Below are 234403 nucleotides of genomic sequence, written 5' to 3'. Positions count from 1 at the left end.
GAAGGCTTCACTCTGACCTCTCTACCACTCTACACCTCCCACAGCCCTCCTCCATGTCCCTCTTGTCCCTCCCATTCCTTGATCTCATGGTTACTCTTCCACAGCACAGGCTCCTTTGGGGCTTCCCCTGGGCACCTCCTTGGTCCACCTTCATGTCATAGAATCACAGAATCAATAAGGTTGGAAAAGACCTCAGAGATCATCAAATCCAACCTATCCCCCAACACCTCCTGACAACTAAACCATGGCTCCAAGGGCAACATTCAATCCCCTCTTGAACACCTCCAGGCATGGGGACTCCACCACCTCCCTGGACAGCACATCCCTATGGCCAATTCCTCTTTCTGGGAAGAACTTTCTCCTCACCTCCAGCCTAAACCACCCCTGGCACAGCTTGAGACTGTGTCCTCTTGTTCTGGTATTGCTTGCCTGGGAGAAGAGACCAAGCCCCACCTGGCTACAGCCTCCCTTCAGGGAGTTGGAGAGAGCAAGAAGGTCTCCCCTGAGCCTCCTCTTCTCCAGGCTAAGCAACCCCAGCTCCCTCAGCCTCTCCTCACAGGGCTGTGCTCCAGACCCCTCCCCAGCCTCATTGCCCTTCTCTGGACACCTTCCAGCAGCTCAACCTCTTTCCTAACCTGAGGGGCCCAGAACTGGACACAGGACTCAAGGTGAGGCCTAAGCAGTGCTGAGCACAGGGCACAATGACCTCCCTGCTCCTGCTGGCCACACTCTTCCTGATGCAGGCCAGGATGCCCTTGGCCTTCTTGGCCACCTGGGCACACTGCTGGCTCATGTTCAGGTGGCTGTCAACCACTACCCCCAGGTCCCTCTCTGTTTGGCAGCTCTCAGCCACTCTGTACCCAGCCTGTAGCACTGCATGGGGTTGTTGTGGCCAAAGTGCAGCCCCTGGCACTTGGACTTGTTGAATGCCATCCTGTTGGACTCTGTCCTTCTGTCCAGCCTGACAAGGTCCCTCTGCAGAGCTCTCCAACCCTCTAACAGATCAATTCCTGCTCCCAACTTGGTGTCATCTGCAAATGTGCTGATGACTGACTCAATGCCCTCATCCAGATCATCAATAAAGATACTGAACAGGCTGGGGCCCAGCACTGATCCCTGGGGCACACCACTGGTGCCTGGCTGCCAGCTGGCTGTGGCACCATTCACCACCACTCTCTGGGCTCAGCCTCCAGCCAGTTCCTAACCCAGCTCAGAGAGCTGCTGTCCAAGCCAGGGACTGACTGCTTGGCCAGGAGCTTGCTGGGGGGGGATGGTATCAAAGGCCTTCCTGCCCTAAGTCCTTCCCACTTCTTGCCCTTTTGCCTTTGACAATCATTTTCCTCTTGCCCTTTTCTCCAGTATCTTTCCCTATGTGATTCCTGTCCCTCTTGTCCCCAGCACCCAGCATGTGCCCCACTCACTGGAGCTGGAGAGGATTGCTCCTCTTGCTACACCTCTTTCAAGAGGTCTCCTGTGGTTCAAGGAGGTTCTGCCCACCTTTCTCCAATGACCTCCAGGTCCAGTGGTGCTCAGAGGTTGGGCCATGCCCAGGCAGAATCCCTCACCAGCTAACCTCGGCTCTGCCCCTGCTGCCCCTCGTCGGCTCTCCTCCTGCAGCCTAGCACTGAGGGGCACAGCAAAGGGCAAGCAGCTCATGGGACAGGAAGATCTGAACATGCAGCAATGGGGTAGGGGCCAGGGAGGTCAGGGCAGCAGCCTGGGGGCTGGTTTGCAAAACGCCCCCTCAGCTGGAAGGCAAAGAGCAGCCTGGAGATCTCAGTGCAGACCTACCTGTACAAGGCGGAGGCTGCTCGCTTCAGCCCTTTGGGTCTGTTGGGTTTTGGTTCCCCAGCCATGTTGATATCTGCAAGGAAGGGACAGGCAGCTGTCACAGGGCACCTTCACACCCACCACCACCTGGCCAGGCAGCAAGGGAGGCTGTGCACAGCCCTGCCACCAGCAGAAGCAAACTCCTCCACACCTCCCAGCCCATTCCCAGCTGCTGTGGCTGTGCTTGGGGCCCTGCTGCACCTCCACGAAAGGGCAAACACATTCCTGCCCTTGGCAAGCCTCTTCCTTTTCCCTTAGAGAGCTGCTGACCACACTCTGCAGATCACAGGACCACAGGATCTTAGGGGTTGGAAGGGACCTCCAAAGATCATCAAGTCCACCCTCCCTGCCAGAGCAGGAGCATAGAATCCAGCACAGGTCACACAGAACACATCCAGACAGGGCTGGGAAGGCTCCAGAGAAGGAGACTCCACAACCTCTCTGGGCAGCCTGCTCCAGGGCTCTGTGAGCCTCACAGTGAAGAAGTTTCTCCTCATGTTGAAGTGGAATCTCCTGTGCTGGAGTTTATACCCACTGCCCCTTGTCCTATCCTAGGGTGCAACTGAGCAGAGGTTGTCCCTGCCCCTTAATTCCTGTCCCCCAGATATTAATTCCTGTCCCCTCAGGTATTGATGGACATTGCTCAGATCCCCTCTCAGGCTTCTCTTCTCCAGACTAAACAGCCCCAGGGCTCTCAGCCTCTCCTCACAGGGCACATGCTCCAGGGCCTTTTGTTGCCTTTCACATTCCAGTAACAGAGGAGAGAGGAGAGGTTCAGAGAGGAGAGGTTCGGAGAGGAGAGGAGAGGTTCGGAGAGGAGAGGTTTGGAGAGCAGAGGAGAAAAGAGGAGGGGAGGGGAGGGGAGGGGAGGGGAGGGGAGGGGAGGGAGGGGAGGGGAGGGGAGGGGGAGGGGAGGGGAGGGGGAGGGGAGGAGGAGAGGAGAGGAGAGAGGAGAGGAGAGGAGAGGAGAGGAGAGGAGAGGAGAGGAGAGGAGAGGAGAGGAGAGGAGAGGAGAGAGAGGAGAGGAGAGGAGAGGAGAGGAGAGGAGAGGAGAGGAGAGGAGAGGAGAGGAGAGGAGAGGAGAGGAGAGGAGAGGAGAGGAGAGGAGAGGAGAGGAGAGGAGAGGAGAGGAGAGGAGAGGAGAGGAGAGGAGAGGAGAGGAGAGGAGAGGAGAGGAGAGGAGAGGAGAGAGGAGAGGAGAGGAGAGGAGAGGAGAGGAGAGGAGAGGAGAGGAGAGGAGAGGAGAGGAGAGGAGAGGAGAGGAGAGGAGAGGAGAGGAGAGGAGAGGAGAGGAGAGGAGAGGAGAGGAGAGAGAGAGAGAAGAGAGAGAAGAGAAGAGAAGAGAAGAGAAGAGAAGAGAAGAGAAGAGAAGAGAAGAGAAGAGAAGAGAAGAGAAGAGAAGAGAAGAGAAGAGAAGAGAAGAGAAGAGAAGAGAAGAGAAGAGAATGGAATTAACCAGGTTGGAAGAGACCTTTGAGATCATCAAGTCCAACCTGTCACCCAGCACCATCTAATCAACTAAACCATGGCACCAAGTGCCTCAGCCAGGCTCTTCCTAACCACCTCACATCTTCAGCTTAAGGGGGATTCTAATTCTAGTTATTTTTCTCCTTCAGCCATGGAGTCCCATGAAATTCAGGGCTCACAATTAAGCTATGTCACACCATGCTGAATTCTTGGGCTCAATCCTCTCCCCTCCTAAGCTCCTGGTCTGAAGTTACATACTGTTAAGCCAGCATTATACCCACAGAATGCTTTAGGTTGGAAGGGACCTTAAAGATCATCTAGTTCCCACTGCCCCCTGCAATGGGTGGGGACACCTTCCACTAGACCAAGCTGCTCAAGGCCTCATCTACCCTGCCCTGCCCACACCAATGCAGGTCAAGCTTCTGAGGAAGACTCAGGGCAAGGACAACATCCAAACCGCTGCCCGCTGCCAACTGCCAGCAGCATCTCCCTCGCTCCTCCAGCACAGCAATGAGTCCCTGTGGCCTGGACTGTGAAAAGCTGCTCAGGGGGCAGGCAGATGCCTGCAGCCACCCCAGCTGACCTCAGAAGAGTATCTTCTGGGAGGAGAGGTGAGAATGAGCTCTTCCAATCCGCTGAGGAAGCTTCTCTCCTCGGCCCCGGTGCCGAACGTGCTCTGGAGGTGCGAATGAAGCTGTGCCCAGGGGGATGGAGGCTGCCAAAAGCCTGGCAACCTGACTCTGAGGGTGGCCCTAGGAGGGCAAGGAGGGAGCAGGAGGCCTCACCTCCTCTTCATTTCTGGACCCAGGCATGAGCTAACTCCCTGCTGGCTTCTCAGCCCGCAATGTTTTCTGTTCCTCAGGCTGTTTCTGCCTAAGCAGGTGCCAGCCCTCTGGGCATGGCAGAGCAGAGCCAAGCCAGGCAGGGTTTCCTTTCCTTACACACCCCAAAAGCACCATGTGCATGGGGCTGGAGCCCCACAGCAGTGGGGCAACTCCCCTGTGCCAAGCAGGTGGACACCAGCTACAGCCTCTGAGGTGCAGGTGAACTGGAAACCTTCCACCTGAGGCTCAGCTTGATGGATCTGTGACTGCATACTGAGGTACTGAGCTTCTCACCTCTTCAGGACTCAGCAGGTTTAGGTTTAACAGCTGTTGGGGGATTCACTGAGTGGCTGGAGAGCTCCTGTCCTTGCTCTCCATGTTCCTATGTGGCCAACATCTCTTTTTATAGGGGAGACTTTCTACTTTGCTTTAGAATTATAGAACTGTCAGGGTTGGAAGGGACCTCAAGGCTCAGCCAGTCCCAACCCCCCTGCCATGGCCAGGGACACCTCACACTGCAGCAGGTTGCTCACAGCCACATCCAGCCTGGCTGCAAACACCTCCAGGCAGGAGGCTTCCACCACCTCCCTGGGCAACCTGTGCCAGGCTCTCACCACCCTCATGGGCAACAACTTCTTAACATCCAATCTCAATCTCCCCATTTCTAGTTTGCTCCATCCCCCCCAGTCCTATCCCTCCCTGACCCCCTCAAAAGTCCCTCCCCAGCTTTCTGGGACCCCCTTTCAGATCCTGGAAGGCCACAATTAGGTCTCCTCAGAGCCTTCTCCACTCCACACTGCACAACCCCAACTCCCTCAGTCTGTCTCCAGAGCAGAGCAGCTCCAGCCCTCTGCTCCTCCTCGTGGCCCTTCTCTGGACTCCTTCCAGCACCTCCAGATCCTTCCTGGCACACAGGCTGCAGAACTGGCCCCAGAGCTCCAGCTGTGGTCTCAGCAGAGTGGAGCAGTCCTTTGTGCAAAGACATTTCCTAACCACACTGTTCAACTCTTGCTCTCTGCTGCAGGTTGCCTCTCCTGCAAGAGGACCATGTTTGTGTTTATGCTCACCCAACCCCAGCAAAGGAAAGGCAGCTGAGCTCCTGTGAGGTCAGACCGGCCTCTGAAGGGAAGGCAGAAGACAAGGAGCTGAATTTATATCTTGTCCTTGTCCTGCACCTTGAATTTACACCATGGTCATGGCTGTGTCACAGCCACACCTTTGTCTGGCCATGGAACTTTAGAATAGAATGGAATTAACCAGGTTGGAAAAGACCTCAGAGCTCATCCAGTCCAACCTGTCACCCAGCACCATCTGATCAACTAAACCATGGCACCAAGTGCCTCATCCAGGCTCTTCCTAAACACCTCCAGTGATGGTGACTCCACCACCTCCCTGGGCAGCACATCCCAAGGGCCAATCTCTCTTGCTGGGAAGAATTTCTTCCTCACCTCCAATCTAAAGCTCACCTGGCACAGCCTCAGACTGTGTCCTCTTGCTCTAGTGCTGCTTGCCTGGAAGAAGAGACCAACCCCCTCCTGGCTACAACCTCCCTTCAGGGAGTTGGAGAGAGCAAGAAGGTCTCCCCTGAGCCTCCTCTTCTGCAGGCTAAGCAACCCCAGCTCCCTCAGCCTCTCCTCCCAGGGCTGTGCTCCAGACCCCTCCCCAGCCTCATTGCCCTTCTCTGGACACCTTTCAGCATCTCAATGTCCTTCCTAACCTGAGGGGCCCAGAACTGGACACAGGACTCAAGGTGTGGCCTAAGCAGTGCTGAGCACAGGGCAGAATGACTTCCCTGCTCCTGCTGGCCACACTCTTCCTGATGCACGCCAGGATGCCCTTGGCCTTCTTGGCCCCCTGGGCACACTGCTGGCTCATGTTCAGCAGCTTTTAACCAGTACCCCCAGGACATGGCAGAGCTCTGGGACCAGCACTGAGAGCAGAGGAGGAGCTTCCTGGCATGGTAAACTTTTGACTTCTCATGAGCTGTGTGTGCAAATCTGCATCAGCTGCACCTCCTGTATCTGTCTGGAGCAGCCCAGTCAGCTCCTTTGCTGCCCAAGGCCCTCTCCATCATATCCCTGGACTCTGCAGGCATGGGCAGTGCCTGAGCTGGGGGCACTGCACTTCACCTTGGCCTGCCCTTCAGCTCTCTGCACCCAAGGAGGAGTGAGAAGAAGCTTCTTGTGTTTGAGTGAAGCACAGATGGAGGCAGCTCAGTGTCCTCAGCATCAGACCTAGCACACAGCTGCTTATTGCAGGCTGCTGTGCCGTAAGCAAGGTGGGAATGGGCTGCAAGTCACTTCCCTGGGTGCCCAACCACCACTGCCTGCAGCAGGCTTGGAAACAGCCAATTTCCTGTGGGTTTGTTTCTCTCTTTTCATTAACAACATTGTTTCCAGTTCCAATTCTCAGCTTAGAGCTGGTGCCGAGAGCTTCTCAGCATGTGACACTTCAGAGCAGTCTGCCAGGTAAGGATGCAGCTGGCAGCAGCCTTTGCTTGCTGCCTCTCACCACACAGGAGTGCTGAGGAGAGGCTTTCAGGTGCCTGAGGGGGAAGTCATCTCACCTAAGATCAGCTGCCTGAGGTCAGGCTGAGCCAGCCTGAGTTAGGCTCCCACCCCTCTTGAGAGGCAGAGCTTAAGGCCTGGTCCAGGAAGGCATCCAGATAATGTCTTGCCCCAGCCTTGCTCTCCCACAGCAGATCAGGGACAAGGAGACAGGAGGATTGAGAGCTGTGTTTGAGCAGCTGCAGGCACAGCCTGCAACCTCACTGAGCTTTAGGGCCACAGTGTCACAGCCCTGAGGGGGCTCAGGTGCATGAATGGCCATGTCCAGCCCCACTGCTGACCCCTGCCCACATGGGACCCAGGAGTCCCTACCTGAGCTGCACACAGCTCTTGATGGAGAGCTCTTTGCCAGGCTGACACTCTGGGGGCAAGCTGCTTGCTCTTGGGGACAGATCAAGATGGAAATAAAGTCAACATCTAAGCCCCAGCTTGAATGCAGTCAATGAAGGCTTCTGCCTCTGAGGCTGGACAGGGCTCTGGGCAACCTGATGCAGGTGAGGATGGCCATGCTGAGTGCAGAGAGGCCTGGGATGGGGACATTTAGAGGTCCCTTCCAACCCAAACCATTCTGTAACTCTCTCCATAGTTAACTGCAGTTCAAGGGAGAGCTCTTATGAAAGCAGCTGGAGTGCTGCTCTGCTGCTCTGCCACAGCCAGGCCTCTGCCTGCCCATGGACCTTGCTGCTCCTGCCCTAGGTGTGTGCCATGGACCTTGCTGCTGCTGCCCCCTGTGTGTGCCGTGGACCTTGCTGCTGCTGCCCCCTGTGTGTGCCATGGACCTTGCTGCTCCTGACACTGGGCTGTGCCATGGACCTTGCTGCTGCTGCCCCTGTGTGTGCCATGGATCTTGCTGCTCCTGCCCCCTGTGTGTGCCATGGACCTTGCTGCTCCTGACACTGGGCTGTGCCATGGACCTTGCTGCTGCTGCCCTAGGTGTGTGCCATGGACCTTGCTGCTGCTGTCCCTGTGTGTGCCATGGACCTTGCTGCTGCTGCCCCCTGTGTGTGCCATGGACCTTGCTGCTCCTGCCCCCTGTGTGTGCCATGGACCTTGCTGCTGCTGCCCCCTGTGTGTGCCATGGACCTTGCTGCTCCTGCCCCTGTGTGTGCCATGGACCTTGCTGCTCCTGCCCCCTGTGTGTGCCATGGACCTTGCTGCTGCTGCCCCTGTGTGTGCCATGGACCTTGCTGCTGCTGTCCCTGTGTGTGCCATGGACCTTGCTGCTGCTGCCCCCTGTGTGTGCCATGGACCTTGCTGCTCCTGCCCTAGGTGTGTGCCATGGACCTTGCTGCTGCTGCCCCCTGTGTGTGCCATGGACCTTGCTGCTCCTGCCCCTGTGTGTGCCATGGACCTTGCTGCTGCTGCCCCCTGTGTGTGCCATGGACCTTGCTGCTGCTGCCCCCTGGCTGTGCCATGGACCTTGCTGCTGCTGCCCCTGTGTGTGCCATGGACCTTGCTGCTCCTGCCCCCTGTGTGTGCCATGGACCTTGCTGCTCCTGCCCCCTGTGTGTGCCATGGACCTTGCTGCTCCTGCCCCCTGTGTGTGCCATGGACCTTGCTGCTCCTGCCCCCTGTGTGTGCCATGGACCTTGCTGCTGCTGCCCCCTGTGTGTGCCATGGACCTTGCTGCTCCTGACCCTGTGTGTGCCATGGACCTTGCTGCTGCTGCCCCTGTGTGTGCCATGGACCTTGCTGCTGCTGCCCCTGTGTGTGCCATGGACCTTGCTGCTCCTGCCCCCTGTGTGTGCCATGGACCTTGCTGCTGCTGCCCCTGTGTGTGCCATGGACCTTGCTGCTGCTGCCCCCTGGCTGTGCCATGGACCTTGCTGCTGCTGCCCCTGTGTGTGCCATGGACCTTGCTGCTGCTGCCCCCTGTGTGTGCCATGGACCTTGCTGCTGCTGCCCCCTGTGTGTGCCATGGACCTTGCTGCTGCTGCCCCCTGTGTGTGCCATGGACCTTGCTGCTGCTGCCCCTGTGTGTGCCATGGACCTTGCTGCTGCTGCCCCCTGTGTGTGCCATGGACCTTGCTGCTGCTGCCCCCTGTGTGTGCCATGGACCTTGCTGCTGCTGCCCCTGTGTGTGCCATGGACCTTGCTGCTGCTGCCCCTGTGTGTGCCATGGACCTTGCTGCTGCTGCCCCCTGGGTGTGCCATGGACCTTGCTGCTCCTGCCCCCTGGGTGTGCCATGGACCTTGCTGCTCCTGCCCCCTGGGTGTGCCATGGACCTTGCTGCTCCTGCCCCCTGTGTGTGCCATGGACCTTGCTGCTCCTGCCCCCTGGGTGTGCCATGGACCTTGCTGCTGCTGCCCCTGTGTGTGCCATGGACCTTGCTGCTGCTGCCCCTGTGTGTGCCATGGACCTTGCTGCTGCTGCCCCCTGTGTGTGCCATGGACCTTGCTACTCCTGCCCTAGGTGTGTGCCATGGACCTTGCTGCTGCTGCCCCCTGTGTGTGCCATGGACCTTGCTGCTGCTGCCCCCTGTGTGTGCCATGGACCTTGCTGCTCCTGCCCCCTGGGTGTGCCATGGACCTTGCTGCTGCTGCCCCCTGTGTGTGCCATGGACCTTGCTGCTCCTGCCCTAGGTGTGTGCCATGGACCTTGCTGCTGCTGCCCCTGTGTGTGCCATGGACCTTGCTGCTGCTGCCCCTGTGTGTGCCATGGACCTTGCTGCTCCTGCCCCCTGTGTGTGCCATGGACCTTGCTGCTGCTGCCCCTGTGTGTGCCATGGACCTTGCTGCTCCTGCCCCCTGTGTGTGCCATGGACCTTGCTGCTGCTGCCCCTGTGTGTGCCATGGACCTTGCTGCTGCTGCCCCCTGTGTGTGCCATGGACCTTGCTGCTCCTGCCCTATGTGTGTGCCATGGACCTTGCTGCTGCTGCCCCTGTGTGTGCCATGGACCTTGCTGCTGCTGCCCCCTGTGTGTGCCATGGACCTTGCTGCTGCTGCCCCCTGGCTGTGCCATGGACCTTGCTGCTGCTGCCCCCTGTGTGTGCCATGGACCTTGCTGCTGCTGCCCCCTGGCTGTGCCATGGACCTTGCTGCTGCTGCCCCTGTGTGTGCCATGGACCTTGCTGCTGCTGCCCCTGTGTGTGCCATGGACCTTGCTGCTGTTGCCCCCTGTGTGTGCCATGGACCTTGCTGCTGCTGCCCCCTGTGTGTGCCATGGACCTTGCTGCTGCTGCCCCCTGTGTGTGCCATGGACCTTGCTGCTGCTGCCCCCTGGCTGTGCCATGGACCTTGCTGCTGCTGCCCTTGGGCTGTGCCATGGACCTTGCTGCTGCTGCCCCCTGTGTGTGCCATGGACCTTGCTGCTGCTGCCCCCTGGCTGTGCCATGGACCTTGCTGCTGCTGCCCCTGTGTGTGCCATGGACCTTGCTGCTGCTGCCCCTGTGTGTGCCATGGACCTTGCTGCTGTTGCCCCCTGTGTGTGCCATGGACCTTGCTGCTGCTGCCCCCTGTGTGTGCCATGGACCTTGCTGCTGCTGCCCCCTGTGTGTGCCATGGACCTTGCTGCTGCTGCCCCCTGGCTGTGCCATGGACCTTGCTGCTGCTGCCCCTGTGTGTGCCATGGACCTTGCTGCTGCTGCCCCTGTGTGTGCCATGGACCTTGCTGCTGCTGCCCCTGTGTGTGCCATGGACCTTGCTGCTGCTGCCCCCTGTGTGTGCCATGGACCTTGCTGCTGCTGCCCCTTGTGTGTGCCATGGACCTTGCTGCTGCTGCCCCTGTGTGTGCCATGGACCTTGCTGCTGCTGCCCCCTGTGTGTGCCATGGACCTTGCTGCTCCTGCCCCTGTGTGTGCCATGGACCTTGCTGCTGCTGCCCCCTGTGTGTGCCATGGACCTTGCTGCTGCTGTCCCCTGGCTGTGCCATGGACCTTGCTGCTGCTGCCCCCTGTGTGTGCCATGGACCTTGCTGCTGCTGCCCCCTGGCTGTGCCATGGACCTTGCTGCTGCTGCCCCTGTGTGTGCCATGGACCTTGCTGCTCCTGCCCCTGTGTGTGCCATGGACCTTGCTGCTGCTGCCCCTGTGTGTGCCATGGACCTTGCTGCTCCTGCCCCTGTGTGTGCCATGGACCTTGCTGCTGCTGCCCCCTGTGTGTGCCATGGACCTTGCTGCTGCTGCCCCCTGGCTGTGCCATGGACCTTGCTGCTGCTGCCCCTGTGTGTGCCATGGACCTTGCTGCTGCTGCCCCCTGTGTGTGCCATGGACCTTGCTGCTGCTGCCCCTGTGTGTGCCATGGACCTTGCTGCTCCTGCCCCCTGTGTGTGCCATGGACCTTGCTGCTCCTGACACTGTGTGTGCCATGGACCTTGCTGCTCCTGCCCCCTGTGTGTGCCATGGACCTTGCTGCTGCTGCCCCCTGTGTGTGCCATGGACCTTGCTGCTCCTGCCCCTGTGTGTGCCATGGACCTTGCTGCTCCTGCCCCACTGCCTGTCTCCCCAGCCTGGCCTCAGCCCTGCTCCATCCCTGTGGCTTTGCTTGCTCACCGCCGGCTTGCGTCCGCCCTGGCTCCGAGCGATTGAGCTCCTACGGAGCTGAAGCTCAGGAGTGGCCCTGCCTTGGCCTTGCTGTGTGGGGCAGGGCAGCCCTGGTGCCCCTGGGGGGGGTGGTGGTGGTTGGGGGGGGCCTTACCCAGCGTCTGCCCGGCCAGCAGGCGTCCGTTCTCGCCCAGCACGGCGGCGCGCGCGTGGCGCTCGTTGGAGTACTGGACGAAGGCGTAGCCCTTGTGCACCGAGCAGCCCGCCACGCGCCCGTACTTGGAGAAGATGCTCTCCACATCTGACTTCTTCACCACTGCTGTGTTCAGGTTGCCGATGAAGACCCTGGAGTTGATGGACTTGGGGTCGTTCTTGTTGGTGATGTTGCTCGTCTGCACCTTCAGCGACATCTTGAGCGCCTGCGGGGACAGAGCGGGGAGGGGTCAGGAAGGGAGCTGCCAGGAAGGGAGCTGCCAGGAAGGGAGCTGCCAGGAAGGGAGCTGCCAGGGCCTGGCAAGCACAGGGAGGGAAAGCTCCCAGCAGGCTTGGAGGGCAGGGAATCATAGAATCACAGACTTGTTTGGGTTGGAAGGGACCTCAAGGATCGTCCATCTCTGCCCCCCCCCGCCATGGGCAGGGACACCTCACACTACAGCAGGAGCTAGAACCAGCTCCTCAGCTTCACCTGTGTCCAGTTCTGGGCCCCTCAGGTTAGGAAAGATGTTGAGCTGCTGGAAGGTGTCCAGAGAAGGGCAACAAAGCTGGGGAGGGGTCTGGAGCACAGCCCTGTGAGGAGAGGCTGAGGGAGCTGGGGTTGCTTAGCCTGGAGAAGAGGAGGCTCAGGGGAGACCTTCTTGCTCTCTCCAACTCCCTGAAGGGAGGTTGTAGCCAGGTGGGGGTTGGTCTCTTCTCCCAGGCACCAGAACAAGAGGACACAGTCTCAAGCTGTGCCAGGGGAGGTTTAGCCTGGAGGTGAGGAGAAAGTTCTTCCCAGCAAGAAAGATTGGCCCTTGGAATGTGCTGCCCAGGGAGGTGGTGGAGTCCCCATCCCTGGAGGTGTTTAGGCAGAGCCTGGATGAGACACTTGGAGCCATGGTTTAGTTGTCAGGAGGTGCTGGGTGACAGGTTGGACTTGGTGATCTCTGAGGTCTTTTCCAACCTGGTTCATTCTGTATTCTGTACTCAACCAGAGGCAGCTGGGGCAATCCTGTCTGAGAGGCCTGGGTTGGTTTAGTCTGGCAAAGGGGATCCTGAGGGGGATCTGATCAATGCTGATCAATGCTTCAAGGGTGGGTGTCAGGAGGATGGGGCCAGGCTTTGTTCAGTGGTGCCCAGTGACAGGCCAAGGAGTCATGGGCACACACTTGAATATCAGAATTTCCACCCAGACATGAGGAGGAGCTTCTTGACTTCAAGAGTAGAGGCCTGGAGCAGGCTGCCCAGAAAGGTGGTGGAGTCTCTGGAGGTATCCAGGAGCCACTCGGATGTGTTCCTCTGTGACCTCCTTTAGGTGAAGCTGCCTTGGCAGGGGGCTTGGACTGGATGACCTCCAGAGATCCTTTCCAACCCCTTCCACTCTGTGATTCTGTGATCTCTGGACAGCCTCTGTGAGCTGGGACAACCACAGCCAGCACCAAACTCTTGCTGGACACCTCTTTTGTCAAGCTAAGGCTTTGGGGGCAAGCCGATTGCTGCTGGGCACAAACCAAGACTGAAAGGAACTTAACATCTAAGTCAAGGCTTTGATTCTGTTGTGCAAAGGCTTCCACCTCCCCACACTTCATTGCTCTTCACAGGACAGTTTGCATTCAGCACCTTTCCTCATGCCCACCCTCCAGAGCACCTCCCAGCACATGGCACCTCTCACCAGGGACACTCTTGTCCCCAGGGGCCTGCACTTGCAGCTGGAAGAGGATTTGAGCTTTCTGAATGTGCATGGGGAGGGTAGGAAGGCTCTGCAAAGGGACCTGGCCAAGATGGATCCATGGGCTGAGGTCAGTGGTGGGAGGGTTAACAAAGCCAAGTGCTGAGTCCTGTCCTTGGGTCACAACAGCCCCAGGCAAAGCTCCACACCTGGGGCAGAGGGGCTGGAAAGTGCTCAGCTGGAAAGGACCTGGGGATGCTGGTTGGCAGCAGCTGAACAGGAGCCAGGGGGTACCCAGGTGGCCAAGAAGGTGACCAGCAGCAGCCTGGCCTGGATCAGCAGTGGTGTGGCCAGCAGGAATAGGAAAGGGATTGTGCACTGGTACTGGGCTCTGGTGAGGCCACAGCTTGAACCCACTTGGGGCCTTCACTGCAAAAAGGACATTGAGGAGCTGGAGAAGGTCCAAAGGAGGGCAACAAAGCTGGGGAAGGGTCTGGAGAACAGGGCTGGGGGTGTTCAGTCTGGAGAGGAGGAGGCTGAGGGGTGACCTGGATGCTCTCTGAAAAGAGGCTGCAGGGAGGTGGGAGTTGGGTTCTTCTCCCTAGGATCAGGTGATAGAAGGAGAGGGAATGGCTGAAACTGTGCCAGGGGAGGGTTAGGAGTGGTCAGGGATTGGCACAGGCTGCCCAGGGAGCTGGTGGAGTCCCCATCCCTGGAGGGGTTCCAGACAGCTGTGGCCATGGCACGTGGGGCCATGGTTTGCTGGCCATGGTGGGGTTGGGTTGCTGTTGGACTGGATGATCTCAGAGGACTTTTCCAACCCAGACGATTCTGTGCTTCCCTGGGGAGGGGAAGCAGCCCAGGTGCTCCTGGCGCCTGCACTCTGCTGCCTGCCTCGGGAGCTGCAGGCTGGGCTGGGAGCCGGCTTGCTGCCAACAGGAGGTGTCACTGCCAGCCTGCAAATCACCTACCCGGCAGCCAGACCGGCCGGGAGCTGCTCCAAGCTGCCCACAGCTCCAGGCCAAGGCCCTCCACGTTTCTGGCCTGGGGTATTTCCTGGGCAGCCCTTGAGAACAGGTGTCACCTCTGAGGCCCGAGGGTGCCAAGGGGCAGGGCTGGAAGTGGTGTGAAATGCCAGCTCCTCTGGCTGCCTGCCAGCCTGCCTGCTCACATTTCTGCAGCACAGACCACAGCTGTCCCAAGCCATCAGTGGCAATTTCATCTCCCAGACACAGGGGATGCTTTGGGATCATTACTGGTTGCTGCCCACATAGGCTATGGGTTCTACCTGGGAAATGTCAGCTCAGAGCTATGGAAGGTCTCTTATGATGCACACTGAATCATAGACTGATAGAATCATGAAGGTTGGAAAGGACCACAGAGGTCATCAAGTCCAACCTGTCACCCAGCACCTCCTGACAACTAAACCATGGCTCCAAGTGCCACATCCAATCCCCTCTTGAACACCTCCAGGGATGGGGACTCCACCACCTCCCTGGGCAGCACATCCCAATGGCCAATTCCTCTCTCTGGGAAGAACTTTCTCCTCACCTCCAGCCTAAACCTCCCCTGGCACAGCTTGAGACTGTGTCCTCTTGTTCTGGTGTTGCTTGCCTGGGAGAAGAGACCACTCCCCACCTGACTACAACCTCCCTTCAGGGAGTTGCAGAGAGCAAGAAGGTCTCCCCTGAGCCTCCTCTTCTCCAGGCTAAGCAACCCCAGCTCCCTCAGCCTCTCCTCACAGGGCTGTGCTCCAGACCCCTCCCCAGCTTTCTTGCCCTTCTCTGGACACCTTCCAGCAGCTCAACATCTTTCCTAACCTGAGGAGCCCAGAACTGGACACAGGACTCAAGGTGAGGCCTAAGCAGTGCTGAGCACAGGGCACAAGGACTTCCCTGCTCCTGCTGGCCACACTCTTCCTGATGCAGGCCAGGATGCCCTTGGCCTTCTTGGCCACCTGGGCACACTTCTGGCTCCTATTCAGCTGCTGTCAACCAGCACCCCCAGGTCCCTCTCTGCCTGGCAGCTCTCAGCCACTCTGACCCCAGCCTGTAGCTCTGCCTGGGGTTGCTGTGGCCAAAGTGCAGCCCCTGGCACTTGGACTTGTTGAATGCCATCCTGTTGGACTCTGCCCATCTGTCCAGCCTGGCAAGGTCCCTCTGCAGAGCCCTTCTGCTCTCTAACTGACCAACATCTGCTCCCAGCTTGGTGTCATCTGCAACTTTTGTATATATTCATTGCCTTCCTTTGCAGAATGTAGTTTTTGCTTGTACATACAGCTTCATTTGCTTCGAACTGAGTTGGTCTGGCAAGAGTTAATGCTGGGCAGGGGAAACTTCAACCCACCACACAGGGTCAGCAGGGCTGGAAACAGACACAGTTCCTGCTGCTGCTGCTGGTGGTCAGGAACACTTTACATAGAATCATAAGGGTGGAAAAGACCTCAGAGATCATCAAGTCCAACCTATCACCCAGCACCATCTGATCAACTAAACCTTGGCTCCCAGTGCCACATCCAAGCCCCTCTTGAACACCTCCAGGGATGGGGACTCCACCACCTCCCTGGGCAGCACATTCCAATGGCCAATCTCTCCTGCTGGGAAGAACTTCTTCCTAGCATCCAGCCTGAACCTCCCCTGGCACAGCTTGAGACTGTGTCCTCTTGTTCTGGTGCTGGGTGCCTGGGAGAAGAGACCAACCCCCACCTGGCTCCAACCTCCCTTCAGGGAGTTGGAGAGAGCAAGGAGGTCTCCCCTGAAATGTGGAGAGCCAGTCCTGTGCCAGCCCAAGGCCAGAGCTGCTTCCCTTGATAAGCTGTTTCCCCTCCCCTGCTCTGAGTGGCTTGCTCCACAGATTAGCTGTTTTAATTGAGAGCCAGGTGCCTGAAAACCCCAGGGGCCTCCAGCTTAGTGACAAACTGTCAAAGAAGGCAGCAGCAAAGAAAAACCCAGCCCAGCCCCACCAGTCCCTCCTGCAGAGATTTCAGCCTGCTGCCAGCACACAGCCAGCCTGCTCTTCTCTTACCACCCTTGCTCACAGAAGGGGAGATGTGGGCTTTCAGCCTCTCCTTCTCCCCAGCCAGCAACAAGCTTGCCCAGCTGATGACAAATGAAGATTCCTTGTGGGGACCTCCCCAGTTCAAGAGAGACAGAGATTTCCTGGGGAGGGTCCAGGGATGATTGGGGGACTTGAACATCTGGATCAGAGGGCTGGAGCAGCTCTCCTATGAGGACAGACTGAAGGAGTTGGGGCTGTCTGGAGAAGAGAAAGCTCCCAGGTGACCTCATTGTGGCCTTCCAGTATCTGAAGGGGGCTCCAGGAAGGCTGGGGAGGGACTGCTCAGGATCTCAGGGAGTGATAGGACTAGGGGGAATGGAATGAAGCTGGAGGTGGGGAGATTCAGGCTGGAGGTGAGGAGGAAGTTCTTCCCCATGAGAGTGGTGAAGCCCTGGAATGGGTTGTCCAGGGAGGTGGTTGGGGCCCTGTCCCTGGAGGTGTTTAAGCCCAGGCTGGATGAGGCTCTGGCCAGGCTGATGTAGTGTGGGGTGTCCCTGCCCATGGCAGGGGGGTTGGAACTAGATGATCCTTGTGGTCCCTTCCAACCCTGACTGATACTGTGATACTATGATACTATCTGCCCTGTGAAGAGAGACTGAGAGCCCTGGGGCTCTTTAGTCTGCACAAGAGAAGGCTGAGAGGGGATCTGATCAATGTCTATCAATAGCTGAGGGCTGGGGGTCAGGATGAAGGGGTCAGGCTCTGTTTGGTGCTGTACAGCAACAGGACAAGAAGCAATGGACATCACTAGAACAGAGGAAGTTCCACCTCAACATGAGGAGAAACTCCTTTGGTGTGAGGGTGCTGGAGCCCTGGAGCAGGCTGCCCACAGAGGTTGTGGAGTCTCCTCCTCTGGAGCCTTTCAAACCCTGCCTGGGTGTGTTGCTGTGTGACCTGCCCTGGGTGACCCTCCTCTGACAGGGGGTTGGACTGGATCTCAAAGGTGCTTCCAAACCCCAACCATTCTATGATTCACACACCAGAGGAAGCCTGAAGGATGCAGCTCAGGTCACATCCTTAACCATCTCTTGCATAGGACAAAACCTCAACCCTGCACCACCTCACTGCTTTTTGGAGGTCATCCCCCTGCTGTCATCCCATACCTCAGACACCTGTACAGCTTTCTTGCCACTTTCTTGCAAGAGAGATGACTTCTGCCAGGAAGATGACTTCTCAAAGGAAGGACCTGGAGGTACTGAAGCATGTCCAGAGAAGGGCCACGAGGAGGAGCAGAGGGCTGGAGCTGCTCTGCTGCGAGTTCAGACTGAGGGAGTTGGGGTTGTGCAGTCTGGAGAGGAGAAGGCTCTGAGGAGACCTAATTGTGGCCTTCCAGGATCTGCAGGGGGCTCCAAGAAAGCTGGGGAGGGACTTTTGAGGGTGTCAGGGAGCGATAGGACTGGGGGGGATGGAGCAAAACTAGAAATGGGGAGATTGAGATTGGATGTTAGGAAGAAGTTGTTGCCCAGGAGGGTGGTGAGAGCCTGGCACAGGTTGCCCAGGGAGGTGGTGGAAGCCTCCTGCCTGGAGGTGTTTGCAGCCAGGCAGGATGTGGCTGTGAGCAACCTGCTGTAGTGTGAGGTGTCCCTGGCCATGGCAGGGGGGTTGGGACTGGCTGAGCCTTGAGATCCCTTCCAGCCCTGACAATTCTGTGATTCTGGGGAAGAACAGGGCAGTTAACATGCCCTAGGACAAATAAATCGGCTGTCCCACCATGAGCATCTTGCTTAGGACAGTGCTCAGCCCAGAGTCCTGGCTCTGAGGCACTCCTGAGGGAAACAGTCAGAGCTTTTTTTAATCTGAAAAATAAAAGTAGTTTTCAAAGGAATCACAGCCAGCCACAAGACAGAGCTGTGATAGCAGGGTTGTGGTTAGCAGGTCAAGAGAGGTTCTCCTGTCCCTCTACCCTGCCCTGCTGAGGCCACATCTGGAATATTGTGTCCAGTTCTGGGCCCCTCAGTTCAGGAAGGACCTCAGGGAACTGCTGGAGAGAGTCCAGAACAGAGACACAAGGATGCTGCAGGCAGTGGAACATCTTCCTCATGAGGAGAGCCTGAGGGAGCTGAGGGCTCTGGAGCTTGGAGAGGAGGAGCCTGAGGGTGACCTCACTGCTGGGGATCAAGATGTGCAGGGTGAGTGCCCAGAGGCTGGAGCCAGGCTCTGCTGGGTGCTGCCCAATGCCAGCACAAGGGGCAGTGGTGGAAGCTGAGGCAGAGGAAGCTCCATGCAAACAGGGGGAAGAATTTTTTCCCTGTGAGGCTGACAGAGCCCTGGAGCAGGCTGCCCAGGGGGGTTGTGGAGTCTCCCTCTCTGGAGAGAATCAAGACCTTCTTGGATGTGTTCCTGTGTGATCTGCTCTGGGTGACCTGCTTTGGCAGGGGGTTGGACTGGCTGAGCTTTGGAGGTCCCTTCCAGCCCCTCACACTCTGTGACTGTGACTCCCCTGTCTGCAGTGCTGCAGCACCACCCACAGTGCAGAAATGCCACATGCATTCCAAAGCACAGTCCCTGGTGCCCCTGGTGCCAATCATTCCTCCCCTGAGAGCTGCCAGTAATTTGCTACTGAGTCCCCAACCTCCCCAGCCAGGCTCTGAAGCATTAATTTAATAACCAGCACAAACCTTGCCAGTTTTTAATAACTTCTGTGTCCCCAACCAGCCCTGCACAGAAGCCCAGGGGGGGCTCAGCCCTCCTCCTGGAGAGCAGAAAGCTCCTGCTCACTGCTGTGTGGTTCAATAAACAGAATCAACTGGAAGGAAACCAGGGGGAAACAGCTTTGATTCCTCCAAAAGTGATTGCTAAGGGAGCTGGAAGTTATTAAAAACAAAGGAGAGACAAAGATGTCACAACTGCCAGAGCAGTTCTGCAGGGCCAGGGCTGTCTTCTGCTCTGAGAGAGCTGGAAGGGCCTGAAAGTTGGAGCTCAGCCCAGCAGGAGCCAGGGGAGCTTGCTGTGAGGCTGTGGGTTCCCTTTGCAAGGGTTTTGCCCAGGAACAGCCCAGGAACAGCCCAGCGAAGAAGGATGCTTCTGCTGCAGGCAGAGGGGGTCCTTGGGTCTCTCAAGTGAATATGGAACTGTTGAGGCTGGAAGAGACCTTTGAGCTCCCCAAGTCCAAGCACTCACCCAGAGCTCGCAATGCCACCTCTGCTGCTAAGCCACTGCCACTGAACCACAGCCCTCAGCACCACATCCATGCAGCTCCAGGGATGGGACACACCTTCAGTCCTGCGTCCAGTTCTAGGCCCCTCAGTTTAAGAAGGATATTGAGAGACTTGAAGGTGTCCAGAGAAGGGCAATGAGGCTGGGGAGGGGTCTGGAGCACAGCCCTGTGAGGAGAGGCTGAGGGAGCTGGGGTTGCTTAGCCTGGAGAAGAGGAGGCTCAGGGGAGACCTTCTTGCTCTCTCCAACTCCCTGAAGGGAGGTTGGAGCCAGGTGGGGGTTGGTCTCTTCTCTTGTTCTCTGGTGCATCCAGCACCAGAACAAGAGGACACAGTCTCAAGCTATGCCAGGGGAGGTTTAAGCTGGAGGTGAGGAAAATGCTCCTCCCAGCAAGAGAGATTGGCCATTGGGATGTGCTGCCCAGGGAGGTGGTGGAGTCCCCATCCCTGGAGGTGTTTAGGAAGAGCCTGGATGTGGCACTTGGTGCCATGGTTTAGTTGATCAGATGGTGTTGGGTGATAGGTTGGACTGGATGATCTCTGAGGTCTTTTCCAGCTTGGTTGATGCTGTGATTCTGTCATCCTTAAGGTCCTTTCCAACCCAAACCATTCTGTGACCTCCACACTGGCAGGTGCTGGTGCTTCAGCCATGGGTGAGCCCAGGCCATGTGCAGTGGGGAGGGTGAGCTGCAGCTGAGCCCAGAGCAGCTCTGGGAGAGGTGGTGCTGATGGAAAAATTCACAGTGTGTCAGGGCTGTGCAGGGAGTGAAATGAATGCAGGGGGCAGAGGCAGCTCCTCCTGCCAGAGCCCTGCAAAAGCCAGCCTCTGCCACAAGCTCCTGGAGTCAGCCTGCAGTGTTTGCTGACGTCCTGCACCAAATGTGCTGTCAGGAGCCAGCCCTGCCTCATGCTTTCTCTGCCTCCCACTCAGCAGCTTTGGTTTTATTTCCCCTCTCTACATTCCAGCTATGCAGGATGGGTGCAGCTTCCATCCCAGCAGGGGGGAAGGAGCCCAGGGGTGGGCAGCAGCTATGCTTCCCCTTCCCTCACGCCACGGAGCAGAGTGTCACACAGAATCAACCAGGTTGGAAAAGACCTCAGAGATCATCAAGGCCAACCTATGACCTGCTACCTAACCCCTCCTGACAACTAAACCATGGCTCCAAGTGCCACATCCAAGCCTTTTTTGAACACCTCCAGCCTCATTGCCCTTCTCTGGACACTATCCAGCATCTCCACATCTGTCTTGAACTGAGGGCCCCAGAACTGGACACAGTACTGAAGATCATCTGGTTCCACGCCCCCTGCCCTGGCCAAGCATGGGGGATGCTAGATGAAAGTGGATTTATTTCAGCAGCAAGCTGTCTGTGCTGATGCTGCTCATCCTGCTCTGCTCACTGACATGGAGCTCACCTGAGTCAGAGCAGAGCCCTGCAGCAGGCTGCCCAGAGAGGTGGTGGAGTCTCCTTCTCTGGAGACCTTCAGGGCTACCTGGATGTGTTCCTGTGTGACCTGCTTTAGATAATCCTGCTCTGGCACAACTTGATGATCTTCAGAGGTGCCTTCCAAAGCTTCCTGGCAGAAAGGGACCTGGGGGTGCTGATGGACAAGCAGCTGAAGAGGAGCCAGCAGTGCCCAGGTGGCCAAGAAAGCCAAAGGCCTCCTGGCTGGGATCAGCAATGCTGTGCCCAGCAGGAGCAGGGAGGGGATTGTCCCCTGGCACTCAGCTCTGGGGAGGCCACACCTGGAGTGTTGTGTCCAGTTTTGGGCACCTCAGGCCAAGAGAGATGTGGAGGTGCTGGAGCCAGGGCAGAGGAGGGCAAGGAAGCTGGGAAGGGCCTGGAGAAGCAATCTGGTGAAGAGCAACTGAAGGAGCTGGGGATGGTTAGTGTGAAACAGAGGAGGCTGAGGGGAGACCTCATTGCTGTCTGCAGCTGCCTGAAAGGAGGTTGTGGAGAGGCTGCTGCTGGTCTCTTCTCACAGGTAATTAGTGATGGAACAAGAGGGAATGGCCTCAAGCTGTGACTGGGGAGGTTTAGACTGGGCAGCAGGAAGACTTTTTCCACAGCAAGAGTGGTCAGGGACTGGAATGTGCTGCCCAGGGAGGTGGTGGAGTGCCCAAGCCTGGCTGTGTTCCAGGGTGGTTTGGCTGTGGTGCTTGGGGCTTAGTTGTCAGGAGGTGTTGGGTTGCAGAGTAGGGCTCTGGGTTGGACTTGGTGCTCCTGAGGCTCTTTTCCAACCTGAATGTTTCTGGGATTCTGTGGTTCCAACCCAAACCACCCTGTGATTCTGTGCAGCATGTGGGGGGGAGACAGGCAGGGGGAGAGCAGTGCTGCTGCTGGGGCTGCCTGGGTGGATCTCAGCTGGCAGCCCTGGGTCATCAGACTTGTAAGGAAGGATTTAAGGCTCTCCTGAACAGATTTCTAAGCTTTCTAGGGGCCTGAGCAACGTGCAGGACAGCAGGGAATGAGCCCCAGCTCTAAGGTATGTGCTGACCTGAGAGGCTTTGGAACCACTGTGCCTTTACCAACTGATGAAATCCTCATTAGAACAGCCTATTGATCATGTAGTGCTCCTTGCTGAAGGCTTCAGCACTTGCACAGAAGCTGAAGTCAGAGCCAAGTCTGCAGAGGACTGGCAGGCTGCTGCTCTTCAGGATGACTGGTTGGTTTAATTAAAGACAAAACAAGAAGGAAGGCTGTTTGCACAGCAAGGCAGAGAGTTACAGGAAGAGGATGAGGGAGCTGATGCTGTTCAGCACCCACTTGGCTGAGCAGCAGCAGCACCCTGCAGCAACCAGGAGGGAACCCCAGGTGTCTGGAGGTTTCACACAAAACCAGTGGGGTTAAGGAAGCTAATTCTGCCTCACACCTTGGTGCCTGAGGGAGGTGCAGACTCTCCTGCTCTGCTCAGCTCTGCTCTGCTCTCATGAGATTCCACCTGCAGCACTGCATCCAGGACTGGAGCCCCCAGCACAGGAAGTAGAGAAGTTCCTCCTGATGTTTAGACAGAACCTCCTGCATTCAGGTTCAGAGTATCACAGAATGACCAAGGTTGGAAGAGACCTCAAAGATCATGGAGTCCACCCTGTCACCACAGAGCTCAGGACTGAAGCATGGCTCCAAGTGTCACATTCAATCCCCTCTTGAACACCTCCAGGGATGGGGACTCCACCACCTCCCTGGGCAGCACATCCCAAAGGCCAATCTCTCTTGTTGGGAAGAACTTTCTCCTCACCTCCAGCCTAAACCTCCCCTGGCACAGCTTGAGACTGTGTCCTCTTGTTCTGGTGCTGGCTGCCTGGGAGAAGAGACCAACCCCCACCTGGCTACAACCTCCCTTCAGGTAGCTGTAGAGAGCAAGAAGGTCTCCCCTGAGCCTCCTCTTCTCCAGGCTAAGCAACCCCAGCTCCCTCAGCCTCTCCTCACAGGGCTGTGCTCCAGACCCCTCCCCAGCTTTCTTGCCCTTCTCTGGACACCTTCAAGTCTCTCAATGTCCTTCTTAAACTGAGGAGCCCAGAACTGGACACAGGACTCAAGGTGTGGCCTAACCAGTGCTGAGCACAGGGCACAAGGACTTCCCTGCTCCTGCTGGCCACACTGTTCCTGCTGCAGGCCAGGATGCCCTTGGCCTTCTTGGCCACCTGGGCACACTGCTGGCTCCTGTTCAGCTGCTGTTAACCACTACCCCCAGGTCCCTCTCTGCCTGGCTGCTCTCAGCCACTCTGACCCCAGCCTGTAGCTCTGCCTGGGGTTGTTGTGGCCAAAGTGCAGCCCCTGGCACTTGGACTTGTTGAATGCCATCCTGTTGGACTCTGCCCATCTGTCCAGCCTGGCAAGGTCCCTCTGCAGAGCCCTTCTGCTCTCTAACTGACCAACATCTGCTCCCAACTTGGTGTCATCTGCAAATGTGCTGATGTCTGACTCAATCCCCTCATCCAGATCATCAATGTAGATATGAAGATATTAAAGATATCATCCAGCACTATCTAACCAACTAAACTCCTCTTAATGTAGCCCAGGCTGCCCTTGGCCTTCTTGGCTGGCTCATGGTCATCCCCTTGTCCAGCAAGACTCCCAGGTCCTTGTGCTCAGGGCTGCTCTCCAACAGCCTATTGCTTACCTGTGTGAGGCCATGCTGGAGCTCCCAGGGCTCCCATTGGGGAAGGACTGGGCTTCCAGCAGGACATGGAGGTGTTTCCTCCCACATGCTTGATAAAGCCAAGTGTCTCCATGGGCTGAGGTAAACAAAGGCTGTCCCACCAGCAGTGCCATTTGTCAGTGCCCTGGTTTCAGATGGAAGGTGAGGAGAAAGTTCTTCACTGAGACAGTTGTTAGCCATTGGGATGTGCTGCCCAGGGAGGTGGTGGAGTCCCCATCCCTGGAGGTATTCAAGAGGGGATTGGATGTGGCACTTGCAGCCATGGTTTAGTTGCCAGGAGGTGCTGGGTGACAGCTTGGACTTTCTGATCTCTGAGGTCTTTTCCAGCCTGGTTGATTCTATCATTCTAGGTAAACTTCCCTGCCTCTGCTCCCCTTGGCAGTCTCTGCTGAGCAGCTCCTAACATTTCTCTCTCTTTTTTGTTTTTGACAGCAGCAAAACCAAGCTGTAAAGGTCAACTGCATCAGCTACAGCCCAGCCTGGCAGCACTTTCAGCTGCAGAAGTCCACGGGTAACCTTAAGGTTGTATTTGTGATGAGAAATAAAATGCTTGGGAGGAAAAAGAGAGGGCAAAATAAAGAGCATGAAGGGGGGGGAAATGGAAAGGAAATGCAATGGAAACAGCAATTAAGGAGAATGTCAGCACTGATCCCACTGCTGCCAAACCTGGTGATTGCCCACTGGGCCATGGACAATGCTACAGCTATTAATCTAATTAAAGTCCTTTCTTTCCAGGCATCTGAAGCCAGCTCATTAGTGTGGTACTGAGATGCTCATTAATGGCTGGGCCAGGACTAATTTCTTGAGGAAGGATCCTTCTGTAAACTCTTCATCCTTCCCAGCCTGAGAGGAAAACCACAAAGGCTGCCATCCCCCCCAGCTCTGCCACTCCTAGGCAGGGCAGACAGGCTCTCATCAGCTGTCTGATGGTCCTTCAGGAACAAGCCTCCTCCTCCCCTGCCCCCCAGCAGGAACAGCTAATGATGTATGTGTGAGGAACAGCAAAGGGAACCTGCTGGGAGGTGGTGGAGTCCCCATCCATGGAGGTGTTCAAGAGGGGATTGGATGTGGCACTTGGAGCCATGGCTTAGCTGTCAGGAGGTGTTGGGTGACAGGTTGGACTTGGTGATCTCTGAGGTCTTTCCCAACCTTATTGATTCTGTGGTTCTTAGGTGTTCCTGAGCTGGCTCCTTTGCTGCTGCTTTCTGCACCTCCTGTGTGCAGCAGACAGGGAGCAGAGTGCTGGAACAAGGCAGAGCTGCAGTTCAGTATCTGGAGGGGACCTACAGGAAGGCTGAGGAGGGACTGTTCAGAAGGGCTTGGGGTGATAGAACAAGGGGCAGTGGTTTGGAACTGGAGCAGGGGAGATTTAGGTTGGACATCAGGAGGAAGTTCTGCACAATGAGGCTGGTGAAACACTGGAACAGGCTGCCTGGGGATGTGGTTGAGGTCCTATTCCCCTTCTACTGGGCTCCCCCCTGCAGTTCTACCTGGATGCAGATTAGAAGCAAGCCTGGTTTGGGGGAGGGAGCATCCACTGCCTTGTGCAGGCTGAAAGCAAACCTGGGTGTGGGGAAGGTTCATCCACTAGAAATGGGGAGATACAGATTGGATGTGAGGAAGAAGTTGTTGCCCATGAGGGTGGTGAGAGCCTGGCACAGGTTGCCCAGGGAGGTGGTGGAAGCCTCCTGCCTGGAGGTGTTTGCAGCCAGGCTGAATGTGGCTGTGAGCAACCTGCTGCAGTGTGAGGTGTCCCTGGCCATGGCAGGGGGGTTGGGACTGGCTGAGCCTTGAGGTCCCTTCCAGCCCTGACAGCTCTGTGATTCTCTGCCCTGTACAGACTAGAAGCAAGCCTGGGTTTGGGGAGGGTGCATCCAGTGCCCTGTGCTGTGCTACCCTTGGCAGCACTTCACCTGCAGTGACTGAGTCTGGTGCCTCCCCCACCACTGTCAGCAGCTTTGGGTCAAAGCCAGAGGCAAAAGTGCATCACCCACTGCTGTCAGTGCCCATCAGTGAGGCCATGGCAGCCCTGCTTGCTGTGGCTGCACATGATGGGGAGGAGGGGGCAGTCTCTTCTCCTTGGTGGCAAGAGTCAGGAGCAGAGGAAATGGCTCCTTGCTGCCCCAGGGGAGGTTCAGGTTGGATCTCTGGAATCTTCTCTGGTGTTCAGAGAAGGGCAACGAGGCTGGGGAGGGGTCTGGAGCACAGCCCTGTGAGGAGAGGCTGAGGGAGCTGGGGTTGCTTAGCCTGGAGAAGAGGAGGCTCAGGGGAGACCTTCTTGCTCTCTACAGCTACCTCAGGGAGGTTGTAGCCAGGTGGGGGTTGGTCTCTTCTCCCAGGCAAGCAACACCAGAACAAGAGGACACAGTCTGAAGCTGTGTCAGGGGAGGTTCAGGCTGGAGGTGAGGAGAAAGTTCTTCCCAGCAAGAGAGATTGGCCCTGGGGATGTGCTGCCCAGGGAGGTGGTGGAGTCCCCTGGAGGTGTTAAGGAAGAGCCTGGATGAGGCCCTTGGAGCCATGGTTTAGCTGATCAGATGGTGCTGGGTGCTGAGGTCTTTTCCAACCTGGTTCATTCTGTGTTCTGTATTCTGGAGGTGTTCAAGCACTGTGGGGACCAGGTGCTTAGGGACATGGTTTGGGGTTGAGTCTTCAGGGCTGGGTCAAGGCTTGGGCTGGGTGGGCTTGGACGTCTCCTGCAGCTGGATGGTTTCTGTGGTTCTGGGACTGCAGGGGCTCCTGGCTGCCCTTTGCAGCCCTTCCCCCTCTGCTGGGGCAGCATCCCCCTGCCCCTTGCAGCCCTTCCCCCTCTGCTGGGGCAGCATCCCCCTGCCCTTTGCAGCCCTTCCCCCTCTGCTGGGGCAGCATCCCCCTGCCCTTTGCAGCCCTCAGCTCCCATGGAGAGGGCTGAAGACACAGAGCCCTGTGTGCAGAGCAGAGCAGAGAAGGAGCAGCCCCCCAGCTCTGCTGCTTGGTTGGGGCCATTCTGTTCTGCAAATGAAGTTCCTGGGTCGTTACAGGTTTGTCAGCTGTGACTGATGAGCCCTGCTGGCTGCAGGGGAGTGAAGGGATGACAAATGCCCTCCACCACCCAATCATCTGTTACAGGCTGGGGGTTGCCACCTCCCAGTCACCAGATCCCACACCCAGCTCCTGGGAACATAGCTCAGAGCTGGTGTGAGCCACTGCCACAGCACGGGGCTGGGGGGGCTCAGGGACAAACACCACCCTGCCTGCATGCTGGGGGCTCAGGGACAAACACCACCCTGCCTGCATGCTGGGGGGGTCAGGGACAAACACCACCCTGCCTGCATGCTGGGGGGCTCAGGGACAAACACCACCCTGCCTGCATGCTGGGGGGGGTCAGGGACAAACACCACCCTGCCTGCATGCTGGGGGGGTCAGGGACAAACACCACCCTGCCTGCATGCTGGGGGGGTCAGGGATGAGTCCCTCTGTGCCCATGTGCAGAGCATTGCTGGCTGCCATGTCTGGCACTACCAACCTTAGCTGTGCCTTGAACTCTCCTCTGGGGAGGTGCACATCTGCTGGCTGCCCCAGCTGGGGACAGCTGAGGGGCTGGGGGGGCTGAGGGGCTGCAGGGGCTGAGGGGCTGCAGGAGCTGAGGGGCTGCAGGGGCTGAGGGGCTGCAGAAGCTGAGGGGCTGAGGGGCTGCAGGAGCTGAGGGGCTGAGGGGCTGCAGGAGCTGAGGGGCTGCAGGGAGCTGAGGGGCTGCAGGGGCTGAGGGGCTGAGGGGCTGCAGGAGCTGAGGGGCTGAGGGGCTGCAGGAGCTGAGGGGCTGCAGGGAGCTGAGGGGCTGCAGGAGCTGAGGGGCTGCAGGAGCTGAGGGGCTGCAGGGGCTGAGGGGCTGAGGGGCTGAGGGGCTGCAGGAGCTGAGGGGCTGCAGGAGCTGAGGGGCTGAGGGGCTGAGGGGCTGCAGGAGCTGAGGGGCTGCAGGAGCTGAGGGGCTGCAGGGGCTGAGGAGCTGAGGGGCTGAGGGGCTGCAGAAGCTGAGGGGCTGCAGGGGCTGAGGGGCTGCAGGAGCTGAGGGGCTGCAGGAGCTGAGGGCCTGCAGGGGCTGAGGGGCTGCAGGGGCTGAGAGGCTGCAGGAGCTGAGGAGCTGAGGGGCTGCAGGGGCTGAGGGGCTGCAGGGAGCTGAGGGGCTGCAGAAGCTGAGGAGCTGCAGGAGCTGAGGGCTGGGGGGGCTGAGGGGCTGCAGGGGCTGGGGGGGCTGAGGGGCTGCAGGGGCTGAGGGGCTGCAGAAGCTGAGGAGCTGCAGGAGCTGAGGGGCTGCAGGAGCTGAGGAGCTGAAGGGCTGAGGGGCTGCAGGAGCTGAGGGGCTGCAGGGGCTGAGGGGCTGCAGGAGCTGAGGGCCTGCAGGGGCTGAGGGGCTGCAGGAGCTGAGGGCCTGCAGGGGCTGAGGGGCTGCAGGAGCTGAGGGGCTGCAGGGGCTGAGGGGCTGCAGGAGCTGAGGGGCTGCAGGGGCTGAGGGGCTGCAGGAGCTGAGGGGCTGCAGGGGCTGAGGGGCTGCAGGAGCTGAGGGCCTGCAGGGGCTGAGGGGCTGCAGGAGCTGAGGGGCTGCAGGGGCTGAGGGGCTGCAGGAGCTGAGGGGCTGCAGGGGCTGAGGGGCTGCAGGGGCTGAGAGGCTGCAGGAGCTGAGGGGCTGAGAGGCTGCAGGAGCTGAGGGGCTGCAGGGGCTGCAGGAGCTGAGGGGCTGCAGGGAGCTGAGGGGCTGCAGGAGCTGAGGGGCTGCAGGAGCTGAGGGGCTGCAGGGGCTGAGGGGCTGCAGGGGCTGAGAGGCTGCAGAAGCTGAGGGCCTGCAGGGGCTGAGGGGCTGCAGGGGCTGAGGGGCTGGGGGGGGCTGAGGGGCTGCAGGGAGCTGAGGGGCTGCAGAAGCTGAGGGCCTGCAGGGGCTGAGGGGCTGCAGGGGCTGAGGGGCTGGGGGGGCTGAGGGGCTGCAGGGAGCTGAGGGGCTGCAGAAGCTGAGGGCCTGCAGGGGCTGAGGGGCTGCAGGGGCTGAGGGGCTGGGGGGGCTGAGGGCCTGCAGGGGCTGAGGGGCTGCAGGAGCTGAGGGGCTGCAGAAGCTGAGGGCCTGCAGGGGCTGAGGGGCTGCAGGGGCTGAGGGGCTGGGGGGGGCTGAGGGCCTGCAGGGGCTGAGGGGCTGCAGGAGCTGAGGGGCTGCAGGAGCTGAGGGGCTGCAGGAGCTGAGGGGCTGCAGGGGCTGAGGGGCTGCAGGGGCTGAGGGGCTGGGGGGGCTGAGGGCCTGCAGGGGCTGAGGGGCTGCAGGAGCTGAGGGGCTGCAGGAGCTGAGGGCCTGCAGGGGCTGAGGGGCTGCAGGGGCTGAGGGGCTGGGGGGGCTGAGGGGCTGCAGGGGCTGAGGAGCTGAGGGGCTGCAGGGGCTGAAGGAGCTGAGGGGCTGCAGGGGCTGAGGAGCTGAGGGCCTGCAGGAGCTGAGGGGCTGCAGGGAGCTGAGGGGCTGCAGAAGCTGAGGAGCTGCAGGAGCTGAGGGGCTGGGGGGGCTGAGGGGCTGCAGGGGCTGGGGGGGCTGAGGGGCTGCAGGGGCTGAGGGGCTGCAGAAGCTGAGGAGCTGCAGGAGCTGAGGGGCTGCAGGAGCTGAAGAGCTGAAGGGCTGAGGGGCTGCAGGAGCTGAGGGGCTGCAGGAGCTGAGGGGCTGCAGGGGCTGAGGGGCTGCAGGAGCTGAGGGGCTGCAGGAGCTGAGGAGCTGAGGGGCTGAGGGGCTGCAGGGGCTGAGGGGCTGCAGGGGCTGAGGGGCTGGGGGAGTTGAGGGGCTGCAGGGGCTGAGGGGCTGCAGGGGCTGAGGGGCTGCAGAAGCTGAGGAGCTGCAGGAGCTGAGGGGCTGCAGGGAGCTGAGGGGCTGCAGGGGCTGAGGAGCTGAGGGGCTGAGGGGCTGCAGGGGCTGAGGGGCTGAGGGGCTGCAGGAGCTGAGGAGCTGAGGGGCTGAGGGGCTGCAGGGGCTGAGGGGCTGGGGGGGCTGAGGGGCTGCAGGGGCTGAGGGGCTGCAGAAGCTGAGGAGCTGCAGGAGCTGAGGGGCTGCAGGGAGCTGAGGGGCTGCAGGGGCTGAGGGGCTGCAGGGGCTGAGGGGCTGCAGGGGCTGAGGGGCTGCAGAAGCTGAGGAGCTGCAGGAGCTGAGGGGCTGCAGGGAGCTGAGGGGCTGCAGGGGCTGAGGGGCTGCAGGGGCTGAGGGGCTGCAGAAGCTGAGGAGCTGCAGGAGCTGAGGGGCTGCAGGGAGCTGAGGGGCTGCAGGGGCTGAGGAGCTGAGGGGCTGAGGGGCTGCAGGGGCTGAGGGTTGGGGCCACTGGGACATGACCAGCATCAGGAGGCAGGTCAGGGCCAGTAGAGCTCTGCAGCCCAGTCCAAAAGGAACTAAACCCAGGAGCTTTCTCCTTTCTCTTGCTGGCAGTGCCAGAGGACACAGTGCCCAGTGCTGTCCTGCCTTGTCTGCTGCTTCCACCAAAGCCTTTTGAGCTGGGCAACCTGCTTTGGTCCTGCAGGAGAGCCCTGGCTCACCCTGCTGCACCTCAGCCCTTGCCCAGGGAAGTTCCTCTCATGGCACAAGCAGGAGGAGCAGGAAGCACAGAGAGCCTGTGCTGGTTGGCAGAGCAGCCAGTGCTGCCCAGGGGAGCTGAGGTCTGCCTGGGGTGCAGGGGACAGTGCCAGCCAGCAGAGCCTGGCATGGCCTGCTGCCTCTGCCCTGGCATGAGGGAGTTGTGCCCAGCAGATCACCCAGTCTAATCCCCTGCCAGAGCAGGGAGCAGTGCTGGCACCAAGCCCTCTTTGGGGAGCACACAGCTCCTCACCACCACGAGCTGCACAACCTGGCACTGCCCATGGGGTGCTCAACAGCTTCCCTGCTCCAGAGGGGCACTTCTGCCCCTACCACGCTGGGCTGCCCAAATACCCCAGCGAGGTCAGGGGCAAGCCAGTGGCCCCTGAGTCATGGTAGGAAGGTAGAAGCTCTCCAGGTCCCTGCAGCATCCCATGGTCCTAGGGGATGGGAGGTTGACCATCAGCCAGCAATGTGCCAGGAAGGCCAAGGGCATCCTGGGGGGGATTAGAAGGGCTGTGGTCAGTAGGTCAAGAGAGGTTCTCCTGCCCCTCTACCCTGCCCTGCTGAGGCCACACCTGGAATATTGTGTCCAGTTCTGGGCTCCTCAGTTCAGGAAGAGACCTCAGGGAACTGTTTGAGAGAGTCCAGCACAGAGACACAAAGATGATTAGGGGAGTGGAACATCTTCCTCATGAGGAGAGCCTGAGGGAGCTGAGGGCTCTGGAGCTTGGAGAGGAGGAGCCTGAGGGTGACCTCATTGCTGGGGATCAAGATGTGCAGGGTGAGTGCCCAGAGGCTGGAGCCAGGCTCTGCTGGGTGCTGCCCAATGCCAGCACAAGGGGCAGTGGGGGAAGCTGAGGCAGAGGAAGTGCCATGGAAACAGGAGGAAGAATTTTGTCCCTGTGAGGGTGACAGAGCCCTGGAGCAGGCTGCCCAGGGGGGTTGTGGAGTCTCCCTCTCTGGAGAGATTCAAGACCTGCCTGGATGTGTTCCTGTGTGAGCTGCTCTGGGTGACCCTGCTCTGGCAGGGGGTTGGACTGGATGAGCTTTTGAGGTCCCTTCCAGCCCCTCACACTCTGTGACTCTGATCCTTTCTTTAACCCTTGCCCCAGAGTGTGGGTCACAAGCAGGGCTGATGCCTACCAGCAGCTTCCAGTGCTTGCCCACTGCTGGGGAAGGGCACAGGACCTGTCTGGGGGATGCCAGGGGACCAGCACTGAGCTGCTTGTTAACACAACAGCTCATAAAATCAATTAGATGACATTAAATGGCAATTGGGCTCTCATCACACTTAACCTCCTCTGTGAGAGAGGTAATGGCCCATGGAGGTTTACTGCCTGTTTGGCTTTAATTTGTTGAGTGTGGTGGAGGAGCTCTCACAAAGGCAATCCTCAGGTTTCCCATGCAACACTGAAGTCCCTGGGATGAGCTCCCTGCCCCCTGTCTCTGTCAGAGCCCAGGAGAGGTGTCCTGCAGGAGTCACACCACAGCAGGGAGCTGTGGCTCTGACCCCCTCGTGGGACTGTCCCCATGGACCACACCACTGTGTCAGGAGCTCTGTGTCCTGCACCTGGCAGAGGCCAACCACTGCCTGCAGCACCAGCAGAGAGGACCAAAGGGCCTCCTCAGGGCAAGGAACTGCCTTGGAGTCTCCTGCAGTGTGGCTGACAGCCTGGTTGGCAGGCTCTGCAGAGGGCCCTGGCCAGGCTGGATCCATGGCTGAGGTCACTTGGGTGAGGTTCAGCAAGGCTGAGTCCTGCACTCAGCTCATCACAACCCCATGAAGGCTCCAGGCCTGGGGCAGAGGGGCTGGAAACTGCCCAGCAGGAAAGGACCTGTGGATGCTGGTTGGCAGCAGCTGAACAGGAGCCAGGTGGTGCCCAGGTGGCCAAGAAGGCCAGCAGCAGCCTGGCCTGGAGCAGCAGTGGTGTGGCCAGCAGGAGCAGGGCAGGGATTGTCCCCTTGTACTCCAGCTCTGGTGAGGCTGCATCTCAAACCCTGGGGGCTTCGTTGGCCCCCTCACTCCAAGAAGGACATTGAGGAGCTGGAGCAGGTCAAGGAGAAGAGACCAACCCCCACCTGGCTACAACCTCCATTCAGGGAGTTGGAGAGAGCAAGAAGGTCTCCCCTGAGCCTCCTCTTCTCCAGGCTAAGCAACCCCAGCTCCCTCAGCCTCCCCTCCCAGGGCTGTGCTCCAGACCCCTCCCCAGCTTTGTTGCCCTTCTCTGGACACCTTCCAGCAACTCAACATCTTTCCTAACCTGAGGAGCCCAGAACTGGACACAGGACTCAAGGTGTGGCCTAACCAGTGCTGAGCACAGGGCACAATGACTTCCCTGCTCCTGCTGGCCACACTCTTCCTGATGCAGGCCAGGATGCCCTTGGCCTTCTTGGCCACCTGGGCACACTGCTGGCTCATGTTCAGGTGGCTGTCAATCAGCACCCCCAGGTCCCTTTCTGCCTGGCTGCTCTCAGCCACTCTGACCCCAGCCTGTAGCTCTGCCTGGGGTTGCTGTGGCCAAAGTGCAGCCCCTGGCACTTGGACTTGTTGAATGCCATCCTGTTGGACTCTGCCCATCTGTCCAGTCTGTCGAGGTCCCTCTGCAGAGCCCTTCTGCCCTCTAACTGACCAACATCTGCTCCTAGCTTGGTGTCATCTGCAAACTTGCTGATGACTGACTCGACCCCCTCATCCAGATCATCAATGAAGATGTTAAAGAGCACAGGGCCCAGCACTGATCCCTGGGGGACGCCACTGGTGCCTGGCTGCCAGCTGGCTGTGGCACCATTCACCACCACTCTCAGTCATCCTCATGCCCATATTTTATCCTCTTCACCACTATCCAAATCTCATCCTTTAAAAGCAAAAAGAGCTGCCTGGAGCCTCTCTCCCAGCACTGATCCACAGATCTTTGGAGCCTCCCCCCCGAGCCAGAGTGACTTTGAGCTGCTGCTTGCTCTCCTTGCTGTGTAGGGCATCTTTGGCTATCACCAAGAGCTGTGAGCAGCAGCTGAAGCTGTCTGGCCAGGGCTGCTCCACAATTACTCATTTGAACAGCAGCACTCATTGGGAAAGCAAAAAGAAGAATGATTTCATGTTCATAACCTTGAGTTCCCCCTGCCCTGCCTGGGTGACTCTGCTGCATTATTGTCCTGCCCCAGGGTGCTGGACCCCAGGCTGCTGCTGCCACAGAGCACAGCAGGCAGCTGCCACAGCTGCTGAGGAGCTGGGCTCAGCACTCAGATGCACAAAGCTTAGAAGCATAGAACCACAGAGCTGTCAGGGCTGGAAGGGACCTCAAGGCTCAGCCAGCTCCAACCCCCCTGCCATGGACAGGGACACCTCACACCACAGCAGGTTGCTCACAGCCACATCCAGCCTGGCTGCAAACACCTCCAGGCAGGAGGCTTCCACCACCTCCCTGGGCAACCTGTGCCAGGCTCTCACCACCCTCATGGGGAACAACTTCTTCCTAACATCCAAGCTGAATCTTCCCATTTCTAGTTTTGCTCCATCCCCCCCAGTCCTGTCACTCCCTGACAGCCTCACAAGTCCCTCCCCAGCTTTCTTGGAGCCCCCTGCAGATCCTGGAAGGCCACAATTAGGTCTCCTGGGAGCCTTCTCCTCTGTAGCCTGCACAACACCAACTCCCTCAGTCTGTGCTCATGGGAGAGGTGCTTGTTCCAGTCACCCCACCAGAGAAGCTGCAGCTCACCTGTGGGGATAAGGACTTCTCTCAACCCACCCTGCACCCAGCCTGGACTTGTGCCTGAGGTTGTCCTGACCCAGCTGCAGGACCTTGCACTTTGACTTGTGAGCCTCCTGCAGCTGGCACTGCCCACTTCTCAAGCCTGTCCAGATCCTTCTGGAGGGATCCCTTCCCTCCAGTGTGGCAACCAGACAGCCTGGCTCATGTTCAGCAGCTGTCAGCCAGCACCCTCAGGTCTTCTTCTGCTGGGCAAGTTCCAGCCACTCTGCCCCAAGTCTGGAGCATTTGTTGGGTTGTTGTGGCTTTGAACAGCTCCTTTCTCCACTCCTGGACACCTCTCTCTGTGCCCACACAGGGGCTGGTTCCTGATGCACTCACTAGCAAGCAGCCAGCAGGAACACAGGAAGAAACCATCAGCCAGCAGTGTGCTCTGGTGGCCAAGAAGGCCAAGGGCATCCTGGGGTGGATTTGAGAGGCTGTGGTCAGTAGGTAGAGAGAGGTTCTCCTGCCCCTCTACCCTGCCCTGCTGAGGCCACATCTGGAATATTGTGTCCAGTTCTGGGCTCCTCAGTTCAGGAAGGACCTCAGGGAACTGCTTGAGAGAGTCCAGCACAGAGACACAAGGATGATTAGGGGAGTGGAACATCTTCCTCACGAGGAGAGCCTGAGGGAGCTGAGGGCTCTGGAGCTTGGAGAGGAGGAGCCTGAGGGTGACCTCATTGCTGGGGATCAAGATGTGCAGGGTGATGCCCAGAGGCTGGAGCCAGGCTCTGCTGGGTGCTGCCCAATGCCAGCACAAGGGGCAGTGGGGGAAGCTGAGGCAGAGGAAGTGCCATGGAAACAGGAGGAAGAATTTTGTCCCTGTGAGGGTGACAGAGCCCTGGAGCAGGCTGCCCAGGGGGGTTGTGGAGTCTCCCTCTCTGGAGAGATTCAAGACCTGCCTGGATGTGTTCCTGTGTGAGCTGCTCTGGGTGACCCTGCTCTGGCAGGGGGTTGGACTGGATGAGCTTTTGAGGTCCCTTCCAGCCCCTCACACTCTGTGACTCTGATCCTTTCTTTAACCCTTGCCCCAGAGTGTGGGTCACAAGCAGGGCTGATGCCTACCAGCAGCTTCCAGTGCTTGCCCACTGCTGGGGAAGGGCACAGGACCTGTCTGGGGGATGCCAGGGGACCAGCACTGAGCTGCTTGTTAACACAACAGCTCATAAAATCAATTAGATGACATTAAATGGCAATTGGGCTCTCATCACACTTAACCTCCTCTGTGAGATATTCTCTGGAGATATTCAAGACCTGCCTGGATGTGTTCCTCTGTGATCTGCTCTGGGTGACCCTGCCCTGGCAGGGGGTTGGACTGGATGAGCTTTGGAGGTCCCTTCCAGCCCCTCACACTCTGTGACTCTGTGATTGTGTTGCTTTTTCTCTCTCTCCCTGCATCCTTGCATGATGCCATTTCATTCTGTGCTCTACCATCCTGCACTGGGTTCAGCTCAGCTGCAGCTCCTCCTGGCCCTGCTCAGGCTGCAGAGCAGCAGATGCAGTGCTGTGCATGCAGTGGCACCAAGCTGCATGCAGCTGCAGCCATGCTTTCAGCAGGCAGCATGTGGAGTGCAGAGAAATCTCTCCCTGGGGCAGGACTGGGCTGCAAGGAATGGGACCTGCCTGAGGTGCCATGATCAGAGAATCAATAAGGTTGGAAAAGACCTCAGAGAGCATCAAGTCCAACCTGTCAGCCAACACCTCCTGACAGCTAAACCATGGCTCCAAGTACCACATCTAATCCCCTCTTGAACACCCCCAGGGATGGGGACTCCACCACCTCCCTGGGCAGCACATCCCAATGGCCAATTAGCCTCCCTGGGAAGAACTTTCTCCTCATGTCGAGTAGAAGTGGTGCCTGAATTGTGCCCCTGCACCTTTCCCCAGCTGATGCAGTCCTCCCCTCACACCTCTGGCACTGCCCTGCCTTCTCCTGCCTCCAGCAGCTGTGTGCCAGTGCAGAGCCTCCCGGATCAGGGAGCGGCAGGGCATCACACAAGAACCTGGGGGAGGTTTCCACACCTTCACAAAGCTCCCTGCTGCCTGGGCTTCTCCTGACTAGAAAGATTAGAAGGGATTAGGAGCTTAGGAATGGCAAAGCTGGGAAGTGAAGGGCTTTAGGAAATAGCAAGGTCTCAATTTACAAGGGGTGCTTAACAAAGATAATGAATGGAGAGAGGATTTGTCTCCCCCAGGAAAGGGGGAATACTGCTTCTGGAGAAAGGTTCTTTGCCCAGGGAAATGGCTGGCTCCCCCCACGGGGAAGTCCTAATGTGCATTTCCTGTGGTGCCATCCACACACTGCCTGAGGGTGCCCCCGTGCCACTCTCCATGTCCCTGACACAGATGTTAACAGCACTGACTGTGCTGACCCCTGAGCACACCCACCAAGCAGGGCAGGAGAGGGGATTCTGCCTCTTTGATCTGCTGAGAGCCTGCCCAGAGCCAGCACAGAGCCAGCACAGAGCCAGTACAGAGCCAGTACAGAGCCAGTACAGAGCCAGTACACAGCCTGCCCAGAGCCTGCCCAGAGCCTGCCCAGAGCCAGCACAGAGCCAGCACAGAGCCAGTACAGAGCCAGTACAGAGCCAGTACACAGCCAGCCCAGAGCCTGCCCAGAGCCTGCCCAGAGCCTGCCCAGAGCCTGCCCAGAGCCAGCACAGAGCCTGCCCAGAGTCAGCACAGAGCCAGCACAGAGCCAGCCCAGAGCCTGCCCAGAGCCAGCACAGAGCCAGCACAGAGCCAGCCCAGAGCCTGCCCAGAGCCAGCACAGAGCCAGCACAGAGCCTGCCCAGAGCCTGCCCAGAGCCAGCACAGAGCCTGCCCAGAGCCTGCCCAGAGCCTGCCCAGAGCCAGCACAGAGCCAGCACAGAGCCTGCCCAGAGCCTGCCCAGAGCCAGCACAGAGCCAGCACAGAGCCTGCCCAGAGCCTGCCCAGAGCCAGCCCAGAACCAACAGAGAGCCTGCCCAGAGCCAGCAGAGAGCCTGCCCAGAACCTGCAGAGACCCTGCTCGGGACCAGCACAGACCCTGCTCTGAGACTGTAGCCAGGATGGGGTTGGTCTCTTCTCCCAGGCAATCAGCACCAGAACAAGAGGGCACAGTCTCAAGCTGTGCCAGGGGAGGTTTAGGCTGGATGTTAGGAAGAAGTTCTTCCCAGCAAGAGAGATTGGCCTTTGGGATGTGCTGCCCAGGGAGGTGGTGGAGTCCCCATCCCTGGAGGTGTTTAGGAAGAGCCTGGCTGAGGCACTTGGTGCCATGGTTTAGTTGATTAGATGCTGCTGGGTGAGAGGTTGGACTTGATGATCTCTGAGGTCTTTTGCAACCTGGTTCATTCTATTCTATTCTATTCTATTCTATTCTATTCTATTCTATTCTATTCTATTCTATTCTATTCCATTCTATTCTATTCCATTCCATTCCATTCCATTCCATTCCATTCTATAACTGAGGAGGGAGTCACAGCAAGCGGCCAAGTTCCAGCACCCCCAAAGCTGGGGTGGGGAGCAAGGGGCAGCCCCTGCTGGGGGTGAGTGCAGTGGGTCTTGGACCCACAGATCAGATGAGGACCTGCAGCCCCTTCCTGCAAGGCACAGTGCAGGTGCACCCAGGGCCAAGCTGGCTCCCAGGGCCTGATGGCCATGGTGAGGCTGGTGGGAGCTGGGAGTGCCAGTGGAGCACACTTGCTGTCCACCCTCCAGGCTGTCCAGCTGGGGGGCTGTAGTTTCAGTGCAGCACCTGGAGCCTGGGGATGCCTCTGACAGCCCTCAGCTCGCTGAATTTCTTCTCCCTTTGCATAGCACTTGTGAAGTCCAGGCAGGGTAAGAGGTTTAACACTCCAGTTGGAGGCCCCCGGCACGGACCTGCTCTCGTTCTGCTTTATGACACTGCAGGGGAAGCTGAGCTGCATCAAAATGTGTGGCAGCATTTACACCTGCCTGCCCCCCTGCTGCTGGAACACACAATCTCACCTCCCTCCGTGCAGGAGGTTGGTTATGCTGCAACCCAGCTGGCAGCCAAGGGGGCCAGGGGCCTTTGGAGTGCTGAGGGACACAGCTCTGCTGCTGCTTTCACCACTGGTGCTGGCTGTGGCCATCAGGGGCAGCTGTGGCCATGGGTGGGCTGGTTGTGACCATCACTGGGCTGGCTGTGACCACCAGTGGGCAGCTGTGGCCATGGGTGGGCTGGCTGTGACCATCACTGGGCTGGCTGTGACCACCAGTGGGCAGCTGTGACCATGGGTGGGCTGGCTGTGACCATCACTGGGCTGGCTGTGACCATCAGGGGGCAGCTGTGACCGTGGGTGGGCTGGCTGTGACCATCAGGGGGCAGCTGTGACCGTGGGTGGGCTGGCTGTGACCATCAGGGGGCAGCTGTGACCGTGGGTGGGCTGGCTGTGACCATCAGGGGGCAGCTGTGGCCATGGGTGGGCTGGCTGTGACCATCAGGGGGCAGCTGTGGCCATGGGTGGGCTGGCTGTGACCATCACTGGGCTGGCTTTGGCCATGGGTAGGCTGGTGGGACCATGGGTGGGCTGACTGGGGCTTTGGGTCTGGGCAGAGTCACTGCTGGCTCTGGGCAGGCTCTGGGCAGGCTCTGTGCTGGCTCTGTGCTGGCTCTGGGCAGGCTCTGGGCAGGGACTCTGCTGCCTCTGGGCAGGGTCTCTGGCTCTGGGCAGGCTCTGGGCAGGCTCTGACAGCAACAGCAGTGTGACTTGACAGAGCTTTGCAAAGCTTTACATGCCCTGGGTGAGCTTTGGAGGGCAGTGGGTGTGGGGAGGCACTGCTGGGGGAGCAGGGGCCGGGGTGAGCCTGGAGTGTGCAGGGGAGGAAGGCAGAACAATTCATCAGTGGGGAGCAGGAGGACAACTTATCTGCTTCCTGCAATTCCACTTACAGCCAAGAAAAATGAGCCATGGGAGCAGAAATTCTGTGTGACAGGGAAGGACAAACTGCTCTAATCAAAACAGCAGCGCCCCAGAGGACTCCTGGAAGAGCCCTGCCATGGGCACCCAGCTCCACTGCCAGGCTGCTGTTGGGCTGGGAGGGGCAGGATGCTGCTGGCAGGGTGAGGCACAGCCACTGCACACCCCCAGCCCTGCTCCTGAGGGGGGAAGCTGCTTGCTTACTACCCACCCCAGTGCACCCCCAGAATGCTGATCCCCTGGCTCCCTGGCTCCAAAGCCAGGGTTTGATTGAATGCACCCCAGCAGGTTTGCTGATGGCACCAAGCTGTGTGGTGCAGCACCCTGGAGGGAAGGGATCCATCCAGAGGGACCTGGACAGGCTGGAGAGGTGAACCCAAGCCAATCTCATGAGGTTCAACAAGACCAAGCACAAGGTCCTGCAGCTGGGGCAGGGCAATCTCAGGCACTAACACAGGCTGGGCAGGGACTGGCTTGAGAGCAGCCCTGAAGAAAAGGCCTTGGGGGTGCTGGGGGAGGAGAAGCTCAAGAGGAGCCAGCAGTGAGCACTTGCAGCCCAGAGAGCCAAGCAGAGCCTGGGCTGCAGCAAGAGAAGTGTGGCCAGCAGGGCCAGGGAGGGGATTCTGCCCCTCTGCTCCACTCTGCTGAGACCACAGCTGGAGCTCTGGGGCCAGGTCTGGAGCCTCTGTGCCAGGAAGGATCTGGAGGTGCTGGAAGGTGTCCAGAGGAGGACCACAAGGAGGAGCAGAGGGCTGGAGCTGCTCTGCTCTGGAGCCAGCCTGAGAGAGTTGGGGTTGTTCAGTCTGGAGAGAAGAAGGCTCTCAGGAGACCTAATTGTGGCCTTCCAGGATCTGCAGGGGGCTCCAAGAAAGCTGGGGAGGGACTTCTGAGGGTGTCAGGGAGTGATAGGACTGGGGGGAATGGAGCAAAACTAGAAATGGGGAGATTGAGCTTGGATGTGAGGAAGAAGTTGTTGCCCATGAGGGTGGTGAGAGCCTGGCACAGGTTGCCCAGGGAGGTGGTGGAAGCCTCCTGCCTGGAGGTGTTTGCAGCCAGGCTGGATGTGGCTGTGAGCAACCTGCTGTAGTGTGAGGTGTCCCTGGCCATGGCAGGGGGTTGGAGCTGGCTGAGCCTTGAGGCCCCTTCCAGCCCTGACAATCTATGATGCTATGACATGTGAACCCCGGGGGTCACACCTTGAAGCTTGCCTCAAGGCAGCTAACTCCTGAGCAGCAACCAACTCCTTCCTGCCACTGTGTCAGCAGAGACCAGACCCCAGACCCAGAGAGGTTTTTAGCTTCTTGTGGAGGAAGGAGAGGATCTTATCAGCAGTTCCAACTGCATCAGCAGTGAGGCAGCAACACCTCTCTGGAGAGCAGTTAGGAGCCCCTCTTGGAAACTTGACTGGGGCAAGAGGGTCAGAGGATATCCAAGATCTGGGAGATTTCACTAGAGATGCAGATCCCCATCCAGATGGTGCAGCTTGCAGCCCAGAGAGCAAAAGGCAGCCAGGGCTGCATCCAAAGCAGCATGGCCAGAGCTGGAGAGAGGAGATCCTGCCCCTCTGCTCTGCTCTGCTCTGGGGAGACCTGGCCTGCAGGGCTGTGTCCAGCTGTGGGGTCCCAGCATGAGAGACATGGATCTGATGGAGAAGGTCCAGAGGAGGCCACAAAGATGATCAGTGGACTGGCTGAGGGAGTTGGGGATGTTCAGGCTGGAGAAGTGAAGGCTCCAGGGAGACCTTAGAGCTGCAGTTCAATATCTGCAGGGGACCTACAGGAAGGCTGGGGAGGGACTGTTCAGAAGAGCCTGTGGGGATAAGCCAAGGGACAGTGGTTTGGAACTGCAGCAGGGCAGGGTCTGGTTGGACATCAGGAGGAAGTTCTGCACAGTGAGGCTGGAGAGACACTGGAACAGGCTGCCCAGGGATGTGTTTGAGGCCCCATCCCTGAAGACATTCAAGATCAGACTTGCTGTGGCCCTGGGCAGCCTGCTCCAGTTGGAGGTGTCCCTGCTGACTGCAGGGATCTTGGACAAGATGACCTTTGGGGGTCCCTCCCAACCCTATGCAATCTGTGATGCTATGAACCAAGACCCAGGCCCCACCTGAGTCCCAATCAGACCATTTGGAAAGGTCATAGTGATTGGGTGCTGAAATTTCTCAGGATGTTTGAGAGCCCTTTCAGTGAAGAAATATTTCCTCACATCCAGCCTGATCCTCCCCTGCTGCACCCTCGTGCTGTTGGCTGCCACCAGGGAGCAGAGGCTGCCCCCTCCTCACTGCAACCTCCTTGCAGGGAGCTGTGAGGAGCAATGAGGTCTCCCCTCAGCCTCCTCTTCTCCAGCCTGAACAACCATAGCTCCCTCAGCTGCTTCCCAGCAGGTCCTCCCTCACCTATGCTGCTGCAGGAGGTTGTCCCTCCCCAGATGCAGGAGTCCACACTTGCCCTTGATGACCCTCAGGAGGTTTAGGAGGCTTCAGTTTAAGAAGGACATTGAGACACTTGAAGGTGTCCAGAGAAGGGAAATGAGGCTGGGGAGGGGTCTGGAGCACAGCTCTGTGAGGAGAGGCTGAGGGAGCTGGGGTTGCTTAGCCTGGAGAAGAGGAGGCTCAGGGGAGACCTTCTTGCTCTCTCCAACTCCCTGAAGGAAGGTTGGAGCCAGGTGGGGGTTGGTCTCTTCTCCCAGGCAATCAGCACCAGAACAAGAGGACACAGTCTCAAGCTGTGCCAGGGGAGGTTGAGGCTGGAGGTGAGGAGAAAGTTCTTCACTGAGAGAGTTGTTGGCCATTGGGATGTGCTGCCCAGGGAGGTGGTGGAGTCCCCATCCCTGGAGGTGTTCAAGAGGGGATTGGATGTGGCACTTGGAGCCATGGTTTAGTAGTCATGAGGTGTTGGGTGACAGGTTGGACTGGATGATCTTTGAGGTCTCTTCCAGCCTTGGTGATCCTGTGATCCTGTTCCCTGTGGCCCAGCTCTCCATCCTGGCCAGCTCTGGCTGAATGGCTGCACAGCCTGGCGGTGTGCCAGCTGTCAGACCCCTCCATGGGCTGCAGGTCCTGCTGAAGGCCTTGCTGCCCCCATGGCTGCCTCCCCAGCAGCTGTGGCAGGGGCAGCTGAGGCTGTGCCGGTGGCTCCCTGCTCCCGGCGACGCACGGCGGCCGGCAGCTAGAATCCCAGAGTCAATAAGGCTGGAAGAGACCTCAGAGATCATCCAGTCCAACCTGTCACCCAGCACCTCCTGACAGCTAAACCATGCTCCAAGGGCCACATCCAATCCCCTCTTGAACACCTCCAGGGATGGGGACTCCACCACCTCCCTGGGCAGCACATCCCAAAGGCCAGTTGCTCCCCTGGCACAGCTTGAGACTGCGTCCTCCCTCCCGCCCGCCCCGCCGGCAGCCTCAGTCATGCGGCCTTGGAAAAACAGATGGTGGAGGAAGAGCAATTTGGTGTTGTAGCAGAGCTGTGTCCCCCCTGGGGTGTCAGGGCATTTGATTAAAACCCTGGTATGGGAAATCAATACTTGACTCATTATGACTTTCATTCTCAGACCTTAACCACTGCCGAGAAAGACCTGCAAGCTGCTGCGCTGCAGGCGGGCAGCCAGGGCTCTCCCCACGAGGGCAGCGATCCCTGGGCAGGTATTTGTCTCTCCTGAAGCACACTGAGAGGGAGAGAAGCACTCAGGGGGTGTCCTTCTGGTGGGCAAGCAACAGGGTGCAGCAGGGATGTTCAGCATGAGGCTAAAGGCTTTGGTCAGAGTGGCTGAGAGCAGCCAGGCAGAAAGGGACCTGGGGGTAGTGGTTGACAGCAGCTGAACAGGAGCCAGCAGTGTGCCCAGGGGGCCAAGAAGGCCAAGGGCATCCTGGTCTGCATCAGGAAGAGTGTGGCCAGCAGGAGCAGGGAAGTCATTGTGCCCTGTGCTCAGCACTGGTTAGGTCACTCCTTGAGTCCTGTGCCCAGTTCTGGGCTCCTCAGTTTAAGAAGGACATTGAGAGACTTGAAGGATAGGATAGGATAGGATAGGATAGGATAGGATAGGATAGGATAGGATAGGATAGGATAGAATAGGATAGGATAGGATAGGATAGGATAGGATAGGATAGGATAGGATAGGATAGACCAGACCAGGTTGGAAAAGACCTTTGAGATCATCAAATCCAACCTATCACCCAGCACCATCTAACCAACTAAACCATGGCACCAAGTGCCTCATCCAGGCTCTTCCTAAACACCTCCAGGGATGGGGACCCCACCACCTCCCTGGGCAGCCTGTGCCAATCCCTGACCACTCTTGCAACAAAGAAATTCTTCCTCCTCTCCAGCCTAACCCTCCCTTGGCACAAGTTCAGGCCATTTCCTCTCCTTCCAGTACCTGAGCCCAACCCCCACCTCACTGCAGCCTCCATGCAGGGAGCTGTAGAGAGCAAGGAGGTCTCCCCTCAGCCTCCTTCTCTCGACCTTTTCAGGCTCCAGGGGCCTAGGGAGGGTTGGAGGCAGCCAGACACAAACTGCCTCTGGGGCAAACACTTGGCTGCTGCTAATCTGCAGCCCTGCACACAGCCAGCAGGCAGAGGAATGAAACAAGCAGCAAGAGGAATAACAAAATGATCTTTAATAATCCCCTCCCAGAGCTGCTCTCATTTACTCCTCTAAGGGCTTCCTCTGCCTCCTACAGCTTGAAACCACAGCAACAGCCCAGGTGGTACCACCAGACAGAACAGGGGCAACAGAGCTGGGGAGGGGTCTGGGGATCAAGTCCTGTGAGGGGAGGCTGAGGGAAGTGGGGATCTTGAGTCAGGAGAAGAGGAAACTGTCAGATGTCCAAAGTAGAGCTGAGGGGTTTGTGCCCCAGGCACACACATCCCCTGCTGCAGGATGGGAGTGTGGGGAATCATGGAATGATGGAATGGGAGGGGTTGGAAGGCACCTCCAGAGCTCACCCAGTCCAACCCCCCTGCCAGGGCAGGGTCACCCAGGGCAGGGCACCCAGGAATGCATCCAGATGGGGCTGGAAAGTCTCCAGAGCTCCCCAGCCTCTCTGGGCAGCCTGCTCCAGGGCTCCAGCACCCTCACAGTAAAGAATCTACTCCTGATGTTGAAGTGGAACTTCCTGGGTTCCAGTTTGTGTCCATTGCCTTTGTCCTGTCACAGGACAGCACTGAAGAGAGCCTGGCCCCTTCCTGCCCCCACCCCTCTGATGTCTGTAGCCGCTGATCAGATCTCCTCTCAGCCTTCTCCAGGCTAACCAGCCCCAGGGCTCTCAGCCCTTCTTCATGAGAGAGGTGCACCAGTCCCTTCAGCATCCCCACAGCCTCTCTCAGACTCTCTCCAGCAGAGCCCTGCTCATCTTCACCTGGGGAGCCCAGAACTGGGCACAATACTCCAGGTGTGGTCTCACCAGGGCAGAGCAGAGGGACAGCAGAGCCTCCCTCGACCTGCTGGCCACACTCAGGACCCCCTTGGCCTTCTTGGCCACCAGAGCTCACTGCTGTCCCATGCAGAACTTGCTGCCCCCCAGCACTCCCAGCTCCTTCTCCATGGAGCTGCTGCCCAGCAGGGAGGTGGAGTTTCCACAGGATGAGTGGGAGCAGACAAAGGGATTTCTGAAGGGGACCTCTGGTTATCTGGGGACAATCTCCTCCCAGTGAGAGCAGGCAGGCAGAGCCCAGATCAGTATCAGCTGCTGCAGGCAGCCAGCACCAGCCTGAATCTGCTCTGATGCTCATCTGTGCTGTGCTGTCTGCCATGGGTCCTTTGCTGAATCTGTCACACTCTTGCAGAGCCAACAAAATGAATTGATTTGGCTGGGTAAAGACATCCAGACAAGAAATGAGGACAAAACCAGGCACCACTGCTCCAGGGGAGGACAAACAGCTCCCCCAGACACATCCCTCAGGCCAATCCTTCCTCCATGTCCATGTCCAGGCACCCAGCACCAGAACAAGAGGACACAGTCTCAAGCTGTGCCAGGGGTGGTTGAGGCTGGAGGTGAGGAGAAAGTTCTTCCCAGAGAGAGTTGTTAGCCATTGGGATGTGCTGCCCAGGGATGTGGTGGAGTCCCCATCCCTGGAGGTGTTCAAGAGGGGATTGGCTGTGGCACTTGGAGCCATGGCTTAGCTGTCAGGAGGTGTTGGGTATTAGGTCACAGGTTGGACTGGTTGATCTCTGAGGTCTTTTCCAACCTGGTTGATTCTGTGATTCTATGAAATATCTTTGTAACCAGGGGATGGCAAGGGAGCAGCTCTGCCCTTCCCCAGCCACCTTCCCCACATCTCAGTGTGTGGCTCAGTCCTGCACTGACCAGCTGTAAACCATGGCACAGCCTCTGCTGCCCCCATGGTGGCTGTATGGGGAGACAGAACCTGGGGCTTGTGGATCTCTAAGCTCATCCAGGCCAATCTTCAACCCAGCCCCACCATGGCATCAAACCATGGCCCCAAGGGCCATGGCCACAGCTTTCTTCAACACCTCCAGGGATGGGGACTCCACCACCTCTCTGGGCAGCCTGTGCCAATCCCTGACCACTCTTACAGCAAAGAAATTCTTCCTCCTCTCCAACCTAACCCTCCCCTGGCACAATTTCAGCCTCTTCCACTCTTCCTATCACCTGTGACTGGGGAGAAGAGCCCAACCCCCTCCTCACTGCTCCTTGCAGGGAGCTGTTGCAATGAGGTCTCCCCTCAGCCTCCTCTGCTCCAGACTCAACACCCCCAGCACACTATTGCAGCAAAGACATTTTGCCTCATCTCCATTCTAACCCTCCCCTGGCACAGTTTCAGGCCATTTCCTCACCTGATCCTATGGACAAGAGCCCAACCCCCACCTCCCTGCAACCTCCTTGCAGGGAGCTGTAGAGGGCAATGAGGTCTCCCTCAGCCTCCTGTTCTCCACACTCAACACCCCCAGCTCCCTCAGTTGCTCCTCCCCAGCCCTGTTCTCCAGACCCTTCCCCAGCTTGGTTGCCCTTCTCTGGTCCTGCTGCAGCTCCTCAGTGTCCTTCTTGGAGTGAGGGACCCAAAACTGAGCAGAAACCTCCCCAGCAACCTTAAGTGCTGTTTGTCAGAAGCATCATCAGACTTCTCTTGCTGAAGTGTCTGGGCTCAACTGCAGCTGACTGCTGGAGCTTTTTAACGAGCTCCAAGTCCAGGGAATCATTTTCTTCCCTGGGTCAATTATAATTTCAAAGCAAAATTCCTACAGGACCAATTTATTGGGAGTGCAAAGAAGCTTTTGTTCTGCAGCCCCCAGCTGCTCTGTACACAGCCTGACCCTGCCTGTGTTTGCTTAGCTGCACTTTTACTTCCTCAGGTAAGGAGCTGAATGCCCCAGCCAAGAGCCCTGGGGAGCAGCTTTCTCCTCCTGGGTTACAATCCAGCTTGTGGTGCCCTGCACCATGAACACCTCCCACTGATGCCTGGAAGCACCCAGGGAGCTGTGCAGGCCTGCTATGCAGACTGTGGGCTGGGTAAGAAAGAGCTTTTCCTCAGAGAGGGAAGGGATGGGATCCTTGCTGGAATACCTCCAGAAGGAGGTTTGACCAACAGAGGTCACTGAATCCTGGCCTGGGTCAGCAATGGTGTGGCCAGCAGAAGGGCAGTGATTGTGCCCTGGAATGGGCACTGGGGAGGCCACAGCATGAGCACTGGGGTCAGGTCTGGGCCCCTCACTCCAGGAAGGAGATTGAGGGGTGGGGCACATCCAGAGAAGGGCAACCAAGCTGGGGAAGGGTCTGGAGAACAGGGCTGGGGAGGAGCAGCTGAGGGAGCTGGGGGTGTTCAGTCTGGAGAAGAGGGGGCTGAGGGAGACCTCATTGCTCTCTGCAGGCTGGAAGTGAGGAGAAAGTTCTCCCCAGAGAGAGCTGTTGGCCATTGGGATGTGCTGCCCAGGGAGGTGGTGGAGTCCCCATCTCTGGAGGTGTTTAAGAAGAGCCTGGATGAGGCACTTGGTGCCATGGTTTAGTTGATTAGATGGTGCTGGGTGACAGGTTGGACTTACTGATCTCTGAGGTCTTTTCCAACCTTATTGGTTCTATGATTCTATGTCTGGCAGATGAAAAGACTGAAGCCTGAATTGCAGGTAGGGAAAGCTGGCATCTGCCTGTGGCCTCCTTGCTATGCAAAGAGATGAAATGCTCCATAGGACATCAAAGAGAGACAAAACCCAGCCACAACCTCAACAGACTGCTTCAGCACTAGGGACAAAACTCTTGCTGGCCTCTTAAATGCACAAGCAGCCTTCAGCAACACAGAGTCACAGAGTGTGAGGGGCTGGAAGGGACCTCCAAAGCTCATCCAGTCCAACCCCCTGCCAAAGCAGGGTCACCCAGGGCAGGTCACACAGGAACACAGCCAGGCAGGTCTTGAATATCTCCCGAGAGGGAGACTCCACAACCCCCGGGCAGGCTGCTCCAGGGCTCTGTCACCCTCACAGGGACAAAATTCTTGCTCCTGTTTCCATGGAGCTTCCTCTGCCTCAGCTTCCACCACTGCCCCTTGTGCTGGCATTGGGCATCCCCCAGCAGAGCCTGGCTCCAGCCTCTGGGCACTCACCCTGCACATCTTGATCCCCAGCAATGAGGTCACCCTCAGGCTCCTCCTCTCCAAGCTCCAGAGCCCTCAGCCCCTCAGCCTCTCCTCATGAGGCAGATGTTTGACTTCATCATCTTTGTGTCTCTGTGCTGGACTCTGTCAAGCAGTTCCCTGAGGTCCTTCTTGAACTGAGGAGCCCAGAACTGGACACAATGTTCCAGGTGTGGCCTCAGCAGGGCAGAGCAGAGGGGGAGGAGAACCTCTCTCGACCTAATCCACCCCTTCCAATTCCCCCCAGGATGCCCTTGGCCTTCTTGGCCACCAGAGCACATTGCTGGCTCATGGTCAACCTCCCATCCACCAGGACCCCTAAGTCCCTTTTGCCTTCTCTGCTCTCCAGCAGCTCAGTCCCCAAGCTGCCCTGGTGCATGGAGTTGTTCCTTCCCAGGTGCAGGACTCTCCCCTTGCCCTTGCTGAACTTCTTCAAATTCCTCCCTGCCCAGCTCTCAGCCTGTCCAGGTCTGGCTGGATGGCAGCACAGCCTTCCTGTGGCAGCTTGGTGTCATCAGCAACCTTGCTGACAGTGCCCTCTGTGCCCTCCTCCAGGCTGCTGCTGAACAGCTCTGGTGCCAGCAGTGACCCTTGAGGGACTCCACCAGACACAGGCCTCCAACCAGACTCCATCCCATCAACCACAACTCTTAGACTCCTTCCCTTCAAGCAGTTCCCATCCACCTCACTGCCTGCAGCACAAACCCCCAGTGACAAGGGAGCTGGAGAGCTAAAACACATCTTAGAGCACCAGGAGGGCTGCCCAGGCACCTGTGATGCCTGCCTGAGAGCAGGCTGAAGGATGTAAGGGAAGAAATTGGCTGGGCCAAGCTTCAACTCCCCTGCACAGATCACCTCAGGTTAACAAAGCCCCAGTCCATAGCCAAGCCTTCAGCCTTAGCCTTTCAATCAAGTGCCTAATTAACAGAGCCTAGGAAAGCAGGGGTCTGAGATTTAATCAGACACTCACCCCAGAGCTAAGGGCTTCAGATACCTAAGCTTGCAAAAATCATGAGGGGGTGAGAAAAAAACCACAACAAAGCCAACCCAGAGCACTATGCAAAGAGAAGCTCTCCCAGGCTGCACTGCAAGGCTTGCTGGAAAGAAATGAGGAGGCAGCAGGGCTGGAATGGCTCCCAGCTGGGGGCCTAGAAGGCCAAGGGGGTCCTGGGCTGCATTCAGAGGAGTGTGGCCAGCAGAGCCAGGGAGGTTCTCCTCCCCCTCTGCTCTGCCCTGCTGAGGCCACACCTGGAATAGTGCATCCAGCTCTGGGCTCCCCAGTGCAGGAGGGACAGAGATCTGCTGGAGAGAGTCCAAGGGAGGGCTGCAAGGATGATTAGGGGTTTGGAGCACTGCCTGTGAGGAGAGGCTGAGAGCCCTGGGGCTGTTTAGTCTGGAAAAGAGAAGACTGAGAGGGGATCTGATCAATGTCTATCAATGTCTGAGGGCTGGGGGGCAGGAGGGAAGGGACAGGGACAGGCTCTGCTCACTGTGCCCTGGGATAGGACAAGGAGCAATGGGTGCAAGCTGCAGCACAGGAGGCTCCACCTCAATACAAGGGGAAACTTCTTCACTGTGAGGGTCCCAGAGCCCTGGAGCAGGCTGCCCAGAGAGGTTGTGGAGCCTCCTGCTCTGGAGCCTTCCCAGCCCTGTCTGGATGTGTTCCTGTGTGACCTGTGCTGGATTCTATGCTCCTGCTCTGGCAGGGGGGTTGGACTGGATGACCTCTTTGGGTCCCTTCCAACCCCTCACATCCTGTGATCCTGTGTCATCCTGTGATCACTGCATCCACAGTAGGAGGCAGCAACCTGGAGGTGAGCTTCTAGCAAGGCTGCTTTGAAGACATGGACCCTGCTCAGCCCTGTGCTGCACCCTCCTGCCAGTCCTTGGGATCCCAGATCCCAGGGGGTTAGGAGCTTCCTGCTCAACAAGCATCACAGGAGGTCTCAGAGCCTGGGGGGCTGCATGGCACAGGGTGAGATCTAGGCCATGTCTGCATGTTCAGGCTTTGAGGCTTGGCAGGACTTTTGCATTTGTGATTTGAAAACTTCAACAGCAAATTTTACAAACTGGGAAAAAGAAAAGGAAGGAAGAGTAGAGTAGAATGGAATAGACTAGAACAGACCAGGTTGGAAAAGACCTTTGAGATCATCCAGTCCAACCTATCACCCAGCACCATCTGAGCAACTAAACCATGGCACCAAGTGCCTCAGCCAGGCTCTTCTTAAACACCTCCAGGGATGGGGACTCCACCACCTCCCTGAGCAGCACATTCCAATGGCCAATCTCTCTTGCTGGGAAGGACTTTCTCCTCACCTCCAGCCTAAACCTCCCCTGCCACAGCTTGAGACTGTGTCCTCTTGTTCTGGTGCTGGCTGCCTGGGAGAAGAGACCAACCCCCACCTGGCTACAACCTCCCTTCAGGGAGTTGGAGAGAGCAAGAAGGTCTCCCCTGAGCCTCCTCTTCTCCAGGCTAAGCAACCCCAGCTCCCTCAGCCTCTCCTCCCAGGGCTGTGCCCCAGACCTCTCCCCAGCCTCATTGCCCTTCTCTGGACACCTTCCAGCAGCTCAACATCTTTCCTAAACTGAGGAGCCCAGAACTGGACACAGGACTCAAGGTGTGGCCTAACCAGTGCTGAGCACAGGGCTCAATGACCTCCCTGCTCCTGCTGGCCACACTCTTCCTTATGCAGGCCAGGATGCCCTTGGCCTTCTTGGCCACCTGGGCACACTGCTGGCTCCTGTTCAGCTGCTGTCAACCACTACCCCCAGGTCCCTTTCTGCCTGGCTGCTCTCAGCCACTCTGATCCCAGCCTGTAGCACTGCCTGGGGTTGCTGTGGCCAAAGTGCAGCCCCTGGCACTTGGACTTGTTGAATGCCATCCTGTTGGACCCTGCCCATCTGTCCAGCCTGGCAAGGTCCCTCCTGCAGATCTCTCCTACCCTCCAGCAGATTGACTCCTGCCCTGTCTTGGTGCCATCTGGACACTTACTGCTGATGGACTCAATGCCCTCATCCAGATCATCAATAAAGATGCTGAACAGGATGGGGCCCAGCACTGATCCCTGGGGGACAGCACCAGTGCCTGGCTGCCAGCTGGCTGTGGCACCATTCACCAGCACTGCAGAATGCAGCCCTGAGGATGATTCAAGGGCTGAAGAACCTGCTTGACAAACAGCAAATGAAAGACTTTGCTCTGTTTAGCTTATCAGACAGGAGAGGGGAAGCTTTGGTGATTACTCTGTGTCAGAACTTTCACCTGCAGACAAGAGTGGCTGGGAAAGGGCTCTTTAATCAAAAGGGTGCAGGCAGAACAGGTATCAAGGGCTGCAAAGCTGGAGCTCAGCCAATTCAAATGAGATAAAAGGCCACAAATTTGAACAGGGAGGTGATTAGCCCTGGCACAAGTGACAAGGAGGGCAGGGAAGTCTTTAACTGTTGACATCTTAACTGCATTTCTTTTGGAAAGAGAGACTTAAATCACTCCCAGGTTCCCAGCTCAGCCCTGCCACAGCTGGGTTAGATGGTGAGTGACCAGCAGGAGCCAGGGGAAATCCTGGAGTGATGGGGATGGGCTGATGCCATCTCTCCAGGGATTTCTGTAGGCTTCCTCCTAAGCACTCTCAGCAAGTCTGGAGAGCACACCAAGCTGTGTGGCCCAGCTGACAGGCTGGGGGGAAGGGATGACACCCAGAGGGGCTTGGGCAGGCTCAGAGGGGAGCCAATGACAACCCCATGGGGCTCAATAAGACAAAGGTCCTGCACCAGGGTGAGGGCAATCCCAAGCACAAACCCAGGCTGGGGGAGGAGTGGCTGAGAGCAGTGCTGAGGAGAAGGCCTTGGGGGTGTCAGTTGGTGACAAACTCCCCAGGAGCCAGCACTGGGCCCTGGCAGCCCAGAGCCAGCTGAGTGCTGAGCTGCAGCCAGAGCAGGGAGAGCAGCAGCACAGGGAGGGGATTCTGCCCCTCTGCTCTGCTCTGCTCAGCCCCCACCTGCAGCACTGCCTCCAGCTCTGGGGCCCCCAGCACAAGGAGGACCTGGAGCTGCTGGAGAGGGTCCAGAGGAGAACATGAAGATGCTCAGAAGGCTGCAGAACCTCCCCTGTGGGGACAGGCTGAGGGAACTGGGGCTCTTCAGCCTGGAGAAGAGAAGGCTCTGGGGAGATCTCAAAGCAGCCTTCCAGTACCTGAAGGGGGCTGCAGGAGGGCTGGGGAGGGACTTTTGAGGGTGTCAGAGAGTGATAGGACTGGGGGGGATGGAGCAAAACTAGAAATAGGTAGATTCAGATTGGATGTTAGGAAGAAGTTGTTCCCCATGAGGGTGGTGAGAGCCTGGCACAGGTTGCCCAGGGAGGTGGTGGAAGCCTCCTGCCTGGAGGTGTTTGCAGCCAGGCTGGATGAGGCCTTGAGCAGCCTGGGCTGGTGGGAGGTGTCCCTGCCCATGGCAGGGGGTTGGAACTGGCTGATCCTGAAGGTCCCTCCCAACCCCTTCTATGAAATCCATCCCCAGAGCCTCCTTCCCCTCGCTCAGAGGCAGCACTCCTGCAAGACTCCAGCCTGCTGGGGGACCCCAGACCCAGGCACAGTCCCTCTCCTCTGCCACAAGGCTCTACCACCACACTTGGCAGAAAGTCTGCACGCAGCTGAGTGTCTGTGGGAGAGCAGAGCAGCAGGGGAAATGTTTTCTCTGCTGCCTTCTCTCGCAGCCCTGCTCTTTTCACACCGCTCTGAACACCAACAGCCAGCCCTTGGCTCCATTATTTCCAGCACTTCACACCCGGAGGATCCAGGCTGGCAGTTTCTCCTGCTTCTGCTTTTTAAGTAGAGTGAACAATTAGGCTGAACTGCCTCTCCCAGCCAGGGCTAATGAGGCTCAGCCCCACGCTTTGCTGACAGCAGCTGCTGCACATCCCAGCACTGATCCGCCCGCTACCCAGGAGCTGCAAACCCTCTCCCTCACACCCAGGCTCCTTCACTGGGTGCAGCTGCTGCAGAGTGAGAGCTGGGCAAGGCCTTCCTCACTCCTCCTTCCTTCACTGTCACCAAAGGAGCTGCCAGGTCCCTTCCAGCTGGAGGTGTGAGCTGGCACTGAAATCAGTGCATGGTCACCACTCACCACCCAGCATCCCACCCCTGCCTCAGCCACTGCACACAGCTGCCAGCCTCTGCCCCAGGGATGTGCTGAGAAACCAGGGACCGACACAGGGGAGTGGAGCTACAGCCTGTAGGAGCCCCAGGTGCAGCACAGGATGGGAGGGGGATGAAGGGACCTCCAGAGTCCAGCCCCCCTGCCAGAGCAGGTCACACAGGAACACATCCTGGTGGGGATTGAAAGTCTCCAGAGGAGGAGACTCCACAGCCTCTCTGGGCAGCCTGCTTCAGGGCTCTGGGACCCTCACAGTAAGGAATTTTCTCCTCTTGTTGAAGTGGAACCTCCTGGGCTCCAGTTTGTGTCCATTGCCCCTTGTCCTGTCCCAGGACACCATCAAAAAGAGCCTGGCCCCTTCCTGACACCACCCTGCACATGATTATAGCCATTGACCAGATCCCCTCTCAGTCTTCTCCTCTCCAGACTAACCACCCCCAGGGCCCTCAGCCTCTCCTCCCCAGGCAGTGCTGCAGTCCCTTCAGCATCCTTGCAGCCCTCCCTTGGACTCTCTCCAGCAGATCTCTGTCCCTCCTGAACTGTGGAGCCCAGAGCTGGATGCAATATTCCAGGTGTGGTCTCAGCAGGGCAGAGCAGAGGGGGAGGAGAACCTCCCTGGCTCTGCTGGCCACACTCCTCTGAATGCAGCCCAGGATCCCATCAGGCTTCTTGGCCCCCAGGGCACATTGCTGTCCCATGCAGAACTTGTCCACCAGCACTCCCAAGGAGGTCCTCATGTCTCTGGGACTGCACTGTCAGAGCCACTGCTCCTCACTGCTCTCATAATATTTCCCCCCAGCCTGCCAGGTGCTTCTGCCAGAGCAAAGATTAGTGTGCCATGTCCCAGCTGTCCCTCTGCCCATCAGCAGGAGATGGATCAGCAGGCAGCTGCATGTCTGAGGCTGCTCCTCCACAGCCAGAGCCCCAAGGAAAGCCAGCAGGCCTTTTTCCACAGGGCTGACAAGGTATCCTCCTTGGAGGGATCCTAAGGCTGCTCCTTGGTGCCACAGGGCTGGCCTTGAATCATAGAATCACAGAATTGTCAGGGTTGGAAGGGACCTCAAGGCTCAGCCAGCTCCAACCCCCTGCCATGGCCAGGGACACCTCACACTACAGCAGGTTGCTCACAGCCACATCCAGCCTGGCTGCAAACACCTCCAGGCAGGAGGCTTCCACCACCTCCCTGGGCAACCTGTGCCAGGCTCTCACCACCCTCATGGGCAACAACTTCTCCCTCATATCCAATCTCAACCTCCCACTTCTAGTTTTGCTCCATCCCCCTCAGTCCTATCCCTCCCTGCCCCCCTCAAAAGTCCCTCCCCAGCTTTCTTGGAGCCCCCTGCAGACAGTGGAAGGCCACAGTTCAGAAGGCTCCCAAAGGGAGGCCAGGCCAGTTCAGGCAGGAGATGCTCTGCTCTTGCTTTTTGAGCTCTGAAACCCCAACCTCTCCCTCTCTGCCCATCCCACACCAGTCAGCTCATCCCAGGGCAAGGTCTTATCTGGAAGTTTGATGGAATAGAGATCTGTTTCCTTCCCAGCTCTGAACTCTGCTGACTCAGAGGAAAGGGTTCTTTCATAATGATCCCCTCCATAGCTGTATTTTGCTTTACCTAAAGTGCACAGACATTGCAACCTGCAACCAATTAACCAGGCACTGCCTCATTATTTTTGGTTGTTTTTCCCCCCCCCCCCTTCCCTCCACAACAAATACAATTTGCAGTTCCAAGATTGTCAATAGAGAGCCCTTCAGGTTTATGTTCCAGAGCATTTGCAACTCAGCTCAGTAATTTGGGAGCCAATGATTTAAAGAAAAGGAAAGGAAAGGCAAAGGCAATTAGGGGATTAATTGAGACTCAGCAAGATAGCTCAGCTGGCACAGCCCAGCTGCATTCCCTTGCACCCTTTGACCTAACTGCCCATAGCCACAGCAGATGATGGTCAGAGAACCACAGAATTGTTTGGGTTGGAAAAGCTTTCCAGGATCATCCAGGCCAACCATCAGCCCAACCCCACCATGGCCACCAAACCAGGGCCCCAAGGGCCATGGCCACAGCTTTCTTCCACACCTCCAGGGATGGTTTGGGTTGGAAAGGTCCTCTAAGAAAAGCCCTCTAAGATCATCCAGTCCAATCATCAGCCCAACCCCACCATGGCCATCAAACCAGGGCCCCAAGTACTTTGTCCACAGCTTTCTTCCACACCTCCAGGGATGGTTTGGGTTGGAAAGGCCCCCTAAGAAAAGCTCTCTAAGATCATCCAGTCCAATCATCAGTCCAACCCCACCAGAGCCCCAAGGTCCATGGCCACAGCTTTCTTCCACACCTCTGGGGATGGTTTGGGTTGGAAAGGCCCCCTAAGAAAAGTTCTCTAAGATCATCCAGTTCAATCATCAGCCCAACCCCACCATGGCCATCAAACCAGGGCTCCAAGGGCCGTGGCCACAGGTATCTGGAGCACCTCCAGGGATGGTTTGGGTTGGAAAGGCCCCCTAAGAAAAGCTCTCTAAGATCATCCAGTCCAGTCATCAGTCCAACCCCACCAGGGCCCCAAGGGCTATGGCCACAGCTTTCTTCCACACCTCCAGGAATGGTTTGGGTTGGAAAGGCCCCCTAAGAAAAGTTCTCTAAGATCATCCAGTCCAATCATCAGTCCAACCCCACCATGGCCACCAAACCAGGGCCCCAAGGGCCATGGCCACAGCTTTCTTCCACACCTCCAGGGATGGTTTGGGTTGGAAAGGCCCCCTAAGAAAAGTTCTCTAAGATCATCCAGTCCAACCATCAGCCCAACCCTACCATGGCCATCAAACCATGGCCCCAAGTACTTTGTCCACAGCTTTCTTCCACACCTCCAGGGATGATTTGGGTTGGAAAGGCCCTCTAAGAAAAGCCCTCTAAGATCATCCAGTCCAACCATCAGCCCAACACCACCACAGCCACCAAACCATGGCCCCAAGTGCCATGGCCACACATTTCCTGAACACCTCCAGGGATGGGGACTCCACCACCCCCCTGGGCAGCCTGTGCCAGTCCCTGACCACTCTTGCAGCAAAGAATTTTCTCCCTCATCCCCAGCCTGAAAGTGGATCTAAATTTTCCCCTAACACCCAATCTAAAATGTTCCCTCTCTGCAGACAGACTTCTTAGAGCAGCACTCCTCTCCCTCCCCAGCTCTTCATCCCAGCTGGGCTCCTGGATTTAAACCCTGAGACAAGTGATGGATCTGGTACAGGGTAAGGGAATGATGAATCAGGAAAGGATAAGAAGGATTTACCTTGAGCTAAGCTGTGTTTGCTGACTGGAATAAGGTGTGTGTGGGGGGGGAACCCCAGCCTGCTGTGGTCCTGGTGGAGAACTGCAGTGAGAAAAGCAGCAAAAAGTCTTTTCTAAAACAATTCTCAGCCACAGCAGTTGGATTTTATAACTCCAGCATGTTGTTCCCTGCCTTTTGGCCCACTTGCAGAACTGAAAGCCAGCAGTGGCTCAGCAGAAAGCAGATTCTGGGTACTAAAGCATGAGGTAGCCTGGCTACCAGCCTAGACCTCCCCTGGGACATCCATGCAGCCCTGCCACTGGCTGACAGACTCACAGAGTACACTGGGTTGGAAGGGACCTTCAAAGGTCATCCTGTCCAACCCCCCTGCAGGCAGCAGGGACACCTCCAACTGGATCAGGCTGCCCAGGGCCACATCGAGTCTGAGCTTGAATGTCTCCAGGGGTGGAGCCTCAGCCTCATCTCTGCAGAACCTCTTCCAGCATCTCAACCTGTGACCCAACACCTCCTGACAGCTAAACCATGGCTCCAAGTGCCACATCCAATCCCCTCTTGAACACCTCCAGGGATGGGGACTCCACCACCTCCCTGGGCAGCACATCCCAATGGCTAACAACTCTCTCTGGGAAGAATTTCTTCCTAACCTCCAGCCTAAACCTCCCCTGGCACAGCTTGAGACAGTGTCCTCTTGTTCTGGTGCTGCCTGCCTGGGAGAAAAGACCAACCCCCACCTGGCTCCAACCTCCCTTCAGGGAGCTGGAGAGAGCCTTGTTGGCTCCTTTACAACCCCAACATGTTTGGCAGCAGGATGCTGTGGCTTTGATTCCCACTCACCTCCAGGGCCATAGGAGGCATTAGTGACGTGCCAGACTCTCTGCAAACCCAACCAGCAAGGCAGAAAAGCAGCACACAGCCACATGCCCAGACACAAAGGCAGAGCACTCTGCTTCCCCAGGCTCTCTGTTGGAGGGAGATTTCTGCTGTCAGGAGGGAGATTTCTGATAGCAGAGTGCTAATGCAGTGCAGCTTGAGGTGGATTGGCAGCACAGCACCTGCAGCACTAAGGCTTCCATCAGCTGCCTGCTCACACAAAGAGCAGCATCTCCACACAGGCCTAATGCCTTGCAAGTTTGATATTAATGCCATGGCTTAAGATGAAAATGAGAGTCAGGGAGTGCTGCTGCTCCAGACTGAGATCACTGCACCACTAAGGCAGCTCTGGTGCTGAGGGAGTGCACACAGATGTGACAAAAGATGAGGGCAGAGAAGCCCAAACCATGGAGACCAGTGGGCAGTGGTGACCCTCAGGGGTCAGCACTGGGATCAGTGCTGTTTAACATCTTTGTCAGTGGTGTGGACAGTGGCATTCAGGGCACTCTCAGCAAGTTTGCAGGTGAGGACACTAAGCTGTGTGGCCCAGCTGACAGGCTGGAGGGAAGGGATCCATCCAGAGGGACTTGGACAGGTTTGAGAGGTGAATCCAAGCCAACCTCATGAAGGCCAAGTGCAAGGTCCTGCACCTGGGTTGGGGCAATCCCAAGCACAAATCCAGGCTGGGTGAGGAGTGGCTGAGAGCAGCCTGGAGGAGAAGGCCTTGGGGGTGTCAGTTGGTGACAAACTCCCCAGGAGCCAGCAGTGGGCCCTGGCAGCCCAGAGCCAGCTGAGTGCTGAGCTGCAGCCAGAGCAGGGAGAGCAGCAGCACAGGGAGGGGATTCTGCCCCTCTGCTCTGCTCTGCTCAGCCCCCACCTGCAGCACTGCCTCCAGCTCTGGGGCCCCCAGCACAAGGAGGACCTGGAGCTGCTGGAGAGGGTCCAGAGGAGGCCAGAGAGATGCTCAGGGGCTGCAGAACCTAATCTACAGGGACAGGCTGAGAGTTGGGGCTGTTCAGCCTGGAGAAGAGAAGGCTCCAGGAAGATCTCAGAGCAGCCTTCCAGTACCTGAAGGGGCTGCAGGAGGGCTGGGGGGACACCCCCAATTGTAGATGCTACAGAAACATTTCTGGCAGTGCAGAGCACAGGGACTGTGGAACTTAGAAATGTGGGCATGGGTGAGGTGGTCTCAAGATGAGCAGATCAGAGGCTGGGGGGTGGTGCAGCAGGAACCATCCCATTTCTATAGCACAAGGCAGCATCAGGTCATGAACTCATGGACTGATAGAATGGGTTGGGTTGGAAGGGACCTTAAAGATCATCTAGATGATCACAATGTGTTCCAGGCAAGGCTGGACATGGCCTTGAGCAACCTGGTCTAGTGGAAGGTGACCTTGCCCCTGGCAGGGGGTTGGATCTGGATGGTCTTTAAGGTCCCTTCCAACCCAACCCATTCTATTCAATGGTTAGTTCCAAGCCTCCTGTCATGGGCAGGGAATGGATCTCACACACTTCTCCAGCCCTCCTGCCAGCCTTGGGGCTGCTGCAGCATCAGTCCCAGCAGAGGCTTTCATGGTGCAGGGAGTTGGGAATGAGCCACTGGGGCACTCCCTGCTCCCATACAACTCACAGCTCTGAGATGGGGCTCCTGGGAAGGGCCAAAGGCAGGAGCTGCATCTCTGCTCCCAGTCTTGCCCTCACAAAGGATTTCCAGTGCAGACACCATGATGGTGGCCACTACATCTTGCACTGGAGGTGCCACACCTGGCCTGCTGTGCCCCAAAGCACAGCTGTCTCCTGAAGATGTTTTCCCAGCCTGCATGCAGAGCTGACACCAGCCAAGTGCCTGCCTGCAACTGATGTGACATCTCCCTCTAGATACCATCAGGAGTTCAAAAGGAGTGAGAGGAGATCTGAGCAATGGTTACAAAGATCTGAGGAGTGGGTGTCAGGAGGTGGCCAGGCTCTTTCCAGTGCTGTCCTGTGACAGGGCAAGGGGCAATGGACACAAATTGTGTCCACTTCTGGGCTCCTCAGTTTAAGAAGGACATTGAGAGACTTGAAGGTGTCCAGAGAAGGGCAACAAAGCTGGGGAGGGGTCTGGAGCACAGCCCTGTGAGCAGAGGCTGAGGGAGCTGGGGTTGCTCAGCCTGGAGAAGAGGAGGCTCAGGGGAGACCTTCTTGCTCTCCACAACTCCCTGAAGGGAGGTTGTAGCCAGGTGGGGGTTGGTCTCTTCTCCCAGGCACCCAGCACCAGAACAAGAGGACACAGTCTCAAGCTGTGCCAGGGGAGGTTTAGGCTGGAGGTGAGGAGAAAGTTCTTCCCAGAAAGAGAGATTGGCCATTGGGATGTGCTGCCCAGGGAGGTGGTGGAGTCCCCATCCCTGGAGGTGTTCAGGAGGGGATTGGATGTGGCACTTGGAGCCATGGTTTAGTTGTCAGGAGGTGTTGGGTGACAGATTGGACTTGGTGATCTCTGAGGTCTTTTCCAACCTTATTGATTCTCTGATTCTATGTTTCTACAAAACCCAGGAGGTTCCACCTCAACATGAGGAGAAAATTCTTTTCTGTGAGGGTGCTGGAACCCTGGAGCAGGCTGCCAGAGAGGCTGTGGAGTCTCCTTCTCTAGAGACTTTCAAGCCCCACCTGGATGTGTTCCTGTGTGCCCTGCCCTGGGTGCTCTGCTCTGGCAGGGGGGTTGGACTGGGTGATCTCTGGAGGTCCCTTCCATCCCCTACTACTCTATGGAAAGGCAGGTCTGGAAGGAGAGACAAAGGACAAAGAGGACAGCAGCAAGTGGCTGGCAGAGCCCCTCCTGTGGCTTTGTTTTCTCTTGCAGCTGAGCCTGATGCTGATAAGGGCTGGGAAGGATTTTGGTGCCACATGCGGCTCCGCCATGGAGCTTCTGATCTACGGATTACAGCCTGCCACAGAGACAGCTCTGTGGAAAAATGCTTATGAGGATGAAATGCCACCACCTGGGAAGAGGAAAAAACCCACAAATCCCACAAGAAACACCTCAAGCAAGCATTTTCTGGGGTCATTCCTCTTAGAGCAGCAGCCCTACAAAGTCACAGCAAAACTCTGAACTGAGCGCCAGGGACTTGGCTGCTGGCTCTGAGCAGGACAACCTCTCCCTGCTGGGAGGAGGAGAGGGAATGGATTGAAGGCTCAGAAAGGGAGATTTGGGCTAGATATTAAAAAGAAATGCTTTCCAGTGAGAGTGGTGAGACACTGGCACAGGTTGCCCAGGGAGGTTGCTGATGTCCCCTCCCTGGAGGTGCTCAAGGCCGGGCTGGATGAGGCCTTGAGCAAGCTGTGCTGGTGGGAGGTGTCCCTGCCCATGGCAGGGGGATTGGAACTGGATGATCCTGAAGGTCCCTTCCAACCCAACCCATTCTGTGATTCACTGATTCCTGTCCTGCTGGCCTCAAAGCATGTGGGTAGGACACATGGCTCTGCAGAAGTGGTCTGAGGGCTCAGTCACCAGCAGAACATCTCCTGTCCTTTGCATCAGTTCTGCCTGGCTGTTGTCCCATGCTGTGTGACTGTCCTGGCCACAGATCCCTTCTGTGAACCTGTGAGGCTCCTGTCCTAACCCTCCTCACAGCATCTTCAGCCACACTTGCTCTGAGGCAGACAGGGCTGAGCTTGATCCCAGTTAGAAAACCAACCTCATGTGGTTTTACCTCTGAGGACCACTCCAGCTAGGCAGAGGGCCCCAATATTTGAACCTGGGCCATGAATTAATCCATGACCTTCTCCACAACCAGGCATGCCTCTCACCTTCAGGTTTTGAACTGATGCTCATCTGAATAAACACTCTTGTGCCAGAGAGCAACAGAACAGAACAGAACAGAACAGAACAGAACAGAATAGAATAGAATAGAATAGAATAGAATAGAATAGAATAGAATAGAACAGAACAGAATTAACCAGGCTGGAAGAGACCTTCGAGATCATCCAGTCCAACCTATCACCCAACACCATCTGATCAACTAAGCTTGCTCAAGGTGCAGTGACAAAGGTCTCTGCTCAGAACCACAGAACTGTTGAGGCTGGAAGAGACCTCTGAGACCATCAAGTCCAAGCAGTCCCCCAGAGCTCACAATGCCAGCACTGCTGCTGAGCCACTGCCACTGCACCACAGCCCTCAGCACCACATCCAGGCAGCTCTGAAACCCCTCCAGGGATGGGGACTCCACCACCTCCCTGGGCAGCCTGGGACAGTGCCTGAGAACCCTTGCTGGGAAGAACTTTTCCCTAACATCCAACCTGAACCTCCCCTGGCACAACCTGAGGCTGTTTCCTCCTGTCCTGTCACTTGCTGCATGTGAGAAGAGACCAACCCCCACCTGGCTCCAGCCTCCCAGCTCTGCCCCTCTGCCACTTTTGGGCTCAGTTTGCCAATCCCATGGCTTGAGATGACAACAGAACTCCTTGGATCTGCAGGACTGTGTTTTCCAAACCCATTGAGGTGATGGCAGGAGCTGGTCTGGAACTGGATGATCTTTAAGCTCTCTTCCATCCTAAACCATTCAATGATGCATTCTCTGCTGAGGTGCCTGCAGGCAGCCCCTCACTCCTGGGGCAGGGATATGGACTTGTGTTAAACTGAACTGGCTTTCAGCTCTGTGCAGGGGGAGGTGAAATGAGCCATTTATTTCTGGATCATAACTAAGAGCATTCCACTCTTCATCACCACAGAGCAAAGCTGAAGGTTCCCTCTTTGCCTGACCCTGTGGACATCCAGCTCCTGTGAGCTGTGGCAGGCAGGGAGCAGCTAAAAGGCAGAGGAAAGGTTATTCAGTCCCTCTCCACTTTCACAACATGCTCACTATTGAAATGCAGCCCAGGACAAAAGCTGCAGAAGAGAAGGAGCAGCCAAGGTCTCCCCAGGGCAGCAACAGCAGCACTTTCTCATCTCCAGGATAATGGCAGGACTAAAGAGAGGCTGAGACACAAACATCTCCCCCTGCACAGAGCTGAAAGGCAGCTGAGTTTAACACAAGCCCATCCCTGCCCCAGCAGTGAGGGACTGCCTGCAGGCACCTCAGCAGAGCATGCATCATAGAATGGCTTAGGTTGGAAGAGACCTTAAAGCTCATCCAGTTCCAACCCCTGCCATGGGCAAGGACACCTCCAACCAGCCCAGGTTGCTCAAAGCCTCATCCAGCCTGGCCTTGAACACCTCCAGGGAGATGGCATCCACAACCTCCCAGGGCAACCTGTGCCAGTGGCTCCCCACACTCACTGCAAAGAAGTTCTTCCTCACCTCCACTCTCAGTCTCCCCTCTCCCAGCTCCAAGCCACTGTCCCTGGTCCTGGCACTCCCAGCCCTTGTCCAAAGTCCCTCCCCAGCTCTCCTGTAGCTCCCTTCAGGTACTGGAAGGCTGCTCTGAGGTTATGGCCACCAAACCTCTTAGATTTGGAGGAGGCTTGCTGGAGAAGGACCATTTCATTACCACAGCATCCAGGATGGGAATCACCTTTGCCTCTGTGATTGAGACACATGGAGGCTGGGGTGGGAACTGAGCACAAGCAAGGTGGGGACTCAGCAAAGAGCAATCTCAGCCCTTGTTGGGCTGGGAATTACAAGGCAGCAAGGTCAGTCGTGGGGGGAGAAGACTCAGCTGAGTGATTTGGAAGGGGAGGGAAGAGGAGGAGACAACAGCTACCAGGGTGAAATCAGACTGGAGAAATCAATAAAGGCAAAGGACAGAGGGGGCTGAGGGGACACAGGAAGAGATAAATTAAAGGCTTGCCCAGGGGTTCTGATGGCTAGTGAGCAATAAATTAAATAAAAGAGGGCAGCAGGGACAGCCAAGGTAGTGTGAAAATTAATTACAAGGAAGGGAGGCATAACCAAGGCATAAACCATGGGTGCTGCTGGAGTGATTAGAGGGCCCAGGCAAGGAGGAGGCTTTGGGACGTGTAATAGGGGCCAAGGCAGAGGCTGTAAAGTCTGTGACTGCATGTGAGGGCCAGGTAAACAATGCAGAGGCATTCTCAATACTTATGAGAAGCAGGAAAGCACAGGAGAAGAAAAGGCAGCATCCTGCAGCAGGAGGTGGTGTGGATAATGTGGAGGGGCAGGAGGGCCAAGCTCCACTGCTTGGCTTTGGATGCCACAATGCAGCAGGGTATCAACTCCCCCCACCTGCTGGCACCTGGCCTCCTTCCACCAGCCCCTCTGGCTCCAGAGGAGAGGGCAGAGGTGCTGCCTGCAGGATGAAGTGTTGTCAGATGAGGTGTTTCAGATGGGTGAACAGAGCAGACTCAAGCTGGCTGCCTCCAGGACTCCCCTCTGGCTGTCCAGAATGAAACCACAGACTCCCTGCAGCCATTCCCCTGCTCCTCAGCACAACTCACCAACAGCTCAGCCACTGCACTTCAGCTTACCTCAGGCCCCAGTGTGGAGGCATCCTGATGCAAGGTCCTGCAGCTGGGGCAGGGCAATCCCAGGCACTGATCCAGGCTGGGCAGGCACTGGCTTGAGAGAAGCCCTGAAGAAAAGGCCTTGGGGGTGCTGGGGGAGGAGAAGCTCAAGAGGAGCCAGCAGTGAGCACTTGCAGCCCAGAGAGCCAAGCAGAGCCTGGGCTGCAGCAAGCGGGAGTTGGGGTTGTGCAGTCTGGAGAAGAGAAGGCTCCCAGGAGGCCTTCTTGTGGCCTTCCAGGATCTGAGGGGAGCTACAAGAAAGCTGGGGAGGGACTTTTGAGGGTGTCAGGGAGTGACAGGACTAGGGGGGAGGGAGAAAAATTAGAAATGGGGAGATTGAGATTGGATGTTGGGAAGAAGTTGTTGCCCATGAGGGTGGTGAGAGCCTGGCACAGGTTGCCCAGGGAGGTGGTGGAAGCCTCCTGCCTGGAGGTGTTTGCAGCCAGGATGAATGTGGCTGTGAGCAACCTGCTGTAGTGTGAGGTGTCCCTGGCCATGGCAGGGGGTTGGAACTGGCTGAGCCCTCATGGTGCAGAACTTGTTCCTCACATCCAATCTCAATCTGCTCTGCTCTAGTTTGAAGCCATTGCCCCTGGTCCTGTCCCTGAAGGCCTTTGCAGTCTCTCTCCATCCTTCTTGTAGCCCCCTTCAGGTACTGTCAGGCTGCTATTAAGTCTCCCCAGAGCCTCCTCTTCTCCAGGCTGAACACCCCCAGCTCCCTCAGTCTGTCCTTGTAGCAGAGCTGCTCCAACTCCCTGAGCATTTTCATGGCCTCCTCTGGACTCTCTCCATCAGGTCAATCTCCTTCCTATATTTGAGGGCTCCAGAGCTGCACACAGTACTCCAGGTGAGGTCTCCCCAGGGCAGAGCAAAGTGGCAGAATCACCTCTCTGGCTCTGCTGGCAATGCTGCTTTGGATGCAGCCCAGGCTGTGATTTGCCTTCTGTGCTGCAAGCTCACACTGCCTGCTCCTGGCCAGCTTCTTGTGAAGATGTTTGAGAACAGGAGTGGAAGCTGCAGGATATTTCCAGCTCAACCCATTCTGTGTTACAGCTCAGCAGAGGAAGCTGCAGGATATTTCCAGCTCAACCCATTCTGTGTTACAGCTCAGCAGAGGAAGCTGCAGGACATTTCCAGCCCAACCCATTCTGTGTCACAGCTCAGGAGAGGAAGCTGCAGGACATTTCCAACCCAACCCATTCTGTGTTAGAGCTCAGCAGAGGAAGCTGCAGGACATTTCCAACCCAACCCATTCTGTGTCACAGCTCAGCAGAGGAAGCTGCAGGACATTTCCAACCCAACCCATTCTGTGTCACAGCTCAGAAGAGGAAGCTGCAGGACATTTCCAACCCAACCCATTCTGTGTCACAGCTCAGGAGAGGAAGCTGCAGGACATTTCCAACCCAACCCATTCTGTGTTAGAGCTCAGCAGAGGAAGCTGCAGGACATTTCCAACCCAACCCATTCTGTGTCACAGCTCAGCAGAGGAAGCTGCAGGACATTTCCAACCCAACCCATTCTGTGTCACAGCTCAGAAGAGGAAGCTGCAGGACATTTCCAACCCAACCCATTCTGTGTCACAGCTCAGGAGAGGAAGCTGCAGGACATTTCCAACCCAACCCATTCTGTGTCACAGCTCAGAAGTGGAAGCTGCAGGACATTTCCAACCTAACCCATTCTGTGTTAGAGCTCAGAAGAGGAAGCTGCAGGACATTTCCAACCCAACCCATTCTGTGTTACAGCTGAGAAGAGGAAGCTGCAGGACATTTCCAACCCAACCCATTCTGTGTCACAGCTCAGAAGAGGAAGCTGCAGGACATTTCCAGCCCAACCCATTCTGTGTCACAGCTCAGAAGAGGAAGCTGCAGGACACTTCCAGCCCAGCCCATTCTGTGTCACAGCTCAGAAGAGGAAGCTGCAGGACACTTCCAGCCCAACCCATTCTGTGTTAGAGCTCAGCAGAGGAAGCTGCAGGACACTTCCAGCCCAACCCATTCTGGGATTCTCTAACTGCACCTTTCCCATGGGATACTGAAGTTATCCTGCTGCCCACTCTGGCTGAGGCACAGGGGGTAACTCTGTGCCACAGTTAAGCTTTTCAGACTGAACCATGAGCCCTGTGAAGGCACTGCTCACATCCCACACCCTCCTCCAGAGCAGACAGCGAGACCTCAACCAAAGCCTGCACCTCGCTGGGTGCCGCTGCCTGCACCTCCCCCTGGCCCCTGCCCTGGAGGCTAAAGCAAGGAACCTCTCCTATGGCTTCCTCCCTTGGCCCACAGGCTGCTAAGAAGGTCACCATCAGATTGCAGCTTAAAGGGCTGCCATGTGCCAGCCTAATCCTTGGGAGCACAGGAACTGTGGGAGCTGAGGCATGACCCGAGGCAGCGATTAGAGCCTGGGGTTATTTGTGGCCTGCTCCCACGCTCTGCTGCTGATCAGAGCACAGCAAACCCATTCCAGCCCCCCAGAGGGTGCTCAGCTACAAGGATGCTCTGTGAACTTCCACCAGGGGACACTTCCAACCCTCTGTGGGGGGGCTCAGCAGCAGGTATTTAGTAAAAGTGCAGGTGAAGCTTTACCCTTCTGTTATTCAGAGCTGCCTCAATTACACTGCCAAATAAAGTAAGAAAAGTACAATTCTTGGCTCTTTATTGCACCTGGGATCTCCTGAGGTGCAGCAAGCAACAGCAGACCTCCTACCTGCATGAGAAACATTTGTACCTGGTCATATTCAGTTTTTTTTCCTACCTCCTACCTAAGTTCCCAAGGTAAAACCCAGCCATGAGAGCAATCAAATCAAATGGGTTGCAGCAGGACTCTAAACCCTGACAAGCTGGAAACTGAGGGTCTGCTTTGATCCATCTCTCTCAGAACTGGAGGAGCAAAGTCCACTCTTGACAACAGCATAGAATCATAGAGTTGTTAGAGTTGGAAGGGACCTCAAGGCTCACCCAGTTCCAACCCCCCTGCCATGGCCAGGGACACCTCACACCACAGCAGGTTGCTCACAGCCACATCCAGCCTGGCTGCAAACACCTCCAGGCAGGAGGCTTCCACCACCTCCCTGGGCAACCTGTGCCAGTCTCTCAGTTGTTCCCTCATGGGGAAGAGCTTCTTCCTAACATCCAAGCTGAATCTCCCCATTTCTAGTTTTGCTCTGGGCTGGGGCTCAGCAGCAGGTATTTCATAGAATCACAGAATCAAAGAATGTTGGAGGTGGGAAGGGACCTCCAGAGATCATCCAGACCAACCCCCCTACCAGAGCAGCATCAGCCAGGGCAGCTCACACAGGAATGCATCCAGGCTGGTTTGGAAAGTCTCCAGAGAGGGAGACTCCACAACCTCTCTGGGCAGCCTGCTCCAGGGCTCTGTCACCCTCACTGTAAAGCAGTTTCTCCTCATGTTGAGATGAAATCTTCTGCGTCCCAGTTTGCATCATCCATTGCTCCTACTGTGCACCACCCAAAGGAGCTTGGCCCCCTCCACTTGACCCCCACCCCTCAGGTATTGATAGACACTGATCAGATCCCCTCTCAGCCTTCTCTTCTCCAGACTAAACAGCCCCAGGGCTCTCAGTCTTTCTTCCCAGGAGAGATGATCAAGTCCCATAATGGTCCTTGTGGCTCTCAGCTGGACTCTCCCCAGCAGACCTCTGTCTCTCTTTCTGAGCCCTGCCACAAAAGTTAGCATTTTCATCAACCTTTCCAGTTCTCTAGAGTACAAGAATGAGCATTTCCATAGAATCATAGAACAGTCAGGGTTGGAAGGGGCCTCAACCCCCTGCATGGCCAGGGACACCTCACACTACAGCAGGTTGCTCACAGCCACATCCAGCCTGGCTGCAAACACCTCCAGGCAGGAGGCTTCCACCACCTCCCTGGGCAACCTGTGCCAGGCTCTCACCACCCTCATGGGCAACAACTTCTTCCTAACATCCAAGCTGAATCTCCCCACTTCTAGTTTTGCTCCATCCCCCCCAGTCCTATCCCTTCCTGACCCCCTCAAAAGTCCCTCCCCAGCTTTCTTGGAGGCCCCTTCAGATCCTGGAAGGCCACAATTAGGTCTCCTCAGAGCCTTCTCCACTCCAGACTGCACAACCCCAGCTCTCTCAGACTGTCTTTTCATCCCCTTCCCCACTCTCCAGAGCTCCTCTTGTTGCTCATCTCCAACTGCCTGAATCACAGATATTTTCACAGCTTTTTTTGCTGCATCTCCCAAGAAATAGGTAGCTTCCCAGCTCCCTCTGGAACCAACCTTTCTTCTGTGTGCTCCCAATAATTGAAGGGAGAAGTGAAAGATGAAAAAGCAAATAATCAGCCAGCAGTGCTCAAGAGTGCAGAAGCCCAGAGAAAATGAAGGACTCACAGCCTGCAGAAGGTGCTGCAGTTCAAGGCCTGCAGGATCAAAGACATTTCCCTCCACTTGCAGTAAATATCCTGTGTGCAAAGAAGGCTCCACAGTGCAAGGCTCTCTTTAATGTGCCAACAGCCCAAGCCGAACCTCCAGCAGCTGGAGTCTGGAGCAGAGGAGGCTGAGGGGAGACCTCATTGCTACAGCTCCCTGCAAGGAGCAGTGAGGTGGGGGTTGGGCTCTTCTCCCCTGTCACAGGTGATAGGAAGAGTGGAAGTGGCTGAAATTGTGCCAGGGGAGGGCTAGGTTGGAGATGAGGAAGAATTTCTTTGCTGCAAGAGTGGCCAGGGATTGGCAGAGGCTGCCCAGAGAGGTGGTGGAGTCCCCATCCCTGGAGGTGTTCAAGAAAGTTGTGGCCATGGCACCTGGGGCCATGGTTTGATGCCATGGTGGGGTTGGGTTGCTGGTTGGACTTAACCTCAGGGGGCTTTTCCAACCCAAAGTATTCTCTGATTCTGTGTAAAACTTCTGGCAGCCTTCTTCCTGCAGATGCTGTGACAGTTAGAAAGAGAAGAGATTTCTTCAGCCCTGCTGAATCTCCCCACTTGAAAGCTGCTCCATGAAACTAGGGGACAGGACTTCTCTTATCCATGCAGAAGAGGGATTTGAGCCAGCTCATTGGTTAAACACAGCTGTGGGTCAGGATTTTGCAGTCCTACTTTGTGTCAGGGTACTCCCACCACTACCAAGGCAAAGAAATTCATCTGGGAGCAGAGATTGGCTACAGACAGCTCATGAGGGAACTCAAATGCCCTTTCTCCTCCAACTGCCTGATTTTGGTTTGAAAAGTGCAGGTGAAGCTTTACCCTTCTGTTATTCAGAGCTGCCTCAATTACACTGCCAAATAAAGTAAGAAAAGTTCAATTCTTGGCTCTTTATTGCACCTGGGATCTCCTGAGGTGCAGCAAGCAACAGCAGACCTCCTACCTGCATGAGAAACATTTGTACCTGCTTATATCCCATTTTTTTTCACCTACCTCCTACCTAAGTTCCCAAGGTAAAACCCAACCATGAGAGCAATCAGATCAAATGGGTTGCAGCAGGACTCTAAACCCTGACAAACTGGAAACTGAGGATCTGCTTTGATCCATCTCTCTCAGAACTGGAGGAGCAAAGTCCACTTTTGACAACAGCATAGAATCATAGAGTTGTTTGAGTTGGAAGGGACCTCAAGTGTCAGCCAGTTCCAACCCCCCTGCCATGGCCAGGGACACCTCACACTACAGCAGGTTGCTCACAGCCACATCCAGCCTGGCTGCAAACACCTCCAGGCAGGAGGCTTCCACCACCTCCCTGGGCAACCTGTGCCAGGCTCTCAGTTGTTCCCTCATGGGCAACAACTTCTTCCTAACATCCAAGCTGAATCTCCCCACTTCTAGTTTTGCTCCATCCCCCCCAGTCCTATCCCTTCCTGACAGCCTCAAAAGTCCCTCCCCAGCTTTCTTGCAGCCCCCTGCAGATCCTGGAAGGCCACAATTAGGTCTCCTCAGAGCCTTCTCCGCTCCAAACTGCACAACCCCAACTCTCTCAGTCTGTCTGCAGAGCAGAGCAGCTCCAGCCCTCTGCTCATCCTCATGGCCTTTCTCTAGACACCTTCCAGCACCTCCAGATCCTTCCTGGCACAGAGGCTCCAGAACTGGACCCAGAGCTCCAGCTGTGGTCTCAGCAGAGTGGAGCAGAGGGGCAGAATCCCCTCCCTGGCCCTGCTGGCCACACTTCTCTTGCTGCAGCCCAGGCTCTGCTTGGCTCTCTGGGCTGCAAGTGCTCACTGCTGGCTCCTCTTGAGCTTCTCACCCACACATTGCTCTCTCTACAGGTCATGAATTGTGTATAGCATCATTACATCCCAAAAATCTTCATCCCCCCTCTGCTGAAGCAAACTCCATCTTTTCCTCACCTCAAGTCCCACTGCTCCATTCACGCTGCCCCAAAACTCCCCGAAAACCAGGACGAGAGCTCCCAGCTCAGCTCTTCTTTGACATCATTGCTCAGGAAGCACAGCAAGTTTCCAGTAGCCACCCTGCCTCCAGGACCAGCATTTCACACAGTGTCACAGTGCATTAAAGCTTGGAAGGGACCTCCAGAGATCATTGGGTCCAACCCCCCTGCCAGAGCAGTATCCCCCAGGGTAGTCTGCAGAGCAATGCATCCAGGTGGGGTTTAAAATCTCCAGAGGAGACTCCACAACCTCCCTGGGCAGCCTGCTCCCTGCTCCAGCACTCTCACTGTAAAGCAGTTTCCCCTCATGTTGAGGTGGAACCTTCTGTGTTTCATTTTGTGTCCACTGGTCCTTGTCTTATTCCTGTGCACCACCCAAAAGAGCTTGGCCCCCTCCACCTGACCCCCACCCCTCAGACATTGATAGACATTGATCAGATCCCCTCTCAGGCTTGTCTTCTCCAGACTAACCAGCCCCACATAGGTCACACTCTCTCCAGGTCACTGGACCTGATCCCTAAACACTTTCCTATCCCTCCACAAGACCTCTTCTTCAAAGTGCTCATTGATCTCACTGCTCAGGCAGCACACCACCTTTCCAATAACCACACTGACTCCATCCAGGGCCAGCATTTCCCAGCACCTTAGGCCACACTGATCCCTCCACAAAACCTCTTCTGCAAAGAGGTGCTTTCAGCTCAACCTTTCCAGCCAGCCTGGCTCAAAGCTCATGTCCTGACTGTACCATGGCTGTTGGCACTTTGGAGTTGAGCTGCCTAAGGCTGCTCTCTGAGCTTTCACTATGGGACACTTCCAATCCTCTATGTGCAGACTCAATAAAAGAGATTTCTGGGCCCTGCCACAAAAATGAGCATTTCCCCCCCCCCCCCTTTCCACTTCTCCATGCCACAAAAATGAGCATTTTCCTCCCCCCTTCCACTTCTCCATGCCACAAAAATGAGCATTTTCCTCCCCCTTTCCACTTCTCCAGAGTTCCTTTTGATTGAGGAGGGTATCCTCCTAAGCTGTGGCCTGAGGGCACCACTGTACTTTTGGGGGATGGAGGAACCTCTCCACCCTGATCCAAATGTTAAGAAACACAGCCCTGAGCTGCTGGTGTTCAAGGAAATCCCAAGAGTGTGCTGTCCCCAGCCCACTGCCAAGAGGACAGAAGCACAGAAACATTCAGCTTGGAAAAGAGCCTCAGGAGCACCAAGTCCAACCCAGAGCCCTACTCTGCAAGGCTCACCCCTGAACCATAGCCCCAAGCACCACAGCCAAACCACCCTGGAACACAGCCAGGCTTGGGGACTCCACCTCCCTGGGCAGCACATTCCAGTCCCTGACCACTCTTGCTGTGGAAAAAGTCTTCCTACTGCCCAGTCTAAACCTCCCCAGTCACAGCTTGAGGCCATTCCCTCTTGTTCCATCACTAATTACCTGGGAGAAGAGACCAGCAGCAGCCTCTCCACAACCTCCTTTCAGGCAGCTGCAGACAGCAATGAGGTCTCCCCTCAGCCTCCTCTGTTTCACACTAACCATCCCCAGCTCCTTCAGTTGCTCTTCACCAGATTGCTTCTCCAGGCCCTTCACAGCTTCCTTGCCCTCCTCTGCCCTGGCTCCAGCACCTCCACATCTCTCTTGGCCTGAGGTGCCCAAAACTGGACACAGCACTCAAGGTGTGGCCTCCCCAGAGCTGAGTGCCAGGGGACAATCCCCTCCCTGCTCCTGCTGGACACAGCATTGCTGATCCCAGCCAGGAGGCCTTTGGCTTTCTTGGCCACCTGGGCACTGCTGGCTCCTCTTCAGCTGCTTGTCCATCAGCACCCCCAGGTCCCTTTCTGCCAGGCAGTCTCCAGCCACTCTGTTAACCCTGTGCAGAAGCAGTGCCAGGGGTCTGACCCAACTCTGGGCACCCTCTTCACCCCAACAGCAGCTCTGCAAGGCAGTGTCTGCCCCCAGCAAACATCCCCCAGCTGCAGCGCTTCCCCCCAGCTCCTCACTGCAACCTCTCGTGCTGAGGCTGCCCCAGGAAAGCCAAGAGCAGAGTCCACCTCTAGCTCACCCAGAAGTGTCACTCACAGTCACATCCACTCACCACAAACTGCAAACAGGACTTTGAGAAGCAAAATAAGCAATGAACCAGGAGGGAAAACGTGCCCAAACCCAGCATGCCCTGCCCAGTGGGGTGGAACTGAAGCAATCCTGCTGCCACAAGCAGCAGCACACCAGGGGCTGGCAGGTTCTCAGCACATCCACCAGCCTTGCTTACACCAGGCCAGGGTAAGGCCACTTTCAGCAGGCTGAAGGAGGGAACACTTTCAGCCTGAATCCAGGCTGAAGCCCACTCAGACAGCTCAGCCTCTGGAGCGAGGCCTCCTCGCTGCCCCACGCCTCGCTGCTGAGCGCCACCCGGAGCAGCACAGCCCTCAGCAGCTGGGCACTGCAGGGCTCTCTCCCACCACTCCTCACCTCCACAGGCACCTCCAGACACAGCTGCTTACCTGGGACTGCTGTGGGCACTTGGGCTCTGTCAGTCCTTCCCCTCACAGCTCCAGGAGCAGGTGCAGCACCTCCTCTATGGTCCCAGCTTCACCCTGCAAGAATCAGGACACAGGAGGGTGTTGGGTTTTTTTTTTGCCACTGGTGGTAAGCAGATAATCCAGTTACCTTCTGACCCCCCAGCAGAGGAGGGTGTGTGCTGGGCTGGAAAGAAAAGCTGCTGGCTGGCTGGCTGCAAGGATGAGAGCCAGGACTCTCTGAGCTCAGACTCTGAGCTGCTTAGCAAGGAGCTCAGAGCAGAGCAGACAGGCAGGGTTGTGTTAGCAGAGCAGACAGGCAAGGTTGTGTTAGCAGAGCAGACAGGCAAGGTTGTGTTAGCAGAGCAGACAGGCAAGGTTGTGCTCACAGGGCTGAGCTCTTGGGGAGCTGCTGGGCAAGTGGGTCAGGCTGCCCTGGGAAAGCCCACAGGAACTGTTACATCAGCAGGAGCAGGGAAGTGGTTGTGCCCCTGGACTGGGCACCGGTGAGGCTGCACCTTGAGTACTGAGGTCAGGTTTGGGGCCCTCATTCTGTAAGGACATTGAGGGGCTGGAGCAGGTCCACAGTAGGGCAAAAAAGCTGATGAGGGAACTGGGGGTGTTGAGCCTGGAGAAGAGGAGGCTGAGGGAGACCTCATTGCTCTCTACAGCTCCCTGAAAGGAGGCTGCAGTGAGGTGGAGGTTGGGCTCTTCTCCCTAGGATCAGGTGATAGAAGGAGAGGAAATGGCCTGAAATTGTGCCAGGGGAGGGTGAGGTTGCAGAGGAGGAAATGTTTTTTCCTGCAAGAGTGGTCAGGGATTGGAAGAGGCTGCCCAGGGAGGTGGTAGAGTCCCCATCCCTGGAGGTGTTCAAGAAAGAGGTGGCCATGGCACTTTGAGCCATGGTTTAAAGGCCATGGTAGTGTTGGACATAGTTGGACTGGATGAAGTTAGAGAGCTTTGATTCTGTTACAGTTCAAAGTGGAAGCTGCAGGAGCTTTCACAGCACTTTTGTGCTGGGCAACACCCAAGTGCCTGCTGAGCAGGCTCCTGAGGCAGTCCTGCTGGCACAGCCCCTTGCAGAAGCATCACCAGCAGTGCCAACACCACTGCCCCAGGAGCCTGCTGAGCAGCAAGGCTGCAGAGCAGGTTTGCCTATCCCACTAAGACCTGGCTAATTGCTTTAGAGAGGAGATCTCAGCAAATCCTCACTCCTCTGCAACTAAACACACACTGATTCCTCTTCCATTCCCAGCACTGCAGGCAAGGAGCTGGGAGCTATGGCTGAATTGATGGGATGAAGTGAGAACATCTCAGTGCCCTCCAGCTCAGTGCACCAGGACAAGGACTGTCCTGAGCTCACAGTGTACTCAGCCCAGAGCTGATGGGAACTGGATCCAGCTCTCTATACTCCCACTGCAGTGCCTAAGTCATTAACAAGTGCTGTAAACTCACTCCTTCAAAGCAGCCTTCTTGAGCTACCCTCAGCCACAACAGAGGCAATCACAGAATCACAGAACCAACCAGGCTGTAAAAGACCTCAGAGATCATCAAGTCCAACCTATTACCTAATACCTAACACCTCCTGACAACTAAACCATGGCTCCAAGTGCCACATCCAAGCCCCTCTTGAACATCTCCAGGGATGGGGACTCCACCACCTCCCTGGGCAGCACATCCTAAAGGCCAATCTCTCTTGCTGGGAAGAACTTTCTCCTCACCTCCAGCCTAAACATCCCCTGGCACAGCTTGAGACTGTGTCCTCTTGTTCTGGTGCTGCCTGCCTGGGAGAAGAGACCAACCCCCACCTGGCTACAACCTCCCTTCAGGGAGTTGGAGAGAGCAAGAAGGTCTCCCCTGAGCCTCCTCTTCTCCAGGCTAAGCAACCCCAGCTCCCTCAGCCTCTCCTCACAGGGCTGTGCTCCAGACCCCTCCCCAGCCTCACTGCTCTTCTCTGGACATCTTCAAGTCACTCAGTGTCCTCCCTTATCAAACCAGAGATGATTCCCATCCCTTGCCTCCCCAGCAAGGTTTCTTTTATTGGCAGAACAATGCTTCCCCCACCCTGCTCTGTGAAACCCTCAGATCCTTGGGCTGCCTGCTCCCGTGGGGAGGGCAGGAGGGGCACTTTGAGCTCCTGCCAGTCATCATAAATGATTACAGATGAATGGTTATAGTTCATCCACCCAGCCTGCCAGGAGAGACCTTCAGTACTTAAGAGGCTCAATTCAGTCTGAGTTATGCCAGAGCCTTGCAAAAGGTCAAACTGGAATGAAGCTCTTAATTAAAACAGAGAAAGCACTGAAGAGGCAGAGAAATGAAGCCCTGGGCTCCAACCAACAACCAGGTCACACAGAGCTAAGGAGCTGATCAGAGGTGACATGCTGGCTTGCACAGGAGAATCCTCTGCACACCTCTAGGAGGAGAATCCCTCCTGCACCGGGGCTCTGCCCTCAAAAGCCACCAGAGGGACAAAGGCTGCAGGCAGGGGATGCTGCAGGCAGGGGATGCTGCCAGCAGGCCACACTTCCTATCATCCATGAACCCAACAAAGGCTTCAAGATGATGAACTCCCCAGGGCTGCTCCATCAGTTCCCCTCCACTGTTTCAGTTCATTGAGCCTCTCCAGAGATCTGGGCAGCATCTCTCAGAAGTTCAGCTGAACCTGTGAAGTGCTGGAATGAAAGAGCAGCAGAAGCTCTGAGCTCTGCTCTTGGTTCCACTGTGCCCCTCCCTGAGAGCAAGGCCCAAATTACTGCACCTCTCTGTGTCCTCAGGCTGTGAAGTGAAGACTCAGATGAGGTCTACACAGCTGCCTGACAGCCTGGAATGGAAGCTGTGCAGGAGGTGGCATAGGAAAACCTCCCCACTAGCAGGATCAAGGGAGCTAAGAGCAGCAAGTGCACCTCTGCTGCTGCACTGTCCTTACCTCCCACCAGCTGCATGACAGACCAAACTCTCCTGCTCTTACTCTCAGCTCTTCACTGCATGAGGCACAGGAGCCCAGAGTGCCAGCTCAGAAGGGACCCCAAGGATCAACTGCTCCAACCTCCCTAGGTGACAGCAGAGCTGCACTGAGCTGCCCCAGCACCCTGCCAGGCTGAGCCTTCATCCTGCCCAGTGCAGGGCACTCCACTGCTTCCCCTGGGAGATGATTCCAGGGGCTGGCTGTGCTCATGGGCAAACATTTTCTCCTGGAGTGCAATGGGAATGTGCCCAGCAGTGCCTTGTGCCCATCACCTCTTGTCTTTGCCAGGGGACTCCTTGTAAACAGGGAGTCTCCATCCCCCTGGGAGCCTCCCTTTATGGACTGGTCCATGGTGATAAGGTCTGCCCTGAGCCTTCTCCAGGCTGAACGAGCTCAGCTCTCTCAGCCTTTCCTCACATGGCAGCCATTCCTCTGAGCATTCCTGTGGCCCTCCTCAGGACACTTCCCAGCCTCTCCACATCTCTTTCATACAGCAGGCACCAAACCTGCACCCAGTGCTCCAGGTGTGGGCTGACAAGAATCATAGAATCACAGAATTGTCAGGGCTGGAAGGGACCTCAAGGCTCAGCCAGTCCCAACCCCCCTGCCATGGCCAGGGACACCTCACACTACAGCAGGTTGCTCACAGCCACATCCAGCCTGGCTGCAAACACCTCCAGGCAGGAGGCTTCCACCACCTCCCTGGGCAGCCTGTGCCAGTCTCTCACCACCCTCATGGGGAAGAACTTCTTCCTAACAACCAAGCTGAATCCTAACATCCTGAGAGTCCCAACAGCTTCCAGCAGCAGCAGCAGGATCCTCCAGCCCTTGAAAGGCTGCAGTCCAGCAGTGTAAGTGCTGTGATTCTCCTAGAAGCACTTCCACCTTCAAGTGAAATAGGAAGGAGCTAAGTGCCCTGCAACACACCACAACATCTTTCAAACAAAGTAACTGCACTGAAATGTGCTGCTTTGGATCCTAGAATCATAGAATCAATAAGGTTGGAAAAGACCTCAGAGATCACTGAGTCCAACCTGTCACCCAGCACTATCTGGTCAACTAAACCATGGCACCAAGTGCCACATCCAATCCCCTCTTGAACACCTCCAGGGATGGGGACTCCACCACCTCCCTGGGCAGCACATCCCAATGGCCAATCTCTCTTGCTTGGAAGAATTTCTTCCTCACCTCCAGCATGAACCTCCCCTGGCACAGGTTGAGACTGTGTCCTCTTGTTCTGGTGTTGGGTGCCTGGGAGAAGAGACCAACCCCCACCTGGCTACAACCTCCCTTCAGGGAGTTGGAGAGAGCAAGAAGGTCTCCCCTGAGCCTCCTCTTCTCCAGGCTAAGCAACCCCAGCTCCCTCAGCCTCTCCTCACAGGGCTGTGCTCCAGACCCCTCCCCAGCTTTCTTGCCCTTCTCTGGACAACTTCCAGCAGCTCAACATCTTTCCTAACCTGAGGAGCCCAGAACTGGACACAGGACTCAAGGTGTGGCCTAAGCAGTGCTGAGCACAGGGCACAATGACTTCCCTGCTCCTGCTGGCCACACTCTTCCTGATGCAGGCCAGGATGCCCTTGGCCTTCTTGGCCACCTGGGCACACAGCAGGGCCCATCTGCACTGTGACCTGGCTGAGATCAGAGGAGCCTGCTCACACCAAGGGAAAGCTACTCCTGCACCTGCTCAGCCTCACTCTTCCTCTCTGACCAGATAAATACCATCCTGACACCCTTATGTGCTGCTTCCTCTGATGGCAGCTGTGATGGAGATGTTCAAGGTGAGGCTGGACAGGGCTCTGGGCAGCCTGATCTACTTGAGGATGTCCCTGCTGACTGCAGAGGGGTTGGACTGGATGAGCTTTGGAAGTCCTTTCCAATGTGGGTGATTCTGTGATTGATTCTCTGTGGGGATGGGGATGCAGGGGCACCCTGGCTGAGACCCCACATTCCCCCTGCCCCACCTTGCCAGGCAAACCAACCTGCACCTCACAGAATCACAGAGTGCTAGGGGCTGGGAGGGACCTCCAAAGCTCATCCACTCCAAGCCCCCTGGCAGAGCAGGGTCACCTAGAGCAGCTCACACAGGAACACATCCAGGCAGCTCTTGAATCTCTCCAGAGAGGGAGACTCCACAACCCCCCTGGGCAGCCTGCTCCAGGGCTCTGTCACCCTCACAAGGAAAAAATTCTTCCTTCTGTTTCCATGGAGCTTCCTCTCTCTCAGCTTCCTCCATTGCCTCTTGTGCTGGCCTTGGGCAATCTCCATCACACAGTGTGAGTAAGGACACTGCATGCTTGAAGGACAAGAAGGGCCTTCCTCAGCAGGGCTGGAAGAATCCTAGAATCAATAAGGCTGGAAAAGACCTCAAAGATCATCAAGTCCAAGCTGTCACCCAGCACCTCCTGACAGCTAAACCATGGCTCCAAGTGCCACATCCAATCCCCTCCTGAACACCTCCAGGGATGGGGACTCCACCACCTCCCTGGGCAGCACATCCCAATGGCCAATCTCTCTTGCTGGGAAGAACTTTCCTGGTAGCTGTGGGAAAGCAGTCTGTGAGCTGGAGTAGCCCTCCCAGGGGACAAGGTGGCCATCCAGCCTTCCAGGGACACACAGCAGTGTGGCAGAAACAACAGAGCCCAGGATGTTTAATCTGCAGAAGTGGAGAGCAGAGAGCTGTCAGAGCTCTTGAGTCACCTTCCAGGAGCAGTCACCAGGCTCAGGAATGGGGCTGGCAGCCCCCAGTGCCTTGTCAAAGCCATTTGACTGCTTGGCTGAAGCTTGTGCACTTTTGTGTCTCCATCCAGCCAAGAGCTTCATCTCCTGCTGAACTCCAAGCACACAAACAGCTTTCATTACCCCAAGGGAGCCCTTCAGACCCTGGAATTGAAGTCCACACCTAAGTCAGTGTCTGAGCAAAGACTCTGGTGCAGAAAGCACAGAGGATGGCAGGAGCTGAGCCCTGAGGACCAGGGTGGGGATGCCTGGATGGGGCAAGAGGCAGGAGAAGGAAAAGGAGGATTCTGCTGCATGAGTAGAGGAGGGTGGAAAGGTGGACTCTGCATGGCAGACATCACTGCACAACAGAGCACATGCTCACTGCAGCACTTAGACTCGTGGAATCAGAATTGTTTGGGCAAGAAAAGCCCTCTGAGATCATCCAGGCCGAGCAGCAACCCAGCCCCACCATGGCCACCAAACCATGGCTCCAAGTGCCATGGCCACATGGTTACTGAACACCTCCAGGCATGGGGACTCCACCACCTCCCTGGGCAGCCTCTGCCCATCCCTGACCACTCTTGCAGCAAAGACATTTTGCCTCCTCTCCAACCTAACCCTTCCCTGGCACAAGTCCAGGCCATTTCTTCTTGTTCTACCAACTGATCCTAGGGAGCAGAGCCCAACCCCCACCTCACTGCAACCTCCTCTCAGGGAGCTGCAGAGAGCAAGGAGGTCTCCCTCAGCCTCTTCTTCTCCACTCTAAACCCCCCCAGCTCCCTCAGCTGCTCCTCCCCAGCCCTGTTCTCCAGACCCTTCCCCAGCCTTGTTGCCCAGCTGAAGGACTTGCTCCAGCCTCTCAATGACCTTCTTGGAGTGAATTGAGTACTCAAGGTGTGGCCTCAGCAGTGGCCAAACAGAAGCTCATTTGATCATTCATTCAGTGGCATTTAACTTTTGCATTGTGCTAAATAATTTTCTAGTTATAGTGAACAGAAATAAACTCCTGGAGCCCTTCCCCTAGCAGTGAAACACAAAGGTGTGCCCACATGGCCAAGAAGGCCAAGGGCATCCTGGCCTGCATCAAGAACAGTGTGGTCAGCAGGAGCAGGGAGGTCATTGTGCCCTGTGCTCAGCACTGGTTAGGCCACACCTTGAGTCCTGTGTCCAGTTCTGGGCTCCTCAGTTTAAGGAAGATGTTGAGATGCTGGAAGGTGTCCAGAGAAGGGCAAGAAAGCTGGGGAGGGGTCTGGAGCACAGCCCTGTGAGGAGAGGCTGAGGGAGCTGGGGTTGCTTAGCCTGGAGAAGAGGAGGCTCAGGGGAGACCTTCTTGCTCTCTCCAACTCCCTGAAGGGAGGTTGTAGCCAGGTGGGGGTTGGTCTCTTCTCCCAGGCAAGCAGCACCAGAACAAGAGGACACAGTCTCAAGCTGTGCCAGGGGAGGTTTAGGCTGGAGGTTAGGAGAAAGTTCTTCCCAGCAAGAGAGATTGGCCATTGGGATGTGCTGCCCAGGGAGGTGGTGGAGTCCCCATCCCTGGAGGTGTTCAAGAGGGGATTGGATGTGGCACTTGGAGCCATGGTTTAGTCATGAGCTCTGTGGTGACAGGTTGGACTCGATGATCTTTGAGGTCTCTTCCAACTTGGTGATACTGTGATACTGTGAAATGCTAGAAGGGCAAATCCTCTTATCCTCTCCTGCTCCCTCCAGGGCCAGCCTTAAGGAGAAAAGTGCAGCTCCCAGCATGGTGACCCTGCCCCAACCCCAGAGGATCAGAGCTCTTGTGCAGCTGGCACCTGCACATACAGTCCCAGGCTCACAGGGTGCTAGGGGTTGGAAGAGACCTCTGGAGATCTTCCAGTCCAAGCCCCCTGCCAGAGCAGGAGCATAGAATGCAGCACAGCTCACACAGAACACATCCAGACAGGGCTGCAAAGGCTCCAGAGCAGGAGACTCCACAACTCTCTGGGCAGCCTGCTCCAGGGCTCTGGGACCCTCACAGTGAAGAAGTTCCTCCTCATGTTGAGCTGAAACCTCCTGTACTGCAGTTTCCATCCATTGCTCCTATTCCTATCCCAGGGAGCAAGTGAGCAGAGCCTGTCCCTGTCCCCTCCCTCCTGCCCCCCAGTCCTCAGATATTGATAAACATTTATTAAATCCCCTCTCAGCCTTCTCCTCTGCAGACTGAACAGCCCCAGGGCTCTCAGCCTCTCCTCACCAGGCAGTGCAGATGGTCACCAGTCAGGACCCTGCTGCTACCCTTGGCTGGAAGGATCATCCAGTCCAACCCCCCCTGCCAGGACAGGACCACCTAGAGCAGGTTCCACAGGATCACATCCAGGCAGGTCTTGAATGACTGCAGAGTAGGAGACTCCACAACCTCTCTGGGTAGCCTGCTCCAGGGCTCCTCACCCTGAAGCAGCTTTGCCTTGTGTTCAGATGGAACCTCCTCTGCTCCAGCTTGCAGCCACTGCTCCTTGTCCTGTCATGGGACATCCCTGAGGAGATGCAGGGCAGAAGCTCCTGAACTGAAGAGTTTTGGTCTGTATCTGACCCTGGGGACCCTGCCTTGTAACCATGGAGCAGACTGCACACACCTCCTGTTGCTGCATCTCTCAGAGCTGCCTTCCTCATCCTCTCTCCTGTTCAGCACAGCCATCACTAACTCCCAGGCAAATGAGTATTCAGGGCTCAGGTCCTCAGCTGGGCTACACCAGGAGAAGTGGGAAGAAAAGGAACTGCACAGCTACCCTCCCCTCATCTCAACTGGGACACAGAGAAGGGCAGGAGCTGGCTTCACATGTTTGGAGAGGGCTGGGAAAAGACAATCACAGAGTGCATGAGGTTTGGAAGGGACCCTCAAAGGTCCTCCTGTCCAACCCCCCTGCAGTCAGCAGGGACACCTCCAACTGGATCAGGCTGCCCAGAGCCCCAGAAAGCTTGAGCTTGAATGTCTCAGTGGGGCCTCAACCACGTCCCTGGGCAACCTGTTCCAGTATCTCACCAGCCTCACAGTGCAGAACTTCCTCCTGATGTCCAGCCAAAAGTCTCCCCTGCTCCAGTTTCAACCCATTGCCCCTTGTCCTGTCACCACAGGCCCTTCTCAGCAGTCCCTCCCCAGCCTTCCTGCAGGTCCTCCAGATACTGAAATGCAGCTTTAAGGCTCTCCCTGGAGCCTTCTCTTCTCCAGCCCTCTCAGCCTGTCCCCATAGGGGACATTCTCAAGCCCTCTGATCATCTTTGTGGCCACCTCTGGACACTCTCCAGCAGGTCCATGTCCCTTTTCCAAGTCAGGTCCTGTCCAGGTCTGGGGACAGGATGTCCTGCAGCTAAAAATACAGAGGCAAGCCAAAAAGCCAAGGGCAGCAAAAGGCCTTGGTAGGGTGAGCAGAGAAAAAGGCAGAGGCTGGCTGTGCAGGCAGCGCTGCCCAGCTCCCCACACTTGCTGCCTGCATGATGGACAGGCTCCTGCCAGCTGAAGGAGTCCAATTTCTCCTGCAGACACAGGCTTTCCCTCTCCACTGCCCTCCATGCAGGCTCAGGACTTGCAACTATTTTTAGCTGCTGCATGAAGCAGAGCAAGGAGCAGGACAGAGGGAAATGGCAAGGGATGGAAATCACTGCTCTGGTAAAGGTTCTCCTCCTTGCCACCACAACAGGGAGCTCTGGATCCCAGCTCATCAGGGGCTGTGCTCAAATAGGCCCAGAGTTTGTGAGATCCAAGATGAAAACCTCTCCCAGAGGCTCTAGCAGCAGGTCAGATGGGCTGGGAGATGAACACCTCCAGGGATGGGGACTCCACCACCTCCCTGGGCAGCACATCCCAATGGCTAACAACTCTCTCTGGGAAGAACTTTCTCCTTACACACTGAGAGACTTGAAAGTGTCCAGAGAAGGGCAACACAGCTGGGGAGGGGTCTGGAGCACAGCGCTGTGAGGAGAGGCTGAGGGAGCTGGGGTTGCTTAGCCTGGAGAAGAGGAGGCTCAGGGGAGACCTTCTTGCTCTCTGCAACTCCCTGAAGGGAGGTTGTAGCCAGGTGGGGGCTGATCTCTTCTCCCAGGCAGCCAGCACCAGAAGATGAGGACACAGTCTCAAGCTGTGCCAGGGGAGGTTTGGGCTGGAGGTGAGGAGAAAGTTCTTCACAGAAGGAGGAATTGGCCATTGGGATGTGCTGCCCAGGGAGGTGGTGGAGTCCCCATCCCTGGAGGTGTTCAAGAGGGGATTGGATGTGGCACTTGGAGCCATGGTTTAGTTGTCAGGAGGTGCTGGGTGACAGGTTGGACTGGATGATCTCTGAGGTCTTTTCCAACCTTATTGATTCTCTGATTCTATGCTGCAGCCCCTGATGCTGCACCAGAGGCACCAGCCACAACCATGTGGCCAGGCCAGGAGGAGAGAATGTCCCCCAGGTCATCACTGCGGCTTGGGCAGAGGAACTGGACACTGATACACCAAATGCTCAGCCTGGAGAAGGGAGGGAGGTCCAGGGAGGTCTTAGAGCAGCCTTGCAGTATGTGAAGGGGCAACAGGAGAGCTGGGGAGGGTTTTTACAGGGGCTGGTGACAATAGGATGAGGAGCAAGGGCTTTAAACTAGAGCAGGGTGGGTTTAGATCGGACATTAGGAGGAAGTTCTTTATTATGAGGGTGAGGAGACACTGGGAGGTTGTGAATTCTCCCTCCTGGAGGTGTTGAAGGCCAGGCTGGATGAGGCCTTGAGCAACCTGGGCCAGTGGGAGGTGTCCCTGCCCACAGCAGAGGGGTTGGAACTGGGTGAGCTTTCAGGACCCTTCCAACCCAAACCCATTCTCTGATCCTCTCCCCAGGCTGGAAGGAAGAGGATGTGCTCTCCAACAGATGTGCTCTTTGCTGGAGGCAGAGGGGGCAGAGCTGCATGTCTCTGCACACAGACAGACACCTTGGAGCCTGGGGGTGTGCACACCACCGAGAGCTCCCTCGTGGCCTCCTGTCAGCAGCATCTTATTACACTTCATCTCAGCACTGCCCTTTCAGAAGCAAGCACTTCATCACAGCAAGAGCCTCCTCCCTCTCTCATGGCTCCCCAGGCTTTGTAGGAGATGAGTTCATTAATTGCAGGCTGCTTCCCCCCCCCCAACACTCCTCCCAAAGACATTGTGAACCCAGCATTGTTATATGAAATGGATCTGCTGAGCCTCCTTTGGCCACAGCTGAAGACAGAGCTTCTCCCTGAAGCCATGCCTGGGGGAAGGAGCAGTTTGAAATGAAAAGAAGACTTCCCTGAGCCTTGTACCAACAGAAATGCTGCACAACCCCCAGCAGAGCTGGCCTGAACATCCTCTCAGACTCACAGAATGGGTTGGGTTGGGAGAGTCCTTCAAGCTCATCCAGTTCCAACCCCCTGCCATGGGCAGAGACACCTCCCACCAGCCCAGGCTGCTCATCCAGCCTGGCCTTCCACACCTCCAGGGAGGAGGCAGCCAGGAGCAAAGCTGGGTGATGCTGAATCACCTTCTGAGTGACACCAAGAGCAAATCCACCACCACCTCCTGCCACCAAAGACATGGTTGTTCACTGCCAGCACCCCCAGTGCTTGGCCATAACCCTGGGAGAAGCCCAAGCCAGTGCCACCTGTTGCTCTGCTGGTGCCCTGCCATCCATTGGGTGACCAAACACAGGCACCCTGGGGCAGAGATCATTTGCACCCTCAGCCACCCACTCCCCTGGCTCTCAGGTGGGCTTCACTGGGTCACCACTGGGACACTGCAGCAGCTAAGGGAGCAGAGGATGGAGCAGCAGCTGGGAGACACAGGAAAGCATAAATTAGTAGAACCATGGAATGGTTGGGTTGGAAGGGACCCTCAGGATCATCCAGTTCCAGCCCCCTGCCATGGGCAGGGACACCTCCCACCAGCCCAGGCTGCTCAAGGCCTCATCCAGCCTGGTCCTGAACACCTCCAGGGAAGGGAGAGCCACAGCCTCCCTGGGCAACCTGTGCCAGTGGCTCCCCACTCTCACTCTAAAGACTTTCTTCCTCATCTCCAGTCTCAATCTCTGCCAGCTCCAACCATTGTCCCTCAGCCTGGCACTCCCAGCCCTTGTCAAAAGCCCCTCCCCAGCTCTCCTGGAGCCCCTTTCAGGTACTGCTCTAAGGTCTCCCTGGAGCCTTCCACATCATGTAACAGTTCTGAGGTGAGCAGCACCAACCTCCCCCACCTCCATACATGTCTGGGAAGGACCTGACCCTGTGCTTGCTGATGCCTTGAAGTGTTCACCAAGGCTCTGTCTGCCTTCAGCCTCACAACTCCCTGGCCACTGAAACACTTGTCACCTCCATGCCAGGTTCTCACCCCTGCCCCTGGGAACAGCCCCAGCCCTCCTGCCCACCTGAGTGTCACACTGCTCCCTAGCAGGCAGGGGAGGGAGTAGAATCACAGCATTGTCAGGGTTGGAAGGGACCTCAAGACTCAGCCAGTTCCAACCCCCCTGCCATGGCCAGGGACACCTCACACTACAGCAGGTTGCTCACAGCCACCTCCAGCCTGGCTGCAAACACCTCCAGGCAGGAGGCTTCCACCACCTCCCTGGGCAACCTGTGCCAGGCTCTCACCACCCTCATGGGCAACAACTTCTTCCTAACATCCAAGCTGAATCTCCCCAGCAGCCCAGTTCTGGGCACACACCTTGTCCATGAGGTGGAATTGGCCATTGAATGTGCTGCTCAGGGAGGTGGTGGAGTCCCCATCCCTGCAGGTGCTCAAGAGGGGATTGGATGTGGCACTTGGGGCCATGGTGTAGCCATGGGGTCTGTGGTGCCAGGTTGGACTCGATGATCTTTGAGGTCTCTTCCAACCTTGGTGATTCTGTGATGCTGTGAGGGGCAGCAGCTGGCACACACCAGTGGCACAGCACTGGAGGCAGCCCTGCCCGTGCAAACCTTCCACCTCTCTCAGGCACCCTGGCACCACCTCTCCAGCTCCCACTGGTACCCAAGTGCCACACCAAAAGTCCATTGTTCAGAGCCAGCACAGGGTCCTTCAATGCATTTCCATGTGCTGTGTAGCAAAGCTCTGTCCCACACCACATCCTGGTCTCCAGGCTGGTGACACATGGGTGTGATGGGTGGAGCACTGGATGGATAAGGAACTGGCTTGATGGCCGCACCCAAAGAGTGGCTGTCAATGGCTCCATGTCCCAGTGGAGGCCAGGGACAAGCAGAGTCCCTCAGGGAGCAGTCCTGGGACCAGGCTTGTTCAACATCTTTGTGGGTGCCATGGACAGTGGCATTGAGTGCACCCTCAGCAAGGTTGCTGATGACACCAAGCTGTGTGGTGCAGCAGACAGGCTGGAGGGAAGGGAGGCCATCCAGAGGGACCTGGACAGGCTGGAGAGGTGGGCACAAGCCAACCTCAGGAGGTTCAACAAGAGCAAGTGCAGGGTCCTGCAGCTGGGTGGAGGCAATCCCAGGCACAACTCCAGGCTGGGCAGGGACTGGCTGGAAAGCAGCCCTGAGGAGAGAGACTTGGGGGTGCTGGGGGAGGAGAAGCTCACCAGGAGCTCTCAGTGTGCACTTGCAGCCCAGAAAGCCAATCAGATCCTGGGCTGCATCAGGAGAAGTGTGGCCAGCAGGGCAAGGGAGGTGATTCTCCCCCTCTGCTCAGCTCAGACTGAAGGAGTTGGGGCTGTTCAGTCTGCAGAAGAGAAGGCTCTGAGGTGACCTCATTGTGGCCTTCCAGTATCTGAAGGGGGCTCCAGGAAGGCTGGGGAAGGACTTCTCAGGATCTCAGGGAGTGATAGGACTAGGGGGAATGGAATGAAGCTGGAGGTGGGGAGATTCAGGCTGGAGGTGAGGAGGAAGTTCTTCCCCATGAGAGTGGTGAAGCCCTGGAATGGGTTGTCCAGGGAGGTGGTTGGGGCCCCGTCCCTGGAGGTGTTTAAGGCCAGGCTGGATGAGGCTCTGGCCAGGCTGATCTAGTGTGGGGTGTCCCTGCCCATGGCAGGGGGGTTGGAACTAGCTGATCCTTGTGGTCCCTTCCAACCCTGACTGATACTGTGATACCATGAAAAAAGCACCTTGGGGCACAAGCAGGAGCAGGAGCTGCACTCACCCCACAGCCTCACAGCTCAGAGATGCTGCTGTGTGACAGCTGCTGCCACATCACTGCACCAGGCACCTCTGCCAGGCTAAGGGCTCCCTGCACCCTGGAGGAAAACACCAAAAGCATGAAGCATTCTGGAAGCCAAAGAGGAAAATGCTCTCCTGGGAGACTTCAGGCTGAGGTTTTCCCATGAGACTCTTTTTACAGCTGGGGAAATGAAGCAGGGAGAAGAAATGGCCCCCAGCCCCAGAGCCAGAGCCTGGCAAGAGAGCAGCCTTCAAAGCAGATCTGTGCATGGCTGCCCTATGGCTCTGAGCAGGAGCTGCACCTTAAGGAACTTCTCCCACTTGAGCAGGGACAGCACAGCCAGGGAGGCTTTGCTCAGCAGCAAGGTGGCCAGCCAGAGGGTCTCATGGGATGGGTTGGGTTGGAAGGGACCTTAAAGATCATCCAGTTCCAACCCCCCTGCCATGGGCAGGGACACCTCCCACCAGCCCAGGCTGCTCAAGGCCTCATCCAGCCTGGCCTTCAACACCTCCAGGGAGGAGGCAGCCACAGCCTCCCTGGGCAACCTGTGCCAGTGGCTCCCCACCCTCACTGTGAAGAATTTCTTCCTCATCTCCAGTCTCACTCTCCCCTCTCCCAGCTCAAAGCCATTGTCCCTTGTCCTGGCACTCCCAGCCCTTGTCAAAAGTCCTAACCCAGCTCTCCTGGAGCCCCTTCAGGTACTGGAAGGCTGCTCTGAGGTCTTCCTGGAGCCTTCTCTTCTCCAGGCTGAACAGCTCCAACTCTCCCAGCCTGTCCCCACAGGCCTCTGATCATCTCTGTGGCCTCCTCTGGACCCTCTCCAGCAGCTCCAGGTCCTCCTTGTGCTGGGGGCCCCAGAGCTGGAGGCAGTGCTGCAGGTGGGGGCTGAGCAGAGCAGAGCAGAGGGGCAGAATCCCCTCCCTGTGCTGCTGCTCTCCCTGCTCTGGCTGCAGCTCAGCACTCAGCTGGCTCTGGGCTGCCAGGGACCAGTGCTGGCTCCTGGGGACTTTGTCACCAACTAACACCCCCAAGGCCTTCTCCTCCAGGCTGCTCTCAGCCACTCCTCACCCAGCCTGGGTTTGTGCTTGGGGTTGCCCCAACCCTGGTGCAGGACCTTGCACTTGGCCTTCATGAGGTTGGCTTGGGCTCATCTTCCAAGCCTGTCCAAGTCCCTGTGGATGGATCCCTTCCCTCCAACATGTCAGACCTTCCCTGGATTGCTCACCCCTTCTTTCCCTGGCTTGCTCACCCCTTCTTTCTCTGGCTTGCTCACCCCTTCCCTGGCTTGCTCACTCCTTCTTTCCCTGGCTTGCTCACCCCTTCTTTCTCTGGCTTGCTCACCCCTTCCCTGGCTTGCTCACTCCTTCTTTCCCTGGCTTGCTCACCCCTTCTTTCTCTGGCTTGCTCACCCCTTCTCTGGCTTGCTCACCCCTTCCCTAGCTTGCTCACCCCTTCCCTGGCTTGCTCACCCCTTCTTTCTCTGGCTTGCTCACCCCTTCTCTGGCTTGCTCACCCCTTCCCTAGCTTGCTCACCCCTTCCCTGGCTTGCTCACCCCTTCTTTCTCTGGCTTGCTCAACCCTTCTCTGGCTTGTTCACCCCTTCTTTCCCTGGCTTGCTCACCCCTTCTTTCCCTGGCTTGCTCACCCCTTCCCTAGCTTGCTCACCCCTTCTTTCTCTGGCTTGCTCAACCCTTCTCTGGCTTGCTCACCCCTTCTTTCCCTGGCTTGCTCACCCCTTCTTTCCCTGGCTTGCTCACCCCTTCCCTAGCTTGCTCACCCCTTCTTTCTCTGGCATGCTCACCCCTTCCCTAGCTTGCTCACCCCTTCTTTCTCTGGCATGCTCACCCCTTCCCTGGCTTGCTCACCCCTTCTCTGGGTCAGGCCATGGATGCCAAATGGCTCAAAGCTTCTGAGAAGAGAATGTAACATCATAGAATGGTCTGGGTTGGAAGGGACCTCCAAAGGTCATCGAGTCCAGCTGCCCCCTCAGCCAGACACCCTCAGCTAGGCACTCTGGCTCAGCCCCAGCTGTGACAAGTCCTGGCAGGGTTTGAAAAGTGCTAGAAGAGAGAGAAAAAGGCAGCTCTGAGCAGCAGAAATGAGTGAGCTCCTAAAAGTCAGAGCCTTCTCCTGCCAGTGTTTTACCTTTAAACTGCTTCTCAAGCAGAAGTGCAGGCAGGTGGGAAGAAGGGGAACCAACTGGACAAACAACTCACTCCTCACTGGATTGGGGAGCACTGTAAAGAAAGTCCTTTGCAACCATCTGATGGACTCCCTGCAGTCATGTCTGGGGCTAACTGAAACAAAAATGTTCATTTGCACAACCAGGTGAGAGACAAATGATGAAGGAAAAGCTTTCTTCCCTCTCTTCCCCAGCTCTCCCTCAGCTCTGCAGTCCCTGCGACTCAAACATCTCCCAGGCCTGGTGCTGGGAATCCAACTATCCTCCCCAGCTGCCAGCTGGCAGGCTGGCACTGCTCACTTGCCCTCTGCAATCACAGCCCCAAGTAGCACAGCATCATGGAATCAATGAGGTTGGAAAAGACCTCAGAGATCATCAAGTCCAACCTGTCACCCAACACCTCCTGACAGCTAAACCATGGCTCCAAGTGCCACATCCAACCCCCTCTTGAACACCTCCAGGGATGGGGACTCCACCACCTCCCTGGGCAGCACATTCCAGTGGCCAATCTCTCTCTGTGTAGAACTTCTTCCTAACATCCAGCCTAAACCTCCCCTGGCACAGCCTGAGACTGTGTCCTCTTGTTCTGCTGATGGCTGCCTGGGAGAAGAGACCAACCCCCACCTGGCTACAACCTCCCTTCAGGGAGTTGGAGAGAGCAAGAAGGTCTCCCCTGAGCCTCCTCTTCTGCAGGCTAAGCAACCCCAGCTCCCTCAGCCTCTCCTCACAGGGCTGTGCTCCAGACCCCTCCCCAGCTTTGTTGCCCTTCTCTGGACACCTTCAAGTCTCTCAATGTCCTTCTTAAACTGAGGAGCCCAGAACTGGACAGAGGACTCAAGGTGTGGCCTGAGCAGTGCTGAGCACAGGAGTAGCTCTCAAGACACCCTCCACCTCCTCAGGTCAATCGCAGGTAAGCAGCACAGCCTGAATTTCACAGAATCACAGAGTGTGAGGGGCTGGAAGGGACCTCCAAAGCTCATCCAGTCCAACCCCCTGCCAGAGCAGGGTCACCCAGAGCAGATCACACAGGAGCACATCCAGGCAGGTCTTGAGTATCTCCAGAGAGGGAGACTCCACAAACCCCTGGGCAGCCTGCTCCAGGGCTCTGTCACCCTCACAGAGAGAAGATTTCTTCTCCTGTTTGCATGGCACTTCCTCTGCCTCAGCTTCCACCACTGCCCCTTGTGCTGGCATTGGGCATTTCAAACTGCTTTGAAAGCTGAACACCTCTGAGAGCTCTGCATCATCCAAAGTGCTTGAGGGACAAGCCTGGCAGAAAGCTCCTGTGTGGGGTGGGGGCTGGTGCAGTGGAAGGGAGGAAGCCACATCCACCAGGAGCTCCAGCTTCAGAGCATGTGGGGCAGCTGCTCAGGGCACCACATCCTCCTCCTGCAAACCAGTGCTCATCGAGCTTCAGAGCACCACCAGAAGAGCTCAGCAATGAAATGAGCACTCCCAAGTCTGTCACCTTCCCAGGAATGCCATCTACATCCTTCAGGATGCTTCCCAAAGCAAACCTCCCAGCTGGCAATGAGAAACTCTCCTTGCTCCTCAGCTGACCCCTGACAGCTCACAAAATCAGAGGATGTGAGGGGTTGGAAGGGAATTCTGGAGGTCTTTGAGTCCAACCCCCCTGCCAGAGCAGGAGCAGAGAATCCAGCACAGCTCACACAGGATCACATCTAGACAGAGAAGGAGACTCCACAACCTCTCTGGGCAGCCTGCTCCAGGGCTCTGGGAGCCTCACAGTCAAGAAGTTCCTCCTCATGTTGAGGAGGAACCTCCTGTGCTGGAGTTTCCATCCACTGCCCCTTGTCCTATCTCAGGGAGCAAGTGAGCAGAGCCTGTCCCCTCCCTCTTGATCCCCAGCCCTCAGATGTTAAATCCCTTCTCAGTCTTCCCCTCTGCAGACTGAACAGCCCCAGGGCTCTCAGCCTCTCCTCACCAGGCAGTGCAGATGGTCACCAGTCAGGACCCTGCTGCTATCTTCCAGCTCAGAGCAGCAGCAAAGACAACCCCAGGGCTCCATAGCCAGCTCTGCACCTGGATGGTCCTGCAGGTGAGCTGTGCTCCACCCGGAGGCAGTGGTGTGAGAAGGGCACCAGAGAGGTCACCTGGGGTCAGCAAAGCCAGGAGGCAACTAAAGCTGTTGCCTGACTGCTCAGCAGCTCTCAGCTGGGCTCTCCTGGCTCACTCTACTGATGTACACACATGGTTTCCCCTTGCCAAGACAGATGGAGGCAGCTGGGTGCACAGAGGCAGCTTGAGGCACACACACAGAATCACAGAACTGTCAGGGCTGGAAGGGACCTCAAGGCTCAGCCAGTCCCAACCCCCCTGCCATGGCCAGGGACACCTCACACCACAGCAGGTTGCTCACAGCCACATCCAGCCTGGCTGCAAACATCTCCAGGCAGGAGGCTTCCACCACCTCCCTGGGCAACCTGTGCCAGTCTCTCACCACCCTCATGGGCAACAACTTCTTCCTCACATCCAAGATGAATCTCCCCATTTCTAGTTTTGCTCCACCCCCCCCCCAGTCCTATCACTCCCTGATACCCTCAAAAGTCCCTCCCCAGCTTTCTTGGAGCCCCCTGCAGATCCTGGAAGGCCACAATTAGGTCTCCTTGGTGCCTTCTCTTCTCCAGACTGCACAACCCCAAGTCCCTCAGAACACAGAAGTGCTCTGGAGAGGCTCTTGCCTGGGCAGCCCCTCAGCATGAGCTTCTCTCCTGTGCAAGGTATCCACCACCATTGGGAGAGCACCAGCGTGGGTCCTGAGCGCTTTGCTTTGCCAGAGCAGCTCCTAACACCAGCCCAGGTAAGAGGACAGCCTTAGCACTTCCCTCCTTCCTCTGTCAGCACCTCCATTCCCCCCCAAACCCCAGCTCTGGGCACTCCTGCTTGGCAGCACCTAGCAAGAGGAGCATGCACCGTTCACTGCAGCACCTCAGGGCTGTGCAGCCCCAGGCACCCCTGGAAACACCATCTCGGGGTGGGAAGGAAGAGGCCCCCCTGCTGCCACCTCTGCAATGACAGCCTTGCTGTGTCCCTGCACCCAGGTGGGGGTGCTAGAGGCTCATGGACATGTTCCCCCCTCACTGAGCTCTGCTGCTGCAGCCAGCAGGCACTGAAGACCTGCTTGTGGCAGCTTTAGGCTATGCCTTAAACAGCAGGCAAGAGCATCCTGCTCCTGAACCTCCTCTGCTGGCAGAGTCCAACAGGATGGTATGGAACAAGTCCAAGTGCTGGGGGCTGCACTTTGGCCACAACAACCCCAGGCAGTGCTACAGGCTGGGGTCAGAGGGGCTGAGAGCAGCCAGGCAGAAAGGGACCTGGGGGTAGTGGTTGACAGCTGCCTGAACAGGAGCCAGCAGTGTGCCCAGGGGGCCAAGAAGGCCAATGCCATCCTGGCCTCCATCAGGAAGAGTGTGGTCAGCAGGAGCAGGGAAGTCATTGTGCCCTGTGCTCAGCACTGCTTAGGCCACACCTTGAGTCCTGTGTCCAGTTCTGGGCTCCTCAGGTTAGGAAAGATGTTGAGCTGCTGGAAGGTGTCCAGAGAAGGGCAGCAAGGCTGGGGAGGGGTCTGGAGCACAGCCCTGTGAGGAGAGGCTGAGGGAGCTGGGGTTGCTTAGCCTGGAGAAGAGGAGGCTCAGGGGAGACCTTCTTGCTCTCTCCAACTCCCTGAAGGGAGGTTGTAGCCAGGTGGGGGTTGGTCTCTTCTCCCAGGCATGCACCCAGCAGCAGAACAAGAGGACACAGTCTCAAGCTGTGCCAGGGGAGGTTGAGGCTGGAGGTGAGGAGAAAGTTCTTCCCAGAGAGAGGAATTGGCCATTGGGATGTGCTGCCCAGGGAGGTGGTGGAGTGCCCATCCCTGGAGGTGTTGAAGAGGGGATTGGATGTGGCACTTGGTTGTCAGGAGGTGTTGGGGGACAGGTTGGACTTGATGCTCTCTGAGGTCTTTTCCAACCTTATTGATCCAATGATTCTCTTGCTAACCAGCATCCCCAGACCACCCATCACCCAGACCTGGCTCCCAGCACATGCTGCTCCTGCTAATTTCACCAGAGCCCTCAGCCCCCTGCTTTAAATAAGCATTTCCTTGATTTGATTTAGCCCAATTTGTCCTAAATTGATTTCCCATCCCCCCTGGCTAAAGGGAAGAGAAAACAAAGCAGATGGGAAGAGCATTTCTGATCCATGCAGCTGAGCAGATCCACACCCCTGGGGAACCCTAACGTCAGGATGAGGCAGGAACAGCAGCCTGGGGCTCCTGCTTCGGGGCATGAGCAGAGGGCTGCTCTCCAGGAGGAAGGCAGGAGCACTGCCCTGCTTCAGCCAGGAGCTAACAGCTCTGCTCCCAGCCAGGACAGTAACATCCAGAGGGCAGGGCCTTGCTATGCCTGCCTTTCACTGAATGGTAGAGGTTGGAAGGGACCCCCAGAGAAGATTGAGCAAGGTCACCCAGGGCAGGTCACACAGGAACACATCCAGGTGGGTTTGGATAGGAGACTCCTCAACATCTCTGGGAAGCTACAAGGATGCTGAAGGGACTGCAGCACTGCCTGGGGAGGAGAGGCTGAGAGCCCTGGGGCTGTTCAGTCTGGACAGGAGAAGGCTGAGAGGGATCTGATCAATGGCTATCAATAGCTGAGGGCTGGGGGTCAAGAGGGAGGGGACAGGGACAGGCTCTGCTCAGTTGTGCCCTGGGATAGGAGAAGAGGCAATGGATGGAAGCTCCAGCACAGGAGGTTCCACCTCAGCATGAGGAGGAACTTCTTCACTGTGAGGCTCACAGAGCCCTGGAGCAGGCTGCCCAGACAGGTTGTGGAGTCTCCTTCTCTGGAGCCTTTGCAGCCCTGTCTGGATGTGTCCTGTGTGAGCTGCGCTGGATTCTATGGTCCTGCTCTGGCAGGGGGTTGGACTGGAAGATCTCCAGAGGTCCCTTCCAACCCCTAACATCCTCTGATCCTGGGAAGCCTGCTCCAGGGCTCTGTGACCATCACACCAAGGAGATTTGTCCCTGTTTCCCCAGAACTCCACTCACAGTGAACTTTACTGGTACTAAAGCTCCATCCCATGAAACCTACTGCAGAATGCATTAGAGGAGGCTCAGCCACCCACCTTTAGTTGACAAACATCCACCTCTAGTGCTCAGCATCTCTCTTACTTGCTGCCATTACACATGGCTTATCCTTCTGCATTCCCTCCTGCTCCTAGGCTTGGCTCTTCCAAAACCACCTGAGGAAGGCAGGTGACCAAGGCTGTTCCCCTTGGAATTCATTGCAAGGCAAGTCAGATGCAGGTCAGGAAGCCACTTGTGCTCCATACAAAGTCCTGCCACAAACATCTTACCTCCAGACTAATTTACAGTGTAGCTGGGGAGACACTGGCACAGGCTGCCCGGGGAGGCTGTGGCTGCCTCCTCCCTGGAGGAGTTCCAGGCCAGGCTGGATGAGGCCAGGGCTGGTGGGAGGTGTCTCTGGCCATGGCAGGGGGGTTGGAACTGCATGATCTTTAAGATCCCTTCCAAACCATTCTATGAATGTCTGACTCCAAGCCTCTGATCAACACACCTCCCAAACTGCTACCCAGACAGCCACCAACACCTTCCCTTTCCTGGCCAGCCTGGCTGATGGAGCTACTGGACACAGGACTCAAGGTGTGGCCTAACCAGTGCTGAGTACAGGAGCAGGGAAGTGATTCTGCCCTGTGCTCAGCACTGCCCAGGCCACACCTTGAGTCCTGTGTCCAGTTCTGGGCTCCTCAGTTTAAGGAAGATGTTGAGATGCTGGAAGTTGTCCAGAGAAGGGCAACAAAGCTGGGGAGGGGTCTGGAGCACAGCCCTGTGAGGAGAGGCTGAGGGAGCTGGGGTTGCTTAGCCTGGAGAAGAGGAGGCTCAGGGGAGACCTTCTTGCTCTCTCCAACTCCCTGAAGGGAGGTTGTAGCCAGATGGGGGTTGGGCTCTTCTCCCAGGCACCCAGCCCCAGAACAAGAGGACACAGTCTCAAGTTGTGCCAGGGGAGGTTTAGGCTGGATGTTAGGAATAAAGTTCTTCCCAGAAAGAGGAATTGGCCCTTGGGATGTGCTGTCCAGGAAGGTGCTGGAGTCCCCATCTCTGGAGGTGTTCAACAGGGGACTGGATGTGGCACTTGGAGCCATGGTTTAGTTGATCAGATGGTGCTGGGTGTCAGGTTGGACTTGATGATCTCTGAGGTCTTTTCCAACCTTATTGATTCTATGATTCTAGTTCCCAGGTCCAGGCAGCTGCACCTCTGGGGCCATCACTCATTCTGGTCCCCAAATCCTTGCCCAACTCCTGGCTGCTTTTCCACAACCCGGTGGGAAGCAGCAGAGCTCAGTCCTCCTGCAGCCCTCCTGCAGACTTCTCAGAGCACAGCCAAGTAATTGAGGTATTGAGTTAGTCAGGTTAGAGCCAATTAGCTCCATTTGACCCAGGTGCTTTAAGCAACATTCTTCTCGTCTAGCAGAGCTCGTTATCATGCAGCTTGATCTTGGCACAGGATGAAAAATCATCTGGGCTCCCAGCAGCCTTTCAGGTGTGCCTCCATGCCTCTCTGGGATGCCTTTAGAATAGAATAGGATGGGATAGGATGGAATGGAATGGAATGGAATGGAATGGAATGGAATGGAATGGAATGGAATGAACCAGGTTGGAAGAGACCTTCAAGATCATCGTGTCCAACCTAGCAACTAATCCAACACCACCTCATCAACTAACCCATGGCACCAAGCACCCTATCAAGTCTCCTCCTGAACACCTCCAGGGATGGTGACTCCACCACCTCCCTGGGCAGCACATTCCAATGGCCAATCACTCTCTGTGTAGAACTTCTTCCTAACATCCAGCCTAAACCTCCCCTGGCACAGCTTGAGACTGTGTCCTCTTGTTCTGCTGATGGCTGCCTGGGAGAAGAGCCCAACCCCCACCTGGCTACAACCTCCCTTCAGGGAGCTGTAGACAGCAAGAAGGTCTCCCCTGAGCCTCCTCTTCTGCAGGCTAAGCAACCCCAGCTCCCTCAGCCTCTCCTCACAGGGCTGTGCTCCAGACCCCTCCCCAGCTTTGTTGCCCTTCTCTGGACACCTTCAAATCTCTCAATGTCCTCCTTAAACGGAAGAATTTCTTTACTGACAGGTTTCTCAGGCCCTGGAAGAGGCTGCCCAGGGAGGTGGAGGAGTCCCCTTCCCTAGAGGTGTTAAAGGGTTGTGTAGTTGTGGTGCTTAAGGCCGTGGTTTAGTCAAGGACTTGTCAGGGTTAGGTTACTGATTGGACTCAACGTGCACCCAGCAGCAGAACAAGAGGACACAGTCTCAAGCTGTGCCAGGGGAGGTTTAGGCTGGAGGTGTGGAGAAAGTTCTTTCCAGAAAGAGGAATTGGCCATTGGGATGTGCTGCCCAGGGAGGTGGTGGAGTCCCCATCCCTGGGGGTGTTTAGGAAGAGCCTGGATGAGGCACTTGGTGCCATGGTTTAGTTGATGAGATGGTGCTGGGTGAGAGGTTGGACTTGATGAGCTCAAAGGTCTTTTCCAACCTGGTTTATTCTATACCAACCTCTAATGCACTGTGAGACCATGACCCATTCAGATGTATCCTTGTGTCACATCTGTCACATCAGTATTCCTAAGGTTGGAAGGGACCTCAAAGATCATCGAGTCCAACCTGTCACCACTGACCTCACCACTAGAGTAGGGAAGACAATACTGCCCACTGCAGGCTTGAACTCACACCCTTCCCATTAAGGGTCTTATGTGCTACCAACTGCCCTAAGTGACCCTGCTTTGGCAGAGGGGTTGGGCTTGATCTCCTTTCCCAGCCCTACCCTGCTGTGATGCTATGAAGGGCCCCAAAGGCAGCACACATCCCCTACACCCCTCCCACAGCACAGCCTGGCACCAAGCTGACCCTGATCCTTTCCCCAGGAAGCACCAAGAGGTCCAAGGCTGGGAGCAGGCAGGCAGAGGAGGAGTGGGCAGAGGAGGAGTGGGCAGAGCCCAGGCCTGGCTGGCTGCCTGCCAGCCTTCCTTGCATGCCTGTGGACACTGCTGAGGATTTCTCCACTTCATCTTCTGTCATTTCCTACCCGGGAGGAAGCAAGGCTCTAAATTGAATTATCACAAAGAAATCAATTCCAGATCAAACCTCTGTGAAATTATAATTGCTTTAATGATCTGCAGGCTGGAAGAGAGAGAGGGGGCCCAGGGAAAGCAGCAGACACTCTTCCTCTGCAAGTCAGGAGGCTCCTGCAGGACTCTGCCTTTGTTCACAGGAAGCATTAGTGTTTTCTAATGATGTATTAATTTAATCTACTATTAATTTGCAATTATTGTTATTACAGAGGCTCTTCCCTCTCTCCCCAGTGCCACTGCTGGCTGTGAGGCTGAATTCCAAGCAGCTCTGTGGTGAGCTGCCAGGCAGCAGCTTAGCCTTTACCCAGGAACAAACCCACCCCGCTCCAAGCACCAATTCTGATGAAGCTATTCCAAGCAGACTGAAACTGGGCTCAGGAAGAAGGGGTTCAGGCTCTTTGCAGTGGTGTCCTGTGGTAGGACAAGGGGCAACAAACTGGGGGAAGTTTCCACCTCAGCAGGAGGAGAAGCTCCTCTGCTCAGTGTGACACAGCCCTGGAGCAGGCTGCCAGAGAGCTCGGGGAGTCTCCATCTCTGCAGACATTCAAAACCCACCTGGCTCTGTCCCTCTGTGACCTCCTTCAATAAGCTGCAGCAGGACAGGATGGGAGGGGATCTGCTGGAGAGCAGCCCCAAGGAGAAGGAGCTGGGAGTGCTGGTGGGCAGCAAGTTCTGCATGGGACAGCAATGTGCCCTGGGGTCCAAGAAGGCCAAGGGGGTCCTGGGCTGCATTCAGAGGAGTGTGGCCAGCAGAGCCAGGGAGGTTCTCCTCCCCCTCTGCTCTGCCCTGCTAAGACCTCATCTTAAGTACTAAATTCAGTTCTGTCTCCCCAGTTCAGGAGGGACAGAGATCTGCTGGAGAGAGTCCAAGGGAGGGCTACAGGGATGCTGAAGGGACTGCAGCACTGCCTGGGGAGGAGAGGCTGAGAGCCCTGGGGCTGTTCAGTCTGCAGAGGTGAGGGCTGAGATCTGATCAATGCCAATCAGTATCTAAGTGTTGGGAGTCAGGAAGGAAGGGACAGGGACAGGCTCTGCTGCTTTGTGCTCTGGGATGGGACAAGGGGCAGTGGATATAAACTATAGCACAGGAGGTTCCACCTCAACATGAGGAAGAACTTCACTGTGAGGGTGCCAGAGCCCTGGAGCAGGCTGCCCAGAGAGGTTGTGGAGTCTCCCTCTCTGGAGCCTTCCCAGCCCTGTCTGGATGCATTCCTGTGCAACCTGCCCTGGGAGATCCTCCTTTGGCCAAGGGCTTGGACTTGAGGCTCTCTGGAGCTGCCTTCCAACCCCTACTATTGTGTGATGAAGGAAAGAGACACACACACACAAACCTTTCTGGCTCGTCTGGAAGCACTATCAGCAGCCTGCTTAGCCTCCAGGCTTACACCACTTTGGTATTGCCTGGCTGGGAGACTTTCATTAGCACTGACATTTTGACAACTGCACAAACAGCCTCCAAGCAGCAGCTCACAACCTGACAGCAGGTTAGAAATAATTATTGACCATGGGATAAAAAAGAAACTCTCTGGGAAAATGAAGTTTCAGCAACCCCTCCCCTCCACTGGGATGCTCTTAACATCATAGAACAGGATCAGAGAATTGGGTTGGGAGAGCCCTCGAAGGGAGAGTCCAACCACCGACCCAACCCCACCATGGCCAGCAAATCATGGCCCCAAGGGCCATGGCCACACATTTCTCCAGGGATGGGGACTCCACCACCTCCCTGGGCAGGCTGTGCCAATCCCTGACCACTCCTGCAGTGAAGAAATTTTTCCTCCTTTCCAACCTAACCCTCCCCTGGCACAATTCCAGGCCACTTCCTCTCCTCAGAATCACAGAACTGTCAGGGTTGGAAGGGACCTCAAGGCTCAGCCAGTTCCAACCCCCCTGCCATGGCCAGGGACACCTCACACTGCAGCAGGTTGCTCACAGCCACATCCAGCCTGGCTGCAAACACCTCCAGGCAGGAGGCTTCCACCACCTCCCTGGGCAACCTGTGCCAGGCTCTCACCACCCTCATGGGCAACAACTTCTTCCTAACATCCAATCTCAATCTGCCTTCCTTCAGCCTGGATCCATCCCCCCCAGTCCTATCCCTCCCTGACACCCTCAAAAGTCCCTCCCCAGCTTTCTTGGAGCCCCCTGCATTTCCTGGAAGGCCACAAGAAGGTCTCCTGGGAGCCTTCTGCTCTCTAGACTACACAACCCCAACTCTCTCAGTCTGTCTCCAGAGCAGAGCAGCTCCAGCCCTCTGCTCCTCCTCGTGACCCTTCTCTGGACACCTTCCAGCACCTCCAGATCCTTCCTGGCACAGAGGCTCCAGAACTGGCCCCTGAGCTCCAGCTGTGGGCTCAGCAGAGTGGAGCAGAGGGGCAGAATCCCCTCCCTGGCCCTGCTGGCCACACTTCTCTTGCTGCAGCCCAGGCTCTGCTTGGCTCTCTGGGCTGCAAGTGCTCCCTGCTGGCTCCTCTTGAGCTTCTCATCTGCCTTCAACCATCTGATCCTAGGGAGAAGAGACCAACCCCAGCCTCACTGCACCGTCCCTCAGGCTGCTGTAGAGAGCAATGAGGCCTCCCCTCAGCCTCCTCTGCTCCACACTCAACGCCCCCAGCTCCCTCAGCTGCTCCTCCCCAGCCCTGTTCTCCAGACCCTTCCCCAGCTTTGTTCCCCTTATTACTGTATTAAAACACTAATCAAGTGTAATGAAATGCTGCTGTATCACAGTCCACCACTAATCAAGTAGTCTTCCTTAATGAACTGCAGTTGCAAAAATAGCTCAGGCTTTGCAGCATTCCACTCCAGCCAGAGAAGGAGTGAGATAGCAGAGCCCAGAGCTGGGCTGGCTGGCAGGAACACTTGGGAATGCAAAGGGATTGAACTGGTGGATTTCACATTCCAGAGACTCTCTGCTCATCAGGAAGCTGCTGGCACCCAGGGCAGACCCTCCCCACTATGGATAACCTCCAAGATGCCAAAGGGAAGAGGAAGCTCCTGGATAACACAGCACGTTCCAGAGCCCATGGGTTTGGTTTGGTCCTGCTGCTGCAGGGAGAGGCTTCTGAGAGGGAACAGAGCCTGCTGTGGCCTTCAGAGCAGACTGCACCAGCCTGGCAGCCTGCCCCCACATCTTCCACACACAGCTAGAACTGCAGCCAAGAGCCAGCAAACTAGTGAGAGACCTCCCAAAGGCTTCAATAGCTTTGGAGCAGAGAAACTCAGCAGCATTTCAGAGCATCCAAAACAAGGAATTAAAGCAATGCTGAACAATACAGGGTTGGGAAGGGCCATTGCCTTTGTTGGCGCAACATCCCATGGGATGAGGCCATCTGAGTGGGGACCAGCTGGCACTGCAGCAATAACCACAGCACACATGCTGGGATGCAGGAGCCCCATGGAGAGCCTGCCTGCAGGGCATGGAGATGCACCTTGGCAGATCATCTCCTTGAGCCTGCACTGTTGCTGAGCTAGGCTCAGCCTCTCACAATTCAGTGGGCTGACAAATCATGGAATTGTTTGGGTTGGTAAAGCCCTCTAAGATCAGCCAGTCCAACCTGCAACCCAACCCCACCATGGCCATCCAACCGTGGCCCCAAGTGCCATGGCCACAGGTTTCTGGAACACCTCCAGGGATGGGGATTCCAACCCCCTGGGCAGCCTGTGCCAACCCCTGAGCACTCTTGCAGCAGAGAAGCTTTTCCTCACCTCCAACCCCAACCTCCCCTGGCACAGCTTCAGGCCCTGCCCATGTTACACACATGGAAGCTTGGTCAGGCTCCTTAGTCTGGGCTTGTTTCTTTCTAACCCAAGCAACTGCAGCTAAACCCCACAGCAGAGGAGGCCCTCCTGTGACACCTGGAAGGGAATCATTCTCCTTCCAGGGGACAAATAAGATCTCATGGACAACATCCAGTGTCACACTCAACAAGACCAAGTGCAAGGTCCTGCAGCTGGGGCAGGGCAATCCCAGGTACTGATCCAGGCTGGGCAGGGACTGGCTTGAGAGCAGCCCTGAAGAAAAGGCCTTGGGGGTGCTGGGGGAGGAGAAGCTCAAGAGGAGCCAGCAGTGAGCACTTGCAGCCCAGAGAGCCAAGCAGAGCCTGGGCTGCAGCAAGAGAAGTGTGGCCAGCAGGGCCAGGGAGGGGATTCTGCCCCTCTGCTCCACTCTGCTGAGACCACAGCTGGAGCTCTGGGGCCAGTTCTGGAGCCTCTGTGCCAGGAAGGATCTGGAGGGGCTGGAAGGTGTCCAGAGAAGGGCCAGGAGGAGGAGCAGAGGGCTGGAGCTGCTCTGCTCTGGAGACAGACTGAGAGAGTTGGGGTTGTGCAGGCTGGAGAAGAGAAGGCTCTGAGGAGACCTAATTGTGGCCTTCCAGGATCTGCAGGGGGCTGCAAGAAAGCTGGGGAGGGACTTTTGAGGGTGTCAGGGAGGGATAGGACTGGGGGGGATGGAGCAAAACTAGAAATGGGGAGATTCAGCTTGGATGTTAGGAAGAAGTTGTTGCCCTTTGGGATGGTGAGAGCCTGGCACAGGCTGCCCAGGGAGGTGGTGGAAGCCTCCTGCCTGGAGGTGTTTGCAGCCAGGCTGGATGTGGCTGTGAGCAACCTGCTGCAGTGTGAGGTGTCCCTGGCCATGGCAGGGGGGTTGGGACTGGCTGAGCCTTGAGGTCCCTTCCAGCCCTGACAATTCTGTGATTCTTATCTCCAGGAGGCTGAGGCTCAAAGTGGCCAGGAGACCACTTGCTTTGAACATCATTCCAAGGCTGCCAGCACTACAAGCTGCCTGGGGAGTCACAGGCTGGCTTTCAGAGGGTGATGTTTTATAGATGACACAGCACTGCAGCTCCTGGAGCTCTTTGAAGAGCTGCTGCCTCTGAATCTGTTATGTTAATGAAGCAGAGCAAGCAGGGGACAGAGGATTCCCAGCTCTGGAGGCACTCCCCCGTGATTTAAGATCAAAACCAGGCCACGTGTGCGTGGAGGGAAAGCAAAGCACACCCTTGGCTGTGCCCTGCTGCAGCAGGAGGGATCCTGCTCCCAGTTTGTGCTTCTCCCGAGCTTCAGCTATCCTGGAGGACACTTCTTGGTCTCACTAAACACAGAAAATGGAGATGGGTGACAAGTGGTGTCCCTCCAGGGTCTGTACTGGGACCAGTGCTGTTCAGTATCTTCACCGATGATCCAGGCAGCTTGTCCAGATCCTTCTGGATGGATCCCTTCCCTCAAGTGAGGCCACTGCACCACACAGCTTGGTGTCACCAGCAGACCTGCTGAGGGTGCACTCAGTGTCACTGTCCATCTGAGAGAGGTTAAACACCACTGGAGCCTGCAGGGCTGCTGGAGTGAGTCCAGAGGAGGGCCCACAAGGGTGACCCAAGGGCTGGAGCAGCTCTGCTATGAGGAAAGGCTGAGGGAGCTGGGGGTGTTCAGCCTGGAGAAGAGGAAGCTCCAGGGGGACCTTAGAGCTGCCTGCCAGTACCTGAGGGGATCCTACAAGTCCCAGAGCCCTGGAGCAGGCTGCTCAGAGAGGTTGTGGAGTCTCCTTCTCTGGAGCCTCTGCAACCCTGTCTGGATGTGTTCCTGTGTGAGCTGTGCTGCATTCTATGCTCCTGCTCTGGCAGGGGCTTGGAACTAGAAGATCCTTGCGGTCCCTTCCAAGCCTAACAACTCTATGATTCTATGACTGGAAGATCTCCAGTGGTCCCTTCCATCCTGTGAAGCAAGAGCTGTAGATGCTGTCCATTTGCTTGCAGTCAGTTGCTGAAGGAGGAGGTGACAGGTGCAGGCCTTCTTTCATTTCAAAAGTTTCTTGATAGCCTTGGGGAGCAGCAGGCAGATCAGCTTCAACACTAGAAATAACCTCCACATGGCACATTCACAGAACTCATCTGCTCTCATCCTCCTTTGCCACTCTTTCAGTTGTGGCCACTTGCAAGGTCACCTCAGGTCAGAAGTAATTTGGGCAGTAGAGCTGCTTCCCTCTCTAGCTGTGCCAGGCTCTCACCACCCTCATGGGCAACAACTTCTTCCTAACATCCAATCTCAATCTCCCCATTTCTAGTTTTGCTCCACCCCCCCAGTCCTATCACTCCCTGACACCCTCACAAGTCCCTCCCCAGCATTCTTGGAACCCCCTGCAGATCCTGGAAGGCCACAATTAGGTCTCCTCAGAGCCTTCTGCTCTCCAGACTGCACAACCCCAACTCTCTCAGGCTGTCTCCAGAGCAGAGCAGCTCCAGCCCTCTGCTCCTCCTCGTGGCCCTTCTCTGGACACATTCCAGCACCTCCAGATCCTTCCTAGAACAGAGGCTCCAAAACTGGACCCAGAGCTCCAGCTGTGGTCCCAGCAGAGTGGAGCAGAGGGGTAGAATCCCCTCCCTGGCCCTGTTCTGAATGGGTGCTTAAGGTCCCACAGGGTTACATCTTCAGGTTTCCACTCCTCAGACCTAGGAGAACCAAGTCCCTGCCTCATCACAACTGAAGGCAAAGAGCTTCTCCAACACATAGACTGCAAGACTGGTCTGGGGTCCCTGCTCCATGGACTGGAGTGAAACTAAGGAGATCAGAGGACCAGGCTTGAGTGGGTAATTAGTAGGAACCATATCTGTGATCACCACCTCTACTGGTTTTACCATAGCAGAGCATCCATGGGACCAAAGACATCTGGCTCTGAGGCCATGCAAGCAAAGGGAGACCCTCACCCATTTGAACATGTCCAGAGAAGGGCAACAAAGCTGGGGAGGGGTCTGGAGCACAGCCCTGTGAGGAGAGGCTGAGGGAGCTGGGGTTGCTTAGCCTGGAGAAGAGGAGGCTCAGGGGAGACCTTCTTGCTCTCTCCAACTCCCTGAAGGGAGGTTGTAGCCAGGTGGGGGTTGGTCTCTTCTCCCAGGCATGCACCCAGCACCAGAACAAGAAGACACAGTCTCAAGCTGTGCCAGGGGAGGTTTAGGCTGGATGTTAGGAAGAAGTTCTACACAGAGAGTGATTGGCCATTGGAATGTGCTGCCCAGGGAGGTGGTGGAGTCCCCATCCCTGGAGGTGTTCAGGAGGGTGCTTGGTGCCATGGGTTAGTTGATGAGGTGGTGTTGGATTAGTTGCTAGGTTGGAGGTGAGGAGAAAGTTCTTCACTGAGAGAGTTATTCATCATTGGGATGTGCTGCCCACGGAGGTGGTGGAGTCCCCATCCCTGGAGGTGTTCAAGAGGGGATTGGATGTGGCACTTGGGGCCATGGTCTAGTCATGAGGTCTGTGGTGTCAGGTTGGACTCAATGATCTCTGAGGTCTTTTCCAACCTTGGTGACACTGTGACAGGGTGTTGGATCAGGTTCCTAACATGCTTCTGGGCAAGCCAGGCTGCCAGTTTCAAACTCATTTTCCCCTCCAACCACAGCCAGAGCAGGTCAAGAAACACCAGAAATCAAGGAGATCAGAGGACCAGGCTTGAGTGGGTAATGAGTAGGAACCATATCTGTGATCACCACCTCTACTGGTTTCACCCTAGCAGAGCACCCAGAGGCCAAAGAGATCTGGCTCTGAGGCCATGGCCATAGCAAGCAAAGGGAGGCTCTCACTCATTTGACAGGGTGCTGGATCAGGTTCCTAACATGCTTCTGGGCAAACCAGGCTGCCAGTTTCAAACTCATTTTCCCCTCCAACCACAGCCAGAGCAGGTCAAGAAACACCAGAAACCAAGGTGATCAGAGGACCAGGCTTAAGTGGGTAATTAGTAGGAACCATATCTGTGATGACCACCTCTACTGGTTTCACCCTAGCAGAGCATCCATGAGACCAAGGAGGAGGGGAAGCAATTTGCATTTTAAGAAACACAGCAACAAAGGTTTCAGAGATGAGGAGAGAGCCTTTTAAAGTCAGAGGCATCTGCTGGAAGGAGGGCAGGGCAGCAGTTCATGCTTGGAGCTGTAAGGCTAATCCGATCTGACACTCCATCAGCACTGCCCACACAGCCCGCAGAAAGCTTCCATCCTCAGGGCTCCTTGTTCCAAACCTGGAGCACACAGGCAAGCTAACACACTTCCCCTGCACACCCAGCCCACTGGCATCCTCCCCCCCTGCCCCAAAAAGGACACTTCTGAGGGAGCCAAGCCTGAGAATTTGGTGCTGCTCCCTCCCTCCCTCCCTCCCCTGCTTACTGTCAAGCTGAGTCTTGGTGAAGAAGTGAACACACATCTGACCTACATAGAGTGCACAGATGTGAGCTGCCTCACACAGCAACTCCTCAGATGATTTTCTTTCTTCTTTCCTTTCTGGTTTTTCCCTTTTCTTTTTTTTAATGCAAAAAATAAAATAAAATACATTCCAGCACCAGCTGCTTGGCTTGGAAAGGTGCAGGAGCAAAGCCAGGCCTGGGCAGCACCTCAGCAGCACCTCAGCAGCACCTCAGCAGCACCTCAGCAGCACCTCAGCAGCACCTCAGCAGCACCTCAGCAGCACCTCAGCAGCACCTCAGCAGCACCTCAGCAGCACCTCAGCAGCACCTCAGCAGCACCTCAGCCACCTGGAGTGCCTGATTATCATCATTTGTTTGGTTTAAATACCATTTGCAGCAGATCACGCAATCAACCAGGCTGGAAAAGACCTCAGAGATCACCAAGCCCAACCTGTCACCCAGCACCATCTGATCAACTAAACCATGGCACCAAGTGCCTCAGCCAATCCCCTCTTGAACACCTCCAGGGATGGGGACTCCACCACCTCCCTGGGCAGCACATCCCAATGGTCAATTCCTCTTTCTGGGAAGAACTTTCTCCTCACCTCCAGCCTAAACCTCCCCTGCCACAGCTTGAGACTATGTCCTCTTGTTCTGGAGCTGGGTGCCTGGGAGAAGAGACCACCCCCCACCTGGCTACAACCTCCCTTCAGGGAGTTGGAGAGAGCAAGAAGGTCTCCCCTGAGCCTCCTCTTCTCCAGGCTAAGCAACCCCAGCTCCCTCAGCCTCTCCTCACAGGGCTGTGCTCCAGACCCCTCCCCAGCTTTGTTGCCCTTCTCTGGACACCTTCCAGCAGCTCAACATCTTTCCTATACTGAGGGGCACAGAACTGGACACAGGACTCAAGGTGTGGCCTGAGCAGTGCTGAGCACAGGGCAGAATGACTTCCCTGCTCCTGCTGGCCACACTCTTCCTGATGGAGGCCAGGATGCCATTGGCCTTCTTGGCCACCTGGGCACACTGCTGGCTCCTGTTCAGCTGCTGAACAGGTGCAGCCTACATCCAAGCACTCCCTTGGGCCCTTCACCAACCATCTCCAGCTGAGCTCCTGCTAGATGAGCACCTCTTCCTACCTGGGGATGTGCTTGTGATAGACCACCAGCACCTGGGGCAGCTCTGACCTTCGCTGTTCAGAAGCTCTGGACACCTTCCAGCAGCTCAACTTCTTTCAATTACTGTAAAGATTAAGACCCAGCTTCTTGTTCCCAAGTTGGAAGGATTGATGCTGGTCCCACAGGGACCTCTGCAGGTTTGTGCATGGTGGGAGCAGAGCAGTGGATCTGCTGAATCAGGCCCAGCAGTGCCTTGCCTGCCTCCAGCAGGAGTGTGAACAGCCTTCTCATCTGAAATAAGCTGCATGACTCTGCAGCATCCAGGTGACCCAACAAACACCCTGCAGTCAGAAGCAAACCACAGAATGGGTTGGGTTAGAAGGGACCTTAAAGAAATCATCCAGTTCCAACCCCCTGCCATGGGCAGGGACACCTCCCACCAGCACAGCTTGCTCAAGGTCTCATCCAGCCTGGCCTTCAACACCTCCCTGGGCAACCTGTGCCAGTGTCTCTCCTCCCTCACTGCAAAGCATTTCCTCCTCATCTCCAGTCTCCATCTCCCCTCTCCCAGCTCAAAGCCATTGCCCTCATCCTGGCACTCCCAGCCCCTGTCAAAAGCCCTATCCCAGCTCTCCTGAAGCCCCTTCAGGTACTGGGAGGCTGCTCTAAGGTCTCCCTGGAGCCTTCTCTCCTCCTCAATCCCCAAGCTTGATCTTGAGAGAGCAAGAAGCAGGAAGACAAAGTGGATGCAGCAATATAAGACAAGGTTCAGGATCTCCAGCCAGAGCTGCTGAGCTCCCAGCACAGAAGGTGCCTAGCAGAGGGCTCTCTGTTGCAAGCCAACACTAAGCCTTGGGAAACATGGCTGCTGCCCTCCTGCACTGAGCTAACACCACATGCCAAGCACCTCCCTGGTGCTCTCCATGAGGAAATCAGCTGTGACAGGGCAAAGCCCCTAGGAAGGGCAACCAGAGGGAGAGGCAGCAGGCTGCCAAGTCTGGGCTCAGGGATGCCAGACACCCCCAGCTCCTTCAGCTGCAGGTTGGGTTTGGGGACCAGAGACAGCAGAGCAACTGATGGTGAGGAGTGGGAGCTAGGAGCTAGGAGACCTGGCTGCAGTCCCAGCTCTGCTGCCACTCAAGGTCAAGCCAAGTCACATGCCCTCCTACCTTGGACATATTTAGAGCATGAACTCCAGAGCCAGGACTATTCCCTAGCTGTGTGCACAGAGCTGCAGGTGCTCTGGGGACAGCCTGGGAAAGTTGGGGCTGTTCAGCCTGGAGAAGAGAAGGCTCCAGGGAGACCTCAGAGCAGCTTTCCAGGACCTGAAGGGGATGTGCAGGAGAGCTGGGAGGGACTTCTGACAAGGGATAGGAGTGACAGGATGAGGGACAATGGCTTTGAGCTGGGAGAGGGAAGACTGAGACTGGAGATGAGGGAGAAATTCCTTAGAGTGAGGGTGGGGAGACACTGGCCCAGGTTGCCCAGGGAGGCTGTGGCTGCCTCCTGCCTGGATGTGCTCAAGGCCAGGCTGGATGAGGCCTTGAGCAACCTGGACTGGTGGGAGGGAGAATCACAGAATCAACAAGGTTGGAAAAGACCTCAGAGATCATTGAGTGCAACCTGTCACCCAACACCTCCTGACAGCTAAACCATGGCACCAAGTGCCACATCCAATCCCCTCTTGAACACCTCCAGGGATGGGGACTCCACCACCTCCCTGGGCAGCACATCCCAATGGCCAATCTCTCTTGCTGGGAAGAACTTTCTCCTCACCTCCAGCCTGAACCTCCCCTGGCACAGCTTGAGACTGTGTCCTCTTGTTCTGGTGCTGGGTGCATGCCTGGGAGAAGAGACCAACCCCCACCTGGCTCCAACCTCCCTTCAGGGAGTTGGAGAGAGCAAGAAGGTCTCCCCTGAGCCTCCTCTTCTGCAGGCTAAGCAACCCCAGCTCCCTCAGCCTCTCCTCACAGGGCTGTGCTCCAGACCCCTCCCCAGCTTTGTTGCCCTTCTCTGGACACCTTCAAGAGTCTCAGTGGTGTCCCAGCCCATGGCAGGGGGTTGGAACTGGATGAGCTTGAAGGTCCCTTCCAATCCAACCCATTCTGTGAACTGTAAGGAAAGCTCCCAGAGGCTGGACAGCAAATCCTCTGGAGAGTTTGTATTCGTTCAAACCAAAAGGAGCTTTCCCAAGGAGGGGACAAGCAGCAGGGCAGTGATGCCTGCAGAGGGTGGGAAGCCTTCTTGCTCTCCTTTATTCCTACTAGGGATAAAGGAATACAGGAAGAAGGAAGAAAAAAAGGGAATTGATTGGTTGCCATCTATTTTATCAGCTAGTCTTTATTCTGCCTGCTGGAGCTTCCCCTTGCTCACAACTCTGAAGCTCTGAAGGTTGAAATAAAAACTGACAAACTTCAGGACAGGAAAAAACATCCAAGCTCACTGCCTGCTCTTGGATGGGAATTTCAAAGGCAGTCACCAGCAGCAGAAGTCCCCAGGCTGCAGTGGGGCACAAGCACATCATTAGCACTACCTTGCTGCTGACAGACAAGGACAGAAGTGCTGCAAGGGCCACAGGGCAGGAAGTCTCAACAGCATTTCCTTACCTCAGGGGATCCACAGCCTGCTCTCTGACATTGCACAAAGATTTCTCATTGTGCCCTGTGCTCAGCACTGGTCAGGACACACCTTGAGTCCTGTGTCCAGTTCTGGGCTCCTCAGTTTAAGGACATTGAGAGACTTGAAGGTGTCCAGAGAAGGGCAACAAGGCTGGGGAGGGGTCTGGAGCACAGCCCTGTGAGGAGAGGCTGAGGGAGCTGGGGTTGCTTAGCCTGGAGAAGAGGAGGCTCAGGGGCTCAGGGGAGACCTCATTGCCCTCTACAACTACCTGAAGGGAGGTTGTAGCCAGGTGGGGGTTGGTCTCTTCTGCCAGGCAACCAGCACCAGAAAAAAGAGGACACAGTCTCAAGCTATGCCAGGGGAGGTTTAGGCTGGAGGTGAGGAGAAAGTTCTTCCCAGCAAGAGAGATTGGCCATTGGGATGTGCTGCCCAGGGAGGTGGTGGAGTCCCCATCCCTGGAGGTCTTTAGGAAGAACCTGGCTGAGGCACTTGGTGCCATGGTTTAATTGATGAGATGGTGCTGGGTGATAGGTTGGACTCAGTGATCTCTGAGGTCTTTTCCCAACCTGGTTAATTCTGTTCTATTCTCATTTGCATCACTGCTACATCATTGCAGGGTTTGGAGACTTGGTTATGTTCCTCTTCTGTTACAGGCAAGGTGCAGTGGTGAGGATCTCCCTCTCAGGAGATATTCAAGACCCACCTGGATGCATTCCTGTGTGATCTGGTGCAGGTGATGCTGCCCTGGCAGGGTGGTTGGACTGGATGAGCTTTTGAGGTCCCTTCCAGCCCCTGAAGTTCTATGATTCTGTGATGCTCAGAGGGCTGGAGCACCTCTGCTACAGAGACAGGCTGAGAGAGTTGGGGATGTTCAGCCTGGAGATGAGAAGGCTCCAGGGAGACCTTAGAGCTGCATTTCAAGATCTGAAGGGGATCTACAGGAAGGCTGGGGAGGGACTGCTAAGAAGGGCTTGGAGTGACAGGATGAGGGGCAGTGGTTTAGAACTGGAGCAGGGGTTAGGTTGAGCATCAGGAGGAAGTTCTGCACAGTGAGGCTGGTGAGACACTGGAACAGGCTGCCTGGGGATAAGTTTGAGGCCTCATACCTGAAGACATTCAAGATCAGACTTGGTGTGGCCCTGGGCAGCTAGTCGGAGGAGTCCCTGCTGCCTGCAGATGACCTTTGAGGGTTTCCCTTCCAACCCAATGCAACCTGTGAACCTCTGCAAAGAACAGCATCAGCATGCAGAAGTCACTGCTGGGCTGCTCTGTCCAACTGCATTCTGCCCCAGGAACTGACAGCTGGTTGAAGCATGGAGTTCCTCCTCCTTTTTGGGACCTCTGCAGAAAAGGCTTTGTGTGCACAGAGGTTTTACTCACACCCACACACAGCCTACAAACTGCCAACCCAGCTGAGAAGCCTTGGGGCAGGCTACAAACCACTGACAGCATCACCTCATGGCTAAAAGCCTAAGGCTTGCTCTGCCAGACTCCCAGGTCCCAACAGCTCACACCCAACCACAAAAGGTGGATGATTATCACAGTATCACCAAGGTGGGAAGAGACCTCAAAGATCATCAAGTCCAACCTGTCACCACAGACCTCATGCCTAAACCATGGCACCAAGTGCCACATCCAATCACCTTCTTGAACACCTCCAGGGATGGTGACTCCACCACCTCCCTGGGCAGCACATCCCAATGGCTAACAACTCTCTCTGAGAAGAGCTTTCTCCTCACGTCCAGCCTAAACCTCCCCTGGCACAGCTTGAGACTGTGTCCTCTTGTTCTGGTGCTGCTTGCCTGGGAGAAGAGCCCAACCCCCACCTGGCTACAACCTCCCTGCAGGGAGTTGGAGAGAGCAAGAAGGTCTCCCCTGAGCCTCCTCTTCTCCAGGCTAAGCAACCCCAGCTCCCTCAGCCTCTCCTCACAGGGCTGTGCTCAAGGCCTCTCCCCAGCTTTGTTGCCCTTCTCTGGACACCTTCAAGTCTCTCAATGTCCTTCTTGAACTGAGGAGCCCAGAACTGGACACAGGACTCAAGGTGTGGCCTAAGCAGTGCTGAGCACAGGGCACAATGACTTCCCTGCTCCTGCTGGCCACACTATTCCTAATGCAGGCCAGGATGCCATTGGCCTTCTTGGCCACCTGGGCACACTGCTGGCTCCTGTTCAGCTGCTGTCAACCAGTACCCCCAGGTCCCTTTCTGCCTGGCTGCTCTCAGCCACTCTGACCCCAGCCTGTAGCTCTGCCTGGGGTTGTTGTGGCCAAAGTGCAGCACCTGGCACTTGGACTTGTTGAATGCCATCCTGTTGGACTCTGCCCATCTGTCCAGCCTGGCAAGGTCCCTCTGCAGAGCCCTTCTGCCCTCTAAGAGATCAACATCTGCTCCCAACTTGTCATCTGCAAATGTGCTGATGTCTGACTCAATCCCCCTGTCCAGATCAAAGATATTGAACAGGATGGGGCTCAGCACTGCTCCCTGGGGCACACCACTGGTGCCTGGCTGCCAGCTGGCTGTGGCACCATTCACCACCACTCTCTGGGCTCAGCCTCCAGCCAGTTCCTAACCCAGCTCAGAGTGCTGCTGTCCAAGCCATGGGCTGACAGCTTGGCCAGCAGCTTGCTGTGGGGGACAGTGTCAAAAGCCTTGCTGCAGTCCAGGCAGACCACATCCACAGCCTGCCCCACACCCACCAGGCAGCCACCTGATTAAGTCACAGAACTAGCTCAGATCATTTAATGCTGAGGTCAGAAGCACTTTGTTGCCTCCCCCCACCTCCTGCAGCTCCAGTGCCTGAAGAGGCACAGTTCAGCAGCACACAAACCTGGCTGGTGACCCAGCATCTGCAAAGGGAGCTGCAGAAGGATAATGCAAGCAATAAATGCAGAGGGCAGCCTGCAGCATGCCCAGGCAGCCTCCTCCCCACTGCTCAGGCTGCTGCACCATCCCTTCCCCCAGGCAGCCTTTAGCTGGGCAGACCCCTCTGCAGCCTGAGCCCTCAAGCTGTGCCAGGGGAGGTTTAGGCTGGAGGTGAGGAGAAAGTTCTTCCCAGCAAGAGAGATTGGCCATTGGGATGTGCTGCCCAGGGAGGTGGTGGAGTCCCCATCCCTGGAGGTGTTCAAGAGGGGATTGGATGTGGCACTTGGTGCCATGGTTTAGCTGTCAGGAGGTGCTGGGTGACAGCTTGGACTTGATGACCTCTGAGGTCTTTTCCAACCTTATTGATTCTCTGATTATCCTCTGGCCAGGGCTCTGGAGCATGCCCCTGGAGCCAGGGTGATCATGCAGCTGCATAACAAGGCAGAGATGCCCTCCCTTCCAGGTGAGCTCAGGAAAGCAGGTGGCAGCACAGAATCATGGCATGGGTTGGCTTGGAAGAGACTTTAAAGGTCATCCAGTTCCAACCCCCTGCCATGGGCAGGGACACCTCCCACCAGCCCAGGCTGCTCAAGGCCTCATCCAGCCTGGCCTTCAACACCCCCCAGGGAGGATACAGCCACAGCCTCCCTGGGCAGCCTGTGCCAGTTGCTTCCCACCCTCACTGCCAACAATTTCTTCCTCACCCCCAGTCTCAGTCTCCCCTCTCCCAGCTCCAAGCCATTGTCCTTTGTCCTGGCACTCCCAGCTCTTGTCACAAGTCCCTCCCCAGCTCCCCTGGAGCCCTCTTTGGGTACTGAAGGCTGCTCCAAGGCCTTCAGTGCCAGAATCACCACTGAAGTGCCAACAACCCCAAGGTACCTTCACACAAAGTAACCACCAGAGCCATGCTGCACAAGGACTTGTTCATGCTGCCCCTCTTCAGCTGCAGCCCCTGAGCTTTACTACAGTGATTGAGCCCTCTCCCCTCTCTCCTGCCTGCTTTACATCCACTGATTTGCTCTTGTGGGGTTTGGGTTTCAGCTCCCCAGCCCTGGCAGGTCTCAGTGCTCCTATGGGAAATAAAAGATGAAGTTCCAAGTTTCTGCTCCAAAGTTCCCTGCCAGCAGCAGGGCATCATGGAGCCAGGCTCTGCTGGGTGCTGCCCAATGCCAGCAGAAGGGGCAGTGGGGGAAGCTGAGGCAGAGGAAGTGCCATGCAAACAGAAGGAAGAATTTTGTCCCTGTGAGGGTGACAGAGCCCTGGAGCAGGCTGCCCAGGGGGGTTGTGGAGTCTCCCTCTCTGGAGAGATTCAAAACCTGCCTCAATGTGTTCCTGTGTGACCTGCCCTGGGTGACCCTGCTCTGGCAGGGGGTTGGACTGCATGAGCTTTGGAGGTCCCTTCCAGCCCCTCACACTGTGATTTCCCTGCTGCACCACACCAGCATCACCCTCCTAGAGCCCCCCCACCCCTTCTTCAGGCATGGAAAGCCCCACCAGGTCCTGTAGAATAGAATTAACCAGGTTGGAAAAGACCTCAGAGAGCATCAAGTCCAACCTGTCACCCAGCACCTCCTGACAACTAAACCATGGCTCCAAGTGCCACATCCAGGCTCTGCCTAAACATCTCCAGGGATGGGGACTCCACCACCTCCCTGGGCAGCACATCCCAATGGCCAATCTCTCTTGCTGGGAAGAATTTCTTCCTAACCTCCAGCCTAAACTTCCCCTGGCACAGCTTGAGACTGTGTCCTCTTGTTCTGGTTGCCTGGGAGAAGAGACCAACCCCAATCTGGCTCCAACCTCCCTTCAGGGAGTTGCAGAGAGCAGTAAGGTCTCCCCTCAGCCTCCTCTTCTCCAGGCTAAGCAACCCCAGCTCCCTCAGCCTCTCCTCCCAGGGCTGTGCTCCAGACCCTCCCCAGCTTTCTTGCCCTTCACAGGATGCTGCTCTCCAAGCAGAGCAGTGGAAGCCTTTGCCTTGAATTCAAGCAGCATATTTCCTCTTTCTTTTTCCTTTCCTGGAATCTCTGCTGCTTTCCAGCCTGGGCTGGAAGACAACTCCAGGAGCAAACAGGAGAGCAGGGCTGATTCATCCTTGGCCTGAAAGAGCTTTATCCTCCTGGCCCAGACACACAGCTCCTTCACTTTGGGGGGGAAAGAGGTAATTTCAGATCCATTTTGTAATGTCTGCTGGCAGCAGAAAGATGAAGGGCTGGAAGGGATGATCAATGTTTAAGCCCATCTTCAAAGTCATCTGGGGAGGGGTGGGAAGCTGCTGAGAATAAACAAGCAATCAGGGCCCAGCAGCCAGGGTAAAAGCTGACAAAGAAATTGCCTCCTTATTTCCTCCCCCCCTCTCTTTCCTAGGCAAACAGGAGGCAGCTAATAGCTCAGTCCAGAGGGGCTGAGCTCTCTTCCCCCCCCCTCCTAATGCCAGCAGGGCAAGAGACCAGATGAAATCTCTTCCTCACAACAGCTCTAATTAAAATCATCTAAGCTGCTCCTGCCTCTCCCCTGCCCCCCAAGGTGGGGCTCTGCCCACAGGAGGGATTAGCAAACCCCAGCTTATTATCCTGGCCTGCCTGCAAATGAGGTTTGCAGCAGCAGAGCCAGCTGGCCAGGGAGCACCCCCTGCAGGGAAGCTGCTCCTCAGCCAGAGGAGAGCCCACCCAGCACACCTCAGATGTGTGGCAGTGGCAGCACTCACTCCCCGTGTGCTCCAGAAGCTGTTGAGCAGTGCTCCTGGAGGGGAAAGACACCAGGCAGCAGCACATGGGATGGTCCAGGCCAGAAGGCACCTCCAAAGCTCATCCAGTCCAACCCCCTGCACTCAGCAGGGACATCCCCAACTAGGTTGCCCAGAGCCTTGTCCAGCCTCACCTTGAACATCTCCAGGCATGAGGCCTCAACCACCTCCCTGGGCAACCTGTTCCAGTGCTCCACCACCCTCCTGGTGCAGAACCTGCTCCTCACATCCAATCTGAATCTGCCCTTCTCAGACCAGAGGCTGTCCTGCTGGGAAGCAGCTCCATGGAGAAAGGCCCTTGGAGTCCCTGTGGACAGCAAGTTCTGCATGGGACAGCAGTGTGCCCTGGTGGCCAAGAGAGCCAATGGGGTCCTGGGGGGCAGCAAGAAAAGGGTAGCCAGCAGGGCTAGGGAGGTTCTGCTCCCCCTCTGCTCTGCCCTGATCAGACCACACCTGCAATCCTCTGTCCAGTTTGGGGCTCACCAGATCAAGAGAGACAGAGACCTGCTGGAGAGAGTCCAATAGAGGCTATGAGGATGATGAAGAGACTCTCGTGAAGAAAGGGTGAGAGAGAGCCCTGTGGCTCTTTAGTCTGGAGAAGAGAAGGCTGAGAGGGGATCTGATCCATGTCTATAGCTATCTGAAGGGTGGATGCCAAGATGCAGGGACCAGGCTCTCTCCAGTGCTGTCCCACAACAGGACAAGGAGCAGGAGGTACAAGCTGGAACCCAGCAGGTTCCACCTCATGTGAGGAGAAACATCTTTGCTTTGGGGGTGCTGGAGCCCTGGAGCAGGCTGCCCAAAGAGGTTGTGGAGTCTCCTTCTCTGGAGCCATTCAAACCCTGCCTGGGTGTGTTGCTGTGTGACCTGCCCTGGGTGCCCCTGCTCTGGCAGGGGGGTTGGACTTGATCTCTAGAGGTCCCTTCCAACCCCTACCACTCTGATTTGCTTCCCAGGGCTTGCTGCCAGTGGGATTTACCACTGGAAATGTCCAACAGCACCTGTGGCCAGTGGGTGCCAAGACACTACTGGAGGTAAAGGAGACTGTGTGAGGTGAGGTGTCACCAGGGGGTGTTCAGCAGCTTCTACAAACACAGACATTTTAAAGCCAGTTCCCTGGTCTGGATCCCCAGCCCCACACAGGCTGAGAGAATTGAGGCTGTTCAGCCTGCAGAAGAGAAGGCTCCAGGGAGAGCATCTCAATATCTTCAGTATTTCAGCATTTCAGGTTGGACTTGATGATCTCTGAGGTCTTTCCCAACCTTATTGATTCCATGAGCTGCCCAGGGAGGTGGTGGGGTTCCCATCCCTGGAGGTGCTCAAGAGGGGATTGGATGTGGCACTTGGAGCCATGGTGTAGTAGTGATGAGGTCTTGGGTGGCAGGTTGGACTTGGTGACCTCTGAGGTCTCTTCCAACCTTATTGATTCTATGATTCCAGTCTATGAATACCTGAAGGGGACCTACAAGAAGGGCTGGGAAGGGCTGTTTGCAAGGGCTGGGAATGGTAGGAGGAGGGGCAATGGTTTGAAACTGGAGCAGGAGAGATTTAGGTTGGAGATCAGGAGGAGGTTCTGCACAGTGAGGGTGGTGAGACACTGGGAAAGGCTGCCCAGGGATGTGGTGCAGTCCTACCCCTGGAGACATTTGAAGTTAGGCTTGATGGGCCTCTGGGCAACCTGATCTAGTTGGAGGTGTCCCTGCTGACTGCAGGAGAGTTGGATGAGATGATCTTTGAGAGTCCCTTCCAACCTGATGCATTCTGTGATCCTTGTGACACCATCTGTGTCTGCACAGATGCACTGCCTGCAGGGCTGGGGGGTGTCTGTCCCTGGGGCTCCAGACTGGGGCAGAATGTGTGGGACCTCTCAATCCCATCAGAGATGAGGGCAGTGTGTGTGCAAGGCCCAAGTGTAAGTGGCCTGTTGAAATGAGTGAGCATGACTAAGAGCTGCACATTGAGCTTCAAGGCAACAGCTAAAGAATACAAACAGAAGAGCCAAGCCTAAGTTGCTGAAGGAGCTCAAGAGGTTTTCTGCAGTGCTGGTAGTTCTTACCAACTCCCCAGAGAGCTTCAGGAGCTGCTAAGATCTCCCAGCATTGCCCACTGCTGCAGAACCAACAGACACAAGCACAAACCTGTTTTGCAAGCAGACACAGCTCCAGGGACAGAAACCAGGAGCTGCTGAACCCCCAAACCACCACACTGCTGCCCTGCCAGCAGGCTCACGCTCAGCCTGGCCATGCAGCTCCACCAGCTCTGCCATGCTGTGTCCCAGGGCAATCACAGAGCTCCTCAAGTCTAGCTAGGAAACAAAATCCAACCCAAACAACTCTGTTGGAGCACCAACCACCTGCAGTCTCCCACAGAGGGGCCACACCTCAGAGCAGCAAAGTCACCTTGAAGCCCTGGCAAGTCTGGGATGCAAGTGAGAAGACAGAGTGAAGGGCAGGTAACAGGCAACAGGAAGCCCAAGGGCACTGCTGCCAGCTGGCTGCCACACCGGAGCCTCACAAGCAGCTGCTGCCACACAGCTCCATGTGCTTGGACTCCAAGCCTCCTCACTGGAGCACCACACCACCCTTCTTTCTTCAAGGCAGCAGGTTTCAGCCCCAAGTTCAGATCCAACAGACCTCCCAGCTCCAAGCAGGAGCCCCTTCTCCCCACTGCAGGAGCCCCTTCTCCCCACTGCAGGAGCCCCTTCTCCCCACTGCAGGAGCCTGTCTTTGCTCCCCACGCAGGAGCCGAGCTCCCAAAGGAAGCATTCTTCTCACAAATGCTCCCAAGGCAGCTTCCCCACAGGAGTTTGCTGCAGGCAGGAGGAAAACGTGGGACTGAGACAAAGACATCAAAAGCCCAGGTGGGGAACGTCTGCAACCACCTCCTCTGTCCACCTTGGGTGCTTTCCCCCCAGGAGCTCATACATCCCACTTGATCACAGTGAGGATCCATTCCCTGCTGCCAGGACAAGCTTCCATTGCCATCATGTCTCTGACAGAAGCTGCCAGCCTTAGCTCCACGCCTGAGTCCTCTCACTGGCAGGCAGACCTCCAGGAGGAAGGATGTGCTGCCTCCAAGGAGGGCAGGACACAGCAGGAGCCACTTAAGCCTGAGACAGCAGGAGATGGAGCTGTGCTGCCTCCCTCCCTGCTCCTGCTCGCACGCTCAGCCTGGCCGCTCAGGGAGGAGTTTGTGTCCCTGCCCACCACGAGGCTGAAACGCAAGCTGCCTGCAACAGCATCAGCTGAAGCTCTGGCACTTGGCAGTGCCCACTGCTCAGTGGCACCACACAGCACCTTCAGATCACAGAAACATTCAGCTTGGAAAAGAGCCTCAGGAGCACCAAGTCCAACCCAGAACCCTACTCTGCAAGGCTCACCCCTAAACCATAGCCCCAAGCACCACAGCCAAACCACCCTGGAACACAGCCAGGCTTGGGGACTGCACCACCTCCCTGGGCAGCACATTCCAGTCCCTGACCACTCCTGCTGGGAAAAATTCTTCCTACTGCCCAGTCTAAACCTCCCCAGTCACAGCTAGAGGCCATTCCCTCTTGTTCCATCACTAATTACCTGTGAGCAGAGACCATCCCCAGCCTCTCCACAACCTCCTTTCAGGCAGCTGCAGACAGCAATGAGGTCTCCCCTCAGCCTCCTGTTTCACACTAACCATCCCCAGCTCCTTCAGTTGCTCTTCACCAGATTTCTTCTCCAGGCCCTTCACAGCTTCCTTGCCCTCCCCTGCCCTGGCTCCAGCACCTCCACATCTCTCTTGGACTGAGGTGCCCAAACTGGACACAACACTCCAGCTGTGGCCTCCCCAGAGCTGAGTGCCAGGGGACAATCCCCTCCCTGCTCCTGCTGGACACAGCATTGCTGATCCCAGCCAGGAGGCCTTTGGCTTTCTTGGCCACCTGGGTACTGCTGGCTCCTCTTCAGCTGCTTGTCCATCAGCACCCCCAGGTCTCTTTCTGCCAGGCAGTCTCCAGCCACACTGCCCTGAGCCTGGAGCATTGCTTGGGGTTGTTGTGCCCCAAGTGCAGGACCTGGCACTTGGCCTTGTGGAAGCTTCTCAAGGTACCATTGGCCGTGGATCCAATCTGTCCAAGTCCTGCACCAGGGCAGGGAGGCTCTGCAGAGGATCAACACTGCCACCCAGCTTGGTGTCATCTCCAAACTCACTGCTGACACTCTCTGTGTCTTTGTCAGGGCCATCAGATGCTGCTGCAAGGCTTCACCTGGGGATCACTGAATTCTCCCTGACACAGCCCAGAGGTGCCCAGACCATTCAGCTCCTGCTTGTTTCCTTGGCAAGTGCCACCAAGCCTGGCATTATGCTTTCTATTTTAAACTCACACTTTCTGAAGGGGGGAAAATACCCAAACAAACACAGTGAAAGAGGACAGCTGTGCAACACCCCTGGCAAAGCCTCCAGATGGCTGTGCAGTGAAGGACCCAGCCTGCTGCAGGGGCAGGAGTGCTAGCACAAGCTTGGCACTGCCATTCGAGCTCCAGCACTGGGGTAGAAGCAAAAGCTCTCCAAGAAGCCCTTAAGAAACCACCATGGGATGTTCCCTGCAAAGGCAAGGCCAGGTCTTGCCTCAAGAGCTGCTCCCCAGCATGTCTAGCTCTGTGCCACTGATGTGGTTTCAACATTCTCAAGGCTGCCTTTGCTTTGCAGCAAAAATTAATTGTGCTTGTGTGGCAGAGGGCCAGAGGCAGGAGCCACTCACCTCCCCAGACAGCCACAGCAGCTCATCAGGTCCCTCCTGGAGAGGGCAGGAGCCACTCACCTCCCCAGACAGCCACAGCAGCTCATCAGGTCCCTCCTGGAGAGGGCAGGAGCCACTCACCTCCCCAGACAGCCACAGCAGCTCATCAGGTCCCTCCTGGAGAGGGCAGGAGCCACTCACCTCCCCACACAGCCACAGCAGCTCATCAGGTCCCTCCTGGAGAGGGCACACCCCCTCCAGGGGTCTCCTCCTGTTGGAAGATGTCCTCAGCAGGCAAAGAGGATTGTTTGTGCTGGACAGGGTTATACAAGAGCCAAAGAGATGACTCACACTGCCCCTGCAGCCTTTGCCTGGACAGCCAGAGCAAAGCCAGGCACAGCTGCCCAAAGCAGTTGCTGAACTCCAGGGGTACCTCCCAGCCCTGCAGACACAGCTCACTGCAGGTAAGGCCAATGCTGCTTTGAACTGGTTAGATTTGAAGGCAACAATTGTTTTCACCTGCTTGAAAGAAGTCACTGCCAGACTCCCAGCACTTCACCTTGTCTTAAAGGAGGAGCTCCCAGGGAGCTCACAAAGCACAGACTGCAGGCAGCACACTTCACATCCATGCTTCAGCATCCCCCTGCTGTCCTGCACATGAATCCCATCTCACAGGATCACAGCATTAGAATAGAATTAACCAGGTTGGAAAAGACCTCAGAGAGCATCAAGTCCAACCTATCATCCAGCACCATCTGATCAACCAAACCATGGCTCCAAGTGCCTCATCCAGGCTCTTACTAAAGACCTCCAGGGATGGGGACTCCACCACCTCCCTGGGCAGCACATCCCAATGGCAAATCTCTCTTGCTGGCAAGAACTTTCTCCTCACCTCCAGCCTAAACCTCCCCTGGCACAGCTTGAGACTGTGTCCTCTTGTTCTGGGGCTGGGTGCATGCCTGGGAGAAGAGACCAACCCCCAGCTGGCTACAACCTCCCTTCAGGGAGTTGGAGAGAGCAAGAAGGTCTCCCCTGAGCCTCCTCTTCTCCAGGCTAAGCAACCCCAGCTCCCTCAGCCTCTCCTCACAGGGCTGTGCTCCAGACCCCTCCCCAGCCTTGTTGCCCTTCTCTGGACACCTTCCAGCAGCTCAACATCTTTCCTATACCGAGTGGCACAGAAGTGGACACAGGACTCAAGGTGTGGCCTAAGCAGTGCTGAGCACAGGGCACAATGACCTCCCTGCTCCTGCTGGCCACACTCTTCCTGATGCAGGCCAGGATGCCCTTGGCCTTGCCCTGGGCACACTGCTGGCTCCTGTTCAGCTGCTGTCAATCAGAACCCCCAGGTCCCTCTCTGCAGGGCTGCTCTCAGCCACTCTGTCCCCAGCCTGTAGCACTGCAGGGATCCCAAGAGACTGAATCCTACCCCCTGCCAGAGCAGTACCAGGTAGCTCCTCTTCTTTGCCCACAGCCTGACAACAACAGGACACCATTTCTGCTTGCTTTAAGCTGCAAGAGACAAGAGAAGCCACAAGGAAAGCTTTCCCTATTGGAACACATCCTTGTCTCCATGCAAGCTGAGGATCTCCTTAAGCAGGCAGAAGATTAATCTTCCAGGGCTTGGTTTTGATAGTTCCAGCATCTTAAATGCAGTATGCCCTGGAGGCCAGGAAGGCCAAGGGCATCCTGGGGTGGATTTGAGAGGCTGTGGTCAGTAGGTCAAGAGAGGTTCTCCTCCCCCTCTACCCTGCCCTGCTGAGGCCACATCTGGAATATTGTGTCCAGTCTGGGCCCCTCAGTTCAAGAAGGACTTCAGGGAACTGCTTGAGAGAGTCCAGCACAGAGACACAAGGATGATTAGGGGAGTGGAACATCTTCCTCATGAGGAGAGCCTGAGGGAGCTGAGGGCTCTGGAGCTTGGAGAGGAGGAGCCTGAGGGTGACCTCATTGCTGGGGATCAAGATGTGCAGGGTGAGTGCCCAGAGGCTGGAGCCAGGCTCTGCTGGGTGCTGCCCAATGCCAGCACAAGGGGCAGTGGTGGAAGCTGAGGCAGAGGAAGTGCCATGGAAACAAGAGGAATTTTTTTTCCCTGTGAGGGTGACAGAGCCCTGGAGCAGGCTGCCCAGGGGGGTTGTGGAGTCTCCCTCTCTGGAGATACTCAAGACCTGCCTGGATGTGTTCCTGTGTGAGCTGCTCTGGGTGACCCTGCTCTGGCAGGGGCTTGGACTGGATGAGCTCTGGGGGTCCCTCCCAGCCCCTCACACTGTGATTGCCACACACTTAGCAGCAGATGTTGATTCTGCAGAGCAGCAGCTCCCACTCAACCCCTGCCCTGGCCTCACCCCAGCTCTGCTTTTGGTGAAGCACACACAATCAACTTGATATGGAGACAGAGCTGGCAGGCACCTGACCTTGTAATTAAAGGTAGCCTTGCAGGTGAGAACAGTGTGAAACATCACTCACTTGACTTCAGCAGGTACACACCCCCACCCCCCAGGGCTGGTGGCAAAGGTACAAATAGCCAGAGGTCCCAGCAGGGTGAGGAAGGCAGTGGCGTTCTGCTGCACAGCAGCACACAATCAACTTCATCACCAATGACAACTTCTGAAAGCCTTCCCTTTGCACTCAGCCTTGGCAGGTTGGTGGGGTTGTTTTTTTCTAGGCCAGCTGGAAAAAAAACCCAAAACACAACAAAACAAAAGCTTTGTCTTCTTAAAATGCAAGTGCCTGAGGCACCACTGAAGAGAGGGGGAGGAAAAAAAACCCCACCAAAAAAACCCCAAAGTGACATCACTCAGGTCTGAAAAATACCTCCTGGGTTTCAGGCTCTCCTGAGAGCCTCTTTACTATTCAGCTGTATTCAGGCTACCCAGATCAGCAGGAGCTCTGCAGGTTGGCCTCCCCTGCCAATGCAGGGAGGAGGAGCACACCTTTAGGATGATTTTTGTGAGCTACAGAATTAAAACTCCACAGTTATATGTAAAAGGAAAATGAACAAACCACCACCAGCACCACCACCACGATGTTATCATAGGATCAATAAGGTTGGAAAAGACCTCAGAGATCATCAAGTCCAACCTGACACCCAGCACCGCTTGACAGCTAAACCATGGCTCCAAGTGCCACATCCAATCCCCTCTTGAACACCTCCAGGGATGGGGACTCCACCACCTCCCTAGGCAGCACATTCCAATGGCTAACAACTCCCTCTGTGAAGAACTTTCTCCTCACCTCAGGTCCAAATGGTTCCTCCCTCCCTTTTCTCTGGGCCCCTCAGTTCAAGGAGGACGTAGAGATTCTTGAATGTGTCCAGAGAAGGGCAACGAGGCTGGGGAGGGGTCTGGAGCACAGCCCTGTGAGGAGAGGCTGAGGGAGCTGGGGTTGCTTAGCCTGGAGAAGAGGAGGCTCAGGGGAGACCTTCTTGCTCTCTACAACTCCCTGAAGGGAGGTTGTAGCCAGGTGGGGGTTGGTTTCTTCTCCCAGGCAGCCAGCACCAGGACAAGAGGACACAGTCTCAAGCTGTGGCAGGGGAGGTTTAGGCTGGAGGTGAGGAGAAAGTTCTTCCCAGAAAGAGAGATTTGCCATTGGGATGTGCTGCCCAGGGAGGTGGTGGAGTCCCCATTCCTGGAGGTGTTCAAGAGGGGACTGGATGTGACACTTGGAGCCATGGTTTAGTTGTCAGGAGGTGCTGGGTGTCAGGTTGGACTTGATGATCTCTGAGGTCTTTTCCAACCTTATTGATTCTATGACTCAGAAGAGTTCATTCTGCATTTCACTGGGTAGCCTGATTTGGGATTTTCTTCCTTCCTGGGTGTTTTCAACCTTTTCCATCAGGGTGCTCAAGCTGTGAAAAACATAAGCAACTTGCTTTGGAATGAAAACCTGGGCCCCAGACTTGAGTCTTGTTTCTTCTTCCCTCCACAACTGCTCTTTAGTTCAGTAATTTCTTCAAGCAATGCCTTTTGGGCTACCTCAAAGAGAGGAGCACAGCCCTGCACCAGGCAAAGACTAACTTCAGGGGAAGGGGCAAGGGAGGAAGGGCTGCAATTCTCATCATTACCTACAATTAACCCCTTGGATAACTCTACAGTAGAGGAGCACAACCCAGTACCAGGTAAAGACGAACTTCAGGGGAAGGGGCAAGGGGTGAAGGGCTGCAATTCTCATCAGTACCTACAATTAACCCCTTGGATAACTCTGCAGCAGAGGAGCACAGCCCTGCACCAGGCAAAGACGAACTTCAGGGGAAGGGGCAAGGGAGGAAGGGCTGCAATTCTCATCAATACCTACAATTAACTCCTTGGATAACTCTGCAGCAGAGGAGCACAGCCCTGCACCAGGCAAAGACTAACTTCAGGGGAAGGGGCAAGGGAGGAAGGGCTGCAATTCTCATCAATACCTACAATTAACCCCTTGGATAACTCTGCAGCACCTTTAGCATATCAAAGATTTTTAAACCCAAGGGGCATCTTCTTGAAGGAGTCTGCAAACTCCTCCAGCAGCCATCAATAAAAATCCCCACTGAGAAAGAAGCTTTGTTGCTATTCAGCGAATGATTCGGGAGGAGGAGAGCTGAAAGCTGCCTTGGTGATGGGAAAGGAGTCAAGAGCCTTGTTTCACTGAATTATCAAGTCCTACCACTTACTCCACATCAACTGCTCTCTGTCAAGAGCTTTCATCTTCTCCTTACAACCTCTAACTGAAACATCCTTCCACGATTGCCCATCATTTGCCTTTTCTAAAGAAAGTGCTTTTGAGGAGCCCCACCAGCTTCTGCTTTGCCGTTCTCCTGAAGCCCACCTCCAGCAAGAGCTAAAACACCTGCAATCCTTCCCAGGTGCAGCCCGGGGAACTCAAGGAGTGTCCTGTCCTCAGGCAGGGACATCCTGAAGAAATCCCTCAGCCCCAGCCCAGCGCTGCTCAGCCAAAACCAGAGTCATAAAGCGGACTTCCAGGCACATCAACCTTGTGACAAGTTGTCGCTGAGAGCAGGCAGCCCATAAAGGATGCTACTGAGCCACATTGCTGGGGCTCCACCAGAGGTTTCACTGATTACACAGGCTCCTTACCACCTGGTCAGCCGTGAGGAGCAGCCAAAGAGCTGCCCTTCCTCTCACACCAAGCAAGCTGCTGGCTTTGCTTAGAAAAGCAAACTCCTTCCCTGTCCCTTACCTCAGGAGAAAAATCAGAACAACCTGCAGAATAAAGGACAAGACAGAGCCCAAGCAAAAGTACCACCTCCCCCTTCCCAAGCCAGAGAGGGGCACCAAGAGAGGAAGCACCTGTAGAAGAGGGCAGGCTTCCTCCTTACAGCAGGGATGATCCAGAGGTCCTGCGAGGCAGCCTGCAGCCTCCACCCCGTGACTGCTCATGCCAGATGCCAGCCAGCATCGCTCAAAGCCAAAGAAAACAGGCTCAGCCCGAGTGCTGAGGTCCACAGCAAATACCAGCCCCAGCGGCTCACCCTGCCCCTGCCAGGGCTGGAGAAGCTGCCAGCAGCGGTGGACACGCTGCCCGCACCGGCGGACACGCTGCCCGCACCGGCTCCCCCACCAGCCCAGCACCAGCTACCCACCACCTGCCCAGATTTATTTGCAGGGAAAACACAACGACGACTCCCTTCACATGAAGCAAGGGGGGCCGTTTGTCTCGCCTCAAAAGTAAGCTGAAGCTGACGGCGATGCGAGGATTTCAGCCTCCAGCAGAGCCTGAGCCGAAGAGCTACCAGAGATGAGAGCGGCTGCTGGCTGGAGGGAATGCCCCAGAGCCTGCAGCCCAGCCAGGCCTGGTCCCTGCCTTACAGCTTCACATCCCAGCTCTGCCCCGTGCCACAACAATCCCAGGCAGGAAACGCAAAGCGCCCGGCGAGGCTCTGCTCCGTGCAGGCACTCCACAGCGAGGCTTCCGAGCTCCCCGATCAGCCGAGCCGCAGGAACACCCTCGCCAGCACGGAGCTCAGCCAGAACTCGGCGTGTGGCACACGGGGCGCCGGGGCCAGCCGAGAGCTGCAGCCGGAGCTCCGCACACCGGCCCGAAGCCTCCCAGCCCGGCACTGAGAAGGTTCCGAAATGCTCCAGAACCGCCTTGGGAGACCGCAGGGCTGAACACCAACACGCCGAGGAGCGCATTCGGAAGCCCCTCTCCGGCTACAGAGGCACCAGCGGTGCTGGTCCCCCGCGGCTGGGGCTCATCACTCAGCCCGGTTAAGCGGTACGGAGCGAATCAAGCAGCTTCCATCCCACCCCAGGACCCTCCCCGGGAGGAACGGGCACCTCGGTTGGGCGGGAGACACAGAGCAACTGGCCACGGTGCCGAGGGCTCCGCGGACACCCCCTCCAGCACCCTGACAAGCGTCCCGACCACGGCTCCGGAGCTCGGCGGGCAGTGTGTGTGTGGGGGGGGAGTCCCTCCAACCCCGGGCTCGCCGCTCGCCAACGCCGAAGTTTCCCCATCCCGCAGGTGCCTGCCCCGCCGCGCTGCCCGCCCCTGCCCGTCCAACGGGGCAACGCAGATCAGCGGCGGGCAAAGCCCCGGGAAACACAGTGAACAGCGGGGCCAGGAGAGGATGGGAGGAGGAAAACAATTAATAAGGGAGGCGATGAACCCCGGACAGCCAGACCGCCCAGGGCGCGCCGCGCCGAGCGGCAGCTCCCCGGAGCCGAGCCCGAGCGCTCGGACGGAGCCTGCCTGCCGATGGGGGGAGTAGCCTGGAAGGGAAGGGAAGGGAAGGGAAGGGAAGGGAAGGGAAGGGGAGGGGGGGCGGGCAGCAGCACTCACCGGTGGCGATGAGGATGAGGAGGGAGAAGGACGAGGCGCAGCGGCCCCAGCCCCGCCCGCCCTCGCCCCGCGGGAGCCGCCGGCACAGTGCCGCGCACCCCCCCCCGCCGCCCCGGCTCCTTCCCGCCGACCGTACCACGGCGCCGCGCCGGGGAGGGGGGTCGGACACACCGGCAGGCTGCGCACGCCGCTGGCCGCCGCCAGCAAGCGGTGCGGCCGCGGCGGCAGGGCCGAACGGGTCGGGGCTGTGCGGGGCTGCTGGACCCCGGCCGCGGGCAGCGCCGCTTCCCCAACACCCCCACTCCTCCCTCCCCGCCTCTCCTTCCGCTCCGCCGCCGCCGCAGTGGAAGAATCCGAGCGGGGCGGAGCCGGGCGGGAGCCGGGGGCGGCGGGTCCCGGCCCCGGCCCCGCAGCGCCACCGGAGCGCTCGGAACGCTGAGCCCGCGGTTGAGCATCCAGCGCCGCGCTGCAGCTCGGGTCCTTCTCCCTGCCAAGGATGCCAGGCACCAGCCCCGCAGCCTTAGCGGAGAGCAGGACCCCCGGCAGCAGCTGCCCAGCCCAGCCTGCTCACCTCAGCTTGCGCTTCTGCAAAGGTCCCGGGGGTCGACCCCTGGCACAGGTGATAAACTCTCACTCAAGGAAGAGACGACTCTCCCCAGAAGGATTCTCCGTTGATTCCCAGCAGAGCTGCGGTGGTGCTGAAGTCCTCGGTTAAACAGAACTGCCCAGCATCGTGCGTGCTTCTGCTGAGGCTGTGGCAGTGATGCGGTGCTCAGAAGATGCTTCTTCAGGTTGGATTGTTCAGTAGTAGGAGAATTATGAATCCCAGAAGCCCAGCGCGGTGGGGGGAGCAAAAAGGACCTCTGAAGATCCATCTAGTTGCACGCTGCTTGGGATCACAATGTCCTGGTAACTTTGGAATCTCTAGAGAAGGAGGCTCCATAACCTCTCTGGGCAGCTTGCTCCAGGGCTCTGGCACTCTCACAGCAAAGTTTCTTCTCCTGCTCAGATAGAACCTCCTGAGTTCCAGTTTGTGCCCATTGCCCCCTGTTCTGCCACTGGACACCACTCAAATCAGACTGGCCCCAATACTAAGGTGAACTCTCCTCCCAACAGCAAGACCTGACAGCTTCTGGGCTGCAGGCGGTATCTCTGGGTGCTTACCAACCCACATGCTAAGAATTAACTCTTCATTTCTTTCTCTTGGGCAACTCAGATGTTGTTTTCCAAGCTTCATTTCTTTTTTTTTCACCTGCAGGGTGTGCTTCCCAAGGCAGGGTTGAAAAGTGGAATGCACTCACATGTCCCATGAAATCCAGCTGCTCCAGTCTGGCACAGGCGATGGTGCTCCCTCTCCCCTCAGAAAACAATCTCCTCCTTGAGATTTGCTTCCCATCATAGAAGCACAGAATGGGCTTGGTTGGATGAGACCTCTGAGATCCTCAGGTGCAGCTGTTAACCCAGCACTGCCAGGTCACAGCTAAACCACCTCCCTCAGCATCACATCTTCATGGCTTTGAAACATGAAGGACTCTTAAGATTTACTTGGAATTAACCAGGTTGGAAAAGACCTTCAAGATCATCGAGTCCAGCCTATCACCCAGCACCATCAGACCAACTAAGCTCCCTTAGGGCGCAGGGAGAATGAATCACAGCAGCCATGCATTCACAGCATCACAGAATGGTAGGGCTGGAAGGGACCTCTGGAGGTTGAGTCCAACCCCTGTGCCAAGGCAGGCTCAGCTAAAGAAGGTCACACAGGAATATGTCCAGGCAAGTGTTGAATGTCTTCAAAGGAGGAGACTCCCTTGCCTCTCTGGGCAGCCTGCTGCAGTGCTCCAGCACCCTTGAATTTGAGAAGTTCCTCCTCATGTTTAGATGGAACTTTTTATGTGCAATTTAATGCCATATTCCAGTGCATATGCTGGGTGAGGTGTTCCCCAGAGTTCATAGAATGATAGAATTGTCAGGTGAGCACGTGTCTCTAGCAACCCTGCTCCCATTCCTCAGCATAACCACTCCAAGCAGTGCCCTTCACACCTCATGAACAGTAGCACTGATGGAGGAAGGCAGCACTCCTAGATTCACAGAATTGTCAGGGTTGGAAGGGACCTCAAGGCTCAGCCAGCTCCAACCCCCCTGCCATGGCCAGGGACACCTCACACTACAGCAGGTTGCTCACAGCCACATCCAGCCTGGCTGCAAACATCTCCAGGCAGGAGGCTTCCACCACCTCCCTGGGCAACCTGTGCCAGGCTCTCACCACCCTCATGGGCAACAACTTCTTCCTAACATCTTCTCTCTCCATCCTTCCTGTAACCCCCTTCAGGTACTGGCAGGCTGCTATTAGGTCTCCCCCAGAGCCTCCTCTTCTGCAGACTGAAGGAGAAGGTGACAGGTGCAGGCCTTCTTTCATTTCAAAAGTTTCTTGATAGCCTTGGGGAGCAGCAGGCAGATCAGCTTCAACACTAGAAATAACCTCCACATGGCACATTCACAGAACTCATCTGCTCTGATCCTCCTTTGCCACTCTTTCAGTTGTGGCCACTTGCAAGGTCACCTCAGGTCAGAAGTAATTTGGGCAGTAGAGCTGCTTCCCTCCCTAGCTGTGCCAGGCTCTCACCACCCTCATGGGGAACAACTTCTTCCTAACATCCAATCTCAATCTCCCCATTTCCAGTTTTGCTCCGTCCCCCCAGTCCTGTCACTCCCTGACACCCTCAAAAGTCCCTCCCCAGCATTTTTGGAACCCCCTGCAGATCCTGGAAGGCCACAATTAGGTCTCCTGGGAGCCTTCTCCTCTCCAGACTGAACAGCCCCAACTCTCTCAGTCTGTCTCCATAGCAGAGGAGCTCCAGCCCCCTTGGGTCCATTCCCCCCAGTCCTATCACTACCCAACACCCTAAAAAGTCCCTCCCCAGCTTTCTTGTAGGAGCCCTTCTCTCATCCTGTCCTCATAAGAGAGGAGCTCCAGCCCTCTGATCATCCTCATGGCCTTCCTCTGGACACCTTTCAGATTTTCATTTGCAGCTCTGAGTTTTTCCTCAGCATTTGAGATGATTTATGGAGCAGGATCTAAGCTGTGTTGTCAGTGAGCATAAACAGGTGTTAGGCCCTTGATCTTCATTGATTCCTCTCCATTTCTGCCAGCACAGGATTATTCATAGAATTATCCAGGCTGGAAAAGTCCTCAGAGATCATCAAGTCCAACCTCTCACCCAGCACCATCTAATCCATCTAAACCATGGCTCCAAGTGCCTCGTCCAGGCTCTTCCTAAACTCCTCCAGGGATGGGGACTCCACCACCTCCCTGGGCAGCACATCCCAATGGCCAATTACTCTTGCTGGGAAGAACTTTCTCCTCACCTCCAGCCTAAACCTCTCCTGGCACAGCTTGAGACTGTGTCCTCTTGTTCTGGTGCATGCCTGGGATAAGAGACCAACCCACATCTGGCTACAACCTCCCTCAGCCTCTCCTCACAGGGCTGTGCTCCAGACCCCTCCCCAGCTTTGTTGTCCTTCTCTGGACACCTTCCAGCATGTCAACATCCTTCCTAAACTCAGGAGCCCAGAACTGGACACAGGACTCAAGGTGTGGCCTAAGCAGTGCTGAGCACAGGGCACAATGACTTCCCTGCTCCTGCTGGCCACACTCTTCCTGATGCAGGCCAGGATGCCCTTGGCCTTCTTGGCCACCTGGGCACACTGCAGGCTCGTGTTCAGCCTACTATCAACCAGTACCCCCCAGGTCCCTTTCTGCCTGGCTGCTCTCAGCCACTCTGTCCCCAGCCTGTAGCACTGCCTGGGGTTGTTGTGGCCAATGTGTAGAACCTTCCCATCTGTCCAGCCTGTCCAGGTCCCTCTGCAGAGCTCTCCAACCCTCTAACAGATCACCTCCTGCCCCCAGCTTGGTGTCATCGGCAATTTTACTGCTGATGGACTCAATGCCCTCATCCAGATCATCAGTAAAGATATTGAACAGGCTGGGGCCCAGCACTGATCCCTGGGGCACACCACTAGTGCCTGGCTGCCAGCTGGCTGTGGCACCATTCACCACCACTCTCTGGGCTCTGCCCTCGAGGCAGTTCCTAACCCAGCTCAGATCACACTGAAGGGAGCAAACCCTCCTGTGAGAGCCTTCTCTGCCTCCTGATTTGGTGGTGGTACCCCACAGAGGACGTGACAGCTCCTTTTTAGCAGCAGTTTGCCCGGGACACTCTGTGTGCTTGTGAATCCTTCAGATGTTTAACCCTCTCACCCCTCTCTTCCCATTGCTCTGATTTCAATCTCCTGCACTTGCTCTTTCTTTTTTTCCTGCTGGGAGCTTAAGAGCAATGCTGCTGGGTGCTTGCTGGTGGTGGTTTGGGTTTTTTTTTTTCCTTTCCCTTTTTTTGTTTCCCCCTCTGGTTTTTTCTTTAATGAATTTTTCATGTTGTTCCACCAGCCACTGAGAGAATAACAACAAAGCCACAGTGTCAACAGAGAAAGAAATTTGCTCCAAAGTCATGAATCCCACGAAGGAGAACTGGCAGTGGAGGGGGTGGGGAACACACCACGAGGCCTCCAAAGTTCTTTGTGCTTTCCACACCACCAAGCCCAAGCAGAAGCAGCTGCTTAAAGAACAAGTGAAAAAACCCAACCCCAACCCCCCAAAGATCATTCTGCAGAAAGGGACCTGGGGGTAGTGGTTGACAGCAGCTGAACAGGAGGCAGCAGTGTGCCCAGGTGGGCATCCTGGCCTGCAGCAGGAACAGTGTGGCCAGCAGGAGCAGGGAAGTCATTGTGCCCTGTGCTCAGCACTGCTCAGGCCACACCTTGAGTCCTGTGTCCAGTTCTGGGCTCCTCAGTTTAAGAAGGACATTGAGAGACTTGAAGGTGTCCAGAGAAGGGCAAGAAAGCTGGGGAGGGGTCTGGAGCACAGCCCTGTGAGGAGAGGCTGAGGGAGCTGGGGTTGCTTAGCCTGGAGAAGGGGAGGCTCAGGGGAGACCTTCTTGCTCTCTGCTACTCCCTGAAGGCAGGTTGTAGCCAGGTGGGGATTGGTCTCTTCTCCCAGGCAGCCAGCCCCAGAACAAGAGGACACAGTCTCAAGCTGCACCAGGGGAAGTTCTTCACAGAGAGCGTTGTTAGCCATTGGAATGTGCTGCCCAGGGAGGTGGTAGAGTCCCCCATCCCTGGAGGTGTTCAAGAGGGGATTGGATGTGGCACTTGGTGCCATGATCTAGTCATGAGGTCTGTGGTGACAGGTTGGACTTGATGATCCTCAAGGTCACTTCCAACCTTGGTGATACTGTGAAAAGCTGTTTCTGAGAGCAGAGGAGCAGAGAGATGCAGAGGTGTTTGATGATGTTTAAAGGAACTCAGACAGGCTGGGGAGGTGAGCCCAAGCCAAGCTCCATCAAGTTCAACAAAACAAAGTTTAAGGTCCTACACCTGTGTCAGGGCAATCCCAAGTGCAAACCCAGGCTGGGTGAGGAGTGGCTGAGAGCAGCCTGGAGGAGAAGGCCTTGGGGGTGTCAGTTGGTGACAAACTCTCCTGATGCCATCTCTCCAGAGATTTCTGCACATCTTGATCCCCAGCAATGAGGTCACCCTCAGGCTCCTCCTCTCCAAGCTCCAGAGCCCTCAGCTCTCTCAGGCTCTCCTCATGAGGAAGATGTTCCACTGCCTGCAGCATCCTTGTGTCTCTGTGCTGGCGTCTCTCAAGCAGTTCCCTGAGGTCCTTACTGAACTGAGGGGCCCAGAACTGGACACAATATTCCAGATGAGGCCTCAGCAGAGCAGGGTAGAGGGGCAGGAGAACCTCTCTTGACCTACTGACCACAGCCCTTCTAATCCACCCCAGGGTGCCCTTGGCCTTCCTGGCCACCAGAGCACATTGCTGGCTCATGCTTAACCTCCCATCCACCAGGACCCCCAGGTCCTTTTCCCCTTCCCTGCTCTCCAGTGCAGTAGTATTATTTAGTTGGTCCTCCTGGCACTATTTTGTTGGTCCTATGTGCATCCAAGTGCCTCTTCTACCAGGGACTGCACTCTGTGTGCTGTTGAAGATGGGCTGAAAACAAAACCTGTGCTTCTTTTCCTGTCTTTTGTTATTGCTGTCACACTGAGGACCTCAAAGGTGTGCTCTTAGCCCTCACTGCCCCTCACCCAGGGGTGAGCTGCTCACGAGCTGGGGATGTGAGAGTGCAGAAAGAGGATTCCCTCTGAAGAAAAAAGAAAGATCAGTTAACAGGGTAGGGACTGGGAAGCAAATGAAGAATATTACTGCCAGAGACAATGCAAATGGAATAAATTTGACTGAATTTTGGAGGTTAAAGAGCCCAGCTGAGAGTATTTCCTTCCTGATAACAACACATAGTCTGTTGAGGTGCTTTATGGCCCAGGAATCATCAAGAGATGAGCTGCAGCAAGAGAAGTGTGGCCAGCAGGGCCAGGGAGGGGATTCTGCCCCTCTGCTCCACTCTGCTGAGACCACAGCTGGAGCTCTGGGGCCAGTTCTGGAGCCTCTGTGCCAGGAAGGGATCTGGAGGGGCTGGAAGGTGTCCAGAGAAGGGCCAGGAGGAGGAGCAGAGGGCTGGAGCTGCTCTGCTGTGAGGGCAGACTGAGGGAGTTGGGGTTGTGCAGGCTGGAGAAGAGAAGGCTCGGAGGAGACCTTCTGGTGGCCTTCCAGGATCTGCAGGGGGCTCCAAGAAAGCTGGGGAGGGACTTTTAAGGGTGTCAGGGAGGGATAGGACTGGGGGGAATGGAACAAAACTAGAAGTGGGGAGATTCAGCTTGGATGTGAGGAAGAAGTTGTTGCCCATGAGGGTGGTGAGAGCCTGGCACAGGTTGCCCAGGGAGGTGGTGGAAGCCTCCTGCCTGGAGGTGTTTGCAGCCAGGCTGGATGTGGCTGTGAGCAAGCTGCTGTAGTGTGAGGTGTCCCTGGCCATGACAGGGGCTTGGAACTGGCTGAGCCTTGAGGACCCTTCCAACCCTGACAATGCTGTGATTCCATGAATGCTGCCTTCCTCCAGCAGTGGTGCTGTGTATGAGCTGTGAAGGGAAGGAGACTGCTTGGAGTGGTTATCCTGAGGGATGGAGCAGGTTTGCTAGAGACCCCTGCTCGGGTAGCACTCCTGCTCCCTTGCAGCAGCAGTCTGGGTTTCAGCAGCCTTTCCCAGGCTGACATTTCCTCTGCTTGCTTCCAGTGACTGACAAATGATGGAAGCAGGAGGACAATAAAGACTAAATCTTATCTTAATAGCCTTTCATTATTAACTGTCTCCAGATTTATTCATCACTCCTGGAGTGAGTGAGGCAGCTGCTGCTGGTGTGAACCCAGGTGAAGCTTCCGACTTTCCCAGAGCTCTCTGCTTTCCATCAGAGGGATCTGACCCTGCAGTTAGTTTGTCTCTCAGCATTTACTCTGGCTATGGAGAGACACTGGCCACAGGCTGCTCTCATTGCCTGCAGGCTGTTGGCTTCCCGGCCCTTTTTCTGCCCTTTGCATCCACTTGGAATGGCAGCTGTGGGGTGAAGCAGAGGCAGGGGCTGGCTTCTTCCCATTGCTGTGCCCCAGGCTGCTCCTGGGGAAAAAGGAGATGTGGGGGCACTGATGCTGTCCAGAGAGTGGCTGGGAAAGAGGAGCACCCATGGAGCAGTATAGGCTGGGGGCTGGTCTGCTGGAGAGCAGCTCTGGGGAAAAGGACCTGGGAGTCCTGGTGACCATGAGCCAGCAATGTGCCCTCAGGGCCAAGCAGGCCAACAGCAACCTGGGGTGCATTAAGAAGAGTGCAGCCAGCAGGTCAGGGCAGGTTCTCCTCCTCCCCCACTACTCTGCCCTGCTGAGGCCACATCTGGAACATTGTGTCCAGTTCTGAGCTCCCCACTTCAAGAACTGGAAGTGTTTAAGAAGAGCCTGGCTGAGGCACTTGGTGCCATGGTTTAGTTGATGGTGCTGGGTGATAGGTTGGACTTGAGGATCTCAAAGGTCTTTTCCAACCTGGATAATTCTGCATTCTGTAAGAAGGAGAGGGACTTGCTGGAAAGGGGACTGCAAAGGGCTACAAAGATGCTGAGGGGCCTGGAACATCTCAGTGATGAAGACACAGAGGATTGGGGCTTTTCAGTCTGGGGAAGAGCAGCCTGAGTGGGGATCTCATCAATGCTGACCAATTTTACAGGGTGGGTGTCAGGAGGATGGGACCAGGCTTGTTTCAGTGGTGCCCAGTGACAGGACAAGGAGCAATGGGCACAGATTTGACCATAAGAAGTTCCCTCTAAACATGAGGAAGCACTTAAGGGTGACAGAGCCCTGGAGCAGGCTGCCCAGAGAGGTGGTGGAGTCTCCATCTCTGGAGACATTCCAAACCCACCTGGATGTGTTCCTCTGTGACCTTCTTTAGGTACCCCTGCCTTGGCAGGGGGATTGGACTGGATGATCTCCAGAGGTCTTTTGCAACCTCCACCATTCTGAGATTCTGTGAGGGGCTGGATAATCTGAGTCCCCAGCAGCAGGCTCCCCTCTGCCATCTCTGTGCTCTGGGACAGGAGTGTGAACATGCTTGGATGATGCTGAACAGAACTGAGAAATCTGGGCTGGGAAGGGGGCAAGGATGGGGAAGAGGAGGAAGCAGAGTGCAGTGGTGGGGTGCTGGAGCCTGTGGCCAGCAGTCCTGCCAGGGCCTCTGCTGATGGCTTGCAAACCAATCCAGCAGTAAGAGAAGAATTCTTAGTGGCCTGGGGAAGTTCCAGAATACAGAATCAACCAGGTTGGAAAAGACCTCAGAGATCCTCAAGTCCAACCTCTCACCCAACACCATCTGATCAAGTAGACTGTTGTGGTACAGATGTTTGATAGAGGTTGGATTTGCCTTGTGCAATGCTTCCAGGACCAGATGTAAGCAGGGGAAGGTGTGTATTACACTACACAGCAAAGCTCTCATCAGCAGGCACACGTCACCTCTCAACTGGTCATTTTCTACTTGCATAGGTGGAATTGAGGCATGCAATAGGTCAAAATAACAAAACAATGTTTTCACACATCCAAGCAGATTCTGCCCAGCTTCTCTCCTTCAGTGCCAAGGTGTTTACATTCCCCTCAAAGACAAAACAGAGCTCTCTCTAACTTGAGCAAAGGCAAATCTTCTCTATAGTCTTCTAAAGCTATCCAAAACCCCAACCCTTCTCACAGAATCACCAAGGTTGGAAGAGACCTCAGAGATCATCAAGTCCAACCTGTCACAACAGACCTCATGCCTAAACCATGGCTCCAAGTGCCACATCCAATCCCCTCTTGAACACCTCCAGGGATGGGGACTCCACCACCTCCCTGGGCAGCACATCCCAATGGCCAATTCCTCTTTCTGGGAAGAACTTTCTCCTCACCTCCAGCCTAAACCTCCCCTGCCACAGCTTGAGACTGTGTCCTCTTGTTCTGGTGCTGGCTGCCTGGGAGAAGAGCCCAACCCCCACCTGGCTCCAACCTCCCTTCAGGTAGTTGTAGAGAGCAAGAAAGTCTCCCCTGAGCCTCCTCTTCTCCAGGCTAAGCAACCCCAGCTCCCTCAGCCTCTCCTCCCAGGGCTGTGCTCCAGACCCCTCCCCAGCTTTGTTGCCCTTCTCTGGACACCTTCCAGCATCTCAATGTCCTTCTTAAACTGAGGAGCCCAGAACTGGACACAGGGCTCAAGGTGTGGCCTGAGCAGTGCTGAGCACAGGGCACAATGACCTCCCTGCTCCTGCTGGCCACACTCTTCCTGCTGCAGGCCAGGATGCCATTCTCCTACAGTCCCTCCTTTTTTGTTTCTTGATAGAACAACACTTTTGATTGACCTTTCTAAAATTCTTTGCATACATATAAGCAAGCAAGTTAAAACACAAGCCCTTGGCCTTCTTGGCCACCTGGGCACACTGCTGGCTCCTGTTCAGCCGCTCCAGACCCCTCCCCAGCTTTGTTGCTGCTCAACCCCTCTGCAAAACCCAGCACCCTCCGGCAGCGCCTCCCACAGCCTGCAGCATTTCTGCCCTCTGTCAGCATGGGAGCATTTCTCCAGACAGATCTGAATTTGTGTTTCCTTGAGCACTTTTCTATTAAAAGGCAAAGGAACAATAACAAAAAAAACCCCAAAAGAGATGGTTCCCACCCTGCAGTTCCCCTTCTCAGCTGCACCACATCCACTTCTCCTCCACCTATCATAGTATCACAGTATCAGTCAGGGTTGGAAGGGAACACAAGGATCATCTAGTTCCAACCCCCCTGCCATGGGCAGGGACACTCCACACTAGATCAGCCTGGCCAGAGCCTCAGCCAGCCTGGGCTTAAACACCCCCAGGGACGGGGCCTCAACCACCTCCCTGGACAACCCATTCCAGGGCTTCACCACTCTCATGGGGAAGAACTTCCTCCTCCCCTCCAGCCTCAATCTCCCCACCTCCAGCTTCATTCCATTCCCCCTAGTCCTAGCACTCCCTGAGATCCTGAGCAGTCCCTCCCCAGCCTTCCTGTAGCCCCCTTCAGATACTGGAAGGCCACAATGAGGTCACCTGGGAGCCTTCTCTTCTGCAGACTGAACAGCCCCAACTCCTTCAGTCTGTCCTCACAGGAGAGGTGCTCCAGCCTTCTGCTCATCCTCCTGGCCCTTCTCTGGACACCTTCCAGCACCTCCAGATCCCTCTTGTAATAGGGGCTCCAGAACTGGAGGCAGTACTCCGGGTGGGGTCTCAGCAGAGCTGAGCAGAGGGGGAGGATCTGCTGTCATCAGGTGCCCAGCTGAAATGCTGTAATTAAAACAGGCATGCAGAGCTCACTCCTTCCAGCCAGAGAACATTAGGAGGAATGTAAATGAAGAGCTTTTTAAGTCTGTGACATTTGCTCTAATGAGAGAACACTTTCTAATCCTCAGAGCCTTCTAATTCAAAACTGATTACAAAAGCTGCAACTGACAACAAGTTTTATCTCTTTTGTTTTTTCCCCCCCTCCCAACCCCCCCATGTCCTGGAGTTAGTAGGACCTCACTGCCAGCAACCTTCCTCTTCTCACAGAATCATAGGATCATAGCACTGTCAGGGCTGGAAGGGACCTCAAGGCTCAGCCAGTTCCAACCCCCCTGCCATGGCCAGGGACACCTCACACCACAGCAGGTTGCTCACAGCCACATCCAGCCTGGCTGCAAACACCTCCAGGCAGGAGGCTTCCACCACCTCCCTGGGCAACCTGTGCCAGGCTCTCACCACCCTCATGGGCAACAACTTCTTCCTAACATCCAGGATCTGAAGGGGACTCCAAGAAAGCTGGGGAGGGACTTTTGAGGGTGGCAGGGAGTGATAGGACTGGGGGGGATGGAGCAAAACTAGAAGTGGGTAGGTTCAGATTGGTCCAGCAGCTCACACATGAAAACCCTGCTCAGTGGAAGGTGACAGGTCCTGCCTCTGCCTTGGGTGTCTTTTGTTTGGTGAGGAGAAAGTTCTTCACAGAGAGTTTTTAGCGGTTGGGGTGTGCTGCCCAGGGAGGTGGTGGAGTCCCCATCCCTGGAGGTGTTCAAGAGAGGATTGGATGTGGCACTTGGAGCCATGGTTTAGTTGTCAGGACGAGTTGGCTGACAGGTTGGACTTGATGATCTCTGAGGTCCAATCTTATTGATTCTCTGATTCTATGATCAACCTCAGCATGAAACAGGAAAGCAGGACCCTTGCTGGGCACTGCTGCTGCTTCCTGGGAATGCCAGCCAGCCATGCTCCTCAAGGACTTGATCCCTTTTCCTAGATAAAAAAAGACTTGGCTGTACCAACACAGCTTAAAACACCAGCAGCCCACCAGTTCTCCCTGGTGACCTCCTGCTCGGAGATCTTACCCTGTCCTCCCTCCCCTAAATACAGCAGTGGTGAGCAGCCTTTGCTGGGCTGTCAGCAGCAGCCTGCTCTGCTCCCCTGGGCCTGTTTTAATGCCCTGTGACCAGAGGCAAGCAGAACTGTTTCACAAGCAGAGCATCTGCTCCGAGCTGTAGTCTGGGGATTTCTGAATCAGGACACAGTGTTCTGGTGTGTTCAGCAAGGCAGGCAGGCATTAGCCTGAGCCCAACTTCCCACCTCCTTCAGATTTTGCAGGAGCTGGCTCCAGACCTAAATTTTGCTGCCAGCCTTACTTCTCTAATGGGACAAGCCAAAGGATCTGGGGCTGAAGGCCCAGGTTCTGAAACCTGACACATTTCATAGAATCACAGAATTGTTGGGGTTGGAACAGACCTCTGAGATCACCCAGGCCAACCAGCAGCCCAACCCCACCATGGCCATCAAACCATGGCCCCAGGTGCCATGGTCACAGGTATCTGGAGCACCTCCAGGGATGGGGACTCCACCACCTCCCTGGGCAGCCTGTGCCAATCCCTGACTACTCTTGCAGCAAAGGCATTTTGCCTCCTCTCTAACCTAACCCTCCCATGGCACAATTCGAGGCCATTTCCTCCCCTTCTCTCACCTGAGACTAGGCAGAAGAGCTCAACCCTCACCTCACTGCAACCTCCTTGCAGGGAGCTGTAGAGAGCAATGAGGCTTCCCCTCAGCCTCCTCTTCTCCAGGCTGAACACCCCCCAGCTCCCTCAGCTGCCCCTCCCCAGCCCTGCTCTCCAGACCCTTCACCTTTGTTGCACATAGCTGCATGTGCAGCTTTGCCTTCATGCATGGAGAAAGTGAAGCCTGTGCCATGACCTTGTTTCAGTCCCCAGGTCTGGCTGGTTGCTCTTACTGGCTGGGTGCTGGTGGCAGCGGTTCCAGGTGAGCTGGAAGCATTTCCACTGCTCCTTGCTGGCTTGCTGCAAATTCCCTGTCAGGAATGGCAGAGACATTCCCAGGAACACCTCCTTGTAGGCCACGTGTCAGTAACCCTGTCAGAGGGCTTTTGAATTCATCCTGCTGAGTATTTGCTTTGGAAACACAAAACACTTTACCTAGGAGCCCAATTAAAACAACTTAGGCTTTAAAGCTTGGCTGCTCCCAGGCACCTCCTTGACCAGAATAATCCTGTGCTGGCAGAAATGGAGAAGAATCAATGAGGATCAAGGGCCTAACACCTGTTTATGCTCACTGACAACCCAGCTTAGATCCTGCTCCATGAATCACCTCAAATATTGAGGACAAACTCAGAACAGCAAATGTAAATCTGAAAGGGTCTGGAGCACAGCCCTGTGAGGAGAGGCTGAGGGAGCTGGGGTTGCTTAGCCTGCAGAAGAGGAGGCTCAGGGGAGACCTTCTTGCTCTCTGCAACTCCCTGAAGGGAGGTTGTAGCCAGGTGGGGGTTGGTCTCTTCTCCCAGGCATGCACCCAGCCCCAGAAGAAGAGGACACAGTCTCAAGCTGTGCCAGGGGAGGTTTAGGCTGGAGGTGAGGAGAAAGTTCTCCCCAGAAAGAGGAATTGGCCATTGGGATGTGCTGCCCAGGGAGGTGGTGGAGTCCCCATCCCTGGAGGTGTTCAAGGGGGAATTGGATGTGGCACTTGGAGCCATGGTTTAGTTGTCAGGAGGTGTTAAGTATTAGGTCATAGGTTGGACTTCCTGATCTCTGAGGTCTTTTCCAACCTGGGTGATTCTATGATTCTATGAATACTCCTGTGCTGCATAGATGGAGAGGAATCAGTGAAGATCCAGGGCCTAACACCTGCTTATGCTCACTGACAACACAGCTTAGATCCTGCTCCATCATGAGGAGGAGCAGCGGGCTGGAGCTCCTCTCTTATGAGGACAAAATGAGAGAGTTGGGGTTGAAGAACTCCTACAAGAAGGCTGGGGAGGGACTTTTTAGTGTGGTAGTGATAGGACTGGGGGGAATGGATCCGAGGGGGCTGGAGCTGCTCTGCTATGGAGACAGACTGAGGGAGTTGGGGTTGTGCAGTCTGGAGGAGAGAAGGCTCTGAGGAGACCTAAATACTGGAACAGGTTGCCCAGGGATGTGGTAGAGTTCCCATCCCTGGAGACATTCAAGTTCTGCACATGAGAGTTCAAGAAGCATCTGGCAATGCTCTTAGTCACAGAATTGAAGAGGGCAGGGGTTGGAAGGGACCTCCAGAGATCATCCAGTCCAACCTCCCTGCCAAAGCAGCACCACCCAGGGCAGGTCACAGAGGAGCACATCCAGACTGTGCCAGTCACTTGGTACAGCTCTGGGTAGCCCTGCAAGGAGCAGGGAGCTGGACCTTGTGATCACCATGGATCTCTTCCAACTTCAAGACATTCTGGGAGTCTGTGAAACCAACCCCCCCGAGAAGCACCTGAGTAAGAAATGTGGCTTGAGGAGATGACACTGAGAGGAGGTCTTGAGGCCACCCTTTAGGTCAACCCCCCTGCTGGTGCATTGAACTTTTCAAACACATCCAGTGGCCTCCAGCAATGGTTCAGCTTCTCTCTGCCAGGCTGAAGTGGCCTTCAACCCCCACCTCTTTCTCCCTCTGAGAGCACCTACCCCCCACAGTCAGATACCTCAGGAGCCTTGACACAACCCAAGGTGCCAGCCCATCACAGCCCTCACCTCAAGGTGTGTGGTAGTCTCAGGCTGTACCTGTGAAACTTTCCCCAGATCTTGAACAGGAAGAGGTAGAATGGAAATAAATCACCACTGGGTGTAAAAAGGACAAGAATGGTTAAGTTCTAAATCATCCCACTGGAGAGGTATCTACCACAATCCCCCTCTGCTCTGCTCTGCTGAGACCACAGCTGGAGCTCTGGGGCCAGTTCTGGAGCCTCTGTGCCAGGAAGGATCTGGAGGTGCTGGAAGGTGTTCAGAGAAGGGCCACGAGAAGGAGCAGAGGGCTGGAGCTGCTCTGCTATGAGGACAGACTGAGGGAGTTGGGCTTGTTCAGTCTGGAGAGGAGAAGGCTCTGAGGAGACCTAATTGTGGCCTTCCAGGATCTGCAGGGGGCTCCAAGAAAGCTGGGGAGGGACTTTTGAGGGTGTCAGGCAGAAAGGGACCTGGGGGTAGTGGTTGACAGCAGCTGAACAGGAGCCAGCAGTGTGCCCAGGTGGCCAAGAAGGCCAATGGCATCCTGGCCTGCAGCAGGAACAGTGTGGCCAGCAGGAGCAGGGAAGTCATTGTGCCCCTGTACACTGCACTGGTTAGGCCACACCTTGAGTCCTGTGTCCAGTTCTGGGCTCCTCTGGTTAGGAAAGATGTTGAGCTGCTGGAAGGTGTCCAGAGAAGGGCAACAAAGCTGGGGAGGGGTCTGGAGCACAGCCCTGTGAGGAGAGGCTGAGGGAGCTGGGGTTGCTTAGCCTGGAGAAGAGGAGGCTCAGGGGAGACCTTCTTGCTCTCTCCAACTCCCTGAAGGGAGGTTGTAGCCAGGTGGGGGTTGGCCTCTTCTCCCAGGCAGCCAGCTCCAGAACAAGAGGACACAGTCTCAAGCTGTGCCAGGGGAGGTTTAGACTGGAGGTGAGGAGGAAGTTCTTCCCAGCAAGAGAGATTGGCCCTTGGGATGTGCTGCCCAGGGAGGTGGTGGAGTCCCCATCCCTGGAAGTGTTCAAGAGGGGACTGGATGTGGCACTTGGAGCCATGGTTTAGTTGTCAGGAGGTGTTGGGTGACAGGTTGGACTTGATGATGTCTGAGGTCTTTTCCAACCTTATTGATTCTCTGAGTCTGTGATTGAGGACTACCCTGGGGAATGATGCTCTGGCAGGGGGGTTGGACTGCATGATCTCTGGAGATCCCTTCCAACCTCTAATGCACTGTGAGTCTGTGACTGTGATACTGTGACTGTCCCCCTTGGCTGCCTGTAGGCTCAGCCAGTGATCACACTGTGGCTAGACAAGAACTGGTTTTGAACAACCTGATAGCTTGTCAGTTTGAGGTCCAATCCAACCCTCATGCTGTTGTCTGATAGCCTTCCTCTGGAAGCAGCCTCACAGGAGCTACCAGGACAGCTTCTGGGCTGTGGTGGCACTCAAACCAAGCAAGGCTGGCAGAACTAGGTCTGCTGAAGGGAAGGCAGGAATGAAATTCACCTGCCAGCATTGCCTGCATGTGAAGCTGCTCTGCATTTCTTACAGCAAGCAAAGGCTACAGCTCAGATGCTAATTTTATCTTGCTGGCTTTGTAGCCTCCTTGATCTCCCAGAGAATCCTAAATAACATGGAGCAAATGTATAACTAAGTCCTTTAACAGAGGGAGCTGCAAAGTGCAGAGCTCTGCTCCAGGGGAAGGAGCTGCTCTGCTCAACACAGAGCATGAAATCAGATCATGCTGGCAGGCTGAACAAACTCACCCTGTACTCCTTATCCCCACAACTGGGCTGCTAGGGGAGGACCAGGGCAGCTTGGTCTCTATCTGCCCTACAAACCCATCCGTGGTGGTAGACTCATCACAGGCTCACAGGATGACAGGGGTTGGAAGGGACCTCCAGAGATCTTCCTGTCCAAGCCCCCTGCCAGAGCAGGAGCACAGAATCCAGCACAGGTCACACAGAACACATCCAGACAGGGATGGAAAGGCTCCAGAGCAGGAGACTCCACAACCTCTCTGGGCAGCCTGCTCCAGGGCTCTGTGAGCCTCACAGCAAAGAAGTTCCTCCTCATGTTGAGGTGGAACCTCCTGTGCTGCAGCTTACATCCATTGCCCCTTGTCCTATCCCAGGGAGCAAGTGAGCAGAGCCTGTTCCTGCCCCCTCCCTCCTGACTACCAGCCCTCAGCTATTGATAGACATTGATTAGATCTTGGCCTTCTCCTCTCCAGACTAAACAGCCCCAGGGCTCTCAGCCTCTCCTCCCCAGCAGTGCTGCAGTCCCTGCAGCATCCTTGCAGCCTTCCCTTGGACTCTCTCCAGCAGATCCCTGTCCCTCCTGAACTGGGGAGCCCAGAGCTGGATGCACTATTCCAGGTGTGGCCTCATCAGGGCAGAGCAGAGGGAGACTTCTTCAAACTCTTGAGGTTGGAAGAGACCTTTGAGGAGCTAGGCCAGGCCTGTCTCCACTGTGATCCTTTTGCTGAGCAGACCCCAGGCCATTGCCTGTCCCAGGCACCAGGAGCACTTTGTGCTCAGTGTTGTACACAGCTTATTGCAGGAGACCCTCTCTGCTTTGGGTGGAAATACCCAGCCCCAAGTGCTGGAGCAGGGAAGAGCTGCTCCTCTTTGAAGACAGGCAGTCACCTCTGTGATGCTCCCATCAAACCCAGGAGTAGACTGTAGAAAGGGAGACCCTAGAGAGCAGCCTTCCAGTACCTGGAGGGCTTCTACAGGAGAGCTGGGGAGGGGCTCAGTACAAGGGCTGGTAGGGATAGAATGAGGGACAATGGCTTTGAGCTGGAAGAGAGGAGATTGAGACTGGAGATGAGGAAGAAATTCTTTAGAGTGAGGCTGGGGAGACACTGGAACAGGGAGGCTGTGGCTGCTTCCTCCCTGGAGGTGTTCAAGGCCAGGTTGGATGAGGGCTTGAGCAGCCTGGGCTGGTGGGAGGTGTCCCTGCCCATGGCTGGGGTTGAATCTTTAAGGTCCTTTCCAACCCAACACATTCCATGATTCTGTGAATCTGTGAAGGTGATGGGGAGCAGACAACTCTGCCACTGCTGTGTGCTTGCCTGGCTGGGGGCATTTGCCCTAGGAGGGGAGGCACAAGCCCAGGAGAGCTGGGTCTGGAGTGCTTTAAGCCCTGCCAAGAGCTTGTCAGTACAGCTCCTCTGTGATCAAAGCTTGGGCTTCTTTCCCCCTGCAGAGAGAGCTGCAGCTGAGGCAGGAGTTTAGCATGAGCTTCAGGACTTGATGCTGGGGCCCCCAGGAGCAGGATCAAAGTTGTGCTAAACTGACTATATAGATCCAGCTGCTGCAGTGGCCTTCAAGCATGTTTGGAAACAGCATGGGCTGGTACAGCTGAGCCTGAGCAGAAAGAAGACAGAGGCCAACTAAAGACCATCTAAGTGCATGAAGAAATGAGGAACCAGAGAGCCCTTTCACTCAGATATTGCCTCCCAGGGCAGTGCTTGCCACTAGTGATACAGGCTGGGCAGGCACTGGCTTGAGAGAAGCCCTGAAGAAAAGGCCGTGGGGGTGCTGGAGGAGGAGAAGCTCAACAGGAGCCAGCAGTGAGCACTTGCAGCCCAGAGAGCCAAGCAGAGCCTGGGCTGCAGCAAGAGAAGTGTGGCCAGCAGGGCCAGGGAGGGGATTCTGCCCCTCTGCTTCACACTGCTGAGACCACAGCTGGAGCTCTGGGGCCAGTTCTGGAGCCTCTGTGCCAGGAAGGATCTGGAGGTGCTGGAAGGTGTCCAGAGAAGGGCCAGGAGGAGGAGCAGAGGGCTGGAGCTGCTCTGCTCTGGAGACAGCTGAGAGAGCTGGGGTTGTGCAGTCTGGAGAGGAGAAGGCTCTGAGGAGACCTAATTGTGGCCTTCCAGGATCTGCAGGGGGCTCCAAGAAAGCTGGGGAGGGACTTTTGAGGGAGTCAGGGAGTGATAGGACTGGGGGGGATGGAGCAAAACTACAAGTGGGGAGATTGAGCTTGGATATTAGGAAGAAGTTGTTCCCCATGAGGGTGGTGAGAGCCTGGCACAGGTTGCCCAGGGAGGTGGTGGAAGCCTCCTGCCTGGAGGTGTTTGCAGCCAGGCTGGAGGTGGCTGTGAGCAACCTGCTGTGGTGTGAGGTGTCCCTGGCCATGGCAGGGGGGTTGGGACTGGCTGAGCCTTGAGGTCCCTTTCCAACCCTGACAGTTCTGTGGTTACTGAATTATCCCCCATGGAAAACACTGGCACCTATCCAGGTTATCCTCACCCCAAATGTCAGTCTGCACAGGAGCTGGTGTGAGCCCAGTTTTCCAGCTGATGTTTCCAACTCCTTGTCAGGAGCAGCCAAAGCTCTCCCAGGAGTCACAGCTGAACTATTTTCTTAGCCTGTGCCAAGCAGAGTTCACTGGGAGGGATGATAAAGGATATTTCACAGTGTAACAGGGAATCATTCTTGCCTTCCATTGGTCCCAAAGTGAAGAGAAATCCCTCTGTTCCAGGGCAGAGGTGTAGGGGTGGTAGGAGCAGCACTCCAGAGCTGTCACACACCCCAGACAGCAAGTGGCAGAGAGCAGCTGGGCAGATCATACTGGCTCCCACAGCAAGGACAGCCTGCTGCTGCCAGCCTGACTCCTACCTGGCTTTTTCCCAACTCCTACTAAGCAAAGGAGGAGTAAAAAGAGCAGTAGGTCTGTCTGGAAGGAGAAGATAGATGGCTGGCATCAGCTCCAGCAAAGCACACACAGGAGGTGATTAAAACAGTTCTGCTACACGGGGTAAGGCCCCTTGCAGTGCCTGCTCCCTCTGCTAAGACAGAGCTGGCCTGGGAAAATGCCTTATCTGCATGGTACAGCAGGGTGCTGCTCAGCAGGGTGCTGCTCAGGCAGGGGCTGCACCAAGCATCCTGGGATCCAGCACAGCCTCAGAGGACCACCCACCATGAGAGAAGAGAAGAGAAGAGAAAAGAGAAGAGAAGAGAAGAAGAGAAGAGAAGAGAAGAGAAGAGAAGAGAAGAGAAGAGAAAGAGAAGAGAAGAGAAGAGAAGAGAAGAGAAGAGAAGAGAAGAGAAGAGAAGAGAAGAGAGGAGAGAAGAGAAGAGAAGAGAAGAGACGAGACGAGACGAGGTTGGAAAAGACCTTCCAGATCATCAAGTCCAACCTGTCACCCAACACTACCTAATCAACTAAACATGGCACCAAGTGTCTCATCCAGGCCTTTCCTAAACACCTCCAGGGATGGGGACTCCACCACCTCCATGGGCAGCACATCCCAATGGCCAATCTCTCTTGCTGGAAGAACTTCTTCCTCATCTCCAGCCTAAACCTCCCCTGCCACAGCTTGAGACTGTGCCCTCCTGTTCTTCTGCTGGGTGCCTGGGAGAAGAGACCACCTCCCACCTACCTCTCTTCAGGGAGTTGGAGAGAGCAAGAAGGTCTCCCCTGAGCCTCCTCTTCTCCAGGCTAAGCAACCCCAGCTCCCTCAGCCTCTCCTCACGGGGCTGTGCTCCAGACCCCTCCCCAGCTTTGTTGCTCTTCTCTGGACACCTTCAAGTCTCTCAATGTCCTTCTCAAATTGAGGAGCCCAGAACTGGACACAGGACTCAAGGTGTGGCCTAACCAGTGCTGAGCACAGGGCACAATGACTTCCCTGCTGCTGCTGGCCACACTGTTCCTGATGCAGGCCAGGATGCCCTTGGCCTTCTTGGCCACCTGGGCACACTGCTGGCTCATGTTCAGCTGCTGTCAACCACTACCCCCAGGTCCCTCTCTTCCTGGCTGCTCTCAGCCACTCTGTCCCCAGCCTGTAGCACTGCCTGGGGCTGTTGTGGCCAATATGTAGAGATCCCTTTTGGAGGGAAGGCAGAGGAGAGACAAAGCTTTTCTTTCTTCTCACTCTCAGTGTTCACCTCTAGGCTGATTTTCAAGGCCATTAGACTATTTCCCTTCCCCTGAGGCCTCACAGCCTCCTCATCTCTTTCTGCCTCCTCACAATGGGCTCATGGGCACAGCCCAAGAGCTGGGTGGGGGGCTCAGGAAGCTGATGAGGAGGAAAGGTTTAATCTAACAGCATCACAAGAAGATCCTCCCCTTCTACAGGGCTGAGCTGCAGCTGGAGGCATTGGCTCTCCAAGCAGAAGCTGGAGAGATTCTGCTCCCAGCCTGTGCTTATTTAGGTGCTATTTTATTTTTCCTCTATCAGGACACAAGTAAAATGAAAAGAAGTAACCAGGGGAGCTCCTGATTTGAAAGTGAGCAATGAGCTGAGGTGGGGTGTTTGCTTCTGGGGTTTTAATGGTGGTGAGGTTTGTTGGTTTGGAGGGTTTGGGTTTTTGTTGGTTTGTTTGGTTGTCATGTGTTTGCTTGTTGCATTTATTTATGGGATTGAATAGTGCTTGAAACAGAATTGTTTCAGTTGGATAAGACCTCTAAGATCATCAAGTCCCAGCTGTCAACTTAAGACCACCATGGCCACTAAGCATTCCATTCACAGAGTCATTGCTTTGCCTTAGTCCTTTTTGGCTCTTCTTTAAAGCAGAAGTAGTCCCAGGGTCAGGAATCAAATTCTGCACAGTGGTTTGGTCACAGGATCACAGAATTGTTTGGGTTGGAAGAGCTCTCTAAGATCAGCCAGTCCAACCAGCAACCCAGCCCCACCATGGCCATCAGACCATGGCCCCAAGTGCCATGGCCACAGGTATCTGGAGCACCTCCAGGGATGGGGACTCCACCACCTCTCTGGGCAGCCTGTTCCAATCCCTGACCACTCTTGCAGTGTAAAAATTTTTCCTCCTCTCCAACCTAACCCTCCCCTGGCACAATTTCAGGCCATTTCCTCTCCTTCTATCACCTGAGACTAGGCAGAAGAGCCCAACCCCCACCTCAGTCCAACCTCCTTTCAGAGGGCTGTAGAGAGCAAGGAGGTCTCCCCTCAGCTGCTCCTCTTCTCCAGGCTGAACACCCCCAGCTCCCTCAGCTGCCCCTCATGGTAAAGCACTGAGACCCAAGTACCCTCTGCTTTGACTTCTCCTGGCCTCCCCACTGCTCTGCCCCAGAGCCTGCTTGCCCAGGGAGCAGACACATTGCAGACAAACACCGAAGGTGAAGGGTGAGGGATGCTGAACTTCTCTTTTCCTGAGCACACTTGAACTCAACCCCCTTTTTGCAGCCCCAGTGCTTTCATTAAGCATTTCCCTCCCTTTAGAGCAGGTGCTTGCTCCCACTCTTAATGAACCTCTCTGCTCACTTGTAAACAAGACCTTTATTAGCTCCACCAGCAGGCCTGTGCTTCTATTTATACCTCTTCCATATCAATATTTGAAAGCACACTACCCAACACTGAATGCTTTCCCCATGCCCTTTCCCTTCCCTGCTGCATCTCTCCCACTTCTTTCTCCTCCCTGCCTCCTCAGTTTGCATTCTTCCAGGTTTATCCATGCTGATAAAGATCAGCCCTGGCCCCTCAGCTCAGGAAGGAGGTCAGGGAAGTGCTGGAGAGAGTCCAGCACAGAGCCACACAGATGATGGAGGCAGTGGAACATCCTCCTCATGAGGAGAGGCTGAGAGAGCTGAGGGCTCTGGAGCTTAGAGAGGAGGAGCCTGAGGGTGACCTCATTGCTAGGGATCAAGCTGTGCAGGGTGAGTGCCCAGAGGCTGGAGCCAGGCTCTGCTGGGTGCTGCCCAATGCCAGCACAAGGGGCAGTGGGGGAAGCTGAGGCAGAGGAAGTGCCATGGAAACAGGAGGATTTTTTTTTCTCTGTGAGGGTGACAGAGCCCTGGAGCAGGCTGCCCAGGGGGGTTGTGGAGTCTCCCTCTCTGGAGGTATTCCAAACCCACCTGGATGTGTTCCTGTGTGACCTGCCCTGGGTGACCCTGTTCTGGCAGGGGGCTTGGACTGGATGAGCTTTGGAGGTCCCTTCCAGCCCCTCACACTCTGCACTTCTGTGGTTGCACATTCCTCTGTTGGCCTGAACTGAATACTTGGGAGCTTCCTCTCTGAAAGCTGTTCATTCAAAGCAGATCTCATTAACCCTGATCAGGTTTAGCCCTTTTTTAATGTGCATTAGAAGTTGGTGGGAACTCAAGACCCGAACCCTCAAGACCAGCTCCTGGACATCTGCTGTCCACCTTGCTTTGGAGAGAGCTACACAGCCAGGAACGTATTGGATGGCGTTGGAGGGGCCACACCTTGAATCCTGGGGTCAGTTTTGGCCCCCTCAATCCAGGAAGGATGTTGAGGGGCTGGAGTATGCCCAGAGAAGGGCAACCAGCCTGGTGAAGGGCCTTGAACACAAGTCTCCTGAGGAGCAGCTGAGGGAAGAGGAGGTTGAAGGGAGACCTCATTGCCCTCTGCAAGTACATCAAGGGAGCCAGGTGGGAATTGGTCTCTTGCCACATGCAGCAAGTGACAGAACAAGAGGAAATGGCCTCAGGTTGTGCCAGGGGAGGTCCAGGTTGGATATTGGGAAAGATTTCTTCCCAGCAAGGGTTCTCAGGCTGCCCAGGGAGGTGGTGGAGTCCCCATCCCTGGAGGTGTTTCAAAGCTGCCTGGACGTGGTGCTGAGGGCTGTGGTGCAGTGGCAGTGGCTGAGCAGCAGTGCTGGCATTGTGAGCTCTGGGTGAGCTGTTGGCCCTGATGATCCCAAAGGCCTCTTCCAACCTCAGCAGTTCTGTGGTTCTGTCATTCTCCTGCACCTTGTATTTAAAGTTCAGGCCTTGTTAGCATCATGAATGAGTGCCCTGGGGTTAAACCACATGGCAGGAGGGTGCTGCTTCCCTTCTCCCACAGCTGTGCCCAGGGCCAGGACCGCAGCTTCCTTTACCACAAGTGCTGGGAGAGCTCTGTAATGTAAATAGGCACTTAGGGTGTTTTTAACAAGCACCTGCTTTATCAGGCTGCCTAATGAGAGCCTGGGCAGGAATGCAGTGAAAGGAAGGAAGGGAAGGCTGCTATTTAAGCTAATTAACAGCAAATTAAATTAAACTGACACACACATATATTTTGGGCCTCTGCAGCTAAAGTGGGAGAGAGTGCTGCAGAGCTTTCATTACTCACATTTCCCATCATCTGTTGTGGGTTGGGTTTTTTTTCCCCCCTTCCCCCAGCACATGCCTCCCCAATTACCTGGGGAAAGAAGAGGGAGAAAGCCAGGAAAGCCAGGAAGATAATTCTCATTTACATAATGATTTTTTTTTCCCCCTGCATTGTGCTTAATAGTCTGTGGGTAACTGGAGAAGAATATATAGTCCAGTCTTTAAAAGGCTCCAGTGCACTAATTGAAAGTAAATTGCATGGAACTCAGTGTCTGTCTTCTGCTCACTGGGAGATAATGTGCAAGTCCCAGTCCTGGGTGTTATTATTAATGCTGATAGATGAACCTCTGTCCTCACCACTCACCACATCCCAGATGTGCTTCCCCCCTTCCTTCAGCTGCAGGGGAGCCTCCAGCGATGGCTTTGCCCCCATTAAAATGCCTCATGGGCTGCACTCGGGGCTGGGAGCCTTCGGCATCCTCTTCCTTCACAGATTGCATTGGGTTGGAGGGGACCTTCAAAGGTCATCTTGTTCCAACCCCTCTGCAGCGACCAGGGACATCTCCAACCACATCAGCCACATCCCAGCACCCACAATGTGCCCTGGTGGCCAAGGGTGCATTAAGAAGAGCGTGGCTAGCAGGTCAAGGCAGATTCTCCTCCCCCTCTCCTCAGCCCCAGTTAGACCACAGCTGGAGTATTGGTCAACAGAGGGCTATAGAGGATGATGAAGGGACTGGAACATCTGTGTGATGAGGAAAGGCTGAGAGCCCTGGGGCTGTTTAGACTGGAGAATCACAGAATCACACAGTGTCACAGTATCACCAAGGTTGGAAGAGACCTCAAAGATCATCGAGCCCAACCCGTCACCACAGACCTCATGACTAAACCATGGCACCAAGTGCCACATCCAATCCCCTCTTGAACACCTCCAGGGATGCTGACTCCACCACCTCCCTGGGCAGCACATTCCAATGGCCAAAAAGAGTAGGAGTCCTTCAACCCCAACTCTCTCATTTTGTCCTCATAAGAGAGTAGCTCCAGCCCTCTGCTCCTCCTCATGATGGAGCAGGATCGAAGCTGTGTTGTCAGTGAGCATAAACAGGTGTTAGGCCCTTGATCTTCACTGATTCCTCTCCATCTATGCAGCACAGGAGTATTCATAGAATCATAGAATCACCCAGGTTGGAAAAGACCTCAGAGATCAGGAAGTCCAACCTATGACCTAATACTTAACACCTCCTGACAACTAAACCATCCAATCCCCTCTTGAGCACCTCCAGGAAGAGGGGATCTGATCAATGTCTATCAATAGCTGAAGGGTGGCTGTCAGGAGGATGGAGCAGGGCTCTTTGCAGTGCAGAATGAGGGGCAGTGGATGTAAACTCAGTCACAGGAAGCTGTGACAGGACAAGGGGCAATGGACACAAACTGGAACCCAGGAGGCTCCACCTCAGCATGAGCAGAAACTCCTGTGGTGTGAGGCTGCTGGAGCCCTGGAGCAGGCTGCCCAGAGAGGTTGTGGAGTCTCCTGCTCTGGAGGCTTTCAAACCCCAGCTGGATGTGTTCCTGTGTGACCTTGCCTGGGTGACCCTGCATTGCAGGAGGGTTGGACTGGATGATCAGTGGTGGTGAATGGTGCCACATGCAGCTGGCAGCCAGAGCCCTTCCAGCCCCAAGCACTCTGTGATTCTGCCCTGCAGGCAGCAGTGCCTGTGGGTGGCATTGCCACTGGGAGCTGCAGCTGCACTCTTTTGGCACCTTACTTTGCCTATGCCATCAAGCTCCTTTAATCTCTCAGGGTGCCTCTTCCATCAGTCAGCATGTAGGAGAATCTAATGCTGAGCCCTGGAAAGCAGAGGCTGACGTTGTGCTCCTTGGGAGAGGCAAAACACCAAGGCCTGACATTGTCTACCTGGGCTTCTCCAAGGCTTTTGACACAATCCCTCACAACCTCCTCATAGAGAAATGGACACTTTATGTCCTAGGCAAGTGGTCTGTGGGGTGGGTGGAGACCTGGCTGACAGACTGTTCTTTCTCAGCCTGGCAGCCACTCACAGCCAGTGGGGCCCCCCAGGCATCCACATTGGGCCAACACTGTTTAGCATCTTCCTGAGCCCCTGCTGGGACTGAGAGCACCCTGATGAAGCTTGCAGATGACACCAAAATGAGGGAGGAGGTTGACACTTCAGAAGGCAAAAGGAATCATAGAATCATAGAATCAATCATTCAGGGTTGGAAGGGACCACAAGGATCAGCTAGTTCCAATCCCCCTGCCATGGGCAGGGACACCCCACACTAGATCAGCCTGGCCAGAGCCTCATCCAGCCTGGCCTTAAACACCTCCAGGGACAGGGCCCCAACCACCTCCCTGGACAACCCATTCCAGGGCTTCACCACTCTCATGGGGAAGAACTTCCTCCTCACCTCCAGCCTGAATCTCCCCACCTCCAGCTTCATTCCATTCCCCCTAGTCCTATCACTCCCTGAGATCCTGAGCAGTCCCTCCACAGCCTTCCTGTAGCCCCCTTCAGATCCTGGAAGGCCACAATGAGGTCACCTGGGAGCCTTCTCTTCTGCAGACTGAACAGCCCCAACTCCTTCAGTCTGTCCTCATAGGAGAGGTGCTCCAGCCCTCTGCTCATCCTTGTGGCCCTTCTCTGGACACCTTCCAGCACCTCCACATCCCTCTTGCAACAGGGTCTCCAGAACTGGATGCAGTACTCCAGGTGGGGTCTCACCAGAGCTGAGCAGAGGGGGAGGATCACCTCCCTTGCCCTGCTGGCCACACTTCTCCTGATGCAGCCCAGGATCTGATTGGCTTTCTGGGCTGCAAGTGCACACTGAGAGCTCCTGGTGAGCTTCTCCTCCCCCAGCACCCCCAAGTCTCTCTCCTCAGGGCTGCTTTCCAGCCAGTCCCTGCCCAGCCTGCATTTGTGCCTGGGATTGCCTCCACCCAGCTGCAGGACCCTGCCCTTGGTCTTGTTGAACCTCCTGAGGTTGGCTTGTGCCCAGCTCTCCAGCCTGTCCAGGTCCCTCTGGATGGATCCCTTCCCTCCAGCCTGTCTGCTGCACCACACAGCTTGGTGTCATCAGCAACCTTGCTGAGGGTGCACTCAATGCCACTGTCCATGGCACCCACACAGATGTTGAACAAGCCTGGTCCCAGGACTGATCCCTGAGGGACTCTGCTTGTCCCTGGCCTCCACTGGGACATGGAGCCATTGACAGCCACTCTTTGGGTGCAGCCATCAAGCCAGTTCTGTATCCATCCAGTGCTCCACCCATCACACCCCTGTGTCACCAGCCTGGAGACCAGGATGTGGTGTGGGACAGTGTCGAAGGCTTTGCTCAGCTCCAGTTGCTCTCCCCTCAGCTATTAATGTTGTCACCTGCTCATAGAAGGCCATCAGGACTGGCCTGGATGAAGGCATGGGCTACAAACAGCCTTATGAAGTTCCCTGGGGACAAATGCAGGGCCTTCTATCTGGGAATACAGAACCCATGAGTGGAAGCCACCTGGCTTGAGAGCAGCTCTGTGTAAAGGGCCCTGGGGGGTGCTTGGTGGACAACAAGCTCAGCATGGGTGAAAGGTGAGCTGCAGGGGCAAAGCAAGCCAACAGGGTGCTGGGTTGCATCCCTAAGGGCAGCACCAGCAGAGCTAAGGAAGTCATCAGCCCACTCTGCTCAGCCCACACCTCCAATGTGCAGCTCCAATGAAAAAAAAGAACATAAGATGTGGACAGGCTGGAAAGTGTCCAGACAAGACCTGTGAGAGGGATCAGAGGACTGGAAGCCCTCTGCCATGAGGAAAGGCTGAGAGTGTGTTTGTTCAGCCTGGAGAACAGAAGGCTCAGGGCAGACCTTATCACCATGGACCTGTATACACAGGGAGGCTCCCAGGGGGATGGAAGCTCCCTGGGGGATGGAGACTCCCTGTTTACAAGTTGTTCCCTGGCAAAGACAAGAGGTGATGGGCACAAGGCACTGCTGGGGACATTCCCATTGCACTCCAGGAGAAAATGTTTGCCCATGAGCACAGTCAGCCCCTGGAATCATCTCCCAGGGGAAGCAGTGGAGTGCCCTGCACTGGGCAGGATGAAGGCTCAGCCTGGCAGGGTGCTGGGGCAGCTCAGTGCAGCTCTGCTGTCACCTGGAGAGGTTGGAGCAGATGATCCTTGGGGTCCCTTCTGAGCTGGCATTCCATGCCTCACTTCCCAGCCTGCCAGAGCAGCTGCTGGGGAGGAAGGACAGCTCTTGCTGGGTCTTGCAGGAGACTCAGGCTCCACAGCAGCTTGCTCCTTGCCTTCTCTCTGAGACAGCTAACAAGGGAGCCAATTAGTGCCAGTTGTGATGTGAGCACCTTCTCCACCAGGAGCTGGCTGGATTGAGGCCTTTAATGCATTTTGCACAGACAGAAGAACACAAAATGTTCCAGCAAGGAAACAATCCACAGATTCTGAGGGTTTAGACTGTCCCCATGGAGTTTCAGCCTTGCTTCAGACATGTGGCTTTCACTACCAAAAAAAAGGGAAGGTTTCTTTCCCTTCTGATGACAAAACCGATTTTCCTCATCCAAGCTAACCCCAAACCTTCCAGGGCCTCTTGTGCTGAAATGGACTTGCTGTCCTTGGTGACTCTGGCACCTGGGAATAACAAGTTGCCAAGACTGGACATCAGTCTTCCCTGCTGACCACACCAGAGCCATTCCTGCCAAGACTCCAGGTGCCTCCTGACACTTCCCAGCACAAAGCAGAATAGCCAAGGAGCTCTGGGCTATTGTCTTGCAGCTCTTTATGAGCTGGGTGAACAAGGTGAGGATGAAGAGCCCCTCCATCACTTCTTTCTTTTTCAGTGGCCTAACTGTACCCTGAGCTCTCAGAAGGAGAAGGCCAAGGAGTGCCTGGTCCTCAATTCCATCACATTCCAGCGTGGGGGAAGAACATTGATCTGCTTCTCTGCATCAATGCAGTATTTTGCTTGGACCTCTGCAGAGATCATCTGTCTTGGCTTTTTTTTCCCCCTACAGGACTCCTCCAGGACCTGTTTTCTCTCCTTGCTCTGAGAGAATGCAGAATGAGGTCCTCTGAGACTGTGCAGAAGTGTTCCAGGGGGTGGTTTATACCAGGCAGCTGTCTCACCCCCACCCAAGGGGTCCTGCCAGTGGTCCAGCAGCACTGAGCAGCTCAGAGGAGGATGCAGTGTGCCAAGCACAGGGCTGCAGGGACTGGCATCTTGCAAACACTTGAGCTGCCATGCCCAGCTCCTGTCAGCAGGGCTGGGGAGTGTTGTCACTGCCCCCCACTACAAGAGGGACATTGAGGGGCTGAAGAACATCCAGAGAAGGACAACAGAGCTGGTGAAGGGTCTGGAGAACAGGGCTGGGGAGGAGCAGCTGAGGAACTGGGACTGATGAGCCTGGACAAGAGGAGGCTGAGGGGAGACATCATTGCTCTTCACACCTCCCTGCAAGGAGGTTGAGTCCAGGTGGGGGTTGGGCTCTTCTGCCCTGCATCAGGTGATAGAGGGAGAGGAGATGGCCTGAAGTTGTGCCAGGGGAGGCTTAGGTTGGAGATGAGGAAAAATGTCTTTGCTTCAAGAGTGCTCAGGGATTGGCACAGGCTGCCCAGGGAGGTGGTGGAGTCCCCATGCCTGGAGGTGTCTAAGAGCTTTTTGGATGAGGAGCTCAGGGACATGGTCTAAGAGTTGTGTACAGGGAGATGCTGGCTTGTGGCTGGACTCAATGACCTTAAGGTCTGCTTCCAACCAGGTGATTCTATGACTTGAAGAAGCCTGGGCCTAGTTTAGATTACCAAGTCCTGATCTAGAGACTTAAGATCTTCTAGAAGGATGAAGTTTCCTTTCAAACAAACTGATCAAACAGTGCTCAGGAGGGCATCATTTGCCAGCAAGGTAAATGGGAACGGAGGCTCCCCTCTGTGCTTCAGATGAGTCACCAGGCAAACGTTCCTGAAGCCCTCCTGTCAAGCAGGCTTTACATGAAAGGCAGCCTCAGAAAGCAGAAAGTGTTTTTCTCAGGACAAGTATTAGGTCCTGCAGCTTATTAATCCATGCATTTACAAAAGAGCTGCTTGACAGTACACAGAGTTCAACTGAGCTCAAGATGTGAGAGAAAGACCTCAGCACAGGAATCCTCCACAGCTCCCTTGGTCCAGAGCATATCTTTCAGAAGCAAATCCCCCTTTTCCCCCCCACCTTCAGTACAACTCTCTGTGTCAGAGCCTGGGTTTTCCTATTCTTTTCACTCAGTGAGTGTGAAAGCCCTGAGTAAGGAGCCTGGGTTCTGCACCACTGACTTTACCAGGGTTGCACTTGGGAAAGAACATCAGCCCAGAGTACTTCATAGATGCACAGAATGGGTTGGGTCAGAAGGGACCTTCAGGATCATCCAGTTGCAACCCCCCTGCCATGGGCAGGGACACCTCCCACCAGCACAGCTTGCTTAAGGCCTCATCCAGCCTGGCCTTGAGCACCTCCAGGGAGGAGGCAGCCACAGCCACTGCCTCCCTGGGCAACCTGTGCCAGTGTCTCACCATCCACACTGGAAAGAATTTTTTCCTCATCTCCAGTCTCAATCTCCCCTCTCCCAGCTCAAAGCCATTGCCCTCATCCTGTCACTCCCAGCCCTTGTCCAAAGTCCCTCTCCAGCTCTCCTGGAGCCCTTTCAGGTACTGGAAGGCTGCTCTGAGGTCTCCCTGGAGCCTTCTCTTCTCCAGGCTGAAACTTCCCCCACTCCTCCCAGCTTGTCCCCACAGTGGAGGTCCTCCTCTGACCATCTTTGTGTTCTGCTCTGCACTGTTCAGTGTCCTCCTTGTGCTGGGGGCCCCACAGCTAGACACAGCAATCCAGGTGAAATCTCACCTGCAGCACTGTGTCCAGCTATGATCTCTGGAGTTTTAGGTGTGCAGTGCATGTGTCTGGCTTCATTCCTGTTGCCAGGAGGTCCCTTCTGGCCTGGACTATTCTATGATCCTATGAAAAGACCTCTGGAGGATTACAGAAGATGCTGACCACCGCATATGCTTGGGTGCTGCCTGTGTTGGATGTGCAGTGTGACCAAGGGGAAGCAGCTCTGATGCCTCCTGAGGTCAGGAGTCAGTGCTGGCAGGGCTCTGGCTGCAGAATGCTAAATCATCTCAAGTGCTGGGGAAAAACTCAGAACTGCAAATGTAAATCTGAAAGGTGTCCAGAGGAAGGCCATGAGGATGATCAGAGGGCTGGAGCTCCTCTCTTATGAGGACAGGATGAGAGAAGGACTCCTACAAGAAAGCTGGGGAGGAGTTTTTAGGGTGTTTGGTAGTAATAGGACGGGGGGAATGGATCCAAGGGGGCTGGAGCTGCTCTGCTCTGGAGACAGGCTGAGACAGTTGGGGTTGTGCAGTCTGGAGAGGAGAAGGCTCTGAGGAGACCTAATTGTGGCCTTCCAGGATCTGAAGGGGGCTCCAAGAAAGCTGGGGAGGGACTTGTGAGGGTGTCAGGGAGTGATAGGACTGGGGGGGATGGAGCAAAACTAGAAGTGGGGAGATTCAGCTTGCTTATTAGGCAGAAGTTGTTGCCCATGAGGGTGGTGAGAGCCTGGCACAGGTTGCCCAGGGAGGTGAGAATCATCAAATCACAGAATCAACCAGGTTGGAAAAGACCTCAGAGATCATCAAGTCCAACCTATTCCCTAATACCTAACACCTCAGAACAGCTAAACCATGGCTCCAAGTGCCACATCCAATCCCCTCTTGAACACCTCCAGAGATGGTGACTCCACCACCTCCCTGGGCAGCACATCCCAATGGCCAACAACTCTCTCTGGGAAGAACTTTCTCCTCACCTCCAGCCTACACTTCCCCTGGCACAGCTTGAGAATGTGTCCTCTTGTTCTGGTGCTGGCTGCCTGGGAGAAGAGACCAACCCCCACCTGGCTACAACCTCCCTTCAGGGAGTTATAGAAAGAAGCTCTCCCCTGAGCCTCCTCTTCTCCAGGCTAAATACCCTCAGCTCCCTCAGCCTCTCCTCACAGGGCTGTGCTCCAGACCCCTTCCCAGCCTCCTTGCCTTTCTCTTGACAGGTTCAAATATCTCATTGTCCTTCTTAAACTGAGGGGCCCAGAACTGGACACAGGACTCAAGGTGTGGCCTAACCAGTGCTGAGCACAGGGCAGAATGACTTCCCTGCTCCTGCTGGCCACACTGTTCCTGATGCAGGCCAGGTGTTGGAAGCCTCCTGCCTGTCAGTGTTTGCAGCCAGGCTGGATGTGGCTGTGAGCAACCTGCTGTGGTGTGAGGTGTCCCTGGCCATGGCAGGGGGGTGGGACTGGCTGATCCTTGAGGTCCCTTCCAACCCTGACAGTTCTGTGACTGTATGAGGGCACTCTGGGAGGTGGTTTGATGGCCACGGTGGTGTTGGGGGGACGGTTGGACTCCATCACCTTGGAGGACTTTTCCAACCTAAGCAATTCAATGATTCTAGGATGCTATTAACACAAAGAGCTCTTCTTACCTTTCCTGTGCAGATTAGCCATGCCAGTGTGCACTGCAGCCAGTTGGTACAGGGCAGCAGGGAGCCAGGACCATCCATATGGTCTGAGGGTTGCTAGGATCTGTTTCGCTGCCTCTACAGGGGGACCTGAACAGACGTGGAGGTAGGGGACAGAGTGGATCTCAAGTCATTCCTTGTGGCTTAATTATTTTATAGCAACATCTTTAATGCATCCTAGAAGCTTGGAAGGACTTCTTTCATGCCTAATTGCCAGGCTTTCTGAGACAGCAAGCCCTGCTCTGAGGCTTTTTCCGAGGGTTTTTCTGTCTTTTGCCTTTGTACCATCAGTCAAGCAAACCACTCTGGAGCAGTCTCTGTAGTCTGGCTCCCTTTTTAACCTCTCCTGTAAAACCTTCGGATATTATTATCCTTTCCCTGTTTGTTCATCTCTGAGGAGCAGGGCTGCCTGTTTGGAGCTCGCATTAGCGTGCTCAGCAAACAAAGGGAAGACATGAAAGCAGCAAAGAGAGCAGTTAAGTTGAAAGTCTCTCGGATGGGCTTGGAAGTCATTTGTTGCCAAATTGAGAAGCAACCTTTCATCTGCTTTCACCCGGGGTCCCTTCCCGCGGTGAGGAGCTAGGGGAGGAGGAGGAGGAGGGCAGGCAACCAGCCCCCGGTGCAGGAGCCTGCAGACGGCTCCAGCTGGTGTCTGATGGGAGAAGGCTCCCTCGGGGGGTGTGCTTGAACACTTTATCCCTGGGCTGCAAAGACTCGGGCTGAGCAGAGGCATTTTCACCATGTCAGTCACTCCTCTTGCCTCGCAGGAACAGTAAAGTCAAAGCTAATTCCCCCACACCCAGCCGGCAGCTGCCTGCCCGCCCGCCCTGCCGGCTGCCTGCAGCACCACCAGCAGCGCTGCCCGCCGTGGCCACTCACCACACAACAGCCGAGCCGTGGCACAGCACAGCTCCCCCATTGTCAGGTCACCCCAGGGCAAGAAGGGTGGAGAGAAAGGCAAGGAGAAGCAGCAAGATGAGCCTTGTGCAGGCTGTGGGAGATGTGCCCCCCAGCGAGCAAGGGCGTGCTGATCTCCATCCCTCATACCAGAGTGGCTCCACAGACCTCCTGGGAGTAAACACACAGCAACTGTGACCTTTGGAAGGTATCTCCCACTCAGTAATAGCCCTCTCTGATCACACCACCATGTATTGCTCTGTAATAAGCACATTCCCTCAGCAGTCAGTAGGAGTTGGACACGATGGCTCCACTGCTCGTGAAGGTTGCTTTGCTCCAGCTGTTCCTCTGGGGCTGATCCTGGAGGTATCCTTTGTGTGGGGTCCAGGCCTGCTTTAAGCAGGACTAAAGGGGAGTGGGCTGTTGCAGCTCATGTTGCTGGTGTCCCTAGGGACCTTAGTTCCCCTCCCAACCAACCTAATTTTGCCTGCATTTTGTCTCCTTGTATTTAATGCTCACTCCTCGAAGTATTTCAGTGGTGGACTCCTCAAAGCGTTCCAAGAGCTGAGCCAGAAATATCCAAAGAGCTTCTCTTAAACCCTGATCTGTGTGTTCACACCTCTCATCCCTGCAGAGCCACCTGCAGACTATGCTCAGTTATGGTCTGTGATAGTTTTAGGCTATGCCTTTAGACTCTTTCGTCACAGATCTTCAGCAGAACAGTAGTAAAAGGTAAATAAATCACTCTTGGGTGTAAAAAGGAAAATAAAGATCATTCTAAGCAGTCCCACTGGAGAGATACAGAATCACACAGTCACAGAATCAATAAGGTTGGAAAAGACCTCAGAGATCACCAAGTCCAACCTGTCACCCAACACCTCCTGACAACTAAACCATGGCACCAAGCAGCCCATTCAGTCTCTTCCTACACACTTCCAGGGATGGTGACTCCACCACTTCCCTGGGCAGCACATTCCAGTGGCCATAATCTCTCTTTCTGGGAAGAACTTTCTCCTCACCTCCAGCCTAAACCTCCCCTGGCACAGCTTGAGACTATGTCCTCTTGTTCTGGTGCCTGGGAGAAGAGCCCAACCCCCACCTGGCTCCAACCTCCCTTCAGGGAGTTGGAGAGAGCAAGAAGGTCTCCCCTGAGCCTCCTCTTCTCCAGGCTAAGCAACCCCAGCTCCCTCAGCCTCTCCTCACAGGGCTGTGCTTCAGACCCCTCCCCAGCTTTGTTGCCCTTCTCTGGACACCTTCAAGTCTCTCAATGTCCTTCTTAAACTGAGGGGATGGTGGTGAGGGTTTCCTTCTGATGAGGTGGAGAGGAAGCAGCAGGAATCATGGCCACCCTCTACTGACTTTTCACCTTGGAAACCCAACTTGCCCTTACAGAGTCAGGCATCACTTTTCCAGCTCTGTTTTGTTCTGTCACTCGGGGAAAGACAAGCTGCAAAGCAAGAGACAGGAACCAGGGGAATGACAAAGCCACCCTGGGAATGGTCCTTTCAAAAAGGCAGGGAGGTTTGGTCTCTGATCAGACAGAGCTTGTCAGCCCATTCACATTTCCTTTTGATCTGGTAAACAGATCCCAGATCTGCTGCACAAGGCACCTGGGTACACGTTTGTCACACACAGAGCCCACAGCTGGCACCTGCGATACCTCTGCTGAAACCTCCTGCAGGAGATGTGTTGCTAGCAGTCAGGCTCTTAGAAACACAAGCTCGGAAAGCCAAGCCCTCTGAGAAGGGTTCTTAGGGCAGTAAACACAGTCCCATGGGGTATCACTGCTTTAGATTTGATGAGGAACTGCTAATGCTCTTTCCATTCTCCATCACCACCTAATGAGGTTTCCTGACCCGAAGATCACAAACCAGGTCCAGGCGGAACATCCCTGGAGACAGTCAGTCATTACCATCAGACTGCTGCTTCTCCAAGCTGCTCATTAATTGGGCTTCCCAAATGCTGCTGGTCTGCCTGGCTGCTGCTCTAAAACCCAGAGGGAAGAGGGGTTTTTCTGCTCAGGATTTTTCAGGCTGTATCAAGAGAAGCATAGCCAGCAGGGCCAGGGAGGGCATTCTCCCCCTCTGCTCTGCTCCACTCTGCTGAGACCACAGCTGGAGCTCTGGGGCTAGTGCTGGAGCCTCTGTGCCAGGAAGGATCTGGAGGTGCTGGAAGGTGTCCAGAGAAGGGCCATGAGGAGGAGCAGAGGGCTGGAGCTGCTCTGCTCTGGAGACAGCCTGAGGGAGTTGGGGTTGTGCAGTCTGGAGAAGAGAAGGCTCTGAGGAGACCTAATTGTGGCCTTCCAGGATCTGCAGGGGGCTCCAAGAAAGCTGGGGAGGGACTTTTGAGAGTGTCAGGGAGTGATAGGACTGGGGGGGATGGAGCAAAACTAGAAGTGGGGAGATTCAGCTTGGATGTTAGGAAGAAGTTGTTGCCCATGAGGGTGGTGAGAGACTGGCACAGGTTGCCAGGGAGGTGGTGGAAGCCTCCTGCCTGGAGGTGTTTGCAGCCAGGCTGGATGTGGCTGTGAGCAACCTGCTGTAGTGTGAGGTGTCCCTGGCCATGGCAGGGGGGTTGGGACTGGCTGAGCCTTGAGGTCCCTTCCAGCCCTGACAATTCTGTGATTTCTTGTTTCCATCTTCATTTCAGTCTGGGAAGGCAACAGATTATTTCATTTGTGCTGTGATTAGAAAGCAAAGGAGCTCCCAAGCCTGCATCTCATGAGGAATGGTGTCAATGCCAGCTTCCCAGCTCCACCAGCACTGTGGCAGCCAAAAGCCCTCAAAGATGCCATGAATGCCCTCTCCATGCCTGCTGTGTCACAGCAGCACCACACCAGCCCATGGGCCCTAAAGCAGGAGGGAAGAGTTGTTGCCATACTTGGAGCTTTCAGCTCAAGGCCTCTCAGTTGTTCAGGAGAAGCTTTCCACATTTGCAAAGCAAACTCATCTGGCATGCTTTTGTTGGCATAGTTAGAGTCCCCCTGACACTCCAGGAGCTGAAATAGCACTGGGCAGCAGGCTTGGGCACAAGGGAAAGAGCAGGGTGCTGTTATTTGTTAAATCAAAGCATTCAGTCACGAGGCCAGAAATATTTGCATCAGAGGGAGCTCAGAATAGAAGTGGAGCAGCAAAAATGTTGGCCACTGGTGTGGTGTACCACAAAGACCTTCCCAACCCTGGTGTTTCCACAGCTGGTTTTAACAGCCAGGGCTCAGTAGATTTGTTGTAACTCTGTAATCAGAGAGTCACAGAATGTTAGGGGCTAGAAGGGACCTCGAGAGCTCCTCCAGCCCAAGCTCTCTGCCAGAGCAGGGTCACCTAGAGCAGATCACACAGGAGCACAGCCAGGTGGGTTCTGCCCATCGAGGGCTTCAGCTGGCCCAGCTCCAAGGCAGAAGATCCCTCAGATCTGGCATAGCTGGGTGGGGAGAGCACAAAGTTGAGCAAGCACTGTGAGGAGCACTCCACTTGCATTAGTGTCATCCTTCACCTTGAATGATAACTAAAAATAAAGTGCTGCAATAATCAGCTAGATTGACTAAGGCAGATGCTGCTTTTAACATGTGTACTGCAATTCACTTACACCAGGCTAGAAAGCTCCAGCTCAGCCTCTTCCCACAGTGGAGGAAGTTTGGCTTTCTAATAATAGGAGCTGGTAACACATGTTGAATTATAAAGTAATCAAAGTTGGTGTTGGCAGGAGCCAGCCAGGTTTGGCATGGCTTCCACTCATCTCCCAGCCCGACGGGTGCTCGGCTCCCGGCGGGCAGCCGGCTTTCCCCCCAGCTCCTCTGGAGTTCCCTTCCTCTGGCGTAAGGTAAGGCACAGCTCCTGCAGGCTGGTGATGGGATTAAAAGGAGGCAGTGCCTTTGCAAAGGAAGAACTGTCTAACAGGGAGTTGGGCCCAGAGAGTGGTGCTGAATGGTGCCACATCCAGCTGGCAGCCAGGCACTAGTGGTGTGCCCCAGGGATCAGTGCTGGGCCCCGTCCTGGTCAATATCTTTATTGATGATCTGGACGAGGGGATTGAGGCCATCAGCAGTAAGTTTGCAGATGACACCAAGCTGGGGGAAGGAGTTGATCTGTTAGAGGGTAGGAGAGCTCTGCAGAGGGACCTTGCCAGGCTGGAGAGATGGGCAGAGTCCAAGGGCAGGAGATTGAACACATCCAAGTGCCAGGTTCTGCACTTTGGCCATAGCAACCCCATGCAGAGCTACAGGCTGGGGTCAGAGTGGCTGAGAGCAGCCAGGCAGAAAGGGGACCTGGGGGTAGTGGTTGATAGTAGGATGAACATGAGCCAGCAGTGTGCCCAGGTGACCAAGAAGGCGAAGGGCATCCTGGCCTGCATCAGGAAGAGTGTGGCCAGCAGGAGCAGGGAAGTCATTGAGCCCTGTGCTCAGCACTGGTTAGGCCACACCTTGAGTCCTGTGTCCAGTTCTGGGCTCCTCAGTTTAAGAAGGACATTGAGAGACTTGAAGGTGTCCAGAGAAGGGCAATGAGGCTGGGGAGGGGTCTGGAGCACAGCCCTGTGAGGAGAGGCTGAGGGAGCTGGGGTTGCTTAGTCTGGAGAAGAGGAGGCTCAGGGGAGACCTTCTTGCTCTCTGCAACTCCCTGAAGGGAGGTTGTAGCCAGGTGGGGGTTGGTCTCTTCTCCCAGGCAGCCAGCACCAGAACAAGAGGACACAGTCTCAAGCTGTGCCAGAGGAGGTTTAGGCTGGAGGTGAGGAGAAAGTTCTTCCCAGCAAGAGAGATTGGCCATTGGGATGTGCTGCCCAGGGAGGTGGTGGAGTCCCCATCCCTGGAGATGTTTAAGAAGAGCCTGGCTGAGGCACTTGGAGCCATGGTTTAGTTGATCAGATGGTGCTGGGTGATAGGTTGGACTTGATGACCTCTGAGGTCTTTTCCAACCTGGTTAATTCTCTATTCTGTATTCTAAATGGCAAGGGAGGAACCAGACAGTTCACCTGATCTATGTGTATGCAAATCACAAAGGGCCTCTGCTGAGTGCCTTACCTTGAATCTTCCTGTAAACCAGTAGGGGTCTGTCTGAAGACAGCAGACACTGAATACAGCCTGAACTTCTGAACTTTTAGGACAGAGAGCAGGCTTAACAGACTCCTGCATATTAACTTCTCCACCCAGAGAAGAAAAGAACCTAATTTAAATGACCATAGGATGTGTGATTCGGGGGGGTGGGTGTGTGGATGTTATGGTGAAGGGGACGTGCCAGCGATCTTGAGTACCTGAGCCCATGGGGAAAAGGAGAGGGACATTTGCAGCTGGGAATTTAGGATAGAAGGGAAGCTGTGCCTTCCAGCAACTTGAGTGACCCCACACAGGATTGTCCTGTGGACTCTCCCTTTAATTGCATAAGGTTCTACAAGCCTCTTCTGCCTCCGTTGTGAACAGGAACTTCTAGATCAGATTAATCTGTCTCTGCACTGGGAAGGGTGGGCTGCCTTCCCTGAGCCTGCTCTTGCCGGTGCCTGTGCTGCCTTGCTCTCAGATGCCGTCTGGTTTGCAGGCAGGAGCCGGCGCGCAGGGGCGCAGGCAGCGCTCCCGGCCGGGCTGCAGGCGGGTTCCGCACGCACGCCCAAGGCAATCCTGCTGCGGCTCCAGCTGCGGCTCCTGCGGCACCTCCCCGCGCGGTGACCTCCCCCGGAACTGCCACGCACGGCACTGCAGGGAAAAGATGCTTGGCTGCCCTCTTCTCCCCCTCTGCTCCACTCTGCTGAGACCACAGCTGGAGCTCTGGGGCCAGTTCTGGAGCCTCTGTGCCAGGGAGGATGTGGAGGTGCTGGAAGGTGTCCAGAGAAGGGCCACAAGGAGGAGCAGAGGGCTGGAGCTGCTCTGCTATGAGGACAGACTGAGAGAGTTGGGGTTGTGCAGTCTGGAGAGCAGAAGGCTCTGAGGAGACCTAATTGTGGCCTTCCAGGAGCTGAAGGGGGCTCCAAGAAAGCTGGGGAGGGACTTTTGAGGCTGTCAGGGAGTGATAGGACTGGGGGGGATGGAGCAAAGCTAGAAATGGGGAGATTGAGCTTGGATGTTAGGAAGAAGTTGTTGCCCATGAGGATGGTGAGAGCCTGGCACAGGTTGCCCAGGGAGGTGGTGGAAGCCTCCTGCCTGGAGGTGTTTGCAGCCAGGCTGGATGTGGCTGTGAGCAACCTGCTGTGGTGTGAGGTGTCCCTGGCCATGGCAGGGGGGCTCAAGTGGATGATCTTTGAGGTCCCTTCCAACCCTGACAGTTCTGTGATTCTATGAACTGCAAGGAGCACTGCCCAGTGAGGAGAGGCTGAGAGACCTGGGGTGCTTAGACTGGAGAGGAGAAGACTGAGAGGGGATTTAATAAATGTCTATAAATATCTGAAGGCTGGGGGTGAAGAGGGAGGGGTCAGGCTCAACTGCACCCTAAGACAGAATCACAGAAACATTCAGATTGGAAAAGACCCTCAGGATCACCAAGTCCAACTGATAACCCTACTCTACAATGTTCACCCCTAAACCATATCCCCAAGCACATCCAAGGGGCAATGGATATAAACTCCAGCACAGGAGGTTCCACCTCAACATGAGGAGGAACTTCTTCACTGTGGGGGTCCCAGAGTCCTGGAGCAGGCTGCCCAGAGAGGTTGTGGAGTCTCCTGCTCTGGAGCCTTTGCAGCCCTGTCTGGATGTGTTCTGTGTGAGCTGTGCTGGATTCCATGGTGCTGCTCTGGCAGGGGGGCTGGACTGGATGACCCCTTCCAACCCTTAACCCACTCTGATCCTGTGAACCTGTGATTTTGCAGCCTGCAAACAGGCAGCACTGTGTGGTGTCCTTCCCTGGCCTTGCCCTGCTGCTCCCCTCCACGGCTGTCACTCTGGGACACAGCCCTGGCAGCAGACCCTGCTTAGCACTCTCCAGCTTAGTCGTTTGCCCCACAAATTCTCTCCTCATTCCAGCTTTCAGATCCTGATTCCAAACAGTCTTAGCACCCTTCCTGCCTTGGGATCAGCTGATTCTCCAGTTGGCTTGGGCTTATCACAGAGATCACCAGTTCTCTGCTGCATGTCTGAGCTTCTCCCTCACTCTACAGCTCCTCAGCTGCACTCTCCTTTCTTACTTGCTTGGCCAACTCTCATTTTTTGGTGGCCATCTAGCAGGAATGCATTGCAGATCAGCAGCCCCTTGCTGGCTTTGTTCTCATCAGCTCAGCTGACATCCACAGTAACTTGGTGACAGCAGAGGGCTTCTTCTGTGTGTTCTCAAACCTCAGAATCCACCCTGACCTGTTAATATGAATTTCTAGACCACAGCCTTTGCCCTCACAAGAAAGCTGGGGAGGGACTTTTGAGGCTGTCAGGGAGGGATAGGACTGGGGGGGATGGAGCAAAACTAGAAATGGGGAGATTCACCTTGGATGTTAGGAAGAAGTTGCTCCCCATGAGGGTGGTGAGAGCCTGGCACAGGTTGCCCAGGGAGGTGGTGGAAGCCTCCTGCCTGGAGGTGTTTGCAGCCAGGCTGGATGTGGCTGTGAGCAACCTGCTGTGGTGTGAGGTGTCCCTGGCCATGGCAGGGGGGTTGGGACTGGCTGAGCCTTGAGGTCCCTTCCAGCCCTGACAATTCTATAACTCTATGTTTTTCTGCTGGTGCTTCTTGGCAGTTAATGAGCCCATAATGCCCATAGTGCCCTCCCATCTCTAGCTTGCCTGGGCAGGATGCCTGGCCAGTACATCCTCGAGGTAGCACTGAAGCTGTCCCTCTTCATCTGACCTCTCCAGATCAGCTTGACTAACCCTAAGCGACCCTCTCTCTTCTTTGACATGTGCTGCCTGCATTCCCCTCTGCTCTTAGACTTGTAGAACAATTTGCCTTAGCCTGGCTCCTACTCTCACACACAAACCCACACCCTCCCCCCCAGTAATGTTTGTGCACTATCTGTGTGTGCAGACACCTGCCACAAATCCTCATTCTGCAAGGGACATCTCCAAGGCAGAAACCCATGGCTGCACTGGGCCAGCAGCACACTCATGCAGACAGCCCTTGCCTGCACAGGCTGCACCTCCCAAAGCTCACTGCACAGCACCTGCCAATACCTAAAGGAGATACAACAAAGCTGGGGAGGGACTTGTTTCAAGGGCTTGTAGTGAAAGGATGAGGGACAATGGCTTTGAGCTGGGAGAGGGGAGATAGAGACTGGAGATGAGGAAGAAATTCCTTCCAGTGGGGGTGGGAAGATACTGGCACAGGTTGCCCAGGGAGGTTGTGGCTGTCCTCTCCCTGGCTCCAGCCTTGTTTCAGGGGAGCCTGAAGGTCTCCCTTCAGGCTCCTTTTCTCCAGACTAAACAACCCCCAGGTCCCTCAGCTGCTCCTCACCAGCTCTGTTTTCCAGATCCTTCCCCAGGTTTGTTGCCCTTCCTTGAACCTGCCCCAGGACTCACTGCAACCTCCTTTCAGGGAGCTGTATCATACTATTGTAGAATGAGTCAGGATTGGAAGGGACCACAAGGATCATCTAGTTCCAACCCCCCTGCCATGGGCAGGGACACCCCACACTAGATCAGCCTGGCCAGAGCCTCAGCCAGTCTGGGCTTAAACACCTCCAGGGACAGGGCCCCAACCACCTCCCTGGACAACCCATTCCAGGGCTTCACCACTCTCATGGGGAAGAACCTCTTCCTCACCTCCAGCCTGAATCTCCCCACCTCCAGCTTCATGCCATTCCCCTGTAGAGAGCAATGAGGTCTCCCCTCAGCCTTCTCCACACTAAACACCCCCAGGTCCCTCAGCTGCTCCTCACCAGATCACTCCCCAGCTTTGTTGTCCTGCTTTAGACAGCAGCCTTCTTAGGGCTCTCCCATGTTAACTGGAAGTGAGCAATGGGGAGTTCATTGAGGTGCAGTTAAAGAGTAATTTTCATTTCCTTTTCCCATTTTTTATCTCATTAGGATGCCAGAGGCAAAAAAGCCTTTGGTCATGTCCCCATTGCAAAGCACTGACCTGGCTTCCCCAAGCACCATCTGCCTCCTCTAGCTTCTGGGGAGGGAGAGAGAGTGAGGAGCCACCAGGCATGCAACACCCTGGGTGAACAAGACACAAATGGTAGTATCTTTTTCAAGAGGGGCAGGGATCTACTCAAGAGAGTTCAAGGGAAGGCTTCCAGGATGCTGAGCACTGCCTGAAGAGGGGAGGCTGAGAGCCCTGGGGGTGTTCAGACTGGAGAGGAGAAGGGTGAGAAGGGATCTGATCAATGTCTATCAATATCTGAGGGCTGGGGGTCAGGAAGGAAGGGACAGGGACAGGCTCTGCTCACTTGTGCCCTGGGATAGGACAAGGGGCAATGGATGGAAACTGCAGCACAGGAGGTTCCACCTCAACATGAAGAGGAACTTCTTCACTGCAAGTGTCCCAGAGCTGCCCAGAGAGGTTGTGGAGTCTGCCTCTCCGGAGCCTTTGCAGCCCTGCCTGGATGTGTTCCTGTGTGACCTGTGCTGGATTCTATGGTGCTGCTCTGGCAGGAGGGTTGGAGTTCAAAAGTCCTTTCCAACCCCTAACATCCTCTGATCCCTGTGATTCCTGACTGCCTGCTCCTCTGAAGAGCCAGCAGGTCGAGCCTTGCCTGTGCCCTGGTGGAAGCCTGGTGCTTGTCACTGTTCTGTTCGGCTGGTCCCCAAAGCAGGGGGCTCTCACAGCTCGAGCACAGTGCTGAGGGGAGCCAAAGAGGACTGGATGCAATGAATCAGTGTAGCTTTCCTGCTGCTCTGCTGAACAAGGAGAAGGTGTGGGGCAGGGAAGCATTCCTGTGGTGGGGGAGAAGGAGATGCAGGGAGGAGCAGGGGAGCTGGGCTGTAACCATGTGAACAAAGCAAGCCCTGCAGAGTTTGCTTCCCCTTCTGACTCCCAGCCTGACCTGTTGAGCTTCCTAATGAGGACATGTGACTTCACTGCACATCACTTCTGCTGATGCAGATCAGGTTTGCTCCTCTCTGCTTTGTGTGCTACCAGCAGCAACAGGGAGGCCACATCCCTGATGCCCTCATTAGAGGCAGCATTGGTAGCCCTGGGTGATCTGGGTGCCTGTTTTCCTGCACTCACACACATCTAAAGAGGAAAGGTTTAGCAACAGGTCCTGAGTGTACCTAAACCCTGGGAGACACCAGCAGAAGGTGCAAGGTTTCCAGCTTGCCTTGAAACTCAGTACCTCCCTTTGCTGCAGCAGGCTGAGTGCTAGAGGAACAACAGCTCAGAGGCAGCCTGCAGTGTCTCAGAGGTGCTGTGCATGGGGCCCACAACGCACTTGACTTTTTGTCCATGGCAGAAAGGCATCGTGGGGAGCCCACCAAAGTCGGAGGACCCTTTGTTTCACGATCCAGCCTGCTGCCAGACCTCCCCAGAGCTTCACTGAACAGCTCTGCTCTTCCCCACAGATGAGCACCCTGCACTGCAGCTTTCACTGAGAGAAGGAGCAAGCTGCCTCTTGTGGGATGGGAGAAAAGGGCAGGGAAGGAAGCCAACAGCAGCTTCACATCACTGTCAGTACCTGAGAGGTACCATTTGGGGACCCATTTGGAAGCAATGCTGCATTTCACAGCATGATGCTCTGCTTCAAGTCATGTTTAAAACAAAGGACTGGGGCCTCAGAATCAGAGGATAAACAAGGTTGGAAAAGACCTCAGAGATCATCAAGTCCAACCTGTCACCCAACACCTCCTGACAGCTAAACCATGGCACCAAGTGCCACATCCAAGCCCCTCTTGAACACCTCCAGGGATGGGGACTCCACCACCTCCCTGGGCAGCACATCCCAATGGCCAATCTCTCTTGCTCGGAAGAACTTTCTCCTCACCTCCAGCCTAAACTTCCCCTGTCACAGCTTGAGACTGTGTCCTCATCTTCTGGTGCTGGGTGCCTGGGAGAAGAGACCAACCCCCGCCTGGCTACAACCTCCCTTCAGGGAGTTGGAGAGGGCAAGAAGGTCTCCCCTGAGCCTCCTCTTCTCCAGGCTAAGCAACCCCAGCTCCCTCAGCCTCTCCTCACAGGGCTGTGCTCCAGACCCCTCCCCAGCTTTCTTGCCCTTCTCTGGACACCTTCAAGTCTCTCAATGTCCTTCTTAAACTGAGAGGCCCAGAACTGGACACAGGACTCAAGGTGTGGCCTAACCAGTGCTGAGCACAGGGCACAATGACTTCCCTGCTCCTGCTGGCCACACTCTTCCTGATGCAGGCCAGGATGCCCTTGGCCTTCTTGGCCCCCTGGGCACACTGCTGGCTCCTGTTCAGCTGCTATCAACCACTACCCCCCAGGCCCCTTTCTGCCTGGCTGCTCTCCAGGCACTCCAACCCCAGCCTGTGGCTGTGTGTGTAGCTTTGTTGTGGCCAAAGTGCAGCACCTGGCACTTGGACTTGTTGAATGCCATCCTGTTGGACTCTGCCCATCTCTCCAGCCTGTCGAGGTCCCTCTGCAGAGCTCTCCTACCCTCTAACAGATTAGCTCCTTCCCCCAGCTTGGTGTCATCTGCAAATAATAATAATAATAATAATAATAATAATAATAATAATAATAATAATAATAATAATAATAATAATTAAAAAAAAAAACAACAACCAGGTTGGAAGAGACCTTCAAGATCATTGTGTCCAACCCATCAACCAGTCCAACACCACCTAAACAACTAACCCGTGGCACCAAGCACCCCATCAAGTCTCCTCCTGAACACCTCCAATGATGGTGACTCCACCACCTCCCTGGGCAGCACATTCCAATCACTCTCTCTGTGCAGAACTTCTTCCTAACATCCAACCTGATGACTGACTCCATGCCCTCATCCAGATCATCAGTAAAGATATTGACCAGGCTGGGGCCCAGCACTGATCCCTGGGGCACAGCACTGGTGCCTGGCTGCCAGCTGGCTGTGGCACCATTCACCACCACTCTCTGGGCTCAGCCTACAGCCAGTTCCTAACCCAGCTCAGAGTGCTCCTCTGCAAGCCAGGGGCTGACAGCTTGGCCAGGAGTTTGCTTTGGGGTCCTTGCTTGTGGAGGAGAAGGAAATCTTCACAAAGGTCAAGTTTCATGGCACATAAGTCAGACATTACAGAAAACACAACATGCTGGACATCTCTGACATCCCTGAGGCACATTTCTAGCATCCCTTAAGGCACTGCCAGCAGCACCAGCCCCAGGCAGCAAGGCACCCATCATTCTCCATGCCTTCTTGTCTCATTTGCATCAGAAGTATGCATCTAAACATGCAAAGGCTTCTCAGGACATATGGAATGCAAATGCAACTCCCCCAGCTCTCTCCCAACCCAGTGGAGATGAGGTGACATCTCAGTTTCCTCAGGCTTGTGCCCTTGGACCAAGGCTTAACCAGAACTGACCTCCAGCCCTTCCAAAGGGAAGTTCAGTCTGTTAATCAAAGAGGTGAATGGGAGACATGTGGCAGAGGCTGTGGCTGCTCTGACTTCTGAGGGTTTGCAGTGGTTCCAAGCAGAAAACACTGCCCTGCATCCTCCAGTGCTCTCCAGAAGAGAGCAGAGCGTGGCAAACACAGCACACAATGAATCCCAGAATGGGTTGGGTTAGAATGGGACCTTCATGATTATCCAGTTCCAACCCCCCTGCCATGGGCAGGGACACCTCCCACCAGCCCAGGGACACCTCCCACCAGCCCAGGGACACCTCCCACCAGCCCAGGCTGCTCAAGGCCTCATCCAGCCTGGCCTTGAACACCTCCAGAGAGGGGACAGCCACAACCTCCCTGGGCAACCTGTGCCAGTGTCTCCCCACCCTCACTGTAAACAATTTCATCCTAATCTCTGGTTTTAACCTCCTCCCCTCAAGATTGTGTAGATTAACACTAAACAGCCCCAGGTCTTTCCATCTTTCTTCCTGGGAGAGGTCTTCCTGTCCCTTTATCATCCTCATAGCCTCTGTTGGACTCTCTCCAGCAGTTCTCTGCCTCTCTTGAACTGGGGAGCCCCAAACTGAACACAATATTCCAGGTGTGGCCTCACCAGGGCAGAGTAGAGGGGGAGGAGGACCTCCCTAGCCGGACTGGCCACACTCTCCTTGTTGCAGCCCAGGATCCCGTTGGCTCTCTTGGCCAAAAGGGCACAGTGCTGTCCCATGCAGAACTGCCTGCCAGGACTCCAAGGGGCTTCTCCATGGAGCTGCTAGGAGCATACTGTGCTCAGTGAGAGATCTCACTCTAGTGAGAGAGGAGACTGGGAAAACCCTTTCCGCCTGGGCCAGAGATTTTGTGTGATGAGCAGAGGCAAGAACAGCAACAGCCCTGCCTGCCAGTCTGGGATGGAACCTCCCTGCCAGAGAGCACGGTCCTGAAGAAGCAAGAGCAGGTCACAGCTCCCAGGCCATGGGAGGGAGTCTGCAGCAGAGTGGGTGATGAGGCTGAGGGAGCAGGAGTTGCTTAGCCTGGAGAAGAGGAGGCTCAAGGGAGACCTCATTGCTCTCTCCAACTCCCTGAAGGGAGGTTGTAGCCAGGTGGGGGTTGGTCTCTTCTCCCAGGCAACCAGCACCAGAACAAGAGGACACAGTCTCAAGCTGTGCCAGGGGAGGTTTAGGCTGCAGGTGAGGAGAAAGTTCTTCCCAGAAAGAGGAATAGACCATTGGAATGTGCTGCCCAGGGAGGTGGTGGAGTCTCTGTCTCTGGAGGTGTTCAAGACAGGATTGGATGTGGCACTTGGAGCCATGGTTTAGCTGTCAGGAGGTGTTGGTGACAGGTTGGACTTGATCTCTGAGGTCTTTTCCAACCTTATTGATTCTATGATTTTATGGTTTGGGTGACTGAACCCTCAGAGGTGATAAAAACACAGCTGGGGACTGAAAGCCAGGCCCAGGGGAGGTTGGATTTCACAAAGTCCCCTGTTTGCAGAAGCTGGGACCTCACCAAATGTTCTGCTGGAAGGTTAGGTGCAGCCCCACAGGCTGATCCTGGACAGAATTCTTGTTAGCACTGAGCAGTGCCACAACTCTTGGCTCATGGAAATGCCAAGCCCCCTGCTGCCATGGCATCTCCAATCAGAAGGGGATAAGAGCAGAGGACAGCCATACCCAGTGTTCTCTGCCACCTTCCCAGCCAGCTTACCCCCACCACAAACCCTGCATGCTGGGTTTCATGGCAAGGGTGAGCACAAGGCTGGAGCACCTCTCCTAAGAGGACAGACTGAGAGAGTTGGGGTTGTGCAGGCTGGAGAAGAGAAGGCTCTGAGGAGACCTAACTGTGGCCTTCCAGGATCTGCAGGGGGCTCCAAGAAAGCTGGGGAGGGACTTTTGAGGGTGTCAGGGAGGGATAGGACTGGGGGGGCAGATGCAGAAAAACTAGAAGTGGGGAGATTCAGCTTGGATGTTAGGAAGAAGTTGTTGCCCATGAGGGTGGTGAGAGCCTGGCACAGGTTGTCCAGGGAGGTGGTGGAAGCCTCCTGCCTGGAGGTGTTTGCAGCCAGGCTGGATGTGGCTGTGAGCAACCTGCTGTAGTGTGAGGTGTCCCTGGCCATAGCAGGGGAGTTGGGACTGGCTGAGTCTTGAGCTCCCTTCCAACCCTGACAATTCTGTGATTCTGTGAAGAGAGACAGAAAACACATCCCTGATTTCAGTGGGAATCCATGTGCTGGCAAGCTTGGGCTCCTTAGCTTCTGGATGCAGCACCTGTAAGGATGAAGCACCTACAGCTGTTTGAGCTGGTGTGGGGTGTCCCTGCCTGTGGCAGGGGGGTTGGAACTGGCTGATCCTTGAGGTCCCTTCCAACCCTGACGATTCTCTGATTCTACAATTCTCATTCTAAGACCACAGCATGCAGCAGCTGGCAATGCCCCCAGGTTTGGCTGGCTGATTTCTTTGTTCTCCTTTAAAGTCCTCAAAATGCAGTCAAAGCCACTTTCAACTAGTTTCACTCCCAAGGAAAAAATGAAAAGAGTCTAGCAAACCTGTGAGTTTCACCCAAGCCACAAACCCACACAGCATCAAAGGCTCTGTTGGAAGGGTTGGGGAACTTTAGCAGAGCCTTTGATGCAAACAGTTTGAGTTTCAAGTGTGTAATGAACCCATCCCCCCCACCCCCACCCCAGCAGATCATTCAGGTTTCACATGGTTGCAAATATTTCTCCCAGTTCCTGATCAAAGGTGCATTCAGCAAGGGGAAGAAGCTTTGATTCTGCCAGCACAGGGGACGTGCTGAAATTTTCAAAGCCAGGCCCAGGGAGCAGCTCTTCTGGGAAAGCCAAGCAGCTAAACTTAGCAATGCTCAGGGGGAAAGTCAGCTGGGAGCTGGGGTTGCTTAGCCTGCAGAAGAGGAGGCTCAGGGGAGACCTTCTTGCTCTCTCCAACTCCCTGAAGGGAGGTTGGAGCCAGGTGGGGGTTGGTCTCTTCTCCCAGGGAACCAGCACCAGAACAAGAGGACACAGTCTCAAGCTGTGCCAGGGGAAGTTTAGGCTGGAGGTGAGGAGAAAGTTCCTCCCAGAAAGAGAGAATGGCCATTGGGATGTGCTGCCCAGGGAGGTGGTGGAGTCCCCATCCCTGGAGGTGTTTAGGAAGAGCCTGGCTGAGGCACTTGGTGCCATGGTTTAGTTGATCAGATGGTGCTGGGTGATAGGATGGACTGGATGATCTCTGAGGTCTTTTCCAACCTTATTGATTCGATTCTATTCTATTCTATTCTATTCTATTCTATTCTATTCTATTCTATTCTATTCTATTCTATTCTATTCTATTCTATTCTATTCTAACTCCCTGAAGGGAGGTTGTATCCAGGTGGGGGTTGGTCTCTTCTCCCAGGGAACCAGCACCAGAACAAGAGGACACAGTCTCAAGCTGTGCCAGGGGAGGTTTAGGTTGGATGTTAGGAAGAAATTCTTCTCAGCAAGAGAGATTGGCCTTTGGGATGTGCTGCCCAGGGAGGTGGTGAAGTCCCCATCCCTGGAGGTGTTTAGGAAGAGCCTGGCTGAGGCACTTGGTGCCATGGTTTAGATGGTGCTAGGTGACAGGTTGGACCTGATGATCTCTGAGGTCTTTTCCATCCTGGTTACTTCTGTAATGTTTAGTCTCAGCATAGTTCCTGTCTCACTGTGACCTCCTTGTACCAAATTCCAACAAAAATGTGAAGGAGGCATATTTGGAGTGCTCCTGTTCCCCCTCACTGCCTTCCCAGGGGTAGGTTTGTACCACCCACACTGATATTCAGGAGGCTGCAGCCCCCTTCCCCCCAGCATATTTGCTGCTCTCCCTGCATATGGAGCCACTGTCCCTGGAGGTGTTCAAGAGGGGACTGGATGTGGCACTTGGAGCCATGGTTTAGCTGTCAGGAGGTGTTGGGTGACAGGTTGGACTTGATCTCTGAGGTCTTTTCCAACCTTACTGCTTCTCTGATTCTCTGTCCATTTCCAGCGCCCCTGCCTGAATCCTGACTCTGCTGCTCTGCAGAGCACTTCAGAGGCAAAGCTCCTCCTGTGTTCTGAGGAGGAGGCATTAGTGCTGCAGGACTGGCTGCTGACCCACATTCCAGCAGACAGATGTGAAAGGCAAGCAGCAGAGCTGGAGGGTTTCCCTGGCTGCCTACCCTACACACAGGCTCTCTTCACCTCTCTGTGTCTGACTGGCCAGCACCACCCTGGGTGGAAGAGGAAAGCAGCTGGGGGTGGTGGTGGTGGTTTTTTTGTTGCACTTGGTGATGAGCCCCTAATCCACCTCCCCCTCTGGAGCCAGAGGCATATGTAAATGTCTGGGTTTAATGCCACTGCCTCGCTGTGAAGTCTTCATTTGTGACAAAGATTTCCATAGCAACAGACTGATCTCTCTAGCAGGACTGTGGTCCCCTCGGAAGAGCAGGTGGAAGGAGGGAACAGAGAAAGCAGAGCACTGCACAAAGTGTCAGAGGAGAGCAGATGCAGGTATTTATGTAAGCAGGGGATCAGGCTTCAGCTGATCCAAACTCCCCAATGGAAGGGAACCCACCAGGCAAGCTGTGCAGGGAGGAGCAGATGCAGGTGTTTATGTAAGCAGGGGATCAGGCTCCAGCAGATCCAAACTCCCCAGTAAAAGGGAATCCACCAGGCAAGCTGTGCAGGGAGGAGCAGGTGCAGGTGTTTATGTAAGCAGAGGATCAGGCTCCAGCAGATCCAAACTCCCCAGCAAAAGGGAATCCACCAGGCAAGCTGTGCAGGGAGGAGCAGGTGCAGGTGTTTATGTAAGCAGAGGATCAGGCTCCAGCACATCCAAACTCCCCAGTGAAAGGGAATCCACCAGGCAAGCTGTGCAGGGAGGAGCAGGTGCAGGTGTTTATGTAAGCAGGGGATCAGGCTCCAGCAGATCCAAACTCCCCAGTAAAAGGGAATCCACCAGGCATGCTGTGCAGGGAGGAGCAGGTGCAGGTGTTTATGTAAGCAGGGGATCAGGCTCCAGCAGATCCAAACTCCCCAACGGAAAGGAATCCACCAGGCAAGCTGTGCAGGGAAGAGCAGATGCAGGTGTTTATGTAAGCAGGGGATCAGGCTCCAGCAGATCCAAACTCCCCAGTAAAAGGGAATCCACCAGGCATGCTGTGCAGGGAGGAGCAGGTGCAGGTGTTTATGTAAGCAGGGGATCAGGCTCCAGCAGATCCAAACTCCCCAGTAAAAGGGAATCCACCAGGCATGCTGTGCAGGGAGGAGCAGGTGCAGGTGTTTATGTAAGCAGGGGATCAGGCTCCAGCAGATCCAAACTCCCCAACGGAAAGGAATCCACCAGGCAAGCTGTGCAGGGAAGAGCAGATGCAGGTGTTTATGTAAGCAGGGGATCAGGCTCCAGCAGATCCAAACTCCCCAGTAAAAGGGAATCCACCAGGCAAGCTGTGCAGGGAGGAGCAGGTGCAGGTGTTTATGTAAGCAGAGGATCAGGCTCCAGCAGATCCAAACTCCCCAATAGGAGGAGATCCACCAGGCAAGCTGTGCAGAGGATGCTCTGTGCTGGGGCTGAGGGGATGTGGACTCTGCATAAATGACTTCTCCCCACCTTGTTTTTTTCCCATGCACAGCACCAGAATCCTCACATGCTCCCCTTTGCTGTGACACCTCGCCTATCCCAAGGGACATGTTCCAGGTTCCTCAGAGGCAGAGCAGCACTTTGGGGCACTGCAGCCCTCCAGCTAGAGGTGTGCAGAGCAGAGGGCAGATGCCACACAATGTGCCAGGAGGCGTAAGCTTTTCTCATACCCCTGCAACATAACTGATCTATCCCCAGCTCACCTGCCTGGCCTATTTCTGTCCTCCAAAGGCAGAACAGTAGCAGCTAGGAACACTGACCCACCAGCCTGATCCCTAATTAGCCACTGACTAATCAGTGTTTAGATTGTGCCTTTAAATCCTCAGTTACTGGGCACAGCTCTGTCAGGCTGATAGCTACAACTCTGTTACACCAAAGACACACTGCAGAGGCTGGGGTAGATTGCTTCTTTTTGTCCCAGGACACCAACATCCATTGCCACATCCAGATCCCAATCAGTACTAATAATATCCACATGCATTACAAAGCCATCACAGGATCATGGAATAGTCAGGGGTGGAAAGCACCTCAAGGCTCAGCCAGTTCCAAGCCCCCTGCCATGGCCAGGGACACCTCACACCACAGCAGGTTGCTCACAGCCACATCCAGCCTGGCTGCAAACACCTCCAGGCAGGAGGCTTCCACCACCTCCCTGGGCAACCTGTGCCAGGCTCTCACCACCCTCATGGGTAACAACTTCTTCCTAACATCCAATCTCAATCTCCCCACTTCTAGTTTTGCTCCATCCCCCCCAGTCCTATCACTCCCTGACACCCTCAGAAGTCCCTCCCCAGCTTTCTTGGAGCCCCCTGCAGATCCTGGAAGGCCACAATTAGGTCTCCTCAGAGCCTTCTCTTCTCCAGACTGCACAACCCCAACTCTCTCAGGCTGTCCTCAGAGCAGAGCAGCTCCAGCCCTCTGCTCCTCCTCATGGCCCTTCTCTGCACACCTTCCAGCACCTCCAGATGCTTCCTGTAATAGAGACTCCAGAACTGGACCCAGAGCTCCAGAGCTGCCTCAGAGGCAGTAAGAAGGTTTGGTCAGAAGGAGCCACCAAGGCCTTCTGTTTTGTTTTGAGCCACCAGCAAGTTTGTCTTCCTCAAGTGTTTTAGTTCTTGGCAATTTTGTTATTTCCACAGAGGTATTACAGTAAGTGGCTCAGTGGCACCTTGTGATGCTGACAAATAAATCACATCATGGCAATTTAACCAGGGAGGCAGCACCTTTGCCTGGCATATTTCACTTTAATGTGCCCAGAGGCATTTATGCAGAAAGCCTTGCAAAGGCAAAACAGATTCTTCTGGTGGTGTTTTTTCTCCTTCCCACCAGTCTGTATAATTCTCTGTTTACTTGGTTTGATTCTCCAAATAAAAGGCTGCTGTGAGAGCAGGCTCAAAGATCAGAAGCTCCAGGGGGGGCTGAAAACAAGATCCACTATGGCAGAGAACTTCAGGGGCTTTAGCTTTAGAAAGATGTGGCTCTGAGCAACCTGCTCCAGTGTGAGGTGTCCCTGGCCACAGCAGGCCCTGGACAGCAGCACTCTGAGCTGGGTTAGGAACTGGCTGGAGGCTGAGCCCAGAGAGTGGTGGTGAATGGTGCCACAGCCAGCTGGCAGCCAGGCACCAGTGCTGTCACCCAGGGATCAGTGCTGGGCCCCATGCTTGTCAATATCTTTATTGATGATCTGGACCAGGGCATTGAGTCCATCAGCAGTAAATTTGCAGATGACACCAAGCTGGGGGAAGGAGCTGATCTGTTAGAGGGTAGGAGAGCTCTGCAGAGGGACCTGGACAGGCTGGAGAGATGGGCAGAGTCCAAGGGCAGGAGATTGAACACATCCAAGTGCCAGGTGCTGCACATTGGCCACAACAACCCCAGGCAGAGCTACAGGCTGGGGTCAGAGTGGCTGAGAGCAGCCAGGCAGAAATGGACCTGGGAGTACTGGTTGACAGCAGCTGAATATGAGCCTGCAGTGTGCCCAGGTGACCAAGAAGGCCAAGGGCATCCTGGCCTGCATCAGGAACAGTGTGACCAGCAGGAGCAGGGAGGTCATTGTGCCCTGTGCTCAGCACTGCTTAGGCCACACCTTGAGTCCTGTGTCCAGTTCTGGGCTCCTCAGTTTAAGAAGGACATTGAGAGACTTGAAGGTGTCCAGAGAAGGGCAAGAAAGCTGGGGAGGGGTCTGGAGCACAGCCCTGTGAGGAGAGGCTGAGGGAGCTGGGGTTGCTTAGCCTGGAGAAGAGGAGGCTCAGGGGAGACCTTGCTCTCTGCAACTCCCTGAAGGGAGGTTGTAGCCAGGTGGGGGTTGGTCTCTTCTCCCAGGCATGCACCCAGCACCAGAACAAGAGGACACAGTCTCAAGCTGTGCCAGGGGAGGTTTAGGCTGGAGGTGAGGAGAAAGTTCTTCCCAGAGAGAGTTGTTAGCCATTGGGATGTGCTGCCCAGGGAGGTGGTGGAGTCCTCATCCCTGGAGGTGTTCAAGAGAGGACTGGATGTGGCACTTGGAGCCATGGTTTAGCTGTCAGGAGGTGTTGGGTGACATGTTTGACTTGATGATCTCTGAGGTCTTTTCCAACCTTATTGTTTCTATGATTCTATGATTCTGTGGTCCTGCTCTGGCAGGGGGGGTGGGGTGGATTGGAAGATCTCCAGAGGTCCCCTCCAGCCCCTAATATCTGTGAGCCTGGGAACCCCCATGTACACTGAGCTCTGTTCTTACTGCCATTAGCTTCCACTTAGCACAACCATCAGCACCTTGCTGCTCACATACTCTACACCACCACTTCCAAAGCAGTGAGTTGAGATAAAAGGGCTAGAAAAAAACCCCACCAACACCCCCCACAAAACTCAAACTACACACCTGAAGTGCAGGAAAAGCTTTCTGGTAAAGCTTAACCACAGAGGGCCATTTACTGCCCAGCCCAAAAGGTGCTGGCTTCCCCACCTCAAACCAATACCCTGAGCAAAAATAAACCCAAACCCAAACCAGACATCAATCTCCTCACCCCAGCAACCCCCCCAAGAATTTTAGGAGCCAGCCATGTATGCCTCATGAAGGTAACCAGCCCTAATTGTGGCCTTCCAGCATCTGAAGGGGGCTGGGGAGGGACTTTTGAGGGTGTCAGGGAGGGATAGGACTGGGGGGGGATGGAGCAAAGCTAGAAGTGGGGAGATTGAGCTTGGATGTTAGGAAGAAGTTGTTGCCCATGAGGGTGGTGAGAGCCTGGCACAGGTTGCCCAGGGAGGTGGTGGAAGCCTCCTGCCTGGAGGTGTTTGCAGCCAGGCTGGATGTGGCTGTGAGCAACCTGCTGTAGTGTGAGGTGTCCCTGGCCATGGCAGGGGGGTTGGAACTGGCTGATCCTTGAGCTCCCTTCCAGCCCTGACAACTCTGTGGTTGATTCCAACCAACCAGCTTGCTGCCTGGTTTGTTGAAGTGGGTGTTTCCTCCCCCTTCAGGCAAAGGAGCAGTTAATTACAGAATCACTCAGGTTGGAAGAGACCTCAAAGATCATCAAGTCCAACCTGTCACCACAGACCTCATGACTGGCACCTGTCACCCAGCACCATCTCATCAACCAAACCATGGCTCCAAGTGCCACATCCCATCCCCTCTTGAACACCTCCAGGGATGGGCACTCTGAACCATCCATGGTTTGCTGCCCTGGGTGTTTTCTCCCCCTCCATGCAAGGGAGCAGTTAATTATTTACAAGGCTATTTGTAATGCTCTAGTTTACATGCAGGAATTTACATGATTTATTAACCAAAAGAGCATTTAAAGAGGCATCCTCTCACAGCTAAGGCAGCCTTAAAGGGGACTGAACCTCTCCTTGTTTTCTTTCTTTCTTAATAAGAAGTAGGTAAATTAAGGAACCGCTGCTGGGGCCTCCTTTTGTTTGCAGCCATTTAGCCACTTGAATAAATCATCTCCCTCCTCCCTTTCATTCACAGGTTTGGAGCTGAAATCTCATCATTTGAGTAACCCCTGTGAGGGTGTTGGTGTTGCAGCAGGCACTGCCTCCTGGAGGAGATGATGCATTAATCATGAGTTGAAGTCTTAAAGGCCTGGCTTGAAACATCTGGGAAGGTCAGCTGGTAGCCCTGTCTTGATTAGGGGCCCAGAGAACACCACAGTGAGAAATTAAAAGGGCAGTTAACCCTTTCTGGGGGATTATTTATTCAAACCCCAAGCCTTTATGTTTGTTTACTGCTGTGAAAAACCAGCCCTGGGCTGGCAGGAGCTGGGATGCTGCTTGTGGTGGAATGTGTGGATGAAAAGCCTTGAAAAATGTAGAGAAAGAAGAGATTTCATTCGTCTAGACAGGCTGAGAGGGTTGGGATTGTTCAGCCTGCAGAAGAGAAGGCTCTGGGGAGACTTTAGAGCAGCCTTCCAGTATCTGAAGGGGCTCCAGGAGAGCTGGGGAGGGACTTGGGACGAGGGCTGGGAGTGCCAGGAGGAGGGCAATGGCTTTGAGCTGGAAAGAGACAGATTGAGACTGGAGATGAGGAAGAAAGTCTTTGCAGTGAGGGTGGGGAGACACTGGCACAGATGCCCAGGGAGGCTGTGGCTGTCCCCTCCCTGGAGGTGTTCAAGGCCAGGCTGGATGAAGCCTTGAGCAGCCTGGGCTGCAGGAGAGCTGGGGAGGGACTTTGGACAGGATGGAGTGACAGCATGAGGGGTAGTGGCTTTGAGCTGGAAGAGGGGAGGCTGAGGCTGGAGACGAAGAGGAATTCTTGCCAGTGAGGGTGCTGAGACACTGGCACAGATGCCCAGGGAGGCTGTGGCTGTCCCCTCCCTGGAGGTGTTCAAGGCCAGGTTGGATGAGGCCTTGAGCAGCCAGGCCAAGTGGAAGGTGTCCCTGCTGCTGTCAGAGGGGTTGGAGCTGGATGATTTTCAGGTCCCTTCCCTCCCAACCCATTCCAGGATTTTATGATTCTGTTACTGTTTTTCCTCTTGGAACAATGTCCCTTCTAGAAGGAAACTGCTGCTGCATGTTCCTGAGCACTGCTCCCTGCAGCAGCAGACTGGGATGCTCTAGAGCCTGGCTAATTCCTCCCTGGGAAGTGCCCCATGCCTCTTGGACCTTCTCTGACTTCAGAGCCAGAGCCTACAGCCTGCAAATGCAGTTGGCTCAGCAGTGCCTCCCTTGAGTGCACCCAAAGCCTCCTTGGAGGCTGAGACCAAATGGTGGAGACTGAACTGCAGCTACTGAACCTATCAATCATTCCTCCTTCAGTGGATCCCACCTGTATCAATCATGGTCCTCACAACAGCCACAGAGCTCTGCTCCTGCCCTTGCCTCTGCTTGAACTGTCAATGTCCTTGCACTTGGCATGGATGCCCTGCAGCCTCCAAGCCATCTTTCAGCAGCTGAAATGCCTTCTCGTTTCCTTTGCCCACCAGCAGCTGCCATCCATAACTGCTCAGGCTGCAGCTTCATTTGTTATTGCAGCAAATGTTGTCACCTGAGAGAGGCTACCCTGTAAAATCCATCCACAGCAGGAACTGGGCTGGGGGGAAAGCTGGAAGTGCCCAGGCAGAGATAGAGTTCGCACCTGGGCAGTGGCAGCACTTAAACCACTGAGTCCCTGGGAGCTGGAGCCTTGAGAACTGAGCTCCAGTGTCCTCCTCAAACAGCCACTCCTGCTGCTGGTCAGACGTGGATGTAGGGAGCCTGGAGTGAGCTCTGCTTGCCTGGGTTATAGAACCACAGAACTGTCAGGGTTGGAAGGGACCTCAAGGCTCAGCCCGTCCCAACCCCCTGCCATGGCCAGGGACACCTCACACTACAGCAGGTTGCTCACAGCCACATCCAGCCTGGCTGCAAACACCTCCAGGCAGGAGGCTTCCACCACCTCCCTGGGCAACCTGTGCCAGGCTCTCACCACCCTCATGGGCAACAACTTCTTCCTCACATCCAATCTCAATCTCCCCATTTCCAGTTTTGCTCCATTCCCCCCAGTCCTATCACTCCCTGACACCCTTAGAAGTCCCTCCCCAGCTTTCTTGGAGCCCCCTGCAGATCCTGGAAGGCCACAATTAGGTCTCCTCAGAGCTTCCTCCTCTCCAGACTGCACAACCCCAACTCTCTCAGGCTGTCTCCAGAGCAGAGCAGCTCCAGCCCTCTGATCCTCCTCCTGGCCCTTCTCTGGACACCTTCTAGCCCCTCCAGATCCTTCCTGGCACAGAGGCTCCAGAACTGGCCCCAGAGCTCCAGCTGTGGGCTCAGCAGAGTGGAGCAGAGGGGCAGAATCCCCTCCCTGGCCCTGCTGGCCACACTTCTCTTGCTGCAGCCCAGGCTCTGCTTGGCTCTCTGGGCTGCAAGTGCTCACTGCTGGCTCCTGCTGAGCTTCTCCTCCCCCAGCACCCCCAAGGCCTTTCCTGCAGGGCTGCTCTCAAGGCACTCACTGCCCAGCCTGTACTGGGAAGATCAGGAAGATCAAACCAGATTATCATAGTGGCCTGCTCTGGCCTTAAGGTCCCTGGCAAGCCAAAGCAGTGAGTCTGAGCACAGACTCTCAGCACTGCCCCTGCTGTCTCTCTTCTTCTTCAGGGCTGAGCTCTGGGACCTCTTGACAGCAGCTGAGCTGGCTCAGCAGCTCCTAGCAGAGTCAGTGGCTGTGGAAAGCACTCAGAGTGAGCTTACTGCAAAGCACTGCCTGGCATCATGTTAGGGACAAGCAGTGAAGTGGATTCTTTCCTCTCCTTCCAGCTGTTGCCAGCAGAAGTGTGGTCCCAGCCTGCTTGGTGCCTGGCTGCCCTCTGACTTGGGGCAGGCTGGCAGTGCTCTGCCACAGGGAGGGACTCCAGGCTTTGGTGAGTGTGGCTGAAGTGAGACTCCAGCCCCAGGGCATGCAGCAAGCAGCCTGGTTGCCTCTGGCTTTGAAACAGATGTGTGCACAATCCCAGGCAGGGCAATCCTGCTGAGGATTTGAGCCCTCCTCGGGCTGAGGAGGTAAAGCTGTGACTGAAGCTGCTGGGAGCTGTCTGCTGAACCCCCTTGGTGCTGGGCCCAGAGTCCCCTGCAGCATTAGAGGACAAAGGGACAGAGTGCAGCAGCTATGGCATGGGAAAGACAAACCTCCCTGAGCAGAGAGCTGAGTCCCTTCTGGATCACAGCCTGTGTCACCCTGGAGTGCTGCCTCCTGCCTCTGCTCCCTGCTTAATGAATATTCTCTGAACAAAGGGATGAGCAAATCTTTAAATGAGGCAGAAGAAAATCCCTCAGGCCAGAGCCATCTCCCTGCCCTGCCTGTGAGGCTGGGCTCAACTCTTTGTTTGGTGGCTGACAGCAGCAGGATGACTTCCCTCCAGCTGGCTCTGTGTGCCTGAGCTGTGACCTAGATGCACCTCTGCTGGGCAGGAGGTGGGGCTGGCAGCTTGGGCTCCCTCAGTTCTTAGCCTGCACATCAGGGGTGTCAGGCAAGGGCATGATGGATTGTTTGCCATGTAGGGAAAGCCAAGAGCAGCAGCATGTGCTGGGGAGCAGCAGGTGGAGGGAGGGGATTCTGCCCTCTGCTCTGCTGACACCCCACCTGCAGGGCACCACAGCAGTGCAGCCTCTGCTCATTTGTGCTTTTAAAGTCTGTGTTATTTCCATGGTGATCTGTTGGCAGCATCCATCCCATCAAAGGCTTTGACTTTCCTCCAGGCTGTGGCTGCCAAAATCATTCCCCTTAGGCTCCCAGCAAAGAATTTGTGTCCAGCAAGATCAAGTCCCTGGTCCTCCTCCCTGCATGGGCTCCTGGACAGGAGCTGTGGCACAGGGAGGGGACAGCTGGCAGGGGGCTTGCCTAGGCTGCAGGGTTGGTGTCTGCCATGGCCTGAGAGAAGAGAAGCAGGACTAAGTCTGTCCCAAGGAGCTGAGTAGCAGAGGATGTGCTAGGGATGCCCTGCTGCTATGGGCAGGGCATGGCCACCAAGGGCAGGGGCAGCCCTTGGTCTCCTGGGAAGATACTAATAAGTAATACTAATGCTAATACCAATACTAATGCATTGAGCACACCCCTTGCCTGGACTTCTTAAGGCCGTTTTGGTGAGGTGCCTGCTCCTCACACAGGATCAGAGGATCACAGGATGTTAAGAGTTTGAAGGAACCTCTGAAGATCATTGAGTCCAGCCTCATGAAAGTGAGGCCCTTGTGGCCTACATCCAGGGGGAGGGAAGCTTGCTTTGCCCCCTAGGAAAAGAACTCTGGTGGTCCTCACAATGAGCAAGGTTGCTACTGCACCTTGTGCTGAAGTGTTAATCCCTCTGTCTGCACAGCCAAGCTCTCCTGTGCAGGACAGAGAATCATAGAATCAACCAGGCTGGAAAACACCTCAGAGATCATCAAGTCCAACCTGTAACCCAACACCTCATGACAGCTAAACCATGGCTCCAAGTGCCACATCCAATCCCCTCTTGAACACCTCCAGGCATGGGGACTCCACCACCTCCCTGGGCAGCACATCCCAATGGTCAATTCCTCTCTCTGGGAAGAACTTTCTCCTCACCTCCAGCCTAAACCTCCCCTGGCACAGCTTGAAACTGTGTCCTCTTGTTCTTCTGCTGGGTGCCTGGGAGAAGAGACCAAGCCCCACCTGGCTACAACCTCCCTTCAGGGAGTTGGAGAGAGCAAGAAGGTCTCCCCTGAGCCTCCTCTTCTCCAGGCTAAGCAAGCCCAGCTCCCTCAGCCTCTCTTCACAGGGCTGTGCTCCAGACCCCTCCCCAGCTTTCTTGCCCTTCTCTGGACACCTTCAAGTCTCTCAATGTCCTTCTTAAATGGAGGAGCCCAGAACTGGACACAGGAGTCAAGGTGTGACCTAAGCAGTGCTGAGCACAGGGCACAATGACTTCCCTGCTCCTGCTGGCCACACTCTTCCTGATGCAGGTCAGGATGCCCTTGGCCTTCTTGGCCACCTAGGCACACTGCTGGCTCATGTTCAGGCAGCTGTCAATCAGCACCCCCAGGTCATTCTTTGTTTGGCAGCTCTCAGCCACTCTGTCCCCATCCTGTAGCTCTGCCTGGGGTTGTTGTGGTCAAAGTGCAGCACCCAGCAAGCCTGCAAGGTTTAGGGACAATGTAGTCAGGACTGCAATGGTTAACGGTCCCCATGGGCAGGGAGTCATCTTTTGTCCCTAGTGAGGACATTCCAGTTGCTGCAATCTCTCCTCAGAAGTAAACTGCCTGAGCACACAGAGGTGTGCAGAGTGTGCTGACAGAAAGCTGGGATGAATTCTTCATGAGCATGGCTCCAACCCCACATTCACTGCTGGTTACTCAGAAGCAGGCTGAATGTGGGCACTCAGCACACCAGGCACAGCAAGCCCAGAGCCTTGGGCTGGAACCTTTCTGTTCCTGCATGGTTTGGTTTTGGTTTGGTTTCATTTTGTTTCAGAATGATTGCAGCAAAGAGCAGGGAAAGCTGCTAAGGGCTGAGGCTGCATTTTATCAGGACACAAAAATAATGAGCTACAACAAGACTAGCAAGATGAACTGTCATCAGGAACAAACAACCATCCTTTCGGCCTGAAAGGACTTACTGGGTTGAAATAAGCTCCAAGGTTCTTCCAGAGGGGCCTGGACAGGCTGAAGAGCTGAGTCCGTGACAACCTCATGAGTTTCAACGAGACCAAGTGCAAGGTCCTGCAGCTGGGGCAGGGCAATCCCAAGCACTGATCCAGGCTGGGCAGGGACTGGCTTGAGAGCAGCCCTGAAGAAAAGACCTTGGGGGTGCTGGGGGCGGAGAAGCTCAAGAGGAGCCAGCAGGGAGCACTTGCAGCCCAGAGAGCCAAGCAGAGCCTGGGCTGCAGCAAGAGAAGCGTGGCCAGCAGGGCCAGGGAGGGGATTCTGCCCCTCTGCTCCACTCTGCTGAGACCACAGCTGGATCTCTGGGGCCAGTTCTGGAGCTTCTGTGCCAGGAAGGATCTGGAGGAGCTGGAAGGTGTCCAGAGAAAGGCCACAAGGATGAGCAGAGGGCTGGAGCTGCTCTGCTCTGGAGACAGACTGAGGAAGTTGGGGTTGTGCAGTCTGGAGAGGAGAAGGCTCTGAGGAGACCTAATTGTGGCCTTCCAGGATCTGCAGGGGGCTCCAAGAAAGCTGGGGAGGGACTTTTGAGGGTGTCAGGGAGGGATAGGACTGGGGGGGGATGGAGCAAAACTAGAAATGGGGAGATTGAGATTGGATGTTAGGAAGAAGTTGTTGCCCAGGAGGGTGGTGAGAGCCTGGCATAGGTTGCCCAGGGAGGTGGTGGCAGCCTCCTGCCTGGAGGTGTTTGCAGCCAGGCTGGATGTGGCTGTGAGCAACCTGCTGGAGTGTGAGGTGTCCCTGGCCATGGCAGGGGGGTTGGGACTGGCTGAGCCTTGAGGTCCCTTCCAACCCTGACAATTCTGTAATTCCTTCTAGGCTCTGTGTTTTCACTGCTGCAGGTCTGAACCTCTGCAAATCTCTCCCAGCCATACCAAGGGCTTTTCATGTTCTCTTTACCTGCCCTCTTGCTCTCAGTGCCATCTCCAAACCAATTCTAGAGAATGAGTGATCTGCACTCCAGCTGCTGATGGTGAGGAGAAGGTTGGACCTGATGATCTGGGAGATCTCTTCCAGCTGAAACAGTTCTACAGTTCTGTGAGGACAGTGCAGTCAAACAGCCCTTCCCTTCCTGCCTGCCTACACCCCCAGGCTGGCAGGATGTCTTCGTCCAGGGACTGTGAGCAAACAGTTTTATCATCTGACAGCTGCAGATGCAAACAGACCTCCCTCTTACTGGGACCTTCTCAGATTATGCAGAGGTGACAGCTGCAGAGCATTCCCATATAAGGCATTGGGAATGTCATTGGGAATGACATTATTTGGGTCAGCTGAGATTAACAACAGTGTTTACCCAGAGACAGGCTGGGCAGTTACTGTTTTGGCAACTCACCCCCAGGCAGTGCTACAGGCTGGGGGCAGAGTGGCTGGGAGCAGCCAGGCAGAGAGGGACCTGGGGGTGTTGGTTGACAGCAGCTGAACAGGAGCCAGCAGTGTGCCCAGGTGGCCAAGAAGGCCAAGGGCATCCTGGCCTGCATCAGGAAGAGTGTGGCCAGCAGGAGCAGGGAAGTCCTTGTGCCCTGTGCTCAGCACTGGTTAGGCCACACCTTGAGTCCTGTGTCCAGTTCTGGGATCCTCAGTTTAAGAAGGACATTGAGAGACTTGAAGGTGTCCAGAGAAGGGCAACAAGGCTGGGGAGGGGTCTGGAGCACAGCCCTGTGAGGAGAGGCTGAGGGAGCTGGGGTTGCTTAGCCTGGAGAAGAGGAGGCTCAGGGGAGACCTTCTTGCTCTCTGCAACTCCTTGAAGGGAGGTTGGAGCCAGGTGGGGGTTGGTCTCTTCTCCCAGGCAGCCAGCACCAGAACAAGAGGACACAGTCTCAAGCTGTGGCAGGGGAGGTTTAGGCTGGAGGTGAGGAGAAAGTTCTTCCCAGCAAGAGAGATTGGCCCTTGGGATGTGCTGCCCAGGGAGGTGGTAGAGTCCCCATCCCTGGAGGTGTTCAATAAAGGCTTGGATGTGGCACTTGGAGCCATGGTTTAGTTGTCAGGAGGTGTTGAGTGACAGGTTGGACTTGATGATCTCTGAGGTCTTTTCCAACCTTATTGTTTCTATGATTCTGTGATTCTTTGGTCCTGCTCTGGCAGGGGGTTGTGGATTGGAAGATCTCCAGAGGTCCCTTCCAGCCAGATGAGGAAAGGCTGAGGGAGCTGGGGGTGTTCAGCCTGGAAAAGAGGAGACTTAGAGGGGACCTTATCACTCTCTACGACTACCTAAAAGGAGGCTGTAGTCAGGTGGGGGTCAGGCTCTTCTCCCACACAACTTGTAACAGGATAAGAGGGCATGGCCTGAAGCTGTGCCAGGGCAGGTTTAGGTTGGCTATTAGGAAGCACTTCCTCATGGAAAGGGTAATTAGGCCCTGGGATGTGCTGCCCAGGGAGGTGGTGGATTCACCATCCCTGGAGGTCTGTAAGAAAAGCTCGGATGTGGCACTTGGTGGCAATGGTTTAGCTGATGTGGTGGTGGTGGTGGTGGGTCATAGGCTGGGCTTGATGACCTCAGAGGCCTTTTCCAGCCTCAGTAATTCTGTGACCTGCTGCAGGGTGGGCTAATGGCCATTGGGCTGCAGCAATGCTAATCCTGGGAGCTCTGCAGCCCAATTACTGCACCCACCAGGGAAGTAATGGGGAGCCTGGGAGTGGGACTGACGAGCAGCTTCACAACAGCCTAACGAGCAGCCTGGCTGCTCCCCACCAAAGGCCTGCTGGAAGCTGGTTCAACACCCCCTGGGGTGGTACAGGAGGAGAATGTGCAGACTGGCAGATGTCCAAAGGGAGCATGAAAACCCAGCACAAAGTGAGTGGAAGCTTGTGCCTTAGCACAGGGGTAAAACAACTTCAGCGTGACAGGTGCTTGAGAGCAGACTCCTCCTCAGAAGGGACTGGATTTGCATGATGCAAAGCACAAGGAATAGATTAAAGGTATATTTAGGAGAGCCATTTTAGACTCAGAGCTTCTGGGTGGCTGGAAACAACTTTTGTTCAAGATAGTGGAGGAAGCTGCCAAAAGACAAAATCATCAGCCTCTTGGGGTTTGATTATGGAGGATGAGAAGAGAAAAGGGGAGAGCAGGGAAGAGCTGGGGGTGAAAAAGCAGCTATGGGAGGTGGGAGGATCTGATGCCCATGGAGGGGGAGCTGTGAGCCTGGCTTTTATCTCTGCTGTCTCATAAAGAACTGGTAGTGGCCATCTCCACCCCTCTGTACTGGGGGTCCATGAGAGCCTTAACAGCTTTATAGGCTAACTGAGGGACTTGCTGTGGATTTGAACTTCCAGTGCCTGTTGATTGAATGTGTGAGGAAGCAGCACTGCTGGGCTGCAGGGTGGCTTTTTCTTCTCAGCTGTTAATGTTTTAAGACTCTTGGAACTGAATCACAGAACTGTCAGGGCTGGAAGGGACCTCAAGGCTCATCCAGTCCCAACCCCTCTGCCATGGCCAGGGACACCTCACACCACAGCAGGTTGCTCACAGCCACATCCAGCCTGACTGCAAACACCTCCAGGCAGGAGGCTTCCACCACCTCCCTGGGCAACCTGTGCCAGGCTCTCACCACCCTCATGGGGAACAACTTCCTAACATCCAAGCTTTATCTCCCCACTTCTAGTTTTGCTCCATCCCCCCCCAGTCCTGTCACTCCCTGACACCCTCAAAAGTCCCTCCCCAGCTTTCTTGGAGCCCCCTTCAGATCCTGGGAGGCTACAATTAGGTCTCCTCAGAGCCTTCTCTTCTGCAGACTGCACAGCCCCATCTGTCTTCATGAGGAAGGGCATTAATAAGTTGACAAAGTCAAGATCTCAGAAGTTAGAAGCTGTCTGTACATCCCAAAGTCACCTCTCTGATGATGCAGGATGCAATTCATGTCAATGAACTCCTCACATCCATGCAAGGGCTGACCTGCACCTGCATCTGCTGCCTCCTTGTGCTCCTGGCAGCACAGCCCTGCAGGTGTTTGGTTAGCAGGAGGCCACAGGGCTGATTAACTGGGATTCAGGACAGCTTTCCCTGGCTGGCAGCTATCACAGCATGTGCTAAAATGGGAATCACAGACACATGGAATGGTTTGGGTTGGAAGGGACCTTACAGAATCATTCAGTTCCAATCCCCTGCCATGGGCAGGGACACCTCCCTCCAGCCCAGGCTGCTCAAGGCCTCATCCAGCCTGGCCTTGAACACATCCAGGGAGGAGACATCCACAGCCTCCCTGGGCAACCTGTGCCAGTGGCTCACCAGCCTCACTGCAAAGACTTTCTTCCTCATCTCCTGTCTCAATCTGTCCTGTTCTAGCTCAAAGCCGCTGTCCCTCACCCTGGCTCTCCCAGCCCTTGTCACAAGGCCCTCCCCAGCTCTCCTGGAGCTCCTTCAGGTACTGGAAGGCTGCTCTGAGATCTTCCTGGAGCCTTCTCTTCTCCAGGCTGAACAGCCCCAACTTTCAGCCTGCCCTGTACATTAGGTTCTGCAGCCCACTGATCATCTTTGTGGCCTCCTCTGGAGCCTCTCCAGCAGCTCCAGGTCCTTCCTGTGCTGGGGTCCCCAGAGCTGGAGGCAGTGCTGCAGGTGGGGGCTGAGCAGAGCAGAGCAGAGGGGCAGAATCCCCTCCCTGTGCTGCTGCTCTCCCTGCTCTGGCTGCAGCTCAGCACTCAGCTGGCTCTGGGCTGCCAGGGACCAGTGCTGGCTCCTGGGGAGTTTGTCACCAACTGACACCCCCAAGGCCTTCTCCTCCAGGCTGCTCTCAGCCACTCCTCACCCAGCCTGGGTTTGTGCTTGGGGTTGCCCTGACCCAGGTGCAGGACCTTACCTTTGGGCTTGGTGAACTTCTGTGTCTAGGTCAGAATTTGAGCCCTAGAAGATCTAAGTAAATTCACTTCAGAGTAAGTCAAATAATTGCTGTCAACTGTAGTTCTTCAAGAGGTGATTGAAAAGCAGCTGTCACAACAGCACATGGAATGTAAGCCTTGCCCAGCACATGGGGTAGGACCAGAAGTGCCATGAAAGTGGTGAGAAGGCTGGAACACCTCTGTTAGAGGGCCAGGCTGAGGGAGCTGGGGGTGTTCAGCCTGGAGAAGAGGAGGCTCCAGGGAGACCTAATAGCAGCCTGCCAGTACCTGAAGGAGGCTACAAGAAGGATGGAGAGAGACTGTTTGCAAAGGCCTGCAGGGACAGGACCAGGGGCAATGGCTTCAAACTAGAGCAGAGCAGATTGAGATTGGATGTGAGGAACAAGTTCTTTGCTATGAGGGTGGTGGAACACTGAACAAGTTGCCCAGGGAGGTGGTTGAGGCCTCATCCCTGGAGATGTTCAAGGTGAGGCTGGAGAGGCCTCTGGGCAACCTGATCTAGTTGGGGATGTCCCTGCTGACTGCAGAGGGGCTTGGACTGGATGAGGTTTGAAGGTCTCTTCCAACCCAAACCATTCTATGTTCTATGACTCTGTGATCTCTGATGACTCAAATTTCTTCCTTCTAATGTCTTAAAAACTAATGATCCTGCTGCTCAGGATCTGTTAGTCCTGAGTGATCTCCCTTCAAGGGAGTGTTAGCAACCTCAGAGGAGTGACTTGCTTTGAAGCTGCTGGGTGACGATCTCAGAGGGATGTAGAGCAGGGAAAGATCTTTGCATCCAGTTCTGGGATCCCCACTTCAAGAGAGACAGGGAGCTGCTGGAGAGAGTCCAAGGGAGGGCTACAAGGATGCTGAAGGCACTGCAGCACTGCTGGGGAGGAGAGACTGAGAGCCCTGGGGCTGTTTAGTCTGGAGAGGAGAAGGCTGAGAGCGATCTGATGAATGTCTATCAATAGCTGAGGGCTGGTAGTCAGGAAGGAAGGGACAGGGACAGCCTCTGCTGACTTGGGCTCTGGGATAGCACGAAGGTCAATGGATGGAAACTCCAGCACAGGAGGCTCCACCTCAACATGAGGAGGAACTTCTGCACTGTGAGGCTCTGCAACAGGCTGCCCAGAGAGGTTGTGGAGTCTCCTTCTCTGGAGCCTTTGCAGCCCTGTCTGGATGTGTTGCTGTGTGAGCTGTGCTGGATTCTATGCTCCTGCTCTGTCAGGGGGGTTGGACTGGAAGATCTCCAGCAGTCCCTTCCCACCCCTCACATCCTCTGATCCTCTGATCCTTGGCTGCTCCTGAAGCGCAAACACGACACCCACTCCAGTCACAGGCTGCGAGTGGCGAGCAGCTCCTGCCTGTTATCCTTTTGATGAGGGAAGTTGCAGTGTCTTGAATGTAAAAGTGCCTCTGACTGACATATTTTTGCTTCAGCTGCCAGAGTAATAAGTTATTTCTGTACAAAGCCCTGAGATGTAATTATTGCTAATGGCATCTCGTGGTGACTTGCTTCTTGCGCGGCGTGGCACGGGGAAGGTGGCTGCTGTAAACACGGGGAACTCAAAGCAGTTAACAACAGAAAGGAGGACTTCTGCAAGTGTCTGCCTGACTGAAGTTATTTTTGATCCTTTCTGTCCCTTCCTCATCAGCATTCAGAGAAGTGGATATTGTTGGTGACAACTTTTCTGCGAGGAGAGGAGCAGATGAATATTAATGGGAAGTGCAAGAAAGGACATGCAGCTCTGTGCAGCGCCCAGATCGCAGCATCAGAGGCTCAGAGGATGTCAGGGGGTGGAAGGGGCCTCTGGAGATCTTCCAGTCCAACCCCCGTGCCAGGGCAGGAGCAGAGAATCCAGCACAGGTCACACAGCAACATATCCAGACAGGGCTGCAAAGGCTCCAGAGAAGGAGACTCCACAACCTCTCTGGGCAGCCTGCTCCAGTGCCCTTAGAGTACAGAAGTTCCTCCTCATGTTGAGGTGGAACCTCCTGTGCTGGAGCTTCCATCCATTGACCTTTGTCCTATCCCAGAGGCCAAGTCAGCAGAGGCTGTCCCTGTCCCTTCCTCCCTGACCCCCAGCCCTCAGCTATTGATAGACATTGATCAGATCCCTCTCAGCCTTCTCCTCTCCAGACTAACCACCCCCAGGGCTCTCAGCCTCTCCTCCCCAGGCAGTGCTGCAGTCCCTTCAGCATCCTTGTAGCCTTCTCTTGGACTCTCTCCATCAGTTCCCTGTCCCTCTTGAAGTGGGGATCCCAGACCTGGATGCAATATTCCATGTGGGGCCTCAGAAGCACTCTGATGTCCAGCAAGTGATCCTGGTAGGGTTTGTGTACTGTTGGAAGAGCTCTAGTCACAAATGGGGCTGCAAATGCAGTATCAGGTGACCCACTCAGCCCTCCAGGCAGCAGAGTAGCTAATAATGAACAAAGTGAATTCTGGAAGATGTTTGACTCAGAAATGTTCTGCCCACTACATTTAGACTAGATCTTTGGGTGAGGTTCTTCAGTATGAGGGTGGTGGCACTCTGGCATAGGTTGCACAGAGTGCTGGTGGATGCCCCCTCCATGGAGGTTTTAAAGGGCAGGTTGGATAAGGAGGCCTTGGGCAACCTGGGCTAGTTGAGAGGTGTCCCTGCCAATGGCAAGGGGGGCTGGAGTAGATGATGTGTGAGATCCCTTCCAACCCAAGAGTGGCTGGAGAGCAGCCAGGCAGAAAGGGACCTGGGGGTACTGCTTGATAGTAAGCTGAACAGGAGCCTGCAGTGTGCCCAGGTGGCCAAGAAGGCCAAGGGCATCCTGGCCTGCACCAGGAAGAGTGTGGCCAGCAGGAGCAGGGAAGTCATTGTGCCCTGTGCTCAGCACTGCTCAGGCCACACCTTGAGTCCTGTGTCCAGTTCTGGGCTCCTCAGTTTAAGAAGGACATTGAGAGACTTGAAGGTGTCCAGAGAAGGACAACAAGGCTGGGGAGGGGTCTGGAGCACAGCCCTGTGAGGAGAGGCTGAGGGAGCTGGGGTTGCTTAGCCTGGAGAAGAGGAGGCTCAGGGGAGACCTTCTTGCTCTCTGCAACTCCCTGAAGGGAGGTTGTAGACAGGTGGGGGTTGGTCTCTTCTCCCAGGCATGCACCCAGCACCAGAACAAGAGGACACAGTCTCAAGCTGTGTCAGGGGAGGTTCAGGCTGGATGTCAGGAAGAAATTTTTCCTAGCAAGAGAGATTGGCCCTTGGGATGTGCTGCCCAGGGAGGTGGTGGAGTCCCCATCCCTGGAGGCGTTTAAAAAGAGCCTGGATGAGGCACTTGGTGCCATGGTTTAATTGATGAGATGGTGTTGGGTGACAGGTTGGACTTGATGATCTCTGAGGTCTTTTCCAACCTTATTAATTCTATTCTATTCTATTCTATTCTATTCTATTCTATTCTATTCTATTCTATTCTATTCTATTCTATTCTATTCTATTCCTGATTTAGTTCAGAAATGAAATCACATGTATGTTACCAGGCTGTTAAGGTAGGTAGTGGAGAAGGCTCCTAACGACTTCAGCACTCTGGTTTTCACCTACCTTAAACGTTTAAAGCACAAATTGTGACCAACAGAGAGATGAATTTATTTATTTTTATTGCCCCTCACTCCAATAAGGACACTGAGGAGCTGGAGCAGGTTCAGAGAAGGGCAACAAGGCTGGGGAAGGGTCTGAAGAACAGGGCTGGGGAAGAGTAGCTGAGGGAGCTGGGGGGATTCAGTCTGGAGAAGAGGAGTGCAGACCTCATTGTTCTCTACAGCTCCCTGCAAGGAGGTTGCAGTGAGGTGGGGGTTGGCCTCTTCTGCCTAGGATCAGGTGAGAGAAGGAGAGGAAATGGCCTGAAATTGTGCCAGGGGAGGGTGAGGCTGGAGAGGAGGTAAAATTTCATTGCTGCAAGAGTGGTCAGGGATTGGCACAGGCTGCCCAGGGAGGTGGTGGAGTCCCCATGCCTGGAGGTGTTCCAGAAACCTGTGGCCATGGCACTTGGGGCCATGGTTTCATGGCCATGATGGGGTTGGGTTGCTGGTTGGCCTGGATGATCTTTTCCAACCCAAACAATTCTGTGATTCTGTGACCAAACCACTGTGCAGAATTTTATTCTTAGACCTGGGACTGCTTCTGCTTTAAAGAAGAAAGTGAACCAAAAAGGACTGAGGCAAAGCAATGACTCTGTGAATGGAGATATGGACATTAATAGAAGTATAAAAATCAGATGCTTAGAATTCAGGATCATGCTTCTGTTTTGCATGAATCCATCCCTCATGTGGTCTGACACCAAGATGTTGTTATTTCATAGTATCAGAGAACCCTAGAATGGATTGGGTTGGAAAGGATCTTAAAGATGATGATCCAACCCCCCCTATTCCAACCCCCCTGCCATGGGCAGGGACACCTCCTACCAGCCCAGGCTGCTCAAGGCCTCACCCAACCTGGCCTTGAACACCTCCAGGGAGAGGATATCCACAACCTTACCTGGGCAACCTGTTCCAGTGTCTCCCCACCTTCACTGGCATGAATTTCTTCCTCATCTCCTGACTTTTTCCAGCTTCAATCCACTGCCCTTCACCCTATCCCTACAAGCCCTTGTCGAAATTCCCTCTCCATCTGTCCTGTAGCTCCTTTCAGGTACTGGAAGACTGCTGCTAGGTTTCCCCTGAACCTTCTCTCTTGCTTCATCTCCCACTCCCCCCCAGTCAGTGGGGTGATTCCCCTGCTGCTGCCTGAGGTGCTATTAGTGCAAGTGCTATTCATCTGAGTGCTGTTAATCCTTTTAACCCAAGTTGTGGTATTGCTCCTCAGCTCCTGGCTCTGTCTGAATTAGAGATGAATTTTTAATGAGCTCTCTGCTTAACCAGCTTGGGCTGCTCTCTGATTTTGCTCTCTGTGTGTTCCCATTGGAGGGCATTTGCCAAAGTAATTTCCTAAGAGGTTTTGGTTGGTTGCTTGGTTTATTCAAATGGTGCTTGCCCTTGACCTCTTTTTCATGTTGAATGACAGAGTGTTTGAAAGTGTTTCATCTAATGTCATTCTGAGAGAGTGCTAATAGCTCAGCCTCTTTCTGCTCCTTCACTGAAGAGTCCTCCCTTCTTGTATTCCCTGAACTTACAGGCTCCCAGTTTGCTGCTTGTGCCTGGGCTGGAAGGCTCTGGGGTGGCCTTCTAGGGGCATGTCAATATCTGAAGGAGACCTACAAGGAAAGCTGAGGAGGGGCTGTTTAGAAGAGTATTTTCCAACCTGGTTAATTCTATTCTATTCTATTCTATTCTATTCTATTCTATTCTATTCTATTCTATTCTATTCTATTCTATTCTATTCTATTCTATTCTATTCTATTCTATTCTATTCTATTCTATTCTGTTCTGTTCTGTTCTGTTCTGTTCCATTCCACTCTGTTTTTCACCACCCCTCCCTATGGGCTGCAGAATGCCTGTGTGAGAGCTGCTGTCAATCACTCTCTTGATCTCATTTCACTTCACTTTCTAGAAAGTGTCCAGTTCTGGGTCACTCAGTTTAGGAAAGATGTTGAGATGCTGGAAGGTGTCCAGAGAAGGGCAGCAAAGCTGGGGAGGGGTCTGGAGCACAGCCCTGTGAGGAGAGGCTGAGGGAGCTGGGGTTGCTTAGCCTGGAGAAGAGGAGGCTCAGGGGAGACCTTCTTGCTGTCTCCAACTCCCTGCAGGGAGGTTGTAGCCAGGTGGGGGTTGGTCTCTTCTCCCAGGCACGCAGCAGCAGAACAAGAGGACACAGTCTCAAGCTGTGCCAGGGGAGGCTTAGGTTGGCTGTTAGGAAGAAGTTCTTCCCAGCAAGAGAGATTGGCCATTGGGATGTGCTGCCCAGGGAGGTGGTGGAGTCCCCATCCCTGGAGGTGTTTGAGAAGAGCCTGGCTGAGGCACTTGGTGCCATGGTTTAGTTGATCAGATGGTGCTGGGTGACAGATTGGACTGGATGGTCTCTGAGGTCTTTTCCAACCTGGTTAATTCTGTATTCTGTATTCTGGTGATAGGATGAGGGGCAATGGTTTGAAGCTGGAGCAGGGGAGATTTAGGTTGGACATAAGGAAGAAATTCTTGACTATGAGCATGGTGAAATACTGGAACAGGTTGCCCAGGGATGTGGTGAGCCTCCATCCCTTGAGACATTCAAGTTCAGACTTGATGGGGCCCTGGGCAGCCTGATCTAGTTGGAGATGTCTCTGCTGCCTCCAGGGAAGTTTGACAAGTTGACCTTTGAGGCGTCCTTCCAACCCAGTGCTATCTGTGGTTCTGCAATGTCTGGTTGAATAAGGTTGCTTCTCCATAAGTATAGTATTGAAACCCCCCACAGAGCTCTGAAAGGGTAAAAGTTCCTTTAATGGAGTGTAAGGTCATGGGAGCATGGGAAAAATCATTGCTGGGCTGAAAGCTGTGGTTCATAGGCCCTTTCTCTGTGGTGCCTTGGGAAATAGAAGCAGGAACATGGACAATCAACCTAAAGGTGATTAGAGTGCTGCCACTTCTGGATCCCAAACTTGGGAGAGCTGTCACCAGTGCTGGCCTGGGGCAGAAAAGCCTTTGCACTACCTAAACAGCACAGGAAAGGGATTACCTGCACATAACCTGCTTGGCAAGAGTGTTACCCAGAGCAGCTGCTTTCATTTCTCCCTCAGAATCCCAGAACCACAGAATTACTGAAGCTGGAATAGAGCTCTGAGATCATCAAGCCCAACCTATGACACCACCACACTGACCAGACCAAGGCACTGAGTGCCACATTTGAGCTTGCCTTAAACACCTCCAGGGACAGTGACTCCACCACCTCCCCGGGCAGCACATCCAAGTGCCTGAATGTCCTTTCCCTAAGGAAAAACCTAACCTAACCCCAACCCTCAGTATAGGAAAGATGTTGAGATGCTGGAAGGTGTCCAGAGAAGGGCAACAAAGCTGGGGAGGGGTCTGGAGCACAGCCCTGTGAGGAGAGGCTGAGGGAGCTGGGGTTGTTTAGCCTGCAGAAGAGGAGGCTCAGGGGAGACCTTCTTGCTCTCTCCAACTCCCTGAAGGGAGGTTGTAGCCAGGTGGGGGTTGGTCTCTTCTCCCAGGCAGCCAGCACCAGAACAAGAGGACACAGTCTCAAGCTGTGTCAGGGGAGGTTCAGGCTGGATGTCAGGAAGAAATTCTTCCTAGCAAGAGAGATTGGCCATTGGGATGTGCTGCCCAGGGAGGTGGTGGAGTCCCCATCCCTGGAGGTGTTTAGGAAGAGCCTGGATGAGGCACTTGGTGCCATGGTTTCATTGATTAGATGGTGTTGGGTGACAGGTTGGATTTGATGACCTCTGAGGTCTTTTCCAACCTGGTTAATTCTATTCTATTCTATTCTATTCTATTCTATTCTAAACCTCCCCTGGCACAGCTTCAGGCCATGCCCTCTCATCTTGTCACAAGTTCCCTGGGAGCAGAGCCTGACCCTCACCTTAGCACAACTTCTGCAACAACCCTCACTGTCAACACAGCCTGGGGGATGAGGTGATAGAAAACAGCCCTGTGGAAAAAGATTTGGGGGTGCTGATCGATGAGAAGCTGGCCAGGAGCAGGCAGTGTGAGCTTGCAGCCCAGAAGGCAAATCACAGCTTGGGCTGCATCCAAAGCAGCATTGCCAGCAGAGCCAGAGAGGTGATTCTAACACTTTGCTCAGTTCTGGTGAGACCTCACCTGGAGTGCTGTGTGCAAGTCTGGAGCCTTCAACAGAGGAAGGAGATTGACCTGATGGAGAAGGTCCAGAGAAAGCCACAAAAATGCTCAAGGGGTTGGAGCAGCTGAGGGAGCTGGGGGTGTTCAGCCTGGAGAAGAGAAGGCTCCAGGGACACCTGATAGCAGCCTGCCAGTACCTGCAGAAGGCTACAAGAAGGATGGAGAGAGACTGTTTGCAAAGGCCTGCAGGGACAGGACCAGAGGCAATGGCTTCAAACTAGAGAGGAGCAGATTGAGATTGGATATCAGGAAGAAGTTCTTCCATATAAGGGTGGTGGAACACTGGAACAGGTTGCCCAGGGAGGTGGTTGTGGCCTCATCCCTGGATATATTCAAGGTGAGGTTCAACAGAGCTCTGAACAACCTGATCTAGTTGAGGATGTCCCTGCTGACTTCAGAGGGGCTTGGACTGCATGACCATGGAGGTCCCTTCCAGCCTGGACCATTCTCTGATTCCATGATTCCCTTCAGGTAGTTACAGAGTGTGATAAGGTCCCCCCAGAGTCTCCTCTTCTCCCTTGTGCAGTCCTTCCCTGCAGCTTTATTTACCAGCTCATTTCCCTAGCCCTTTTCACTCACACTTTGCCATGTTTGTATCTGTGATGAATGCCACATGCAGCAGCCCACAGCATCCCCCAGCCCGGAGACAGGCTGCTCCCATGCTTCTTTCAGCACCAGAGCAGAGCCTTACATCAAAGGCACCTAACAGCTGAGCAAGTTGTAGAAAATTGCTTGACCTGATAAAAATGACTTGTGGCTAAGTGCTGCTTGTCTTCTGGAGCTGCAGAGCCAGGATGGAACTTCAGCTGCTTTATCAGGATCACCAAATGTCAGTGGTAATACACAGGCAGGCTTGAAATGCTGCTGCTGCTGCCTCTTCCACACACTGCTCAGGGACTGAGAGAGATAAAGGGAAGAGTGTGTGGTGCTGGCCTGCAGCTTGACTGCCTGCCACTGGCTGCTTGAACGCTTCTGCATCAGGAATAGTGTGGCCAGCAGGAGCAGGGAAGTCATTGTGCCCTGTACTCAGCACTGCTTAGGCCACACCTTGAGTCCTGTGTCCAGTTCTGGGCTCCTCAGGTTAGGAAAGATGTTGAGATGCTGGAATGTGTCCAGAGAAGGGCAATGAGGCTGGGGAGGGGTCTGGAGCACAGCCCTGTGAGGAGAGGCTGAGGGAGCTGGGGCTGCTTAGCCTGGAGAAGAGGAAGCTCAGGGGAGACCTTCTTGCTCTCTACAACTCCCTGAAGGGAGGTTGTAGACAGGCAGAGGTTGGTCTCTTCTCCCAGGCACCCAGCAGCAGAACAAGAGGGCACAGTCTCAAGCTGTGGCAGGGGAGGTTTAGGCTGGAGGTGAGGAGAAAGTTCTTCCCAGCAAGAGAGATTGGCCATTGGGATGTGCTGCCCAGGGAGGTGGTGGAGTCCCCATCCCTGGAGGTGTTCAGGAGGAGACTTGACAGGGTGCTTGGTGCCATGGGTTAGTTGATTAGGTGGTGTTGGATGATAGGTTGGACACGATGATCTTGAAGGTCTCCTCCAACCTGGTCTATTCTATTCTATTCTATTCTATTCTATTCTATTCTATTCTATCCAATCCCCTCTTGAACACCTCCAGGGATGGGGACTCCACCACCTCCCTGGGCAGCACATCCCAATGGCTAACAACTCTCTCAGTGAAGAACTTTCTTCTCACCTCCAGCCTAAACTTCCCCTGGCACAGCTTGAGACTGTGTCCCCTTGTTCTGGTGCTGCTTGCCTGGGAGAAGAGACCAACCCCCACCTGGCTCCAACCTCCCTTCAGGGAGTTGAAGAGAGCAAGAAGGTCTCCCCTGAGCCTCCTCTTCTCCAGGCTAAGCAACCCCAGCTCCCTCAGCCTTTGTGTTGTGGTTCACCCTTGCCTGAAGAATGTATTGCCAGGTACTGGCTCTCCCTGGCTGCAGAGGTGCTGGGAGCAGCAGGCTGCAGGTACCCAGCAGGTGCCTACATGTTTTAATAGCCATCTTCAGGGTTGATAATGACAGTAACACTTTATTAAGTGAGGAATCTCTCCATTCCTGTACTCTGTAGGCTCCAGTTTATAACTGGCAGTTAAACACTGCTATAATTTTACTTTACAATGCATCCAAGACCTGCTTTTACAGCTCTGAGTAACACTTTCTCACAGGAGTGTGTTCCTTGCCTTGGAAGGCAACAGTCACATGAACAAAGATGCAGAATCATAGAGTAACAGAATTGCTTGGGTTGGAAAAGCCTTCCAAAATCATCAGCTTATACTTTTATTAAAGTCTCTGTCTCCATTCACAGAGTCATTGCTTTGCCTGAGTCCTTTTTGGTTCATTCACTTCTTTAAAGCAGAAGCAGTCCCAGGTCCAGGAATAAAATTCTGCACAGTGGTTTGGTCACAGAATCACAGAATTGTTTGGGTTGGAAAAGACCTCCAAGGTCATCCAGTCCAACCAGCATCCCAACCCCACCATGACCATCCACCCATGGCCCTAAGGGCCATGGCCACAGGTTTCTGGAACACCTCCAGGGATGGGGACTCCACCACCTCCCTGGGCAGCCTCTGCCAATCCCTGACCACTCTTGCAGCAATGAAATTTTTCCTCCTCTCCAACCTACCAACCTAACCCTCCCCTGGCACAATTTCAGGCCATTTCCTCTCCTTCTCTCACCTGTTTTACATCTCTGTTGTACCTATAGCATGCAAGTTATTCAAAGATATTCAAGGTGAGGCTGGACAACCTGATCTAGTTGAGGATGTCCCTGCTGACTGCAGGGGGGTTGGACTGGATGACCTTTGGAGGTTCCTTCCAACTCAGACCATTCTCTGGTTCTCTGAGTCTCTGATCCTGTGATTCTCTGATCCTATGATTTTATGATTCTGTGATTCCCTGATTCTCTGATTCTGTTTCTCTGATTCCCTGATTTTCTGATTCTGTGACTCTGATTCTCTGATTCCCTGATTCTCTGATTCTGTTTCTCTGATTCCCTGATTCATTGATTCTCTGATTCTCCAATTCTGTGACTCTGATTCCCTGATTCTGTGACTCTGATTCTCTGATTCTGTGACTCTGATTCCCTGATTCTCTGATTCTGTGACTCTGATTCTCTGATTCTCTGATTCTGTGACTCTGATTCCCTGATTCTCTGATTCTCTGATTCTGTGACTCTGGTTCCCTGATTCTGTGATTCCGATTCTCTGATTCTCTGATTCTGTGACTCTGATTCCCTGATTCTCTGATTCTCTGATTCTGTGACTCTGATTCCCTGATTCTCTGATTCTCTGATTCTGTGACTCTGGTTCCCTGATTCTGTGATTCCGATTCCCTGATTCTCTGATTCTCTGTTTCTGTGACTCTGATTCTCTGATTTTGTGATTCCCTGATTCTCTGATTCTCTGATTCTGTGACTCTGATTCTCTGTTTCTGTGACTCTGATTCCCTGATTCTGTGACTCTGATTCCCTGATTCTGTGACTCTGTGATTCTGTGACTCTGATTCTCTGATTCTGTGATTCTCTGATTGTGTGACTCTGATTCTCTGATTCTGTGACTCTGATTCTCTGTTTCTGTGACTCTGATTCTGTGATTCTGTGACTCTGATTCCCTGATTCTGTGACTCTGATTCTGTGATTCTGAGACTCTGATTCTCTGATTCTGTGTCTCTGATTCTCTGATTCTGTGATTCTGTGACTCTGATTCTCTGTTTCTGTGACTGATTCTCTGATTCTGTGACTCTGATTCTCTGTTTCTGTGGCTCTGATTCTCTGATTCTCTGATTCTGTGACTCTGATTCTCTGATTCTGTGACTCTGATTCTGTGATTCTGTGACTCTGATTCTCTGATTTTGTGATTCCCTGATTCTCTGATTCTGTGATTCTGTGACTCTGATTCTCTGATTCTGTGAGTCTGATTCTCTGTTTCTGTGACTGATTCTCTGATTCTGTGACTCTGATTCTCTGTTTCTGTGACTCTGATTCTCTGATTCTGTGACTCTGATTCCCTGATTCTGTGACTCTGTGATTCTGTGACTCTGATTCTCTGATTCTGTGATTCTCTGATTGTGTGACTCTGATTCTCTGATTCTGTGACTCTGATTCTCTGTTTCTGTGACTCTGATTCTGTGATTCTGTGACTCTGATTCTCTGATTCTGTGATTCTCTGATTGTGTGACTCTGATTCCCTGATTGTGTGACTCTGATTCTCTGATTCTGTGACTCTGATTCTCTGATTCTGTGACTCTGTGATTCCCTGATTCTGTGACTCTGATTCTCTGATTCTGTGATTCCCTGATTCCCTGATTCTGTGACTCTGATTCTGTGATTCTGAGACTCTGATTCTCTGATTGTGTGACTCTGATTCCCTGATTCTGTGACTCTGATTCTCTGATTCTCTGACTCTGTGATTCCCTGATTCTGTGACTCTGATTCTCTGATTCTCTGACTCTGTGATTCCCTGATTCTGTGACTCTGATTCTCTGATTCTGTGATTCTATGACTCTGATTCTGTGAATCTGATTCTCTGATTCTGTGACTCTGATTCTCTGATTCTGTGACTCTGATTCCCTGATTCTGTGACTCTGTGATTCCCTGATTCTGTGACTCTGATTCCCTGATTCTGTGACTCTGTGATTCTCTGATTCTGTGACTCTGATTCTCTGAATCTGTGATTCTCTGATTGTGTGACTCTGATTCTCTGATTCTGTGACTCTGTGATTCTCTGATTCTGTGACTCTGATTCTCTGATTCTGTGACTCTGATTCCCTGATTCTGTGACTCTGTGATTCCCTGATTCTGTGACTCTGTGATTCCCTGATTCTGTGACTCTGATTCCCTGATTCTGTGACTCTGTGATTCTCTGATTCTGTGACTCTGATTCTCTGATTCTCTGATTCTGTGATTCTGTGACTCTGATCCTGTGACTCTGATTCTGTGACTCTGATTCCCTGATTCTCTGACTCTGATTCCCTGATTCTGTGACTCTGTGATTCTCTGATTCTGTGACTCTGATTCTCTGATTCAGTGACTCTGTGATTCCCTGACTGGATGGCTGCTGTCGTTGCTATTTCTGTATGTGTAATGAAGTGAGTGGGTTTGCTTCTGTCCCAGAGTATTGCCAGTGCATAACTAAGAGGAAGCTACAAAGGCAACTTAGTTGATATGCAAACTACAAGATGTCAAGATCTGACATTCTTCATCCCTTGTAAGAAGACATCTAATAACTCATAAGCCAATGTAAATGTCAGAGCACTCCTCAAACATTGTGCATTCTCCTATCAGCCACAATAATGAAGCATTGCAAATGTGCACAAAACACCAACAAAACAAAACTGCAGCATGAAATTAAATTAAAGAAAATAAAGCAGAAAAGAACAAGAATGCTCAGACTGCTCCCCCTCATTGCCAGGCTGCAGAGCTGGGCCTGTGACAGCTTCATGAGTTCAACAAGACCAAGGGCAAGGTCCTGCAGCTGGGGCAGGGCAATCCCAGGCACTGACCCAGGCTGGGCAGGGACTGGCTTGAGAGCAGCCCCGAAGAAAAGGCCTTGGGGGTGCTGTGGGAGGAGAAGCTGAAGAGGAGCCAGCAGTGAGCACTTGCAGCCCAGAGAGGGGATGGTCCATTTGCTGAGCATCCTGCAAGGCAGATGGAAAAAAGGGGAATTAGAACTGCCCTGTGGTCAGCACTGCTGAGGTCACACCTTGAGTCCTGTGTCCAGTTCTGGGCTCCTCAGTTTAAGAAGGACTCTTGAAGGTGTCCAGAGAAGGGCAAGAAAGCTGGGGAGGGGTCTGGGGCACAGCCCTGTGAGGAGAGGCTGAGGGAGCTGGGGTTGCTTAGCCTGGAGAAGAGGAGGCTCAGGGGAGACCTTCTTGCTCTCTCCAACTCCCTGAAGGGAGGTTGTAGCCAGGTGGGGGTTGGTCTCTTCTCCCAGGCACCCAGGAGCAGAACAAGAGGACACAGTCTCAAGCTGTGCCAGGGGAGGTTTAGGCTGGAGGTGAGGAGAAAGTTCTTCCCAGCAAGAGAGATTGGCCTTTGGGATGTGCTGCCCAGGGAGGTGGTGGAGTCCCCATCCCTGGAGTTGTTTAGGAAGGGACTGGATGAGGCACTTGGAGCCATGGTTTAGTTGTCAGGAGGTGTTGGGTGACAGGTTGGACTGGATGATCTCTGAGGTCTTTTCCAACCTTATTGATTCCATGATTCCATGATTCTTAGTTGTTCTTATTCCTGTCTTTGCCTATTCTGTGGCAAATCCTCTTTAATCATTTTTGTGTCTCCTGTGCCTGAACCTTGTCTGTGTCTGGGAAGTCCATGCTGGAATTTTCACCCTTCCTTTTTTTCCCTGCCCATTCCTGGTTTCCTTTGGGGGGTTGGGTAGCAGCCACAGTTGCTGCTGTTGTTTTTCATTCTGGGGAATATTTACTCAAATGCTAAGCAGTTGCTTGGTTGCTTGGTTGCTTTCCACCTGATAACATCAAAAAATATTTATCTGCAAAATGCTGGGGGGAAGGGATCCATCCAGAGGGACCTGGACAGGCTGCAGAGCTGGGCCCAAGCCAACCTCATGAGCTTCAACAAGACCAAGTGCAAGGTCCTGCAGCTGGGGCAGGGCAACCCAAGCACTAATACAGGCTGGGCAGGGACTGGCTTGAGAGAAGCCCTGAAGGAAAGGCCTTGGGGGTGCTGGGGGTGGAGAAGCTCAAGAGGAGCCAGCAGTGAGCACTTGCAGCCCAGAGAGCCAAGCAGAGCCTGGGCTGCAGCAAGAGAAGTGTGGCCAGCAGGGCCAGGGAGGGGATTCTGCCCCTCTGCTCCACTCTGCTGAGACCACAGCTGGAGCTCTGTGTCCAGTTCTGGAGCCTCTGTGCCAGGAAGGATCTGGAGGTGCTGGAAGGTGTCCAGAGAAGGGCCAGGAGGATGAGCAGAGGGCTGGAGCTGCTCTGCTCTGGAGACAGACTGAGGGAGTTGGGGTTGTGCAGTCTGGAGAGGAGAAGGCTCTGAGGAGACCTAATTGTGGCCTTCCAGGATCTGCAGGGGGCTCAAGAAAGCTGGGGAGGGACTTTTGAGGGTGTCAGGGAGCGATAGGACTGGGGGGGATGGATCAAAAGAAGATATGGGTAGATTCAGCTTGGATGTTAGGAAGAAGTTGTTGCCCATGAGGGTGGTGAGAAACTGGCAGGGGTTGCCCAGGGAGGTGGTGGAAGCCTCATGCCTGGAGGTGTTTGCAGCCAGGCTGGATGTGGCTGTGAGCAACCTGCTGTGGTGTGAGGTGTCCCTGGCCATGGCAGGGGGGTTGGGACTGGCTGAGCCTTGAGGTCCCTTCCAACCCTGACAATTCCATGATTCTATGGGTCTGAACTTTGGGAAAGAAGTGGGGGTTGGGGGGGGGGTGTGTGTGTATGTGGCATGAGGCTTTAAAAATGGTTCTTCAAAGCTTAGATTGAAGACAGCATTTGGTCTGTTCTCCTTCCTGTACTCTTTGTAAGCTCTGCTCCTTTGGAAAAAAAGAGTAACAAAAAGCCAAGTGGTAGTTAGGAAAAAGTATGTGTTTGATGACTCCCAGAAAGGCCAAATCAGAGGCTGCACAGAGGCACCATAAGCACATCTCCCACTGCCATGCTCTGCAATTCCAGTTCCTCACTGCAGGCTGCCTGTAAAAAGCTTCTCCCTTGCCATACATTTCACAAGGAATATTTCTTGCAGGCAGGGCAGGAGTAACTGGGCTAAGCTGGCTTCTGGGACAAGAGGGAAGTGATCATTACACACTTTTCAAGCACAAACCACCTAATGCTTCCCACTGACCATATGCTTCTGAAGCCTTGCTCCTGAGGGCCCTTTATTTAGAGTAAGCACTCCCTGGCAGATAGCTTCATAAAGACATGAGCAGAGCAGCTACCTCACATTAGCTCTTCACTGCAGTGGCTGCTGCTGGGGCTCTCACATGTGCTTGTGTAATGCAGTTACCATCTGAGCAGTGAGTCAGAGGCTGGAAAGGGCAGGACTGTCCCCAGGTAGCTTTGGCAGCAGCTCCCAGGCTCTGTGCTTGCTGCTGAGGTGTGATGGGGTGAGCCGTGCGAGCGAGCCCTCCCCCGCGCTGCCGTGCCATGGGAAACGGCAGGGAAGCTCCAGAGGGCATAAATAAAGCCTGGTCCTGGTCTAGCTGCTCCAGCATTTGCTTCCAGCCCTGGGAGGTGGCTTTTACATGAGCAGTGCACCCTTTCCTTCAGCTGCCTTTGCTGCCGGTGTTCCTCCCCTCCACCGTTCTTTCCCCATTCCTGTGCCTACCACTGGCAGAGACCTTTCCTTCTCTCTTGCTCTTGCCTTTTGGTGCCTCCCTCTTTGCATTTTCCTCCCTCCAGATCCATGGCAGCCACCAGCCTAAATTCCTTCTCCCTCAAGAGAGGAGGCTGAATTCTTCCTTGCACTTTCATATCACAGCCCCCCAGGCTCTGAGACCTCCTGTGATGCTTGTTGAGAGGAAGCTCCTAACCCCCTGGGATCTGGGATCCCAAGGACTGGCACAGGGTGCAGCACAGGGCTGAGCAGGGTCCATGTCTTCAAAGCAGCCTTGCTAGAAGCTCACCTCCAGGTTGCTGCCTCCTACTGTGGTCTTTGCAGTGATCACAGGATGACACAGGATCACAGGATGTCAGGGGTTGGAAGGGACCCAAAGAGGTCATCCAGTCCAACCCCCCTGCCAGAGCAGGACCAGAGGATTCAGAACAGCTCACACAGGAACACATCCAGACAGGGCTGGAAAGGCTCCAGAGAAGGAGGCTCCACAACCTCTCTGGGCAGCCTGCTCCAGGGCTCTGGGACCCTCACAGTGAAGAAGTTTCTCCTTTGTGTTGAGCTGGAACCTCCTGTGCTGCAGCTTACATCCATGGCCCCTTGTCCTATCCCAGGGAGCAAGATCAGCAGTTGGCAACAACCCCTTGCCCCCTGAAGAGACAAGGAGCATTTACCAGGAGCTGATTGTGCCAAGCTGTTTGGCTTCTTGTCCCAGAGCAGGAAGAGCAGAGGCACAGCTGGTAGCTGAAGAGGGAATGCATTGCACAGTTCCCAGTGGCAAGGCAGAACCCAGAGAGGATGTGAAAGAAAAGGGCTGTGGAGATAGGAGCAGACAGCAAAAGCCTAAGGCTTTGACTTGCAAGTGTCTTGTGATCCTCAGAATCTTATTTTGGGATCCTGACCTGAGCTTTCTTAAGGGAGCAGTGTTTAATTCTGACACCATGTTGCATGGATGCAGAAAGAAAGGAGGGGGCTGGTCGCTTTTCCCAGGCAACCAGCACCAGAACAAGAGGACACAGTCTCAAGCTGTGCCAGGGGAGGTTTGAGCTGAATGTCAGGAAGAAATTCTTCTTCCCAGCAAGAGAGATTGGCCATTGGGATGTGCTGCCCAGGGAGGTGGTGGAGTCACCATCCCTGGAAGTGTTTAAAAAGAGCCTGGCTGAGGCACTTGGTGCCATGGTTTAGTTGATGAGATGGTGTTGGGTGAGAGGTTGGACTTGATGATCTCTGAGGTCTTTTCCAACCTGGTTAGTTCTGTATTCTGAAATGTATTTGCAAGCCTGAGCTGTTGTGCCCTGTGAAGCCCACAGCCTGCTCATCCAGGCTCTGTGCAACAGCACTGGGAGCAAGGCATTCTTTGGAAGTCTGTGGAAATCTGTGACCAGAAGAGAGGTTCCTTGAGAAATGGCCTCCTGACAAAGGGGCAGTGCCTAGGAGCTCCCTGTCCTTGCTCAGGAAACTCATATGGACACTGCTCTGCTCTGCTGAGACCCCACCTGGAACACTGTGCCCAGAGCTGGGGCCCTCAGCGTAGCATATGGAACTGCTGGAGAGGGTCCAGAGGAGGCCAGGAAGATGATGAGAGTACTGGAGACCCTTCCCTAATGGGGAGGACAGTCTGAGGGAGTTGGGGCTGATCAGCCTGGAGAAGAGAAGGCTCCAGGGAGACCTTAGAGAAACATATCTGAAGTGGGCTAGAGGAGAGCTGGGGAATGACTTTTTAGAAGGGCTTGTAGTGATGGGATGAGGGTCAATGGCTTTGAGCTTGAGGAAGTTTAGACTGAAGATTAGGAAGAAGTTCTTTGAACTGAAGGTGGGGAGACACTGTCACAGGTTGCCCAGGGAGGCTGTGGATGTCCCCTCCCTGGGGGGTGTGGCTGTCCCCTCCCAAAAGGTGTTCATGGCCAGGCTGATGAGGCCTTGAGCAGCCTGGGCTGGTGGGAGGTGTCCCTGCCCGTGGCAGGGGGGTTGGCACTGGATGATCTTGAAGGTCCTTTCCAACACAAACCATCCTATGAATCCATGGATCTCTGAATATCCTTTCATCTACCCTAGTCATTCAGAACTGACCCCTCCCAAGTTCTGTTGCTGTATTCTATGAAATCTTGCAGGGTTTATACATAATCTATGTGGAATATTATAGAGTAGAGTAGAGTAGAGTAGAGTAGAGTAGAGTAGAGTAGAATAGACCAAGTTGGAAAAGACACCAGAGATCATCAAGTCCAACCTATCACCCAACACCATCTAATCAACTCAACCATGGCACCAAGTGCCTCAGCCAGGCTCTTCCTAAACACCTCCAGGGATGGTGACTCCACCACCTCCCTGGGCAGCACATCCCAAGGGCCAATCTCTCTTGCTGGGAAGAACTTCTTCCTAACAGCCAACCTAAACCTCCCCTGGTACAGCTTGAGACTGTGTCCTCTTGTTCTGGTGCTGGGTGCCTGGCAGAAGAGACCAACCCCCCACCTGGCTACAACCTCCCTGCAGGGAGCTGCAGAGAGCAAGAAGGTCTCCCCTGAGCCTCCTCTTCTCCAGGCTAAGCAACCCCAGCTCCCTCAGCCTCTCCTCACAGGGCTGTACTCCAGACCACTCCCCAGCCTTGTTGCCCTTCTCTGGACACCTTCAAGTCTCTCAATGTCCTTCTTAAACTGAGGGGTCCAGAACTGGACACAGGACTCAAGGTGTGGCCTAACCAGTGCTGAGCACAGGGCACAATGACTTCCCTGCTCCTGCTGGCCACACTCTTCCTGCTGCAGGCCAGGATGCCCTTGGCCTTCTTGGCCACCTGGGCACACTGCTGGCTCCTGTTCAGCTGCTGTCAACCACTACCCCCAGGTCCCTCTCTACCTGACTGCTCTCAGCCACTCTGACCAAAGCCTTTAGCCTCATACTGAACAATCCCTGCTGCACCCTGTTGCTTGCCCACCAGACGGACACCCCCTGAGTGCTTTACTCCCTCTCAGTGTGCTTCAGGAGAGACAAATACCTGCCCAGGGATCGCTGCCCTCGTGGGGAGAGCCCTGGCTGCCCCCCTGCAGCACAGCAGCTTGCAGGTCCTTCTCAGCAGTGTTTAAGGTCTACTGGCTCCTGTTCAGCTGCTGTCAACCACTACCCCCAGGGCCCTTTCTGCCTGGCTGCTCTCCAGCCACTCTGACCCCAGCCTCAGTTTCTTATCACTTTCTCTGCCCAGTGATCCAAGCCAGTGCCTCTGAGTGACTTGCATCCTGCCTCCAGTTCATTTGTTTTCCTCCTTCTGTTCCAGTCTCTTTCCAGATGTTTGCTCAATGGATTGATCAGAGGCAATAGGCAGCATTTGTGTGATGGTTTCATGCAGTCCCCTGGGGAGTCAGTGCTGTTCTCCTGCTTGGAGAGCACACTCTCAGCAACAAGAGAAAACTATTTGCAGGGGGAGATTGTTCCACCTCTGCCCTCCATGTGGCCAGAACTGCTCTGATGCTGATGTGCACAAATGTTTGTGCACACCAGATTAAACCCATGGCAAGGGGCACTCCACTCTCAGGCAGGAGCTGCTGTAGCTGCAGAGCTGTGCTGCTGGAAGCTCCCAGCATGCATGATGACTTTAATAAACCAACATAATATTTTCCCACAAGAAGCCTTGCAACAGCAGCTTGACCTTGTTCCTCCTCCTTGCCTCATGCAGGGAGCAGTTTCAGAGTGCCCCTCTCTGTACCTGCTGGTAAAGCTACACCTGATAAACAAACCCATTGTGGGAACTCCCAGGTCTACAACAGCAACACAGCAACAGCAAGTGCAGGGTTCTGCACCTGGGCAGGAACAACCCTCACTGTCAACACAGCCTGGGGGATGAGGTGGTAGAAAGCAGCCCTGTGGAAAAAGATTTGGGGGTGCTGATGGATGAGAAGCTGGCCAGGAGCAGGCAGTGTGAGCTTGCAGCCCAGAAGGCAAATCACAGCCTGGGCTGCATCCAAAGCAGCATTGCCAGCAGAGCCAGAGAGGTGACTCTGCCACTTTGCTCTGCTGAGACCTCACCTGGAGTACTGTGTGCAGCTCTGGAGCCCTCAAATATAGGAAGGAGATTGACCTGATGGAGAGAGTCCAGAGGAGGCCATGAAAATGCTCAGGGGGTTGGAGCAGCTCTGCTACAAGGACAGGCTGAGGGAGCTGGGGGTGTTCAGCCTGCAGATGAGTAGGCTTCAGGGAGACCTTGGAGCAGCCTGCCAGTACCTGCAGAAGGCTACAAGAAGGATGGAGAGAGACTGTTTGCAAAGGCCTGCAGTGACAGGATCAGGGGCAAAGGCTTCAAACTAGAGCAGAGCAGATTGAGATTGGGTATCAGGAAGAAGTTCTTCCATATGTTCCAACACTGGAACAGGTTGCCCAGGGAGGTGGTTGTGGCCCCATCCATGCAGATATTCAAGGTGAGGTTCAGCAGGGCTCTGGGCAGCCTGATCTAGTTGAGGATGTCCCTGCTGACTGCAGAGGAGTTGGACTGGATGAGCTTTGGAGGTCCCTTCCGGCCTGGACCGTTCCATGGCTGTATGGAATCATCATTAATGCCTTCAAGCACTCCAAATGGAACAGCTAGCACAGCAAACACAGCAAATGAATTTGATTGTTGTCTCATTAGCAATGCTTCCTGGCTCCCAGCAAAGTCCTGTATATGCAGGCAGAGAGCTTAGCTGCCTGGTTTCAAAAGCCTTACGAGAACAAGGCCCAGCCCTGCACAAAGGGTGCTGTAAATCCCCTGCTCCTTCCTGCCCTCAGCCTGCCAGAGCAGTCACTCTGCACCAATATTTACTGAGGAGAAAGGATTCTCTTCTAGATGCTGAAGCTGGGTGAGCTGCCCTCGATTCCTCATCCTGCTGCTGGGCAAGGCTGTGATGAGGGAAAGGGAGAAGTGTATTGATTATGCAAAGTGTTCGTAAAGAGCTTCCTTAACGAGGGGGCACCCAGAGGACAGGCTGCTGCCATTGAGCTGCAAACTGAAGGGTGAAGGAGGGCCTGAGGGAAAGTTAGGCAAAAAAGTTCTTGGCTTAAAAAGAGTGGCCAGGGACTGGCACAGGCTGCCCAGGGAGGTGGTGGAGTCCCCATGCCTGGAGGTGTTCAAGAAAGCTGTGGCTGTGGCACTTGGGCACATGGCTTGATGGCCGTGGTGGGGTTGGGTTGCTGGTTGGACTCAATGATCCTGAAGGGCTTTTCTAGTCAAAACAATGCTGTGATTCTTTGATTCTATGGTTTAGAGCCATCCCAGTTCCAGCCCATCAGCAGCATGTCTCAGGAGCTGGAGTTCAGGTCTGCCACATCCTTCTTTTCTCCTCCAAGTCAATGGTGTGTAGCAAGGGCTGGCCCGGGGCAGGGACCTGGAATATTGCATCCAGCTCTGGGTTCCTCACTTCAGGAGGGACAGGGATCTGCTGGAGAGAGTCCAAGGGAGGGCTACAAGGATGCTGAAGGGACTGCAGTGCTGCCTGGGGAGGAAAGGCTGAGAGCCCTGGGGTTGTTCAGTCTGGAGAGAAGAAGACTGAGAGGGGATTTACTAAATGCTTATAAATATCTGAGGCTGGGAGTCAGGAGGGAGGGGACAGGGACAGGCTCTGCTCACTTGTGCCCTGGGATAGGACAAGGGGCAATGGATATAAACTCCAGCACAGGAGGTTCCTCAACATGAGGAGGAACTTCTTGACTGTGAGTGTCCCAGAGCCCTGGAGCAGGCTGCCCAGAGAGGTTGTGGAGTCTTCTTCTCTGGAGCCTTTGGAGCCCTGTCTGGATGTGTTCCTGAGTGAGCTGGGCTGGATTCTATGGTCCTGCTCTGGCAGGGGGCTTGGGCTCAAAGATCACCTGAGGTCCCTTCCAACCTCTAACATCCTGTGAGCCTGTGACTCTCCTGCTCTGCTGTGATGGTAACTTGGTTCCTGGGCTGCAATGAGCTGTGCAATGGCTGCACTCTGCAGTGCCACAAGGTGTAAGGATAATAGCTCTCTCCCATGAGGCACCACGATGGCATTCAAAAAGTGGAAGTTTTGTTTTCAAGAGAGAACTTTCCAGAATCCCAGAGTGCCAGCTTGGAAGGGACCCCAAGAATCATCTGCTCCAACCTTGCTGGGTAACAGCAGAGGTGAACTGAGCTGCCCCAGCACCCTGCCAAGCTGAGTCTTCAAGCTGTCCAGTTCAGGGCAATCCCCTGCTTCCCCTGGGAGATGACTCCAATGCCCAACTGTTCTCATGGTGACAAACATTCTTCTGGAGTCCAGGTGGCAAGTCACCAGCAGCAACTTGTCCCCACCACCCCTTTGACTTTTCCATGGGTCTCCTTGTGCAAAAAGGATTCTCCATCCTCCTGACAGCCACTCTCCATTATCCTGGGCTTTTTATTTCTGTAAAGAGGACTGCATGAAAGAGCAGACCCCACACTGCAATTGCTGATTGACAGCCACCTAAACAGGAGCCAGCAGTGTGCCCAGGTGGCCAAGAAGGCCAAGGGCATCCTGGCCTGCATAAAGAATAGTGTGGCAGCAGGAGCAGGGAAGTCATTGTGCCCTGTGCTCAGTGCTGCTCAGGCCACACCTTGAGTCCTGTGTCCAGTTCTGGGCTCCTCAGTTTAAAAAGGACATTGAGACACTTGAAGGTGTCCAGAGAAGGGCAATGAGGTTGAGTAGGGGTCTGGAGCACAGCCCTGTGAGGAGAGGCTGAGGGAGCTGGGGTTATTTAGCTTGGAGAAGAGGAGGCTCAGGGGAGACCTTCTTGCTCTTGTAGCCAGATGGGGGTTGGTCTCTTCTCCCAGGCAGCCAGCACCAGAACAAGAGGACACAGTCTCAAGCTGTGGCAGGGGAGGTTTAGGCTGGAGGTGAGGAGAAAGTTCTTCCCAGCAAGAGGAATTGGCCATTGGGATGTGCTGCACAGGGAGGTGATGGAGTCCCCATCCCTGGAGGTGTTCAAGAGAGGCTTGGATGTGGCTCTTGGTGCCATGGTTTAGCTGTCAGGAGGTGTTAGGTATTAGGTTGGACTCGATGATCTCTGAGTTTTTTTTCCAACCTGGTTGATTGATTCTTTGATACTTGATCCAGGAGAACTGTGACTCTTGGTGGAACTCTGTGTGAGCTGAGCACTGCAGCAGAGCAAGAGCTGTGCTGAAAGGTTAATACAGCAGTGTGAAGCTTTCTGTTCTTGGACACAAGCCTGGAAATTGCCTTTTAGCTATATGGATTATTACCAAAGGGAGATAGGTTATGCAGGAGATCATTGTGATTCTGTGGCATAAATAATAAGTTCTGAGGAGGCTTTCCCTGCTCTCCAGTGCAGAGCTTTCCTTGCAGAGCTGCTCTGAGCTGGTGTAACAGCAGGCAGTACAAGGTGAAGAAATCACAACAGAAGCACAGAAACATTCAGCTTGGAAAAGAGCCTCAGGAGCACCAAGTCCAGCCCAGAACCCTACTCTGCAAGGCTCACCCCTAAACCATAGCCCCAAGCACCACAGCCAAACCACCTTGAAACACAGCCAGGCTTGGGGACTGCACCACCTCCCTGGGCAGCACATTCCAGTCCCTGACCACTCTTGCTGTGGAAAAATGCTTCCTACTGTCCAGTCTAAACCTCCCCAGCCACAGCTTGAGGCCATTCCCTCTTGTTCCATCACTAATTACCTGGGAGAAGAGACCATCCCCAGCCTCTCCACAACCTCCTTTCAGGCAGCTGCAGACAGCAATGAGGTCTCCCCTCAGCCTCCTCTGTTTCACACTAACCATCCCCAGCTCCTTCAGTTGCTCTTCACCAGATTTCTTCTCCAGGCCCTTCCCAGCTTCCTTGCCCTCCCCTGCCCTGACTCCAGCACCTCCACATCTCTCTTGGACTGAGGTGCCCAAAACTGGACACAACACTCCTGGTGTGGCCTCCCCAGAACTGAGTGCCAGGGGACAATCCCCTCCCTGCTCCTGCTGGACACAGCTTTGCTGATCCCAGCCAGGAGGCCTTTGGCTTTCTTGGCCACCTGGGCACTGCTGGCTCCTCTTCAGCTGCTTGTCCATTAGAACCCTCAGCTCCCTTTCTGTCTGCAGCTTTCCAGCCCCACTGCCCCCAAACAAAGTGCAACACTTAATTGCAAACCGTTGCTTTGAAAAGCGCCTGGGTAGCTTGGTGAGGAATTCCAGCAAGCAGGCCAGCAGACCCTGGGATCAAGCTGGGTGTGAACCTTCTCACTAGCACTTAGTGAGCACCTCGTGACAGATGTCTGGGATGACAGCATGCCCCATGAGCCAGCACTGCTGGAATGTTGTCACTGAGTGCACTTCTGGCTGGCACCATGAGCATGCAAACCTCTGTGGCTCTGCCAGCTCTGGGGTTGCTGAAAGGCCTTCTAAAAAGAGCAGCAGCTGAGGGAGCTGGGGGTGTTCAGCCTGGAGAAGAGGAGGCTGAGGGGAGCCCTCATTGCTCTCTACAGCTCCCTGAAAGGAGGTTGCAGAGAAGGGTTTCAAGAAGTGGCCCCTAAAGAGCCATTTCATCTTTCCAGCACTCCTGGAGCCAAGCAAGGCCCTGCTCCCACCAGCAGGCTGCTTCTCTCTGTCCAAGCAGAGTTTAAGCAGATGAGATTCTCTCATATGAAATTGGAATGTGTCAAGGGAAATGGTCACCAGGCAGTGGTCAGGGAGGGATTTTCCTGCTTTGATTGGAAAAGACCTTTAAGATCATCCAGGCTAACCATCAGCCCAACCCCACCTTGGCCATCAAACCACATCCCAAAGTGCCATGGCCACAGCTTTCTTGAACACCTCCAGGCATGGGGACTCCACCACCTCCCTGGGCAGCCTGTGCCAATCCCTGAGCACTCTTGCACCAAAGAAATTTTTCCTCCCCTCCAACCTAACCAACCCCTGGCACAAGTTCAGGCCATTTCCTCTCCTTCTATCACCTGATCCTAGGGAGAGGAAACCAACCCCCACCTCACTGGAACCTCCTTGCAGGGAGCTGTAGAGAGCAATGAGCTCTCCCCTCCTCTTCTCCAAGGTGAACAACCCTGGTTGCCTCAGCTGCTCCTCCCCAGACCCTTCACCAGCTTGGTTGCTCTTCTCTTCAGCCCTTCAATGTCCTTCTTGGAGGGAGGGGTGAGATTAAAGCTGGCTTTAATAAAGGTTTCTTTAGCCTGGGGTTTACCTGACCAAGACTAAGAACTCCTTTCTACCCACCTCAGCACCAAATAATTGTGGTGGGTTTCTTTGTCTCCCATGGAAATGTTTCTAATCAGCAAAGAAGGATGTTTGAGTTGTAGCTGAGGACTGCCTGGTTAGTGATTTCACTTAGCACACCACCATCCAGCAATCCCTATGCAAGAGCAGCAGAGGCATGTCTGGGAGAGACTTGGCTCCTCTTCAGAGCATGAGACCAGTGGAGCAAGAGAAGTCATTCCTCCCAGCTTGGTGTGCTCACCCCTGCTGACAGGGTAGTGGTTCAGTTCACATGCTTTAATTAAGGTGCTTATGTGCTACTAAGGGGAAGGGAAGTTGTTTCCAGGACACAAAAACACCATCAGGATTGAGTAAGACCTCACCTGGAGTGCTGCATCCAGCTCTGGAGCCCTCAACACAGGAAGGACATGGACCTGATGGAGGGGGTCCAGAGGAGGCCCATGATAATCCTAAGGGGGCTGGAGCCCCTCTGCTGTGAGGACAGGCTGAGGGAGCTGGGGGTGTTCAGCCTGGAGAGGAGGAGGCTCTGGGGATACCTTAGAGCAGCTCTGCTGGTATCTGAAGGGGTCCTTCAAGAAGGCTGCAGAGAGACTGCTTGCAAAGGCCTGCAGGGACAGGACCGGGGCAATGGTTTGAAATTAGAGCAGAGCAGATTGAGATTGGGTGTGAGGAACAAGTTCTGCACCAGGAGGGTGGTGGAACACTGGAACAGGTTGCCCAGGGAGGTGCTTGAGGCCCCATCCCTGGAGATGTTCAAGGTGAGGCTGGACAGGGCTGTGGGTCAGCCTGATCTAGTTGGGGATGTCCTTGCTGACTGCAGGGGGTTGGACTGGATGAGCTTTATGGTTGCCTTCCAACCCAGACCATTCTGTCATTGTGTGTACACTGGGTTTGGGAGCAGCAATGAACTCAGCTCTTAACCACCTCCTGGCTTTGCATTTGCAGAAGCTAATGAGGTTTTAATCTACCACATAGAGAGGGCAGGCCCCTGGAGTCACATTAGAATCACAGAATCACAGAATTGTTTGGGTTGGGAAAGACCTCTAAGATCACCAGGTCCAACCATCAACCTAAGACCACCATGGCCATTAAACCACGTCCCAAAGTGCCCATCTCTTGAGCACCTCCAGGGATGGTGACTCCACCACTTCCCTGGGCAGCCTGTTCCAATGCCTGGCCACTCTCTCAGTAAAGACATTTTTCCTCATGTCCAACCTAAGCCTCCCCTGGCACAATTTCAGGTCATTTCCTCTGGTCCTGTCACCTGAGATAAGCACCACTGCCCCATGGAGGCAGAGTTAGGAATGCTTCTGTGACTTCTGTGACAGGTGAAATGCTTCCAACTGGGACACATGGGTCTTGCCTGAAGAACACTTGAATTCAGTGTTACAGAGCTTGATGCCCCCGGGAGGAGCCTTCAGTTACCACTGAGGTGTCTTGTCTGGGTCTGCTGCTGTGGTGATCTGCTCAGCAAGGAGACAGGACATGAGCATGGACATGTGCCTTTGAAACACCTGCCAAATAGCTCAGTGTGCCCTGCTGCTGGGGAAGCAGCTCAGCATTGAAGCTTTGCTCGTAGTAAACCTCGAACCAATTAAGCTAACATCAGGTTTTTAATTGCCTTGGTGACGCTGGGTCAGACCTCAGCATGCATGCTCATCAATCAGTTTCAGTGCACAGTGTAGGGGCACTGGGCATTAAAGCAGCACAGTTCTTGCTCACCAGCACACCCCCACCCCCCCCCCCCCCCCCCCAAAAAAAAACCAACCCACAAGCAAGCAAAACCCTTCACCAGAGCTGCTTTTGAACAGAGCCAAGAAACAAGAGGAAACCATTCCCAGGAACAGTGTGGCCAGCAGGAGCAGGGAAGTCCTTGTGCCCTGGACTCAGCATTGCTTAGGCCACACCTTGAGTCCTGTGTCCAGTTCTGGGCCCTCAGATTAGCAAAGATGTTGAGACCCTCCAGATCATCAAGTCCAACCTATCACCCAACAACATCTAACTACTAAACCATGGCACCGAGTGCCTCAGCCACCTAACACCTCCAGGGATGGGGACTCCACCACCTCCCTGGGCAGCACATCCCAATGGCCAATCTCTCTTGCTGGGAAGAACTTCTTCCTAACATCCAGCCTAAACCTCTCCTGGCACAGCTTGAGACTGTGTCCTCTTGTTCTGGTGCTGCCTGCCTGGGAGAGGAGACCAACCCCCACCTGGCTCCAACCTCCCTTCAGGGAGTTGCAGAGAGCAAGAAGGTCTCCCCTGAGCCTCCTCTTCTCCAGGCTAAACAATCCCAGCTCCCTCAGCCTCTCCTCACAGGGCTGTGCTCCAGACCCCTCCCCAGCCTTGCTGCCCTTCTCTGGACACCTTCCAGCAGCTCAACATCTTTCCTAACCAGAGGAGCCCAGAACTGGACACAGAACTGGACACAGTGCAAATCCCAGTTTAAAGATCATAGATTCATAGAATGGCTTGAGTTGGAAAGGACCTTAAAAATCAGCTAGTCCCAACCCCTCTGCCATGGGCAAGGGCACCTCCCACCACTCCAGGTTGCTCAAGGGGGCATCCAACCTGTCCTTGAACACCTCCAGGGAGGAGACATCCACAGCCTCACAGGGCTGTGCTCCAGACCCCTGTGGAGACTTTCCAAACCAGCCTGGATGCATTCCCTTGTGGACTACCCTTGGTGATCCTGCTTTGGCGGGGGGGGGTTGGGCTGGATGATCTCTGGAGGCCCCTTCCAACCTCTGATGTGCTGTGATTCTGTGAACCTGGTTCCAGCACACCACAAGGCACATTCAGCTGTCAATTCCTTCTTCTCAGGTGTGGCCAGGTCAGCTTTGCCTTGGGCAGAGCCAGCTGCACATTGCCTTCCTTCCCCAAATACTGCTGGGTTCACCTCAAGCCTCCTGTCAGCCCAGCTCTGATTCAGTGCTTTTATCCTCAGGAGATTTTCTGGCTGGGAAGAGGGAAAACAAAGCTTTCTCCTCTCTGCCACACTCCATTAACTTAAGCCTCCCTGCATGGGGTTTCCCTCTCAGTCCTCAGCCCATCCCCACTCACAGACTGTGAGACTTCTTACAGCTCCCTGGGGAGAAGCAAATCCTTCAAAATTCACAACAAAGCTGTGATAATTCCTGGAAAGAAGGGGGAAAGGACTCTTGTTTGCTCCTCCTTCCACCTGCAGAGGCTCCACACAGCCAGCCAATGCAACGGGTGTGCTGGGTGAAACCACCTACCCCGCAGCCCTTGCTCCTCACCCTCACTCCAGGTTTGGTTTGGTTTGGTGTTCCCTCTGATTTTAAGGATTTTGTTCTTAGAGTTGCTCAGGGAAAACAGAGGGAAGAATAGAATAGAATAGAATAGAATAGAATAGAATAGAATAGAATAGAATAGAATAGAATAGAATAGAATAGAATAGAATAGAATAGAATAGACCAAGTTGGAAAAGACCTCAGAGATTTCTGGGAGAGGAGAGGAGAGGAGGGGAGGGGAGGGGGAGGGGAGGGGAGGGGAGGGGAGGGGAGGGGAGAGGAGAGGAGAGGAGAGGAGAGGAGAGGAGAGGAGAGGAGAGGAGAGGAGAGGAGAGGAGAGGAGAGGAGAGGAGAGGAGAGGAGAGGAGAGGAGAGGAGAGGAGAGGAGAGGAGAGAGAGGAGAGGAGAGGAGAGGAGAGGAGAGGAGAGGAGAGGAGAGGAGAGGAGAGAGGAGAGGAGAGGAGAGGAGAGGAGAGGAGAGGAGAGGAGAGGAGAGGAGAGGAGAGGAGAGGAGAGGAGAGAGGAGAGGAGAGGAGAGGAGAGGAGAGGAGAGGAGAGGAGAGGAGAGGAGAGGAGAGGAGAGGAGAGGAGAGAATTAACCAGCTTGGAAAAGACCTTTGAGACCATCAAGTCCAACCTATCACCCAGCACCATCTAATCAACTAAACCATGGCACCAACCATAACAAACTCTGTACTCAAACAGGTTTTGGACACCTTGCTCCAGGAGGTGGTGGAGTCCCCATCCATGGAGGTGTTTAAGAGCCCTGTAAATGTGGTGCCTAGGGACATGGTTCAGTTAAGGGCTTGTCAGTGGTAGGTTAATGATTGGACTCAGTGATCTTAAAGGGCTTTTCCAATCTAGGGAATTCAGTGAAACTATTAGCAGTTCAGTCCAGAGAAGGCTCCAGGGAGACCTCAGGGTAGCCTTCCAGTACCTGAAGGGGCTCCAGAGATGACAAGGGCTGGGAGTGACAGGACAAAGGGGAATGACTGAAGCCTGAGGAGGGGAGATTGAGACTAGATATGAGGAAGAAATTCTTTCCAGTGGGGGTGGGGAGACACTGGCACAGGGTTGCACAGTGAGGCTGTGGATGTCTCCTCCCTGGAAGTGTTCAAGGACAGGCTGGATGCTGCCTTGAGCAACCTGGAGTGGTGGGAGGTGCTCTTGCCCATGGCAGAGGGGTTGGGACTAGTTGATTTTTAAGGTCCTTTCCAACTCAAGCCATTCTATGAATCTATGATCTTTAAACTGGGATTTGCACTGTGTCCAGTTCTGTGTCCAGTTCTTGACTCCTCTGGTTAGGAAAGATGTTGAGATGCTGGAAGGTGTCCAGAGAAGGGCAACAAAGCTGGGGAGGGGTCTGGAGCACAGCCCTGTGAGGAGAGGCTGAGGGAGCTGGGGTTGCTTAGCCTGGAGAAGAGGAGGCTCAGGGGAGACCTTCTTGCTCTCTGCAACTCCCTGAAGGGAGGTTGTAGCCAGGTGGGGGTTGGTCTCTTCTCCCAGGCAGCCAGCAGCAGCAGAAGAGGACACAGTCTCAAGCTGTGCCAGGGGAGGTTTAGGCTGGATGTTAGGAAGAAGTTCTTCCCAGCAAGAGAGATTGGCTATTGGGATGTGCTGCCCAGGGAGGTGGTGGAGTCCCCATCCCTGGAGGTGTTTAGGAAGAGCCTGGCTGCGGCACTTGGTGCCATGGTTTAGTAGTTAGATGGTGTTGGGTGATAGGTTGGGCTTGATGACCTCAAAGGTCTTTTCCAATCTGGTTAGTTCTATACCATTCTGTTCTCTCTGGTTACTCCTCTGCTTGTGTCCAAGAACCTACAGACCCTGAGGTGTAGCACTGCTGAAGATGGCCAGGTTCAGGGTGAAGGCAGGAGCAAGAGGAGCACATGGAAGGCATCATTGTGCAGACATTGTGGTTCATAAAGGAAAGAAGTGTGGGGAGAGGAAATGTTGTCCTGAAAGGCTATGGGCAAGATTCTTAGGGCAAGATTCCGTGTCAGTAAGTGCCCAGCAGTGAGGAATCTCAGTGCCTTGCAGCCCTGCACTTCTGTATTGTTTTTGCAGGTGCATTGTTTGTCAAGAGCTTTTTTTCTTTGTCTATTAATCCTAGCTACATAAATAACCACTGGGGAAGAGGACATTGAGTACACAGCAATCTTGCATTCACTGAGGTCTTTGGGGCTGGAATTCCCACAGCTGTGAAGCAGCTGCACTGCCTCCTTAGTTCTTGTGATGCTCAATGGGCAAGAACTTTTCCTAACATCCAAGCTGAATCTCCCCATTTCTAGTTTTGCTCCATCCCCCAAGTCCTGTCACTCCCTGACACCCTCAGAAGTCCCTCCCCAGCTTTCTTGGAGCCCCCTTCAGACACTGGAAGGCCACAATTAGGTCTCCTCAGAGCCTTCTCCCCTCCAGACTGCACAACCCCAACTCCCTCAGTCTGTCTCCAGAGCAGAGCAGCTCCAGCCCTCTGCTCATCCTTGTGGCCCTTCTCTGGACACCTTCAGGCACATCCCCTACAGAGTCCACTTTCACCTGCAGGCTTCTCACACAGGTTTTGTGCATGTGAGAATGGCCTCTTGCAATTCAAAGACTCAGTTTTCTTTAAGCTGCTTCTTCCTGCTCACAGAGTGTTAGGGGTTGGAAGGGACCTCAGGAGATCCTTAAGTGCAACCTCCCTGCCAGAGCAGGAGCATATATGATCATTTAATAATGCAGTGAAGCCTGGCTAGGGTGATATGAAAAGTGGTATCCATCTGTACTAGACAAGACCTCCTAGGCTGGTGTAGCTAACACAGGAAGCACCAAAGAGTTACCATGCACTGGGGAAGGGTCTGGAGAAGAAGGCTGGGGAGGAGCAGCTGAGGGGGCTGGGGATCTTTAATCTGGAGAAGAGGAGGCTGAGAGGAGACCTCATTGCTCTCTACAGCTCCTTGAAAGGAGGTTGCATTGAGGAGGAGATTGGGCTCTTTTCCCTAGGACCTTAGCCTGGAGAAGAGGAGGCTCAGGGGAGACCTTCTTGTTCTCTCCAACTCCCTGAAGGGAGGTTGTAGCCAGGTGGGGGTTGGTCTCTTCTCCCAGGCATGCACCCAGCACCAGAACAAGAGGACACAGTCTCAAGCTGTGCCAGGGGAGGTTTAGCCTGGAGGTGAGGAAGAAATTCTTCACAGAGAAAGTGATTGCCCATTGGGATGTGCTGCCCAGGGAGGTGGTGGAGTCACCATCATTGGAGGTGTTTAGGAGGAGACTGGATGAGGCACTTGGTGCCATGATTTAGTTGATCAGATGGTGTTGGATGATAGGTTGGACTTGATGATCTCAAAGGTCTCTTTCAACCTGGTCTATTCTATTCTATTCTATTCTATTCTATTCTATTCTATTCTATTCTATTCTATTCTGAAATGGCCTGAATTTGTGCAGGGGAAGGTTAGGTTGGAGAGCAGGAAAAAATTTCTCTGCTTCAAGCGTGGTCAGGAATTGGCACAGGCTTCCCAGGGAGGTGGTGGAGCCCCCATCCCTGGAGGTGTTCAAGAACTATGTGGCCTCCTCTGAGGTAGAAGGTGTGGCCATGGCACTTGGGGCCATGGTTTGATGCTATGGTGTGGTTGGGCTGATGGTTGGACTGGATGATCTTAGAGAGCTTTTCCAACCAAAACACTTCTATGGTTCTGTGATTCTGTGAATGAACTGAGCTGTTGTAAGAGCCCATGTGTGAGCTGAGAGCACATGTGAGCGGCTGTACTAGCACAGGCTCTGTACCATTACTTGTTTGTGTAATTGATCCTAGGGCAAGCTTCCTTGAAGCACTCATGCTAGGAAGGACAGACAGGATAACCAACATTAATTTAGGAAGAAGTTGTTGCCCATGAGGGTTGTGAGAGCCTGGCACAGGTTGCCCAGGGAGGTGGTGGCAGCCTCCTGCCTGGAGGTGTTTGCAGCCAGGCTGGATGTGGCTGTGAGCAACCTGCTGTAGTGTGAGGTGTCCCTGGCCATGGCAGGGGGGTTGGCACTGGCTGAGCCTTGAGGTCCCTTCCAACCCTGTCAATGCTATCATTCTATGACTGAGTTCTGTGAGTCAGATGCTTTGATTATGAGATGCTGCCTTGAGGACTGGTTTCAGGTTTGGAACACACTGAGTATCCTGGAGGTGGCAGATGAGATACTGCAGGGTTTGTCACATTTTCTCAGTTGGTTTTGGGTGGGAGCTGGTGAGTAAGGATGCACTAGAGGAGGGTGCCAGCCTCTTCAGCAGAAGCAGGAAGGGGTAGACAGGCAAGAAACATCAGACAGAAAACACAGAGGACTAATAATTAATTTATTACTCTCTTGTGAGGGAGTTTTAAACTGCTCTGAGATCTCTCTTCGTTGCCCACTCACACTTTGCCTTTCTGAATCTTCTGCTGGCTGCTGCCAGAGAGATAGTATCAGGTTGAAGCTGGGGATGTATCTACATTTAAGTGAAGGGGACAATCTGCTTTCACATGAGGACAGCAAATGTTTGCCAGAGCTAGGCTGGAGCTTGACTTGTGCTGGATCAGAAGAAGCATCTTAGAGAAAACTGGGTATTTGAATTGCAGGAGGGTCTTCTACATGCACAAAACCTGTGTGAGAAGCCTGCAGGGGCAAGTGGACTCTGTTGTGCAGAGCTCCAGTGCAGGGATGTGCTGGAAGGTGTCCAGAGAAGGGCCATGAGGGCTGCAGCAAGAGAAGTGTGGCCAGCAGGGCCAGGGAGGGGATTCTGCCCCTCTGCTGAGACCGCAGCTGGAGCTCTGGGGCCAGTTCTGGAGCTTCTGTGCCAGGAAGGATCTGGAGGTGCCGAAAGGTGTCCAGAGAAGGGCCACGAGGATGAGTAGAGGGCTGGAGCTGCTCTGCTCTGGAGACAGCCTGAGAGAGTTGGGGTTGTGCAATCTGGAGTGGAGAAGGCTCTGAGGAGACCTAATTGTGGCCTTCCAGGATCTGCAGGGGGCTCAAGAAAGCTGGGGAGGGACTTTTGAGGGTGTCAGGGAGTGATAGGACTGGGGGGGGATGGGTCAAAAGAAGATATGGGTAGATTGAGCTTGGATGTTAGGAAGAAGTTGTTGCCCATGAGTGTGGTGAGAGCCTGGCCCAGGTTGCCCAGGGAGGTGGTGGAAGCCTCCTGCCTGGAGGTGTTTGCAGCCAGGCTGGATGTGGCTGTGAGCAACCTGCTGTAGTGTGAGGTGTCCCTGGCCATGGCAGGGGGGTTGGGACTGGCTGATCCTTGAGGTCCCTTGCACCCCTGTCAGCTCTGTGATCCTGAGGCTCTCCCATGAAGCCATCCAACAAGTGTCATTTGCATTACTCTCACAGTTGTACATTTTTCTTTCCTTTCTCCCCCTTTTTTTCTTAATTGGAAGGCAGCCACATGGCAAGGTTATTCTGTTAGACACGCTGGGGAATGACAATGACAGGATTATAATTAAGTGCCAGGACATGCAGCCAACACAATCACCATGCTGTTATTACACTGGATGATGTGCTAAAGAACCTCATAAAAATGCTGTAAGGAATATAAATCACAGGACGTGTACAGTTGGGGAAGGAAATCCTTCCCCCTTTGCTCAAGCCCAACTGCTGCTAGAGAACTCCCATGGAGGAGACAGTGCCTACCGCTGAGGGCTTTCCTACTTCCTGAGGATTCTACCAGCAAGAAATCTTCTTTCTTTTCCCTTTTCTTCCTCTTCCTCCCCCTTCCTTTTTGTCTCCTTTTCCCCCTTTTTATTTTTTCTTATGTTTTCTTATTTTATTTTTCTTTTTTTTTATTTTGATTTTCATTTTTTATTTTCTTTTTTATTCTTTCCCCCTTTTTTCCTTTTAACTTTCTTTTTGTTCTTTTTTCTTTGTATTTTCTTTTTCTTGCTCCTTCTTTCTCTTTTTCTGCTCTTTCTTTCTCTTTTTCTTTTCCTGCTTTTTCTTTTTCTTCTTTTCCATTTTCCTTTTCCTTTTCCTTTTTCTTTTCCTTTTTCTTTTTTCATTTTCTTTCTCATTTTCTTTTCTTTTCCTTTTCCTTTTCCTTTTTTTTCTTTCCCTTTTCCTTTTTTTTCTTTTCCTTTTCTTTTTTTTCTTTTCCTTTTAATTTATCTTTTTCCTTTTTTCTTTTCCTTTTTACTTTTTTCTTTTCCTTTTCTTTTCTCTTTCCCTTTTCTTTCCCTTTCCCTTTCCCTTTCCCTTTCCCTTTCCCTTTCCCTTTCCCTTTCCCTTTCCCTTTCCCTTTCCCTTTCCCCTTCCCTTTTCCCTTTCCCTTCTTTCCCTTCTTTCCCTTCTTTCCCTTCTTTCCCTTCTTTCCCTTCTTTCCCTTCTTTCCCTTCTTTCCCTTCTTTCCCTTCTTTCCCCTTTCCCTTTCTCTTTCCCCTTCCCATTCCCTTTCCCATTCCCCTTTCCTTTCCCTTCTTTCCCTATCCCTTTCCCTTTCCCTTTCCCTTTCCCTTTCCCTTTCCCTTTCCCTTTCCCAGTGGGTTAACACCCATCCTGAAAAAAAACCAGGGGGGAGGGCTTGTGAGTGCTTTGCCCTCCCTGCAGGGCATTTTCCCCCTTGGAAACTGAGTCTGTTCCACTCCCCCCTCCCTGCCCAGCTAGGGTATAAAAAGCAGGACATTGTAGCTATTAGGTGTCCTTTTGGCTCCTGCCTCTCCTGGATGAAAGCTACTGCAACTGCCTCCCTGCTCCTCTGCCACGTGGTTGGGGCTGATCCTTCTCCCTGCTGCCTCTGCTCCTCTTCAGAGAGAGACTGGTTTTGTAGTCTTCTTCTTTTTCCCATTCCCATCCATCCTTGTTCCTTGTCCTTGTGAACCTTGTCTTTTATATATATGTATATTTATATTGTTTAAAGACAACTCTTTACCTCTCCAACTCTTTACCTCTCTACTTCCAAGCTGACTCCAAATTATTGTTTGGTGGATTTGCTCCTTTCCTTTTTTTCCTCCTCTCTGTTGGGAGGGAGGACGGGGACACCAGGGGAGAGATTCTCAGCCTTGTCCCCATCTGAGCTCTTAACTCCCAGTTAAGGCTCAAACCACTACACCTTTCCCTTTCCCCTTTCCCTTCTTTCCTTTTCCCTTTCCCTTCTTTCCTTTTCCTTTCCTTTTCCTTTTCCTTTTCCTTTTCCTTTTCCTTTTCCTTTTCCTTTTCCTTTTCCTTTTCCTTTTCCTTTTCCTTTTCCTTTTCCTTTTCCTTTTCCTTTTCCCTTTTCCTTTTCCTTTTCCTTTTCCTTTTCCTTTTCCTTTTCCTTTTCCCTTCTTTCCTTCTCCCGTCTTTCCTTTTCCTTTTCCCTTCTTTCCTTTTCCCTTTCCCTTCTTTCCTTTCCCCTTTCCCTTCTTTCCTTTTCCCTTTCCCTTTTCCTTTCCCATTCCCTTTTTTCTTCCCCCCCCTCCTCCCCCCACTTCCTTCCTGGTGCTGCAACTATTAGCACTCTTTACTTTTGATTTGACTCTTTCCCCTCTCTCTTCACCCATTGCTTCCCAGCTGAATGGTGAATGTCAGGTTTGTGCTTGCCGACCTCTGCCTTAAGTCCCAAACTGTTGACATTCAGTCCCAAAAGGAAGCTGAGCTGCTGGTCATAGTATCACAGTATCAGTCAAGGTTGGAAGGGACCACAAGGATCAGCTAGTTCCAACCCCCCTGCCATGGGCAGGGACACCCCACACTAGATCAGCCTGGCCAGAGCCTCAGCCAGCCTGGGCTTAAACACCTGGCCAGACCCTTGCTCTCGCAGAGCTGCTGGTCAGGAGGAGCTCTGATGGTTTCAGTCAGCACAAGGCAGTTATCTTGCCCTGGGAATGCTGCCTTAATGATCATTTTGTTTGGGATCATCTGCTCTTAGAAAGCTACCACCCTGCTGTCTGCACACAACTCACAAAACCCTCCTCCAGTTTTCTCATCTTTTAATTGCCACAGCTCTCTGCTGCACTGCACAAAGGCCAGCTTTCAAATGGGCACATCTTATCAGCCTGCAAAACTCAGGGCTTTGAAATGAAGTCTAAAAGAAGTTTAAATTTTCTCCACTGTCTGTTTTGATTTGGTTTTGATCCAAACATTGTGGTAATTTGAACTATTTAAGGATATTTAGAGCTTTGAATTCCAGGCTGACATGCTAAACTGGCAGCCCTTGAAGTGCTGCTGGTATATAAGATCTGCTCCCAGCACCACCAATACTTTAATTCCTCTTTCAAGGGCTAATCAGGGACAGCTTCAGTCTGAATGAATGAATGTCCAAATGAAAGAATGGCCCTGCAGCTGGGGCAGGGCAACCCCAGGCACTGATACGGGCTGGGCAGGGGACTGGCTTGAGAGCAGCCCTGAAGAAAAGGCCTCAGGGGAGGAGAAGCTGAAGAGGAGCCAGCAGTGAGCACTTGCAGCCCAGAGAGCCAAGCAGAGCCTGGGCTGCAGCAAGAGAAGTGTGGCCAGCAGGGCCAGGGAGGGGATTCTGCCCCTCTGCTCCACTCTGCTGAGACCACAGCTGGAGCTCTGGGGCCAGTTCTGGAGTCTCTATTACAGGAAGGATCTGGAGGAGCTGGAAGGTGTCCAGAGAAGGGCCAGGAGGAGGAGCAGAGGGCTGGAGCTGCTCTGCTCTGGAGACAGCCTGAGGGAGTTGGGGTTGTGCAGTCTGGAGAGGAGAAGGCTCTGAGGAGACCTAATTGTGGCCTTCCAGGATCTGAAGGGGGCTCCAAGAAAGCTGGGGAGGGACTTCTGAGGGTGTCAGGGAGTGATAGGACTGGGGGGAATGGAACAAAACTAGAAATGGGGAGATTGAGCTTGGATGTTAGGAAGAAGTTGTTGCCCATGAGGGTGGTGAGAGACTGGCACAGGTTGCCCAGGGAGGTGGTGGAAGCCTCCTGCCTGGAGGTGTTTGCAGCCAGGCTGGATGTGGCTGTGAGCAACCTGCTGTGGTGTGAGGTGTCCCTGGCCATGGCAGGGGGGTTGGAGCTTGGATGAGCCTTGAGGTCCCTTCCAACCCTGCCAACCCTATGATTCCCTTATTCTGGAACATGCCCTGGGCTCCTCCTGAGCAGTGCTGCAGCATCAGGCTCTGGCCCTTCTGGCTGGACTTTCATCTCACTAAGCTGCAGCAAAAGCAAATAAAGGGGGACTCTGCCAAGCCTGTATTGGTGCAAATTTTGCAACATGGAGCTGGTGAACTTGATTCCCTGTCACAGGAGTTGGTAATGGGCATGGTTCTTTGCAATGAGCATGGATGCCTGATCTTCACTCCCGGGAATTTCATCAGATGTTAGCAGTTCCTCTTGCCCTGGAGTTATCTGATGTGTTCCAGGAGCATGGGCTGAGCCAGCTCATGGACAGAGAGCATCTGGCAGGACCTGAACAAGGGACATTTCCCAGGGCTTGTAGTGATAGGACAAGAGGGAATGGACTGAAGCTTGAGGAGGGCAGATTGAGGCTGGATATCAGGAAGAAATTCTTCAGAGTGAGGGTGAAGAGACACTGACACAGGTTGCCCAGGGAGGTTGTGGATGCCTCCTCTCTGGAGATCTTCAAGGTAAGGCTGGATGAGGCTAGGGAAGGTGTCCCTGCCCATGACAGGGGGCTGGGACTAGATGATCCTGAAGGTCCCTTCCAGCCAAACCATTTATGAACCTACTAAAATCTCCAAGTCCCTATCCATGCTGGCCCCAGGGCTGCAGCAGTGTTGCTCTGCACTCCTGATGAGGGGCTGCTGAAGGGTATTGGTGGTTCCATTTGTGATAACAGGTTTGCCCAAGACCATGGGGAGGCCCTGTTGTCTCTGGATGGATTTTTTCCTTCTGTGAATTCCTATCCCCATTCAGCTGCATGCAATGGAGAGAGCTGCAGAGACCACAGGGCTTTGTTATTGCTTATTATTATTTGAAAGTTCCTCTTTTAGGCCAGGAGGCTGCTGCCTGACATTTCAGTTGATTCCTTTATCTCACATTTTAAAGCCTAATGAGGAGCCTGATGCACAGACTGGCAGCTGCAGGCCAGCATCTTACTCATCAAAAGGTTCCTACGTAAGAGGAGCTGCTCCTTCAGCACTCAGCTCCTGCAGGGACACAGGAGGCTGTCTGCAAGCAACAAAATGTGTCTGGGAAGGATTTGCAGGTCACTTCTGGAGCTGCAGGGGTTGAGGCATGAAGGGAATGGTCACTCGTGCCAAAGTGGCTTCATGGGGGTACCATGGTTAGCTGCTGAGTGTCAGGGCATTGGCCTGGAGGTGTTTGCAGCCAGGCTGGATGTGGCTGTGAGCAACCTGCTGTAGTGTGAGGTGTCCCTGGCCATGGCAGGGGGGTTGGAACTGCCTGAGGCCTTGAGGTCCCTTCCAGCCCTGACAATTCTATGGGGTGGTGTCTGCATACAGAGGGCTGTAGAAGCGCTGTGGATTCAGGGCTGACTGTATCTGGAGTGTTGTGTCCAGTGCTGGGCTCCCCAGTTCAGGAGGGACAAGGATGTACTGGAGAGAGCCCAATGGAGGCTGCAAGGATGATGAAGGGAATGGAAGATCTGATGAGGAAAGGCTGAGAGCCCTGGGGCTGCTTAGTCTGGAGAGGAGAAGCTGAGAGGAGATCTGATCAATGGTTCCAAGTACCTGAAGGGTGGTGTCAAGAAGGGGCCAGGCTCTGTTCAGTGGTGCCCTGTGACAGGATGAGGGGCAACGGACACAAACTGGAACCCAGGAAGCTCCACCTCGACACAAGGAAAAACTTCTTTACTATGAGGGTGTTGTAGCCCTGGAGCAGGCTGCCCAGAGAGGTTTGTGGAGTCTTCCTCTCTGGTCTCCTGCCCCAGGAGATGCTGCTTTGGCAGGGAAATCAGACTCAATGATCTCTGGAGGTCCCTTGCAATCCTTTCCAGTCTATGTTCCTCTGATTCTATGTCTGTGCTGCTGCCCTGTGGATGGCCTCAGAAGTTTCAGCCTCCATGCCAAAATCAGAACAGATTGTCCTCCTGTAGTGGTCAGGGAGTAGCTTCCTGACCTGGAGGAGTTTGTTTCTATCTCCTCTGCTGCTCTGATCCAAGTGCCCACAGCAGCAACCATCCAGCCAGGGGGTGATGCAAAAGATTCTGTTCTGGCCTCCGTGCATGGCAGGGAATGGGTGGGACAGAGAAGGGCAGGGAGTTTCTGAAACCCTCAGGCTCACAGGATGTTAAGGGTTGGAAGGGACCTCCAGAGATCATCCAGTCCAACCCCCCTGCCAGAGCAGAACCATAGGATACAGCACAGGTCACACAGGAACACATCCAGATGGGTCTTGAAAGTTTCCAGAGCAGGAGACTCCACAACCTCTCTGGGCAGCCTGCTCCAGGGCTCTGGGACCCTCACAGTGAAGAAGTTCCTCCTCATGTTGAGGTGGAACCTCCTGTGCTGGAGTTTCCATCCATTGCCCCTTGTGCTATCCCAGGGCACAACTGAACAGAGCCTGTCCCTGTCCCCTCCCTCCTGCCCCCCAGCCCTCAGATATTGATAGACATTGATCAGATCCCTTCTCAGTCCTCTCCAGACTAAGCCCCCCCAGGGCTCTCAGCCTCTCCTCCCCAGGCAGTGCTGCAGTCCCTTTAGCATCCTTGTAGCCCTCCCTTGGACTCTCTCCAGCAGGTCTCTGCTCCTCCTGAACTGGGGAGCCCAGAGCTGGATGCACTATTCCAGGTGTGGCCTCAGCAGGGCAGAGCAGAGGGGGAGGAGAAGCTCCCTGGCTCTGCTGGCCACACTCCTCGATGCACTCAGCCGCAGCCAGAGCTGGCTGCAAGGTTCCCTGCCGCCCGCCGCCGCCGAGCAGCCTCCCTGCGCTCGCCTCTCGCTGCTATCTTTGGATCTCGGCAGCTCTGCTACCCTGCGGCTGCCTCTGCTTCCCGGCACTGCTCCTCTCGCCGGAGCCTGTTTCTGCTGATCCTGCTCTTTCTGCTGCGGGGTATTTTTGTCGGTGCCTGGCTGAGTGGGCGCCAGGCGGTTTGCGGCATGAGCACTATCTGGGACACGGCGGCGCGGGAGGGCAGCGGGAGGCTGCCAGGCTGAGCCGCTCGGCGGGGCAGGGGCTCCCCTGGCCTTGCTTGGGCTTGTTTTCAGCCGTGCTCTTCCTCTGTGGCTTTTTCAGCTCCTGAAGCTAACAGGTTAGCAAACCTGGGCTTCCCTTCTGTGCTGCAGCAAGAATAGAAGCAGAGAATCATGAAATCATAGAATCAAGAGAACCACAGAATCATAGAATCACTGAATCAGAGAATCATTGCATCATAGAATCAGAGAACCATAGAATCACTGAATCAGAGAACCACAGAATCATAGAATTATTGAAGCACAGAATCATAAATAATTGAATCATAGAATCATTGAATCACAGAATCAGAGAACCACAGAAGCATAGAATCATTGAATCACTGAATCATAGAATCATTGAATCATAGAATCACAGAATTGCAGAACCATAGAATCATAGAATAATGGAATCATGGAATCATTGAATCATGGAATCATTGAATCATAGAATCATTGAATCACAGAATCATTGAATCATAGAATCATTGAATCATAGAATCATTGAATCACAGAATCAGAGAACCACAGAAGCATAGAATCATTGAATCACTGAATCATAGAATCATTGAATCATTGAATCATAGAATCACAGAATCATTGAAGTATTGAATCATAGAATTACCCCCATCACAGAATCATTGAATCATTGAATCAGAGAATCATTGAATCATAGAATCATTGAATCACTGAATCATAGAATCAGAGAATCATTGAATCACTGAATCATAGAATCACAGAATCATAGAATCATTGAATCATAGAATCACAGAATCATAGAATCATTGAATCATAGAATCACAGAATCACAGAACCATAGAATCACAGAATCACCCCATCATAGAATCACACAATCACGGAATCACAGAACCACAGAATCACTGAACCATAGACCCATGGAACGGTCTGGGTTGGAAGGCACCACCAAAGCTCATCCAGTCCAACCCCCCCCTGCAGCCAGCAGGGACATCCTCCACTGGATCAGGTTACCCAGAGCCCTGTCCAGCCTCACCTTGAATATCTCCAGGGAAGGGAACTCAACCACCTCCCTGGGCAACCTGTTCCAGTGTTCCACCACCCTCATGTTGGCATTTCTGGAGTGATTTTGGTGATTTTGGCTGCTAATGTACACCACAGCTGGCAAACATTGCCCAGTGATGGCACTTACTGCAGCCACGCTGCAGGAGCACTGGAGAGCAAAGCACTCCAGGGTCAACCTGGCATATTTGAAAGGACATATGTGAGACACAGCTTCAGCAGAGCAGGAGTTTTATTGTCCCTTGTCACCTCCTTACAGAACTTGTCCTTCTCTTTTCACGTCCCACCACTTGGAAATGGGATTGAATACAGATTCTTTTCATTTCCCTTTCCCTCCAAGTGACTCTGCAGCCATGGCACTTCAGGAGATGGTTTAACAGCCACGGTGGTGCTGGGGTGATGGTTGGACTCGATGACCTTCGAGGGCTTTTCAAACCTACACTGTTCTATGATTTTATGATCTTAGTTGTGCTTTGGTTTGAGGTTTGAACTTGAAAATTCTCCTTTACTGCCTCTTCTTTTTTGCTTGGTTTGGTTTGGGGGGTTTGGAGGTTTTTTGTATGTTGTTTGGCTTATCACAGAATTGTCAGGGTTGGAAGGGACCTCAAGGCTCATCCAAGCTCCAACCCCCTGCCATGGCCAGGGACACCTCACACTACAGCAGGTTGCTCACAGCCACATCCAGCCTGGCTGCAAACACCTCCAGGCAGGAGGCTTCCACCACCTCCCTGGGCAACCTGTGCCAGGCTCTCACCACCCTCATGGGCAACAACTTCTTCCTAACATCCAAGCTGAATCTACCCATTTCTAGTTTTGTTCCATTTCCCCCAGTCCTATCCCTCCCTGACACCCTCAAAAGTCCCTCCCCAGCTTTCCTGTAGCCCCCTTCAGATACTGGAAGGCTACAATTAGGTGTCCTTGGTTTTTGGAGTTTAATGTCTTGTTTGTTCTTTGGTTGGTTTTGTTTGGGGTTTTTGTTTGTTTGGGGTTTTTGGTTTGGTTTGGGTTCAGATTTGGTTTTGGGTTTTTTTTTTCTCCCAACTCTTCTGCACACAGATGCTAGGTGCAATACTTTCCTTTGCCTGGGTGCTCCTATACCCTTGCTTAGCCCACATGGCAAAACAGACCACTACCTCAGCTGGAGGCTCTTGCTCAAGCTGCTCAGCTCACTCTTCTGCTGTCTATGCCATACAGCAAGGAACCAAGTGAGCAGTGATGCATCAGGAACAGTGTGGCCAGCAGGAGCAGGGAAGTCATCGTGTCCCTGTACACTGCACTGGTTAGGCCACACCTTGAGTCCTGTGTCCAGTTCTGGGCTCCTCAGTTTAAGAAGGACACTGAGAGACTTGAAGGTGTCCAGAGAAGGGCAACAAGGCTGGGGAGGGGTCTGGAGCACAGCCCTGTGAGGAGAGGCTGAGGGAGCTGGGCTTGCTTAGCCTGGAGAAGAGGAGGCTCAGGGGAGACCTTCTTGCTCTCTCCAACTCCCTGAAGGGAGGTTGTAGCCAGGTGGGGGTTGGTCTCTTCTCCCAGGCATGCACCCAGCACCAGAACAAGAGGACACAGTCTCAAGCTGTGCCAGGGGAGGTTTAGGCTGGAGGAGAGGAGAAAGTTCTTCCCAGAGAGAGTTGTGAGGCTTTGAATGTGCTGCCCAGGGAGGTGGTGGAGTCCCCATCCCTGGAGGTGTTCAAGAGGGGATTGGGTGTGGCCCTTGGAGCCATGGTTTAGTTGATCAGATGGTGTTGGATGACAGGTTGGACTTGATGATATCTGAGGTCTTTTCCAGCCTTATTGTTTCTGTGATTCTATGAAAGGGGAAAGGTCTCTGGCTTTTGTTCAGACAGGCTGTTTGAAAGCTTGCCTTAAATATTTTCTGGTGGGTTAAGAGTGGAGAATGGAGGCAATAGCAAGGCCCAGGTGTACCTGGCAGCTCACCTTGTTTTCAATGTGACCCTTTAAGCATGAAAGACAAGGGATTGTGTAGAGATTTGTGGTGTTTCAGGAGCAGGGTCTGCCTTGGAGAGGTTCAGGAAGGTTTTTCTCCCTTCACATCTCCTGCCATCATCTGAGTCTGAGAACATTTGTGTTCCCCTAATTGCCATGTCGACTGCTCTAGAAATAATAGTGAGACAAGAGGTGTCAGTGGGATTGAGTGCTTCTGTTTGCCAGCCCTAAGGAGCTCAGGGTGTCAAACTTCACAGCTGAGTCATTTTAAGAGAGGAAGAAATAGCAGAGTAAGCTGGAAAGCTGATCCTCAGTGTGCCTTGGAGTTTTAGATCCTTGCCCCTGCTCTGGTTGCACTGTTGAATCAGAATCAGAAAAACTGTTCTTGAGATTTGAGGCTTTTTCTTCTTTCCCCTGATCCAGGAAGAGAGCCCCAAATGTACCTCATTAACTGCACTAATAAAGCTGTAACACTGGCTGTAGGGGAGTGCAAAATGAGCACAAGAATCTCCCTGAAACACAGGGACTGCCCCTCTACGTGCCCTGGGTTTCTTGCTGCTCAGGATGCATTTAGGGACCCCTCCAAGTCCTGGTCCTGGTCCAGCTCTATAGGAGGGGGCATGAGGCCCAGGATACAAGAGTAGCTCACTGAGATGGGTGGCTTGCACTTTGACTGTATGAACATTTCAGAGGTGATTGGAGGGAACTTGGAGAGGAAGAAAAGTGTTTGA

General features: G+C 54.8%; 1 protein-coding gene across 1 annotated transcript; it reads right to left on the bottom strand.

The window, feature by feature from the left end:
* Positions 1 to 1787: 1787 nt before the first annotated feature.
* Positions 1788 to 125003, bottom strand: RALY (RALY heterogeneous nuclear ribonucleoprotein). The gene is made up of 4 exons (XM_068149762.1): positions 124923 to 125003; positions 71809 to 71901; positions 11324 to 11588; positions 1788 to 1864 (listed from the first exon to the last, which is right to left on the bottom strand). Exons 3-4 carry the CDS (start codon positions 11577 to 11579, stop codon positions 1788 to 1790), a joined length of 333 nt encoding a protein of 110 aa, XP_068005863.1. The 5' UTR covers positions 11580 to 11588; positions 71809 to 71901; positions 124923 to 125003.
* Positions 125004 to 234403: the final 109400 nt, after the last annotated feature.

This window comes from Melanerpes formicivorus, unplaced genomic scaffold, assembly GCF_026170545.1.
Source record: "Melanerpes formicivorus ecotype bairdi unplaced genomic scaffold, bMelFor1.0.p_v2 SCAF_19, whole genome shotgun sequence".
Lineage (NCBI taxonomy): Eukaryota > Metazoa > Chordata > Aves > Piciformes > Picidae > Melanerpes > Melanerpes formicivorus.
Note: the sequence above shows the minus strand (reverse complement) of the source record. Positions and strands in the feature narration are given on the sequence as shown.

Bases quoted from the DNA above. Each gene is read 5' to 3' on its own strand.
- RALY (XM_068149762.1), bottom strand. From the start codon at position 11,579: ATGTCGCTGAAGGTGCAGACGAGCAACATCACCAACAAGAACGACCCC. The intron at 1,865-11,323 runs GTAAGGCCCCCC...CCTTCCTTGCAG, and splicing joins GCTGGCCGGGCAGACGCTGG to ATATCAACATGGCTGGGGAA.